The 255,731-nt window shown below is 41.8% G+C and overlaps 2 protein-coding genes across 2 annotated transcripts; both read left to right on the forward strand.

Annotated features, from left to right (window-relative positions):
• The first annotated feature begins 41,754 nt into the window (after positions 1-41,754).
• On the forward strand, positions 41,755-229,410 carry MYCBP2 (MYC binding protein 2). The gene is made up of 83 exons (XM_066618790.1): positions 41,755-42,075; positions 65,495-65,570; positions 67,765-67,980; positions 68,182-68,335; positions 72,297-72,493; positions 73,374-73,616; positions 73,844-73,915; positions 74,776-74,872; positions 77,855-77,928; positions 82,894-83,032; positions 83,571-83,647; positions 85,088-85,292; positions 86,251-86,415; positions 86,997-87,155; positions 91,293-91,497; positions 94,616-94,761; positions 96,633-96,734; positions 99,594-99,713; positions 100,088-100,169; positions 103,036-103,153; positions 104,445-104,649; positions 105,225-105,378; positions 106,165-106,337; positions 108,662-108,787; positions 108,885-109,012; positions 113,192-113,283; positions 114,473-114,607; positions 114,715-114,798; positions 119,586-119,682; positions 120,659-120,851; positions 121,361-121,635; positions 122,508-122,729; positions 124,568-124,759; positions 126,140-126,346; positions 127,713-127,844; positions 128,216-128,394; positions 129,021-129,163; positions 129,813-129,913; positions 131,101-131,319; positions 133,364-133,589; positions 134,437-134,555; positions 134,791-134,878; positions 135,544-135,593; positions 137,619-137,791; positions 137,897-138,041; positions 138,517-138,729; positions 143,041-143,096; positions 143,929-144,044; positions 145,196-145,293; positions 148,330-148,446; positions 149,886-150,026; positions 156,712-156,786; positions 157,742-157,966; positions 158,795-158,927; positions 160,548-160,673; positions 180,115-181,761; positions 185,177-185,346; positions 186,209-186,453; positions 187,371-187,538; positions 189,191-189,348; positions 192,223-192,422; positions 194,177-194,326; positions 194,470-194,630; positions 195,116-195,272; positions 197,220-197,444; positions 197,910-197,975; positions 199,313-199,552; positions 202,149-202,247; positions 204,438-204,518; positions 205,975-206,241; positions 206,807-207,090; positions 207,300-207,396; positions 209,793-209,912; positions 213,963-214,064; positions 216,802-216,930; positions 217,078-217,210; positions 218,436-218,539; positions 219,829-220,017; positions 221,521-221,628; positions 225,740-225,949; positions 227,497-227,604; positions 227,736-227,901; positions 228,609-229,410. Exons 1-83 carry the CDS (start codon positions 41,768-41,770, stop codon positions 228,722-228,724), a joined length of 14,013 nt encoding a protein of 4,670 aa, XP_066474887.1. The 5' UTR covers positions 41,755-41,767; the 3' UTR covers positions 228,725-229,410.
• A 7,548-nt stretch (positions 229,411-236,958) lies between these two features.
• Positions 236,959-251,823, forward strand: FBXL3 (F-box and leucine rich repeat protein 3). The gene is made up of 5 exons (XM_066622113.1): positions 236,959-237,236; positions 240,948-241,314; positions 244,284-244,406; positions 246,280-246,451; positions 250,562-251,823. The coding sequence occupies exons 1-5, from the start codon at positions 237,193-237,195 to the stop codon at positions 251,203-251,205; spliced, it is 1,350 nt and encodes a 449-aa protein (XP_066478210.1). The 5' UTR covers positions 236,959-237,192; the 3' UTR covers positions 251,206-251,823.
• Positions 251,824-255,731: the final 3,908 nt, after the last annotated feature.

The following is a 255,731-nucleotide window of genomic DNA, read 5'->3' on the forward strand; positions in this document are numbered from 1 at the left end:
CAAGGGTATGATCCTGCCAGAATTAAGCACTTTTCCATTCCACTGACTTTTATGGTCCATAAAATCTTATGGGCAAGATTTAAGCACATGCGTAGCTGTCTTAAAAGTGCTTAACTTTGGCTGGATTGTACCCAAGGTAGTCTTGGTGTAATTTCCCAGTGACATTGAACTTGACAAGAGTACAAAAACAAAACAACCATAGCTTTAGTTTAGTACTATTTAGGCAAAGTCACATTGAAATCATCTGGCCAAGTTCCCATGCAAAGACTAGACAGAAAATGAGCCAGGTCTTAGAATTTGTCCCACTTCTATTACTGTACAATGATAACTGGTTTTGCATTGCAAAGATTATGCAAGACTTTTAACCTCTAAGTTACAGCTTGTGCAAGCAAGATTGTGTCATCTAACACCATCTGAAGAGATTAACTAACCCTTGCAAAGGAAGCCAGCTGAAGGCAGAACTCAAATAATGAATTAATTCCAGTCTATGATTCTCCAACACCCTAGTTTCACAAATGAGAACTTCTGCAGAGTTCATGTGCTAATGAGTTTTAGTTCTTGCTGTAAATCTCTTGAAATCAATTTTCTTGTGAAGGAATTCTGGATTGGAAGATCTAATTTTGCAAACATTTCTGTTTGACATGAACACATTTCATTTTTGTTCTGTGCAAAATAACTCCACTTGACTTTTTTTTTAGCCACAGGTGAGAAAAGAGCAGCTCCACCCATAAAATATGCACAGGCATGTGAAGGCTGAGTCAACAGAGGCTTATTAAGGAAGCAGAACACTTGGTAGTTATAATGAGAAATGTACTGGGAAGAGGATGGGATACATAAAATTGTCATGCAGCATAAGGCTGGAGCAAAGAAGACCCTAAAACTATAGTCCCAAGCAGATACTAATTGCAAATAAGCAAGGTATGAAGGAACAATTGTGAGGGAAAAGCAGGATACAAATATATTAAATAAATAAGGAAGAAGCAGGATCCCACCCAATGGGTTTCATGTGTTAATCTTAAATTCTGCACATAAGCTATCCATACAGGTTGTGTTATATGGGTTCTATAAGAAAGAGCCACTAACTATGTCGAAACCAGTGGTGGAACCTGATAATTGATTGTAAAAAAGGCATATGCCTAGGACTGTTAACATTAGATAGCATCACTGAACACACAACTCCTCATCTAAATGTTCAGGGGAGCACTCAATGGTCATGGGGAGAACAGAGGTGTTGGACCTCTGGTCCAAAAAATGATGGACTTGGTCCTCAAGCTCAAAAGTCAGCAGTTTCAGATACTGTTACTTTGATAACAAAGTTGCAAGAGTGGCAGCTTAGGCTATCTTTTCTGTGGAACTGCAGAAAAGATGGGTGTCTTAGAGATGGGTGTCCTATTTCATAGAATGGCAAGAAGCCAATTTGTTAATTTTTTTTTTAAAGTTCTTATTGTTGAGAAGTTTCTCCAGTCTGTTTTGTCAAGTAATGTACAAGGAACTTGCCTAATGTACAAGGAATTCTTAGACTTCCACCTCAGCAAATACTGCTAAGAATGATGCACAGCTGAAGAAATATCCCATAACCTATGCGTTTGGAATTATAGATTATTTTGTTTTACAAAGATACCATCAGGGCTCTCCTCACCAAAGAAAACTGTAGGCAATCATGTCAGTCCATTGGAAAATAATCCAAAAGTAGCAGTAGGCCACTTTTGGTCCAACTAAAATGGCACAGTAAGCAAGAATGAGTTCCTGAAAATTCTTTTGCAGTGATTAGTGATTTTCAACCACTGTGCTGTGGCATTTTAGTGTACTGCAAGTAGTCAGGAGATTTGCCACAGGAGTTTGGGGGAGGTTCATTTCTTAGTAGGTACAGTAGTATTCTGTGACCTTTCCTAGAAAAAGAACTTGTGCAAATTTTGATCCATGTGGCTTTTTTGCTTCACCGTGTTACTCCAAATTGCTGAACAGTACCAAGCTTCCTGTCCAAAAAGGGAGAGGCAGGGCTATTTGATATACACTAACCAAAGTCAAGAAATGCATGAGTGGCAGCTAAGCAGACCAATTAAAACCCCAAAGAGCACAGTTCTGGTTTTTTTTGGATGCAGTTATTTACGCTGGCAGATGGGACAAAAATCATGTTGACTTAATTCTACAAAGTTTGTCACTACTGGGTACAAATATATGGAAAAGTATTTTCAGCATTGGCAAGTATTTCCCATCTTCCTTGGACTGGGTGAGAGATCTGTTTGTGTTAAGTGCATTTGAGTCAGCAGAATAAACTGTTGCAGAAGAATATGAGCAGACAGAAATAAAAAATAATAGATGACGTGCAGCCCAATCCAGAGCTGCCTGGGATACCCAGGCTCGGCGGCGCTGAGAAGGGCTGCCGCCGGATTCTACGCCTCCCGAGCTACTGCAGGCAGCGCCTCTGGAGAAGGGGACTTTTGTCCCCTTCCCCCGAGTAAGGTAAGCAGCCTCGCAAAGGGGTTACTCACTTTACTGCCGAACTTTTCGGCGGTAAGGTAAAGGCGTTTGTGTAGGGCACGCAGTCCTATACGAGCATCTTAGATCCTGCGGAGTGAAGCTCCGTGGATCCGCCTCCCATCCCTCTCCCAGGCACGCCTCCAGCCCCCCTCCACACGTCACACCTCCCTGTCATGCCTCCTCCCTGCCCTCTCTCCGCCCCCAGCCTCCCCCTCCCCGGAATGCCCCGGCCCCGCCTACCATTCCACAGCTTGGAAGTCCGGGAGACCGCCGAGCCGCGGGAGCTGGGTGACCACGTGCTAGCCCAGCACCAGCCGCCACTGGGCTAGCACGGGCAAGAGCCTGGCAGTGAGCCTCGCGAAAGTGCCTTATGGCACATTTGTGACTGTGCTCGGTGGCACGGGTCTGTGCCGCAGAGCACAGGATTGGGCTCTGAAACACTCCTCAGCACAAGGATTAAAATTTTAGTCATTGAACTTAAACACAATCTTGTTTTTTAAATCATAAAATATATCCTTTAAAAACTACCTTAACAATTTTAGTGCCTTGCCAGTGTGGCATGAGATGAAAAAAGTTGAAAATCGCTGATCTAGATACTAAGCCAGTCGTTTCCAGACTGGGGTGTCACAATGTCCCAGCCAGTGGGAACTGGTCACTACCCCCTTAATGGGGATGGTGATGGTGGCAACAGCACTTCTAGGATTGCACTACCACTGATAAAAAATGAAGGGTTTCCCATTTGCCTGGAGGGCATGCAACCCTATGGAGGTTGCAGCAGGTCCTGTGATCCCTTCTGTGGCAGGGCCCCTGAGAGTAATTTTAGCAGGGGGTACAAAATTTCTTTCCCAAAGGGGGGCGCAAAAACCTAGAGAGGGGACAGTGGTGATGGGGTGGGCAGAGTAGGGGTGGGGAAATGGCAAAACAAGGTGGTGTAGGGTGGCAATAGCCAAAAAAGTCTTTGGAGCCTAGGTCTACTGGGTTTTCCCATCTGCATAGTGTTGGCAGCTAGATAGAGTAATACAAAAAACCAAACACACTTTTAAGTTTCTCTCCAAAATCTTTGAAATATAGAAAATTATTGCAGGAAATTAGCATCATCTCAGCGTGTGGTTGGTCTGTGGAACTCCTTGACACAGGATGTGGTGATGGCGTCTGGCCCGGACGCCTTTAAAAGGGGATTGGACAAGTTTCTGGAGGAAAAATCCATTACGGGTTACAAATTACCCCTCTATCCCCCCACACTATGGGCCCTGCTCTGTAGACCTCCCTGCATCTCAGAACAACTCCCTGATGCAATTGGAACCCACTTCTGGTTTTCGTCTACTCACCCAGAAGTGAGTAGAATTTCTAGGTACCCACTTAATTCTTCTGTAGCTTGGATTAAAACCCAAAGAGGAGAAGAATTACTGGATTACCTCTTCCAGCTCCCAAGCCCCTCCCTTGGTCCTACCCACCCCAACATCCATCTCACCTTCCTGTTCAACAAAACATACCAGTTCTGGGAAGCAAGGGTAGTAGATTTGTTTCTAATCTTTCCCTCCTCTCTCTGACATGTTGGTAGAAAACCAGGAAGAAATGTCTTGTGTCCCTTGGGAAATGTATTTTTCCAAAAACTATTTAATACATACATTATCACTAGGGCTGTTACTAAGAGGAAGGAAATACCCAGAGCATTTGCTCAACAGCCCATAATATTCCTGGCCTGTGGTATCAAATTACATTAGAGCAAATCTGGTACCATTGCTGATAGAAAATTCCAGAGTTGCTGCTTTAACATCATCTGGATAACTTGTTGTAAGAGAAGTTACAGGACCTCCTGCTGATCCACCAAGTTACTAGAGTACCCACTCACTTTTCATGGTACTTGCCCACACTTTCCACTGAACGCTTTCCACATGCGCTGCCTCCGATGCATTCTCAGCATCACCTGGCAGGACAAAGTTCCAAACAACACAGTCCTGGAACGTGCTGGAATCCCTAGCATGTATGCACTGCTGAAACAGAGACGCCTGCATTGGCTCGGTCATGTTGTGAGAATGGATGATGGCCGGATCCCAAAGGATCTCCTCTGTGGAGAACTCATGCAAGGAAAGCGCCCTACAGGTAGACCACAGCTGCCGATACAATGACATCTGCAAGAGGGATCTGAAGGCCTTAGGAGTGGACCTCAACAAGTGGAAAACCCTAGCCTCTGAGTGGCCCGCTTGGAGGCAGGCTGTGCAGCATGGCCTTTCCCAGTTTGAAGAGACACTTGGCCAACAGTCTGAGGCTAAGAGGCAAAGAAGGAAGGTCCATAGCCAGGGAGACAGACAAGGGACAGACTGCACTTGCTCCCAGTGTGGAAGGGATTGTCACTCCCGAATTGGCCTTTTCAGCCACACTAGACGCTGTTCCAGAACCACCATTCAGAGCGCGATACCATAGTCTTTTGAGACTGAAGGTTGCAAACAGCCCACACTTGGGTATGAAGATGGTCGATGCAAAGGACCTAAAACGGGAAAAATAAACAAAAATGATGTTATTGGAAAAAATTTTTAAATCATGTATTTGTTTTAAGACTGCAGACCTTCGAAGCTAATTGTTCAGCAGCACCTAATTTAAATAAAAACACATTAAACACAGGCAGTTATGTCTTTTGAGATGTTCTTGACAGATAAGGCTAGCAACTTCAGCTCTTGAAGTCAAAAATTTATCTGATCTTTTTTTGCTATCTGATTCAATTCCACAGCTTAAAATAAATCTTTTGAAGGATGACCCTGCCAGTGGTTTACCATTGACAGGGAATTTCAGTTATCGAGTTAAAAGCTTTCTTGTGGCTGCTACACAAGAACAGGCATCATGTGTTGGTTGCTTTAAACTGTGTCACACGAAGACAATTCCTACCTAGCAAGCCATTTACTAAAAATTAGCCTTTTCTCTGCTTTCTAGAAGATGAAGGCAGCTTATTCTGCCTGAGATTGATTGACAGATATCTATAACAGTGGCTTTGCAGATTTCTTGACACTGAATGATATCTTAAAACTCATTTCTAATTACAGTTGTGCGTCACTTAACGTTCTCCTATCCCTGTTGTTATATGATTAGGTCATTAAGTGAACATCCAGTCCAATTATTGTCTTTGTTGTGTAAACAGACACTCCCTGACAGACACTAGCTGGCTGCACAGGTTACTGGAGACAGATTGCCTCTTCTTTGCATTAAGAGCCTCTCTGTTGTGCAAACAGGCACTCTGCTGCAGGATATGGGAGATGCGATTGCCTCATTAAGAGCATCTTTATTGTGCTTTGACCACCGTCATATATGCAGTCTGTTGTTAACCAAATGGTTGTTAAGCGGTGCACATCTGTATACCATACTGCTAGAGAAATGTACTGATGATGATGATGATGATGATGATGAGTGTGCATTGAATTAAAAAAAATCCAGAGTTACTTCCATATTCACTTCAGTACATTTCAGTCTATTTCAAGCTCTGAGCACTGCTTATTATAACCAGGAAAATATTCATTTAAATGTGAATTGAAAAATGATATAATGAACAAGAAGAAACAGTAACTAACAAGCTAGGTTGCTGCAAGTCAAGCTGAGTAGATGAGAACGAGGCAGCAAGAACATGCAGGGGAATTTATACAGCTGTGAATCCCTGAAAGAATCAAGCTTTGGAAAAAAGGAAAGCAGGCAAGAAAGAATAAGAAGGTATCCAGGAAAATGCAGCAGTCCCTTTCTGATTTTCACAGTAAGAAAGATCTCTTGAGCTATATCTAAGTTTCTTCTGGGCCCAATTAAGTGCCAGGTCATGTGTTACCTTGTCATGTTTAAGCAGGACTTTGTTCTCAGTTGTTGGCTTCTGAGAATGATCCAGTCAAAATTTGTCTATACAGTATTTAATCAAAAGAAGAGAAAATACACAACAGCTAAGGATCAAGCAGACAGAAAATAGCATTTAGAGATAAAAGAAGAAAAAATAATTTCTAGATCTCCATCTTGATACTGTCAAATGATGTGGGAGCAACTTCAGCATGACTCCCATGTGATTGCTAGAATGTCTGAAGTTTCAAATCATGTGGGATAGATATCCGACACAGCTATTTCCTATACGAGCTTCAGCCAAAGGGTAGCACTAATACATTGCCTAATTCTGATAAGTGCTAGACAAGGTGCTAGACCATTTTCTAAAAGGGGCTTGGCTTGTTTCAGATCAGAACTGTAGAAGTATTTAAACAAGAATTTAGCAATAATGAGGAGAGGAAAAGCATAGCTCAGTGGTAGAGCCTATTGTTTGCATGGAGAAAGTGGTCCCAATGTCAATCCCTGCTAAAATATCTTCGAGGAGTGGGAATGAACCCTGCCTAAGACCCTGGAGAGCCACTGCCAGCCAAGGAAAACAATACTGAGGGCACAATCCTAACCAGTTCTATTCAGAAGTCCTATTTTGTTCAATGGGGCTTACTCTCAGGAAAGTGTTCTTAGGATTGCAGCCTGATTTGAATAGACTAATGGCCTCATTTCATATAAGGCAGCTTCATAAGCTCAGTAAAGCATAAATGGAAAGCACACAACCTAGTCAGCCACTATGTAAAGTTGTGCATCCAGTATATTTGATCTCACCTTTTACATTAAAAAGTGTCCAGAGAAATGAGATGGCTGATATCATGAATCAGGTTGTGTGTGGAGCCAACCAGAAAACATTTCCCAGGGAAATCATGTAACTGAGCATCAGAATGGTTGAATAAAGCAAGTCTTACCGCCAAATCCTGCTGAATTCCCCCTATGCCATTGCAGCCACACCAACAGGTGTACAATGTACCCTGTGTGTGGGAGTTTCAGGCCCTGGAGGTAAGGGAACATTTGTTCCCTTGCCCCGAGGGCAAGCCTCTGCTGCCTGCCTGGGTCTACTTGGATCTGCGCCAGCAGTGGCATAGCTAATGATCATGTAGCCCAGCGCTGAGCTCAAAATGATGTCGGGGAAGTGAGAGACTGAGACTTCAAAAAACTGAAAATTCACATCCTCCCCCAGCACTTGCTCTGCCACCTTCCAGCAGCCAGTGGCATAGCTAAGGTATCTGTTATTGGGGGGTCAAAGAAGGTTTTATAGCTCCCCTCCATGACAAAATCAAATTTAATTAAGTAAATTTAAAAAAAAAAAGTGCCCTGTATTGGTTAGAGACACTGTGCTGGGGTGAAGCAAAAAGTTATTCTCCCCCTGCTAAATATAAGAGGAGCACCATTTGATAAAGTGCCACTTTACCCAGTTAGCAGGGGTAACTGTATTATGATACATGGAAATGAGAGCTGACTCATTATTAACACCTTCTTGCTGTATCATAACAACACCTAATTGGCACTCAGAACAATCAGTCTCAATGGTCAGTTCTGAGTTAAGAAAATCCAGTTTTCGTTACATAATGCAGTTGTGTTTTTATTTTCTGGTTATTTGGCTAAAACTTTTGATAGAATAGAGAAGTTTTGATGTAGTTTATTTCATTGCATTCTACATTAAATTCTGAATCAAATGGTATAGAACAGCATTTCTCAAACTGTGGGCTGGGACCCGCCAGGTGGGTCGTGTACAAATTTCAGGTAGGTCCACATCCATGTCAATTATTTTTAATATATTATACTTGATGCGACCATAGTATGTAACTGCATTTGGAGAAGAGTTACAGAGCTGTACTTTTAATAGGCTACTCTGTATATTCTTTTAACAATGACAGTCAATGGAGCTTACTCCTGGGTATGTGTGCGTAGGATTGCAGCCTAGGATTGTTAAAAATTGTCCTGCTTGATGATGTCACTTCTGGTCATGACATCACTTCCAGTGGATCCCAACAGATTCTCATTCTAAAAAGTGAGTCTCAGTGCTAAAACCACTTAGAACCACTGGTATATAACATGATGGTATTATTTGAAAATACCAATGTTTTCACAAGTTTGGCCACTAGTGTCAAGTTCAGGTTAGGAAAAGTTTGTGCCTGGTGCAATTGCTATCCCCTGCACTCCCTTAGATATACCACAGTTACTTTGCTGCTGAACAAGAGGATCCAGGAAGGCAGATCAAGTTTGGGAAGGGAGATAGGATGTTGGTGGCATTGCTGCTATCTATACCACCCCTTTCCCAGCCTCAACCCCACCTTGCTCCCTGCACCATCTCTTTCCTGTTCAATCATGTTGGGGTGGATGTGTGGGGGTTTACCAGGTGCTCTCCCAGCATTCTGTAAGTGTGGAGTTTTTCCATGCTTAGTAGTAGCAGCAGCAGCAGCAGCAGTAGTTTATTTAATGATCTCAGACCAGCATAACTCTATCTGTCTGTCTGTCAGATTTGTATTTCGCCTTTCTCCCTGAAGGGCACTCAAGACGGCTAACAATCAAATTTAAAATACAAAGTAAAATACAAATTAACGTTAAAAATAAAAAACAATTAAAAACAAGATAAAATACATATCAGCAACAGATTAAAAGCATGCAGTAAAAGACAAAATTTATAAAAGCAGCCCTTATAAGGCCTCGAAGGTTTTCCTGAATAAAAAAGTCTTCAGGCCCCGCCGGAATGTTAATAACGAGGAAGCTGTCCTCAGTTCAAAGGGGAGGGAATTCCATAGTGCAGGTGCCACCATCAAAAAGGTTTCTCACCACCATCCCCTTCACCACTTTCAATAATGGCACAACCAACAGGGCCCCTTCTGATGACCTCAGAGAATGGACCGGACTATACGGAAGAAGGCGGTCTCTCAAATACACTGGTTCCAAGCCATTTAGGGTTTTAAAGGTCATAACTAGCACTTTGAATTCAGCCCGGAAACAAATGGGCAGCCAGTACAGTCATTGGAGCAGTGGCGTGACAGAGTCAAACTGCTGACCTCCAGCAACTACACAAGCCGCCGCATTCTGCACTAGCTGTAGTTTCCTGACCGTCTTCAGGGGCAGCCCCATGTAGAGCGCATTACAATAATCTAAGCTTGATGTCACCATGGCATGGACCACCATGGCCAGATCCGCCCGAGTCAGGTATGGCTGCAGCTGGCGCACCAGCCAAAGCTGGGCAAAGGTACTCCTGGCCATAGCCGACACCTGGACATCCAGGAAGAGCTGTGAGTCTAGGACAGCAGTTTTCAACCACTGTGCCGCGGCACACTAGTGTGCTGTGAGGCTGCCTCAGGTGTGCCGTGGGGCCAAGGAGTCAGACAGCAGCAGCTGCTCGTGCAGGAGAAGCGGCTGCTCGGAGCCTCGTGTGGCAGGAGGAGAAAAAGGGGCAGCCAAGAAGCTCCCATGAACTGAAAAGGGTTGAAAATGGCTGGTCTAGGAAAACCCCAAAGCTGTGAACCTGCTCTTTCAGGGGGAGTGCAGCCCCATTCACAGCAGAGCCATAGTCCAGCACCCGCGTCATGGATTTCTGCACCAGGAGGACCTCTGTCTTGTCCAGATTTAATTTCAGCTTGTTTGCCCTCATCCAGATCCCAACTGCCTCCAGGCAATGCTCCAGGACAGAGACAGCCACTCTGGAGTCCTGCGGAAAGGAGAGATAGAGCTGAGTGTCATCCGCATACTGATTGCACCCAACTCCAAATCCCCAGATGACCTCTCCCAGCGGTTTCAAGTAGATATTAAACATGGGGAACAATATAGAACCCTGCGACACCCCACACTTCAAGGCCCAGGGTACCGAACAAGAGTCCCTCACTACCACCATCTGGGATCTGTCGGCCAAGAAGGACCAGAACCACTGCAAAACAGTGCCCCCGATCCCCACCTCGGCCAACCATCCCAGAAGGACACCATGGTCGATGGTGTCTATGCTTACAGTAAGATTTGCAAAGGGTTTGATGTAGTTCCTGTTCAATCTCACTCCTCCCTGTTCTGCCTAACTCTTGCCCCCACCACTGGTGGACTTACCTTCCTGGGTCCAGCAGCAGTCCTCCCATGCTGCCACTGCTTATGGCAGCACTCATAAAACGGCAGCTCCTATAACTGCATTTGGCTGTCTTAAACCCCTCCATATGCCATTCATTAGTTGGAAAGAAGGGACTTGAGGGAACTTCAGTGTTTGAGGAGGAGGCAAGGAAGAAAATGCTGGGAGAGCACCTAGTGGACCTCCACCCATGCTCCCAAAATGCTTCTACCCCTACACTCTGCTTTCCTCATGAATGGGGTGAGAAGGGACTAGGACCCTGGTGGTGGTGGGCTTGCTGAGACTCATCTTGCATACAGCAACCTCTGTATAGGGTTCATGCATCATTGTAGCCCAGGTTATTACTCAAAATAAGACACACAAAGAGAAAATCCTTATTCATAGCATTTAAAAAGCTGACTATACGTTTGATGAGATGCAAAAGCACCTGGAATTTCAAACTCTAGTGGATCTGAACAAAAACCTCACTTGCTCTGTCTGAAATCCATGAAATGCAACCTTATGTAAAAAAACACCGGCACATCTATTTTCAGATCTTTTAAAGTCAGCAACTGTCACTGTTTGTTTGCCTTAATTTGCTTTTACATATAGACACTCCAACACATTCATACTCACCTAGTGCGTTGCTCTCTGTTTCCTAGCAACTCCAGTTGCTGTCTTGTTTAGTAGGTTAAACACATATGTAAGATGTTCCTTTGTCATAAACAAAAGTCAGCCTCACCCTTTCCCCCACCTGGTTTAACCCAAGGAGGTTTGAAAAACACCTTCATTTTCTGCAAGTAACTTTTTAAAATATATATATATATATTTAATATATATATTAAATGTTTCAATGACCTAGAAACATGGACAGGACCAAGTGTGCGGAACATTACCATAGAATTTCTATCCTCTCCCAGTGGGAAAAACCAACATGATCAGAACCCAGCTCAAACTTGACCTCTTTGCACATGCATGATTCGAAGCATACAAAATGGAAGCTACATACATCAAGCTCTAGTTCTATCAATTTCAAAAGACAGAACACAAATAAATATGGGGGGAAAATTCACTTCTCTCCTTTCATTGAAACCGGCAATACTATCTCTAGGTAGACAATCTTGTAAATGGAGCTAGAAGAATAAACATGGCTGCCTGAATTCTTCTCTCTTGAGGTTGCCATTGGCAACAAGAAAATGAAAATGTAGGCTGTCCAGTATATATGTATTGATTTTACCCTGCCAAAAACGTTGCTTAGAAAAATACACAAATATATTGGGAGCAAAAATTTGTGGTTGAAAATATGACTTTGCTTAAATCTTCACTGTTTTGATCTGAATAGCAGCAGTCTTCAGTGACAAAACAATAAATAATAACAGTCTGTCACTGAAGTCACTCTGTCAATTCTAGTTTTTCCAGATACCAGCAGATGAATGATTTTCAGTGCAGTGTCTAGGATAACAGTCAGGATGGGGAAAAACATTTTTATTAAAAACAAATTTATAGTTTAAAAAGAAAAAAAAAAATATGGGGGGATTTGGGGGGTTATTATACGGTAATGAAGTTACTACAGTTAAATAGATACTTAATTTACATATGAGGGGGTGGTTTGTCTGAATGTTGCAATCATATGATTATGAGGATGAGAATGGAATGCCAGGAGGACATGAATGCTCAAATCCCTAATAACATGTGGATGTGGCTGACTTGGACATATAATCTGGCCCGGCTTTAGGAGGATATGCTCAACTAAATTCTGAAGTACAAGATTGCTGCCTTAGGATAACTGAACGGTCAATTCTGTACTTCCTTAGTGCTGGTACTGAGCTGTAGTTCTGGCACTGTGTGTCGCAAAAATGTGCTGTAAGGCATGTCCTTGGCACCTGGGGAAGAAGAGCCACTGGCATTGGGCCTCAGCATTGAGAGGGGATGCCGCGGAAGCACCCAGAGGTCAGTTGCACCATCAGGTGATGGTGAGGGTTTTCAGGGCAGGGGGGCATTCCAGGGCAGGGGGAGTGACTGGTCTAAGAGGGGGATGGGATCGGCAGAGCCCTGCTCTGCTGGATTCTGTCCTCTGTGTCGGGCTACAACACCCAACATGGAGGTTCTTCTGTGATAGCTAAATAGCCGGTTCAGACTCAAGTGGTAGTCCCAAGACAAACCCCTTCCCCCAAGGAGATGTCCGGCGGCCTCTGTGGGGTCACAGGATACAGTGGTTGCCATTTTGGCTCTGCTGCACCTGGTGGCCCCACTGGGGATAGGATTGGGCTGCAAGTGCCACTAGATAAGGATTGTCAAACATAAGGCCCATGGTCCTAATATGGCCCACAGAAGCTCCTTATCCAGTATACATGATAAGTGGGCTCTCTCAGGACTGCCCTTTCAGCAGTACCACTTCTGCTGAAACTGGGAGGAAGAGACAGGGCAGACCAATAGGGGTGAAAGAGGGAGATGATACTGATGCCAGTTATCATGCAGGCCACCCTTTCAGCCGTGAAACTTCCACAGAAGCAGTGTGGCTGCAAGGGTGGCACACATGATAACAGGGCTCTCCCACTGTTGCCTTTTCAACAGTGTCAGTTCTGCCATGAATCACTTCACAGCTCAGCAGCTGAAAGCAGCTGATGGTGGTGCTAGGAAAACCAAATTATCATGAGGATCAAGAGCTTCCACAGGCTTAACTGCAGGCCTTATGTTTTACATTCCTGGTTTAGTGCATGAAGTGAATACACATGGTGATCACATAGGGGAAAGCCCTGGAGTCAGTGGCCGTCCTTCTCCTAATATGCCAAGGCCAAACTTGTAGACTCAGGGCCCAATCCTATCCAATTTTCCAATGCTGGTGCAACCGTGCCAATGGGGCACGCACTGCATCCCTTGGTGGACAGGCAGTCCCGGAAGCCTCTTTAAGGTATGGGAACATTTGTTCCCTTACTTTGGGTTTGCATTGTGGCTGCACCAGTGCTGGAAAATTGAATAGGATTGGGCCCTCAGTTGCCACCATGAGAACATGGACGGACACACACACACACACACACACACACACACACACAGAGCGAGAGAGAGTCCTTGAAAACCTTGCTCCCAGTTAGGTAGTTAATTTCCCACAAATCTACATTGTGGTGTGTGTGGCCCTGGATCTAGGAGGCATAGGGCAAAGCTCTGATTGAGTTCAACCAACCACAGGTAGGTAACAATTTCAAAATGTAAACAAGAGATTTTTTTAAAGATAAGCAGTGAGTTGGGGAGCAATTGGATAATACAGGGAGGAATAAAACAACAGTCATGGAAGAAAGCTGGGATGTTGGCAGGTGCTGATCAGAGCAAAAACATAACCAGGCAATTACAGGCAAACTTAAAGTGAAATAATATCCTAACACGTCCTAACTTAGTTTATTGGTCTTTATCTGTACCTACTCAAAGCCTTAGCTTTCAAGACACTATTATATCTCTCTGATCCCCAGGAAGGTAGCTGAGATATAGAGCCAAGCCAGAAGCATCCTTGAGTTTGACCTTAAGAAACCTAGGGTTAACTTTGTCAATAATTCATCTGATTAGAGGCTTTAACAACTATTTGGGCATCCCTACCTGGTCAGGTGGACTTGGATGCCCAGTCAGCGGGGGCATACCAATCCTTGGTGTTAGGTTGGCAAGGGCTCTTGTCTTGACTGGACCCATATGATGAAGGCAGTGAATCCACAAAACTGCCAGTCTTTCTGTGATGGTGCTGATTTGAAAGTGTCTCTAGGAAATGATTTTTCTATTGAACCTTAAGCTGGGGCTTTCTTTAAGAGAAAAAGATGGGGTGCAGCAAGGGAGGTAAATTGATACAGCATTAACATGCAGTTTCTGCTTGAGGTACATATTTCCAGAGCTTGCCAGCAGATAAATCACATTATGCCATATTAGGGCAGGTAATGCAAGAGTAATAAAACAGAAGGCATCTGATGCTAACCCTCTTTTGTGCCATGAGAAACAAGTTGAGACAACTCTGTTGTCTTGAGCCCACAAGTTATTACTATATGTGAAAATCTGAACAAGACAGCCTTCTGTATATGTGATATATGTTGATTTGAACAAGACATTTACCCTGCAGATGCCCAATCTTGTCTGATCTTGGAAGCTAAGCAGGGTCAGGCCTGGTTAGTACTTGGATGGGAGACCGCCTGGGAATACTGGGTGCTGTAGGCTTATACCATAGTCTTTCGAGACTGAAGGTTGCCAACCATAGAACAAGACATTTGTATTCTATGTTTTGCCTTCAACTGCATTCGTATTTTAGGCATCTGAAAGTGAGCAATTTTATGTTTGATTTTGTATTATAGCGTAATTGATATAAAAAAGAAACTCTTTGATACTTTTGGATACCTACAAATCTCAGCAATTGCAGATTAAGGCCAAATGTGTGCACAGTATCATTTGACAAAAACGGGTGCTCGTAAAGAGTTTGGTTCTTACTCAAATGATGGAGAAAATAAATAATTATGACTAACTGTCTCCTACTGTAGAAAAAGAGACAGCCTACCACCCCCTACCTTCCAGAGGGCTGGGGATGCTGCATGCGGCCTCTCGGACCCTCCAAAGGCCTTGTAAGCTTTCAGAGGGCCAAAAAAATCACTTGCAGGTTCATGAGGAAACCCGAAGTGACATTTTTATGCCCCTCCAAGGGCTTTACAAGACCTTTCGAGAGTTGGGAGGGGTAGTGTATGGCTTCCCCAGCCCTCAGAATGCCTGTGGGGGAAAGGTCCTCAGGCGGCAGCCCTCAGATCAATGCTTCTGCTGACTGAGTGCTGCGGGTGGCGATGGCGGTGCTGCCCCCAAGCATGGCGCCCAGGGCATTTGTTCCCCTTGCCCCCCAAGGTAAGCTGCAAATTTTTAACTCTCATGAGCAAATAAAAAATTGTTTCCAACATATGCCACCCATTCATGCTATACCATTCAATACAATTAGCCCTCCTTCATCACCTCCCTATATACTACCTATCATGGAAAACAATCTGTTTTACAGCATTCATTCATTAAGAAAAAATTTGGAGAAGAGAACCAGTAGGGTAGGAGCGGGCTTAACTCTTTCCCCATCCATTTTTCCACTCCATCCCCCCAAAATCTCAACTTTTGTTTCTGTTTATTTATTTAAGATATTTCAGTGCTGTCTTTCAATCTTTGAAGAAGCATCTATAATTGAGCCTCAGTTGTTCAGTGCACAGAGAAAGGATGACGACATGCACTCAAGGCTATGCTGGAGCTGTTCACAGTTATAGTTTGACCCTTCTAAGCATGGAAAGGAGATATTACCCCTCCCCAACACCATTTGAAATGTCAAGGTCTCAGTTGGTCTCTATGAAATTGCATCAGTGTGCAACACATGTCAGAGGCTCTCTTAATAAACCATGCTTGTTTCAGACAATCCTGTTGACACAGAGGACAAAAATCTAGTTGTTTCATTCCAGCTGGCCATCAAGGCTGAGACAAGCTACTCTCAAAGCAAAAAGAACCACAGCTTTAGTTCTGCCTTGATGTTGTATCTATTGCACTTTTTTTTAAAGGAATGACCCAACGCAAAGTTGCATACAGATGACAGCAGGGCAATGAATGCTGGATGCTCTCACAAAGCATTCGTATCATTACATCTTTGGGATGTACCCTGGCCCTTGAGGCAATCCCACATGGGAAATGTTCTTTGGCAGCTAGTTTGCATTATTACAGTGTAGTTGTGCATTAACATCAAGCTGTTGCTTTGATGCTGACTTAAGTTTAATATTCCAGAAAACTGTGGATGAACTGTAAAGTGTTCAGAGAACAGTTTTTACTGTGTGTTAGGGTGCCGTCCTCCCCGCCAGACCCAGACTTACCTTGCAAGGGGGCCAAGGAGACACAAGGGGAAAGTAGCTTGGCCAGGCAAGAGGGAGAGCTGCCCGGCGCGGGCAAGTCTGCCTGACAACCTCCCACATCCCCAGCTCATGGGGAGAGACCTGCTGACAGGGCACCTCTCCCTGACTGGAGCACCTGGTATCTGGGAGAAGGTGGGAGACCAGAAGGACCTGACCCAGTAAGAGGTCAGGGAGGAGGAAGAGACAAGGGAGGTAACACCAGGAAGAGAGGCCCTGGGTGGGGTCTCATTTATGCCCTTCCCAATAAGGAAGGGGCAGGGCTGGAGGAGGAAGCAACCTATATAACTGACAGGAGGCCCATGATGAGGGCAGAAAGCCAGGACTGGAGAGGTAGAAGGCTGTGTCTCCAACAGCACATGCCTAGGATGCAGTCTAAAGGGCTATGCCAGGGAGGAGAACCAGGGTGACTTAACCCCCTCCCCCTGAGCCAACCTGAGGCCTCCTGAGAGGCCCCAAGCAGAAGAGGCTGCCTTCCCCCTAGCCTGCCTGACACCCCTACACTGTGATTAAAAGCCTGGAGCTGAATGCCAAACTTCTTATTACAGTATGGATAGCATGAGGGCACACTAAAAGATCACAAAACTCTGTGAGGAAAGAGAAATAATTCTGCACAGTGCAAGTAAGATAGAATGTAGTAATTAGAAAGAGGAATGTCTTGAAAATCTTTATGAAGCTCAGTTCTGCAATATGGAGATTTGTATAAGCACAGCACAATTTATACAAGTTGGTTGGGGGAAGTTGGTATACAACTGTAGTGTTCCTTTCCAGTTATTACAAACTCTGACCCAGCCATGCAAGTAAGATCATAAGAATCCTCCAATTGCTAATCCAAGATTCCAAACACATACATATTAAACATCTGTACACTCAGATGTAAGTCTACTAATTTGAGTAAAAAATATACGTACTTCCAAATAACATACTGCAGCTAAAGTTACAATCCCACTACTATCTTTAAACAAAAGCCTTTCTTCACATTACACCCATCATGAGAAACATAAGGGCACAATCCTAACCAACTTTCCAGCACTGACATAGCTGTGCCAAGGGGTTATGTGCTACATCCTGCAGTTGGGCGGCAGTCACGGAGGCCTCCTCAAAGTAAGGCAATTTTGTTCCCTTACCTCTGAATTGCACTACTCTTTCCTCGGTGCTTAAAAGTTGGTTAGGATTGTGCCCTAAGTGTAAGAGCTGATTCCTACCCCCTCACCACAAAAAATCACCTTACCCCTCCATAAGCCTTCTTCGAGGACTCCAAACTCATAGATATTGACAACCACATGAATTTTGCAACTATATGTTCAAAATCCATGTGGAATATTCACTACTCATGGAATAAAAAAGTTACTTGGCTTATTCCATGGGGAATTACCGGTAGTCACGGATTAGGAAACCTACATGGGTTTCCAAACACACAACTATTCTGTGGAAAATGCTCATTCTCACATGATTTTATGCACATCCTGTCTGGGCCTAAGGCTAAAGTCCAGACTATGATTACTTAAAGCAGTGGTATTCAAACTGGGGCGTCACGACGCCCCAGCCTGTGGGTCCTGGCCTCTGCCCCCTTAAGGGCGGGGGCAGCCAGGAGACAGGGAGAAGGCAGCTCAAGGGGCTTGGGTGCACTTGCCCAAGCCTCCTGCAGCTTCCTGGGGGTGCGGGAAGCCCTGTGCAACCTTCGGCAGGGCTCCCCAGGTCAGGAAAAGTGAAAGCGGAGCAATTGCACCCCGCTCTGCAAAACCGGAAGTGGAGCACGATCGCTCTGCTTTCCCTTCTGACGGGGCCACAGGGACTGGGGTGCACCCTCCAGTCCCTGCAGCAGCCGTCCCCGTGTGCGGAGAGCCCTGCACGAGCACCTGCAGGGCTCCCCAGGTCAGGGAAAGAGAGAGTGGGGCGATCCTGAGCAACACGATCCTGGGGATTGTCTTGCTGCCTTCCCCCGCAAAGACTTACTGCGGGTTTCAAATTCCCAGATTGCATATGCGATGACCATGTGTGGTCACGTGGTCATCGGGAGCGCACACCCCCACTCTCTGAATGCAAGGGGAACTCTGCTCCCCTCCCCCCCGGAGGGTTGTTTGAGCCTTGCAGAGGCAGTGCACGTCTGAGCGCTGCCTCTGTAAGGCTCAAACAGAGGGAAATCGCATCTCTCATGTGATTTCCAACTTCCTCCATGAAACGAGAAGTTGCCCAAGACACTACTTCCCTCAGTCTGAGCCTTGCAGAGGCACAGACAACCCTCTGGAGGGGAGAGGAAAGGAGCATCCCCTTCCCTTCAGAGGATTCAGATTGCGTCAAGCACTGCTTGATGATGGGGATCGCGGTCAAGATCTCCGTCATTAAGTGGCGTACAACTACACATAAGATTAGGCTATAGGTGGCAAATTCACCTGTGTGTATTTTATTATTTGAAAAATAATCTGAAGGATACAATTCTAAACTTGTCAAAAACAGTACATTCAATAAAATTCAACAGCATACTTTGAATGCATCGAATAGGAGTGGAATGTAATTGGTATAAGCCATCTATCTCTTGCATATGGTAGCCCAGTGGTTCCCAAACTGGTGGCTCCCTTGACTTGCTTGGCCACTGCCCATGACTCCTCATGAGGGCTAAATCCTATACATTGTATAGAGCAGCAGATTTTCTGCAAAGATTCTGTGGCTACCCTGACTGGTTTCTGCAGCTCTCCAGGGAGCCACAGCTCACAGTATGGGAAACACTGCAGAAGGCATTAATTTGGTTTCAGTATAAAATAAAATGATGTTATTCATTTGAATATACTTAAGAGATTTTTATCTACCTCTATGCCAGTGGTTCTCACACATTTACCACTGGGATCCACTTTTTAGAATGAGAATCTATCAGGACCTACCAGAAGTGACATCATCACGCAGGAAAATTTTTAACCATCCTAGGCTGCAATTCTACCCACACTGACCCAGGAGTAAGTCCCATTTACTATCATTGTTAGAAGAATGTACATAGTAGCTTGTTGAAAGTAGAGATATGTAACACTTCTCCAAATGCAGTCACATAGCATGGTAGCATCAAGTCTAATATATTAAAAATAAAATATTGAAGTGAATGGAGACCCACCTGAAATTGACTTGTGACCCACCTAGTGGGTCCTGACCCACAGTTTGAGAAACACTTCTCTATGTCATTGCTTTTGGAGACTGAATATGAAAAAGATACATGGTTTATTCCTTCAGAAAACACTTGCTGATAAATAAACCCATGTGGATTTTGCATCCAAACTTGCAATTATTCCATGGAAAATGCTGATTTCCACATGAGTTTTAGCACATTTGGGCTGGGCCACAATATAAAAAAGCAGACTGATTGCTTACATGAACAAGCCATATTGGGGACTTCTGCCAGGAAGGACTACAGAAAATGCTCAAGTGCATACAAACCTCATGATCACAGCTGTTAGTGAGAGGCTCATAAGGTATTTTACCAATTATGGGATGGGAGGATAACACATTTTTAACATTACATGGTGAAAGACACATGGGCTGTGAAGGTGGATTATTTTGTTGCAGTGGTCATCTCTATCAGTACAGAGCAGTATCAATGTCAGTACAGAGCAGTGAATCAGTAAATGGCCTTTCTGGTACAAATGTGATATATTATGCCCTAGAGAGCACCACAGCATGTAATGTCTCCATTGCATAAAGGAAAAATACTCTTTAATAATTCACAGATAATCTGTACTAAGACTAATTAGTCCCTTGATCACTGAATCCTTTCTCCTCTGTATTGTAAGTAGAATGAAAAACAATTTTGCTTTTTCTTACCATGAAGAATACATGGCAGGCAAATGGATAATCTCCAGTATGGTAGTTTGAAACAGTATACAGTATACAGTACCACTTTTCAAATGTGTGCCACCAAAAATCAAGGAATGTGCCACAAGGCAGGTAGAATATACAGGGCCTCCTGAAATACAGTAGACCTGTATTTGTGCTCTTTTTACTGATGCTGCTATTTGTCTCATTCCTAGTTATATTATTTATTTAAAGTTGGGCACAATCCTAACCAGGTCTACTCAGAAGTAAGTCCTATTTTGTTCAATGGGACTTACTCTAAGGAAAGTGTGGATAGGATTGGGCTGTGAATCTCCAGACATCAGTTGTTTTAAAATACTGTATGTTTTATTTATTACTGCTTTTGCACTTTATGGAAATGTTTTAAGCCAACTTGGGCATTTGCTTCGGCAAGGGAAAGGGGGAGGGGAAGATTTTTAAATATATATATTGTGTAAAACAAACTAAAGAAACAAGTTTAAGGAAACCAATCTTAAACTTTGATGCAGTGCAAGTTTTTGACAGCAGAGGCACATGTTTTTTCAGAAACAGAATTGGAGACCAACTTTGTTCTTACTCTTCCCATAGCTTTATTTTTAGAGTATGCTAAAGATGTTTCAGGAAAGTCCTCCCCTTCTATTTCTGAGGCCCAAAACCAACTTTCCAGCTCTGGCATAACTGTATCAATGGGGCATGTACAGCATCCTGCAGTTGGGAGTAGACACGGAAGCCTCCTCAAGGTAAGGGAATGTTTGTTTCCTTACCTTGGACCTGCATTGCCCTTATCTTGGTACTGGAAAGTGGGTTAGGATTGCGTCCTGAGTGAGTCACACTTTTGGGTCTGTCTCTCCTGAGTGCAGTTTTTTTGCTACATTTTTCTGTTGGGAATGACTGATTGTTCCAATTGCACCAGAGGTGCAGTAATGCAACAGAATAACTCATCCACAACAAAGGTTGATTGGAGGTAAGGCCCAAACAGTGAAAACATGTTTTCATGCAGACACACAACAGGAAGGTTTCTCTTCTCCAGGTGCATTGCTCATAGTAGATTTTAATATTTTAATTAAGCTTGGTCTTGTAGCAGCATCCTTCCAATTCTAGCATAACACCACGGCATAGCTGGTTGGATACAGTTGTTCCCTTCTGAAACATTCATTGCCTGGCACATCAAGCCTTTGGATCGGGCTACCAGACTGTTTTGGAAAAAGACTGTGTTGAGAACTTTCATGCTTCCTTACGTGCATTATCTCATTGACGTCAAAGGGATTATGAATCAAGAAGGTAAGCAGGTCTGAGTTGAGAGAAATCTATTAGACAGCAGAATAATCTCCCAAGGGAAATGGGTATCTGCTTCATCACTGGAAATGGAACAATTTAAGTAGATGACAACATACAAGGAAAGTGTCCTATAGGCAATAACCTTGCTCTAAAAACAGGTTGGCTAGATGACCCACAGTAATATCTGTCATTTATACAACCCAAGACACAATAAAAATGATTGATTTCCAGCATGTCACCCCTATTTCATTTTGCTTTCAGTGGTATATTGTAATATCTTCTATTATCCCAGTAATAACAAAGTCACCTATCAATCAACTGTTTTTCCTGGTTATCTTCAGTTAAAATGTTCATCTCTGCTCTAATTCAGAAAGGACAAACAGTATGTAACCATTGTGGGCTCCCTGTTGTGTGTCAACACACTGTGATCAGAACTGCACTGCTCTTTTTCTGTGGCTTCATTTTTTTCATGTTTCACGTTTTCCATTGGGTACGTTAAAATATCTTCATTGGCACATGGCACCAAACCACAGCAACATCAGAAACAGCAGCCAAGTAATATTATCTAACTAGGTGATGGAAACTCAAATGTATTTTCTATTACATTAGTAAAGTTGGGCAAAAAGGCTGTTAACTGCCAATGGATCAATGAAAAGCTCTCTCAAGAAGGAAATTGGTAATTGAGAGAGAGAGAGAGAGAGAGAGAGAGAGAGAGAGAGAGAGAGAGAGAGAATCAGAACATAGCTTTTTACACAAGATGTGAATGTTTGGAATTTTTATCTAAATTATGATTTTTTCATTGTTCAGTACTGAGAACAAAATAGATGCTGAATATTTAATAACAATAAATATCATAATGCAGAAGAATTTAGGTAATTGATATTGCAATCCTAGGATACAGCAGAATTAATAATAATAATAATAATAATAATAATAATAATAATAATAATAAACAACTTTATTTATATCCCGCCCTTCTCCCTAAAAGGGACCCAGGGCGGCTTACAACATGTTAAAAACAGATTAAAAAACATAATTTAACCAACAGATAAAAAACATATTAAAAATACATTAACAGATACCATAAAAACAGTAGTCAGATAAAAAGAGCATAAAGCAGCAGATCATAGAGGAATCCGGCCTGTAAAAAATACTAAAAGATGTAGAAAAGATGTTAAAATTAAAGATAAAGAATATGAGAAGATCACAGATATCAAGACCTGCAAGTAGAACCTGGGCATCTTTGGAAGAAGGTCAATATTGGGCCAGTTGTCGCTGAAGCACTCAGAACAGTGCCTAGAAGTCTGAAGAAACACCTCAACATTCTTGGCCTTAAACAAATTACACTAGCTCAGCTCTAGAAAACACTGTTGCTTGGGACAGCAAGAATCTTACAAAGATATCTCTGTGATTCCCATGATCTTGGCTAGTTCTCCAATTGCAGAACATAACCAGTCCAGCATACAGGGGGAACCCCCATATCCGCAGAACCCATATCCGCAGATTCAGTTATCCATGGATCGGGTCTACAGCCCACCCTGTGTCCCCCCCACACATGTCCCCTCACCTCTGGAGGGTCCTCTGAGCTCAAAGAGGCCACGTACATCCATCCACAGCCTCTGCTGAGCTCAGAATAAACTCGGCAGCTCAAGACATGTGACTTCCAGTTTCACTGAGAAACTGGAAGTGACGTTTTTAATGCCTTATAAGGCTTTGGGAGGCATTAAAAAGTCATTTCCCGTTTCTCCAAGAAACCGGAAATCACATGTTTTGAGGTGCCAAGCTCAGTCTGAGCCCAGCAGAGGCTTTGGACAGACATCCACAGCCTCTGCAGAGTTCAGAAGCCGCTCTAGAAGGGAGAAGAACCAGGTTCCCCTCACTTCCAAAGGGTCCGGGCTGTGGGGATTGGCGTTCACCTGTATCCACAGTTTTGGCCATCTGTGGGGGGTTCTGGAACAGAATCTCCACAGATAAGGGGCACACCTGTACTTGCTTAGGCTGTGTTGAAGTATCATCATAATCATGTCACATGCCCATAGAGGCAGAGATAATTGTTACTTTTTTTAATGCTGCAACCCTAAACACACTTATTAGGGAGTAAGCTCCAAGATGTACCTAAGATGTTTTACATGTATACCTCAACAGCCAGCATGAAGTCGACACAGTGACTAAGGTTGGAGCAAGTAGTCATTGAACAAGCAGTCACTGAAAATTGCAGCTACTGCTGCCACGAGCAAGCAAGGATAGGTAAATAAGGAATGCAGCAACTGTTACCCTGCACAAGCTAAGCAGGGTCAGGCCTGGTTAGTACTTGGATGAGAGACTGCCTGGGAATACCGGGTCCAGTAGGCTTATACCATAGTCCTGAGGTATTCAATCAGTGAGGCATGGCTAGCCTCCAGGGGCGTCGCCAGGCTTCTCCGGGAGAGAGGCTGCGCTGCGCAGCTCAGCTCAGCTGCATGTGCTGCCTGCTGACTTGCTGTTTTTTTGCAGCTGTGAACGAGGTGGGTGGGGCAGCGTGAGGCTGGGAGGGCTGTGAAACATGGTGGGCGGAGGTGGGAGAGAAGGCTGGCTGGGCAGGCAGAGGTGCCGCATCTCATGGAGCTCTCTCCATGTGCAGCCTCACCCCAAGGACTACATTTCCCAGTGTGCCCCTCACCCTGGGCATCCTGGGATTGGTCAAGGCTGCTTGGGAAGGAAGGAGCCAGCCTGCTCCTTGGAGGGGGGGGTGTCCAAATGCTCCGGCCTGCATCCCTCTGTCTTGCCTGGGGGAACGGGGGTGGCATCTGCATGTTGGATGTGTGTGTGTGAGCAGCCCCCATCTACTTTGGGGTGAGTTGTAATCTTGCTGGGTGTGGCCGCAATCCTTTCCACACTTTCCTGGGAGGCAGCCCCATTGACTCAAATGGGGCTTACGTCTGAGTAGACCTACATAGGCTTGGGGTCTGGATCAGCTTAAACCAGGATCCTCACCTTTCTCTTTTTCCTCCCCCTTCAAAAAAGAAAAAAAGCCACTCTTGAAGGCGTTGTCTCCAAAAATTAATTAAAAATAAAAAATCCCATTCCTTTTCAGCTATCCCTTTTTTCCCCTGTCTCCTTTTGGGTGTGTGTGTGTGTGTCATGAATATGTACAGTTTACGCCTAGTAGCATGTAGAGCCTGAACCAAACTAAATCAGTAACAGAGAAGTGGCTTGCAGTTCCTAGCTGCAAGGATGTGAGTAACAACAGCCAACGAAATTAACAACTCAATGGAAGGTAATAATGTAGCACCTATGCAGACAGAAAGGCTGGAATGCATCAAGGATGGAATGCAGCTGTGGACCTCCAGTGGGGAGGGGAGAGCTGAGAGGGCTAGCATCCAGCCCCACTTCGGGAAGATTCTGTCCCCAAGAGTTTCTGATTGGACAGTTTAAATAAATACAGAGTCACCTCCATCCTGTTAGCCTGAGAAGTATAAGAACAAAGCCCAAGGGTGTGTCAGGGTCTTTTGGTGGAAAAGGTTGTGGGTGCAAGATCCTGCAGGTTGAGAGCCTGGTCCACTAGGACCATGTGGCCTCATAGGTAACCTGGAGCTGAAAGATCTACAAAAGAAAGCTGACCCAGGTGAGAGTTGGGGAATAATAGAGGTAGCCAGTTAGCTTTGTTATTTTTATACTGATATGTTTCCTAGAAGTTTTATGCCTCTAGCATTTGCTGCCTTTTGTAACTTTATGTAACCCTATGTATAATAAAGTAAAAATCCTTTTACTAAGTTGTTTCTTGGGGACAAAGGTTCAGAATCCTGCCTAGCCGTTCAGCAAGCTACCAAATACTCATTGAGGACTAGTACCTTGAGGGCTGAGGCTTTAATTAAAGAAAGTGCTCGGTGTCTGCAAGGGATAGGATTAAGCCTAGAGGGTTTCTGTGTCCCTGGACTGAGACACTAGCACATACAGGGTGGTGGCAGTACTACCAAACAGGGGTCCTTGAGGGCTCTAGGGTTTGAGAACCAAGAACTCTGAGCACCCAGGGGGTATATGACAGGGGGGTACTCTGTTGGCTGCTATTGTAAGACAAAAGGCACAATCCTAGCTAGGTCTACTCAGAAATAAGTCCTATTGTGTTCAATGGGACTTACTCCCAGGAAAGTGGGGTTAGGATTCCAGCCAAACAGTCTCTGGGTCTCAGTTTGCACACACAAAACAAAGTCTTCCCCTCCCCCAGCAGATTCATCACTTCCCCCTCCCTTTCCAAAACCCTCCAGGTGTGCTGCTAACAAACTCAGGGCACAATCCTAACCAGGTCTACTCAGAAGTAAGTTCTATTTTGTTCAATGGGGCTCACTCTCAGATAAGTGTGGTTAGGATTGCAGCCTCAGAGTGCTGGCAACTTTTTTTTTTGTTTCTAGTGTCCAATTATAACACTTTCATCCTTATTTTGAGGGTAACTGAGGAGAGGTGTTGTAATGGGGAGCTGTGGCCAATGGCTACAAGGATCAGGGGAGGCCTAAGCCGGAAAAGTTTGAGAACCACTGTCATAGTCTTTCGAGACTGAAGGTTGCCAACCAACCAATAAGGAGAGGCAAAACTATCAGATGAAGGGAAAGGAAGCCTGGTGGTGGCCCTTTGAATTGTGGTAAGCTTTGCTTGTCAATATTTAAGATTAAAGTAACAAAACAGGAGGGCCAGGGTATCCCATTTTGTGTGCCAAGGCAACACTTCATTTTTTTTATTAAGTATTTTATTTATTTATTACAGATACAGGTAAGGAAAATGGGTTAGACTTTGGGCAGGTACTACGCAGGTTACACATGAGGATATGGTCCTAGATTACAACATGCATTATTCAAAAAAAGAAAAGAAAAGAAAAGAAATCAAATGACTGAAAAAAACACAATAATCTTCAATACAAAAGCTATCATATTTGCCATTATAAAAATTTAAATTTTCTAAACACTCAATATTGTTTAACTAAAATTATCTATCCAATCATAAAAGGCTTCCAATATCTTCTTACTCCACCTAAATCTCTCTTTCATTCTTTCTGTTAAAACTTCCATTTCTGCTATTTCATAAATTTTGCCTATTAAATTTTCTCTAGTTGGCATGTCTGTAGATTTCCAATTTTGCGCAAACAGTATTCTTGCCGCTGTAACAATATGTACAATAAGGTATTTTCTATATTGACCTTTAATTTCTGATGTCACATTTAGGAGGAATATTTCTGGTTTGAATGGTAATACACAATTCAATATCTCTTGCAAGAATTTATGTACCATTTTCCAGAATTTCTTTGCTTTTTCATATGTCCACCACATATGATAAAAGGTTCCTTCAACCACTTTACATTTCCAACACTTATTTGATGACCCAGAATACATTTTTGCTAATTTCTCTGGAGTTAAATACCATCTATAAAACATTTTATATAAATTCTCTTTAAAAGACACTGCTTTAGTTACCTTAATATTTATATTGCAAATTTGTTTCTAGTCATCCATCGATATATTATATCCAAAAAATTTTGCCCAATGCACCATTGCATCTTTAACTATTTCATCCTCCATTCTTATCTCCAGGAGAAAATTGTACATTTTAAATATATATTTCCACTCATCAATCAAAAATATTTTATCAAAACATATCTTCATAAAAACCTATTTTTTGGTCTTCTCGTAATCTTGTTCTTATTTGCATTTCATTCCACCAGTCCAATTTTATTCCTTTCTCTTCTAACTCAAACTTACTTAAGATCTCTCTTTTAATATTCAACAGATCGTTGTATGACTTATTTAGGTCTTATTTAATCCAGTTCAGATTAGTTGCTATTTCAAGCGGTTTTACTCATCTGGGTAATTTGGAGTATATCTTGTATTTTATCTGTTCCCATATCCAAATTAAAGATCTTCTTAAAATGTGTTGTCTAAAATATCCATGCTGTTTGACTTTATCATAAAACAGGAATGCATGCCAGCCTATTTGTAAATCATGTGCTTCTAAAATTAAAATTTTGGAATTTGGTATGAGTCCCCAATCTTTTATCCAGTTTAGGGCTGGTGCTTGATAATATAATTCCCAGTTTGGTAATCCAAACCGTGCTCTTTTTTTTTATCCTCTTGAAGTAATTTCCGTCTTATTCTCGGTTTTTTACCTTGCCAGACAAATCTTGTAGTAATTTTATTCATTTCTTCAAAAAAAGTTCTCTTAAAATAATTGGAATAGTCTGGAATAAAAACATTAATTTTGGGAATATTTTCATTTTCTGTAGAGCTATTCTTCCCATTAGGGATAATTGCGGTTTATTATATTTCTTCAAATCTTTTTTTAAATTTAATCTATATTTAATTTAATATAGTTGTCTTCCATTAATGTACTTGTCTTTTTGGTAATTATAATTCCTAGATATTTTACTTTGTTATTTGTAATCCAAATTCTTTTAATCGTTCTATATCATTGTCTTTTATATTTTTAAGTATCATTTTGGTCTTCTGGTAATTTATTTTTAAACCTGCCACTTCCCCATATTCTTTTAAGTCTTCTATCAGAAATTCTATGGAGTTAAGTGGATCTTCCAAGATAAATACCAAATCATCTGCAAACACTTGTAATTTGTATTCTTCACTTTTAATTTTAAGCAATGATCCTGTTATCATCTCTTATTACATTATTCAACATTTCTAGTGTCAAAATAAACAACAGTGGTGAAAGTGGACAACCTTGTCTTATTCCTTGTTGAATGTTGATCTCTCTCGTCAAGTCTCCATTTACTCTTATCTTTGCTTTTTGATCTCAATATATTCCTTGTATCATCTTAATAAATTTTGGACCAAAATGTAATTCTTGAAGACAGTTAATCATAAAGTCCCAATGTAAATTGTCAAAGGCTTTCTGGGCGTCTAAAAACACTAGGGCTAATTTCTTATCTGGATGAGCTTCAAAAAATTCCAATATGTTTATTATAGTTCTCACATTGTTTTTCGATTGTCTTTTTGGTAAAAAAACAAACAAAAGAACCAGTTTGATCTTCTTTAATTATTTGATTTAATATATTTTTTAATCTTGTAGCTAAAATTGAAGCAAAAATTTTATAATCTGTATCCAAGGCAACACTTCAAATCCTGATCTGTGTTACCAAAAAGAGCTTGGACCAGGCCTGACTGCAATAAATACAAATACAGCAGCCAGTCCCACAACTATGACTGGGCATATGAAATGCATTATTCCAGACAAAAAACAGTTGCGCTGGCTCTCAAGTAATTTCCAAGTCCAATTTTTGGTGCTAATTTTCACCTTCAAAACACTAAATAGCTTTGAACCAGAATACCTTAAAAATTGCCTGTTGTGTTCTTGTTTCACATGAATCTGATCAGTTACTAAGGCCGAATCCTATTGGGTGCAGCATGCTTTATGACTGTCGCAAAAGGTGACACACCATAGCATGGCCAGGCCTTTGCTGCAGCTGGCTACGGCAACCAGCCATGTGCCAGTGGTCTTCCAAGGACCCCATGTGGCAGTAAGTCAGCGGGGAGGGGGCAGGAGATGAAGCATTTCCTTACCCAGAAGAGATTTCCAGGACCCCACCCCCACCCCTGGAAGGATGCAGCAGGTGCTGTGGTGGCATGGCTGCATCGGAGGGGGGGGGTTAGTTATGATTGGGCAGTAAGATTCCCCAGTTTTCAGAGATGAGGGATGTGGTGTCTCTCTAGAGATACTGATGTCTTTCCAGTAGCAAAAGCAGGCCTCCTTATTCCCCTAGGCATTTTAGATTTTCTTTTTAATGCTGTTTTTGTTAGTTTGTGCATCTTAGATTTGGAATTTGATGCTAGCTACTCTGGAAGGTCTACTGCCTGAAGACCAGGGCATCAATCCTTGAAGTAAATATTTCTGCTTCCATGCTTACTTCCATGCAAACATTCATTTTGTTTGGTTTTTCAAATGTAAAATATCAATAGTTAGACTACAGAACACTCATGGCAGGAACTGCATTCCAACTTTTCAGCCTCATTAATTATCCCAGAGGCAATTGGCAAAGACTAGTTTTACACAAGAATGCAGAGTGCTGACAAGCACCTCCCAGTTTACTTGAAAAACTGGTCAGTGCATTTAATCTGATGATAATGAACAGTGATTAAATAATACTTGCAATTTGTTGTCAAAGCACTTTTAAAACAATTCAGTTAACCGTTCACAACGTTGTCAGCATGTATACTTATTCCCCTTATAGTAAGCAATTGGGATTGAAAAAATTATGCATCATTTTGTAGGAAAAAAGTAGTTTATTAGTATATTTGTTAAAGTAATTCTGTTCCCTTTCTGTACAGGCACAAATTATTCAGTTAAGAAGTAATGAATTTGGTTATACCACTGAAGCTGCTGAAGACACTTTAAAAAATCAATGTGGAGATCCAGTTCATCCAATATACCTGAAGGGTCTGTTTCAAAACATAGTGAAACTCCTAAAATGCCAGTCTTGGTAATTTTCAAATTGTATGCATATTTGGAGGTGGACCCTGTACTGCATATTGCAATGACTCCTGAGGGTCATTGTGGATCTTGATACCTGCCTCCAGTTTCTGAGGCAAGGGTCCATCCTAGGTCCATCCTAATTGGACCTAGTGCTGGCACTGAGCTCCAGCATCAGTGCTGGGTGTTGTAAACGTGCAGTAAGGCACATTTATGGCATCCTGTGAGGAGTCAGTGCTGGCATCGTGTACACTATCTTACAGTACACTTAGCCTAACGCTTATCTGTCCCTTTAGGCTTCATTAACATAGCCATACTATGCAGTACAGTATCTCTTTCCCTTGGGTGTGGGCTCTCTGCCTCAAAGTCACAGCATTTTTCTTGTCTGGTGATAGGTTAACCCTCTTTCTGCCAGCTATGAAAGAGTGACTTATTCAGTCTAATACAGCCTATATTTGCCACTCTATCCTTCAGAGACTATTTCCACCTTCCCCCACCGCCCCAATATATTGATATGGTCAAAACTGAATCCTGTTTTCACCTGTGAAAATATTTGGGGCCCAACCCTATTCAACTTTCCAGTGCCAATACAGCCGCAGTGCAGCCCCGAGGTAAGGGAACAAATGCTCCTTTACCTTGAGAAGACTTCCTTGACTGTTCCATTCACTGCAGGATGCAGCACATACCCCATTGGCATGTCTGCGTCAGTGCTGGTAAGCTGGATAGGATTTGGCTGTTAATTTCTCCTGTGTAAAAAAAATATAGGCTGGTTAATATATATGCCAATATATATAAAAATATATGCCAAGAAGAAAAGAAATCATGTCACAGCTCTGTTTGCCAGGTTGAATTATGAACCGATTAATAGAATAAATAGTTACAATATACAGGTTGAGTCTTGTTATTCGAAAGGGTTCCATTCCCAGAACTTACGTGGATGGCAAAATCACATTAAAGCAAACCCATTTAAAAAACAATGTCCCTTTGCTATGTGATTTAAAAACAGCCTTGCTGACCTTTGTGATGCAAGACAGAGTCATTAGGCAGACAACCCATCAATCAGTCTCCCTCCAGGTACTTAGAAAGGCTTCACTCTGAGGCAGCGACCCCTCCCTGCACCCACAGCAAAGTGATTATCTTTCTTTCACCTGCTCAAGGGAAAGGGAGGGGTCACTTGCCTTGGAATGAAGCTATTCTAAGTGCCTGGAGAAAGAATGATTGATTGTCAACCAGCTGCCATCTCTCACATTAATTATTGTTAATATTGGCTATTAAGGGCCCAATCTTATCCAATTTACTAGTGCCAGTGCAACGATGCCAATGGAGCATGCACTGCATCCTCTGGTGGAGCGACAGTCATAAGGACCTCCTCAAGGTAAGGGAACATTTGTTCCCTCAACTTAGGGCTGCATTGTGGCAGCACCAGTGCTGGAAAGTTGGATAGGATTGGGCCCTCAATTGGCTATTAAATATTGGCTATTATTGGTTAATAATAAAGGCTATTGTTAAATGACTATTTTCCTTTAATGTAAAGGGCACTTCTCATTGTGTTGAGATAAAACCACAGGTAAAAGGATAATTAAGCTATACCTGTAAATGCCTTTATGAAATATTTCAGGAAGTATAAAATAATAAATAAAAGCCACTGTGAAATATGCCATCCTTACTACTTTCATTCTCCTGTACAATGCCAAAACAGAATAAAATTAGTTTAAATATCAACGAAAGAAAGAAAGAAAGGCTGAAAGAACAAAGTAATGAAAGTCAATTGGATGAAAGTCAAGGTATTGCAGCAGTTTTTTGGACAAGAATAATGTAAAAATAAAAAAAGATACATCTGTTCTATTTTAATAAAACCAGTTGTTTCCATTCCTGTTAAAAAAGGATTAATGAAATCCACTGGTGGGTCATGACCTGATTTTTGATGGGGTGCCAAAGGGTGATGGAAAGATCAGATAACAAATAGCCTCAAACCCTGACACGATTTGAAAATCAGAGACTGTAGCTAATTACCCTGCAAAGAGCTCAGCTCTTGCAGTTTGCAAGCATGTGTAAATAAGGGAGATAAATGTTTCAAGGTCTTTTTTTTCTGGTTATCATTACTTATAAATAAATACTATTTCTTTCTAGATCTCCTTTTTTAAAGTATGGTAAACCTAGGTGGGTTCTGATAGAGTATCATCTTAAAAAGTGGGTCCTGGTGCTAGAAGGTTTGAGAATACTGATCTAAACCAGTTCCCAAGGTTCTGTCATAAATGATCCCTTCATAATGGGTCCCTTTCAGGGAGAAGGGCAGGATACAAATAAAGTTTATTATTATTTATTATTTATTATGATAGATCAGAATGACCAGATGGACTATGCAGATGGGAGCGGTAATGAAACAAATTATTTTCATTAAGTTCTGTGGGAAAAATTAGACTGCAATCTTAGACACAGTTCAGAGGAGACAGGCAGCTCAGTCCTATCCCCAGTGGCTCCGCCGGGTGCAGCAGCAGCACCAAAATGGCTGCCTCTACATCCAGCAGCACTGCTGGGGCTGCTGGAGGCCACCTCTGGGGAATGAGGCTTTCATCCCTTTCCTCTGAGTAAAGGCACGGAGGCTACAAAGGATCTCCTCCATTCTGAGCCAGCTATTTTGCTGGCACAGACTGGAGGAGCTTCATGTTGGGTTTTTCAGCCTGATTTTATAGGATCTGGTGGAGCAGGGCTATGTAGCTGTAGGCAAGCTACTGTCTCTCAAATTTCATACCCTTACTCCTTGCAATATGAAGATAATAGTACTCTCCTTCCTTATAAGATTTTAAGGATTTAACTGAGGCAATATGTATGAAATGCTTTGAACACACAAAGTGTTTTATATGAAATATTACATTAGCTAAGAAATATATCTTAATGAACGACAAAACCAGGGATCCAAAAATTTTGATTGCTTTGGTAGCCTGCTGTTATTTATAGTCACACTACCCATTCCAACCTTTCTTGGGCATGTACAGAGGATTCATGGAAGAGAGTAGATCAGTCTTTCACTTTGCACCATCTTTGGATACCCAGAAGCCGTGAGACTTTTTTTTTCAAATAGATGCAGGAGTTACAGTTCTTGGAAAGGAGAGAGGAGCTTTCCACAGCTGACATTGCAGCTTAAGTAAACCTATTTCTGAAAAGACAGTAAAAGTGACAAGTTATACCTGATTAGTCACTTTCTGTGAAACTCAATTTTCCGCCAATGCACATCCCACAGAAGGGAATAAAAGCTGTGGATGTAAAATGGTTCCAATTCTAAAGACTTATCCTGAGTAATAAATGTGAACAAGATATAAACTCAAGGAACAGAACAGGTTAGACTTGAGCAACATGCTATAATGAACATATCAATAATGATCATATTTTTTACCTTAGAAGGGAATGCAAAGAAGTTACAAAGATGTGACTACATTAGCAAAAACAGAAACAGAGTTCTGTCACCTGAAAGAGTAACTGCCCAATGCTAACAAATACCACCCCCCCCCCGGGCCAATGCAGCCACACCACCAGAGTGCACGCTGCATCCTGTGGTGGGGCAGTCCCACAGATTTTTTTCTGGGTAAGGGGACATTTGTTCCCTTGCCCAGGAGTAAGCTGCCACTGTCTGAATGGATCTACTTGGACCTGCATCAGCAATATAGCTGATGGCAATATAGCATCAGCAGTATAACCTGAGTGGACTTGGCAGATCAAGGCTAGGAAAGAGAATAGGATATTGGCAGCAGCTCTGATACCACCCCCTGGTCTTGATTTGCCCTCCGTGCCCAACTTAATAATAATAATAATAATAATAATAATAATAATAATACAGGTATTTATATACCGCCTTTCATGGTCGTCAGATTTCTCCTCAGACTTTATTTCAAGCTGGTTTACACAGGCAGGCTATACTAAATCCCTATAGGGATTTTTACAATTGAAGAAGGTTCTGTCTTTCAAGAACTACAACATTTCAGATGGATCCTTTTATGATCTGGTATAACATTCTGGCCTCCAGTTTCATCCCACGCAAGCTGACAGTCCTTCATATCTCACTTGAAGGGCGGCCAGAGAGCAGATGGAAAAACTCGGCTCGGCTTGTCAGCTGCTTCAAGGTCTCGCCGTTCATGGTGCCGGTGGCCTCGAACTGGCAACCTTCAGCTGTTATCTTCAGGCAAACGGAGGCTCTACCCTCTAGACCAGACCTCCTGCCCAGAACTCCCTCTTTGTTGCTCCCCCTACCCACCCTATTGCATCTAATTCCTGTCTCCCTCCTGCCCCCTGCACTGACTTACTGGCACCAGGGGACGTGGTCAGTCTGTAGCCACTTGTGGCATCAGTTTTGCTAACTGCAAAATGGCATGTCACATTTGTAACAGTTGTAAAGGGCTTTACGCTGCTAGAACACTAATTCTGACAGAATAGGGCCCTTCTACTATGGGACTATAACTCATATATTGTTGCATAAGCTTCTGTGGGCTAGAGCCACTCCATGGATTCATTTGCACACATTTGACCCACTTCTACAGGTCTCTCTTGCATCGATTGGTCTTTTAAGTTCATTTTTCTCACTCTGTCTGAACTTAAGGACATGTACGAGTACTTTTATGTCTGTACTTTTATTTGAAAGATTTATAGATTGTCTTTCTTAAGCTGATTCAAGGCAGATATATATCACCCACTATCCACCCACTGAGGTGATCCTTCATACATCTGACAAAGTGCACTCTAATCCACATAGTTTATGCCACAATAAATTAATTTGTCTTTACAATGCTTATTTCAATTCCAACTATACATGCTGTAATCATTACATTGTCTTGTCAAATAAAATCATAATACTAATTGCAGCATAATCTCTTGAAGCTCCAACACTGTAAGAAGTGGGTAGCACCACCAACACTGTCATGTCAGAGCTCTGTGAGACAATAACATTGAACAGTATTCCTGATCAAGTGAATGGGATGTTACCGCCATATCAACCCCATGATATTATAAGTTTTAAATATCTGATTATCATAGTCCTGGGGGGCTTGAACCCAAAGGGAAAAGTCCTTAGAACAGTGGTTCTCAAACATTTAGCACTGGGACCGACTTTTTAGAATGAGAATCTGTCATGACCCACCGGAAGTGGATCAAGCAGGAAAAATTTTTAACAATCCTAAACTGCAATCCTATCCACACTTACCCAGGAGTAAGTTCCTTTGACTATCATTATTAAAAGCATATACATAATTGCCTGTTAAAAGTACAGATATGTAACATTTCCCCAAATGCAGTCACATACCATAGTAACATCAAGTCTAGTATATTAAAAATAAAATACTGAAATGAGCGGGGACCCACCTGAAATTGACTCACGACCCACCTAGTGGGTCCCAACTCACAGTCTGAGAAACACTGCCTTAGATAATGGTGTTTCTCTAGAAGAAACTAACATGCAAAGGCTTCAAGGACAAGTACTCAGATTGGACTATTTTCTACAATTTCACTAGGGGTGTATATGCTACTTATTCTTACATATATTTCCACCTTCCTGTGCACAAGCATTGCGTGTTTGAGGCTGCAATCCCATACACACATACTAGGGCCAGTGAACTCAATGGACCTTACTTCTGAGTAGCCATGCATAAGTTTGCACTGCCAGACACTAATCTTCACAAGCTTTTTAGGCAGGAGATCATACATCTCAGCTGTTATCATTCTTTCTTAGGTCTTAAACACACTTTAAGTGTGTTGATTCAGTCTAAGCATAGCATCAGCATTTTGGATTGCAGCATCCCATTGCTGACTCAGGCCAAGTCTGTTATCCACTGAAACTGCTAAATGCTTGGAAATGCTGCTACTGCTGCTTAGCCAATTATGCATGTTCCATCATAATTGTGTGCATTTGACAGCCCAACCCTATAGAAGCTCAGTGAGATTTACTTTGGGTAAGAATCCTGCAATGGTAGAACTGGCTCTACCATTTCACACCAGTTCTGAATCCTCACTCTTGCAAAACCAAGTCTCTGCAGGCAAAATCTGCTTATCAGGGAAAGAGGTTCTAGTCCAGTTAATTGTCTGATGTGCTAACTTTCTACTTGCATGTCTCATGGATGCAAATTTGCAGTCATCCACTTTCATTCCGATGTAATGCAGTCCCTTCTACCATCTGCACATGCAGACCAAGCTGGTAGGTCAGTCAATTTTCCATCAGAAGATCACAGAAGGTGGTAGCGCCAGTAACTCTGAACACCACAGAACCGGGACAAATAAATTAAAATTTGCTTCAGCAACTGTGTACTCCAGGGCTACCCATTGTGTTAACAGCTGAAGTGGTGTAGAAATTTGCAAAGACAAACAAATCTTTCTGTGCACATATCCTTGGTACTTCACTGTACCGTGTCCCCTCCACTTCATTACAAGCATGCTGTTTCAAGAACAGAAGCGTGCAAGGTTCATATTTCTTTGGTTTCTAAAGAAAAACTTCCACTTATATAGCAAAGAACCAAGCAGCAGAAGATGAAGCTTGCTCTCAGTCTGTCACAATCCAGTTGCTGGGAGAGTAAACAAACACAGCTAGCAACCTCATTACCCATTCTATCACTTGGCAAACACCCACTTTAATACGCTATGAAGAGGGAGAATTGTCTGGACAAATAAAGTATGTACTTCGAAGGAGACTGGTAGAAATGCACTGTCTAAAGCCAAGTACACGGTAGATAAGAGGTTAATAGGAACAGTGGCACTGCTTAGCTATGCCTTCTAGAAAAAATGATGTCATCCAATTTCCTTCATTTGCTTGGCTCAGCAGATCTTTAGCTCATGACAATTCAATCCTGTAAAATACTCCTTTTTGGCGTCAATAGCTAAGAGAAGCTAAGAGTGGTATATCATTCAAACTGACTCCTGACTTGCATTTGATGAGACCAAACTTTACCACGTTGGCAGAGGAAACAAATAAAGAAGTAAAACTAAACTTAAACAGGTAAAGCAGTTCACCAGTTAATAGCAATACTTCAAGGTTGCCAGATAGTGCTGATTAAAAAAAAATAAAAATCCTCAAACCTGCAATATTGTGCATGATTACAAATATTGCAAATGTAGCCTCTGAACTACAGGGCAAGGTTCCAAAGAACCACACAATAGCCAGCGTGGTGCAACAGTAAGTGTATTAGGATTGAAATGGGGAGACTAGGGAGGCAAATATGCACATTCGCCTGGGACTAAGCTCCATTCAAGTCAATGGAACTTACTTCTGCATACATGTATAGGATTGCATTGTAAAATTCAGATCTCTACTCAGCCAGACAGCTCACTATGTAACCTTGGGCAAGTCATGATCTCTCAGTCTAACCTACCTCAAAAGGTTGCTACTACTGTAGTATAAAACAGAGTGAGGAAGAAGCATGTGTGGCATTCTGAGCTTTACATTAACTTGCCCATCCCTTTTTGCAAAACTGATTGCCTTCTGTCTCTTTGACAAACTGCATGTGTGATAGTTTAGTGCATGACCCCCCCCCCCAAAAAAAAATAGAATGTTGGAAACTACAGATATAATTAGCCAGAAGTCAGTCCTCATATATCCTTTCATAGAATAAACTGGGCATTGCTTTACCCAGCTCTTCTGCTGAGTAATATCTTAATCATCAAAGAGGCAGGCAAACAGCAAGATGATACAATTGCTATTTGGATCTGGAGAAGGTTCAATAGAATTGAATGTTTTGGTTCTCTTAGACAAAAGGGGGCAAAGAGAACATCTCTCAGACATCATGGAGCCTCATTTCAAGTTTTCAGATTAGTTTTATGGAACAATTTACATAAGTCTAAAATTCATCAATGACAGTTACAGTGGATGCAGCCAAATTATATCTTCAGAGCAAATACTCATTTGTTATTAAATGAATTTATTGATTGTGAATAATATAACAAAGCAAGACCAAGTAGAGGCGGCACCTTTTAATAGACAAAGCAACAGAATTATCACCAACATTTCAGGTGGCTGTCTTCTGCCAATAGTATTAAGAACTGATGCCTGGGATGGATGGTGGTGTGTTGCCCTACCTGTACGTTTGGCACTTTGGACAGGGTCAGGCCAAAGTGAATTATGTGAGTCAGATTCAAAGTGCCTTTTTCCCTAGTGTGGGCAATATCTCCCATCTTCATTCCTTTTGTGTTTATGAGCAAAGTCAGAATAGGAGCCAGTATGCTAATGTTCCCAAAGCTTCCATCATTTCCTGATGATACTTGAAGTGGCTGTTCAGTTTTCAAGATATGGAGAAAATCTATGCAAGCCCATTTGGTTCCACAACAGAGCAACCAACATTCCCCCAATAAAACCCTGACTTGAATCTTCCCTGCCCTGCTCTTCTCTTGCCATGGACAAGAGCAGCACCCAATTCCCTTTTTAAGTAAAGCAATGATAGCTTCTCCAGCCTTAATGGAATGATCTCAAAAAAGGACTCATTTTTTTATCTTCTCAGGAACTGAGAGTTAACAAACACCTGCCTTGTGATCCAACTTTGAAAGACACTAACAGTTTGGAAGGAGTTACAAGAAAACACTGAAACAAATTAATAGAGAATAAAGCTGTAGTTCTATCTTTCCACTTATCTGGAAACAAGCCTCACTGAACACAGGTACAGTGAATTAAAAAAAAAAGGGGGGGGGGTATAACCAGACAGAATAAGACAATCTCTGCTTAGCCAAGGCCATGAAAGCATGGAGCTCCATACTGAGAGGCATAACTGAAGAGCAGGCTCCTGGTATCAGCAAATGAGGAACATTATACTAGATAAGCATAGGGTCTAGTGAATCATACTATTAATAAGTCTGTCTTTTTTTTTAAGATAAGATCAGAGAAACTGCAAATTAAGGAACTTTCGCCTAAATGCAAGAGCTTCAATAAACTCTTTGACTATGTTATTAACTGAACACATTCAGTACATTAAAAAAATGGACTCACAACCCAACTCTAATTCCCCCCCCATGCAGATGTGCTGTATCCTGCAGGGGAAGGTGGTCCTGGAGGTAAAGAACATTTGTTCCCTTGCTCAGGGGTAAGCCTCTGATGCTGCTATGGGTCTACTTGGACCTGCACCAGTGATCCGAGTGAACCCAGGAGAGGGGATACGATATTGGCAGCGCTGCTGGTGCAGATACTGCCCCTTCCCAGCCTTGGCACACTCCTCGTCTCAGTCTCTGTCCCATTCCTTCCCTTTCCTGCCTCCCCCATGCTAACTTACCAGCGCCAGGGCTTCTTTGCAGGCTGCTGGCACATGGCTGCTCACTGCTCCCCACTTTCAGCAGCAATCTGGCTGCAAAGAATAGGGAGGGGGTTGTCTTTTGTGACCACTGTAAAGCATGCTGTGTAGTTAGAATGCGAGGTCCAGCTATGTGGCAGGCCCATAGGATTGGGCCCTCAGGGTGTTATTCCTCCTACCTCTACTCTCCAAGGTTTCTTCATCATGCTTCCTTTGCAGTTGGTTTTAAGCTAAGCCCTATCTAACCATATCAATGCATCTGCAGGCACACTCCTGCTCTAACCATTCTGGCTGGTTCACACAATTTTTCTCCTTTCAGAAATATACATGGAAACACAAGAATTTAACAGACTTTTGCTGCCTTAGCAGCTTTGCAGTGAAGTAATGTTACAATCCTGTAATGCACTGCACTAATGGCTTGCATACTTGGAGAGCTAAGCCTCAGCTACTGTTTGCAATGCAACTATTCTTCGACTGCAGTCCTAACCACACTTTCCTGAGAGTAAGCCCCATTGAACAAAATAGGACTTATTTCTGAGTGGACCTGGTTAGGATTGTGCCCCTCATCCGATACAACCATAACAAGGTAGTATACAGTGGAAAACCAAAGACAATAGACTGATGGGATGTTTTGGAGGCTGGGTTCAAAGAAATAATTAACGGTAGAGTGGTAATTCTTATCTATGATTACACATCAGGTGTTAGGAAACTAGATTAACATAGGCCTAAAAGAAAATGCATTGAAACAGAATAAAGAGGAATCCAATTTTTCCTTGTTTCAGTTATCCTAACCTCATGAAAGAATGAATAAAATTACACTGAGACTTTACTCTTAAGTGAAGCCTGCTTGTTTTAAACTTTGTTCATCACTACAAGCACAGCAGCAGAACCACGCTCATTCCAGATTAAAAAAGTGATCATGTAGGTCTATCCTGGTAATTTACAGCTGTGCCAGTATACTGGCATCATGTAATGTTATTTGAAAACAAAGAATTGCTTAAGATCAAAATGTTCTGAGGGCAAAGGAAGAAGCAGCAAACCTAGGCCAGGGGAGTTTATGCCATCAGCTCATATAGAGACCAGTAATTACCTGATAGGACTGTTGGGGTAGCCCCTCCCACACCTTCCCAGGGAGCTTAAGCCTTTTCTGCCCAATGTTAAATGTACCCAACAGGGACCAAATGGGTTAAACCCATTTTTGCAGCCACATGTCCAGAGGGGAAAGAAGAAGCCTAGCCCAGGAGAGCTCATACCATCAGTGCCTGAAGGGACCAACATTGACCTAAGACAACAGTTTTACCTTTTGTAATTATTTATCCAGGCAATTATAAGCTGTATTTCTGTCTTTACAGGACTTTGATACAGTTGCAAAAGTAGGATCAGTTTTATTTTAATAGGGAAGGGGAATATAGGGTGTGTTGTGAAAAGTTAACAGCGAAATTGTGGCCCTTTTCAGTCATATCCCTCTGGCTTATTTTGGAACTTACCTCTTTATAGACTGTTCATTCCCTGTAAAGTCCTGTAAAGAAGTTATTGGCCAGAGGGGTCACTGTAACCTTATCTTTCCTGAACTGCTGAACAATAGTTAGCAAGGCCATGAAGCAGACTGTGGATATTTATTAGCACAGGTAAAATGGGCAGAATCAGGCCTCCCTCTGTCCTCTTCATCCACTGCTGAATAGTTAAGCATCTGAGTCTATTTTTATTCCTCTTACCATAGCTCTGCCACAGGGATGACATCATCGCTGCTGGATCCTCTTAGGCTGCAAGAGGATCCACTGGAGATAATCGCATTTAAAACAATGCGACAGGCAGCCCAAGCCTGTCAGGGATGCTCGGTGGGTGGGGAGGCAGGTGAGGCAGAGCCTCCCCACCGGACCCCTTTGAAAAGCAGCACCGCCATGTGAGGCAACCAAGACCCATGTGCTGTGCGCATGGGTCATGTGTGCTTGGGTGCCTCACATGGCGGTGGCGCTTCCCTGAACCGTATGCATGTCTACTCAGAAGTAAGTCCCACTATAGTCAATGGTAGTTACTCCCAGGTAAGTGTGGATAGAACTGCAGCTTGTTCCCCCTGCTGCACCCCTTCCCTCCCCTACCCACTGCCTCCCTCATGCACCACTAGCCAAGGCATTTCCATGCCACACACCATGGTCAGAAACAAACACTGCCATGCTGTCATTTCCATGCGCAGCCCACCTGAGGAGAGGCACTAGACAACCACAGAGGCTCTAAGAAGAACCACTCCTCCTCCTCACCCCCTCGTGGGAGAAAGAGAGGGTGGGGACCCTGCCGCGCATGCGCAGTCGCCTCGAAGTGTCAGCGTTCTGACACAGGGGCTGGGTGAGTGTGGAGACTGTCAGAACGCTGAGACGTCGAGGAGACCGCGCATGCGCAGCAGGGCGGGGGTGGTTGGGTGAGGGAAGAAAAGAGAGAGCGCGCGCGCGCGTGTGCGTGCCGGGCGTCGCCCCACCTCTGCCGCGCCCCGCGCTGGTCCAAAGGAGCCGCGCGTGCTCGAGGAAAGGGGGAGGGGCGGAGCGCCTGTCAGTCAGGGCGAGTCAGTCAGGCGCTGCCGGCTGGCTGAGTGGCCGGGCGGGCTGGTGGCGGTGCCTGCGCGGTGCAGGCCTCCCTATGTCTGGGCCGCTGAGGCGCTGAAGAGGAGGGAAGGGGTGGTCGGTCCTACCGCCCGCCCGGGCTCGGGGCGGAGCCGTGGAGGCGGGGAGGGGGCGATGAGCGCGGCAGCATCAGCCGCCGCCTGCAGCGGATCCGAGCTCGGCGGCTTCTTCCTCCTCCCGGACGGCGGCGGCGGGGAGCCCTGCGTGGCGATGGGGCCCGGGGAGAGCGCGGCCGCCTTCGGGGCGCTGCTGCCGCTGCCGCCGCTGACATCCTCGGGGCTGCCCTCTCCCCCCGGGGGCGGCGGCGGCTGTCGGGGGCGCTACCAGCTGCTGCTGTCGGGCCGGGCCCTGGCCGAGCGGTACCGCAGGATTTACACGGCGGCGGCGCTGAGCGAGCGGGAGCAGGCCGGCCACCCGGGCAGGTAGCGATGAGGCCGCGATCGGTCCCGGCGACAGTAGTGGTGGTGGTGGTGATGCGCACACGCCCGTCAGCCCAGCACACGCATCCGGGTGGCCGCAGCCCTGTCCGCGGCTTCCTGGGAGCAAGCCCCGTAGACTTACTTCCGAGGAGGCACGCAGAGGGTTGGGCTGCCAGTTCCCTACAGGTAACCTCTTCAGCCCCCCCCTGTAGCCACCAGGGCAGGTGCCAGCGAGCCCAGTGCGTGTCTACTCAGAAGTAAGTAGCAGTGTAGTCAATGGAGCTTACTCCCAAGTAGGTGTGGATAGGATTGCAACCAGCAACGCCTGACAACCCCAACGCCCTCCCAGGAACTCTGAGACCAGCGCCCTTTTGGGCTGCAATCCTATCCACCCTTACCTGGCAGCATGTGGACCATAATGGGGGTTACTTCTGAGTAGTCATGCAGAGGATTGGGCTTTGTTTGGGTGGCATCAGGATTCTACAGAGTCAGACCCCAACCCTATGCATGCTTGCTCAGAAGTAAACCTCATTATAGTCAATAGATTTTGCTCCCAGGTAAGGGTGGATAGGATTACAACCACAGACAGTGGAAGAACACAGATCAGTACAACCCACGTTCTTTCTGTGGTATTCCAAACTCTGGTTTGCATTTCTCATTGTCCTTATGAGTTTTTATCCTGCAGCTGCCCAGTACCACTGCCCATTGCAACAGCATTGGCTGGGGCAGTAGTGTACATATAGATATGTGTATGGTAGGTACAGTACACCTTATAGATATAGGTATTGTGAACTCTGACCCTAAGAGAGAGACTGTTTTTACAGATCCTGTGAATCCTGCTAAATCTTTAAACTTTCAGTTAGGGAAAAGGGGTTCCTGCCATCTCTAGAATAATGCTCAGGCTTGATGTTAATGGCCCATCCCCTTACAGGTATCTGAAATAGGTGACTTTTTTCTTCTTCCTTGAATCACCCCACACAGTGCAGATGCCTTAGGGCCCCCTTTTTCAACCACTGTGCCGTGGAACACTAGTGTGCAACCAGAATTTGGGGGAAGGTCATTTATTAATAGGGCCAGTGGGAGATGTGAGCGCCCACTTGCAGAATGGTGTGCCTTGTCAATTGTCCAAAGCCTGGTGGTGTGCCTTGACCATTTTAGTGCCTTGTCAGTGTGCCATGAGATGAAAAAGGTTGAAAATCACTGCCTTAGGGGCTAATTCTATCCAACTTTCCAGTGCTGATGCAGCCCCCAGGTAAGGGAACAAACATTCCCTTACCTCAAGGAGGCCTTTGTTACTGCTTCCCCACCACAGGATGTAGCATGTTCCCCATTGGCATGGCTGTATCGGTACTGGAAAGTTGGATAGGATTGGACCCTTACAGAACAGTCCTCTACATGCTTGCTGAGAACTAGGTCCTGCTTTGATCAGTAGAACTTACTCCCTGATATAGCCTAGGGCTGCAATCCTTGTACACGCTTAACTGGCAGTAAGTCTCATTGAACTAGCTGGGGCTAACTGCTGAGTAGATATTCATAGGATTGTTCTGTTACAGTGTAGTCCTGTGCGTGTTTACTCAGAAGTACATTCCATTGTATTCAGTGACACTCCTAGAAAAGTGTGCATAGAATTGCACTGTAAGTTACTTATGTCTCTAGTCTAGGTAAACATACAAATGGATAGCAGAACTTCTCAGAGTAAATATGATATTTTTTAATGTTTATTTGGGCAATGACTTACAGTACTGTAGTCTTTCCCAAGCAGGTTATGTTTCCCACCTGAAAACAATCTTTCTTATGTCAGGCAGGAATATGGTATTTTTCTAGACATTGTCTTCCTCTCCAGTATTGTTTCCCCTTAATCCATGCTTGCATGTGAATTAGGGGGAAAGAAGAGAATAGAATTAGGATTTGAGAACTTCTGTTGAAAAACTCCTAATATGGGTTAGTGTTTTCATTATTACTATCATTGAGTAAGGTAACATGGATTTGTCTGGTTTCAAGTCTAAGATATAGACCCTATTTCAGTGTAGTCTTTTCCCCCTTCCATCCATGTGAAACTACCTGTTGAGGAATAGATGTTACACAGATCAAAGAAGAATACAAAATTCCTGTAAACTTTTTATAGAGAAGAATTATTCTTCTAGAAAATGGATTTTGGCCAATCCATATGGGATTGAATTGATATAACATTTTTTTTACCCACAGATATTTCTCTGAAGGAAAGGTGTTGCTTCAGAGTTCATAGTGAAGGTTGTAGGATACACAGCAGGAAATTGGGAAAAAAGTGGATTTGTTTTTCGGTGCGTGCTAATGCACAATTTACTGACAGGTTGCCTACAAGAACCTACAAGAACCAGTCATTTTGGAATAGATAGCTTCTTTGTTAGTGTGGAAGCATGCAGTTCTTTCCAGAATAGGCCAAAATTGGACGATGGACTGCTTATTTTAGGATGAAGTCATGTTACAAAATGGAATTACATTGCTACCACTGAATAACCTGAATATCTGAAATAAAAATCATTGATTGCTGTTGTCAAGTAATACCCAAAGGAAGTCCAGATGGGATATGGTCATCTTGTCTTATTTTTGTTATCAAGCTAGATTTGTTGATTTGTTGAGTGTCACCTGCAATTATTGGGTGTCTTACTTTTGCTTAGATAAGTCCAATTATTGTATGAAGCAGTTTAAAACGTAAAATAAGAAAAAGTTAAAGATATGGTTCAGCCTTAAAGAGCTTATATTCTACAGTTTGACAATGAAAGAAGGAAGATACTGAGAATTGAATGAATACAAATAAAACTGGAAGTGTGAGAGACAAGGAATATGAACAGCTGTCCTACAAAAGTAGAAGTTTGACTTCTCATAAAACCTTGAGAATGTCTTTCCCCCAATATAGCAGAAGTTTGAACTATTGGGTGGTGATGGGGTCAGAAAAGGGAATAGTGAGGTGCTGATATTTGACATGCCCATAGAGCTGTTTAAGTTAGAAAGCGAAACCATTGAATCATTTTAAGAAGTATTCTACCAGCTCTGGACCTCCTCATTTGAATATGTGCTTAGTGACTTGGTGCCTTAATGCTAGAAGACTGCTGAAATACTGTACTGTCAACAATATGCTGATTAGGGGAATAGTTTTTTTATTACTGTTTAGCACTATCAGTGTGCATAGTACTTTGCAAAGTAGAAGACGGATCCCTGCCTTAAAAACTTGTAATTTAAAATTTGTCATTGGAATAAATAGGGAAAGAAAATGCACTTACTTCCCTTACATGTATTTGTACTTTAGTTTCAGTGAGGTATTGGGGGATAAGGGGTATGCTAAAATGCATAGGCCCATCTAGTCCAGCTTCCTGTATCTCAAAGCGGCTCACCAAATGCCCCAGGGAGCACACCAGATAACAAGAGACCTGCATCCTGGTGCCCTCCCTTGCATCTGGCATTCTGACATAGCCCATTTCCAAAATCAGGAGGTTGCATATACGCATCATGGCTTGTAACCCGTAATGGATTTTTCCTCCAGAAACTTGTCCAATCCCCTTTTAAAGGCATCCAGGCCAGATGTCATCATCATATCCTGCGGCAAGGAGTTCCACAGACCAACCACACGCTGAGTAAAGAAATATTTTCTTTTGTCTGTTCTAACTCTCCCAACACTCAATTTTAGCAGATGTCCCCTGGTTCTGGTGTTATGTGAGAGTGTAAAGAGCATCTCTCTATCCACTCTGTCCATCCCCTGCAGGGCTCCCCAGCTGGTTCGAAGTGAAAGTAGAGCGATTGCACTCTACTTCCGCAAATCCGAAGTGCCTCCCTGCCCTCCCTTAAGGGGGCAGAGACCAGGTCTTTCAGACTGGGGCGTCGCGATGCCCCAGTTTGAAAACCTCTCCCCTAAGGGCAGTGATTTTCAACCTTTTTTTGTCTCATGGCACACTGACAAGGTTCTAAAACTGTCATAAGAAACAACAGCTCCACTGGATCAGGCCATAGGCCCATCTAGTCCAACTTCCTGTATCTCACAGCTGCCCATCAAATACCCTAGGGAGCACACCAGCTGACAAGAAACCTGCATCCTGGTGCCCTCCCTCGCTTCTGGCATTCTGACATAGCCCATTTCTAAAATCAGGAGGTTGCACATACACATCATGGCTTGTAACTCATAATGGATTTTTCCTCCATTCGGTCAAGGAACACCATCAGTTTTTTGACAATTGACAATGCTGTTGGTGGGTGGCTCACAACCCCCAATAACCCCACTAATAAATTACCCTCTCCCAGACTCCCGCAGCACACCTGCAGACCATTCATGGTACATTAGTGTGTCATGGCACAGTGGTTAAAAATGGCTGCTTTAGGGAAATCCAGGTGAATATGGATAAAGTCAAGGGAAATGTTAGATTTTATTCTAGGCTTTTTAAAGGATTTTAAGCCATTTGAATCCCACCATGGAGGTTACCAGTTTGATATGGAAGCCCCATTATTTAAGAACAGGGTAGGCTCCAAGGGTCTGTTTGTGAGCTGTTTTATTCTTTAAGTCCAACATCACTATTATTGGTAGTGAACATATGAACAAGGAAAAATGGTATTTAAAGTACACTTACAGTACAATACTCTACACGGTCTTACCTTGAGATGCAGGCTGGCAGGAGTTGCTGGAGCTGGCTGTAATAAGATAGGTGAATTTTGGAAATGGACACGAATGCTGTCTATGGACATTTGGCCAAGTGTGTTTGTATCTTGAAAGTTGAATGTTCTTAATAACTCATTTTTGCCCAGCCCACAGGTGTACACATTTAATCCCTGTTGCGCGTATGCAATGTTGGGCAAAAATTGCTTAAATAGGAAAGTTTCTGTACTTTGCAGTTAAGTGTGCCTACCTGATATAGGGTGAAACCTATATTGATAGTATTAATTGTATTGACTATCTCCTAGAGATTTTTGTGGTACTTTTGAATGCTTCCTGATAGTTTGAAATATTTTTTAGTCACTGTAAATATTATCTAATAGGGTGTTGTCCTCTATAGGGTTTTGGTCCTCTAATTAGGAATCTGGAGTCTGTACAATCCTGTTTTAGAACAGAAAATGCAATTTCAGTCCCACATCTGAGGTCCTCTGGGTAAGCTGTGTGCTTTCAGATAAGAAGAGCTGCAGGTAGCATTAATTTTGTTTATTGCTGAAGAGCTGGAGCAGGATTTGCCCAGGATCTGACTGCAGAGGAAAGTGCTGCAAAATTCATAGGAGAGCAGGAGTGTTTGATGTGTGGCAGTGCACACATTCTTGAGGAGCCTACTCTTCTTCTGCATCCATCATCGAATAGGTTGGATGAGTTGCCAAATCTAGATTTCCATTCAGTACCAAGAGGAGAAAACAGTAGCCATTAATGTCAGGGGGTAGAAGTAGTAAAGTGTACTAAATTCCTAAACCCGTGGTGATGGAGCTGCTGTATAGATGCCCCTGGTTCTCCTCTCCTGGTATTGTTTGTAAGACCATCCTTCTTGCCTCTGCTGCCTTGTGGTTGGAGACTAGTTAATAATACCTGGGTGATTTTCTTGCACTAGCAAAGTATGCATTCTGCATTCTCTCTTCTCCTATCTGTTTTTTCTTGCTGAGAAGAATTATTGGAGTTCAGGATCAATTCACAACTGATGTGGGCAGCAAACAGATTTGTTCTGTTTGTATTCCAGGTCCTTCATTGAACATTCTAAAGCAGTGTTTCTCAACATTTGTCTCCAGCTGTACCACTTTGCGTTGTTCACCTATTGGAAGTAGCACTGGAAGTAAGTGGTGATGATGTCTTCACCAGTTACTTCTGGATTTGGAGGTCAGATGCAACATGGGAAACACCAGTAAGAGGCCTGGTATCAGCAGATCTGGTTCTCTGTGCCCCCCTATTCATTACCTTGTTTTTGTTCTTGCTTTAACAGATTGCTAAAAAACTTCTTGTTTTAACAGGTGGCTAAATTGGGAACATGGCAGACAGAAGGCACAGTAGAGGGAGAGACTGCAGAATAGCTTCATGAAGCCGCTTTCTGTTACCATTCTGGCGGTCTCTATCATGCCTTCTGCGTGCCTGACTGCTTTCCTGTTAGCCGTGTTCCCATTTTAGTGACCTGTGAAAGCAAGAAGGCTTTTCAGCGATCTGTTAAAGCAAGAACTATGCTGTCTTGGTGCCAAGGTAAACAACAAAGGTTGCTGCTTTTACTTTTTTAGCTTTTACGCTAAAAAATCTTCTTGATTTTACAGGTTGCTAAAACAGGAACACGACAAACCGGCAAACAATAGAGGGAGAGACAGTTACTGTTCTGGCAGTCTCTGTCTCTGTTGTGCCTTCTGCTTGCTCATCACGTTTCTGTTTTAGCAATCTCTAAAAGCAAGAAGGTTTTTTAGCGATCTGTTAAAGAAAGAACAAAGGCAAGGCAGTGGGCGTGGGGGGAGGAGGAGAACCCTATACTTACTATAGTTACTATACTTACTATAGGGTTCCCTTTTGTCTGCAGTTTCCAGTATCCACGGGGGGAGTGCCAGGAACATCTGCCCATGGATACCAGGGCTCACCTGTATATTTATATATAATAAATAAACTCAACTGCATAATTTGTACCTATCAATAATAGATAGCCTAAAGTCAGGTAGGTGGGAGATCCAAGTTTTCTAAAGCTTTTCTGGCTGGTCATTGAAGTTCTGCAGTCAGTGAGGCAAGTACCTTAACTGTTTTCAGACCTGTCTTAAGTTGCAGTCCTCCTGTACACACTTACAGTAAGTCTTGCTGAAATCAGTGGGACTTAATTCTGGGTAGAAATGTGTAGGATTGTACTGCTAGATTATTATATGAACTGAACAGTAGAATCTGAGTTCTTGAAGGTAGCATGGCAATGTTCCTTCATTTGACAAATGCCAAAAGGTATCACTTGAAGCTTTTCCTGGTGTCAGCACTTTCTCCTTTCAAAAAGGAAAAGGGGTTGGGTAGTCAGATTCTGGCAGAATTTCCAAGCTTGTGGTGCTGACTCAGAAGTAGCATGAGATTCTGATTTTACTGTTTCTAAGGTGAAGATACTGTGTGTGTGTGTGTGTGTGTGTGTGTGTGTGTGTGTGTAAACATGCTCAGTGTTTTTTTACTGATCTAGTGGATGTTCAAAAACAACATAGTTTGGGCATAGGGATTCTCTAGGTGTCATCCAAATAAGTTTTATCGTGACACCTCTCTTGTGCTTAGAATTATTTTCAAATATTTCTTTTCCTCATGAATCTTAATGTTTAATGTGGAGTTGCAGACACTAATAACATTTGTGCCTGAAGTCTTAATATGCATTACATTGTGTTAGGGCAGAATAAATAAAGTACTTTAAATGTGTTTTAGTTCTTAGAGCAGTGGTTGGTCGTGACCCACTAGTTTGTGTAAAGCTTCCCCCATCCCTTTGAGCGATGGGGGAAGGGGAGGCAGTGACATGATCCTCAGGATTGTGATGCTAAGGTGGGGGAGGGGGTGCTTTTACTTACTGTGGGCTTGGGCAAGCAGCAGGAGGTGCGGGGAGTCCCGCACAGCCTTCCACAGGGCTCCCTGAGTGTTAGAATGCTGAGAAACAGCACATGCAAACCACCTGCTGCAAACTGGAAGGGGTTTGCACATGCTGTTTCTCAACGTTCCAAGCCTCGGGGAGCCCTGTGGAGGGCTGTATGGGGCTCCCAATACCTCCTGCTGCTTGCAGAAGTCCACAGTAAGTGAACCCCCCCGTAGCGATGTGATTCTGGGGATCATGTCACTACCCTCGCCCTCCTGCAAAGACTTACTTAGGGAGTAATGCTCCCTAAAAGTTTGAGAAATGCTGTCTTAGAGTTTGTATTTGTGCTCTGCTTGGCAGCTACAATATTACTTTGTCATTCTGAGCGTAAATCTTTAACTTGAGGTCAATGCAATTCTGAGTTACATGTGTGGCTGTTCGATACAAACCTTATGATGTATTTGAGATATATTTGACATATTGTTAAAATCTGTTACTTAAATACTTTGGATATTGTGTTTCCATGTAAAATAAATGTTTTAATTTTTACATAATACTAGTAAGAATAGACTTTTAGTTTATATATTTCCTATTAGGAGTAAACCCATAATCAAGGAGGTTATAACTGTTGACATTATGCTTAAATATTCAAACCACTTGCTTTTTATTGGTGAATTTTTAAAAGTTGGAATTGTTTGTTAACACAGTGGCAATAATGTTAAATTAATAAGATTTATGAATACATGCTTCTAGAACATATAGTACTTGCTGGCCTCTAGGGATGATGCCTGGATATGTGAAGGCCTTTGGGAAAAATTAGAAACCTGGTGAAAAGTTGAGAAAAGGCTCATGAAATATTTAAGAATAATTCAATCAGAGAACGTTGTTTAAAGCAGTATTTTAATATAGTGATACAGTATAGTGATACTTGTATCACTATACAGTGATAGTGATACAATGATAGTGATACATGTATCACTATATAGTGATACATGCCCAGATATCCAGTATGTTCCGTTCTGGAACCCCCCATGGTTAAGTGAAACCACGGATAACTGGGGACACACTCCCGAGGCTTTCTGAGGATTACATGGGCCTCCCAATGCCTTATTGTTGTTGGCATCCTTCAGTCTCAAAAGACTATGGTGTCACGCTCTGAATGGTGGTTCTGGAACAGAGTGTCCTCTCCAGTGCACGAAGCCTGGGTAAAGTAGATATGGAGGATAGACTGTTACCCATGCAGCAAATCCCCCCTCTCCACGTCGCTGAAATGGTCCAATGGAAAGGCAGAGGCCAATATGGTTGGTTCCAGCGGTGTCGCAGGAGTTGCCAGAACGTGACTGTGTTCAGCCATGAATTGCCTCAGGGACTCCGGCTCCGGATTTTGCCTCGAGGTTGACTCCTGAAGCCTTTTCCATAACTGGATGTAGCCACAAGGCAGTGGAGGTTTGGGATCAGAGTTTTCCTTCTCTCAGATGAACTGCCTTTCCAGGCTGACGAGTCTCATCTACCCGGTGGTAGATAATAATAATAATAATAATAATAATAATAATAATAATAATAAAAATGTGTTAAGTAATTATGCGTGATGAATTTCATGTTCTACAAGTGGTACTTGAAGCCTGTATTCTAAGTTCCTCTTCTGTGAATAGAAGACACTTCTAGTCATGCAAGCATGGGCAATTTTCACCTACCTTCCCTTAACTCTGCAGCTTTCTGTGCTGCATACAGTCCTGTTTTTGGGACTGTATCTCCTGAAGCAGGTTTTTGATTGATACAGAGGGCTGCTGTGCTGAAGAGACTGTGGGAAAAGTTTACTTCTGCAAACTTCCTTTCATGCTTGCTCCCTTGCAATTCCATCCATGATTAATTTGATAAGAAACTGACAGCGCAACTCGGTGCACGTCTGCTCTGAACTAAGCCCCATTTTTATCAATGGCATTTACTCCCAGGTAAGTGTGCATATAAGATTGCAGCAAAATCTAAGTGCGTATCCTACACACATGTGTAGGATAATATTGTTTTAAAAATATTGGTTTTCACAGAATACCCCCCCCCCCAAATGTCTTCTATGTCAGGCATGTGGATGCGGGAGAACCCGTGGACATTATATATCTGGACTTTCAGAAGGCGTTTGACATGGTCCCTCACCAAAGGCTACTGAAAAAACTCCACAATCAGGGAATTAGAGGACAGGTCCTCTCGTGGATTGAGAACTGGTTGGAGGCCAGGAAGCAGAGAGTGGGTGTCAATGGGCAATTTTCACAATGGAGAGAGGTGAAAAGCGGTGTGCCCCAAGGATCTGTCCTGGGACCGGTGCTTTTCAACCTCTTCATAAATGACCTGGAGACAGGGTTGAGCAGTGAAGTGGCTAAGTTTGCAGATGACACCAAACTTTTCCGTGTGGTAAAGACCAGAAGTGATTGTGAGGAGCTCCAGAAGGATCTCTCCAGACTGGCAGAATGGGCAGCAAAATGGCAGATGCGCTTCAATGTCAGTAAGTGTAAAGTCATGCACATTGGGGCAAAAAATCAAAACTTTAGATATAGGCTGATGGGTTCTGAGCTGTCTGTGACAGATCAGGAGAGAGATCTTGGGGTGGTGGTGGACAGGTCAATGAAAGTGTCGACCCAATGTGCGGCGGCAGTGAAGAAGGCCAATTCTATGCTTGGGATCATTAGGAAGGGTATTGAGAACAAAACGGCTAGTATTATAATGCCGTTGTACAAATCGATGGTAAGGCCACACCTGGAGTATTGTGTCCAGTTCTGGTCGCCGCATCTCAAAAAAGACATAGTGGAAATGGAAAAGGTGCAAAAGAGAGCGACTAAAATGATTACGGGGCTGGGGCACCTTCCTTATGAGGAAAGGCTACGGCGTTTGGGCCTCTTCAGCCTAGAAAAGAGACGCTTGAGGGGGGGCATGATTGAGACATACAAAATTATGCAGGGAATGGACAGAGTGGATAGGGAGATGCTCTTTACACTCTCGCATAATACCAGAACCAGGGGACATCCACTAAAATTGAGTGTTGGGCCGGTTAGGACAGACAAAAGAAAATATTTCTTTACTCAGCGTGTGGTCGGTCTGTGGAACTCCTTGCCACAGGATGTGGTGCTGGCGTCTAGGCTAGACGCCTTTAAAAGGGGATTGGACGAGTTTCTGGAGGAAAAATCCATTATGGGGTACAAGCCATGATGTGTATGCGCAACCTCTTGATTTTAGAAATGGGTTAAGTCAGAATGCCAGATGTAGGGGAGGGCACCAGGATGAGGTCTCTTGTTATCTGGTGTGCTCCCTGGGGCATTTGGTGGGCCGCTGTGAGATACAGGAAGCTGGACTAGATGGGCCTATGGCCTGATCCAGTGGGGCTGTTCTTATGTTCTTATGTTCTTATGTCTTAGAAATTCCGGGAATTTCTTCTATGTCTTAAAAATTCCTGGAAATTTTGCATTTCTTATGATGACGCACACTCAAATGGATTAATAGATGGAGGAATGCTTAAAATGTTCATTTTTAAAAAATCTTAAGGTTATTTGCTTCATTTCCATAAGTACCTTTTAATTTAGTTGCTGTCACGTTACAGGTCTGAACTAAAGATTGTATGTGGTGTACTGTTTCTAATAATAGAAATCATGTATTAAATTTAACGGGCTGATCTTAAGTTTATTTGGGAACAAGTTGCAATGTGTTAAGTGAGGCTTATTGCATAGTAAGTGAATTTTGAATTGCAGCCATACTGATAAATAAAAGTTTGATTTAAATAACGTTTTAAAGGTTTTGCTTATGATTGTTCAAAAACATACAAAAATGTGATATGAGAAAAATTTTGGTGATTTGACTTAGTATGCGCAATTTATGTTGTCTCACATACATATCAAGGGCTGAGGGTAATACTATACTTCCCAGAAATAAATCTAGGATGGAACAGAGGTACACTGGGAGAGAAACTTAACAGTTTTTAAAATCAGTGGTGATATTCAAAAGACAAGTGCCAGGGTTCTCGGTTTTTGTTTGCTGTTGATGCCTGACTAATGGAATTGGGGAAATGGGTTTTTCATTGTTTTGTCCTGTCAGTATGACTGTTGGTGCAGAAAGCTCACTTTAAAATTGTGTTTTTATATTGAATTATCTTTTGTTAACATGTGTTTTTCATATGGGAATAGTGGGAAGTACAGGCATTTCCCAGTATCCGCAGGGAATATGTTCCTGGCCCCAGTGTGGACACTGCAGGTAAAGGGGAACCCTATCTTTGCGCCCCCATGCCCCATTACTTTTGTTCACTTCCTGTTTCTTGCTGCCTGTTGTGCTTAGTCTCCCTTCTAGGTTGCAAGTTGCTTCCCTGCTCGTCCAGCTGTGTAAGCTTTTTATTTAAAGTGTTTGTTCAAGCAAGACACCTTGTAACTTCACTTGAATATAATCCACATAAAGATAATGGGGTGTGGGGAGCCCACGGGGAACCACGAGTAACTAGATCAGGGATGTCTGTAGATTCCTAAATCAAGCAGGCAAAGTTGGCATTGCATTGGAGACAAAATGAAGTTAAATGTAGCACACAGCTTGTGTTTTTTTAACTAACATTAGCAGCAAACTGAAAAAATGAATCAAATCTAAATGTGGTATGTTGGAATGAAGTTGAGTCTAAAATAGTTTTATCCTCTTTGGTTTCTGCTGCCCTTTGGGTTTTCTCTGGTATTAGCAAGATGTATATAGTTTGATGCAAGTAGAATAACTTTATTTTTTCCTAGCCGTACGTAGGGAAGATGATGGAATCATTTTTCTTATCTCCATTTCCCTTGATAGTTACTACCTAGCTCAGCTCTTCTGCATGGCATAAAGAATTTTTTGTTAGCATGACTTAATGCCTACCTAAATGTGCATGTACTCTAAAGTTCTGTAGCGCTTAGCGCACTTTGATAAAAGTTTGCCATAGTACAACCTAACTGCTGGATCTCTTATCTACTACTTTGTTCTAAATTGTTTTTGTAGTTATTATTCTAAATTAAACTGAACTCTCTTGACAAGTCCTGGCTTCTGTCCTTAGTGACTGAAAAACTGAAGTACTTGGACAATCTACCTTAGGCAATAGCTTAGAAATTTTGGCTGTAATTTAATACAGATGGGCCCATGTTATCCGTGGGTTCAATGCATGTGAATTTCTTCATCCATGGATTCCAAACTCGCTGGGGCTGGACCCACCTGAACCCTTTGAATGTGACTGGAGCTGTGTTCCTGGTCGCGTCTAGAGGTTGTTCTGATGCCTACAGAGACCATGGGCACTTTCCTCCGTCCTCTGCAGGCCTCAGACAGCTTGTTTCAGGGGAAATAACGCAGCTTCTGGTTTCTCAGGGAATCTGAAAGTGAAGTTTATATACCTTTAAAAGGCATTCTATACCTTTAAAAGGCCCCAACCCTCAGAATGCCTTATAAACATGGAGATTTTAAGGGTCCCAAATCAGCTGATTTCAACATCTGCAGATTTTGGCATCTGTGTGGGTTCTGGGAATGGAAACCCCACAGATATTGAGGGCTTCCTGTACTGTTCTATTTTTGAACATACCATTGGACTGTGGTTGGGAAGCACGGGTTTTGGCCACGCCCGCCAACTTTTTACTTGGCAGACAATCAATTATTGCACTATGGACAATCCATTCTCCACGTTCATCCATGTCTTTGCATAATCCTGTTTTTTTAATCAATACTGGAACCATTTAGGTGTGTGCTTTTCTCTGTAAGCCGCTTTGTGAAATTTTTGGCGAAAAGCGGCATAATAATTCATAGTAAGAGAGAAAGAGAAATCCACAAGTGCAAAGTGTGCTTTGTCTAAACATGAGACAAAGACAAAGTGACGAATCCACTTTGTGTGAGGTTTGAGAGCATTGTGTTGCAGTCTCTCCCAGCACCTTGGCAGCATTTCCCTCTCTCACCTCTCTTGGACTGCGCCTTCTCTGTTGTGTTCCTTGACTTCTGAAGCCTCATTCTGTCTCTCCCTCAGCAGAAGCAAGGGTGGTATGAAAATACAAACAAACAGACAGAACTCTGCAGAAAAAGAAATTGAGCACATGTGAAATACATTATAGTGATTTCATTACCAGGGATCTCTTCAGAGTTTTATGGAAAGCAACCTAATTTGTTTAAATGACAGGTTTATAACTCGATTGCAAGTGCGTGATGGGGAATAACTACAGGTTTGGTTGAGATTATAACAAATTATATAATTTTGTAAATATGCTAATTGGTAACATGGAAAATGTTTTCTGTAAATTCATGTATACATCTCTAATCTTTTCACATTTTTGTGATTGCTAGTTAGTCACCCTCATTAGCTAGACTTAGACCCAGAATATTTCTCGAACAGGACCTCCCGTATCTTGCTGTTCGATAAAACTGTTTTTGAAATTGAGTGCAATTTCACAAGTGGTTTGTGATATGTGTGCGATGGGGTATACCAGTCATGGCAAAAAGCTCTCAGGCATGATAGGAGTTGGAGAGTAGAGGTTGCTTAACCCTTTCTGAGCCCACGATATCCTAAATCTCCTCCCCAGTGGCTTTTCATGCTCTTGAAATTTAAATTCATGTTTGCCTGCATTTGGATCTTGTGGGCAAGCTTCATGAGATGGAACTTGGAGAGGAAAAATGCTGATTGCCGGGGGGGGGGGAGGGTCAAGCAACATTCTGCCTCACTATTTTGTCCATCTTGAACATTCCTCCAGAAGTAGATCTTCCTATCTAGAAAAAGGACCATGGGGCAGTGTTAAAACATTCTGCATGAGATGTCTCTTTATGTTCTTCATCTTTGAATTAAGTTTATGAGGAACTCAGTGCAGAATGAAAATATGGGGCATCCAGATGTTTGATTATGGTTGTTCATGGCTGTATTGTGATCCACCTTGAGATTTGGATGGCCTTTGACAAGTCCTTAGAAGCGTTCATGTTCTGAGACCTTTTTTGTACATATTTGCAATCTTTACGGACTTGGCATTCAAAATATAAGGAAGGTTTGAGGGAGAATCAGGCAGCTCCTGTTTTTCCAAGGCTTCTTGCTATTCTACATTTTGTCTTTCCTTGTAAACACCAAATGTGGTTTGATGGTTTTATGTATTTTATGGTATTTTAAATATTTCCTTTTGATCTAGGGCAGGGGTGGGAAAACTTTCAACTTTAGGGATCCTGGACCTTTAACAATTGTGTAGGAAAGAGAATTTCAGCAGGTGCAGATTGTCATCTGTCATCACTTTAGGAATCTTGGACTTTAACAATTGTAGAAGAGAGAATTTCAGAAGTTGCAACTTGTCATCCCACATATGACAAGCTGCACCTGCTGAAATTCTCTTTCCTATATTTGTTAATCTGAAAATATTATCATGGATTATAGCTGGTTGGGGCAGAAAGAAGCATGACAAGGAATTCTTAGACTATCTTAAGATGGGGAAGTTATTACAAGCAATTCTGTCTAAAAATAGCAGTTTTTTGTTCTATCATAAGAGGTTCACAAAGACCTGAAGGGGGCGATTCAGCCCAAATCCCCTTTTCTGACTGGGTACAACACGGAGAATTTTCCTGGATAGAAATTTCATCAGGAAGGATGTGTGGACTTATTTGAACCTGAGCTTCCTGTCTATGCCCCAGTGGAGCCAGAAGAGGTCAGTCAACTAATTGGACTTTTCAAAAGTAAGAAGGCCCCTGGAATTGATATGATACCCCCTGAATTGCTGAAGAATGATCCTGATTGGTGGGCGCAACTATTAGCTCCTCTCTTCTCTAAAGTTCAGAATGGGACATATCCCACAAGATTGGTTGACTGTGATTATTGTCCCAATTTTTAAGAAAGGTCATCTGACTCCCCGGCCAGTTTTAGGCCTATCAGCTTATTGTCAACTGTCGGCAAAACCTACATGAGATATCTATATAATAAGCTCTGGGCCTGGGTTAGCTCCCACAATATTCTCCGTCCAGATCAAGAAGGTTTCATGCAAGGCAAATCGACCATTGACAACTGCCTGATTCTCTCACATCTTATTGATAAGCAAGTTAAGACATCCAAGGCAAGGCTGTATATAGCCTTTATTGATCTAAATGAGGTGTTCGATTCAATAGACAGAGGATTGTTCTGGAACAAGTTTACCTTACTGGGGATTGACAAGATTTTTGCTCCTAATTAGATCACTGTACACCAGCGCTTCCTGTCAGGTGCAGTGCCCCCAGTCTGGGACTTTGTTCCAATCAAACAGGGTTGTATCCTGGCACCGCTGTTGTTCAACCTGTTTATGAACAACCTCACCCCAGCCTTGGAGAATGTTAACAGCCATTGTCCTAAGCTGGGCAACCTTTGGGTGCCATTGCTTTTATATGCAGATGACATGGCTCTCCTATCTTGCACCCATGTGGGCCTCTTGAGGTTGCGTAACAAATGTGCTGAATATCTAGCAACCAACAAGCTGGAGATCAATTATATCTAGTTCAAAGTTATGATCTTTAGAAAGAAATGAAAGTCTTACAGCTGGATCTGTAAGGGTAATAAGATAGAGCAAGTCTGCCAGTTCAAATACTTGGGTATTACATTTCATTATAGGCACTCATGGGCTTTCCACCACAGCTCAGAAACTTGGTCAAGCTTTCATCATCAGCAATTGCACGATTTTATTACACCCAGGGCAATAGGTATGTACTGGCAGCCCTGGAGGTTTTCAAAGCCAAGTCAGTTACTCAAGTTCTGTATGGTGTTCCGGTCTGGTTCAAGGCACTAAACCAAGGGTGCCCAAACCCCGGCCCTGGGGCCACTTGTGGCCCTCGAGGCCTCTCAATGCGGCCCTCAGGGAGCCGCCAGTCTCCAATGAGCCTCTGGCCCTCCAGAGATTTGTTGGAGCCCACACTGGCCCAATGCAACTGCTCTCTGCGTGAGGGCAACTGTTTGACCTCTTGCGTGAGCTGTGGGATGAGGGCTCCCTCCACTGCTTGTTGTTTCATGTCTGTGATGCAGTAGCGGCAGCAAAGGAAAGGCCTGCCTTGCTTTGTGCAAGGCCTTTTATAGGCCTTGAGCTATTGCAAGACCGTCATTCATTCATATAAGTTCATCTTTAATATATTCATGTATGTAAATCTATGTAAATTTATTCAAATTTTAAATGTAAATTAATTTTTTTTTCCCTGGTCCCTGTCACAGTGTCAGAGAGATGATGTGGCCCTCCTGCCAAAAACTTTGGACACCCCTGCACTAAACCAAGCTACAGAGCATATCCAATATACCTTTCTTTGGAAAATTTTGGGCATGCCGCACTGTGTCCCTTACTCCACTTTATGCGTTGAGTCATATGCCTTCTCTGTGTGTTCTGAACCAAGTGGAGTCACTTGAGCACACCTTCTTGTTCTGTCCTTTGCATAAGTTTCTACGACAGAAATGTCTTATGTCTAGCCTGGCACACTTCCAGGGATGGGCAGAGGCAGATGTGCTGCAAGCACTTTTGTCAGCAGAGGAGGGAGAAACTCATGTTAACATCTCCTGCTTTATCACTGCAGTCATAAGTACCCAGGAAATGAGACAGGAAGTTTAGCCCTGTATGAGACTAGCTTATGGGGGCATTATCGACTGCTGGATCTTTTTTGAGTGTGTGCTATATAATTATGAATCATGGAGCCATCTTTTGATTTTATGTAAATATTGATTTTTAATCCATGTATTGTTGTGATGTACATGCCAATAAAGGTAATCTAACTTTTTTCTTTCCCCTTTCCTGCATTATAAATAAATGGAAGAAAAAAAAAGTTTGGGAACTACTGAATTACTCTATTTACTCACAGTTGTGTGTGTGTGATCAGTCCGCCACTCTGTACAAACAAACTTTAGCATGAGAAGCTGATATTCTCTCTGTGTGTTTTTAAACGTAAGATGTGCCAGAGTGTTCACAAGGATAGAAGATACCACCACAAAAGTCAGCCACAAATGCCACCGCAAAAATCAGAATACCACTACAAAAGTCAGATTTTTATAACATAATGCTATGATAGTTCTATGTGAATTGGCTTAAAGCTATTTTGAGCGATTAGCATTCATTTTGAATGACCACTTTAAGAACATAAGAACAGCTCCCTGGATCAGGCCATAGGCCCATCTAGTCCAGCTTCCTGTATCTCACAGCGGCCCACCAAATGCCCCAGGGAGCACACCAGATAACAAGAGACCTGCATCCTGGTGCCCTCCCTTGCATCCAGCATTCTGATACATAGTCCATTTCTAAAATCAGGAGGTTGCACATACACATCATGGCTTGTAAACCTGTAATGGATTTTTTCCTCCAGAAACTTGTCCAATCCCCTTTTAAAGGCATCCAGGCCAGATGCCGTCACCACATCCTGCGGCAAGAAGTTCCACAGACCATCCACACGCTAAGTAAAGAAATATTTTCTTTTGTCTGTCCTAACTCTCTCAACACTCAATTTTAGTGGATGTCCCATGGTTCTGGTGTTATGTAAAGAGAGTGTAAAGAGCATTTCTCTATCCACTTTATCCTTCCTGTGCATAATTTTGTGTCTCAATCATGTCCCCCTCAGGCACCTCTTTTCTAGGCTGAAGAGGCCCAAACGCCATAGATTTTCCTCATAAGGAAGGTGCCCCAGCCCAGTAATAATCTTTTGCACCTTTTCCATTTCCGCTTTTTACAATACAGGTACAGCTGGAGCCTGTTTATCCATGGATTTTGTTTCCGAAGATCTGGCTCAACATGGATCCTTCACATGCACATTAATAATAATAAATAATAATAAACTTTATTTATATCCCGCCCTTCTCCCTAAAGGGACCCAGGGCGGCTAACAACATGTAAAAAAAAACACACACACATTTAAAAACATAAATTAAGACAAATAGCAGATAAAAACATTAAAAATACATTAACAGAGACCTTAAAAAAACAGTAATCAGATTAAAAGACAGAATAAAAAGAGTACAAAAGAGCAAGTCACAGAGGAATCAGGCCTGTAAAAACTACAAAATGTGTAAAAAATGTTAAAAAGGCCAAAGAATCAGAAGGCTTGTGTAAACAGCAGTGTCTTCAGGCCTCGCCGGAAACTCTCAAGGGAGGGAACCATTCTCAAGTCAAGGGGAAGGGAGTTCCATAATGTTGGTGCCACTACCGAGAAGGCCCTATTTCTTGCAGCCGCCCCCTGGACCTCCTTGGGTGGCGGCACTTGTAAAAAGGCCTTCTCTGATGACCTGAGAGGGCGAGCCAGATTGTACGGGAGTAGGAGAAATGCAGGGAACAACGACAGCCACTCTTTATAGCCTTCATAGATCTCACAAAGGCTTTCGACCTGGTCAGCAGAGACGGCCTCTTCAAGATTCTCCCCAAGATTGGATGTCCACCCAGGCTCCTCAGCATCATCAGATCTTTCCACAAGGACATGAAGGGCACTGTTGTCTTCGATGGCTCCACATCAGACCCTTTTGACATCCGAAGCGGAGTGAAGCAGGGCTGTGTTCTTGCACCAACCTTGTTTGGGATTTTCTTCGCTGTCCTGCTGAAGCAGGCCTTTGGAACTGCAACAGAAGGCATCTATCTCCGGACCAGATCAGACGGAAAGCTCTTCAACCTCCCCAGACTGAGAGCAAAATCCAAAGTCCAGCTGAAATGTCTGCGTGACTTCCTCTTTGCCGACGATGCAGCTGTCACTACCCACTCTGCCAAAGATCTCCAGCAGCTCATGGATCGTTTTAGCAAGGCCTGCCAAGATTTTGGACTGACAATCAGCCTGAAGAAAACACAGGTCATGGTTCAGGATGTGGACTCATCTCCCTGCATTACAATCTCTGAGCATGAACTGGAGGTTGTCCATGACTTTGTGTACCTTGGCTCAACGATCTCCGACACTCATTCTCTCGATACCGAGCTAAACAAGCGCATCGGTAAAGCAGCTACCACGTTTTCCAGACTCACAAAGAGAGTCTGGTCCAACAAGAAGCTGACGGAACATACCAAGATCCAGGTCTACAGAGCTTGCGTCCTGAGTACACTTCTGTACTGCAGCGAGTCATGGACTCTTCGCTCACAACAGGAGAGGAAACTGAGCGCTTTCCACATGCGCTGCCTCCGACGCATCCTCGGCATCACCTGGCAGGACAAAGTTCCAAACAACACAGTCCTGGAACGTGCTGGAATCCCTAGCATGTATTCACTGCTGAAACAGAGACGCCTGCGTTGGCTTGGTCATGTCGTGAGAATGGATGATGGCCGGATCCCAAAGGATCTCCTCTATGGAGAACTCGTGCAAGGAAAGCGCCCTACAGGTAGACCACAGCTGCGATACAAGGACATCTGCAAGAGGGATCTGAAGGCCTTAGGGATGGACCTCAACAAGTGGGAAACCCTGGCCTCTGAGCGGCCCGCTTGGAGGCAGGCTGTGCAGCATGGCCTTTCCCAGTTTGAAGAGACACTTTGCCAACAGTCTGAGGCTAAGAGGCAAAGAAGGAAGGCCCATAGCCAGGGAGACAGACCAGGGACAGAATGCACTTGCTCCCGGTGTGGAAGGGATTGTCACTCCCGGATTGGCCTTTTCAGCCACACTAGACGCTGTGCCAGAACCACCTTTCAGAGCGCGATACCATAGTCTTTCGAGACTGAAGGTTGCCAATACACAGGCGGTCTCTAAGATATCCTGGCCCAGAGCAGTATAGGGCTTTATAGGTCAAAACCAGCACCTTGAATTGGGCCCGGAAACGAATGGGCAGCCAATGTAGCCCCCGGAGAAGCGGACCGACAGTCAAACCGCCTAGCTCCAGTGACCACACGGGCTGCCACATTCTACACTAATTGCAGTTTCCGGACCGTCTTCAGGGGCAGCCCCACATAGAGCGCATTACAATAATCTAACCTCGATGTCACCGTGGCATGGATCACCGTGGCCAGGTCTGCATGATCCAAGTACGGCCGCAGCTGGTGCACCAGCCGAAGCTGAGCGAAGGCCCCCCTAGCCACAGCCGCCACCTGGGAATCCAGGAGCAGCTGCGAGTCCAGGAGGACCCCCAAGCTGTGAACCTGCTCCTTCAGAGGGAGTGCAACCCCATTCAGAACAAGCCGATAATCCAGCACCTGCATCGAGGATTTCCGAACCAGGAGAGCCTCTGTCTTATCCGGATTTGCCAGATTTGACTCAACCTGAAACCTTGAAGGTGACTGGAGCTGTACTCTGGTCATCTCCAGGGGTTTTTCTGAGACCTTAAGAGAAGAAACTCCAGAGGTCCCAGAAGGGCACTTCTGGTTTTCAGTTGAAAACCGGAAGTACCCTTCTAGAACCTCCTGAGGTCATTCTGATGACCATCAAGACCATGCAGATCCCTCGCAGATAACTACCTCTATTTTGTTTCTTGTACCATGATCCTTTCCCAAAACTGAACTGTTCTATAGTTTGTAAAAAGTGAAATCAGAAATTGGAATTACATTTCTGCTACATGAAAACTTGATGCTAAACTGAAAGCTTAGAGCAGGGCTGCCTAAACCCAGGCCCATGGGCTATTTGCGGCCCTTGGGGACCCTTAGTCCATCCCCCAGAGAGCCCCACATCTCCAGCAGGCACTCACCCTGCTGGAGACCTGCCAGAGTTCTTGCAGGTCGGATGCGACTGCTTGTCACTGCAGCAGTGAGGGGATGGCTGGTCCTGCAGAGTTCCTGCTCTTACGTTAGAATTCTGCAGAAGCTGTGCCCATCCGGCAAACACACTGGGTTTGGGAGGCTACAGCTGAGGCAGCACTTTGACTGGGGGTGAGAAATCATGGGCAGCTTGAATGTGCTGCTTGGGTATGTGTAGGAAGGGGTGGGCAGGTGCTGAAGGAGAGAAATGAGTTGCTTGAATGACTCCTGAAGTCAGAAACATTCCCCCCCCTTCTCTCTGTTGCTTGTGAGACCCTTATTCTGTGTTAACTTACTCCTGGTGTAGATGGGTGAGTGTCACCTGCAAGTCAGAAACATCCCCTCCCCCCTTTCTGGGAAAGATGTACTGTATAGAATAAGAGGGAATATTGGAATGGAATGGAGAGAAATGCAGTGTTGGTCTAACTGGGTGTGTGAAGGTAGAGCCGTATGAATTCCTTTTGTATTACAGTGAAGAGGATTTTTCTCATACTTCATGGAGACTCTTATGGGTGACTGGGAAGTTCTTCTCTGTGAACTTACCACCTAGCACTTCCTAGCACACCATTCTTTTGCTTACTCTGGCCTTTGATAGAAATCCTTCCCTCAAGTTGTGCTTCTCTAGAATTCTACATGTGCTGCTCTAGAATCCTACACCTGCCTTTTCAAGTCTCATGAGCATTCTTAGGTGTTAATGCAACCTGGACATTCCATGCAGCTCCTTTTTTTCATGTTGTATGGGAGAGGGTAAAAAAATAATTGCTTATGGACCAGAAGGGGAACAGTACTGTGACTTGGATAGATCTTTCAGCAGTTGGTGGCCCTACTGCCTGCAGTGTGTGTGCGGTTGAACTGTGGAATTTTGCTGATGGTTGCATTAATTCTAATAAGGAATATCACAGAAGCAAGTACTGAATAGGTTTGCAAAACTTAATTGCTAGATTAATCAACTAGGCTCTTCATTGGTTTTGGGAGACTGTTTTGGCTTTGCTTATTCTAATGAGAACAGAAATCTTAAAAGTGTTTCTTATAAAAATGAGTATTATATGTCAAACTAGTTCATGTGAAAACTTCTTTAAAAAGCATTTAATTTGAAATGTTGGCAATATACTAATGTATTTAAACTTCATATTAGAAGGCAGGTACATAATCTAAACTTTTTTCAGTTATAATGGATGATTTCTCATCAGTTCCTTCACTACGAGTTCATACAGGAATTTACCGTATTATTCTTAGAGAAAATATAAGCCCCTGAAGAGAGAGAGAGAGAGAGAGAGAGAGAGGTGTTAGTTTTTTTGCTGCATGTATGGAACTAGTGTGTGACCTTATTTGCTGTCTTAACGACTGCCATATATTTGGTGGTTCTAAGAAGTTGAGATGATAAAATGAATTTTGAATAACGTTTTCTAAATGAACTGAAAACCAGTTTTCAAGTTAACATTCATGCAGGCTATTGAACATACACCAGAAATTATGATAATGTCTTACTGTTTAATAAAATGATGAGAGACTTCAATGGAGATGGGTTATATAAATATTTGAAGGTCAATAGAATCTTTTTAGTTGCATAACCTTGTTTATAATGGATAACACTACATCAAGTTTTACCATGCAAATCCCTTCTTGAGGAAGTAATATGCTTACTGAACACACCCTTGTAGTTTAATATCTTGTGGCTGTTTTTCATAGTTTAAAGATAGATATGTGATAATTTAGTTTGATTTCTGCTTTGCCTGGATAAATGGAGTCTAAAGACCACTAACAACCCAACCCTCAGCTGCCTGGCACCCAGAGGAGCAGCAGTGCCAAAATGGCTACTGCTGTATCCTGTGGGCTTTGGGCAGCTGCTGGAGTCTCCTTGTCTCCTTCCCCCAGGAAAAGGCCCAAGTCTCGCACTCAAGTCTGTGCTGGCTGTTCTGCCAGCGCAGAGTTGAGAAGCCCCCCTGAAAGCCCAGTGTGGGGTTCTGGATCTGGAAGAACAGAGTTCCCCTGGTCCTGCTTCTCTCCTGCCCTGCTCCCTCCCTGTCCCAGAGTGCCTCACCCCACCACGACTAACCTCTAACTTCTGTGCCGCCTAGAACTTGTCCCTTGCTCCATGCAGCGAGCCTCCGGCTTGCACTGGCTCAACACGAACTGGCGCCGAACTGGTGCCAGCACTGACCTGTTGCTGAGTGTCACGGGTGTGCCTTATGGCATGTTTGTGACACTTGGCACCGGCATAGGGCAAGTGCGCAGAGCTCAGGATTGGGATCTGAATCAAATGTTCTTTTATAATTTATGAAATAATTGTTATTTATTTATTTTACACAGGTGTAAAAAAATTTTAAGCAAGAAGAAGCTAAAAAGAAAGCAGAAGAGTAAATTAAAAATAAAAACACGGAACAAGGTAAATTTCTGTTTGTCTCTTTGTCCAGATCATATTTAACTATTTCATCTAGAGAACCTATTGCAAATTGAAAGAAAGCACTAATATCTGTTTAATAGTCATGGCCTGAAGAAACTCAAGGTTCTGTACATTTCATTTTTTATATTTAAATTTTAATAATTTTTAGAGGGATTTCCAGTGAAATGAATTATCTGACATTTATACTATGTGTGACTAAGTTCTCTGAACTTTTTACTCTGTTCAAAGTAACTCTTTTATCTAGACTAGAGTTTTGTGTTGTTCCATTGTAAGGGTCTGTGTTGGTTGCAATATGCTTAGTACATTCACAATTTAGCAGAAGTTGACTGTAAGATTGTAAATAAAACTGACAAATACTGCATCTGTCTAGTGTTTTAACTTTGGCTAGTTAAACCAGCTCAAGTAAGTAAGTCTTTGTAATCTAACCTAAGTAGTCAATCAAATTTTGCATCAGCCTGAATTTGTATGCTGCTTTTTTGTCTCAATGACACTGAAAGCTGTTTACAATAACACATTGAAAAAGCAAGGAAAATACACTAACCATCTAATGAACAATGAGTATCAAATAACATTGTGATGGAAATAACTTAACCTTGGGATCCAAAGTGCTGCGACTCTTCTGTTCTGCTGGTACAAATGTGTTTTACAGTATCCATCTCCCAGTCACAGGCATCTGCACCTCTGAAAAATCACTCGAAAGTTGGGGGAGGGGAATCTCCAGACTGGCACTCCATATGGTACAAACCAACAGTCAATACTTTTCAAGTCCTTGTCAGTGTTAGAAGTGAGAGTCAAATCATAATTAGTAGTTCAGGCTGCAATCTTAATAAACTTACCTGAGCAGGCAGCCCAATCCTAAGCTTCTTGGCACCCGGAGGAACAGTGGCACCAAAATACTGACTGCTGTATCCTGTGGGTTTGAGGAAGTTACCGGAGGTCTCTTTGGGCGAAGGGGACTTTCATCCCCCAGGTCATGCAGTGGGGCTTCTCATGTCTGTGCTGGCTGTTTTCTTGGCACAGACTTGAGAACCTCCATGTTCTCAGCACAACACAGAGGATAGGATCTGGTGGAATAGAGCTCCGCCGGTCCCTCCCACCCTGGCCCCTCCTTCCATTCCACCCCCCCCCAACCTGAGCAGCTGCATTGCTGCTTGACTGCCTTACTGTCCTCGGGCTGCCACGCAGTGTCCTCCACCCAGCTCTGGGCCCACTGCCAATGCTGTTGCTTCCTATTGTGCTGTAAACATGCTTTATAGCATGTTTACAATACCTGGAGCCCAGCATCGGCACTAGAATTGGGCTCTAAGTCCCCTTGAACACAGTGAAATTTACTTCAGGGTGGACATACATAGGATTGTGCTGTCAGAGTCTTAGCCACTATATTACATCAGTTTCACACAATAAGCATCACCACTCATGTCTTAACATACAGTTGGACATATACTAGGAAGCTCCAGCCAGTTGGATCTCCTTGGTATGTGCCCAGCTATGTTTAGGATATGTATTTGCTCTTCATGTTAGTCATTTTAACTGCAATGAATCCTATAGCCGCAGAAAATGAATTTGCCAGGCAAAATGTGAAGCTTCTAACAGTTTTGAAAAGTGCATCTTTACACTTGCAGGCCTCATGGTACCAGAGTTGTGGGGGGGGGGGGATGTGTTGGCCGCTGTAGCAGGTGGGCATCCTTTCTGCCTTTAATTAAAAGTGGTTGCAGCTCTTTGACACAAGTGTTTTTGGTACCATGGTCCTGGAGAAATCATCTGTGAAATCAGTTTAATGAGTGAACTCATACTGTGTTGCAGCTTGGCATCTTTGTGTCAGTTAATTCATAAGCTATTCCTGTAGGGAGGCTAAATAAGAAATGGTTTTTTCAGTTGTGTTTGTCCAGACTCCCTCCAAGGGCATATGTTTTGCAGCAGTGTTTGGTAACCTCCCTTTTACACCCTTGACTTCTGTTCCCTGAAGGTTGTAATTACTCTCAACTGTAGATTTGATCTCCCTGTCTCTCTCTCTCTCATTTTCCTTTGAGTTTTTTTAATTACATGGCCTGTTAGCAAAGATACAATTTTTTAAAAGAATGTAGTTTTGATAAATACCTGTGTCTGATATTTAGTATAATAAGATTTAACCAAACTGTTGACTACAAGGAAGTTTCTTGGCCTTTTTAAAAATCAGGCTGAAAACCTGGATGGCATGGTATCCATACCTGATATCAAGCTTCACAGCAACCCTTCAGCTTTCAATGTCTACTGCAACGTGCGGCATTGTGTTCTAGAGTGGCAAAAAAGGGAAACCTCTGTAGCTTTGGCTTCCAAAAATACCGTGCAAAGTGGTGATTCAGACAGTGATGAAGAGGAGGAGGCAAAAGAGCCCCCTATCAAGCTTCCAAAGGCAAGTAAACCTGGGCAGTCTTTCAAGCTGCCATGTTATTGGCATAATACTTTTTGACATGCTTTATTCATTATTATTATTATTTTTATTGATAACAGTATTTATATACCACTTTTTAACAAAAAGTTCACTAAGCGGTTATAAAACAGAACTTGAAGCATCTTTATGTAATAGGATTTACTGCATTGTTTCTGTTTTTAGATCATTGAAGTTGGGCTGTGTGAAGTTTTTGAGCTTATCAAGGAAACAAGATTTTCTCATCCGTCGCTCTGTCTGAGAAGTCTGCAAGCTCTTCTTAATGTGCTTCAGGGCCAGCAACCGGAAGGTCTCCAGTCAGAACCTCCTGAGGTTCTAGGTAATGTTTCTGAAATGTTAAGTCATCTTTTATTTTTTTCTAAAGCAGGACAGATGTTAAAAATATTACAAATTATGGGAAGCATACTTTGCATCTCACAGCAAATATACTTGCTGGAATAGAAATCTCTTCAGAATCCTCTGTTGACAGTAGTACAGGCGTGCCCTGGTATCCATGGGGGTTCCTTTCCAGAACCCCCCACAGTTACCGGAAATCGTGGATACCAGGGAACGCCCCCCCCACCCTTTGTAGGCGAAGGAAGCTCTGCTCCCCTTGTGTCCGGAGGATCCTCTGAGCCCAGCAGAAACCATGCTTGTCCATACCAAGTCTCTGCCAGGCTCAGATTGAGCCCTACAGTAAAAAAAAGTGACTTTTGTTTTCTTTTTGTAAAACCAGAAGTGACTTTTTAATGCCTTAAAAGGCATTAGGAGGCCTGGAGAAGCCCTCAGTGGCTTCCCTAAGGCCTCCTAATGGTTTTTAAGGCATTAAAAATGTCGCTTCCGGTTTTATGAAGAAAACTGGAAGTTGGTTTTTTTGCTGTAAGGCTCAGTCTGAGCCCAGCAGAGGCTGCGAACAGACATGCACGCAGCCTTGGCTGGGCTCAGAGGACCCTCTGGAGCAGGGGTGCTCACACTTTTTTGTCTCGAGAGCTACTTTGAAACCCAGCAAGGCCCGGAGATCTACCAGAGTTTTTTTTACAATGTTCGCGCCATCATAACATATAACATTTATGTGTACAATGTATGTTGGTGTACCTTGAGCCCCCTGAGTATAACAGGACTTACTCCTGAGTAGACATGCCTAGGATTAGGCTGTGAGGCTGCAATCCTAGCCACACTTACCTGGGAATAAGCCCCATTGAGTACAGTGGGCCTTACTCCCGGCGTTTCCTCCCAGAGGCACCTGAAGGGGGGGGTCGGCACTCCGCGATCTACTCATTTTGCCTCGCAATCTACCGGTAGATCGCGATCTACCTATTGAGCACCCCTGCTCTGGAGGCTAGGGGAGCTTTTTTTCTTTAATTTTTTATTGTGCTTTTGCAGGCAGCAGCAGCCTTAGCAGTGTCTATAGCATTTTTGGCAGTTGGCTCCTGCTGGTTGCTGTGTTTTTCCCCTTTGGAGTGGGTAGGAAATGTTTCTACATTGTCTCATAGAATCACTTATCCAGTCTGAAAAAAGAAAAAAAACTGATGATCAGCAGGAACTAGTTGCTGAGGAAGCTGTCAGCAGTGGTGTAGCTAATGATCCTGTTGCCTGGTGCAGAGTGCAAAATGATGCCCTGGAAGTGACATCACTTCCGGGTTTTGATTTCATACCCGCTTTTTCAAAAAGTGAGAAATAAAAAATGTGCAACGTTCCCCAAGCAACAGCACCTCCCCTAGCACTCAGCCCCTACTAGTGTCTGTCTGAGGCAGGCCCTGCCTATGTGTGAGGGGAAGTCGGGGCATGCCCTCCCCCGCCAGGCAACTGTTTTGTTTGGCAGGCAGAGCTGGAGTCCCCCAGCTGCCTTGTGGAGGGGGAGGGAGAGGAGACTGTGGAGGCTTACTGGCTCACAGTGGCTGAGTCGGGAGGAGGACTGGGGGCAGGCAGGTGGGAGGAAGCTGTGCCTGACTGAGGCCCCAATCCTATCTACACTTACCTAGGAGTAAGCCCCATTGACTCTAATGGGATTCACTTCTGAGTAGACATGAAGAAGATGGGGCTCTGAGGCTCCCATCCTGTCCACACTTTTCTGGGAGTAAGCCCCACTGACTCTAAGGGGACTTACTTCTGAGTAGAAGTGCCTAGGATTGACTCTGAGTACATTCATGCAGAATGGGGCGGCAGGCAGCGATGCGTCTCCCCCTTCTTCCGCTGCTGCAAGGAGCGAGGTGGAGGCAGTTTGCAGCCCCATAGAGGAAGCTCCCTTGCCTCAGTGCCCGCAGGCCTTGGTGGGGCGGCTGTTGGTTCTTGGGTGCAGGGGCTGCGGTGCTGGCACTGAGGTGGCCCACAAAGATCTCCTCCAGCCCTGCCAAGGTCTGAGGCGAAGCGGAGCTGGCTCTTCTTGCCGGGAACTTTCCCTGCTCAGCTTCTGCCTGCCGTTGCAGCCTCAACTGCCTTCCCAGCTCTGCTAAGGGTGGATGGGCGGGTAGCCTGCCCCACACCCCCTTTACTTTCCCTTCCCGCCCAAGTGAGGGCAGCCCAGACGGGGCTTTCCCAACCCCGCTCTGCGGGGCATCCCTGCTCCCTCCCAGCTGCTAGAGGCTGCTGGAGGGAGGGCAACAGTGTAGTCTGTTGCCACATGTGCGATTTATACTCGGCTGCACGCAGCTATACAGCGGACAACTGTTGCCCCATAGTCCAAGTCGCGCATGGGAGTTGTTGCCCCCCAGCACCTGATGTTGCCCTTCCAGCAGCTGTAGGCTCATGCATCTGCTACCCCCTTCACCCCCTTAGCTACGCCACTGGCTGTCAGTGCTTCAAGACCTGTTAAAGCTACCACTGCCAGAGCAACTACTTGTCCAAGCATGAATTCTAGGTCATCAGTGGCATTTGAATGAATGGTTAGAGATGAGACTTGAGTTACTATGATACAACTATTATCCACAGCCAAGTGTGAGGCAACATTGAAAGGCTTTCCGCTCCACCTTATAGCCTCAATCTGTTCTCTTTACCCCAGCTGTCACTGAGTTGGAAAAGATGCATATACACAGGGTCAGATTAAGTGTTTGTTATGCACATAGTTTAATATTCTGTGGGCCCAATCCTAACCAATTTTCCAGAGCCAACGTGGCCATAATGCACCACCGAGTAAGGGAACAAATATTCCCTGACATTGAGGAGGCATCTGTGACTGACCCCTCCCCCCCCCACTGCAGGATGCAGTGCATGCCCTGTTGGTATGGCTGCATCAGCACTGGAAAGTTGGTTAGGATTGTGCCCTAACTCAATGTATACATTCTCAATCATATATTCACCAACATACAGGCATGTCTCAGTATCCACATATAATGGGAATCCGTGGATACCGGGGACATCCCCTGAGCTTATTAGCATCTTCACCTGGGTAAGTCTTAAAATTGCACTAATGGGTGCACATAGGGGGGCACGGGGATCCCGTATCTGTGGATAAGTGAATCTGCAGATATGGATCTGTGGATATGTGTCCCTCTCCCCTGGTAAATCCTCAGACCTCTAAAAAATCAGCTTTTGAATCAGGATTTTAAGAAGGTGCCCAAGAGCCAGTGCAGACATTTTTGGAACCAGTTAAATATTGTAAATAAACACTCAACGAATGGGCAAGTGTGGAGTGGGAGCTTGGAGGATCATAGGGGCCATTTCTGTGCTTAGAATAAATGGCAAGATTCTATTTTTTCTATCCGGGGAAGAAGCCCCTGCAATTTTCCATGACGGTCTGTTTTGGAAACTAATTGAATTATGAAAAAATGAATTGAAAAATGATTTGAAATGAAATCCATTGAATCTTCCTAAGGTGGTGGTGGTGGTTGTTGTTGTTGTTATTATTAACAGTATTTATATACCGCTCTTCAACTAAAAGTTCACAAAGTGGTTTACAGAGAAAAATCAAATAACTAAATGGCTCCCTGTCCCAAAAGGGCTCACAAACTAAAATCTAAATCTAAGGTTTTGGTGTGAACAGTTGTGGAACAATGTATTTCTTGTGAAACCAAGGATTCTTTACGATGTCATGTAGATATTTATTTATTCCTTGAAAATATTTCAGTTTGAAATTAATTATATTAATTAACAAATAAATAGCTCTCAGTAATCCTTATTGGGCACAGAGTCAATTACCAGTATTGTTACCAGCATGCATTTTTGGCAGTCGGTGATTTCCTCCCCACATGAAGAAAGCAATTATCTTGTCTTATATTGCTGGTATTTCTTCAGCCTGTTAGGTGATTTTTGCTGCATGTTGACAACCCCTACTTTGTGTCAGTAACCTTTTGTTTTATCTTCAGAATCTCTGTTCCAGCTTCTTCTAGAAATAACTGTTCGGAGTACTGGAATGAATGACAGTACTGGTCAGTCTTTGACTGCACTTTCATGCGCTTGCCTCTTCAGTCTGGTGGCTGCATGGGGAGAAACTGGAAGAACACTTCAGGCAATCTCTGCTATCCTTACCAACAATGGGAGCCATGCTTGTCAAACAATCCAGGTGTTTTGATAAAACTACTCCGCCTCTAGAATGAAAGATGGTCAATGTGAATGCTATGGGTTGCCTTAGAAATGTTATGCAATTGACCCAAATGTAGTTTGTCCTTTCTATGAAGCTGATAGATTCCCCCCTCCGTAAAATTGGCATGTTACTATCCTATTTCCTATTTTGTAACTACTCAGAATGAGATAGCTTAGTTAGCAGGTGTGAAATTTTGGCTATATATATTTTCATGTACACAAGGAAGCTTTGGAGTTGTGCTTCTTGAACAATAAAGCACTTTTAAAATTGGGAAAAGAAGCAGTTTGATTTGGCATAGGGGGTCTGTTGCTCAAAGGAAAAAAATCAAACATCTCACAGCTAGCTGCTTTGTATCCCTGCTGTAGTAAATAGGGACACCTTGAGAACAGCTAACAAAATGTAAATACCTTGTGGTTGTGATTTTTGTGCTTCTTCTGTAATATCTACGGGAAATCCATGTAAGGTAAATGTGCACCCTATAGGTACATCTGAAGCCTATATATATATATTTGTCATAATGAATTCCCCTTCAGATATTACAAAAACAAGAAGTGCTAGGCACTTTTGTATCCAGGTGTCAGTACTAATTACAACATCCATAGCTCTCTAAGAAGCTTTCTGACTGTAAAGGGACCTTAGAAATTGTGTGTATGTGTAATCAAAATCTTCTAAGCATGCACCACTGGAAATAAATAAATCTTACAGCAAGCAAAATACTTATAGTATAATGTGCTCATCATTTTGTCATTCACACTGAATCAATTGGTTACAAATAACTTAGAGCGATCTATTTTTTCCTCAGAATTGTTGAGCTAACGTTTCTAATAACTGACAATGATACAATGTTTTCTTCATTTAGGTGCCAACTATCTTAAATTCCCTCCAGAGAAGTGTGCAGGCGGTTTTGGTGGGCAAAATACAAATTCAAGATTGGTTTAGCAATGGAATTAAGAAAGCCGCACTTATGCACAAGTGGTCATTAAAGGAAATTTCTGTGGATGATGATGATCAGTGTCTTCTTCAGAGTGATGGTTATTTCCTATATTTATTATGCAAAGATGGACTCTACAAAATCGGTTCTGGATACAGTGGAACAGTTAGGGTAATATAGATTTTTCTCTTGGACCATTAGTTGTATACAAATGTTTTTAGAATAATTTTACTGTTGTAGCAGTACTTAATACGAGTACTCGTAAATCAGAAGATATATCGGTTAACATCTGTGTGAGGGTTGCCAGCCAAATTTTCACTGTTTTGCATTTCATATCATTGGTTTAAAAATTGCCAATTTTAATAATTGTCGGATTTAACTGTTTTGCTGTATTGCAGGGTCACATATACAATTCCACGTCTCGGATCAAAAACAGAAAAGAAAAAAAGTCTTGGTTGGGTTATGCTCAGGTAAGAGAAGGCAACTCTACAAATTGGTATGAAATCAAACCAACCCATTATCTGGGCTAAATTTGGATAAAACATTGCATAATTTGTTAACATTTCTTTTGGGTAAATAGAAAGGAAGGTAATATCTCTGAGTTTTACTTCTATAATGTAACGCTTTTTCCCAAAAAAAGGCATACGTGGAGACTAACTCATAATAGAATTATGCTCAATGAGTGGAAATGGGGAGCAGTCTTAAAGTGCTGTTCTGTGACTGTATATCAAGAGAGGAATTTTTGACCTCCATGGTCTATATCCTAACCTGCTGATAATGTGCATGAACATGTGCGGCTGCTGATCATGGGAAAACAACAAAGAACTAGATTTTTTGGCCTCGAATTTCACTCACTATGGTTGATAGCTGTTGGATGTCATACCATATGTTTGGCATTGAACTTCATAGCTACTCTGCATGGAGGACAGAATGTAAATGTTGCTGATGGCTGCTTGTAAGATTCATAGGAGTAAACAGGGGAAATACACTCAGAAATGGTTCTAACGTTGTAAGAAATGTATTAGTCTTTATATAGCTGCACTCAGAACTGAACTGTTGTCATAATGACATCTTATTCAAAGATTACATTGACGTGAATTGGATGTTACGGTACCATGGTGAGTGTTAACAATGCATTCAGTTGTTTTGAGACTCATTTATCAAGCAGTCAGTTTATTATGTGGGTCTGAATATACACGCCAAGATCAGATGAACAAATTTAAGGCAGTTTCAAAACAGATAAACAAGATAAAATGAAAATGGTATCAAGTTGTAGTACTGTGGACATAGTTCTGAAACTTGCATGATCATTCTTTGATATTTTTAACAGGGTTACTTGTTATATAGAGATGTGAACAATCATGGCATGACAGCCATAAGAATAAATCCTGAATCTTTGGAGCAAGATGGCACAGTAACTTTACCAGGTATGGGAATCGAATTGGCTCCCTTGGGAACATGAATGCTGCTTATAATAAGGTTTCTTATTCCGAAGACAATCAAAAATATAAAATTTAATATTTACTATATAGGTGTGCTCCTGTATCCATAGCGGTTCCGTTCCGGAACCCCCCACAGATACCTGAATCTGCAGATACAGAGGAATGCCCCTCCTCACCCTGAGCACCCTCCAGAGGCAAGGGGAAGCAGAACTCCCCTTGTCTCCGGAAGGGGTGCTCAGGGGGTTGTGGACCCGATCAGCGGTTAAGTGAAACTGCAGATATCAGATCTGCGGACACTTGATCCCCCTGTATGTCATTAGAAATTCCTGAGTAAGAGACTATCTCTAATTCCTGACTGATTTACCATGTCAAATTAGAGCATCTCTTTCAAGTGAATTCCACAATTTAAGATGCCAAGTAATTGGACTTAATACATTATTGATGTTGCAATCTGCTGGCTTTCACCAGTGAAAAATGAAAAGGAAATATCAAAGGCCATGTATTAACTTTCTAGAAATAATTCGGTTTCCCAGTCCTTTCTATCAAGGTGCAAATGTAAGGGAAAATGAAGGGCAAAATGGGGTGTAGTGCCTTGCAGTTAGTAATGACATTCCACTCCCTGCTCCAGCTTCATTCTATTCTTTCTCTCTGGGTGAACTGAAATCAGACTGAGGAGAGTCGTTGCTGCCACTACTTGAAACTAGAGAGCTGAGACAGGAGGAAGCTGCCTTAGGAAAGCCTTGCTGTCAGGTGGGCAATAGCATCAAGCATTTAATAGGGGGTCCTATTAAAACAAACCAATAGTGGAACTTGTATGGTCTGGTAGGTGGGGCAACCTGCCTCCTCATAAGTGAGCTGAGATTAGGCAGGTAAACTGTATAAGAGTCTTATCAAAAGGCTGAAAAATCAAAACAGGACAGTATTAGCATTACGCCTGATAATTCAAGTGGTGCTCCTCTGATATTGGGCAGAAGGGAGAAATTGTCCCTCTTTACCTCTGCACAATGTCTTTTCTAGTGGCTGTTTGCTGGTATTTCTTCTATATCTTTTTAGATTGTGAGGCCTTTTGGTAAAAGGGACCATTTAGCTTGTTTTTTTCTCTAGCCACTTGTTTTGTTGAAAAGCAGAATGAATGAATGAATGAATGAATGAATGACAAGTCACTGATCAACTACCAAATGGAGAAAGGGAAATTGGCTAGGATACTGAAAGGCAAATGGAAAATAAACAAAAACCCTAGTGTGATAACTGTGTATGATCCCTCTTCAACTTATTTCATGCTATTCCAGGGTCCTGGTTCTGGTCACTTTCAGCAAAGTTAGTAGGTGAGCCCCCCTGCCCCCGCATGAAGCCGCAGATACTTCCAATTTCCAACCTAAAAACATTTGCGCAAAGGGGCATGTGGGAGACCTTGCTATTTATAGCTTGTGGTTAACCAGGTCTTAGCCATAGAATTGAGTACAGGGAGTTGGCACCTGGTTTACTGAATTTCCCAGTCTTGGAAGTCAGTTTGGCTTCATGATCCAGTGATTTGACTCAGAGCCAGGCTCTTTGTTAACGAGTCAGTTGGGAAAAGATAATCAGAAAATTTCAGGATGCTAAGACATCACAGAAGCGTCTAGGGTGCTACTAAGGTCCAAAACAGGTGGGAAAATGGCAAAAATAGGGAATAATTAGGGATTTTCACTGCAGTGAGTGTGTATGAAATGGCGCTCTCACTGCTATAGACTATATAAATCAGGGGTGCTCACACTTTTTTGGCTCGAGAGCTACTTTGAAACCCAGCAAGGCCCGGAGATCTACCAGAGTTTTTTTTACAATGTTCGCGCCATCATAACATATAACATTTATGTGTATGATGTATGTTGGTGTACCTTGAGCCCCACTGAGTATAACAGGACTTACTCCTGAGTAGACATGCCTAGGATTAGGCTGTGAGGCTGCAATCCTAGCCACACTTACCTGGGAGTAAGCCCCATTGAGTACAATGGGGCTTACTCCCGGCTTTCCTCCTAGAGGCACCTGAAGGGGGGGTCGGCACTCCGCGATCTACTCATTTTGCCTCGCGATCTACTGGTAGATCGCGATCCACCTATTGAGCACCCCTGATATAAATGTTTCTGGCAACTCTTCACTCACTTTTTAGAATACAAAGTAACTGACAGTGGGGCAGCAGCTTTTATATGACAGAATGAGGTCTGTTCTGAGAGTGTGTGTTATGGAAATGCTGCTTTCTAGCACTCTTACAAGATGAAAGGTACTGCCTTCTCTTTCACATTTTATTAAAGGTGACATATAGCCAGTTAGCTCAGCATGTTGTTGGCTGTGCAGTACTTAGTGCTGAATATTGGGGTGTGTGTGTGTGTGTGTGTGTGTGTGTGTGTGTGTGTGTGGTTTTCCTCCAGTCCCCTCCAGTCCAGGAATATTGGTGGCTTCAGTTGCCCTTAGTCTCATGGATGTGGGTATGGCCTTGCTAAAGGCAGGGGAGAATCTTTTCTACCTCCCAATGATTGTGAAGTCTATTCACCTGTTCTACTTCTGTTTGACTTTATTTTTAAAGAGTAACTGTTTGTTTTATCTATTTCCTGGTAGACAAAGGTTATTCCTTACTGATTGGGAAAGTGCTTTCATACTTGTGTTCTGTTAATCTGTTTTACCACGCAGCTAATATATTTTACTGTATGTTTGTAGGTGATTGTTTCACTTATTGTTTTTGTATTCTAAACCAATGGTTCCCAAACTTCGGTTCCTACAAAAGCTTGTGCCACACTAAATTTTTCAAGCAGGGTGCCCCGGAAGACTGTTTGCTGCAACTGCTTAATATAAATGGAATTTACATTCTGCTTTTATCCTATATATTTCCTTTCTATATAGACCTTCTATTTGCTTCTGAATCATTGTGGAAAGATGGAAGGCAAAATATTCGTTTAATGTAAGTTGATATAGCATTTTTTTTTGTCTATGCAGATTGCCAGGCTGAGGGGCAGAATATCCTTTTCACAGATGGAGAGTTTATTAATCAGATAGCAGCATCTAAAGATGTAAGTATAGGTGTTCTTTTTTGTGTATTTTTAAATCATGGTTTAAAATCTAAATGCTACTCTCAATTCTTCATTTATTGTCTAGGGTTGTGAATATGGTATACCTTCTAATATTTCTTTTATAGAGAGGAGGATCACTTTATCTGTGCATTGTTGCTACAGGTGTGTGCTTTGCAATGGGGGCCAATTAAATCTAAATGAAGTGGTAGACTTTAGTTCATTGCTTATGAGATGTGTTTATTATTGTTCTTGGTAACTGGGAGATTTTAACATAGATCTTGATGGCTGTTACAACAATAATTTGTTAATCTGTGGAATATGGTCTGCTATTGGCCATCGACATATTTATTCAGGGCTAAAGTACATATTGCTTGTAATGTTTGTTTCTTAACAAGGTGAGGAGGAAGGAGAATGGGCAAATGGCAACTGAAATGCAGCAAAGCCATGGGAGGGAACAAGGTACCTCCACCCATGTTTCTGATTGAGATTCCCCTTTTGATTTGTTTACATTAGGCAAAAGGTTCCATTTGTTTTCAGCAGCTATTTTTTCCTGTTTTGAACTTGAACACATGGGGGGGGGGTGCGGGAGGAGGGATTGGTACATTGTCCTGAATAGAACCATAGCAGGGTGAAAGTACTAAAGGTACCATATTCCACATTTGGCTCCCCTCCTGCACACGATGTAAATACAAAAGAGGGAAAAAACATATTACATATAACATGTAATGTGTAACTTATCCCTTAAGCTCCTTCTCTTGCTTTTGTAAATGCAAGTCACTCCCCCCTCCCCCATATACACAGGGTCTGAGATTCATTAATTGGAAAACAAATTGAGCAGATAACTTTTGATGCTCAACTTGTGCCGAGGTCAGTTGCATTATTGATCCTTTTAAAAGGGCTGTGCAGTGGTAATACTGGAGATTTCATTTCAGCAAAGTGTAATCTGGGGGAACTGTTCCACTTAATGAATGAAATGATGGATTGAACTGCCTCAATTCAAGACTGAATCAGGGTTTGCTTCCTGTGATGAGTTTGTTGCCTGTTTGGTTGTCAAAAGTGCTTTTATCTGGTTTTCTTTGTGACTGCTTGTTTAGAGCAGAATTAGAAATATTGAAGGCTGGCTTAATTTCAGTCAGTTTGTCTCAGAATACCTGTGTTATTTGGGAAAGCTAGAATATTTTAAAAAATATGAACCTTTATTTTTATATGATTTTTCCTAGCACTTTTTATTGACAGGATTTTATATTTTATGATGTCCAGGCATGTATTTTTTTTCCCTCTTAAAGATCACTTATGACTATGTTGGTTTATATTGTACTGCTTGTATGATGCATTATCACCTAACCTCAGCCATTCCTTGTCTTCTTACACATCTGTCATGGGGATTCTTCATTACTGAATATTTGCCTGCTGACAAATGTATCTATGGTGGAGCATCTGGTGTTTAGTGTTGCTCTCTCACCCACACCTCTCTTTTGGTGATTGAAAGCTTTTCATCGTTCTTATCACCTTCATTTCTGCTGAATACATGCAAGAGCAAGTGTTAGAAGTTAAGCAGTGCAGGGATTTGGGTAAAACTCATGCTTTTTAGTGGACTCATGCTTTTTAGTGGACCAGAAATATGTATATATTTATACTCTCTAAATTAGATATGTAATGCCTGAGTTAATAAGAATCAAAAAATGATTTGCTTGTATTGTTTGTGGGAGAATTTTGCAAAAATATTTAGTGACTGCACTTTTTAAGTATGTGCTATTTAATGTTTGGATCCTGCCACCAATTCTTATGGGCTCTCTGTCTTTTTTTCCAGCAAGATTTTATCTTGTTCTGAAAAGATGATTTCAGGCTAAAAAAAACATATTAAATAAAGAAATGGTCAAAACTGTTGTTCCTTCAAAATGTCAAGTAATGCCTTTTTTTTTTTTTTTTTTTTAAAGAAAATTGACTTTTAGAATACTTTGATAAACCAAGTACTTTGACTTTGTCAAAGTCAGGTAATCATGTTACATAAAAACAGCATATTATTTATGTCTTTGATAGATGGTCTTGAATTTATTAGAAGCTTGCATTTTAATGTTCGTATTAAACAATAGATGTCATTTTTATAGCAGAGTTTTAGAAACAGAACAGATAAAATACTTGAAGCATTAAAGAGTCAGATTTAAATTAACACACGGACCCATAGGTCCTTCTGAGGCAATGTTTTACTTAAATCGCATCCCAATCCTATCCTCCCCAGCAACACCAATACAATGGTGCCAAAATGGCTACTGCTGTATTCGTTGGAGCAAGGGAGGCTGGCGGAGGTCTCCTCGGGGGAAGGAAGTTTTGTCCCCTTACTCTTAGTAAAGCCCTGGGCTGCCCAAGTCTGTGCCAGCTGTTTTGCTTGCGCAGACTTGAGAAGCCCTGTGTTTTGCTTTGTAGTCCAAGGTGAGGCATAGGATCCAGTAGAGGAGGCCTCCAGTGGTCTCGTCCCCTCCCAGGTCAGTCCCAACCCCCAGTTCCATCCTTCCCCTGCCTTGGAATGCTTCCCCCCCCCAAAACCGCACCGCTGAATGGTAGTGCTACCTACCTTTGTCAACTCCTGTGCTGTGTCCTCATGGCTCTGAGGCCCAGTGCCAGTGCTCCCGCCTTGCCTGGTGCCACAAACATGGTTTATGGCACATTTGCGACACCCAGTGCTGGCAGTACACTCGTACTACTGGTGCTTGAGCCCTTACAATGGGACTCTCATTTGTCTTCATCCACCGGGATCAGGTTTGCAAGTTTGAAAAATGAGAACTCCCTATCACCCAGCATTTTGTATAACTAGACAGCTTTTATAGCTTGAGTTTGTAAACCTGAAGCCATACATTTTGCCTTCTTTCTTCTGATTGCCATGCTGTCTTTAATTTTCTTATAAGACTTATTCTACATTCAAAATGATATTAGAAGTTTAATATTTTTGATTATGTTTAACACTGATTCACTTGTTTGCAGGAAGGCAGTTGGCCTGGGAAGGTAGGTGAAAAGCATGTGAAAGACCCCAGTGTTTTTGACAATATTTTGGTTCATTTGTGGTTCTGGCAGATAGTTTATATGTGTTTTGCTGTATGTTGACAGGGGCAATATCAGAAATAGGACAGTACAGAGAATCAAGAAAAACTAAGATTCCTCATTTTACTAACAAATAAGCTAACATGTTTTGGAAGTTCTGTAGGAAACTCACAGTTCTTGTTAGTTTTCTGAATTCTGAGGTGCCAAGTGTAGTTGCTACTTGAAGAACTGGAAATATTCTGTCATTTTAAAAAAAGTATATTTTTATACTGTAGGAACTTAAACTGGTAGTTTCTTTTAGCATCCTTTTAATTGCTCCTTCAGTTTCAAATACTTAATAGTGAACTTGAGTTGCTATGTCTCATGTGAGTTAAAACATCATATTGATAGTAGAATTATGGGTGGGAATATGCAAATAAGGTGCTTCAGGTTATGTAAACCAGACCTTACTACCAGGTACAAGGCAGTTAGTCTTAGGTTAAAATGTCCCTGCTCACACACCTCGTTAAGGTTGGATAGTTGACTGAAGATTTATTGAGCTACAACATTGACACAAAGTATTTTAAAGAGACACCTTTAGGCTGCAATCCTTGCACTTTTTTTGAACTCAGTGGGACTTGCCTCTGAGTAGACATGCATAGGACTGTGCTGTTAGCGGGTCGATGACTGGGTAGCTGGGCTCTGAAACCTATGTGTCTTGGCAGAGCTTGCCAGAGGTGAATCAGCTGTAGAGATCAGCCTGGATCTTGTCAGCTGTGAGGCAGCAAGGGATGGGTAGTACTTCTCAATCTCGACTTCAGACCACCCCCAGCCCCTGGTGTTAAGGTTCTGAGAGCCTATGTTGTCCTGGTCAACAAAGTGGAGTCTAACTGTGTAAGTGCCAGCCTATGCTTTCCAGGCAAGCAGGTCAGTAATCTTTTCTCTCAGTCAGCACAGTAGTAGATCTGAGCTCCCCAGGCAAGCAGACCAGCATTTTTTTTTGTTTCTTAGCTGTGATAGCAGTAGATCTCAGTTCTCTTGAGAAAAACTAGGGCAGGATCCTAGCTTACCGGTTGTAGCAGAACTGCACTCTGTAAACTTCAGCTCTTTGAAGCCATAGTCACTGGAGAGGAAGCAACATTAGCAGAAGAGAGGGTGGTATTAATCAGCATTTTCTTTCCACCTGCTCCCTGTATTTCTTCACTTAGAACTTTGTTCAGCTACTCACCTTTAGTGAGAGTGCAAGACTCATACTTCTCATCAAACAGCTCTCCCAAACCATGGTTCAAAGAAATAGAACATTAATTCAGGTTACATATATTTCTATTTGTACCTTTTTCCATCAAGAAACTTAACTCAGTATAGGCTGATGGAAATTACGAGCCTCGTAAATTGCTTTTCCCCCTCACATCTCAGCAGGCTCTGAACATAGTGTACTCAGGGTGGTACTCTAAAGCTTCATCTGTTATAGTTATGGACTAACATTTCAGCAGTGTGTTTGGCATGTTACATTTATACCCTTATTCAAGTTCATTATCCTCTTACCTTCCAGGTGTCTTTTAATTAGATTTTAGATTAGATTTCTAGATTTTAATTAGATTTTTTCAAGATTTTCCTGACCTTCCGTGGCAATAAACAATAATGTTTAGGATGCATATAGCACTTTTGAATGTACAAAGTGTTTTATTTGTATAATTTTGATACAATCCGTATGACAACCTTATAAGGTGAGTATGTATTGTCTCCGTATTGCACCTGGGAACTGAGGCTAAAGGGCGTGGCATGCTTAAGACTTCATAGCGAGTTCATGACTGGGGTGAGATTTGAACTCGAAAAATTCTGATTCACAGTTCATTCCCTTAGCTATTATGCTACATGCTACACTAGTTCTGTGTGTGTTGTGCACATGTAACAATAATGTTATTGAAGAAAATGTTTTATTTTTCACAGGATGGGTTTGTAGTTCGAATATTTGCAACCAGTACTGAACCAGTCCTACAGCAAGAACTGCAGCTTAAGCTTGCTAGGAAATGCTTGCATGCATGTGGTATCTCATTATTTGATCTGGAGAAAGACTTGCACATTATCAGTAAGAAATCTTTTTTCTATTGTTTTATTTCAAATTCAGGAATTATGCTTTTTGTAACTTCTTTAATTTGAAAAATGTTTAAATGGTAGAAATCATAGCATTTGCATTCAGAATAAAGGAACATTCAGAAATAACTCTTAAAACTCTGTTCAAAAGAGAGAATATGCCACAGTTATAGACCGATGTACTGCATGTGCATACTTTACCACAGTAAACTTCAGTTCATTTATAGGTTTGATCCATGTCTCCACATAATATGCTAACTTGCACCCCCAATTAATTGTTGCTTCTTAACTGGCCACTTATTATTGCTCTTCTAGTTTAATGTCCCAGTGGTTGTGGGGATATTTGCTATGTTTGAATGTTTTCAGTTTTTTTTTTGTGCCCTGCAGTTGTGGTTCTAATGTTAATTTGAAAATACACAGCTCTCTGTGAATGGATGCCAACTGTGCAGAACTGGGTTTGTGATCTGTTGGAGCTTGAAACTACCTCCTTTTTGAAAAACACTAATAACTAATTGCAGTTTCTTAACTCCCAGGTACAGGGTTTGATGAAGAGTCAGCGGTTCTTGGTGCAGGAAGAGAATTTGCACTAATGAAAACAGCTAGTGGAAAGGTAATAGAGACATTCTTTTATTGATAATCAGCTTTTAAATATGTGGTCTTTCAGTGTTAGGATCCTGTCAGCCTAATGGGCTCTTTTCTTTTTCCAACAAAGTTTTATTTCGTTCTGGAAAGTTGATTGCAGAGTAACAAAAATATATTTTAAATAAATAGCACAAAATTATTGTAAAAAAAATGACAAACATTTCTCATTGCACTTTGGTACTGAAAACAAATACTGTTTAAGGTTGTAATATCTGCTTCAAACCTATATGTCAGGGAACTTAGCCAATGAAGGAAGACTGACTGAGAGGAGAAGCAGCTAATGATACACACTCCTATACCTTATTCTCTGTTTTCCCTTTTTACTGGGTCAGTAGATGGGGGAAAACCAATAGTCACATTTGTGGCCACCCAGGCTAAAGTGGAAAGGCAGAGAGGAGAAACCCCCACCCCGGAAACTACAGAACCCCAGGGGTTCTTATTTAAAATCAATTTGCAGTAGTGCCTGTGAGTGATAGAGCATGATAATCCAGTTCATTATTTGTGAGTATGGACTAGGCAAAAAAAAAACCCCAAAAAACACTTATAACTAATTTGTTAAAAATTCAAAAGAAAAAGAAATAAAATGGAGAAAAAAGGAAATAGGAAATAATTGCAAGTGGCTGTTGGAAAATGCCTTTGACTGGATGGATCCAGAGAAAAAGCTTGCGCAAACTGGATATAGTTAGCTTGCTCTCCCATTAGAGGGAGCAAGCAAGCTCCCCGAGAGCAAAACTCACAATATCCCTGACTCATTGCTAACCCAGTGAAGTTTGCTAAGTGTCTTGGAGTAAAAAGAGAAATTCATAATTAATTCCATAATCATATTTAGGGAGAAATACAGTCCCTATTGCTAGCTACTTATTTCAGGAATTCTAGTCCCTTCACTTACTAAAGGCTAAGTAGATGTGCTTTCTGCAGACCAGCATGGAATTTTACAGCAGATGTGGGGGAAACAAACATGAATAACCTTGTGCTTGAATTTAAGTAACCCAGGTTTAATGATGTCGTAGCGTTATCTGATTGGAGTGGTGGAGCACACCTGCATTCCATTCCAACCCTTTACTTAGACTGAAAGGTTTGGCTGCCCTATTGATAAGTGCATGCCAGTTTCTGTAGGAGGGCTTGGCTACTCCAGACATGAAGGACTCAAATCCATATTAGCACATGGCTATCTGGGAATGGCATTTCAAAAAAAGGACAGTTGCAAAAGCACGTCCCAACTACCTTTAGACTGCTGAACCAGCACGAAAACATCTGGAGGATTAGAAGTGACTGAAAATAAGGAAAAATAGACAAAACTAGGAGGCGAGGCAGGGCATTTATCACACTGTCAAATTGCTCTTTTCTTTTTTAAAAATGTGTGTTCTAATTAAGCAAATAAGCTTTAACTTTCGTCTCTTTCCTCCAGATTTACTACACTGGGAAATACCAGAGCCTCGGAATCAAACAAGGTGGTCCTTCAGCAGGAAAATGGGTAGAGTTGCCAATCACCAAATCTCCAAAGATTGTTCAGTTCTCAGTTGGGCATGATGGTTCACATGCCTTACTTGTCGCAGAGGATGGAAGCATTTTTTTCACAGGCTCAGCAAGTAAAGGGGAAGATGGAGAATCAAGTAGGTGTGGGTGGTAATACAATGTGTGATTGATGTCTGCCTTAAAAATCATTAGAGAGATTACAAACTTTGTAATCACCTTTTCTGAAATCACCTTTTCTGATTGTGAAAACACAATCAGCCTCTTGTGTTAGGGATTTACAACCCTTTTTTCTGGGAAAAAAAAAACTTCAATTGATGCTTTCAAAAGATTGAAGTAATCTTTCCCATCTATGTTCAAGTGGAAACATCACTTCCGGTTTTGTCTGGAGAATCCTGAAGTGATGTTCTAAGGCCTTCCAGAGGCCTCCCTCTGAATGACACCAGAGTACAGCTCCAGTCACAGTTGTTGTTTTTTTTGGGGGGGGGGAGCAGTTGCAAGTGAAGGGGAGCAACAACCCAGCAGCTGCGGGGGCAGCAACATTGCCATCCCACATGGAGTGCCCCACAACATTCTGACCCCCCCATCAATGCAGTTGGATGGTGGTAGGAATACAGTTCCTGGTAGGCTCATTACAGATCATTTCTGTATGTAAGGGGATGGATGTGTTTTCATTATTTTTCTTTTAGGACATTTTGTACAGACATTTTTGCACTTTTGTTGGTAATAGTAAGTTTAGTAAGTTTTGCTTTATGCCTGGAAAAGTGTGTGCATTCACACAGAACTAAGATGTTGTAGGTAGTGATTGGCAGTGTTTATTGCCTTCATTCCAAATTGATTTCTGAAAAGGGAAAGAGGGATAAAGTACAGTTACTCTTCTCATGTTGTCAGCCCTCTTTTCTTATCCTTTGAATGTGCAAAAATCCAAATGGAGGAAGTATAGTTGTTATCCACTGCTGCTGTTTCCAGAACAGTTAAAGTTAGAATAAAGATCAATAATTTTTTGCAGGTGTAAACCACCATTATCCTCAAGTACATAGCCATTTGTGTAGCTTATTACTAAAACTTATGTTTTATTATGTTCCTTCCCTTATAAAGCCAAAAGCAGAAGGCAATCGAAACCTTATAAACCCAAAAAAATTATCAAAATGGAAGGAAAGATTGTGGTATATACTGCGTGCAATAATGGAAGTAGTTCTGTCATTTCAAAAGATGGGGAACTATATATGTTTGGAAAGGATGCTATTTACTCAGACAGCACAAGTAAGTTGATATAGTAGATCTTTTAAAGCAAGTAGAATAATTGACTTGGTAAAAAAAAATTATAGGTAACTAGTCATTTGAAATACTTTTTAAAGGAATGGAGGTTGTATGAAGTTGCATTGTAATTATTGTTGTGTTGGTGCTTGTACTGTAGAAATCTGCCTTCCTCTTGTTAGTAGCGTACTCTCCTTTATACTTTAAAGAAAATATATTATTCATAGCAGTATTCTGAGCTGCCTAAAAGCAGGGCTGGGAGTGGTGGGCACAATGTGGATCTCTGATATGGGGCCCCCATCTTCTCTGTGGTGCCTCCATTCACCATGCCGCTGTGCCAAGCCAGACACTTGTGGTGCTACAGCCAGAAATAGTTGGTGGTGACATGATGCTGTGCTCACTGTGCTACCCTCCCAGGCATTGGGATGCCAGCTGCAGCAGAAGGCAATCTGATATGCCTGTCACCCCATGCAGGTCCCCCCACCAAAGCACGGGGCCCAATTTGAGGAAATCAGGTAAATAGTCCTAAGGCTGGCCCTGTTTCAACAGAGAACATATTTTTTACTACTAAATGTGTTTTCTCACAGGTTTAGTAACAGATTTGAAAGGCCACTTTGCAACTCAGGTAGCAATGGGCAAAGCTCATACATGTGTGCTAATGAAGAATGGAGAAGTTTGGACATTTGGTGTGAATAACAAAGGACAATGTGGGCGAGACACTGGCTCCATGAGTCAGGGAGGAAAAGGTCAGTTCCTTTCATGTTCTTGCAATGTTTCAGTTCTCTGTATCTGGTTGTTCTCATAGTTTTGTGGCATTTCATCCATACTGTTCACCGTTTCTTCAGTTTCACTCTTTTTTGTTGTTGTTTTCTGTCTTGGGAGAACTATAGAAAGCACACAAAAAATGGAAAATTCATTTCTGTTTTCCTCCCATTCAGTATCATGCTGCCTTTATAGATGCAGTTGAGGCTGTTAACTTTCTGTTTGTCTGAAGCAGCAGTCTTTCTTTCATTTTATCTGTAGGTAGGTATAACTCACGCCATTAACCTAACATCAAAGCCCTGATTTACGTTTCTTAGCCACAGCCTCTTGGGTACTGTTCATAGTGTAGAAATAGCATCTGTAGTGCTGAACATTTTTTGAATATCTTTGTCTGCTATGTTTCTGGCACTGCTGATTTATTATAATTTAAGAAGTGTCTGTCTCACCTTTCCAATAATATCCCAAGGTGGATCAGAAAAATTTATCATTATTGATTTTATATTATATTTATAGATGATAAAACATTACAGTTTAAAATAGAAAAACAGAATTCCATAATAGATCATCTATAAATCATTAACACGTGATGCTCAGCCTATCATAAATTTATAACCTGCCCATAAGTAAATACACTTAATGGAGAATTTACCCTTGACATATTGTCACAGACCAGTTCTCCTCCATGGAGGCAGTTTGATGTCTGGGGAGATTCTGGAAGGCAGCTACAGCAAAAGATCTAATGGTGGCAGCTATGGCAGTTAGGCTTAGTAATATCTTCATGTCTTTTTAAGTATAACAAAGAGACTGGGATGCCTCCTCTTCACCTTTCCCTTGGGTTATGTCACCATGGCTACTCAAAGTCCCCAGCTCTTCCAGCCTCTGCACAGGAATCAGGTGGTGGCTCTATGTCCCTGTGTTGGCCCAGGATATGGTTCTGGCAGATACTACAGCACCCATCCTGCAAGCCTGAAGAGGGCTTCTTTATAGCCTGGGATTTCAGGCGGCTTCTTGTTAGAAAACCACAGAAAGTTGTCTATGGGCTCCCCCCCCCCCCCAGAATCTTGACAAGAATGTAGATGGGTTGACCTCTTGGTTCTGTTGATTTCCCCCAATGTACCTCCTTCTGGACCCTCTCTAGTCAATTTCCTCCTCCTCCTCCTCCTTATTATTATTATTATTATTAATTTGTACCCTGCCTTTTTACCCAACGGGCACACAAGGCGGCTAACAAACGATTTAAAAATACAACATGAAAAACAGTTAAAAACAATTTACAAAGATTAAAAAGCTAAAAAACAAAACAAACCCCGTGGATTCATATAAAAAGCAAGAACGCCAGCCAACCTGTCAACAATTAAAAGCTTTTTGAAATAAAAAGGTCTTCAGTCCACGCCGAAACGTTAGCAACGAGGGAGCAGTTCTCAGTTCTAAGGGGAGGGTATTCCACAGTTCGGGGGCCACCACCGAGAAGGCCCTCTTCCTGGCTGCCGCCCCTCTCACATCTCTTAGTGGCGGCACAGTCAAAAGGGCCCTCAGTCAGAAGATCCAAGAGCACGGGCCGGATTGTAGGGAAGGAGGCGGTCCCTCAAATACCCTGGACCCGAGCCATAAAGGGCTTTAAAAGTCAAAACTAGCACCTTGAATTGGGCCCGTGAATCAAACTGACGTGCCCCGGCAACCACATGAGCAGCAGCGTTCTGTGCTAGTTGTAATTTCCGGACCGTCTTCAAAGGCAGCCCCACATAGAGCGCATTGCAATAGTCTAATCTAGATGTCACTAAGGCATGGGTTACTGTGGCCAGGTCCGCACAGCTCAGGTACGGTCGCAGCTGGCGAATCTGCCGAAGCTGAGCAAAGGTTCCCCTGGCCACCACCGCCACCTGGGACTCCAGGAGCAGCTGTGGATCCAGGAGAACCCCCAAGCTGCGGACCTGCTCCTTCAGAGGGAGTGCAACCCCATTCAGAGCAGGACGATAGTCCAGCACCCGAGCTGTGGATTTCCGAACCAAGAGCACCTCTGTCTTATCTGGATTTAATTTCAGCTTGTTCGCCCACATCCAGTCCCTAACCACCTCCAGACAGCGATCCAGGACCCCAACTGCCTCCTCAGAATCAGGGGGAAAGGAGAGATAAAGCTGGGTGTCATCAGTGTACTGGTGGCAACCCACTCCAAACCCCCGGATGACCTCTCCCAGCGGCTTCATGTAGATGTTAAAAAGCATGGGGGATAAGATGGAACCTTGCGGCACCCTGAACCTAAGAGGTTGGGGTGCCGAACAGGCATCCCCCAGCACCACCTTCTGGGATCTGTCAGCCAGGAAGGAGTGGAACCACTTCAAAACAGTGCCTCCAAGCCCCAACCCGGCCAGCCGGCCCAGAAGGACACCATAGTGTCGAAGGACATTCGATAGTGTCGAATGCTGCCGAGAGGTCCAGCAGGACTAACAGGGTTGCACTCCCCCTGTCCATCCCCTGGCGAAGGTCATCCACCAAGGCGACCAAGGCAGTCTCCGTCCCGAACCCTGGCCTGAAGCCAGATTGGAATGGGGCCAGTTAATCCGTTTCCTCCAGTACCCTCTGAAGCTGGGACGCCACCACCCGCTCAATCACCTTGCCCAGGAATGGGATATTCGAGACCGGCCGAAAGTTATTTAAGTTAGTGGGATCCAGGGAGGGCTTCTTCAGGAGGGGGCGAACCATTGCCTGCTTCAAGGCAGGCGGGAGCACCCCCTCCCTCAGAGATGAGTTCACCACCCTCCCCGTCCTCCCTCAGAGATGAGTTCACCACCCTCCCAGCCCTTCCCAGGCAGCCCTAATTAACCATGCTGGGCACGGGTCGAGTGGGCAAGCAGCAGGTCTCACACTCCAGAGAATTCTGTCCACATCCTCAGGCTCTACAAGCTGAAAAGAATCCCAAATAGCAGGCTAGATAGGTGCCCCGGGGACATCACTAGACATGCCCACAGCGGCGTCCAAGTCATGCCGAATCTGATCGACCTTCTCTGCAAAGTGTCTTGCAAACTCGTCACAGCGAGCTTCCATGTGCTCCTCCCCACCAGTGGGGGGGGCCAGATGTAAAAGGCTACGGACCACACGAAAGAGCTCAGCTGGACGGTTCTCTGCAGATGCAATGGTGGCAGAGAGATGTGCCCTCTTAGCTGCCACCACCGCCTTAGAATATGCTCTCAACTGGGCCCTAGCCCGTGTACGGTCAGATTTGGCACGAGTCTTTTGCCACTGACGCTCTAGACATCTGCCCTGCCGCTTCATGATCCGCAGCTCCTCAGAAAACCAAGGAGCCGCTCTGACTCTGTGATTGGGCAGAGGACGCTCGGGAGCGATCTCATCCAGGGCCCTGGCCATCTCCGTATTCCAGAGATCGACCAGAGCGCCGGGTGAGTCTCCAGCTCTGGCAGCAGGAAAATCCCCCAGAGCCCTCAGGAACCCATTACCTCTATGCCCTTCCCTCTTCCTTCCATTTCCTCTTTATTGTGTCTGTCCATCATTCCTCATGCCCGTGCTTGCTACTTTCTCCCTTCTCTCCCTCCTTGCCTTTTTTTTGTAATTGGTCTTTCTTGTTCTCCTTTCTCTTCTTCTGTCTGCTCTTTTCTCTACCTCCTGCCTCATACTTTCCTTCCTCTCCTGGGGACTATTCTTTGTAGTTCTTATGGGCTGGGCTTGAGGTCCAGCTGACAGCCATCATCTAGGTTGCCCAATAGTCGAGAGTTGATGACCGCTGATGACATCCCCAGCTGTCACTCTGATCCCTAGCTGATTAGGCTTCCTGACGAGGTGCTGATTAGCTTCTCTGGCTTCCTGACGAGGTGCTGCAGTGAGCACACTCCATGCCTGTTTATTTCTTGAATGTTAAGACTGGCATAGCATGATGCTTAGAGATGATGTATTGCTCATTGTTTTCATTTCTGGCAAATTTGTGAGTGTTGTATAACTTTACCTCCTTGCCTTGACTGAATTTTTTAGTGCTCTTTGAATATTTCTGGTTGTGGAGCGGTTACAAAATTACTACAATGTTGTAATTACTACAAAATTACAGTGGTTTTGGTTTTCCTTTTTACTGTATTGACTTATGAAACTTGTTACAGTATTTCTATCTTGTGTAGGTTTTGGAGTTGAGAACATGGCAACAGCAATGGATGAGGATTTAGAAGAAGAACTAGATGAAAAAGATGAGAAATCTATGATGTGTCCACCTGGCATGCATAAATGGAAGCTGGAGCAGTGCATGGTATGCACTGTTTGTGGAGATTGCACAGGTTATGGAGCAAGCTGTGTTAGCAGTGGACGTCCTGACCGAGTACCTGGAGGGTAAGCAGAAATGTTGCATACATACCTCTGCAGATACTGGATAAAAGTGTTCACAGGATATGTATATGAATACCATTGTTGTATGTAAATATGTTTCTCCTTCACTAGTATACTACAAGTATCTAGAAAAAAGACCCCATAAGAGTGTGTTTTAGGAAGAAAAATAAGGCATTGGTTCCTAAGAGCAAATTCTGAATTCCTTCCAGCTATATGAATTTCCTTTATCTGTACTGTTTTGTGATTAATAGTTCTACAGTGCAACCCCATTCATGTCTACTCAAATGTAAGTCCCATTGAATTCAGTGGTTCTTACTCCCGGGTAAATGTGTCTAGGATTGCAGCCTCAGATACCTATTCTAGATTAATCTTGAAGATCAAGAAGTTTGAGCTATGATATGTGGCAGATGCCTACAGAACACCTTAGACACACTGCTAATGTTCTTGTTGATATTGGGAAGAGTAACTTATGGAAATGTATAGCAGTAAGCAATATTTTGGGGTGTCCCTGATTTTTGGTATTATGCTATTTAAAAATGTGATGCTATTGTCACAATGGTCCTGAGCTGGAGTTAGGAGAGGATCAGGGCAAAAGGAAGCTTTCTTTCCACAGTAACTGCTGCCAGCCCCTCAAGTGTCTACCCCATCCTTCCATCCCACCTCCACCATGGTCCACTTTTAGCTGCATGCCCTTCCAAACAGCTTCTGCATATTATCCAGTTACGTATACCCCCACTTTCAGCCACTGTGCTCCAGTCACTTCAGGAGCTCCCATGGCAGAGAAAGGAGGAATAAAAGATTGCCCCCTCCCAAATGAGGGTAAAACTATTAACATTCAAAGAACTATTAATGGAGGCACAGGTGGCAGACAACCCAAACGTCAAATGAAACAAAAAGGTTTTGAGCTCTTGCTGAAACACCATGAGAGAAGGGGTAGATCTTAATTCACCTGGTAGGGAGTTCCACAATTGTGGCTTGCCCCATGCTGCTATCCCCCTAACTTGGGAGAAAGGCGGCACTCACAGAAAAGCCCCCTCAAATGACCTAGCTCTTGTCTCTGCTCATATTTACCTTTGCAGTACATGGGAATATCTACCATATACTGGCACCAACCTGCTCCAATTTCTGGCTTATTTTAACTGGGAAAATATTCCCCAGATGTGCTTCAAAAGGAGAAAATCTCACACTCAATCTCTACCTGACTTTTCCCACTAACTCTACTCCCAGGGAAAGGGATCAGCACATCAGAGTCCTAACCATTCCGAGGGGAAACACCCCTTTGCTCAACACCCAGTTGTCAACCACCTTTCATCCCAGGGAAAGGAATTTCACAAAGGGAAAAATCCACCTCTGTGAAATCTGTTTTTTCAAAAGTAATACAGGTCAGCCCTTGGAATCTGTGGGGATTCTGTTCCTGGAACCCTTTCAGCTGCCAAAATCCACAGTTTGAATTTTCAGGTTTTGGACCCCTTAAAATCTCAGAAGGTGACCAGAGCTGTGTTCCATTCGCACCCGGAGTTTGTTCTGAGGCCCACCCGCAGCCTTCAAAATGTCCATTTTGGGCAAAAAAACACAAATTCCAATTTCTTGTGAAAACTGGAAGAAACATTTATATGCCTTTAAAAGCCTGTAGAGGCCATGGGTAGACATGCACAGCCTCTGTGGGCCTCAGGGCACCCTCTGGACGTGACTGGAGCAGAGCTTCGTTCATAGGATCCTGGTGGGCCCACCCCCGCATGTTCGTAACCCATGGATTATGAAATCCATCTAAGCATTGGAAGCTCAGATTTCTACTAGACAAGAGAAATGGAGCCAATGGGGATGGGTGGGAACGGAGCTCAGGCTCTAGAACCAGTAGCACTGGGGAAAAGTGGTAGCTCACCCGTGTCCCTCACATGCTTTGCTTGGGACACTAGAAGGTAAGAAGGGGTGAACAAGCAGAGCAGAGAAGAATCATTCTTCCCCCTCCTTTGGGTAGGAGGTTCATGGCAGCTTACAACCTGGCAAACTATGGGGGAAAGGGTGTTGTGGGATGGGGAGCGGGGAGGAAATTGAGCTGGGCATTACTCTTCACAACAGAGGCCACTATGCAGTGTTTGCACGTGTTTGCAATATGCAATTGTAGATATAGTGTGATAGATTCTAAGTCAGCAGTTTCCAGACTGGTGGGTTGCAACCCATCGGGAACTGGAAATGGGCCAAATCTCCTTAAGGGGAATGGTCTAGGAATGGGTCCCCGATGGTGCCACAGTGGGGACATCCCCATGTACCTGGGGGTGTCCTACAACCTTCTGGAGGATCCTTGAGGCTTGCAACCACCTCTGTGATTCTCTGCACAGCTGCAGTGAGCTCTGTTCTGCTATTGGAGTTCACTTCTGGTTTGTGTGATCGCAGACTTGAAGTGAGCTCCAATAACAGAACAGAGATAATTGCAGCCATGTAGAGGATTGCAGAGGCAGGTACAAGCCTCCAGGTGGCTGCAGGATGCCCCCAAATACATGGAGAGGTCCCTTTGGCGCCGCGATCACTGCAGCTCTGTTGATGCCACCTCCTGCTCCTACCCCACCCCCGCAATAGCTTAATGCAGTCCCAAAGTCTTGGTAGGACAGTGGGAACTGCTGTTCTGAGTGATTTAGGAAATGAGTATCAAACTGCTAGTCATCCTCAGTGTGTTTGATAAAAAGCTCCTACTGGAGTATGACTCAATTTTCAAAGAAAATAAGCGGATCACTGTATAAACTTCATTGTTGATATTTTCCCACCCATATTCTGAATAATGGTATGGGCTGAGTATAGTAATTCATGCTACAGGAGTGTCTGGATTGAGAGCTGTGTCCCTATGCTGTTTTGAGTGTGTTTTTTCTGTTTTGTCTACTGGTCTACCAAAAAAGGCTCTCAAGAGACCTGATAACCCATTTATTTGGGATTGGGAAACAAAAGCCAATTACAAGCAACTTTAATGATTCTGCCTAGTATTGTGTGTAAAGTGTAAACTAAAAAGTATAAAATGACATAACGAACAGATGGTGGATAAGAACATAAATACTTTTGATTCTGAATATTTAAATGTGTCCATATTGTATCTTTCTTCGGAGTAAAGCAATAATCGTACTTTCCATAGAATTTGTGGCTGTGGCTCTGGTGAGTCTGGCTGTGCTGTATGTGGATGTTGCAAGGCCTGTGCTAGAGAGCTGGATGGTCAAGAGGCAAGGCAAAGAGGAATTCTTGATGCTGTAAAAGAGATGATACCCCTTGATCTTCTGCTAGGTAAGTGATCTGAAATTAGAAACATGGAAGAACTTGTGAAAGGCTTAGTTGTTAATAGTAATATAAGATTATCTCCTTGTTCCTGAACTGAAGCGAACATAGTACAGGGCGTCCTGCATTATCCATGGCGGTTCCATTCCAGGAAACCAGTGGATAATGAAATCTGTGGGTTTCGAGGGGCTTGTAATCCTCCAGAGGTGATGGGCACTGTGCTCTCCTTGCCTCTGGAGAATGTTCTGAGAGCCAGGGAGGGCACACGTGACCTCCCTGGCACTCAGAATGCCGTCTAAGGCCTTTAGGATGCCTTAGATTCAGTCACATCTGGTTTTCTGAAAAAAATGGGTGAGGCAGCCTTCTAAGGCAGCCATTTTCAACCACTGTGCCATGGTACACTGGTGTGCCACAGATGGTCTGCAGGTGTGCTGTGGGAGTTTGGGGAGGATCATTTGTTAGCATAGACACTGCAGTGTGCCTTGTCAATTCTCAGAAAACTTGGTGATGTTCCTTAACAATTTAAACACCTTGTTAGTGTGCCATGAGATGAAAAAGGTTGAAAATCACTGTTCTAAGACTTCCCAGAGGCCTTAGAAGGGGTTCTGAGGGCCAAGGAGGCAGCATGCAGCTTCCCTGGCCTTTAGAACATCCTCCGGAGGTGACGAAAGTGCAGCTCCAGTTGCCTCTGGAGGGTCCATGTGGGTCTGACACACGGAATAGGGAACCAATGGATAATGAAATTCATGGGTCCCGAATCCGTGGATACAGTAGACACACTGTACTGATATTAAATTGTTATTTTTTGAATTTTCCTCCCTCCCTCCCTCAGTTACTTACTTACTTACTTAAACCAGCTTAATTTAGGAACCTGAAAACTGCTCTGCAAGTCATCTGCAGTTGATTAACTGATGCTGATCCCCATTCTCTTTAATAGCTAAATATTTAAAAAGTCAATGCTTGACTTTTCAGTCAGTAGCTTTCTCTACTTATTTTGAGTAAAGTACGTTTTATTCTTATGCTTCCTTAGTATTCCTTTTGATGGTAATGATAACACTATTTTACTAATAAAACAGTAAAATCTTGTGTTCGTTCTCTCTGTCTCCCCCAAATGGGAGAAGAGCGTGCTTGCCAGTATTTGACAATACTCCACAGAGGGGTTCTTACAGAAATATTACAGGTATAGCTTCTCTGTATGTGGATCTGGGACCTGTGGTTTTAATGAACTATGTGTTTCAAACCCACGGTGGAGGACTGACCTAAGCTCCTGGAAGTGTCTCCGAGCCCTTCTGAAGCCCACTGGAGGTGTTTGATGGGCACTTCCAGAGAGTGCTGGGGATTGCAGGGGAGCTTTCTGAAGCCCATAGCGCAGTGGTTCCCAAACTGTGAGCTGTGTCTCCCTGGGGATTCACAGAAACCAGGCAGGGGAGCCACAGAATCCTTGCCCCAAACCCGCTGCCCTATACAGTGTTTAGGATTATAGCCCTAATGGTGAGCTGTGGCCAATGGCCCAGTAGGTGAGAAGAGCCTCCAGTCAAAAATGTTTGGGAACCACTGCTGGAGAAGCTGCACACAGCATCTGTGGGTCTCAGAGATGCTCCAGATGGCAACTGGAGAACATCTCCAGTTACTTCTGGAGGTAATATGGGACCCACCCATGGATTTGTTTATCCGTGGATTTTGGTATCCATGGGGGGTGTCCAGAAATGAATCCCCGCAGATACTGAGGAACATGCAGGCTCAAGGCATACGCTTACTCATAACTAGGGTTTAAAGTGACCAAGAAGTACTAGTGTACGGTACGTACATAGTGTGTGTGAGACAACTGTAGCAACATGTGGATATTGACCTTTGTGGTCTTTCTCTGTTAATTGATACAGCTGTCCCTGTGCCTGGAGTTAATATTGAAGAACATCTCCAGTTGCGGCAAGAAGAAAAGCGGCAGCGTGTGAACCGGAGGCACAGGCTGGAAGAAGGAAGAGGTGAGCAGGATTTGTTTTTTACTGACTAAGGGTGCAATCCTAACCCCTTGTGTCAGTGCTTTCCAGCTCTGCCATAGCGGTGCCAGTGGGACATGTGCTGCATCCTGCATTTGGGCATCACTCATGGAGGCCTCCTCAAAGTAAGGGAATATTTGTTCCCTTCCCTCAGAGCTGCATTGCCCTTATGTCAGTGCTTGAAAGCACTGACATAAGGGGTTAGGATTGCGCCCAAAGTCAGAAAAGCAAAATAAAATTCTAAGAAACCGTAAGATTATCAGCTTATAAAATCTGGAAACAAGCTTAAGGAAGCTTGTGGTGTGTAGAATCTGGTTATAAATGTTTTTATGTTGTTTTATTGGGCTTGAAGAGTGCTTCACTTGTACCTTATCTGTGCCAAAATATTTTTGTGGAAGGAATGAAGATATCTTTCCAGCAGAGACTTCATTGTGTATGCTGTTTAAAAGACAAACAAAAAAAACCCCACAGTTTTAACAAAGTAACTTAAGGGAATGTAGTCTTTTTTTCTTTCTTTGGAGAGAAATGGTAAAGAATGTCTATGTTAAATAGTGCTGTGACTTGTGCAATACTTGTGCAATACTTGTGCAAAAATTTGAGTGAATTCTGATATTTAATGGGTAGAATTGTGTTGGCACAGAGTGATCATTATTTGGTTTTTAGTGGTGTGCTACTTGAAGTGCAATGTGTGAATAGGCTTAACAGATGGAAGGAGGAGTTGAGGCAAAACCCCACTAAGTCTGTCTTTCACATTATGGTGAAGGGAGCCAGTGCCTACCTGAAAAAACTTGGTTCTCTCAGCAAATGTAAGGATTGCATTCTCAGTGAAGATGTACTTATTTACATTATTTGTATTCTGCCGCCACCACCACCCCAGCATCAGTGGGGCACCCAGAATGGCTTGTAATGACAAAATGAAAAACAAATTGAGTAAAACTTGGCATTAAAAATATAAGATTTTAAACCCAAGAGCAAGCTATTAATCAAACAGAAGAAGTGGAAGACAACAGTAAGTAAAGTGGGTGGGTATATATAAATCTGAATTTAAAAAGTTTTTAGTCCCTGCCAGAAGGCCAACATTGGAGGCTATAGATAATTCGAATGAGTTCCACAGCATTGATGCCACTCCCTCTTGTCGCTGCCAATCTAGCTTCAGCCATAGGTAGCACTTGGAAAATGATCGCAGAGGATGAATCAGTTCACATGGGAGAAAGCAGATCCTCAGGTACCCCAGTCTCAAACCATGAAGATATTTGAAGGTCAAAACTAGCACCTTAAATTATCCCCAGAAATATAAATATTACTCCTCAGTTAAAAAAACTTGCATTGAGCATGACACCTCTTAAATCTCCAGGACCTGTACTGGGGTTTTCAGGATGCCACCTCATTATACATTTTTGGCGGGTATGGATTTCAGAAGTTTAAAAAAATGAATATTGTATCTTTTGCATTGAGTATATAAGCTTGTGAATGGTAACTTTGCTTTTATAAAATGCAAGAGCAGTGACTGGAAAAGGATCAGATCCTCACTTCTTTGTGTTCTGAACAACAAAGGAGCAATTATAGATGTGTGGCCTGTCATAACTGGCATAGTAAAAGTATGTTGTATTAGGGAACCTGTGTCTGAGAATAGAATACAAGCGGGGCCTCTTTATCCACGGATTTGGCAACTGCAGATTTGACGCACCACAAATGTCAAAACCTCAGATATCTCCCCTGCAGATGTCCCAGACACGACTGGAATCTTGTTCCAATTGCATCTGGGAGGCTTTCTTAGCCTTGGAGAGGCCGTGTGCCACCTTGCGCAGCCTCTCTGAAGTTCAGGATGGCCTCCAGAACAATTTGAGGACAATTTCCGGTCTTCTAGGAAGTTTCCTGAACACCGCTTTGGGGGCCATGCTGAACCTCAGAGCAGCTGCACGAGGTGGCGCGTGGCCTGTCCAAGGCTCAGAATGGCTCTAGATGCAACAAGAGCAAAGCAACCAGGGATCTGGGAACGGAACCCCTGCAGTTAAAGAGACTCCACTTGTATAGTAGAAAAATCTGCCCCCAGTCAGGTTAATTGTAAGATTGCATATCCTTTCATGTTGCTTCTATAGAAGAGTTTCTCAACATTTGTCCCCCACTCTACACTTTGCATTAGACACTTATTGGAAGTACCACTGGCGATGATGTCAACTCTGATTATGGGTTTTAGCACTTGTTTGATCAGACCCTTGTAGCACCCTATCGTGCATTGGAATTAGCCAGGGCATTCCATATCTCAAAGTAAATGTTTGTCCCCAATAGATGTCATTGCTTATTTGTTTAAGCAATGACATCTGTCATACATAAAGTATGTGAACTTTGCATATTTAGTATCATATATTTGAACAGAAACCAAAAACTTGACTCATCCATTTTGTGTTTTGCAGATGTTGCAATACAAGGGTTAAGTTTACATACTCATTTAATATCTAAGAGCACAACTTTCATCAACATTTAAAATAATATTATTTACATACAAATTAGGATTTATATCAATTGCTTTTATTTTCTTTATGGGTGTTGCAAAATTTTGTATATATTAAAAATGTTTGACAAAACTTGCACACTTGAATGTGTTGAATGCTTCCTTCAACATTTAAAAGGACTCATTTTAGCAGAATAAAATTTTGTTAATGATTTTTAACTAATTGTGATATCCAGTTCAATTTAAAAAATACACTTTATCTTGTACTGCATAATACTACTTGTTGCTATGATCAGCATTACTTTCTCTCCATCTACAATTTTAATGACAGTTTTTTTGACAGACAAAATTGAGGAATAGAATGTGGATCTAATTGTGAATTGCATTGGTAGATGGAAGTGGAGACCGAAGTGAGAAGGACACCAGCAAAATCACAACGTATCCACCTGGGGCTGTCCGCTTTGACTGTGAACTTCGAGCAGTACAAGTCAGTTGTGGATTTCATCATTCAGGTAAAGAGTTAACAGAGTATTTTTGTCATATTATCTTTAACTTTCTGTTAGTTGTAGCAGAAAGACTTTTCTTGACTTTTTACGTTTCCCCTGAGAAGAGATTTTCAGAGAACTTCTGTTAGGGTATTAAGACACATACTTCGGTACTTATAATATTTGATGCCTTTGAAAGCATTGTTTCTACTCCACACTACTATTCTCTGTAATAGTTGTCCAAAGAATCTTCTAATCCACAGACAAAACAAGTTCTTCCTCTGAAATACTTTTGTAGTATATCAAAGAAGGCAGCCCATCCCTTTCTACTGCATGCATTAGAATGAATTCATTTTGGAAACCCTTGTAAAATTAAAAACACCTTCCCTTTTAACCCTTAGTTATTCTCATGGAGAATGGTGATGTTTACACATTTGGATATGGACAGCATGGACAACTTGGGCATGGAGATGTTAATTCCAGGTATGTTACTATATATATATATATAGAGAGAGAGAGAGAGAGAGAGAGATGTTTTGACCTGCATCTTTTTCTGGTTTTTTAGAAACGGATCCAGTTCTTTTGAATATAATTCTGCTCTAAATGAGTTTTAGGGTGGAAATTACAGATGTGCCCCTGTGTCCACGGGGGACCCATTCCAGCCCCCCCCCACAAATACAGAAACCATGAATATGGGGGGCACCTTTTTTAATAGCAGCCTCTGCGCACTCGCATTCACACACTCATATACCCATTCATGTTCTTTAAAGGCTTACTGAAAAGTGTTTCTTGCTTTACACATGTCACTATAAGCATTCAAGCTGATAGTGCGACAAGAACAGATTGCCGACAGCCTGAATGCAACATGAAACTAGACCTAAAGCTAAACAGGAAGCAGAAGTTAACTGCTTCCTGTTTAGTGTTACGTCTAGTTTTGTCAGGCATTCAAGCTGTTGGCAGCCTGATCTTGTTGCTCTAAAAGCTTAAACACGTATAGCTGTTTAAGACAAGAAACTTTTTCCAAGAAACCTTTGAAGAACGTTAGTGGGCCTGCACTGGGGGGGGGGATCAGATAATTGAAACAGTGGATGGGAGTGCCCACTTGTATAGCAAAGTAATAGGTGTGATAGTCCCACTTTTAAACCCTACTACTTTTGTGTGAGTGATAAATGTGTATTTCCCTTGGAGTTTGTATGCACAAGCATGTATAGGTGCGACCTCAATATCTGCGGATCCAGCATATTTAACTCACCGTGGATGCCAGTGGATACTGGGGTCGCCATTTAAATGGCTTTCAAATGAAGAAACAAAGAGCCAGAATTACATTTCTTACCTTTACACGTCCAAACAGCACAGTTTCCAAACTTCTCAGAGCTAAAAATAACTCAGAAGACTCACATCCAGGTCACGTGGAGGTTCCTTCCAGCATCACCCCAGAATACATTCTGGGGTTGTACTGGGAGGAGCAGGGAACTTCTGCTTGACCTGGAAGTGCGTCTTTTGAGCCCTGAGAGATTTAGGAAACCATGCAAAAGTAAGAAATGTGATTTTGGTGTTTTTTCTGTATTAAAGGCATTTATTTAAATCATGACCCTAGTATCCACAGATTATGGTATTTTCTGAATGGACCTCCCCCCCCGATACCTAGGTTGAACTGTATAATGCATTCGGCATAGGTGGAAATTCCTACTAGCCAATATTCATATTTTTCCCGTTTTGGCGGAAAGGTATGCACAGCAGATTAAATTCAAATTTACTTCAAGATGTGTTCATTTTCTTTGCAGTTTCCCACCTAGCAGCATATATGTGAGTGGTTATGCCTCTTATAAGTTCACATGGCAAAAGCTGCATGGCAGGATCCTTAAGATTCAGTGTCTACTCTTGAATCTTTCATGCATCCCTAAGTGTATATGAAGCAGAAATCAAATGAATAATCTCAGTTCATTTCTAACCTGATGATTCTGCATAGATATTATTGGAAGCACGGTAGAACCATAGAGGAACATTCATTCAAATTTACATCAATCCGTAATGAGTATGATCTATGCTTTATTTATTTATTTATTTATTTACTTACTTACTTACTTACTGCCTTTCTACCCTGCTCAAGGACTCTCTTTTTGATAGTAGAGGCTTTGGAGTAGCAAACTAGGTGGCGACAGGCTGATGAACCATAAGAAGAACCTGTCTTTTATCCCAGCTGACTTGTGGTTATATATAAGCAGAGTTTAATGTAGACTCTACATCTTGACAAATCATGGGAAAGTAAACTGGCTAAAGCAAGCCAATTAACAAATCGGATTTTCAAAGCATAGGTATGACAGGCCTCTACATAACTGGGGAGGGAGCTAGTGTAGCATAGTGACTAAGGCTGCAATCCTAACCTCACTTTCCTGGGAGTAAGTTCCATTGAACACAATAGGACTTACTTCTGAGTAGACCTGGTTAGGATTGTTCCCTAAGTGAGCTGCAAATCAGCACTTCCATGTTTTGAATCTCACCTCTGCCATGAACACACAAGGTGGCCTTAGGCAAGACTCAGCCAATGATGTCCAACTGCAATATTTGGATAATATTACTTATCTTACAGAGTTGTTGTAAGGAAACATCAAGACTATACTTGTGAAGTGCTTTACAAACTCAAAGTGTTATCCAAATACTGACTAGTAGTAGTATTGTAACTGGTAAAATGGCATGAGTATTTAAATGCATCTGACGCAGTGTTTCTCTATCTGTGGATTGGGACCCACTAAGTGGGTTGTAAACCAATTTCAGATGGGTCCCCATTCATTTCAATTTTTTATTTTTAATATGTTAGACTTGATGCTACTGTAGTATGTGACTGTATTTGGGAAAATTTATGCATCTGTAGTTTTCAACAGGCTATTCTGTTAATACTTTTAACAGTGATAGTCAATGGGGCTTACTCCTTGGTATGTGTGGGTAGGATTGTAGCCTAGGATTGTTAAAAATTTTCCAACTTGATGATGTCACTTCTGGTCATGACTTCACTTCTGGTGGGTTCTGACAGATTCTCATTCTAAAAAGTGGGTCCCAGTGCTTAATGTTTGAGAACCACTGATCTAACTTGTTCTGTCCTACCTTATCACTTTTTCTCAATGGTAACAGTTAATGAAGTCATAAAAGTACAACTTTGAGGGGAAAGGAATTCCTTTCTGTACAATCCTATCTTTCACATACGTCTTGGCAATTGCATATTCTTGGTTTATCCACTCAAGCTTCATTGGTCTGTGACAAATTATATGTATGGGGCGTATGTTCTGGAGGGGGAGAGAATAAATGTGATCATAAGAATAGGTGCACTTACAGTGACTTTATTCTGACTTAGGGGGTGTCCTACCCTGGTACAGGCATTACCAGGACCTAGCACGCAAGTTACTGCTGGTAGCAACCATACAGCAATTCTCTTAATGGATGGACAGGTCTTCACATTTGGAAGCTTCTCTGTAAGGATTTTTTTAAAAATTGTTTTTTGTTTTCATATCAGTGAACTGTTTCATGTACAGTGCTTCTCATGATTTGATAAAGCTGCTGTTATTGGGAAAGGAGTGAACTGCAGTTTCTGTGTCTCACCAAGTCAAGCCTGAACCCCTACAAATTTCAGACCCAGCTAATAATGAGCTTGGCTCACCATATGTCCTGCTTGTCCCTTTCCTCATAAATTTATTAGGCTGTGGCATTGAGGCGAAAATTATAATGGGGGGCTGTATTGGGCCCTAGCAACTGATGTGCAGTGATCAGGCCTGCCAGGAATCTTGTAGTTTCCATGTTTCCTAATTGTAGGCATCTAATATGATTGTTCCTGCTACAACAGCCAGGTAAGTTTGTGTTAGGGAGGGAAGAGATTGGTGGAGGACTTATGGATGATGTTGTAGGAGTAGGGAGCTCCTTCAGACTTCATCCAAATTGGGTTAAGCTTAAATAAGCAAATATGGGCCCAGTTTAAATTGAGCCTAATTTAGGACCCAGTCCTATAGCCATCCCTTGTGCTGAGCTCCAGCACCAGTGCTAGGTGTTGCAAATGTGCCAACAAGCATGTTTATGGCACCGTGGGAGGAGGCAGCTTGGCGCTGGGTCATTGACAGTTGGCACCGTGTGGAGGACACTGTGTGGCTGCCAGAGAAAGATAAGAGTGCTGGGTGGCAGTGCAACCTTTTGGGGCAGGGGAGGGGCCAGGGCAGGAGGGGGGGTGGGACTGGCAGAGGCCTTTTCCACTAGATCCTATCTTCCATGTTGGGCTGAAAAACCTGTCACAGAAGTTCTCAAGTCTGCACCAGCAAAATAGCCCCATTGTAGGGCCTGTGCCCTTACTCAGGGAAAGGGTGCAAAAGTCTCCTCCCCCTTAGGAGACCTCAGGAGGGTTGCCCATGGGATACAGTGGTTGCCATTTTGGCACCTCTGTTCCTCAGGGTGCTGGAAAGCTTAGGATTGGGCTGTTAATTTATTAAAGCGTGTTCTGAACTGAACCTGGAGAAATTTTCTCATCACTAATTAAAAACTTAATCTATACTAATCCTGGATTTTAATGTGTGTGCTGGCTGTTGATACTTGAGAAACTACATTAACTGAAGCATGAAAACTTGCATCTTCTACTTTTCCACAAAACTATGTCCTATAATGTTATTTATTTTCTTTTGATGTCACAACTAGTTTTTGCAGCACTCAGAGATGTTTGCTTGTGTTCATTTACAGAACGTTTGCATTTCTAATCATTTCATTTCTAATTTACGTCTCTAGAAAGGGCAACTTGGCAGGCCCATTTTGGATATTCCTTACTGGAATGCAAAACCAGCACCCATGCCTAACATAGGATCTAAGTATGGACGCAAGGCTACTTGGATCGGAGCAAGTGGCGACCAGACTTTTCTTCGGATTGATGAAGCTCTCATTAACTCTCACGTGCTTGCTACATCAGAGATCTTTGCTAGCCGACAGATAATAGGCAAGGTTCATTTGCTCTTTAATTGAAATACCTCAAGCTTTTGATGATGTTTTGACTTTCTCAAAACAAAATCATCTATAGTAAATATGATTTCATCTCTGTACTTCACTGTGGGCCTTTGGTATCCATGGGGAATCCGTTCCTGAACTTCCCGTGGATACCAATATCTGCAGATATTTAAATCAGTAGAGAGGCCTGGACAGAAATACTGGAAGTTCCTCTCAGAAGGCTCCAGCCAGGTTTTTGAGGCTCTTCCCCATGCCTCAGAAGGCCAACCAGAGACTTTGGAAAGGTGCTTCCAGTTTAATGAAAAACCAGAAGTACCTCTTCAGTGACTCTGACCAAACTTCTGAGGCACAGGGAGGTCATAGGCGGCCTCCTTACACCTCAGAAGATCTCCCGGATGTGATTTCCGACCATGTCCGGGAGGTCCTCTGAGACCCCCCAGTGCGGACTTGAAATCCACTTTGAGTCATATCCGTGTATTGCAAACCTGTGGTAATGAGGGCGGACTGTATTGTCATTTAAAGACATGAATGAGGACAAACGCATTATTTCTGCTTGTGTTTCCCCAGGGTTGGTTCCTGCTTCCATATCAGAACCCCCTCCATTTAAGTGTCTCTTGATAAATAAAGTTGATGGAAGTTGTAAGACATTTAATGATTCTGAGCAGGAAGACCTTCAAGGATTTGGTGTTTGTCTAGATCCTGTTTATGATGTTGTTTGGAGGTAAGTGCATTGTGGAGACAACTGTATGAGATGAAAACTGATCATTGTTGTGTGGTAAAGGGAGAGAGAGAATGAAAAGATAAGAAAGAGTCAGAAAAGAGGGCATTAGGGTTAAAGGGGTGACTGCCTTGCAATTGGTGTCAGGAACTGAAATTGAAAGGTGTATTGGATGTGGAAAGGGCAAGCAGCAGGACTTGGAATGTAGTAGAAGTCAGGAACATAAAGAGAGTATAAAGAACATAAGTTATTCAGAGCCCAGAATTATAGCTTTCTGTTTTTTCTCCCCTGCCTCACAAATTGGCCTTTTCCCTATACTTTGGACATAAAAAGGTATTTCAGGATCTCTGCAGCATAACTTCATGTTCCATCATGTGCATACTAGAGCAAGGTCTTGCTTGCCCAAATATGCAACTGACTGTTATGTGTGTTTACTCGGAAGTAAATCCTACTTCTGTCAGTGAGACGTATTCCTAGGTAAATGTGCACAGGATTGAAAAAATGTTTCCTGACCTAAAAATCCTAATCAGCTGCTACTTCGATAGATTTGTTTCAGAAAGGATGTACTGTTGCCTCCTCACAGCCTTTGCGTACAGCTATCTCTTGTTCTTGTCTGGAGATGGAATGTGTATAAACACTGAACTGATTGTAGTATGACATGTGGTAGGGATGAGAACTCTCTGGTGTAAGAACCATAGTTAAGATAAATTAAATTAACAGAAGGAAGACTTTTACACATTTCGTGTTTCAAAGTTTGTTATATCAAAACTTTTTTCCTTTTTTGGTCAGGTTTCGACCAAATACAAAAGAACTGTGGAGTTACAATGCAGTTGTGGCTGATTCCAGACTTCCCTCTGCCCCTGACATGCAATCTCGTTGTAGTATTCTAAGTCCAGAACTAGCTCTTCCAACAGGATCCAAAGCTCTGACAACAAGATCTCATGCCGCTTTGCACATTCTAGGTATCAATTATTAGTATGAAGACAAAAATAAAGTTTTTGGATTATTTAGATCAGGGGTCTCCAAACATCAAATATCTGGCGTGGTGTTGAGGGCCGGAAAAAAATTTAAATATAAAATTTAAATAAATAAATTAGAGATGGAACTTAGATGAGTGAATAAATGAATGGGCTCATTCATTCAACCTCTCTGGCCCTCAGAACACCCTCCAGACACAACCAGAGCAGCTCTGGTCATGTACAGTTGAGTGGGCCAGATGCTTTCAGGGGACAAGAGGTTGGCTGTGGGCTGAATAGAGGCTTGTTGCGGTCCGCATCTGGCCCCCAGCCCGGGGTTTGGAGACCCCTGATTTAGATAATCAGTTTAGATCAAATATAATGTTGGCTTTTAGAAAATTATGCTTTATTTGTAATTCAGTGAGGGTTTTGAATGATACTTGGGATTTGTACTTGTTCTTTTAAGGATTTAAGAAAAGCTCTTCTCTGTTGAAATAAATGGTGCATTGATCTAATGCAAAGATCTAACCAACTTTTATCCCCATAGTTATGCCTTTATGGTACAGTTAAACTGCTGGGAATATGTTTTGTGGTCAATAGGTAGTACTGGTGGGGCCTTGGTATCCATGGGGGATCCATTGTCGGATCCCCTGCAGATACAAACAAATCCACAATCTTCAGCCCCAAGTCCTCCAAAGGGAACCAGAGTTGTGTTCCGGTCCCTTCTGGAGGGCTTTCTGAAGCCTGCAGAAGGCAGCACACATCTGCTCACTGCTTCTGTAAGCTTCAGAATAGCCTTTTCGGCTGCAAAAGTGTGCCGGCTTGGTATAAAAAAATGTGATAAATAAATCAGTGTGCTTTATGGTAGCGTTAGTGCCAGTGGTAAAATTGTAGTAAATACATTCCACTCTTCTGAGGATGTCAGTGTGCTTTTCACAGCTCATTCAAATTTGTGTTCAGCATTGTCTCTTAAGGATGTGAGCTGTTGGTTGCCTTTTTTAAATACAATTGGGCAACCTGACTGACATAGTTGTCCTTGGATTATTTTGTTCTGCAGTAAATTCTGATGATTTTTCTTTTGTAAGAACATTAGAAGAGCCCCACTGGATCAGGCCAAAGGCCCATCTAGTCTAGATTCCTGTATCTCACAGTGGCCCACCAAATGCCCCAGGGAGCATACAAGACAACAGGCACAACCTGCGTCCTAGTGCCCTTCCCTGCATCTGGCAATCAGAGGCAGCCTGCCTCTAAAACCAAGAGCTTGCACATACCTACTATGACTTGTAACCCATAATGAACTTTTCCTCCAGAAATTTGTCCAGTCCCCTCTTAAAGGTATCCAGGCAAGATGCCATCACTACTTCCTGTGGCAAAGAGTTCCACAAACTAATTACACGCTGGGTAAAGAAATATTTTCTTCAGTTTGTCCTATCTCTCCCAACACTCAACTTTCGTGTATGTCCCCTGATTGTGGTGTTATGTGAAAGGAAAAAGAGCATCTCTCTGTCCACTCTGTCCATCCCTTGCATGATGTTATATGTCTCAATCATGCCCCCCCTCAGACGCCTCTTTTCTAGACTGAAGAGGCCCAAATGCTATAGTCTTTCCTCATAAGGAAGGTGCCCCAGCCCAGTAATCATTTTGGTTGCCCTTTTGTGCACCTTTTCCATCTCCACTATATGCTTTTTGAGATATGGTGACCAGAACTGGACACATTACTCCAGGTGTGGCCTTACCATCAATTTGTACAATGGCATTACAATTAACTGTCTTATTTTCAATGCCTTTCCTATGATCCCAAGCATGGAATTAGCCCTCTTCACTGTCACCACACATTAGGTCAACACTGTCATCGAGCTGTTCACAAGCACCCCAAGATCTCTCTCCTGATCTGTCTTAGACAGTTCAGAACCCATTAGCCTATATGTAAAGTTTTGATTCTTTGCCCCAGTGTGCATGACTTTACACTTACTTACATTGAAATGCAGTCTCCCAGTTTGGAGAGATCCTTCTGGAGCTCTACACAATCTTTTTTGGTCTTCACCACTTGGAAAGGTTTGGTGTCATCTGCAAACTTGGCCACCTCGCTGCTTTACCCTGCCTCCAGGTTCTCCCACAGGTTCTCCTGCATCTGATTTCGCATCTGATTTCCATTTCTGATCACTCAAATAGAGAATTAATTCAAAGTCCATTACTCGTTGGTTTAGATGTCCTCTGTTTTTAACATGTAGTGTATGTTCTGGGAAAGAAAGGGCATGTGCTCAGTAGCATCTGATGTATAATCACTAATCAATCTGACAGTGTGTTCTGCTGTGTGTTTCCTTTTTTAGGTTGTCTTGATACATTGGCTGCCATGCAGGACTTAAAAATGGGTGTGACAAACACCGAGGAGGAAACTCAAGCTGTGATGAAAGTGTATTCCAAAGAAGACTATAGTATTGTCAACAGATTTGAAAGTATCTACCTAACTTTTAATTGTGAATATTTCCTATGTATGAACTGCATGAGTCTGCTTTTTGCAAAGACTTGCCTTTTTGTGTTTGTGTTTTTTAGGTCATGGAGGGGGCTGGGGTTACTCAGCACACTCAGTCGAGGCCATCCGCTTTTGTGCTGATACTGACATTTTACTTGGTGGTCTTGGCCTCTTTGGAGGCAGGGGTGAATACACTGCTAAAATAAAGGTAAGAAGTCTCCTGAACGATGTTTTAATCGAGGTTTAGAATGATTGTATTATGACTTGATCAAGCTGTAAATTGAGAAAGCCAGATTACACAAACATGCAAGCATATGCTGCCAAAAAAGTGCTCTTCCAACAGGAGTGTAATGGATTAAGTGTAACAATTGAGTGTAATGGAACACTCCCAGGAAAGTGTGTGTATGACTGCAGCCCAAATTTTAGAATTTAGTGAAATGTATGTTTATTGGTTTGGGGATAATATATTTCCACTCTTCTGTTGACTATTCTATCTAAATGCCCCTTAGTGGGTTGTATCTGAGCAAATAGGGCCCTTGAGAGCTCCTTCTGTTTCCAGAAGAACTGAGCTCGTGCAACTATGATGGAGTTCTCTACAATAAGTTAGAATACAAACCAGTAGATTTTAAAAGTATAATTAAAGAAAATCATGTAATAAGGATTCATCACTAATACAGGATATGGCATGGAGCTCCATGGTAAATTACTGTTGTTTGTTGTTAAAAATAGTAGTCTTCTACATTTTTTACTAGATCTTTATATATTCTAAGTTTGATAGCATACTTAGGCTATATAAAATATAAAACTTAAGAACATAAGAACAGCCCCACTGGATCAGGCCAAAGGCCCATCTAGTCCAGCTTCCTGTATCTCACAGCGGCCCACCAAATGCCCCAGGGAGCACACCAGATAACAAGAGACCTCATCCTGGTGCCCTCCCTTGCATCTGGCATTCTGACATAACCCATTTCTAAAATCAGGAGGTTGCGCATACACATCATGGCTTGTACCCCATAATGGATTTTTCCTCCAGAAACTTGTCCAGTCCCCTTTTAAAGGCGTCTAGGCTAGAAGCCAGCACCACATCCTGTGGCAAGGAGTTCCACAGACCGACCACACGCTGAGTAAAGAAATATTTTCTTTTGTCTGTCCTAACCCGCCCAACACTCAATTTTAGTGGATGTCCCCTGGTTCTGGTATTATGTGAGAGTGTAAAGAGCATTTCCCTATCCATTCTGTCCATCCCCTGCATAATTTTGTATGTCTCAATCATGTCCCCCCTCAGGCGTCTCTTTTCTAGGCTGAAGAGGCCCAAACGCCGTAGCCTTTCCTCATAAGGAAGGTGCCCCAGTCCCGTAATCATCTTAGTTGTTCTCTTTTGCACCTTTTCCATTTCCACTATGTCTTTTTTGAGATGCAGCGACCAGAACTGGACACAATACTCCAGGTGTGGCCTTACCATAGATTTGTACAACGGCATTATAATACTAGCCGTTTTGTTCTCAATACCCTTCCTAATGATCCCAAGCATAGAATTGGCCTTCTTCACTGCCGCCGCACATTGGGTCGACACTTTCATCGACCTGTCCACCACCACCCCGAGATCTCTCTCCTGATCTGTCACAGACAGCTCAGAACCCATCAGCCTATATCTAAAGTTTTGATTTTTTGCCCTAATGTGCATGACTTTACACTTACTGACATTGAAGCGCATCTGCCATTTTGCTGCCCATTCCGCCAGTCTGGAGAGATCCTTCTGGAGCTCCTCACAATCACTTCTGGTCTTCACCACTCAGAAAAGTTTGGTGTCGTCTGCAAACTTAGCCACTTCACTGCTCAACCCTGTCTCCAGGTCATTTATGAAGAGGTTGAAAAGCACCGGTCCCAGGACAGATCCTTGGGGCACACCGCTTTTCACCTCTCTCCATTGTGAAAATTGCCCATTGACACCCACTCTCTGCTTCCTGGCCTCCAACCAGTTCTCAATCCCTGAGAGGACCTGTTCTCTAATTCCCTGACTGTGGAGTTTTTTCAGTAGCCTTTGGTGAGGGACCGCGTCGAACGCCTTCTGAAAGTCCAGATATATAATGTCCATGGGTTCTCCCACATCCACATGCCTTTCGACCTTTTCAAAGAATTCTATAAGGTTCGTGAGGCAAGACTTACCCTTACAGAAGCCATGCTGATTCTCCCTCAGCAAGGCCTGTTCATCTATGTGTTCTGAGATCCTATCTTTGATGAGGCATTCCACCATTTTACCCGGTATGGATGTTAGGCTGACCGGCCTATAGTTTCCTGGGTCCCCCCTCTTTCCCTTTTTAAAAATAGGCGTGACATTTGCTATGGTCCAATCCTCTGGCACTGTGGCCGTTTTGAGGGACAAGTTGCATACCTTAGTCAAGAGGTCTGCAACTTCATTCTTCAATTTCTTAATAACTCTTGGGTGGATGCCATCAGGGCCCGGTGACTTATTGATCTTTAATTTATCAATGAGGTCTGAAACATCTTCTCTTTTAACCTCTATCTGACTTAACTCCTCAGTCAGGAGGGGCCGTTCGGGCAGCGGTATCTGCCCGAGGTCTTCTGCCATGAAGACAGATGCAAAGAACTCATTTAATTTCTCTGCCTCTCTAAGTCTCCTTTTATCTCCCCTTTCCCTCCCTCACCATCCAGAGGGCCAACCACTTCTCTGGCGGGTTTCCTGCTTCTAACATATTTGAAGAAGCTTTTATTATTCCCCTTAATGTTGCTGGCCATGCGTTCCTCATAGTCTCGCTTGGCCTCCCCTATCACCTTCTTACATTTCTTTTGCCACAGTTTATGTTCCTTTTTATTCTCCTCATTAGGGCAAGACTTCCATTTACGGAAGGAAGCTTCCTTGCCCTTCACAGCCTCTCTAACTTGGCTGGTTAGCCATGCGGGCACCCTCCTGGATTTAGTGGAGCCCCTCTTTCTTTGCGGTATACACCTCTGCTGGGCCTCTATTACTGTTGTTTTAAGCAGCCTCCATGCACTCTGGAGAGATTGGACTCTTTTTACCCTCCCTTTCAACCTCCTTCTAACCAGCCTCCTCATTTGGGGGAGACTTGGTATGTCTTATTATTGTTTGGGAAAGAGTCGACCCTGAAACATCAGTGTCTCAGACTCAGTTGGGAAACTGTTGTAAATGTGTACTTTCAACTTTTGTTGAAGACCACCTATTTGCTGTGAATGCTGAGTGTTTACTTCTGCTACTTCTCTTTTGTAAATGTTGGACATACACACCCATGCTGTCTTTGTGGAAAGAAGTTACTTCATGTGGATTAGACCTATTGGGATAACAAAGGATGCTGTATTCAAAATCTGCATCCAAGCAAAACTAGATGAAGCACTAAACAGTGCTTCTGCATTGCCTAGTATTACTTTGTAATTTTGTGTACTTGTGCTGTGCAAAGCCTTGAGTGTCTCAGGTAGAAAAGTTGTATAACATTTCCAAAACAGCTCTGCAGTGAACACAGACTCAGATCTAGATGTGCTTCTCAGAGGTGATTGTAACTTTTTTCTAGCTGTAGAGAAAAAACTCTGCACGTTAAACATGCAAGAAAAATTCTACTGAATCATCCCAAAATTCCATGTTACCCAGTGTCTTGCTTGCCGCGGTAGTCAGCTAGATACTTCAGGGAACCCACAAGCAAGGCTTCAGGGCAATAACACTTTCCCCTAGCAACTGATATTCAAGGCTTTAAGTCTCCTGAATTCATGTTTAGGAACTGCTGAATAAAACATGACACTATTGGAACTGTTATTTGTTGTCGTCATTGCCCTGCTTTTCTGTTAACTCAATTGCAATAAAATTAAAGAAAAAATTATGTAAAATACGGAACAGCAACATTAGAGAAGAACATTGAATAAAACTTGAAACAGATCATTTGGGCAACCCAATCCTAAACTGTCCTGGAACAGCCTGACCAACTGGCCTGCGCTATATCCAGCACAGGTTAGATGCAGACATGAGGTCACCTCAGGTTAAGGGATATTTTTCCTCTTACTCAGTTTTGAGCCCCAGCCTGCCCTATGGCGCTGCTTGGATCTGTGCCAGCTATTTAGCTTGTGGGTGATATTGGGCTTGGTGGGTCAAGACTTGATTGCAGTATTCTACTTAGCTTAGTTCTCTGCTTTTGTAGTGCTTCCCTCAATGTACTCATTGATGGTAGCTTGATGAGCTTATTTTTATGTTTCTGCCATATGTTTGTTTTAATGTCACTTCACTGATGTACATTTTAGCTCTGTTTAATCGTGGTACATTGACTGATAAATTTGGACAGCTCAAATTTACTGAAGTGAATTGGGGGAAAGTGAAAGATAAATGAAACATTAAAGTAAAACTCTTAAAGACTTCTTTTTTCAGCTGTTTGAATTGGGTCCAGATGGAGGTGATCATGAAACTGATGGTGACCTTCTTGCAGAAACTGATGTCTTGGCATATGATTGTGCTGCAAGGTAAAAATAAATCAATAAAATTGCTTTTACTTCACTAGAGAATTGTTTCCATATTTAAAATTTTTTGACAGGTAAACATAATTTTAAAATATAACCATTCATCAGATTTCACAAAAATATTTTTTAAGTAGTTCTATTGAAAAGGTACATAAAATTTGTTTTGACATCTTGTATTTCATTAAACCATTTTTTAGTTAAGACTTACCATTTGAGTAGTTTTGTTTTTTTCTTCAAAGTTGGGTGAGTTACCATTGCTTTTCTTTTTTAAATATGACTGAAGTCAAGTTCTGAGGAAATGAAATGTTTGTATAGTGGAGAACTGCGCTACTTATCACCAAAATGCACTTAAATGCCACCCAGAGTTTTAAACCACTTCTGGAAGATGCTTATTCTGCCTGTGGTAAACCTTCAAGGGGAGGAGACTGCTCAGTGCAGGAGAAGCCACTGAATGTGCCCTGCTGTGTTCCAGTACAGTCTTAACTTGGCGCATAGGCAGTAAACTTATGAGAATATTATCTGTGAGCTTAGAGAATGTACTGGAAGTCATCTCAAGTATGTAGACCCAGAGTAGTTCAGGGCTTTATAGATGGCAAAGAGCACATTGAATTTGATCCAGCAGAAGGCAGTGCACACGCTAAGACAGTCATAGAAAAGAAGTGCTAAAAGTGTGTGTTGCAATGCCATGGAGTGTCGTGGGATGCCCACCATCTGGCAGGGAAACTGCAACATGACCCTGCAGGTAGCAGCAGGAGGCTCGGCATGGTAAGCAGAGCTCCTGTGTGCAGTTTTCATGCTTAGCAAAGCCCGCCCAGAGCCTCTTACTGCCATTTGTAGGGTCACTGCAGGCCTCCAGACACAGAAGTGAATGGCAACAATGTCATCGTATGATGCATAATCATTCAGTTCCAGGTTCTGAGCACTGGGGAAGGGCATCACTGGCCAGGTAAGTTTGGGAAGCACTGATCGTAGATTGTGCTCTTGACAGTCTACTTCCATTGAAGAATCTGGGATGTTGCCATCCCCACTCCACCATATTCATTATACTATTATAATTAAATACCAAAACAACATTACAGTTGAAGCTGGGAATATTAGCAGATGCATTGTATTTCATTTGGGTTTCTCTTCTTTTGTCATGGGTTATGAAACTGAACAACCATTTGATTAGATTTTTGTGTGTGTGTTTCAGGGAAAAGTATGCAATGATGTTTGATGAACCAGTTATTTTGCAAGCTGGATGGTGGTATGTAGCCTGGGCACGAGTGTCTGGTCCCAGCAGTGATTGTGGGTCCCATGGACAAGCTTCTATTACTACTGATGATGGGTAAATATTGTTTTCCTCATGGCATCTCTGACCTGGGGGGGGGGGGTTGATATGTGTCCTGAATGAAGTTAATACAACTGCTGTTTCAATAATGTTCTTTCTTTCAGTGTGGTCTTCCAGTTTAAGAGTTCCAAGAAATCAAATAATGGTACAGATGTGAATGCAGGGCAGATCCCTCAATTACTATACAGGTAAAGTTTTTCTTTTTTTTTCTTTTTTTAAGTGATAAATTTCATGGAAATTTGCAGAAGCGCGCATGGCCACTGGGAAACCATGTGCCTCAGGAACAAAGTACCAGGTAAGGCACCGCAAGTTTAGCATCTGTGCGAGGAGAAGGAGAAGGCAAGTGGACCTCTGAGTTTTGGAGAAGTTGTGAAGAGGAGAGGAGGAAGAGAAGGAGAAGGTAAGTATACTCTTTCTAACTTTGTCTTCTAACCTTGTCAACCTTAGATCAACATTGAAATTTAGCTTTGCCTTTAGCTTAGCTTTACCTAAGCTTTACGTAAGTTAGCACCTAATCTAACCTGAGGGAGGGATTCTAAGGTCCAGCAAGTTGGGGCACCGGAGCTAGGTGAGGGCAATAAAAATAAATACGTAAGTGCGTGTACAGGTCTACTCTGAGCAGGAGCAGAGTCCTACTTGTGAGTAAGAGCCCAAGGTACAGGCACTTGGAAAAATAAATAAAACAGAGGAGGATAAAGAGGAAAGCAAGTTTTTCTACTTGGTTTAAATTAATCCTATACTTAACACAAGTTAAACTTAATCTAAGATAGAACATAATCTAAAGGCTCAGTAAATTAATACACAGGCTCTAGGTGAGAGCAATAAATAAGTAAATAAATAAATAAAATAAAGGTGCACACTTAATAAAAGCAAGATTTTAGCAGGTCTAAACAGGATTTAAACCTTAGTGTTTGAGTTCTGCCAAGCCAAAAAACTCTTAAACCAGTGCAGTTTAAACTCAAATAAAAAAGCAACTTGAGGTTAAAAAACAGTCCTGCCACAGAGAACTGAAGTAGGAGGGTAAGAACCTAGGAAGGGCCAGTTCCCACCCAGCCAGGGCAATTTAGCATAGTCATTGTCCTTTAGGTCATAGAAATTGACCTTTAGGAGTTGATAAGAGCCCCATTCGGCAAATCCAAGCACCCCATTCAGGGAACTCTCACCTGGGAGGACCAGCGCCTTTTAAATCAGCAAGGAGGGAGGGAGGAGGAGCTAGCTAGGAGTATAAAACTCGTGCCTGCCACTGCGTGAGCCTCTCTGAAGAAGCGCGTGTGGTCTCTGGGAAACCAAGTGCCTCGGGAACGAAGTGCCAGGTAAGGCACCACGAGTTTAGCATCTGTGCGAGTTCAGCAGCAGGGCAAGGAAGCCAGGGCCCCAGATACTGCCCTTTCTCCTCCCTTGAGAAGAGGGCTGCTAACCAGTGTGAGCTTTTTAAGTACTCCTAAACAAAAACAAACAAAATAAAAAAGCTATGCAGTCAGACAGCCAGCAGCAGGATGGGGGCTATCCAGTGTTTTGCATCAAGTGCCACATGTATGACTATATGCCTCTGGGGCATAAGTCATGGGTGTGTCCTCGGTGCAAGGAGCTCCAGGGTCTCAGGGAACGTGTCTGCTCCCTTGAAGCCTTGGTGGCCGACCTGGAGAAGCAGAGGCAGGCAGAGAAGGACCGTGGGGAGACTACCAGGGACGATATGGCTTTGTCCCAACCTCAGGTGCGCAGCTCCTCAGCTGCCCGGGTGGGAAGTCTCGGGGCTGGAAGACGTCATCCTGGAGAGGAGGGAAGCAATCCCCTAGGGGGGACCCCTTCTCCAGGGGACGGGCCCGTATCTGAATGCACTCAGGATACTCCTCGGCAGGGGTGGGGTCAGGGGCTCCTTGTAGCAGGGGATTCGATTATTAGAAACATAGAGAGGGGGGTTTGCGACAGATGTGAGAACCATGGTGACTTGCTTGCCCGATGTGAAGGTTGCAGACATCACGACTCGTCTAGACAGGCTGGTAGAGGAGGCTGGGGAGGAGGTAGCAGTTGTGGTGCATGTCAGCACTAACAACGTGGGCAAAGGGAAAGGGGGGGACCCGGGAAACTATAGGCTGGTCAACCTAACATCTGTACTGGGTAAGATGGTGGAATGCCTCATCAAAGATAGAATCTTAAAACACATAGACAAACAAGGCTTGCTGAGGGAGAATCAGCATGGCTTCTGTAAGGGTAAGTCTTGCCTCACAAACCTTTTAGAATTCTTTGAAAAGGTCAACAGGCATGTGGATGCGGGAGAACCCGTAGACATTATATATCTGGACTTTCAGAAGGCGTTTGACACGGTCACTCACCAAAGGCTACTGAAAAAACTCCACAGTCAGGGAATTAGAGGGCAGGTCCTCTACTGGATTCAGACCTGGTTGAAGACCAGGAAACGGAGAGTGGGTGTCAGTGGGAAGTTTTCACAATGGAGAGAGGTGAAAAGCGGTGTGCCCCAAGGATCTGTCCTGGGACCAGTGCTTTTCAACCTCTTCATAAATGACCTGGAGACAGGGTTGAGCAGTGAGGTGGCAAAGTTTGCAAATGACACCAAACTTTTCAGAGTGGTGAAGACCAGAAGTGATTGTGAGGAGCTCCAGAAGGATCTCTCCAAACTGGCAGAATGGGCAGCAAAATGGCAGATGCGTTTCGATGGAAGTAAGTGTAAAGTCATGCACATTGGGGCAAAAAATCAAAACTTCACATATAGGTTAATGGATTCTGAGCTATCTGTGATAGATCAGGAGAGAGATCTTGGGGTGGTGGTGGACAAGTCGATGAAAGTGTCGACCCAATGTGCGGTGGCAGTAAAGAAGGTCAATTCTATGCTTGGGATCATTAGAAAAGGTATTGAGAACAAAACGGCTAATATTATAATGCCATTGTACAAATCGATGGAAAGGCCACACCTGGAGTATTGTGCCCAGTTCTGGTCGCCGCATCTCAAAAAGGATATAGTGGAAATGGAAAAGGTGCAAAAGAGGGCAACTAAGATGATTACGGGGCTGGGGCACCTTCCTTATGAGGAAAGGCTACGGCATTTGGGCCTCTTCAGTCTAGAAAAGAGGCGCCTGAGGGGGGACATGATTGAGACATACAAAATTATGCATGGGAAGGATAAAGTGGGTAGAGAGATGCTCTTTACGCTCTCACATAACACCAGAACCAGGGGGCCTGAATGCCTTTAAAAGGGGATTGGGCAAGTTTCTGGAGGAAAAATCCATTACGGGTTACAAGCCATGATGTGTATGTGCAACCTCCTGAATTTAGAATTAGGCTTTGTCAGATGCAAGGGAGGGCACCAGGATGCAGGTCTCTTGTTATGTGGTGTGCTCCTTGGGGCATTTGGTGGGGCTGCTGTGAGATACAGGAAGCTGGACTAGATAGGCCTATGGCCTGATCCAGTGGGGCTGTTCTTATGGAGAGAAGTTTAATCAAGTGTATAGTGATAATCTGTAGCAGTGTTTCTCAAACCATGGGTTGGGACCCACTAGGTGGGTTGCAAGCCAATTTCAGGTGGATCCCCAATCATTTCGATATTTTATTTTTAATATATTTAATATTGATATAATATATCAATATAATACTTGATGCTACCATGGCATGTGACTGCTTTGGAGAAATGTGACAGATCTGTACTTTTAACAGGCTGCTTTGTATATGCATTTAACAATGATAGTAAATTGGGCTTACTTGTGAGTAAGTATGGGTAGGGTTGCAGCCTAGGATTGTTAAAAATGTTTCTGCTTGATAATGTCACTTCTGGTCATTACTTCACTTCTGGTGGGTCCTGACAGATTCTCATTCTCAAAAATGGGTCCCAGTGCTAGAAGTTTGAGAACCACTGATCTATAGTATGTTACTGCAGCAGTGGTTGTTGGCCTAAGTGATGTTGGTGGATCACTAAACATGATCTCCAGAAAAAAAGCTTTTCCTTAAGGGAATACTGAGGTTCTGTAACACTTTTTGAAAGATGATTGTGTTTATATCCCACCCTTCCTTCGAGGAGTTCATGTGTAGGTTTTTTCCCACCAAATTGTGTGAGTTTACTCAGTTATAAAGTTTACAAAATGATCTTCAGGCAGCCATGCTTTTCAAGACTAAGTGGGATTTGTATACACTAAACCCAGTATTAAGTTGACATTTATCACCCGTTTACACTGGTCTATGCATAGGCTGCCATTTTCTGTTGAAGACTGTGGCTTAGATCCAGTTGTGCACTTGCATGAGCAGAAGGGTCTTGGATACCTGCTGATTCACTACCATATATATGTACACAGATGAATAGGGTGATCATCCCAGGCAACGCTTTTATGGTGTCCCAAAGGGGGTGACAAGAAAAATTTGAATGACTCTTGAGGTGGCACAGAGGCCTGCAGTAGGACAAAGGTGACAGGAACTACTGCTCATAGGATTTAAGCCATTGTCTGTGCATACACTATTTTCTTTTTTCTTTTGTCAAGAACCAAGTCCTTGCTATGATAAGCTACTTCAGTCCTACTGATATAAGAAAAGATTTAGGGCGCAATCCTAACCCCTTATGTCAGTGCTTTCCAACACTGACATAAGGGCAATGCCGCTCTGAGGTAAGGGAACAAACATTCCCTTACTTTGAGGAAGTCTCTGTGAGTGACACCCAACTGCAGGATGCAGCACATGTCCCACTGGCACCACTATGCCAGTACTGGAAAGTGCTGACATAAGGGGTTAGGATTGTGCCCTTAGTTTGTCTTTTTCTCCATTCTAGTAGCAAAACAAAAAATTGCTATGCAGCAATGAAGGTTAATATTTTATTGAATGAATATACACTCTTTCTTTAGATGTACTTTAGATTTATTATAAAAATCGGGTAGCAGTGAGATTTTGTAGGAAGAGATATAAACATGTTTGTTTATACAAAACCATCTTAGAGTGAAGAAATGTGGGATGATATTTATTTATTTTTTGTTTCCAGACTGCCAACAAGTGATGGCAGTGCATCAAAAGGAAAACAGCAAACAAGTGAACCTGTGCATATTTTGAAGCGCTCTTTTGCAAGGACTGTCTCAGTGGTGAGTATTACCTGTGATCCTGTTGTCTATGTGTTTTGGATACAAGGGTCATCTTAGATGCTAATAAGAACAAACTAAAATGGGATAATCAGCTGTACTTTGAGACATATTTGGGTATTCCATTTTGTCAAGAGAGAAGCAGTTAGCTAACTTTCAACTGGTTTGCAGCATAAATGCACATTAAATAAATCTTGTTCAAGGTGATGCTGCCATTTACTCTTGAAGAGTTCAAGAAATGGAATAGGAAAATATGAAGCATATTTCCCTCACTGATATTTATGCTCTTTAATTACTGTGATAGGTAGTTTTTCTCCATGGAAAAGAATGGCACTCTCTGTGTGGGTCCTCTTTTTTTGTATTTTTTCTGGGCAAATTTTTATGTTACCAGTAATTCCAAAAGTTTGAGAAAACATTGAACTTGATCCCTACTTGTGAGCATCTTCCATCTTGTGTCCCTCCCCTCAGCCCACCCAAACACCATTTAATATCATAATAGAATATGTGTATATCTGTATGTGCAGTTGGCATGCAATCTGCTGCTATGTAAGGTGCATCTGGGCGCTGATACTAATCTACCACTGGCATTAGAAGAAGCATGGAACAAGATATTTCTGGTCCCATTCTAAAACCAGTTTCAGGAATGTTTAACCAAAGAAACAATTCGCTTTTCCTGAGTTTCTTTCTCCTCAAATTGAGTTCAGATTATAGGGTCATCAGAGTTGTGAGTGACTGCTTCCCCAATGTGGAAGTTGGAGTCTTGACTAGGACTAATTCAGCCCACCCAGGTTGAGAGAGGAAGAAGATTTCACTTGCCTTGAAGTTGATTGCCTTGAACTTTATGCCTCCCTTCAGATGTTGTACATTTCTCTAAAGGAGTGCACGCAGTGTGAGAATCACTGCACTCACATAATATATTTACTTGAAGTTAACTTTTTTGTAATCTTTTTTCCCCCGCTATCTTTTTCTTATGAAACAGGAGTGCTTTGAATCATTATTGAGCATTCTTCACTGGAGCTGGACAACCTTAGTACTGGGAGTAGAAGAGCTTCGAGGACTGAAAGGATTCCAGTATACAGCCACCCTGTTAGATCTAGAGAGGCTGCGGTTTGTCGGCACTTGCTGTTTGAGGTTACTGCGAGTCTACACTTGTGAGATATACCCAGTATCAGGTATAGTGCTTGGGTTCTAGTATTAAGTGTATACACTTATACAGACATGAAGCTAACTCACAACATAAAGCATATCTGAAGTTTCTAGCTTATTAACCTAGGAAATTAGGCAGATTTTCAGTAGAAAATTCTATCAGTTTTGTCTCAGATTTCTCTTTTTGAGGAACTAAGGCCAGTGCTTATGATTTCCCCCTCATTTATCCTCACTACAATCCTAAAAGGTAGGTTAGACTGGGAGACAGAGAACTGGTCCCAGAAGACTTTGTATCAAAGTAGGAATGTTAACTTGGGTCTCCTCAGTTATAGGTCCAGCATTCTAACTACCATATAGCTTATGGGCTCTTGCAGACTTTATTTATTTATTGGATTTGTAATCCACCTTTCTCCCCGAAGGGCACCTGAGACGGCTAACAACATTTATATTATGTTTTCTTGTTGAGAATTGTAATCAGACTACTTGATTGGTTTACTGTTAGTAGTTTTGTTAATGCTATTCTGTCTCTTTACAGCTACTACTAAAGCTGTTGTTGAAGAAACTAGCAAGCTAGCAGACTGCATTGGAAAAACCAGAACCTTGCTAAGAAAAATTTTATCAGAAGGAGTTGATCACTGTATGATAAAACTGGACAATGACCCCCAGGGATATCTCACTCAGCCTTTGAGTCTTCTGGAAGCTGTTCTTCAGGAGTGTCATAATACTTTCACAGCCTGCTTTCATTCGTTTTATCCAACACCAGCTCTACAATGGGCTTGCCTTTGTGATTTGCTTAATTGTTTAGATCAGGTACAAAGGAGTTGAAAAAATGTGTGTCTGCATATTGTTTTCCAATCTGGAAGTGGTACAATAAATTATCCATTTAAATCCTTGAAACCATGCTCAATGACATACAGCAGCTTTGCCATAAAAGAAGAAACCTATTGTAACCTGTGCTCGCCGTATGTGTGTCATGAAATGACACTTATAAATGTTCATCTTTGCATTGACAAGTACTTCTGCCTTTACAGAGAGGGCATCTCCCCAAATCTCAGTTGTAGACATGCCAATCCCAAACTCAATCTGCTAAATATTGTTTCTTAGTTCCTTGAAATCTGCGCTATACGCAAAGGCTAAAGTGTAATATAAGTGTTACAATTGGGAAAAAAAAATTTTTTAAATATTTTTGGAAGATACCTGAAAAATCTAGAGCTAGAAGCTTCTTCATGGATAGCCAAATAAAAGAGAAGGAATTGCAAAGAAGGAAGGAGCAAAGCAAGGAGAGAGTCCCTCTCTCACCATCTGCTTTTTGTCTCCCTGCTGCTTTGCTTTTCCTTCCCCTTTCCCACCTTCTTCTGTCCCTTATATGCTGCCTGCCAGTTCCTCCTTTTACTGCTCAAACAGGTTGCTCACTCCCCACTTCCTGCTGTAAAACTCATGTTGACACCCTATGATTGTTCAGCACTGGTAGTGCTATATTGATAATAACCTCCACATTTCTGTTATGCGCATCCAATTTTGAACTTCAAACACAGAAACATGGAGATTATATGTTATTGGACTTGTCATTAAATTATTGTAAAATAAATGGAAACAGTAATGATATAATTGAGGAAGCCACATACCCATTTACTTTTGATGCTATTCCACTCTGTTTTCAATTTCTTACTTTTATTTTGAAGGATATCCAGGAAGCAAACTTTAAGACTTCAAGCAGTAGGCTTCTTGCAGCTGTAATGTCAGCCCTGTGCCATACATCTGTGAAACTGACTTCTATCTTTCCTATTGCTTATGATGGAGAAGTCTTACTGCGCTCTATGGTAAAGCAGGTTAGCACTGAGAATGACTCTGCATTGGCCCACCGCTTCCCTCTGCTGGTAGCACATATGGAAAAACTTAGTCAAGTGAGTAAAACACTTATACACCTTAAATAATTTATTAACAGTATTTTATTATTAACAGCATTTATAATCTGGAGCTGGACAAGTTTCCAGAACTTGATAGCTTAACATATTCATAATAAATTATCAGAATCAATAATATTTTTTACACTATGCTGAGAACTTTTATGGAGGAAGGGAAGTATCTGTAGGAAAAAGATCTAAGAGTCTAGGTTTTGTTTTTTTTAAGTTTTTCCCTCCAGGCTTGAAATGAAATATAAAATTTAATTTTAAAAATTTAACTTGAGAACTTGTGTGCCTTAAAGGAAGTTACAAGCTACGGCCTAGTTTCATTCAATGTTATATTTGCTTGGTATATGTAAAATTGAGTGTTGGGACAGTTAGGAGAGACAAAAGAAAAAATTTCTTTACTCAGCATGTGGTTGGGTCTGTGGAACTCATTGCCATAGGATGTGGTGATGGCATCTGGCCTTGATGCCTTTAAAAGGGGATTGGACAAATTTCTGGAGGAAAAATCCATTACGGGTTACAAGCCATGAAGTGTGCAACCTTCTGATTTTAGAAATGGGCTATGTCAGAGCACCAGATGCAAGGGAGGGCACCAGGATGCAGGTCTCTTGTTATCAGATGTGCTCCCTGGGGCATTTGGTGGACCGCTGTGAGATACAGGAAGCTGGAATGGATAGGCCTATGGCCTGATCCAGTGTGGCTGATCTTATGAACACAAACTCTACGTGAAATTACAAATATGACCATGTTGTTAGTTCACAATTGGTTATTGAATGCTTTTGAAATCTAGCATTTTTCAATTTACTTTTTAGCAACTGCTGATTTAACGTGTGAATCACCAACCCATGGGGGAGGGTCTGTGGGATGCTAGATAAGAAACATAGTTCACAGATTTAAAAATCTTTTTGTAGGAAGCAAATCTGCTATTGCACAACCCTGATATATGTTTCATCACCTGATGTGCATCCTTCTGATATAGTAATGATTTTATATGTTATTCTGGTATATTCTTAGATCTTGACAGTCTTGAGTATTAACACCTTACTTCTGCAGATATGGGTGAATTTATATATAACCTATTTGGATAAGATGACTCAGAGCCTGATCCTGTGGTCCACGCCGTGGCTCCGCAGTGCGGACTACAGTCACAAATGTGCCATAAGGCACGTTTGCAGGGCTTACTGCTGGGCTCCTGCTGGAGCTAGCCCAGCGCTGGCTGGAGCTGGGCTGGCGCATGGCGGGTGCCGGTTCCGTGGCTTGGCGGTCTCCCGGACTGCTGGGCTGTGGAATGGGAGGTGGGGTCATGGCTGGGGGTGTGGGGGAGGCGTTCCGGGGAGGGGGTGTGTGTGGCCGGGGGCGTAGGGGAGGCGTGACGGGGGAGGGGGAGAGGCGGATCCGTGGAGCCTAGCTCCACAGGATCCAAGGCACTCGGGCAGGGCTGCTCGCCCTACATGAGTGTCTTTAGCGGCGACCCAAAGTTCGCCACTAAAGTGAGTAGCCCCATTGCAGGGCTGCTTCCCTTACTCGGGGGAAGGCAACAAATGTCCCCTTCTTCCAAGGAGATTCAGCGGGAGCCCGCTAGGGAGCCACCAGACCTGGGCGCTGCAGGCAGCTCAGGATTGGGCTGCCGGTTGTATAAAATATTGACCAGAGGCCGAATATTGGAGGCACTGTTTTCATGTTACCTGAAATCCAGTAATTTCCAGTTGTTCAAAGACTGGCCTGTGATACACTGACCAATGTAAAAACATACATTAATCAGTTCTAAGTTCCATTTTGACAGGTACCTTTATGTGAGCAGTTAGCACCTAATCTGTTGATTCATTCTTCAGAGCGAAGAAAATATCTCGGGGATGACAAGTTTTCGTGAAGTGCTTGAGAAGATGCTTGTTATTGTTGTGTTGCCAGTAAGAAACAGCCTTAGACGTGAAAATGAACTTTTCTCTGCGCACCTTGTTTCCAATACCTGTGGATTACTTGCAAGCATTGTGAGTGAACTCACAGCTTCTGCACTGGGATCAGAGGTAATATAATTTGTTCCATAATGTAATTGCAGTGCTGTAGTCCAGTGGTTCCCAAACTTTTTAGCACAAGACCCACTTTTTACAATGACAATCTATTGGGACCCGCTTAGGCTTACCAGGCTCCTTTTAAAAAAGGAGATCTAGAAAGAAATTATTAATTCATTCATAATAATTAGAAAAAAGATTCTCACACACTTATCTCTCTATATTTACATATGCTTACATACTGCAGCAGCTCAGCTCCTTGCAAAGCAGTTAGCAGTTATCTTGCAAACTGTAGCCACTGAGTTCTTACAGGATAATTACCAGCTGCAATATCTAATTTTTTCAGTAACCTTATGGCTTGAGACAATTAGTTATCTGATCTTTCCATCAGATAGATCTTTGGTGTCCCACCAAAAATCAGGTCATGACCTGGGTGCCGACCCACAGTTTGGGAACCACTGCTCTAGTCTCTGGCTAGGTTGTTACTTGCTATGGTAACACTGTGGTAAGAGAACTAATTTATAAGACAACTGCATTGAAATTTAATTTATTCCAAATTAAATTAAGATCTTTCTCTGTAATTATCATTTTTTGATTTGGCAATACCAGGTAGACTTTGGAACATATGTTGCATTTTGCCTGAGGGACCAAAAAATGCAGGACCCTCTAATTGTTTTAGTACATTTATTTAGGCATGGTTCACCAGAAATTCATAAGCAAATGGATTAGGGCATAATCCCAACTAGCCCTTGGGCCGACACAAGTGCCTTGCGCTGGCCTGGAGGTGTTGTAAAAGTGCTGCAAGGCACTTTCACACCATCTCAAGAGTTGAGAGACTGGTGCACAGACATGCGCCATCCTCTGGAGACCACCTCTGGTGCCTACACCTGAGGGTAGATACGTTCGTGTCGGCTTTGTTGGGCTGGCACGTTGTCTGGGCAGGATGGGGGAAGGGTGGAACAGAGGCGTTCCGGGGCGGGGGGAGAGAGGGTGGCTAAGTTGGGGATGGAGCCAGAATCCGGCACTAAGGCTGGAACCTTACCCCATCTCTGGTGACCCAGCGCAGCACCAGGCTGCTTGAATATGTGCCATCTCTTTAGGTGGTACAGTTCTGAGTAGCCCCATTGGGGCTGCTGCTGCATGGTAAGGGAAATCAATTCTGTTTGCCCTGGACTGAGCCACAGCCAGCCACAGCTCCTCGCTGGATATGGGGAAGGGCAGCCGTCTTGCCCATTCCAGCGCAGGTTAGGATTGGTCTGCCTGTCTATTAAGAAAAGATGATGGCACAATTTATCCATGTATGTTGTTTTAGAAGCAGGGCCCTAATTTAAAATCTTAAATTCAGTTCTTTTCCATACTAGTTATGCTCTAATTGCTGCTTGTACTTCTTCTCAGGCTGATGGGCTTAACTCTCTGCATTCTGTCAAGTCAAGTCCAAATCGTTTCACAAAAACAAGCCAGGGAAGAAGCTGGAATACTGGGAATGGATCCCCTGATGCAATTTGTTTCTCTGTGGACAAATCTGGGGTCATTGTTGTGGGATTTTCTGTCTATGGCGGAGGAGGAATCCATGAATATGAACTAGAAGTGCTAGTTGATGATGTATGTATTGTGCATAAAGATAGCAGGTTGAATAACTTTCACAATTAAGAGTTCACCAAAAGCCCCCACAATTCAATAGTAATAGGACTTTTGCTGCTGAAAATCAAATCTTCAGCATAAAAATATTTGAATTATAGTGTGTATTTCTACAGTGGCCAGTAATCTTTGATGTTCTCACACCACGTTTCTCATTTCACCCTAACTCAACATAGTGGGAACCAGCTTTAATTAGTTAACGTAAATGTATCTTGTTTTTATTTTTGTTTTGTGTGTGTGTGTGTGTATACAGAGATCGTTAACTGAATGTTTAGTATCTGAACTGAAGTATAATTTCTAAGATTTCTCAGGGGAGCAATGACATTTAAACAAAGATGAAACTGGTATAAATTAGTAATGTGCATTTTTCCTATCTCCTCCTTGTTTTCCCTGTCTTTATACTTTTTTCTTTCTTAATTAAAAAGCAAATGGGTATTTCTGGTGAGACCAACTTTAAGTCAAGCTTAAACAGAAGATCAGTGGTCTATACCAAGAATTTATTTATTTATTTATTTATTTATTTATTGGATTTTTATACCACTTGTCTAAAAACTCAAAGCAGTTTACAACAGAGGACGCATACAAATAAAACTTTAAAATCTTTAAAATAAAATTTTTAAAAAAACCATTAAAACAATTTAAAAGATTAAGTAAAAGAGCAGATTTTAAAAAGTGAGCAGCACAAAAGTGTCCATCCTCTTTATTCCTTGTAGTTGACTCTCCCTATTAAAAATGAAGCAAGCCAACATATTAATTAGTACAAAAGCTGCAAATGGCAGGTACCATCTTAGAAGAAGCTTTCCCTTTCTTCTCGTTGGTGCCCACAACCGGGAAACCACCAATTCTTATATACATCCTACTATAATATTTTGGTTTGGAGCAGGTAATTCTAGCAGTAGTGCCCTGACCAGGGTGGGGCAAGGGAACATTGCAGTCTGCTCCATCTATAGCTTTATCCCCCCCCCCCAAAAAAAACCCCAACATGTGAAATTAGCAACAAAACAGGTAATAATGGAAGCCAACCTTATTTTATCTATATTCTGTATGTGATCTCAACTAGTGCTTGCATCTCAGTATTGAAAACTATCCCCAGGTGTCTCAGTGTATACATTGGGAACCTGTATTTTTTTAGGATACTTGGCCAGGCAACGGGGGGGACGGGGATGGGGGGATGGGACGGGGTGGGACAAAAATGAAAATTTTTTTCTTGAAGAGATATTGCACATAGTATGGGCAGAAACTGGTGATCAAGCAAGAAAATCAGACTTCACTGTATCTCTAAGCTATATAGTTTGTGTTAAATTATTGCCTCTTACTGCTTTGAATTTAGAGTGATCATACAGGAGATTCAACTCACTCTCATAGATGGACATCCCTAGAGCTAGTTAAAGGAACATATACTACAGATGATTCTCCAAGTGATATTGCTGAAATCAAGCTTGACAAAGTTGTTCCCCTAAAGGTAAATAAAGCACATTAATTTTTCTTTAAATGTGAAATGTTTCAGTAATATACTTTTATTGAGAGAAGAAAGTGCAGCTTCCTCATACTATCAGTTTATAGAATTGGGCAAGTTTAAATTGATAATAGATTTTATTTGTCCTTATTTCATGATGTAAGAATTAAGGTTGAATTCCTAGGCATAATAACAGCTATTGCAAGTAAAAATGCATTTATGAAGACTATTTCAGTGATATAATTGTTCATCAGACTCCGTTGAATAAAATTGTTTGAAGATTTCAAACACTATTTGTATAAATGTGCTGTCAGAGATGATGATTTGAGTGTGTTAGTTTAATATTGCATGCTTTCCACGTGGTTTCTGATTTGAAGGAAAATGTGAAATATGCGGTCCGTTTGAGAAACTATGGGAGTCGCACAGCCAATGGAGATGGAGGCATGACCACTGTGCAGTGTCCTGATGGTGTGACATTTACTTTTAGTACATGTAGTTTGAGCAGTAATGGTACAAATCAAACACGGGGGCAGATTCCACAGATCCTTTATTACAGGTAAGAATTTGTTTTTGAGTAATATCAGGAAGGCTTTCATAAAACAATAAAGCAATGCAAAATCAATCACAAGCCAAAGCAAATATGAATATCAGTATTCCATTGTTCTGATCTGATGTCTGTTTGGAGCCATTGCTCGTTCTTGAATCCATAGTAATATGTTATCTAAGGACATATCTCTACCAGTCTGGCTTTCCTTTCCTTCTCTTTCCTTCTCTCCCCCCACCACAGGGACATAAACAAGCCCCAATCCAACTGTGAGAGGTGCTGTCTTAGTGCTAGGCATCCTTCCAGTAAGAGTAACTGTAGCAGTGTAGACAATATTAAAGTCCAAAAAAATCACCATTTTAAATTAGGAAGCAAATCTGTCTTCTAGCAAATCAGTACAAAACCGCTCACCTTTCAGCTATAAAATATTGTTGTGACAGAGTAAAGCTATAGCTGTTTCTGTAAAAGGATTATCCACAATGAAATAAAGATTTGAATAACAAATCTTTAAATATTAGAATAGGCCATAAGGATGCTTCTGCATTTGATTTGTCTTGTTAAATTGGCTGAAAAGTTTGATACATATTTTACTGCGTTTGCTTATGAGTTTGTGGCAGTTTAATCTTTCTGTTTTCCAGAAGTGAGTATGATGGTGATTTGCAGTCCCAGCTTTTAAGTAAAGCCAATGAAGAGGATAAAAATTGTAGCAGAGCACTTTCTGTCGTGAGTGCTGTGGTACGAGCTGCTAAAGACCTCTTACACAGGGCCCTTGCTGTAGATGGTAAGAACATGTTACAAAAAGGCTTGTGTTCTCTTTAAGATATATTTGTAATAGTGAAGATGCATACTGTAAATGCTTACCCTAAGGATCTTCACTTACCTTCTAAAATCATTGCATGTTATTGTGTGGCTGTGTAGATAATATAAAAGTTACAGGTGCAGCCTTTTTATACATGGATTTTTGATTTGCGGATTTATCTCAATGCGAATGGGGGGAATTCAAAGTCAAACACACCTCAATGTGTTTTAAGGCAGCCCAAAACACAGACAAAAGGCTTCACCTCACACAGGCACAGAATTAGCCCCTGGAGCTATGGAAGAGGCTCTGTAAGATTACGAGCCTTGCTAAGGAACAGTAAGACTCCTTGTAGCCCCTGAGCCATCAGAGAGGCTCCATGATACTGCATGCACGCACAGAAGACTCAGCAAGAATCCTGGAAGCTGTCAGCGATTAATGAGACTCTTTAACATCATGTTCATGGGAAATGGGAGTATTCAGTTGTTGGGAGTGGAAGAGGGGAAGCCAAGGGGAAAATCTCTGTAGCCGGAATGGGTACAGCAAAGAAGCTTGTGCTCTCACGCTCGCTCGCTGGGTAGACATGCATATGACTGTGCTGTGGGTCTTATAATTGTTTTCTTTTGGTTTATAGCTGAAGACATTCCAGAACTGCTCAGCTCTTCCAGTCTTTTTTCTATGCTGCTTCCTCTTATAATAGCCTACATAGGACCTGTGGCTGCAGCAATTCCCAAGGTATGTTCTTCAAATGCACAATAGGTTCATTGTTTAAGACCACAAGGCAAATTTATAAAGATGTCCTCTGTATTTACTCATGGTTCTCTCATTTGTGTTTGAATTCTAGTATGCAAGGAGATCATTTTGAGTTTGTTAGATCATCACAGACTTTATATTTAGAACAACTGTTCTGGTTTGTTTGTCTTTGTGGATCAACATGTTTAACGTCACTTCCTCATGAAATGACACTCAAATACTTTCAATTCAAAAACCAATTCATTTGTTCTGTGGTTGCAATCCAGTGAAGTTCTGCTTTTGGTACATGGAAGCTACTAAGATAGCAAAGGAACAATTGGGTTAGTGGAAGACTTTGCACATACAGGTGCAGCCTTGGTATCTGCGGGCAATCGGATCTGTACTCTGAAGCCCACAGAGGCTGTGCCCATCCGCATGCAGCCTCTGCAGGCTTCAGACTGACTGTTACAGCCAAAATAATGTTTCTATGCCATTTAAGGCATTCTGAGGCCCAGGAACCATTTCCCCAGGCCTTAGAATGCTTTAAAAGGCATAAAAAGTCTGGTTTTTTTTCTGTTTTTAGCTGTTTTTTGGCTGTAACAGCCATTCCAAAGTCTGTAGTGGACATGCATGGTCTCTGCAGGCTTCAGAAAGCCTTCTAGAGACAACTGCAGCAGATTGGGCCAAGTCTGACTCAGTGTGGTTGTGTTGAGCCCGGTTTTGCTGAGCCAGCTCTATGGATAGATAATCCATGAATATGGTGGCCTTGCCTGTAATTGCGACTTGCAGAATTACTTCAAATATATGCTTTGCCAAAGAATCGGAGGAGTTAAACAATTTCCTCTATGATTGCCCTGCAGTTTCCAGTTACCTTTGGAGGGTTCAGGCTGGGCCAATTCTGATTCATGGATCCAGGCGACCCACATTGACCAGATCCACAGATATAAAATTCATGGATAAACAGGTTCCACCTGTATTCTGGACCCAAACTCTGATGGGAAATTTCAAAGAATGAGTGGATGCTCCTAGTGATCTCTCCTGACCATTTGAAGTTTCAGATACAGTGGCTGAAACTTTGATTTTTCTCCCCCTGTGGTTTTGGATCTTCTTGAAGCTACCTTCCCTTTTGCTCTGTCATGCCTGTCTGTAGTCCAGTTAATGAAGTGTTTCTGTGTTTTATCATTCTGCAGGTTGCTGTTGAGGTTTTTGGCCTGGTTCAGCAGTTGCTTCCATCTGTAGCCATTTTGAATCAGAAATATGCCCCACCTGCCTTCAACCCTAATCAATCTACTGACAGTACCACAGGAAACCAGCCTGAACAGGGACTCTCTGCTTGTACTACCTCTAACCACTATGCTGTCATTGAATGTGAACACCCCTACAAACCAGCTTGTGTTACCCACTACAAGGTAAGCACTACAGGCGTGGTGGTTGCACCTTGTTATTAGGTGTATGTGATGATGGAGCCTATTGTGATGCAGATACTTACTTGCAAGCTACTGAAGATGCTGTGTGACTGGTGCATGAATATTTAAACCAAGAAGATAATGCAGTGAACACTTGTCTTAGTCTGAGTGAGATGCTTGGTCCTTCTAGCCCAGCATTGTCTACACTTAACAGCAGTGGCTCCAGAGTTTTAGGCAGGGGTCTTTGCTTGCCTTACTTGGAGATGCTGGAGATTGAGCCTAAGACCTTCTGAAATGCAAAGCATGTGTTGTACCACTGAGCTGTGCCCCTTCCCACAGGATAAACTTGGGAGGATACAGAGACCAGTTGATTCTCTATAAGGAATAGGGAAGAAGGCCAGTCATTGCTGCCCACTTCTTGATTGTGGAGGAAGATGAAAGCACAAGCCAGGGCTCATGCCTGATAGTTTATAGCAGGAAAACATGATTTACTGTTATATCTGTGTTAGGCATCTCTGATTTAGAAGACAATGTACTATTGGTGGTTATGACCTTTTTGAATCTGATCACTCACTTATAAAAGCACAGCAGATACTCGCAAACAAGTCGAACTCACAGATAAGTTGAGGACAGGTTTGGCTTCAATAATCATGGAATTTTTCTATGACCTGGGATAAGTTGGGGGGGGGGGTTAAAACTTAGGCGGTGTCTGACTATAGTTTTGTCTTATTTTACCCAAGGCCAGATCCTGAAAAATAATCTGCCAGAAATTGTAACCTAAGAACTGTACAGTCTCTTATTTAAAAATATAGCTCTCCATGGGTGTAATTCTTAAGTAACAGTGCACCGAATACTAGCTTCTGAAACATTTGATGGGAGCATTTCCACTTCCCACTTTCAGGGAAGGTGCATCATGCAGCTGGAACAAGCACACCCTAATCTGGTCTGTTTCTTGACCATGTTCCTCTTGATTTATAGCAGTATCAAGGCTGTCAGACATCGTTTCCTTGTTAGAAAAACCAGGATGATTCTGTGGAGCAGGTTCATGTCTTGCTCCCTGTGTTGGGGGGGATGTGCATATTAACTAAAACTATTTCCTGATTAGATTCCCTGATTGTGTGGCTTGTAAATAACAGCAGTGAAGACAAAGGGGAAAGAGCAGTCAAGAAGGAAGGGGGGGGGGAAACCAAACAGTTTTAAACAGAGTGACTTTGACAGGAAGAGGAAAGGAAAAAAGAGTCATGCTGCTTGGGGCTGAAGATTAGAGAGAGAAATGGAGTGGGGGTGGAAGGGAGAGTGGCTGTATGTGGGGATCCCGTCCTCCCTTGTGCTCCCTTGTGCTGCAACAAAGAAGCAGATGCAGAGCTGCAGACTTTGCCTGAAGGAGCAAACCTCCCGCCCCCTCACCATCTTCAAAGTACAATCCTATCCACATTTTCCTGGGAGTAAGCCCCACTGATGATAATGGGACCTACTTCTGAGTAGACATGTATGGGATCAGTCCCTCAGGCGCCTGCTTTTTCACTCTGTTGCCCCTTTCCCACCCTTGCATTTACTATTGGGGGCAGGAGAAGGAGCAAGTGGCAGCTAAAGAGAGCAATGGTAGGGGAGCCTGAGTGGGCTGAGCAGGAATGCTGAGGGAGTGGGTCTGCATTTGACAGTCAGTGGAGAAACTGCAATGCCAGGAGCAGTGAGGAGAAGGAAGTTACAGGCAAATAGCTTGTCAGGCTCTCTGTTTGAGGTTCATGTGGCATCACACATTTGCTAAGCACGCAGTGGGGGAAGGGCAGCGCGTTACACCCCTCCATTGGAGCCACTGCTGCTGCACAATGTGCCTAAAACGGCCCTGACCCAGTGACCTCGCAGATAAGGCAAGGAGGTGATTTACACTTGATTTATTGGGCGAGGATTCTTGCCTTGTAGGCGAGTATCTGCGGTTAATGGTGCTGGTACATTAAACAACATAGTATAGCCTTGGGTGTGCAAAAAAAGAAAAGAGATTAAGAAAAATTAAACAGAAATTGATTGTTTTTCAATTTTTGTTCAGGTGACTTTCCCAGAATGTGTCAGATGGATGACTATAGAATTTGATGCTCAGTGTGGAACTGCTCAATCGGAGGATGTTCTGCGTTTGCTCATTCCTGCTCGGATTGTCCAGATGTCTGGGTTTGGACCAAAGCAGACTTCTGTTCATGAAAATCTTAATTCATGGATAGAATTGAAGAAATTTTCAGGATCGTCTGGATGGCCTACTATGGTCTTAGTACTGCCAGGTAAACAATGTTTAAAAATAAAGAGTGTGTAGTGCTTGGTCAAGATTGAACTAAACTAGTAGGTCTGTTTCTGGCCCCTGTTCAAGGTGCTAGTTTTGACTTAAAACCCTGTACGGCTTGGGACCAGGATATTTGAGGAACCACCTTCTGTCTTACAAACTGACAGGCCCCTAAGATCAGCAGGTGGTACCCTGATGTGCGATTAATGGTAACAAAGAGCAGGTCATTCTCTATGGCACTGTCTTTATTATGGAAGTTCCTCACCAAAGGATTAAAAACTTCCCTCTCTCTGTTAGCCTTCTGGCAAGGGCTGAAGACTTCTCTGTCTGACCTTCCTTTCTTAATAAGTTTCTTGGGAGTTTGGTGATTTAATTTTTTTAATACTCTTTATCCAATAAATAATATTGGCATCTCACTGGTTTTTTTCCTCTACATTGTATATCACTTTGAGCACTCTATTTATTCAGAGGAAAAGGAGCATCGTGTCCTATTATGAGTAATAGATTCAGTCACCCTGAGAATGAAATCATGTGGGGGTTAACTACATTTGCATAAAGAAAAATTTGGTGTTGTGATTTTTTCAGTTCACTTTCAGTGAAAGAGCACATGCTATAGAAAGGTCTCATAAGAATACTTGGTTTTCTGTGATAGAAGTTTCTGTGCCAGATTAGTAGACAAACAGATTACTAATTGTCTAGATTACTAATTGGACAGATTAAGTGAATAACTGGAAAATAGCAGGGTGGGTTTTCTGTGTTACTTACATAAGGGATACATATATCAGTCCATTTATTTGTAGGGTGAGTTGTGTATTTCCTACTTTACTAAATCTATTATTTCATCTTAGGTAATGAAGCGCTCTTCTCATTAGAAACCGCATCAGACTATGTCAAAGATGAGAAGGCTACTTTCTATGGTTTCAAGTGTTTTGCAGTTGGCTATGAATTTTGTCCAAGTCCTGATGAGGTGAGATTCTTTTAAGTATTGAAAATCTGTCAAAGGACCATTTAACCTACCTGAAGATTGAATGCGTCCTGGTTTTGTTTTAACCTAAATGGTCTATTTTGTTGCATTCTGTTTGTTTGGTTGCATTGTTGCTTGATTTAAACTGATTAAAGATATAAAGGTTGATTTTGCATTCAGATAGGGAAGTGGACCCCTTAAAGCCAAGTAAAAATTTGTTTGTTGTATTTATTTTAAGGGTATCATTCAGCTTGAGAAAGAGCTGGCCAATCTAGGAGGAGCATGTGCTGCAGCTTTGATGAAAAAAGATCTGGCGCTTCCCATTGGTATGTCTCTCTTGTAGTTTATTGGGGGCTTCAGCACAGGATCACAGTATATGTTGGGATAGGATGCAGTGTTAAAGATCATGGTCACAATCCAGAGAACATTTTAGACTTTCTCAAGGGCTTAGGCACACCCAGCAGGAGTTCTTTCTTCTTTGTAAAGCAGCTTGAGATGCTATGTCGCAAAGTGCTTTTGGACTCTCTCAGGCTTCAGTAGTGATTTGTCATGGAGCTGCTGTTTTGATTAAGTGAAACAGCTACTTGTATATTTCTCTGGATTGGGACCCATAGCTATATAGTCTTTCAATCACCTCAAGGTGATTTAAAGTGAATTTTTAAAATTGCAACTTACTACAAGTGCACAATATTTTGATGATATTATCTTGCTGTTTATTAAGTGCTGTTTACTCTTTGTACCTTGACCTAGCAGGACTAAGAAAATAATTGACATTTAATTCTGAGGAGCGTTGCCTCTGTAGCTTACAGTGGGCCCTCCTTATCTGCGGGTTTCACACCCACGGATTTGACTCTGACAACTAGAAATGAGATTTGTGCAACAACCAGTTATTTAATTCAATTCATGTGGTGGCAAAGGAGAAAATTGAACAACTTCTTTAGACTTCTTGCTGCACTTTGATCTCATGGCACTGTGTTCTGTTTGTGAACAGGCAATGAATTTGAAGAAGATCTTGAGATACTAGAAGAGGCTGCTCTGCAGGTACGCATTGGCTGCTGCCTTGCAAGATCAACATTCTATAGTACATTAAGCTGCAGAAAACTGTTGGAAGACTTAATTTTATTTGCTTTTATTTTTATGCTTTGCTGTTTTTATTGTGTTTTTATTATGGATGTGAGCCACCTTGATTTGCAAAAGAAAGTCAGGGTAGAAATCATTTATAATAAAAAATATATTAGTGTAGCTTTGATAGAATCTGGGAGTTTGAAGCAAGAAATTAGTATAACTGATAGTTTGTTTTTTCTCTTATTCATGTAAACAGCCTATATATTGCATGAAGCAGGAAAGTTGCTATCTTATTTTAAGTATACTCTGAATGCAAAATGGCCAATGAAGCCATTTCTGTCCAACTTTGCATATATGCAACGGGGACCAAATGTGGGCTGGGCAAAAATGGGTTAAACCAGGAAACCTATGATAATTCTGGAATAGCCTAAAAAATGAAGGAGATAATGGAATTAAGTTAGACAATCCTGACTTGACCATCTCTTGTTGTTATCTTGGATGAAATAAAATTTCATGATTACATGTATAATCTGCCATTTTTCCATTTTCCTAAAGGGGAAATATACCCCCCTTTAATTTTCAAACAATCCTGTGAGGAAGGTTAGGGTAAAAGTTGGTGACTGGCCCAGGGTCACATAATGAAGTTGGTTGCTGAGAAAGCACTGCACTGACTATCTACACCAGCCAGATCAAACCACTTGGATGTTTGCTCATGCAGATCTAGGTTTCTGTTTTTCCAGAATGACCTATGAGTTTGGACTGCATTTGACAAATTACATGGTGGCCCTCATTATCCGTGAGGATTCTGTTCGAGGAACATCTGCAGATAACGAAATCCACAGTGCTCCCATTGGGTCTGGAGGCTGTTCTGAGAGCCTGAGAAAAGCTTCCTGTTTTTCAGCCAAAAACTGGAAGCCATGCTTTTCTGCCATCTGGAGGCCCTCGGAAGGATCTGTATATGCAACTGGAACACCGCTCCAGTTGGGTTCAGAGGGCTACATGGCCCATCCTGTGGGTTTGGAACCCACAGGTATTGAAATCCACTTGTACCAAACCCACAGATATGAAGGGCTGCTTGTATAACTAAGAACCTGTCCTTTAGGCACCACCCAGTGTTTTCCGTTTACCAGAGAGAAACCTTTTATGATCATTTTTTACATATCTCTGATTTTCTCTACCCTCTTTTCCTCTCATGACTTATCTAGCTTTTTGAGTCATTCATTTATAAGGTGCTCTTTATTCTAATCCTGAGATAAAATGATTCCTTCAAAGGTGGTGGCTTATTCTTGGAGATGCTTCTTGAAGGAAATATTCCAGTTATATGGCTTTTGTTTTATTTTGTTTTTGTTTTGAAGAATGGTACCTTTTCTCTTGCCAGCTTTTTGAGATATAGCTTCTAGTCTAAGGAGGTAAATTTTGTGTTTAGATATTAAACCTTTTTACAATTTGATTTCGTTTGTTTTAATTTAGAAATTATAATGTTCCTTAATGCAGCTAATTGATTTTTGTAAATGTTATCATACGCTTTAGGGCAGTGGTTCTCAAACTTTTTAGCACAGAGACCCACTTTTAGAGTGACAATCTGTTAGGATCCACTGGGAAGTGATGTCATTCATGTTGTTGTTTTACTTAGCTCTGTATCTAAACATTCCAGCTTAGAAGCAAAGCAGAACACAGACTTGGCTTCTTCTCCAACCATACAGCCCCCCCCCTTCCAGCATTCCATCTTCCCACCTAATCAGGGCACGGCAGCATGCCTCTCTCCCACCGGAAGCCTGCCCTGCCCAGCAGCTCTGTACCCTGTATTTTCATCTCTGTGTTTTCAATGGCGGCTGAGCTAGGTGCTATGCAACCAATCTAAAATTGGCTCGCGATCCAGCTAGTGGGTCCCAACCCACATTTTGGGAAAGACTGCTTGAGGGCATTTTGATGGGGGGGATGGGACATCTGTTCTAAATGCATTTAGATGCTAAACATTTAAATTTTCTCATCCCTGACCAGGTTTGTAAATCTCACTCAGGCATCCTGGGGAAAGGCTTAGCATTGTCTCATTCACCAACCATCTTGGAGGCACTAGAAGGAAATCTCCCTCTGCAAGTTCAAAGCAATGAACAGTCATTTTTGGAGGATTTCATTTCCTGTGTGACGGGATCAAGTGGTGGACGACTTGCAAGGTATTTTAATTCCTTCAGATATGTCCATGGCTTTTGTTACGTATCTTTCATTTTGGGTAGATCATTTTTTAAGGATCCTGAAAGGATTTTATCCTTCCTCTGTAGGTGGCTTCAGCCAGATTCATATGCAGATCCCCAGAAAACATCTTTGATTTTGAATAAAGATGACATCCGATGTGGTTGGCCAACCATTATTACCGTGCAGACAAAAGACCAGTATGGTGAAGTTGTACATGTGCCTAATATGAAGGTAAAGGTTCATGAAATAAAAAGTCATTTTTATATTTCTCAATGACCTTTTTAATATAGCTTATTAGACAGGGTGGCCTATCCATGAGACTACCTGAAACATTCATGTGGAGCAGCATGATTGGAGGGGCAGTGAATGTACAAGCCTCCCAGCTGTTTGTCTGCCACTCTCTTCTGCTGGCTGCTGGAGCAGCAAACTACTCCACAGGTGCTCTGATCCAATTCCAACTTGCTGGGAGCAAGGCAATTTGGACCCTGCCCACTCACCTCTTCCATGTACTTACACTGATTGCTTCATGCAGCCTCCCCACTTTTGTTACATTAATGAAAATTGATTTTCTGTTAGTTTCTTTTGATTAGTTAAAAGACATTGTGCAAAAGAATTGGCCATTCCACAATGAGATGTTTTGGTGTTGTTAGAGCTAGCTGTTTTTGCCTTCTTATTAAGTCTCACTGTTCTTACTGTAATTTGGCAGGTGGAAGTCAAGGCTATTCCTGTTTCCCAGAAAAAAACTTCTTTGCAGCAAGAACAGGCAAAAAAACTCCAACGTATACCAGGTAGTCCAGCAAGTTCTGCTGCTTCTAATAGTGACTTGACCTTTGGAGGACTTCCTTCTCCAAAATTGGATGCTTCGTATGAGCCAATGATAGTGAAGGAAGCTCGCTATATTGCTATTACAATGATGAAGGTAATTTGTTGTTACTTAAATTGAAGCTTAATCCCTTAAAAACAGAGGTGTCCCTATTAAAAAAAATAGTGCTTATCTGGAAACAGGAGCATAATCTGTGATAGATGGGGTGGTATTCCTTGAAGACACAGAATCACAGGTTAGTAGTGCTCTTGACTTTGGCTAGCCAGGTGACCAAGAGTGCATTTTTCTCAGTTCAGCTCTGTCCATCCCTAGATAAGTCAAACTATGGCTTTGGTGACATCTTAGGAGTATTTTCTGGACTACTGCAGTATATACATGGGGCTCCCTCTGAAAAGTGTTTTGAAACTGCAGCTGGTCTAAAATGCTATTGTCAGGCTGCTGAAAGAATGGAGGTTTTCAGCATGCCAGTCCATTGACTCCCTGGCCATTTCTGGTCACAATTTGAGTGTTGGTTTTTGACCCCTAAAACCCAAAATAGTTTTGGACTTGGGCTATCTGAAGTACCACCATCTCCCATATGAACTTGCCCAAGTAGTAAAACCTGACAGAGAGGCTCTTCTCGGCATCACATCAACATGTGATATGTGTGTGACTGGGATGTTGCCTCATCTGTGGCCACGTTCAGGTGTGGAGCTCCCTCAGGAGCAGCACACCTCCCAGTGAGTTTTTGCTTCCAGATGAAGAAGAGACAGCTGTCTGATGTGCTGTGTTAATGCTCTTTTTTACCCCAGTTCTGCAAAGCAGTGAGGATATCGACTTTTTTCTAAACTGGTGTTCTTTTTTTTTTTTTACTACTGTAAAGGGTTTTTATCTGCAGTTTTTATTGCTATTATTTCACTTTTACAATTTTGTTTTACTGTTTTTATGTGATGATCTAGGTTATGATATAGTTCCCAAACTTGGGTGAGGACCCACTAATAGGTAATGACCAGATTTTGGGTGGGTTGCCAAAGGGTAATGGAAAGATCGGATGACTAATTGCCTCAAGCCCTGAGACTATTCAAAAAATCAGATACTGTAGCTGGTAATTACCCTGCAAAGAGCTCAGCTCCTGCAGTTTGCAAGCATGTGTGAATATAGGGAGATAAATGTTTGAGGGTCTTTTTTCTGGTTGTTACTTATAAATAAATAAAATATTTCTTTCTAGATCTCCTTTTTAAAATGTCTGGTAAGCCTAGGTAGGTCCGGATAGTGTTTAGAAAAGTGGGTCCCTTTTCTAAAAGTTTGGGAACCACTGGTATAGGTTATTTTCTTGTTATCACATATGAGCTACCTGACATTTTAATATAAAATGGAAAGAGGAGATATATCATAGACACATGCCTGTAAGCCAACTTCATAGATAAGTCGAAGGGAAGCTTTTGAGCAAAAAATCATGGAATTTTATATGACCCTTGGATAAGTGGGGGGAGTAAAACTGAGGGGTGTGTGAAATTCTTTGAAAATCACTTACCAGGAATTGTTCTGAAGGAGCAGCATAAAGAGGAGAAAAAAGGAGCCATTTTAGCTTCTTCTCCAAAGGGAGATAAAGGTGCTTATGTAGGCTTTGTTGTAGGCTTTGTTGGAGTACTGTGCTACAGTTCCATAGCAGCCAACCTCATACAGACTACAATTTCCATAAGTGCCTTCGCTTCTCTTCCTGTTTGGAGAAGAAGCTAAAATGGCTACCTATTTTGTTGTTGCCTCTGAATAATTACTGGTAAGTAAAATTACTCCTTTTTTCTTCCCCCTCCCATGTATTGCGTCTCAGCCCAGTCCCACCCCCACCTCACCAGGCAGCTCCTCTCAGAAACTTCATTCACTGTATTGATCTGTGTATATGTCAACGCAGGTTTTTAGTAATGAATTTCTGACTTGTACATGAGTGTATACAGCAGTGTTTCTCAAACTGTGGTTTGCCAGCCAATTTCAGATGGATCTCCATTCATTGCAATATTTTATTTTTAATATATTAGTCTTGATGCTCCTGTGGTATGTGACTGCATTTGGGGAAATGTTACAGACCTGTGCTTTTAACAAGCTACTATGTATATGCTTTTAACAATGATAGTAAATGAGACTTACTCCTGGTAAGTGTGGGTAGGAATGTAGCCTAGGATTGTAAAAATTTTTTCCCTGCTTGATGATATCACTTCTGATCATGACATCAGTTCCAGTGTGTCCTGACATATTGTCATTCTAAAAAGTGGGTCCCAGTGCTAAATGTGTGAGAACGACTGATATATGGTAAATATCTGTAACAACAATGCCATTAATGCATTTAAATTTGAGAGTGAAGGGAGCTTCAAGACTAGCCAGAAAGGAGCAGAGCTTATAATAAACTTTATTTATAATAATAAACTTTATTTTTATCCCACCCTTCTCCCCAAAGGGACCCAGGGCAGCTTAATGATGATGCTTATGATGTTATCTTTCTTTAGTCTTGGTATATACCATGGATACTCTCCTATAAGATGAGAAATTTCTGCCAATAAATCAAGTGGAAATCATTTCCTCATCTTATTTGCTGGTCACTCAGGGATCAGGGCTGTTCAGGCAGGCAGCCAGGGAGAGCAAGAGGACAATGCAGAGGGCTATTTGTCTCCAGGGCAAAAATTAACCTTTTCAGTTCTCCTGAAACAAAAGTAAGCGAGGGCTCGAGGCTTCCATTTAAATCAAGAATCAAGATTCTTTGGCAGAATCACACCCAACCTTTCTGTACCATTTTGCAAATGTTTTGCAAAATGCTTTGCACCATTTTGCAAATGTTTGTCGAGGTCTGGTTTTGAAAACACCAGAATGTAATCCTCATATCCATCTGAAACAAAGTCCGAGGCTACAAGTCAACACACCATTACTTAAGAATGACACCCATGGAAAGCAATGGGTCTGCTTCTAAGTAAATCAGGTTGCAGATATGTTTAGCTGTACTTACTCATTCTCTTTCCTTGTTGCTTGTCTCTCTGCTGTGAATTGAATTGCACATTCCCAGTTATGTGTTATATGTCTATATGTAGAACCTCTGGCTTAACACATTAGGTTTCTTAAAGGATTCCATTAATGGTTTTACTGGTATGTTGTTTAAGGTATACTTCCTCTGATAATGTTTACCAAAAGGTTGTGAAGACCAGAATTAAAAAAAGTTAATGAATAAAAATGTATTCTATGATCTTTTACTAAATTTTTAATAGAGGCTGTATAGTTTTAAGGTAACAATTACTGGTAAGTTATTTTTCAGAATCTGGCCTTGGGTAAAATCAGACAAAATTATAGTCAGACAACCTCCTAAGTTTAAAAAAAACAAAACCCAACTTATCTGAGGGTCATAGAAAATTCCATGATTTTTGGCTCAAAACCTGCCCTCAACTTATCTGTGAGATTGACTTATACTCAAGTATCTATGGTATTTCTCTGTGGGTATAAAGAACCCCCAATTCCCTATAGAAAATTCCTTGCATGTAAAAGGAGTATTATAGAGGTTATCGTGTGATACCTTTTAGCTCATTTCATGACTAGAAGTTACTCTGGTAGCCCTGTTTAAAAGACAAAAACTTTATTGAAGTGAGTTTATATGATACATCTGCTACCTCCTTACAAAACGATTTTTGAGAGCCCAATCATACCAGGCATTGTCGAAACTCATGTTTCAGTAGTGCAGTGGCCTTTCCTCTGTTGTGTTATTCAGGACAATCAGATCACCACCAAGAGTGGCAAGCAGCAGCATGTTAGCAGCCTGCAATTATGCCCTGGCGCCAGTAAATTGGTGTAGGGACCAGGCATGGGTTGATAGAATGAAGCAAGGAGGGATGTATGTTGAGGGAACAAAGGCAGTGGTTAGCAGCAGCAGCAGCTCTGCTAGTTCCTCTTTTCGGCCTAAATCCACTTCCCTTGGTCCACTTGGAGTTGTGCGAGCAAAAGAACTGGCTCAGGTCTGAGTAGACCTATTGGGGAAGTGGAGAGTTATCCCATGGTAGGGGAACAAATGTTCCCTCTGGGATAAGGGAACAAATGCAGCCTCTGGGACTGCTCTTTCCATGCAGGATACAGCATACACTTTGTTGGTGCTCCTGCATCTGGGGGCGGGAGTGAGGTAGGATTGTGCTGTGAGCCAATGTTTATCTATATTTTCAGCAGATAGACCAAGGGAAAGGCATCTTATCACTTCATTCCATAGTTGCTGGTCACCTTCAATAGAGTTCAGATAGAAAAACATGTTAAATACAATAGTTGTCCAATGAATTCCTTCCCTATCTAGATTATTCCTTCATCCAGGATCAGTAACTTCATAGTTTCAGTTTGTCTCCCTCATACTCTGAAACTGAAGATGTGGCTGTCAGATGAAATTTAATATGTTTCTTGCTTTTATAGGTGTATGAAAATTATTCATTTGAAGAGTTGCGTTTTGCTTCACCAACACCAAAGAGGTAATAATTCTGAATAAAATAAATTTAAAATTACCTTGTATGTACGATATATTAGTGCTTTAGAGATTGATTTTTACATGTGCATTTGACTTATTGTAGAACTATAGTTAACATTCTTATCAAAGATTTCAGTGCTTCAGAAAGCACTTTATCTAGGCGAAGAGAGTTAAAATTTGACTTTTTCTTTAATCTTCAGAAAGAGTTGTACATTTCATAGTCCTGTGGCTAGTTAATAATCTAAATCAGGGGTGTCAAACTCGTTTCATACCGAGGGCCGAATGGCATTCATGATGCCTGCTGAGGGTTGGAAGTGATGTCATTAGGCAGGAAGTACCGTCATTAAACAGGTCATAACCAAAAATAAGCATTTTTTCTCACTTAGGAATTCGTTAGCTGCAAATGACAGAAGAGAAAACACACAAATCTTTATCATATTTCAAGATATGGGAGAGCGCAATTTTCATATGTGTTGCGCTTTCAGCAGTAACACCTCAGCACTGTTCAGCAGCTGAGAGCCTGAGGGCCGAATAAAAAACTTCCGTGGGCCACATCTGGCCCCCGGGGCCTTATGTTTGACACCCCTGATCTAAATCAACTTTTGCGTTTTTCTAGTGGAAAGTTTCTAATTGAAATTGGAAACACTTTGTAAAGATGCATCAGGCAGAGAAAAATAGGATTGCACAGTGCATTGAAATACTTGGGCAAAGGAGTTTATTTTGTCTTGCTTTGATTTTCAGCTTGGTATTTAACCATATTGAACTGAATTAGCTGAAGATATGAATAAATAAGTGATTTGTAGTGTATTGTAATTTCAGTATCTTTTGTTTTCTAGACCAAGCGAGAACATGTTGATAAGAGTCAACAATGATGGTACTTACTGTGCTAACTGGACTCCAGGAGCAGTCGGTCTCTACACCATTCATGTTACAATTGACAGCATTGAAATAGGTATTTAAAAATCATCACCTTTGTACAATCTCAGAGTTCAATATCCATAGCAGTGTGCCAAAACTTAATAGAGAACTTTTATTAAGATTCACAATAAAGATTAGGGAACAAAGACAATTCTTTCAAAAATCCCTTTTAAATTAAAATTGAAAATAATAACAACAGAAATTAGGCAGGACAAATAAATGGAAAAGTGTGTAAAATTGACAAGGGACTGGATTCAAAGAAACATAAGCAGAAGATAGGTTGGGGAAGGAGACTTTCTGGCCCCCTTCTTCCCCCAAATGCTGTTTCTGAGGCTCTGGTGAATCTTGAACAGGTTGGCATGTAGACCTGCTTTGGGAAACATGAATCTGTGGAAATCAGGAGGAGGGTCTCTTGCGCAGACAGAGCTCCGACTCCTTGCATGGGTGGAGTCCATTCTCATTTGAGAGCAAATGGCCTATACAAATTCTTTACACAAGATTGTTCCCTATGTAACCTATCATCGATCTCTGGAATTCATGTTCTAGATATAATTTAGGTTCTTGGCAAAGAATGATCTCAGTTAATGCATGTCTTCCAAAGAGTCAACTGACAAGAAGTTTAATGGAAGAGTGGTAACATTTCTATCTTCTTGAACATACAGGAGATTGTTTGGCATGCTTTTATGTTCTCTAATTTCTGTAATAATGGTTTAAATTCTAGTATCTTTAAATTCAGTTTTATGACTGAATTCTTCTGATTTATGACTGGAACGAATCTACCAGGAAAGTTCCAGCCTTATTCCTCTTCTTTTTAGGGGCCATTTACACAATTTCTTCAAGGGCGTGTAAGAAAAACAAAATATGACTCTTGAATCTGGATAGCTTAGAAGATAGGTTCAGTTTTGAAAATATTAGTTTTTCTCCTTAACTTCATTAAGAAAATGCCGTGTTTTGGGTTTAAAAAAAATCAAAGAGTTATATTCTTCCAAACAAAGGAATTTAGCAGGTTATCTTATTGAGAATATATTTATGCCATATAGCACTTTAACAATATAGAATTTTACAGTATAATACTGCATTGCAAAGAACAGAAATGCAACAACCCATTTGTATGAACTCACTTTCAAGAAGTCATCTGGATTCCTTATTTATGCTATGTACTTCATAACATCCCTTAATTTACAGATGCTGGACTGGAAGTAAAAGTAAAAGATCCTCCAAAAGGAATGATACCACCAGGAACACAGTTGGTAAAACCAAAAGCAGAGCCCTTGCCCAATAAGGTACAAGAACTCAAGTTCTGTATTTAGGATTGAAATTGCATTAGCATTTGTAAATACAAATGCTATATTAGTTAATTTTCATATTAGTTAATAATAATACAAATGCTATATTAGTTAATACTTTGAGGCCATAGCTCAGATGTTAAGCACAGGTTTCATCCCTGACATATTACGTTTAAAAAAAGTGTCTAAGAAAAGGTAGCAGAACTGGGAAAAACTACTTCCAGTCAGACTTTATAATATTTAACAAGATGAGTCAGTAGTTTGACTCTAAGGCAGCTTTACATGTTTATGTGCTGAAGGAAAACTGCCAAACAGTTTAAAGAGAGAGATTTTTTTTACCTTACTGAGATATGATACCGATTACACAAAGTTTTGAATCCCATGCTTCATTGTTTACACAGCCTTTATTAATCCAAACTGTGACCATTTATGAGGGTCCGGGAAGGTTCACGTCCCGGTTTTTAATCAATTTGCATGTGTAGTCAGTTGTCATATTTTGTAATGTTCCTCTTAGTACCTGTATTCCATAGCACAGTGATTGTGACCTGCTGCAGATGCCCCTATTTCAGACACATGCCTCTGGTTCTTCATAGGATTACATATTCATTAATCAGTTAATTAGGAAGCTTGATAGGACTGTGTGGATCCATAGCAGAGCACACAATTTGGTCTTTTACCTAGATACAGAATAATTATTGCTGTTCTGTCATAGTTCTAAACCAAGAAATATTATTTCCTACCTCAGATATTTTAAGTTGCAACTAATGCCACTATGTAATGTAAGACAGTATTTCTCAAATCATAGGTTGTGATCCCATGTGTGCTGGACCACAACATGATGTTCCCTATAGCACCGCAATGTTGTATTGGAAGCCCCCACCAGTGTGCATCAGTTAAGCCATTTTTGCCCAGCGTTGCATATACGCAACAAGAGTCAAATGTGTACACCTGTGGGCTGGGCAGAAATGGGTTAAAAGAAGTCTTTCACACAAAGGAATAATTTACTATACTAAGTTGACTGAACCAAATATAGTTCTCTGTTAAGCCTACGTAGGTGTCCATTTCTTATGAAACAGGGAATATGTGGCTGCTCTTACTGATATTTCCCACCGGCAGAATATTCTTGATGAGCATTTGTTCAGCTTGAACTGGTCTTGGTCTGGTCTATTCTACATTTCTGGATTAGTCAGTAATTCTCTTATGCCCCACAAGGAGTCTGAGGGCCTAATCCTATCCAGCTTTTCAGCATTGTTGCCACTGTACCAGTGGAGAGTTTGTGCTGCATCCTGCATTGGGAGAAAGTCACAGAGGCCTCCTCAAAGTAAGGGAATGTTCACCTTATCTTGGGACTGCATTGCAGTTGCATCAGTGCTGGAAAGTTGGATATATTGGACCCTCAGAGAGACTTTGATTTCTGTCACACAACCTACTGCTTTTTTTAATGGAATTGTCTTTTAACCAAATAAACTAAAATCATTTCAACATATACTCTCATATTAAATTAGAAACATCTTTTTATTTCTTTGGCTGCAGCCTCATTACTTGGATCCTAAAATGGCACAATGTCTCTTCTCTCCCCACCCTCCTCATTGTATATCCTGAAAAGATGTTTATGAAGTTAGGAAACCTTACAAAATACAGACGGTCACCCATGGATTCGGAACCTGCAGATTTGATTGTCCACAGGTTCCAAACCTGTGGGTGGGTCCAGCCTGTACCTTCTGGAGGCGATGGGAGCAGCACTCGATCACATCTGTAGGAACTTCTAAGGACAGAGGTTGCCTCCTGGCCCTCAAAGCCTTCTGAGGTCTCTGGAAGGCCAAAAATAGTTACTTCGGGGTTTTCAGCCAAAATGATCAGGTTTGGACCTGATCGCAGGTCCAGTCTGTGATCAGGTTTGGGGGGCTGAAATCTGAAGATTCAGTCATCCACAGATTTCAGTATTTGTGGGAGAGCCAGAAACAGAACCCTTGTGAATAATGAGGGCTGCCCTGTAGTGTGGAATGTGTTGTAGATGGCTGCAGCTAGAGGGGGAACATCAAGAACACATTCTCATAGGTGACGGAAGTTCCTTCTATGCTTCATTGAATCCCAGCCTGTGGCATTTGTGTATGTTAAGAAAGCTTAGGTATGCTGATCTAGGGATCAGCTCTGTTCCGCTTATCTCACTTGGTGCTTTTGTTTTTCTACCAAAATAGTGAGAATGCATAATGATTTGGAAAAAGGAGTGTGGTTAGAAGTTACAAGCTTTTAGAAGTATAACTGTACAGGTGACTCCTCTTTATCTGCAGATTCGAGACCTGCTGATTAACCCACCACAGGTCCTGAACCGGCAACTGAGGACCCACTGAGTCTCCTGGATGCCACCGCAACCTATGTGCATGCAGTCTCTATAGGCGTCAGAAGACCCCCCTGGAGGTGTTTAAAGGGCACTTCTGGTTTAAAACCAGAAGTGCCCTTTAAGCACCTCTGGGGGCCTTTTGGAGACCTGTGAAGTCTTCCTAGGCCTCAAAACATCTTCTGGACGTGATAGGAGCAGTGCTCTGGTTGTGTTCGGGCATCTCAGTGCCCTGGGTTTCGGCATCCTTGGCAGTTCCAGGAACAGAACCTCTGCAAATGCCAAGGAACCACCTGTAATCATTTAGAACTAAAGCATCTCATCTTAACAGTTAAAGAATTCCTGGTGTCCTGTTCACTAGGATTCATTCAATTCGTTAGATGATGGTACAGCTACTAATTTATAGGGCCTATGCTGGATAGATTTTTAGTGGTACCACCACCTAATCCAGTTTACTGTGGCCCCTGTTTATATAGTATATAAACAATGTTTAGGTTGAGATTATTTTTCTTTATGGAAACTAAATTTCTGGATAGAATTTCTATCATGGAAAATTTAACAGCAGACTACAGCTGTTAGAAGGCTTTCACTTGGGTGCTGTAGGATTTCATAATCTGTAGCTATATCTTTATACTCCCTTTTTAAAAGACGCTTTTCCAGGTTTCTCTGCCTTACTGTCTCTTTGCTTCTCTTAGGTTCGCAAATTTGTGGCCAAGGACAGTGCAGGGCTGCGTATCCGTAGTCACCCTTCCCTTCAGAGTGAGCAGATAGGCATAGTAAAAGTCAATGGATCCATTACTTTTATTGATGAGGTAACTTGCAAGAAATATATATTAAATTGTCAGTTATGTATGCAGGCCAGAATCCAAAGACTCCCGCCCCCCCCCCCCAACTACTTTTAACAAGGCCAGTAAGTTTTGGACTTGTGCTTCTGGACAGCAGCTATATGGCACATTTCTTTGGAATTGTTTATTGTTTCAAAAGCAATTTGTGTTAAAGAATGGTGCTGTGCTCTTTGAAGGAAAAAAAAGTCTGAAATCCCATAGGGTGCATAAGTGCCACTGGATGTGCCTCCCATAGTTCTTTGGATCTTGGCCACAATATTTAGGTAGATGGGCATAAATGGCATCAGGCTGTATTATTAACCAGCCATTTTGCTTTCTGTGTTGCTTTAAACCCACGCTACAGACTGCGAGATTGCTTTTTGGAGAAATTGAGGTAGATATTTCTGATTGTGTTGACATTTCTAAAATCTGCTGGTTATTAAAACATGAAATAAAACTGAACTGAATAATTCCAAGTCATTAAGTTTCTGGAAAAAGCTACAGGAAGTCTGAATGTTTCTATTTTATATAACTAGAACATTTTATAGTAAAAAGTCAAGTTTGGCAGATACAATATGAAAAAGAGGCAATTCAGTTTATTATGAGCATGGCCTAGGCTTGATTTTTAGAGTATCTTTTAATCTATATATTTCCTGTCATTCTTTCACATCATAGTTCAAGTTATTTTAATAATCCAACAGTCTTATCTTTAGATGCATTCCAGGGGTGTCCAAAGTTTTTGGCAGGAGGGCCACATCGTCTCTGACACTGTGTCGGGGGCCGGGGGAGGGAAAGAATTAATTTACATTTAAAATTTGAATAAATTTACATAAGTTTACATAAATGAATATATTAAAGATGAACTTATATGAATGAATGAAGGTCTTGCAATAGCTCAAGGCCTACAAAAGGCCTTGCACAAAGCAAGGCTGGCCTTTCCTTTGCTGCCGCTACTGCATCACAGACATGAAACAACAAGCAGTCGAGGGAGCCCTCATCCCACAGCTCACACAAGAGGTCAAACAGTCGTCCTCACGCAGAGAGCAGTTGCATCAGGCCAGTGTGGGCTCCAACAAATCTCCGGAGGGCCAGAGGCTCATTGGAGACTGGGGCCTCCCTGAGGGCCACATTGAGAGGCCTCGAGGGCCGCAAGTGGCCCCAGGGCCGGGGTTTGGGCACCCCTGCATTATGCTAACAAATTATTCTGTCTCGGTACTAGTGAATCAGCTGCTTCTTCAGAACAGTGCCCCATTATATTTTGGGTCAAGTTGTTGACACAGTTCATGTTCATCATCTTAAATGTCATGAGCCTTATAAATCTTTGGTTAAATACCTTAAATTTTGAACTCTGTTATTATACCTGATCCACAGTCTTATTCTTTGTTGCCTAAGTAGCTTGTCTTGTATGTGTTGTTTCTTCTTCATAGATCCACAATGATGATGGTGTATGGCTACGGTTGAATGATGAAACAATAAGGAAATATGTTCCTAATATGAATGGCTACACTGAAGCCTGGTGTCTTTCTTTTAACCAACATCTTGGCAAGAGCCTTCTGGTTCCTGTTGATGTAAGTAAAAAGTGCTTTAGGCCAATATTACAGTGCATTCTGTCATTGCAAGCATTTTTAAAAGATTTCCATTATCTATTCATTCCATCCACGTGAGTAATTATTCCCATTAAGCAGCTTTAGAACTTTATTTCACAATAATGAAATGGAGAAATAACAAAGGGTCAGTGATCATTTATTTTCTCTAAATATGGTAATTAGCTAAGCTGAACTCCTGTCTTTAAGGTAAAGTGGTCAACATTGCCGCTTATATAATTGTACTTGACTCTTAAATAAAATATATTCAGTACTGCCTTCGTAGTTTTAGAAGATCCGTTTATATCCACATAGTGATATGCTGTTGATGGAGATAAGTATTATTTTCTTCTTTGGGGTTGTGCTGATAATGGTTTTTTGTAACAGTTTTTGGTTAAGCACTCTTAGTTGATAAACTATATTTAGTGATTTATGGTGAGAAGCCATCACCAAGGAAACATGTCTACATGCTTTTGTAAGGGTTTAAAAAAGAAAAGTAATTGTTGAGAATACACCTCTAATTTATTGGTAACTGGAAGCTTGTATAGATGTAGTGTGTCTTACCCTTTAACCATGGCATACTGGCATATTGCAAAACCTGGTTTTCAAGTTTTCATTGAGACAGAATCCTGGTTAGTGTTAACTGTCATTAACCTAAGACAGAGATGGGGTGAATTTGCATTTGAGAAGGGCAGGGATTGTGTGACCAATGGATGTATAGAGAGACGATTTGGTTACATTGAAATTAGTGAGGTATGTGTTGGCTGTGGTATTGAGAACTGAATTGGTATGTGGGAATTCTTCAGTGATGACGAAGAGAATTTTTGTTATGCTTCTAATAGTGAGGATATATCCATAATGAGTTACGTATAGGGCAAGACATGTTTTAGTACTGAACACCTCCAGAGATGTGGAGACAGACGTTGCTCTCTACATTTCCATAGTTACTTTATAGTATGTGGAAATTTCATGATGTGGCTAAACAACAGAAAAACAAAGGCTGTAATTCAGAAATCTTGTTCTTTTGTATGAGGAAAAATTTGCATGTGGGACTATGTGTAGTGATAGCATAGAAACTTGCGCTTCTGCAAGGAGCATTATATTGCTGAGTCAGTAAGTAGTGGTAGTAGTATTTATATACCGCTTTTCAACTAAAAGTTCACAAAGCGGTTTACAGAGAAAAATCAAATAACTAATGGCTCCCTGTCCCAAAAGGGCTCACAATCTAAAAAGATGCAAAAGAACACAAGCAGACAGCTACTAGAAAAGACACTGCTGGGGTGAGGTGGGCTAGTCCCCAGCTAAAAAGAGGAGCACCCACTTGAAAGAGTGCCTCTTACCCAGTTAGCAGCTCAAGGTCTATAAAAGACCTTGCACAAAGCAAGACCAACTTTTCCTTTGCTGCCACTGCTGCATCACAGATGTGAAACAGCAAGCATTGGAGGGAACCCTCATCCCACAGCTACGCAAGAAGTTGAACAGTTGGCCTTCACACTGAGAGCAGTTGCATCAGGCCAGCATGGGCTCCAGCAAGTCTCTGGAGGGCCAAAGGCTCTTTGGAGACTGGGGGCTCTCTGAGGGCCAGATGGATGGCCCCAGGGCCAGGGTTTGGGCACCCCTGTTCTGAGGCATTGTTTCTCAAACTGTGGGTTGGGACCCACTAGGTGGATCGTAAGCCAATTTCAGGTGGGTCCCCATTCATTTCAGTATTTTATTTTGAGTATATTAGACTTTTTGCCAACATGGTATGTGACTGTCTTTTGGGAGATCTGTAGTTTTAACAGGCTACAATGTATATGCTTTAATCATGATAGTCAATGGGGCTAGCTTCTGGCTAAGTGTGGATATGATTACAGTCTAGGACTGTAAAACATTTTTTCTGCTTGATGATGTCACTTCTGGCCATAACATAACTTCTGGTGCCAACAGATTACCATTCTAAAAAGTGGGTCCAGGGCTAACAACTTTGAGAACCATTGTTCTCTCAGAAGGCGTTCTGAGGGCTGGGAAGGCTGCACACAGTCCCATTGCCTCCATTTCCTTCGGAGGATTAGAAGGCCCTGAGCATAGTGGTTTTCATCATCTGTGGGTTTTGTTATCTGTGTGGGGTCCTGGAATATGAGCTCTGTGGATAATGCAGGATGCCCTGTAGTTTCATGTAAACTGAGCAGTTGGAAAATAGTGTGTACTAAACACCTTAGTGTCAGTTTTTTGTTAAATACAATTTGGAAAGGCACTTTGACAAATGTCTGCAGTTGACAATTTTTAATTCAAACGTCTGTTTCCTGGTACAAAGCATTCTGTTAAGTTCTTGTCAAGAACTGCTGGGGCTAGACTTGGGAGCCTTTCGGTATATGTTCAGCTGCCCTGTGTAGTGAGTCAGCTAAGGTTGCAAGGCAGAAGATCCGCAGGCTAATATTCAGGTCGTCTCAAGAAAATATATGCACACGTTATAGTGTTAAATTTATTGTGCTATACTTCACGCATGTACTGCATATAGTGTACACAGAAGCAGTTGCTTGACTCAGTTAAGTAGTTAATGAATTAGACCAATTGCTTGAAATGTTCCCATTGGTATCTATAGACTGCTGACGTCATTGACTTAAGGCAGTGGTTTTCAAACTGGGGTATCGTGACACCCCAGCCTGAAGGCCCTGGCCTCTTTCCACTTAAGGGGTGGGGGGAGGCAGGGAGGAGGCAGTGATGCAATCCCCAGGATTGCGCTATTCAGGACTGCTGTAGGGACTGGGATCGTGCTCCACTTTCGATCACTGCACTTTAACTTCTAACGAGCTGGGGAGCCCTGCAAGTGCTCGCGCAGGGCTCCCCGCACCCCAGGACTGCTGCTGCAGGGACTGGTGAGTGCATCTCTGCAGCCCTCCCTGCAGCCCTCCTGAGTGGCACAATCCTGAGGATCGCGTCACTGCCTTCCCCCCGCTCCCGCTGCCTCCTGCCCCCGCCAGGACTTACAGTGGTGCAAACTCTCCTAGAGAGTTTGAAAACTGCTGACTTAAGGGATCTGCAGACATCCTCAACATGTTTGTTGGGATGGTTGCGCACATCCATTCAGTTGCTTCCCTTGGATGTTTGAGTGTTGTACATCTTTTACCGTGATGTAGGAGCTCATTTAAAATTTGTGTACATTTTTTGAGACACCCTGCATGTATGCTAGTTTGGGCTGCAAGGTGTCTCTGCCCACCTAGGAAAAGCACTGGATTCATCTGACCTGTTAGTGTCTATAAAGACATATGGGTCAATCTGGAGTTCTCGTGGACAGAAGGGTGCTTTGTATATAGGGGCTCTTCATGTGTTACGTTGTAACCAGAAACAGAAAGCCTGAGCCAGTGTGCAGCTGCGCTGGGTACGCATTCCTGTGTGAATGTCAATACTGAAGTTCATTTTTACAGGTCAAAAGTCCTTGTAGCTTGATGTAGGTTGCACCTTTTTTAGATGGAACGTATGAATAATTGTACCCAGGTACAGATAGCAGTGAATTCACCCAGTACACAAATCTCAGCAGTGAATTTACCTTGGTGCACAGAACACGTATGGTTTAATGTGTGTAGCCAATTAATTGCTTGGCTGCTAGAGTGCAAGGGCTTGTTCTGTTGCCTGTCTCCCTACATGCATGCTGGATTTTTCTTCTGGCTTCGTTTCTAGGTTCTTGTGCTTCTTGCTCTGCTTCCTTTTCTTATGGCTATTAGATCCTGGCCTTTAACAGTTTTCTTATTGGTTCTTGGTCACTTGGATGTCTCTGTGACCCTTACAGTTTTGACAATAAGGCAGTGGTGGTAATTAACCTTAAGCCTTTTTCCCTTTCCTTTAAGGGCAATACTTGCTGTGAAGAAAGTTTTAGATTATATTTTTCTTCAATAGCATACTTGGAAAAAGTTGAAATATAGTTATCTTATAACAATTTCTAGAATGTCCATCATGGCTACTTTGAATATTTTGATTAAACTTTATTCCTAATTATACTTAATAGAGAGTACTTAGTTTGCCTCACTGCACCTTGCATCCCTATGGAAGTATTCCATTCTTCTGATCAGGGGACATAAACAGAAACCATGTTTAAATGTGCTACAGCCTAGATCTGATCTTACTTCTCAAATGTTAGGGGAATGAGGGCTAAAGAGCATCCAGGACATACTAATTTCAGACTTCTACTTAGTAAACCCAGGAACTTCATGAAGGAAGTGCTGAATTTTAACAAAACTGCATAGCACATTAGCCAGTGCCGATTGTGGAAAACAAGGCAAAAATGAAATATTTCAAAGCTTTGCTTCAGCTTAACACTATTCTTCAATATAGGGGTCTCTCATACCTGTGCAACCAAAAAATTATGAGTACCTTTTTACTGTAGGAATTCATAAGAATATAAATTAAAACACAGGTGTAATGATGTCTTGAACCATTCAGAAGAATGTTTTTAAGTAGTTCTGAAAGCACGAGCTGTACTATGTTAATTCTAAAATTAAAGCACTGTTCTGTAATGAAATGATTCTGTGTTGAAAAAGGCAAATGATTGTTGCTGAAATGTTTACAAGGCGTCTTCTAGAAACAGACTGAAATGACATGTAACTGATGCTTAACCCCCAAAAATAATTGAAGGTTATGTGTCTCCTTTGCAAATTTGATTTGTACAGGATAGCCCACTGTGAAATTGAAAAACGGTAGATTAAAAACTAATAACATGCAGGGTTTATCTGACAATCATGCAGAGCAGTCTTTTAATTTTAAAATATACAATTTCATAATGAAAGCTTTTTGTAGTGATAAATATGTGCATGTTCTTTAAGAGTGGCAGGTGAAAGATTATATGCTAGAACAAATGGGGGAGTACTAAGTTTCATTTGGTATATTGCACAACTGCCTTCCACCTGCTGTTTTCATTGCTTTTTACGTAATCCATGTCACAAGAATAATTGAAACAAACATTTGAAAGAGCGCTATTGAAAATCTATTTTGATGTTGTTTTATGTGTGAAAAGTCTGCATTATAACCTTATATTTCATTTTTTCTATTTAATATAATAAACTAAATTTTATAGAACTTATTCTTACAAATGTTATGTTTTTAGTTGTGTGCAAAATTTTATATTTTTGTCCCATTTGAACAAAAAGGTCATCAGCCACCTGATTTGGGTATGCGTATTGGATGCATTACAAATCAAAGGCCAGGGTCCAGACAACCACATGCATAAGAGGAAAGTGTTTCAACTCACAGAAGAATCATGGTAGTGGTGGTGGTTTTTGCTTCGCAGTTGCAGCTGTCCTCTTTCATTGAATTCTGCTCTGGAAGATCCCCTGATCTAATTATAGCTTATTAGGGGGCATGAGAAGTTTCATTGGGAGGCGATCATAAAGCCTGGATACATGCCTGACACAGCCCTTTGGATCCCATCCCAGATGAATGTTCTGTTCACATTTTTCCAAAGCTACATGTAGGACTAACAGCTCAATCTTATTCACACTTTCCTGGGAGTAAGCCCCACTGACTGTAATGGGACTTACTTCTGAGTAGACATGCATAGGATTGAACTGTAAACTGGCTTGGGTGGTAAAGCTTATCAGTAAACAATTATATATTTGGAGAACAATTGCATATGACCTTAAGTGTCAGCTTATAGCCAAATGAAAACTTATTTTTTGAAAGCCAAATTACTTATTTTGAGTGTGTTGTTTACTGTTTAAGCTTTCTTAAATTGTTTTAGTTAATTTCATTTTTCAGAAATAAGATCAGGAAATAGATGATATAGTTCTTTGTTACAAGTTAAGTAATGGCACTGTCGTGGTTTAACTCAACCCAGGGCTGCTCTCTGGAACTTATTTTTAATTCCAGGGTAGTGTGGGGGGATTCCAGTATACCTTCAGAAATCAGTTATAGGATACTCAGACTTCTAGATAGCAGATTAGAATAATTCTGCCATTAATTCATCAGGCTCTTCTATAAATAGAATTATTTCTAATTACTGCATGGAGAAAGTATGTGAAGTAGAAAACTATTGGAATTATATTCGTTAATGATATAAACTAATATTTCTTCATTTTAAAATCCGACAGTACTAAAACTTGCTTCAACCCACCAAGATCAGTGTATTTAAATAAGGTTATCATTTTTCATATTTCATGATAAGGCAAACACATTGTTCTTAAATGAACGTTCTTCAGCACTCTGCTGTTTCATATACCAATGTATTCTGTTTTATGGCATTAAGACTGTGTCTAGTTTCTAAATTTTTCCAATTAGGAATAGGTGGCTGAATGTCCCTTTTCAATATTTTTCCGTATTAAAAATAAAATCTTCACAAAGTGGCAGACTATCTTTCATAAAACAAATCTGGCTTGTGATAGGACTAATATTCTCATTCAGACTGGAGAATGGGGATTGTCTTGCACAAATTGCATTAAGCTCTATTAATGTATCTTTTCTATTCAGTGAATGGCATGACACACTACATCATTTAGAGCTTTTAGTATAAGCTGTTTTGTCTTCAACCGATTTTCCCTTGATGGGCTCCGTTTGACTTAATTTTAAGACTTTTTTGTGAAGAGGCGAATATTAGAAGGATGCAGAAAAACAAAATTGCTATCTGGCTTTAATTTCTTCTGCTCATGTATTAATGTTCCAATTCTCTGTTGATATTTTGTCTGTCTCAAACTTTACATAGAATGTCTTTAATGCTAGCCAAGGCGTCAGGGATTTGGACTTATTTTCATGGACTTCCAAACCTTTTTCCTCTCAGGTGAGTTTAATACTGTTAGGATCAGCCTCTTGTGCATTTGCATGTATTTAACTTCTGTGTATTCAAATCGGTAATTTCAATCTTTCTAACTCCAGGGAACTCTTTTCACAGTGACTTCTACCAAGGAATGTGTATGCATTGTTGGATACTCTGGGACATATTCTAGGGCTCATTTGCATGAACTGGTTCTGTCGGAACCGGTTATCTGGTCCTGAGAGTGCACCCTAGAACACACCCAAAACCTTCCTGTAGGGAAAAATTGGTAGGGATGGGCAATCTGTCGTTCACAAAGATTGTCTACTGCTTTGTGAACTTTTTTGTTGAGTGATGGTCTATAAATTCTTAATAATAATATTACTGTTTGTTCATTTAGGAATCCCTAAGAAGTTTCTGAGGAACTTCAGGGATTCCCAGAACACAACTGGAAAAAAAATATGACCTTTTAATCATCTAAGTCACCTTGTTTGTCTGATAACACAATCAGTTCACAATAGTTACATCCCAAAATTCTATAGGGAGCTCATCTCTGATTATGTTGTATTTCAAGGTAACTGTGATATTAGATCTCTCCTCCAATCATGTTCCATCCCCCTGTTATATTGCATACTCCTGCATGGTTGTTTGTACAAGGTTGTCTCTGAAATGAAGTGGAGAATTGCTTGTGTGATGCTTCCAATCCTTTATGTTGCAGATGTGTTCCTTTTTTTGTTTTATGAACATTTCTATAGCAAATACTTGCTTTGTGTCCAGGAGTAATTCAGTGAATACTGGAAGCTCAGTTATTATTTTATGAAGCCTATATTTTAATAAATGTTAAGTTATTTAGGGTGAGACCTTAGCTGCTGCAGGTTTAACAAAGAGGTAGCGTTAGCCAAAAAGTAAAAAGGCTTTATTAACAGGAGTATTTTGTGTTTGTTTTGTTTTGTTTTTTGGTTTTTTGTTCTAATATTTTCAGGAGTCTAGATCTAATGCAGATGACTTTTTCAAAGACCTAAACTCACACTGCACTCAGGAAGCAGTTATGCAGGAGCCAGATATGCCGTTCCTTCGTGGTGGGCCTGGAGTGTATAAGGTAGTGAAGACTGGTCCCTCAGGTCACAACGTCAGAAGCTGTCCCAACCTTAGAGGTATCCCAATTGGAATGTTAGTTCTGGGAAACAAAGTCAAGGCAGTGGGCGAGGTATGGATCCTTGTAGCTTTGGTTATTATCTTCATAGATAATAGTTTATAATAGTAGCAATTGTAAGAAAAGGTTTGCTTTTCCTCCCTGAGTTGCAAATTGTTAATCTTTGAAGGTTGGTTTGTGTTGTAATTACAAAAATGCAAGTCAGTTTTACCTTGATTTTATATTTCAGTAACTGACATGAATAAAACTTCATTATTCTTTCTATATGTCTGTTTCTAGAACACTGTTGCTTCGTCAAAGAATGACCTGTTTAACTGTGTTTGCAAATGATTTTCTAGAGATACAACAGAGCTCTAAGATTATCTAATTTCTTGGTGTTGATTCAGCTGCTGCATGCAGTGATCATGCTTTGGTGCTCTTCTATTGCAATGGGCTTGAGGATGTAGTGTGTCATGCTATTTTTTTTCAAACAGCTTAAGGGTTCTTATAGCAACTTTGTGAATATTAAATACCTAGTGTCATTTTCAGGCTCTCTGTCAGGCTATCTCTGTTTCATGCTTTAAAAAGATCCAGTCTTTGCATACTGTTGGCTAGAAAATGCTATGTTATGATTGGGAACTCTTGGATGCTTCAAATATTCCTTTCCTAAACATAATCCAATCTTAACATATTGAAAATACTAATCATCTTAACATGGCTCATGAATGTGATTTTTTTCCATCTTTATTATTTGGAATAATAACTTGAAGAATGTCTATTGCCTTTCCATGACATAAAAGAGGCTCTATTGCACATATGGAAGCATATCTCTGCATCTCACTGGTGAATGATTTGAAAAGTAAATTAAATGTACCTTTTTATGTGCGTATGTATGTGTACCAGGTTACTAATTCTGAAGGGACATGGGTGCAGATGGATAAGAACACCATGGTAGAGTTCTGTGAAAGTGATGAAGGTGAAGCATGGTCCTTGGCTAGAGACAGAGGTGGAAATCAATATCTCCGGCATGAAGAGGGCAAGTTCTCAGTTTTTCAAAGCTATCTGTTCCAAGTGCTATCTGTTCCAAGGTTTCAGGTGACATAATATGAAATAACGAAAGGCTTAAAAAATAAAATGTCTGGTATTTGTCAATGTTATTTATTTTACAAGATGAGATTCTTTCAGAATACACATATAACTCTTCACTCTTTTTTGAGCTGTAGTCAAGCAGGCACTACTTGGTGAATCTTCGCATGTGACAGGTCAAGTTATTTAATTGAGGATTCAACCAAAGTCATGGTTTGGAAGCCAAGCTTGATGTCTGTCCTGAGAAGGCAGTTCATGCAGGCAGGGGTGGTTTGGAAAGGAGTAAATAACCATACTCTGGGGATAGGGATGAGCTCAGTGATACAGCACATGCTTTGCGTGCACAAGGTCCCAGTTTTAACTTTAGTTAATTTCCATGTAGGGCTGAGAGAGATTTCTGTGTGAAATGGTGGAGGTTCACTGCTACTATAGACGATACTGGGCTAGGTGGATCAGTGGTCTGGCTTTGCATAATTCAGCTTCGTGTGTGCTGGCAGCACCAAGGAACAAGGAGAATTCTGTTAAGGCAGGAATAAATAGAAATGTGGTGAAGTTTTGAATTGGGAGTGCACAGGCAAATGTCTATTAAATTGGCAGATAGAAGAAATGTACATGGAATTGGGGAAGGATAGTAGCCAGTCGCATAGAGATGGATGAAGCAAGTAAGAAGGCTGTTGAAGTTTACAAACACTTTACCAAATCTGTGGTTTTCAAAGGCAGCTTAGGAAACATTGAACATTTTCAAGAGAACTTCAGAAGGTTTCTGAAGAAATAACTTCTGCATTGAGACTCTGTTGCAGCTGGTGGTCTGCACTCCAGTCATGTTTTTTGTCACATGACAATTTTGATTGCCATGGATATTTGAGTTCTTCATGATACAATAAAACTGTTAATATGTATATAAAGCAGAACTCTTACATTTGTGATGTTAACATTTTAAGTGCTAATTTTAAAAGTGGTATCTCACATTAATGTAGGTGATGCATATCAAAAATAGTGAAACTCTTATTACATTGAGAGTTTGGTTGTGATCCACGAGGGGACTGAAAGCAGGGTATTTCCACTTAAGAGGAGTGACCCTGCAACGGTGACAGCAATGGTGCTGCAGGGATTGCACCACCACCATGACCAAGGTTTTTTTTTTACATACCTGGGGGTAGTGCTAGTCTTCAGCACGGTGTCTGCGGACCTCCCCTATGCTTCTATCTCCAATTGCAACTTGGTTGTGGTTTTGTGATTGCACTTGTGGTTTTGTGATTGTAACCTGGAAGTGGGTCACAAATGGAGATAAGAATTGTTAGGAGCAGCAGGGAGGCTGTCGGGGCTCCCAGCCTCCCCGCAGCCTGCCTAAGGCCAGCGCTACCCCACAGGTATGTAAAGAAGCCCCGTGGCCATTGCCACCCACTGCAAAGACCTAAAAGATTCTCAACTCCTCTGCTTTAGGTCATTACTAAGTTACTCTTGAGTAAGTGCCTTAGGAACTAGAACATCTTTGTGTGCTATATTTGAACTTTTATTCACATTTCAAATATGCACATTAAGTTCTGAAGCAGTTTATTTTGCATTACAGAGCAAGTTCTTCTAGATCAAAATGGTCAAACTCCTCCACCGAGCCCTTTTTCTCTGCAGACTTTCAATAAAGGGACAGCTTGTAGTAACGGACAAGGATTTGACTATGGCCTAGGAAATAACAAAGGTAAATTCATATCAATTTTTGTTTCACTGCTTTTTACTCTGTTGTGTTGAATGTTGTACTGTGTTTAGTACTTGTATATATACTTCTAAAGAACTGAGGCAAACTGTTTAAATGTTTTTGGATATGTTTTTTACAGGAGATTCTATACAATAAAGTATGTTTATGCTTAAATGACCAAACAGTTCTTAAGAATAATTTTAGGCACAGAGTTATAACAGATGGTTGTTTATCTGTTAGCAAGTTAAGACTGAGATTATGATAAACTCATTCAACAGGATGTTCTTGAGTATAGTAGTTCTGGATTGCAGCCCAATTTACTACTTCTGAAGAATGGTGTGAAAATAATGAGCATTTTTATACTTTACAAAAAGCTTACTTTTGTGAAATTTGTTTCACCATGTAAACATAGTTTCCAGAATAAAGTTTCTTGAGAAACCATCAAATGGATTGATTTACATTTCAGCAATCAGAATCACCACTGGTGGTATAAATATAGTTTGCCCTACAAAAAGTAAAGTTATACCTTAGACTTGTTGATAGTTTCTTGACAACACTCCCCAAATGCCTTTGTTCAGTACAGCTATGCTTCATGATACAAGAGTTCTGTCATAAAAGCAGCATATTGTGGCTACCATACCAGCATGTGAGAATTGGAGTGAACTCGAAAGAGATTTCTGAATTAGAAATTTCACAAGAGAGATTTCTGAATTAGGATTAGGCCATGAAAAATTTGGAGAGAGAATAAGATTTCATCACTATACTCCTAGGTTGAAGATTGCATTTTTGCAAGTTAGAATTTGGCATATGTAACCATTCTCCAGTGGGTCCAGGGTGGGGCAGTATTTACTTCTTGGAAATGTGTCCTCTTGCTTGGCAGGCAGTGTACATCAGCAAGAGTGACAACTGGGGACGGTCTTCCTCTAAGCTCTCAGATAACCAAGAGCAGGGTTCTGGCATAGCTTGTATTTGAGCTGTAGTAACACTATTAACTTTTCACAGCTTATTTCTTTTCTGAAAGGGAAGTGGTTTCTCCTCCTATTCAGACTATTTATGCTTCTACAGCCCTGGATTGGGCTGCTCAATTTCCCTTCTTCCTGGAACAAAGAGGGTAAGCAGTTGGCACTGAGGCAGGTGAGCACTGCAGTTTGCTTCATATCTTCCCTCACTTCCTTTCCTTTTCACTAGGAGCAAGGCTAAGCAGCTCCACAAAGTGGGAAAATAGAGCTGAAGCAAAGGAGGCTGGAGCGCCTCCATTTGCTCCACACTTTCCTTTGCCTCCCCACTCTGTTCCAGGAGGAAGGCATAGTGGCTGCTTGGTTGCAATGATCTGTTAACTCAAATCATGTTGCTTGGCCAGACCCCATACTATCTTCTAGTCCTTCACAACAATCAGATGTCATTTTCATTGTTATGATGGAGGCAAGTGATGGTGATTGCTCTCCTCATTGACAGTTTAGGAACCAACTTCCCTCCTGGTTCATCAGCTGTATTGTAATATCACAAAATGGTTTTCATGAGGCTCTTCTTGTTTTGCCATCTCATTCGCCTCAGCAGTGTGTTGACTCCTTTCTGTGTTTTTCCATAAATGCCTCACAGAGGCAAAGCAGGCACATTGGAGAAGGATGACAGCTCTGTCTTCCTTCTCTCCTGAGCAGGTAGCTCTTCCTTTCCTCTGTGAGATACAGGGTTGGGGTATAAGTGCTAAACAGTTTTACTGAGGCCTAGTCTCAGTACAGTATCATGAAAAGCAATGGCTGCTTCTTGTTCTTTTCCTCTTTCTGAGCAAGTACCTCCTCCTCCCTTTATGTGTCAAAGATACCGAACACTACTAATGAGGCCAAGTGGTTCATGCATGATAAAACGGAGAAGACAAATTTTGTGTCTTCTCTACTGAGCAGGCAACTTTCCCTTCCTCTCATGAGGTGCAGGGTTGAACTAAAGTAAGTGCTGCTAAGCAGCAGTTCTGAGGCCTAGCTTTGAGGTACAAAAGCAATGGAGAAAGGAATAGCAACTCTCCATCTCCCCCCTCCTCTCCCAAGTGAGCACCCCCTTTTTTTCTCTTAAGCACAGGCTGGAGTGTGGCAAGAGCCAGACAACATTACAGATGCCTAGCCCTTGAGGTGCAAACTCAATTGGAGAGGGATAGAATTTCCCTGTTTCTCTTTGCTTCTAACCCAAAAAAACCTCTCTTCCCCTTCTTGAGATGCAGAATTTGGATGTGATAAGAACCAAATGGCAGCACTGAGCCTCAGCAATTTAGACACAAACAAAATGAAGAATCTCCCTCCTAGCCTAAGGAAGTTGTCCATTCTCCTCCTCCTGAGATAGAGCCTCAGGTTCATGGATTGGCCATTCTGTCACTGAACCTATTTGAGGAGTGGTGCCTATGGTACACCTGATCATTTTATCAGCACAGAGAACCTTTATGTCCATCTCTTGGTCTCTTAAGAATTTCTTGGGGAGAAACATCTTACAGGAGGTTGGGCACATGAAAAAAGTCCTTATTTTTGCCTGGCCCACAGGTATGCACATTTGGTCCCTGTTATATATATGCAACGTTGGGCAAAAATGACTTAAAGCTAAATTGCTAGGACCAGATAATATTCCCAAATTGCTAGCAATTCTCATCCTTCTGGCCAACCTCCCCAAAGAAATAAGGGGATACGTTCAGATAGAACACAGATGTATGTAAGAAAATTGATTTTTTTACGTGACACACATGAGAGCACAAGAATAGCCCTGCTAAATCAGGCTAAGGGCCCATCTAATCCAGTGACTCACCACAGTGGCGTAGCTAGGTCATTCAACACCTGGGGCCCACAAACTTTTGTCACCTCCCCATATGACAAAATTAATTTGTGAGTGGGTAAGCGCACCCACCAGGATGGGGACTGAAATTTGGTGCCAGTTGCATTGAAAGCCCAGTTCTACGTAGAAGGTAGATCAGGGGCTCCAAGTTCAGACAGGAGCCCAGGCCTTCCTGCCTAGAAGGGGGCTCTAGATAGCAGTCGGATTTGGAGCCCAGGTCTACCCAGCAGGTACATCTGGACTCCAAGTCTGGATGGGAACCCAGGCCTACCTGCCTAGAAGAGGTCTCCAGAGGGCGATTGGAATGGGAGACCAGGTCTACCTACCCAGCAAACCTTGGCCCGCCTGGTTGACCTGGGCTCTGGAATTATGTAGTGCTCATGCCCCCACCAAACACAAACACTGAATCCAACCCTGGTGTCACTCCCCTAGAGTGTGACTTTGATAACACCTTATTGGTTCCATGCTGTGGCATAGTAACATCTCATTGGCTCTTTGGACAATCAGCGTCATTGGTCCACTTTTTGTTACATAAGACAGTTGCATTTTTGTTTCTGTTTTTTTGGCCGTAACTTTTGATAGAATGGAGATATTTCACTCCAGTTTGTTTCACTGTATTCCGCTGTAAACTATGCATCAAATAGTGTATATAACATGTTGGTATTATTCCTAACAACCGCGGTATGAGCTATTTTGGTCACTAGTGATGTCACACCCCCCCCAGGGTGGCACTTGGGGTGGAGCACCCTCCCACCCCCCACTTGCTTTGCCAGATGACTCACCAGATGTCCCTGGAAGAATCCAAGACAAGGTACCAGTATCTTATTCCCTCTTTCGCAAACCTCCATGCCTCTTGTGTTCCTCGGACATACACCCCCAAAGTAGATGTCCTAGGTTCACAGAGACCCATAGGCAGCCTAAGGGCATAAGTAAATACCATTTTCTGCCCCAAAGTGACAATAGCAGCAACGGAATCCACATATAAGTGGCATTGATGGATCCTTCAAAAGTGCATGTCTACAAATTATTCCTTCACAGAAAGTCTACAGCTAGTCCTACTTCAGCTCTGAGGATTACCTTGGCCAGAGAGAGCACGTACATTTCCTACCGAGACACTATCCATCTTGAGTCTCATTCAGGAAAGGAGAGAGTGATATTCAAAACTATTTTGTTTGCCTCATTGGCTACCCTGTTTTTAATCCTGGTAAGAACTGTTCTTCCCTTGCAGTTGGTTAGAGATGGCTATAGCCAAGAAAGCTTCAACTAGTTGGGATTGAAGGCAACCAGCTTAACGTTCTGTGACTTCCAGAATTTTATCGTTACAGCAGTTCTAATCTGTTTGACTAGCATGTCTGCAAAAGCCTGTGAAAATAATCAGAAGCTGTGGGGGGGGGGGGAGGCACGCATTTTTTCCCCAAGTACTCTGCATGTTACATCCAGCATCTCCATTTATTCAAGTAGAAAATAGTAAACCTCAGTTAACCAAATAAAGAATAAAATACTTTTGTTAAAAGTCATCTGTATTGCAGTGTTGCGGTGTTCAGTGTGAAGGGTAAGATGTGAACCCAAATCAGTCCTTGTTTTAACTCCTCACTCATATGTATACAGGTGCAGCCTATTTATACATGGATTTTTTATTTGATGGATTTAACTCAACACAAAATGGCCCCTGCAAATGAGAAGGAATTTGCTGATCCCTGGAGAAGGGAAAAATGCATCCCTTTAAAATCACAGTTTAAAAAAACTGCTTTTTACCATTGTAGAGAGTTTTAGAGAGTTTAAAAAACTGAACAGTCCAGTCCTTTAACAATAGCCTCCTTAATGAGAGAGCGAGAGGGCAGCTGGCTGACAATCCGTCAATCCTTCTCTCTCCCTTCCCCCTGAGCAAGAAAGGTGATCATTTTGCATTGGTGAAGGGAGGGGCTGAGTGAAGCGCCTTTGTAAGCTCTTGGAGGATGACTGATTGATGGATTGTCTTCTTAATGACTCTTATCTCATATCACAAAGGTCAGCAAGGCTGTTTTTAAATCACTGGAGCAAAGAAACTTTGTTTTTTAAATTACGTATTTGCTATAGTGCGTTTTTTGTCATCCACTTGAGTGCTTGGGACAGAACCCACGGAATAATGAGGCTCAACCTGTATAAAGTTCTTAAAAGTGGAGAACCTGACAATCGGACACAAAAATATAAGCAAGTGAACTCTGATTTATCTCTTTCAGCATCTTTCAGAAAAAAGTGCGTTGTAGCAGTGGAGAGAACCCTGGAAATTAGACAGCGACAATAGATATATATATATAGAGAGAGAGAGAGAATACAAACAATTTTTTTAAGACTTTTGAAAACAAGGGCATGATTTAGCCAACATTAAACACTTTTAATATTAATTCCCATGGGAAAGATGTGCTTAATGTTGGCTAAATCATGCTCTAAAAGTATACCGATAAGGTATGCATTGAACATTGTGTTAACCAGGTGTTGCTTCAAGTTCAGTGTCACATTCTTGAGAAAAAGTCATGTTTCATGAGTATTTTGGAACATAAATTTCTTTTTTTTTAAAGTTCAGATGTTTTCTCAGTAAAATAAAACAAAATTCCCATTCACTTCTGTTGGAAGCATCACCTTCACATCAACTATTCATTAATTCATGATTCCAGTAAGCTTTCTTTTACCTTTTGCTGGACAGATTTATAGTGTGTTCGTACTTGAGTCTTTGTTGCACTTTTTATTTTTTGGATTTATTCCTTGGTTCATTCTCCTTGTGTGTTTTGAAGTGCTTATGTGTAAAGAGCAGTGCAGCAATAATAGAAGTACAGACCAAGTTGTCTGTACCTTTCAACTGGTATATGTTGTACCTACTTTTAGGTAATTGTACTTAAAATGTATGTGTATCAATCAGCACAACATCTGAAGGACTTGGGGTAGTGCCCCTTGGTCATAACTGTCAATAGACTGCAAGGGACACTGCAAGAAAAATTGTACCTATCCTCATCTAAATAGTCTAGAACAGAAATGCCTATTGGGGAAATCACCCTTAATGAGATACATGCTGCAAATATTGGGGACATGTCTGCAAAAATGACTTGTGCTGATGGACTGTATTCTCATAAATCTTTCCAGATCTCTTTTATGGCATAGAATAGTACAGCAGTTCTCAAACTCACTGGGAGTTCGAGAACTGCTTGTAAGTACTCGCAGGGGTGAGGACTGGGAGCAGGATGTGCCCTGGCCATGTCGCAGCGATCACGGCACCGTGGGTACCCAAAGTTTTGCCTCGTTACCTGGGGGTGGTCAGCAAGCCTTTTAGAGGGTCCGGAAGTCCCACAGCCCTCTCTGCGGGTCTCCCCCAAGTTTTGTTTCGCTCTGATCTGCAGGTCTGAGGGACTTCCAATTTGCCCCAAGCATCTACTGGTAAACTGGAAGTCTCTCTGACCTGCAAATCAGAGCAAAACGAAGCTTGAGGAAGATCTGCAGAGGGGGCTGCGGGCCTTTTGAACCCTCTCTGAGGCTTGCTGATCCCCCCCAGGTAGGGAGGCAAGCCTCTGGGTGCCCACAGCGCTGTGATCCCTGCGGCACTGGGGTACTCATTCTTGGGTTACTCCTCTTAAGGGGAAATGGCCCGGTTTTTGTTCCTATAGTGGGTTGTAACCCACCACCACATCCATAAGTATTACTGTCTGCTGCTCAGTAAGATACTGGAACCCAGATGTTGCACTTGAAAGTCAGGCTTTCCCAATTTAGTTACTTTCTGAGTTAGGTATTCCAAGGTGGTAGAGTAAATGTTAATTACAAATACCTTATAGCAGGGGTGGTCAAACCGCAGTTGATGGGCCGCAAGTGGTACATAACATGCAGCTCTTAGAAATATGTTGTCTAAGCTTCTTTGTGCATCACAATTAATATAAAAGTTAAATAAGAAATTTTCAGTCTTTATAATTATTTACTAGGTATTAACTGAGGCTCGCTGGATTAAAACATAAGTTTAATGTTCATAGTGAGTAGAAATGTTTAAGAATTGAAATGTTTCTTAAACATTGTGGGCCTCAGGCACCTGAAGTTTATCATATGTGGTTCATATATTTAACACAAGTTAAGCAAGTTTGGTCATCCCTGTCTTAGTGTCTTTTTCATACAGTAAATGTTAGTTGTTTATGGTCTTGTAGTCTTGTTATCCCTGCAATTTCAGAGGCTCCTTCCATTCCTGGAATAAACCTTTCTGAGCAGTTTGGACCCAAGCCTGTAACATTCAACTCAATATAAATATTTGCATCTTTTTAGATTGTGAGCCCTTTTGGGACAGGGAGCCATTTAGTTATTTGCTTTTTCTCTCTAAACTGCTTTGTGAACTTTTAGTTGAAAAGCGGTATATAAATACTAATAATTAATAATAATATTGTACCAAGTGCTGAGGAGTGAGAAGCCGATACTATCAAAGGTGGCCGAAGGATAGCCATTTGCTTCTAGAAAAGCACCTCTTTGATACAGCATCAACTTGTAACTTCCCTATTCCCATCCCCTATTGTCCCAGACTGGCCTTATTTTTAAGAGGCAGCATACAGGTCCAACCTTGTTATACACGTATTTGACTCAACGGCCACTGCAAATGAGAAGGAATGTGCTGATCCCTAGAGAAGGGGGAAAATGCATCCCTTTAAAATCACAGTTTAAAAAACTGCTTTTTACCATTGTAGAGAGACACAACCATGCAAGCAATTACAGGTATTTTTCACCTGTGGAAAAATCCATGTATTTTTCTATCTCAATGCGATAAGGGCCCTTTAAATTAAAGGAAAACAGTCCTTTAACAATAGCCTCTTTAATGCAAGAGAGGGCAGCTGGCTGACAATCATTCTCTCACACAGCTTCACTCCAAGGGACTCCTCTCTTCCCCCTGAGCACATGAAAAAAAAGATAATCTCTTTACCAAGGGTAAAGGGAGGGGTTGGCTAGGAGTGAAACCTTTCTAAGCACCTAGAGAGAGACTGGTTGAAGGATTGTCTGCTTAATGACTTTCTTACATCATAAAGGTCAGCAGAGCTGTTTTTAAAGCAAAAGGACATTGTTTTTTAAATGGATTTGCTTTAGTTCGATTTTTGCCATCCACCTGAGTTCTGGGAAGGGAACCCTCTCAAATACTGAGACTCAACCTGTATTTCTCTTTTGTCCCCTCCCTCAGTTATTCTACTGGAGCACAAAGGTGACATAGAGCATTGCTATTGGAAGAGACAAGTATTTATTTTAAGCATTTGTAGCCATGAAATCATAACAAATTAGATGGAGATGCCTACTTTTGTGACTCATTTTTCTTTTTCTTCTCCTTACCAGGTAGTTGATGTTCTTGTGGCCTCTTTGGGTTGGGGTGGCACAGTTCTTGCTTACATGGCACCAAAGGTGAACATGGTGACTGTCTTCACCTTGCTGCCTTTTCCTTCATGTCTCACCAGGCAGTTGGTGTATTTTATAGGCTGTTGTGACAGTGACGTGAGGAGCACAGTTCAGGCTTTCTATTTCCCAGGGCAGGAGTAAAGATTGTAATCTTGTCAGGTGCTTTATCACTAGACATAACTAGGTTACTGTTCTTTCAGATGCAGTGTTTGGGAGGAGAGTATCCTGAAAGTATCCTCACCCTTAAGTTAGATGGTCCATCCTGGTTGATGACTGCTTTTATACACCCTGAAAGTGAGAGGCTGTCAGTGTCTATCTGTCCATGAAAGCAACTTTGACATTATAAATATCCATTCTTGAGAGCCACCAGAAGGCAGTCTCTGCACTGATCTGAATGTTTTTATCTTAGGCCACAGTTAGATGCATGTGGAAGAAGTGGGTAGGGTATTCCAGGGATATCCCTCTTCTCTGCTTTTAGCAGTTGCTATGTTCTCTACACACAGTGTTTCTCAGATGGTGGGTCAGGACCCACTAGGTGGGTCGCAAACCAATTTCAGGTAGGTCCCCATTCATTGCAATATTTTATTTTTAATATATTAGACTTGATGCAGGTGTGTGAATGCATTTGGGAAAATGTGACAGATCTGTACTTTGAACCAGCTACTATGTATATGCTTTTGACAATGATAGTAAATGGAACTTACCCCCTGTGTAAGTGTGAGTAGGATTGCAGCCTAGGATTGTTAAAAATTTTGATTGATGATGTCACTACTAATCATGACATCAATTTCAGTGGGTCCTGACAGATTCTTATTCTAAAAAGTGGGTCCCTGTGCTAAATGTTTGAGAACCACTACTCTACAGGGTTTGTTTTGTTTGTTTGTTTAAACTTTCTGCCTCTGTCAGGCAGAACCTTGAGAGGGCAAGGGATGCAGTTTCCCTGGTAAAATTCTTCCCTGTCATGAACAGATAGGAAGTGCTACCTTGGAAATGAATTATTGCTCTATGGCTGCCTCCAAGGAAAGGAATATGTAGTAAATCAGAATTTCCAATATGTAAAATTCCTAGATCTTTTTACAGAAATCATGTTTTGGTTAACATCTGTAAAATGAGAGAAAACATTTACTGAGGAATAAAACATTTACCACTTTGAAGTAATATGTGTCTCTCCTAAATAGGGGTGTTCTAATGCTGTGTATGCTGTTCGAAAGCAGTGCATATAATAACAAATAGTTAATGCTTAAATGTTGTGTTGTGAGAAATAGGACATGTAGGTCATTGAAAACTAAGTTGCAATATTTAGCATCTCCTGGACTAAAGGGTTGCTCCCTCCCTCTCTCTGTATATATGTTTTTGTATTAGAACATTACGCCTAACCTTGTGAGTACCCCCCCAAAAACCTCACCATAACACAAACAGAGTTGATCATCATCACTCTATCCTACCACTTGCAGCCACTTGGAGAGTCATGGAGGCATTCTGAACACTTGTAGCCCCTTGGAATTGCTGCTGGGCTCTGCCTGTTAATAAAAAAGAGAAGTGCAATAGGCCCATTAACCATTTCAGTTTAGTAGAGTTTAATTTCAATTTAATAGAATTTTCTAGATATCAGAGTGCCAGATACTACAGTTGCTGAATTGCTGAATACAAAATATTGATAGAATTTACTGGCTGGCTGTGATGTTTACGAAGAACTATTTTCAGTTATGAACAAAAACACACCTGCAGTTTTTGACCTACATTTTCTTATTCTCAAGGGAGGTTGTTTGTTGTTTGAGTGTTCTAGTAAACTTATTTGTGCTGTTGCCTAACTCCCAATTCTGAAGTCTTTTTTTTAGCACAGTGTCTAAAGAGCATCTAAACATTAGTTTTCTCATCTAATAATGTTTCTTTTTTAAGGTTATGGTTCATTTTTGTTCTCGTTTTTGAAAAGAAAATATAGAAGAGCATTTGGGAAGAAAGTCTTATGAATCACTTGTACATCTAGTTTGTCACTTTCCCCCTTCACCTGAAAACATTTGGTTGAACCATCCATACTTCTGCCAAAATATTTCTGGATAATTGCATCACTTTATAGACTGTGTCTTGTTAATGAAGTAATATTTAGTTACAAGAACGCAGATGAGTGCAGGTTTTAGCATTACTTACTTTCAAGTAAACTTCATGCAGCACTTTTTGTAAAATAACAGGTTGTAGTTTTGACTGTTTTGCCCACTGCAGGTGACCAACTGAGTGCCATACTGAATTCCATTCAGTCACGGCCTAGTCTCCCAGCTCCTTCCATCTTTGATCAAGCTGCAAAACCTCCCTCTTCCCTAGTCCACAGCCCATTTGTGTTTGGACAGTCCCTTTCCTTCCAGCAACCTCAGCCACAGCTTCAGAGTAAGTCTGTCAGCCTTTCCTGCCTCATCAGTCCATTTCTGAAGCATTGTCATTGCTGTAACAATCTTAGTTGCTTACCAACTGCTAATCAGCCATCCAACAACCTTCTGTTTTTGTTTTCTTTTGTCTCTTTTGTTGCTTTCCATGACTTTGAAGCAAACACCTGTCTTCCCACAATTATTCAGAATTGGTACACTGATCTTCTGTGTATGTTCTGTAGTATAGAAGATGTATAAATATTTTTTTTTATTTTCCTTTGGAATTTTCATTCAGTTAAGGCACTTAAAATGCTATTGTCACTGTAACACTTGAAAGAATTTAAAATGTACAATGGTATACTTGTGCTGTATTACATGGACCTGTGATGATTTGCCCTAGGGATTTGTCATAAAATCTTGTATTCCAAGCCCTTGATAATTACTGTGTTTTCCCTTCTTTTCTTTCAATTTTTCTGAACTCCACAATGAGAAAGTTCACCAATAATGAAATAGCATAACACTTTGTTCCCATTTAATTTGGGGGGGAGGTGATTGTAGTCTCACATGATATTGACATAATTTGGTATTACAGCTCCTTTAGATTGTTTCGAGGTCCAGTTCTACTCTAGCTGGCCATCACAAAAGCACCATTAAGTACTTTGCCATGGTACGGAGGCTGAGCATGCTAGCACGAAGGCCAAGGCTTTCGCTCGTGTGCTGGCACAATGGAATGCCCTCCTGACCAGGTGAATCCCCACCTGGGCCTAAGCCACTGATATAGGTCTCACAGACTTGCACCAGCCATATGGCTCGCGCAGGTCCAAGTAGTCCCATTGGGCGGGCTGGTACTTTCCCCACGGCAAGGAGGCAAATGTCCTCTTACCCTGAGGAGTCCTGTGTGCTAAATTCCTCCACAGGATGCAGCATATCCTGTGCTGGCCCCATTGCATTGGCATGAGGGAATGCCTGTATCAGGCTGCCCGTAAGTTAACTGTTCAGGTTAGTAGACTTGGGGCTCAATCCTAACCCACTTGTCAGCACCATTATAAGGGCAATGCAGTTCCAAGGTGAGAGAACAAACATTCCTTTACTTTGAGGAGGCCTCCATGAGTGCCACCCAACTGTAGGATGCAGTATAAGTTCCATTGGCACAGGTATACCAGTGCTGGAAAGTTGGTTAGGGTTTGGACCTTATTCTGACTGTCCTTGCCAGTTAGGCAGATATACTAATTAGAGAGGAAGCACGAGTTGGTATTCCAGATAGCTCTTTGAAAATAAGCATACATTAACACCAAAAAGTACATGATAAACTGTCTGCCTACTCTGAAAATTAGATGTGCTTGACAGTTGTTGCCTTGGAGCAATTTTCTAAACTGTATACACTCTCTACTCGACCCTGAAATGAGGCACTATTGTAATGTCCTTCCCCTAATGAAGGTTGCAAAATTTAGTAGAGCTTGAAATATTAAAGAAATATAGGCCTTACTTGAGTGGAACTTGGAGAGAACAGACTACTCTTAAATAGCTGTCACAGGTTTGTGTGCATCCCTGTCCCCATGTCAGTGTGTAAGGAAATAATAACTGGCCTCCCTATGAGGAAACTGATGACCTTCAGAAATTGGAAGAAGTACCATTGGGCCTATGAAGCCTGTGAAACCCCCCTGGTTTGTGGCAGTGTTAATGGTATCCAGTATAGTTGTCCAAGGATATATATGATTGAGGATAATAGATACTCTGAGATGACATCAGAAGTACATATTGAAGAAAGTGGGAACCTTAATCAAATGAATAGAAATGGAAATGTGGCAAAGAAGGAGTTCAGGAGATCTCTACACTTCTTTGCTTTTAGGACCTCCTTTTTTGTTGTTTATGTGTTTCCTTGCTCTTGAGACATGAGTTTCTCTGAGAGGCACTCAACAATGTGCAGATATGAGCTCCTCCCCTATACAAGAACTATGTCTGGTAGAAGGGAAGGAATCCTCGGGAGGGGCTCCACCTGGACCCTTCGAACTCAACCAGAGCAATGCTCCAGTCATGTCTGGAGGGTGTTCTGAAGGCGAGGGAGGTAGTGTGAGACCTCATTGGCCCCCAGAATGCCCATTTCTGACAAAAAAAAAAAAGACTTCCAGTTTCCCTGATAAACTGAAAAATGATGGTTTATTGCCCTTTATAAGGCTTTCTGAGGCCCAGGGAAAGCTCTCCCCAACCTTCAGCACACCTTCCGAATGCAACCGGAGCACAGCTCTGGTGGAGCCGTAATCTGCAGATTCAATCATCTGCAGATTTCAGTATCCACAAGGGTTCCAGGAATGAAAGTCCTGTAGATAACTAGGACTGCCTGTACTTCACCTAGAGATTTTAATAGAATGCCTTGGTGTTCTGTAAAATATTCAGAGTTTTCAAACACTGCAAAATCAGCTTATTTCATCCCAACCTCATGCACTTGCCTAGGGATTTTAATACCATATAGAACATCTGCCATGTTTTCAGCAAAGTATTCCACACAGTACCTTAGCTTCACACAATGGCCTTAACACACTAGGTAAAACTACAGAATACCTAGGAAATGTGTACAGATTATTTTATTTTTATACATTGTCTTGAAGTTTTAGGCATGCTACAGAATATGTAGACATTCTGTTCAACACCTTAGTTTCACACAATGCTGGTAACGTATGGATTAACTAGAAGTCATAAACCCTCTTATAATGAGGAGTGTTAAACCCAGTGAATGTCTGTAGTTACGGAAAGAAGCACAATGGTCACTAAAATTACAAAATATTTCTTCTGCAGGTTTCGGAGAAAATATAGATGAACATGTACATGGTTGTTAGAGATGGTTTTCAAAACATCTTGAGATACGATGTTTTGGGATACAATCAGTTTTTTCTTCTTCCTTTCTCCTTTGGATTGATTTGAGAGCTTTTTATAAGTGTCTACAAACTTGTTGCATGAGATTTTATATCTTTAATTGATTTCTATGTCTTATAGGAACATCATATTTCACCATTTGTAGGGTTAATTTTTATTCACTTACTCACTTTGCATCCTTTCAGTTTAATGAGCTTTTTTCTTCAAGTCAGGATACAAGCCCCCCCCTCTCCTTCCCTCTCTGTGAGAGAGAGAGAGAGCGAGAGCACTTGCATGTAAATACATACATGAGGTCCCTTGGTATCCACTGATTTGACTCACCACTGTTATCTAGGTGCACCTTTAAATGCCTTGTAACAAGGAAAAAAGAACCTAAATCCCATTTCCTAAATCCCATTTCCTACTTTCCCACTGTTAAATAATTTTTTCATTCCATTAGATTCCATTATTCACCTCATCTACTGGCTGAATGCAATACAGTGTCTATACCAGTGGTGCCCAAACCCTGACCAGGGGCCATTTGCAGCCCTCGGAGACCCCAATCCGGTCCACGAGGAGCCCTCAGTCTCCAATGAGTCTCCGGCCCTCCGGACACTTGCTGGAGTCTGGGTTGGCTCAACATGACTACTCTCAGCGCGAGGGCTGACTGTTTGACCTCTCATGTGAGCTGCAGGCCAAAGGCTTCCTCTGCTGCTTGCTATTTCATGTCTGTGAAGCAGCAGCAGCAGCGGTAAGGCTGGCCTTGCTTTGTGCAAAGTCTTTTATAGACCTTGAGCTATTGTGAGACCTTCATTCGTTCATGTAAGTTCCATCTCTAATATATTCATTTATTTAAATTTTAAATGTAAATTAATTCTTTTTTCCCGGCCCCCAACAGAGTGTCAGAAAGATAATGTGGCCCTCCTACCAAAACGTTTGGACACCCCTTATCTATACCAGTGCATTCTGGGACAACAGTAGAGGAGCAAGAAACATGGAAAGGGGTTTTTGAAGCTATTTTTCCACTGATTTGGTATTTATTGATCTTTTTATCCACTATGGGTTCTGGAATGCAACCCAAGTGGATAATGAGATACAACGTGTTTATATTTGTGCATCCTACCTGGATGCAAAAAATTCATTGGGCAATGGGATGCAATTAATCATCTATTTGGTGAAATATGATATTTCTGGAATATATCAGAAATATTTGCTGTTCCTGAAAGTTACAGTTTGTTAACAACCCCAGTATCGATTCACTGTCTCAGATAGGTACACTTGAGGAAGGACTAACTTCTGTATCAATATGGTTTAGGGTGCAATCTTATTCTGCGCTGGAACAGGCAAGCCAGGACGCTTTCGCTGTATCCAGTGCAAGATAGGGCACCACAGTGGCTCAACCGAAGGTAAGGGGAAACTTTCCCTTACCCCTGAGTGAGCCACTGCAGCCCCTATGAGTCTTGTCAGACTTGCGTCACCTCCTGAAGTGGCACAAGTCCGAGGAGAGCGGAGCAGCTTGAATGCACTGCTCAGGGAATGGGTTGGGATCCGACATAACTGCCAGGTCCCAGTCCCGCCTTCCACTCCCTGCATGCTGTCCCCCCACCCCAGAATGCCTCCCTCCCGCCCCCTCCCCGTCCACCTCAGAGCCTTGCATCAACCAAGCTCAGCCAATGCAAGACCTAGTCCCTCAGTCTGCGTGGAGGCTGAATTAAGCCACCGCAGACCGGTCACTGCCGCGGGCTGGCCTCACCAACTTACGAGGAGGTGCAAATGTGCCACAGCGACCCTCCTGGGCCGGCGCAAGGGACTTGCACCGGCCCAGGGGCATCTCAGGATCACGCCCTTAGTTATATAAATTCCCCCCCTCATAGCCTTATGGTTTTGTAATATGCTAGAGGCAAGGGCAATATTTTGACATGTTGTTTTTTTTGGTTATTTGGTCTATATTTTGTGTGCTTTAACATAACTTTTGAAGTTTTTTGGGTCACAATTTAATTGGTTTGTGAATATTTAAAAATCTTTTTTCATGTGGTCAAAGGATTGTTGTTAAATTTTGCACACATTTTTGATGGGAGTACTTTGATTAAATATTTTCTTGTTATTCTTAGGGCCCAATCATATCCAACTTTCCAGTACTGATGCAGCCTCAGTGCAACCCTGAAGTAAGGTAACAAATGTTTCCTTACCTTGAGGAAACCTCCATGAGTGCCTCCCCCCCCCCCCGCAGGATGCAATGTATGCCCCATGGACATGGCTGCATCAGCACTCAAAAGTTGAATACAACTGGGCCATTAGGGTTTGATTTATATCTATTTCCTAGCCTGTTTCATGCGCTCAAGTGTATATTTTCTGGATATTTATAGTTTGCTTTTTATTATCGCAACGAGAGATATTTGCCTAAACATTAGACTTCCAATGATACCTTATAATACCTTGTAAAAATGCTTTTTTTCTGTACCTGTTTGGGGTTTCCTCCTCTGTTTTGCTGCACGTCTCATTACACAGGCCTACAAAATTGAGGGTCAGAAAAGTTTTTCCCAAACTTTTTGATGGTTTGATACAAATTTGGGGTGCAGATTCCAGAAATGGCATTCATTTTGCCCTATCACATATAGTTTTGGAGATATAGTATAGCCTCCTTAGTGAATGGTTCAAGCAGCTTTCTCATGAGGAAGCTGTGGTGTAGGCATCTTCATGAGGAAGCTGCTTGAACCATTCACCAAAGAGGCTATGCTGTGTCTCCAAAACTAGACATGATAGGGCAAAACAATGCCATTTTTGGAATCGGCACCCCAAATATACCCAGGAATTGGTGTAACGTTTAAAGAAGCAAAATGTGTGGCCTGTGTTATCAACCAACTTTGACTTTTTCTTATTCATACTAAGAGTTTGGTTGTCTGTTATTTTGAATTGACTTATCACAATGATTTTACTTAATAACAGTGGGTGATTAGGGTCTTAACAAAAAAGCTTAAATATATCTCAGTGAACTGGGGTGGCATCCCAACTAGCTCTTCTGCTGTTGGGAGCTTCCTCTACCAGCATGAGCTTTTTTCATGAACAGAAGGAGTATTCTACTCACAGAAAGGGTTTTGACACGATTGAAACACTGTTCTACAGTGGGAGCTTTCCACAAGTGGGACTTGTGGAGAGAGCTCCTGATGAAAGAAGCGCAAGTTGGGATGCCACTCTTAGAATCTGTCACCAACACTTGGAATATGACATCCATCAGAATTGGGGGAAGTAGAGAATGTGAGCAAGAAGCAGTTTGAATTTAGACACTAAAAGATAATCTGAAGACAACCAAAATCTTACGTAGTTCAACGTTCTGTTTTCCACTGTGGCCAACCAGGTGCTTCGTGAGAACTAAAAAGCCAGTAGATGAAGGCAGTAACCCTCTTCTTCTGTTGCTTCCCAGCACCTGACATTCAAATGTGTATTGCCTCTGAACCTGGAGAGACAAAGAGCTGGCTGCTGTTTAGTTGTATTGGGTATATAACTTTATAGTTACTATGATTTTTCTATTTTATTTATTTTATCTTGTTTTTATCACCTGTCTTTTGAGGACCCTGTCCTGAAAAGTGGGATATAAGTATGTTAACTAATCATCTGGGGGTCAGGCAGTGCTTTAAGAATATGACGAAGGTCTGGATTGCTTGCTGTAGGTATTACTGCTACCTTTGTGACATGAACTGTAAAAATTTACTTTTAGTAAAGTGGTGTCTTTCAAGCTCACTCTAGAAATTGATACCTTTCTAGTGCTCTGTAAGACTGTCTTTTCCAAGAGCATTGTTTTTATATATATAAAAAATTGAAACATAGTAATCACGAAGACTTCCTTTTGGAGGAAAATTAATTATTTTAATACAGCAAAGCTTTGACAGTTTACTCGACAAACGTCACTGAATCTGTGATCTACAAAGTGATGTGGGCTCACCTACTGTGTAAACTATTGCCAGTAAAATAATTGATGCTGATTTCTTTACTTCATGTGGTGTTGTACTAATAGATTGAATAAAGGGATTTCTAGAGGAGAACTTACAAAAACAGTTAAACCCAATTCAGAAGTAGCAAAAGGATTGTGTAATGCCTGTTTTCCACCTGGTAATTTCTCCTGTTTTTAGAAAGACCTGAGAAAATGCAACGTTCCTGACTAGAGGCAAAGCCAGAAAATGAAATCATGTATTCAACTAAGCTTATGGAGTAGGAGTCAGATCTACAGAATATCTATATTTTGCCAGGAATTAGACTATGAAAGCAATATTAGTAAAGCAATAAATGAACAGAACAAAGCAAAACAATTTATTTGCTGCTGTTCCATTATTTTTGTTAAATCAACCATTTGCAGTCTTCATATGAATTTGCAATTAAGTTTTCTAATATTATGGTGAAAAGTAATATCTAGAATAAATACAGGGTTATTTTAATGCATTCTTAGCACTAAACAAAAGTGATTGAATGTCACTGAGCAGACATGTCTCATCTGAATGGCTTGCTTTGCTTGTTTTTATCTTTGCTGCTTTTCCATTGAATCTGTGCTGCTTCTGTGCCACTGTTTTCCACTGTAGAAACTCCATCCTGCAGCCTTGCTTCTCGTGAGCGCGTTTACAAAAGTAATGATGTAGCTGGGCCTGCCTCTGCTATTTCATCTCTGTCACACAAACTAAAGGGTGGGTACGCATGCCATTGTAGACAGGCTATCCAAAATATGTTGGAAATTCATAAAAGGTGCTTTCTTATTTAAGTCCATCTCATATCCATTCACTATTTTTTAAAAAGCTTGTGCTTAGTGTTTTATTTGCTTTGTTGAATTGTGGTGAATTATTTAATGACTAATGGTAAATGTGGGGGTTCTTTATGAATGTCAGTTGGTGGCATATATCATGTTAGTGTTAAGTTAAAATAGGATTTTAGACAGCACATCAGCAACATTTTCAAGTTCATAAAGCAACTTTGATTATTCTCCATTTTGAAGGGGAAAGAACACAATATTCTGTCTGTCTGAGGTTACAGCAAGTAAGATGATTAGGCTTTGTCTCATAGTTGCATGTTTTACTTCGGACACCAGTATAGTTTTGTTTTATGTTTGGAAGATGTACAGCTAATATGCTGTATGTGCATGTATGTAATAGCTACAAGTGAATGTGACTCTTACACAGCATATCTATAAAACTTCCACGTTAGTCTAAATTTTAAATTGTACTTCATACAATCTGTATAATGTTTACATGGAAAAACAAAAGTTGTAACTAAATTTTCTTGTAACAAATTATATAAGCAGATAAGCAAGACTAACATTCCTTGTATTCTGGCTGATCTCCTTAGTAGTACTTCTTAGAGTGTATTGTATGTTAGTATTCCAAAAACCAATCGTTTTTCTATTTTAAGATCTTGAAATAACTCTCTTCCTTTCGTTGTGTTATTTAGATAGTATATAGGCTTTTCACATGATGCATGCTAATCTTTCTTTAGAATATGTGAGCACAGGAAAAGGTTGAATACCGTTAGTTCACTCAATTCAAATCCTGCAGGTGTATAGTAGTAGGTGTATATAGTAGGTGTATAAAAACCTACTTCCACATGTGGATGCCTTCAATGTTTTTGTGGTGCTACATGGGGGTGTAGCCCCTAAACGGCCTAGCCTGCATTTGCAGTACGGTGTTTCTGTGCACTTGGCTTCATTAAGGTCCCACAGATCTTGAACTACTGTCTGAACTATGTTTACTACTGTCAGTTTGAAAAGGGCTGAGTGGCCATGGGAGATGGACTCCTGCGAGATGGATTCCAGGCCCCTTCTCAAGTGGAAGTTGATCTTAGTTTTCTGTCCTCTGCATATTCATATCTTGATTGGATCTAATTAATAATATAACGTATATGATACCACAAACTCTTTATCTATCTAAAATATGCTACTACTGAGCTTTTATTGGTTTTCAGATGCTGTGATATCTTGAATGTATATGGCCAGTATCTTTGAATTAGAAGTTTGATTTTTGCTTTAACAGTGTCCTTTTTTTATATAAAAATGTATCATACAGGTGACAGAGTGAATTTTACTGCAGCTACCAGACCAATTTCTCCAGCAGGGAAATCAGACATGGCATCAAAATACAGAGTGGATAGCAGGTCACCTAAATCTGATGGGCGTGTGAGCCACACTACTGCAGATCAGAAGAAACAGAGGAATACAGAGGGCTTATCTGCTAGCGAATCTCTGATGCTGAAATCTGATACTGGAAAGCTGAGATCAGATTCTCACAGCAGATCATTATCGCCAAACCATAATACCCTGCAAACTTTAAAACCTGATGGGAGGACATCCTCCAGTCTAAGGGCAGAATCCCCAGGGCCAGGAACTCGATCATCTTCTCCAAAAGCTCTCTCAGCAGGTAAATCCTGCACATCTGGTGTTGGTACTCGCCGATCATCATCTCCTCATGACAAGACTCTGTCTCAGAAGCCCCCAGCCCCTGTGAAAACAAGGGTTGATCCTCCTCGGGAGCGATCTAAATCAGATTCTTATACACTGGATCCAGATACCCTTTGCAAAAAAAAAGTGCCCCTTACAGAACCACTGAGGGGAAGGTCTACTTCACCCAAACCAAAAATTGTATCAAAAGATGGAAAACCTGTGAGTGAAACAGAAAACAGGGCCCCTTCTCCCCACGTTGTGCAAGAAAATCTTCACAGTGAAGTTGTTGAAGTCTGCACTTCAAGTACCTTAAAGACAAATAGCATTACTGATACTACGTGTGAAGATAACACCGAATTCAAAAGTGTGGATGATGGCTCTAATAAAGTTCATTTCAGCATAGGAAAAGCACCACTGAAAGATGAGCAAGATATGAGAGCTTCTCCAAAAGTGAGTCGCAAATGTGCAAATAGGCACACAAGACCTAAAAAGGAAAAATCTGTCAGCCTGTTCAAAAGTGATGGAAGCAGACCAGTAGATCCTGCCAAACAAGCCATGTCTCCCTCTGTAGCAGAGTGTGCCAGGGCTGTCTTTGCTTCTTTCCTGTGGCATGAAGGAATAGTCCATGATGCAATGGCCTGCTCCTCTTTTCTGAAATTTAACCCTGAACTGTCAAAAGAACATGCACCAATTAGAAGCAATCTTGGCCAACAACCTACAGAAGAAAAAGAAACCAAACTGAAAAATAGGCATTCCCTAGAAATATCTTCTGCTCTGAATATGTTTAACATAGCCCCTCATGGGCCTGACATCTCAAAAATGGGCAGCATAAATAAAAACAAGGTCTTGTCTATGCTTAAAGAGCCTCCTCTTCATGAACGATGTGAGGATGGAAAAAATGAAACTACCTCTTTTGAAACATCCAGTCACCATACTATGAAGTCCAAGTCTCCTCTCCCCTTAACGTTGCAGCATCTAGTAGCCTTTTGGGAGGACATTTCTCTGGCAACAATCAAGGCAGCTTCTCAAAACATGATTTTTCCCAGCCCTGGGTCCTGTGCAGTCTTAAAGAAGAAAGAAAGTGAGAAAGATAACAAAAAATCAAAAAAAGAAAAGAAGAAAAAAGAAAAAGCGGAAGCCAGACCAAGGGGCAATCTCTTTGGTGAAATGGCTCAGCTTGCAGTGGGAGGACCAGAGAAAGATACCATCTGTGAGCTGTGTGGAGAATCCCACCCATATCCTGTGACTTACCACATGAGACAAGCTCACCCAGGTAAGATAGTCTTGGCATGAAATATGTCTGCAGTCTGTAAACGGGTGTTGCTGTACAGCACTGTTTCTCAAATTATGGGTTGGGACCCACTAGGTGGGTCCTTAACCAATTTTGGGTGGGTCCTCATTCATTTAAAATTTTTATTTTTAATAGATTAGACTACCATGGTATATGACTGCATTTGGGGAAATGTCACAGGTCTGTACTTTTAACAGGCTACTATCTATATATGTGCTTTTAACAATGATAGTAAATGGGACTTACTCCTGGGTAAGTGTAGGCAGGATTGTAGCCTAGGATTGTTAAAAATTTCCCCGCCTGATGTTGTCACTTCTGGTCATGACATCACTTCCGATTGGTCCCGACAGATTCTCATTCTAAAAGTGGGTCCCGGTGCTAAATGCTTGAGAACCACTGCTGTACAGGATACAAAAAAGTACTACATTGAATTCAATAGAACTTAATTCCAAGCTAGTGTTTTAAAGTACCAAACCAGATGCTACTGTTTTATATAATAATGTGTCTTCCTTTTAAAATATGTATATCAAAAAATAATAAGGAATTGGGTGTGGGTGTGCCCGCTATTCACATTGAAAGGGGTGCCCAGATGAGATTTGAGCTCCTTTCCTTCCATGATCTATTATCCAAATGGATTTTTCTCTCAGCCTGCCCCATGTCTGTATCTGAGTGGTGGGTAGGAGAGTTTGAGCAACCAACCATGGGAAAGAAGGCCAGGAAGTTTTCAGCTTCTTTCACTTATGTACCCCTAGTGATATTTTTTAGTACATACTCACTGGCCCCTCAGTTATGGGCAAATGATAGGAGTGTTTAAACAAACGTTGCTCCTACTGTTGTGACCCTTAAGATTGCAACTCTGGTAGCATGTTGTTGGCACAAGTTTTGTTCAAGTTGGTTTGTGATCCCTTACATTTCTCATTTTGGATTAAAATTTGCCACATTTTTTTAAAGATTTGACAGTAACAATTTATTAACTTTCTTCTTTTTTAAAAAACTATTTTAATGTTTAAAATACAAGCTAACCTCAGCTTGTAACTTTCTGTAGGATTAAAACTTCATTTGATGCTTCCTAAAAATACATGTAAAAATCAGCCTACAAAAACATTCTACATTGTCACAATGCAAATGTCACTTTTAACTCTTGGATGCTATTTTTTCTGAGCCTGAACTTAATATTTTATATTCAAAGAGTATTCTCTGTCAAAATAATTCAAAGTAATAATTCAAAATAATTCAAAGAGTCTTCTCTGTTAAAATAATATAGTTATACCAAAGATGGATATGCGAACCAATTTATCAAAATAGGATACACCCAGGTACAGAAAAAGAAGGGTTTCTTCTGTCTCTTGTCAATGTTTACAGATAATCTTCTGCAATGAGTGTGGAATAACAGGAAGATTGGTGATGCTGCATGAGGAACAACTTTTGTAGCAAGTAACTGACAAAATAAATAGATACATAATGTCTACCTGTTATATCTGGAGCCTTTTATGTAGACTCTGATATCAAAATTGGTGTTTGCTTTTTAATCTCAATCCTTTATAACAGGGGTGCCCAAACCCCAGCCCTGGGGCCACTTGCGGCCCTTGAGGACTCCCACTGCGACCCACTGGAAGCTCCCAGTCTCTGATAAGCTCTGGCCCTCCAGAGACTTGCTGGAGCCTGTGCTGGCCCAACACAACTGCTCTCAGTGTGACGGCCAACTGTTCAACCTCTCGTGTGAGCTGTGGAACAAGATGCAGCAGTGGCAGCAAAGGAAAGGCCGACCTTACTTTATGCAAGGACTTTTATAGGCCATGGGCTATTGCAAGACTGTCATTCAATAACCTATAATAACCTATAAGTTATTGTTACAGTAACAATATATGGTATTGTAACAATGTATAGTATTGTATATACTATAGTATATCATATATACAATAGTATAGTATTGTATATATAATATATACGAAGTATTGTAACAATATATAGTATAGTAACAATATAGTATTGTATAAGTAACCTATAACCTATAAGTTATTCCATTATAAGATGGAACCTACAAGTTCCATCTCTAATTTATTCATTTATGTAAATTCATTCAAATTTAAAATGTAAATTAATTCTTTTTTTCCTGGCCCCCAACACAGTGTTAAAGAGATGATGTGGCCCTCCTGTCAAAGCATTTGAACACCCCTGCTTTATAAGAACATTAAACCTGTCAAGTCACATCACGTGAAAGGAATTCAGAAGCATGAAGTAAATTAGAATGTATACATTTGTAACAGCAAATGTTACAGTAAATTATGCTGTCCACACCCCCAATTCCCAGTTTTAGGATACCAAATAATATTAGCAATTATACAAATATTTAGGTATAACTTTAACTAAAAAATCCAGCACCCTGATGGAAGATAATTATTTGAAACTGTTAAAAGAAATTAAAAAAGACCTAGAAAAATGGAGCAAGTTGAAACTTTCTTTTATGGGTAGGATCGCAACGATTAAAATGAATATATTACCTAAAGTGATGTTCTTATTTCAAACTATCCCAATTTTACTTAAAGGGAATTTTTTATAGAATTAAATAGAGTCATAATTAAATTTGTTTGGCAAGGTAAAAAAGCAAGAATTAAGATGAAGATTCTACAAGACTCTAAAGAACAGGCTGGATTTGGACTCCCAAATTGGGAAATATATTATCAAGCTGCAGTCTTAAACTGGATTAAAGAATGGGCAAATCTGAAGAATCAAAGATTATTAAAATTAGAAGCTTATGATCTTCAAATTGGATGGCATGCTTTTCTTATATACAATAAAGCTAAGTATTATGGACATTTTAAACAACATTTAATAAGATTAGCATTGCTACGAGTATGGGATTAGATTAGATATAAGCTCTATGAGAAAATACCAATATGGAGTAAACCATTGGAGACAGCAACCAAATCAGATTGGATTGATGAATCGCAAAATAAAACTTATCGAGAGCTGCTAAATGAAAAAACAGAACTATGGTTGAAAGAACTTAATAATAAAGGTATAGCTCTGGATTGGTGGTTAGAAATCCACCAATGATACATGATGTCATGATGTCCAAAACAGAAACGTCTTGATGTATAGTTTGCAGGAAAAAAATAGGAATTGTAGGGCCCTCCGTGGAACCATGATTTAATACTGGTTCTATGTGACATCTGACCCAAGCCAGGGCCTTGAATACAATGGATCCTTTGTCATATTCAATCATTATGTTGACAAACAATAGCAAACTTGTAAGCATCCGTAAGTTGTTTTGACGCTTCCTGGGGGGGAAAAAAAAACATTTTGGCAAATCGAATAATTGATAGTTGATTCTCTTCTTAATTGTTGACTGTTGTTAATTGTTGGCAGTTGTTAATTGACTTTTCATTGTTTGAAGGTTGTGGCCGTTATGCAGGTGGACAAGGCTATAACAGTATTGGACACTTCTGTGGAGGATGGGCGGGTAATTGTGGCGATGGTGGTATAGGAGGAAGTACATGGTATCTAGTCTGTGATCGATGCAGAGAAAAATACCTTCGTGAAAAACAGGCAGCAGCAAGAGAAAAGGTATCTTTAACTATTTGTTGTGTATAACAAGGGTTTACAGCTTTGTTTTACCCCAAATTTCTTAGCTTTCATCTGTGAATAATAGACCTTTGCTGTTCTCGCATCAGCTCAGAAGCCACTTATGATGGAATGTGGTCTGACTACATGATTTCATAGTACTGGGCATGACAGTGTAAGCTCTTTTGGACTTTGAATTGCAGAAAGTGTCTCTCCATGGTCATATTGCACTCTCTGGATGCACCTTATACTAGGCTTGTAAATGGCTATTTACATGGTTGCTTGTGGTGACTAAGAATTCCTTTAGAGAGCCAGGCAGATGTTGGAACTCAGCGTCTTCTTTTTTCCTTCTTTCCAGTGATGCCTATACTCTGTTAAAACTTGAAATTCAAAATTGAAAAAGAACTTAATCCTTAAAAACTTTTAATTGTCACACAGTAACATTCCTCACTACTGAGCTGTCTGGGGCACACCTCTAGGGGTGCACCCCCCCACCTGGAAGTGCTGCCCCCTTGCCTGCTGCCTCCCCCCCAGGTGTTCTGATGACCGGGGAGACCGCATGTGGCTTCCCTGTCCCTCAGAACGCCTCTGAGGGGATGTCCTCAGGGAGCGGCCTTCAGATCGGCATGCCAATATCAGTGGCTCACAGAGTGCCACAGGTGGAGGTGCTGCAATGGAGAGTGGATGGTGATGCAGCTCTGCCCCCCCCAAGCCTAGCACCTGGGATATTTGCACCCCTTGTCCCCCCTCAGGTACACCACTGTTGTCACAGTCTTGGATCAGTCATCTACCAGAAGTTTCCCCTTTGGAATCCTGAAGATCCATTGCTGTTGTCATAAAATGGCATGATTTTGTTTCCTTGTAGGTTAAACAATCTAGAAGAAAGCCAATGCAAGTTAAGACTCCTCGTGCCTTGCCAACCATGGAAGCCCATCAAGTGATTAAAGCAAATGCACTATTCTTGTTGGCTTTGAGCAGTGCTGCTGAGCCTAGTATTTTATGCTATCACCCTTCCAAACCATTCCAGTCACAGCTTCCCAGCGTCAAGGAAGGCATCACAGAAGATTTTCCTGTTAAAATGCCTTGTCTCTATCTTCAGACATTAGCAAGGTAAAAGACGGGAAACCTGTTGAGTTGTTTGGATTTTTTTTTTAGTTCATTGATATATAAAATAATTATGCTTATCCAAAATTAATCTATTTGAACGTGAATTAACCCATTTTTGCCCACAGGTGTACACATTTGGTCCCTGTTGCATATATATGTAACGCTGGGCGGAAATGAATTGACTTAAATATTTTAAATTGTAATTCTACACATGCTTCCCTGTCAGTAATTCCTATTGAATTTCATGAGGCTTGTTTCTGAGTAGACATGCCTAGAGTTGCACTGAATTCACAGAATCAATGGTATCATTATTTCCATCTATTGAAGTACTTATAATTCAGAAAATTAGTATATTCAGAAAATCAGTATATTAATCATTGTTTTTATGTGCATGTTTGCTGAATTTTTACCCATAAAGTTTAAAGCATGATTAAAGCAATTGGCTTTAAAGAGATTTTAGACACTCAAAATAACGATCATGACCCACTTCTGGTTTTTGGTCACAAAACCGGAAGTGGGTTGCGGTAGTTATTTTGACAGTTTGTGTACTTCGAGGAACCCTGCAGAGGCTTGCGCAGGGGTTCCCACACCCCAGGGAGCCTGCTGCAGCTTCTGATGAGTGCAGGAAGCCCCTGCGTCCCTCAAAAGCAGTGTGATCCAGTTAATTGGTTCGCTCCATTGCCACTCTCCCGCAAGAACTTACAGTGGGGCTCAAACTCCCCGAGAGTTTGAGAACCACTGTGCTAAGGGAAACAGCAGGCTCATGTTCTCCAGAAAGATTTCTGGATGTGGCTGAGGACTGTTTGGTTTACTCATAATAATCTGTATCAGTTTCTGTCTGGTTTGTACATTTTGATAGATGTATCCGACTAGACAGAAAAGTACCATTTCAGTAATGTTTCATATCCAATTTTTTTCAGGCATCATCATGAAAACTTTGTTGGCTATCAAGATGACAACCTCTTTCAGGATGAAATGAGGTATTTGCGTTCAACCTCCGTACCTGCACCTTATATATCTGTTACTCCGGATGCCAGCCCTAATGTCTTTGAGGAGCCAGAAAGTAATATGAAATCCATGCCGCCAAGGTACTTCAGCATGTGTAACGTGGTGGTGTTCTAACTGTTGCGATTTTATTGTACAGTTTTGCTTTTTTTAAGACAACTTGTAAACTTGTTAGTCATTTACTGAAAATTGCTAGAGCATGTTCTTATTCCACTTAAATAAGAAATAAGAAATGTAGCTGTAACCTTGCTAGAACATCTTAGAATTTGCAAGATAGTTTGAAGTATTCTAGAGGACAGTGCAGATGTAACACTTCACATTGTCATACTATGATTAAGAGATCAGCAATAGGCCATGAAAGTATGTTCTTTCCTTGCCCCTTTCCCTTTCCTATATGAAATTCTTAGCCTTGATTCATAATCATGACTAGCATTAATTAGGGTTCCCTTCTAATTGCAGGGTTTCAAATCTAGGCATAAACGTGGTTTCACTATGGTGGTTCATATGAATGGGCCTTTCTTCAATTGTTATAGATTTTTAATAGCATTTCTAATATGTTGTTTTTTTTAAATTATTACAAGATAAAAATCATAATTTCCAACTGCCAAATCAACTGCTGTACATAGGTCATGCACAATAAAGAAAATAAGTTGAACATATGACTGTTATCCCAGAAGTTATTATTCAAGTATATCAGGGCTTGATAAATTTGTATGAGTCTAGGAGTCAGTGCAAACATTTAGGAGCTTTTCAGCTATAAGGTTTTTCAACTGTTAGGATTTTATGTTTTAATGCCTGCCAAAAGCAATCTCAGATGCAATTAGTGAATGGCATAAGGTAAATTTTATATATCAAGCATTAAAAAGTATATTTCCAATCTTTACTGTAGCAGGAAAACTCGTCATATGTTGAAGTGACAGCAAACAGATCAGAAGGCTTTGATCTAAAAACAAAGAAGTTGTATCAAAGCTGCCATCCTATGCACATTTACCCAGGAAGAAGCTCCTTTGAACACATTGGGATTTACTACTGAGCAAATATACACCACCCCAAGTGTTTGTGAGAGAGGCTTCCTCCATAACACCCTAATCCTCCATAATTTACACCCCAATCCTAACCTGCACTGGAATAGGCAGGCCAACCGGCCTGCACCATATCCAGTGTAGAGTAAGATATGTCAGAGTAATGGGATATTTATCCCCTTACCCTGAGTAATGTCCCAGCCACTCCAATGGGGCTACTTGGATCTGCACCAGCTGACTCACTGGTGCAGATACAAGTCACCTGGTATAATGCTAGGCTGATCAGGAGGGGGTATAGCATCTGGCTTAAGTGCTGGAGACTGGTCCCACCCCCCCCCCCCCCGTGGGCCCAGTCCACCATCTGTCCACCCTGAAATGCCACCCTCTCGCCACCCTCTCCAACCCACTGTGCTGGCTGCCCTCGACCTGCACAAACTTACCAACCCAGGGCTTGAATCTGCCACCGAGAGGCTGGCATGCATCCTTGCACCAGCCTCCCCAACTCCAGAGTTTTACAATATGCTTTACGACATGTTTGTCACACTCCCATGCTAGTGCATGGGATCAGTATCAGCTTAGACACTGTATTTCTGATCTATAAATTCTGAAAACAAAATGTTTTTTCCATCTTGTTTACTACTTCTTCATGAGAGGAAATCACAATCTTATGTTACCTTTTAAGGATTTTAATTAGTTCTCTGCCTTCTTTCTAGTTTAGAGACTAGTCCCATCACAGATACTGATCTTGCAAAGCGCACCGTTTTTCAAAGGTCATATTCTGTTGTTGCATCAGAATATGACAAACAGCACTCCATTCTACCTGCACGGGTAAAAGCCATACCCAGAAGAAGGGTCAACAGTGGTGATGCTGGTAAGGATGTAGACTTACAAAACAGAGGAAGTATTTTGATTTGGGGTTTGAAATTCTTTCTAATCAATGCAATTTTTTGCGTGTAAAAAAGGAGTTAAGACATTAAGGAGTTAAGACATTAAGACTGAACCTCACTTTGCAATGTAGACTTGTATATCATGGAATAGTTGGTTGTTGTTTTTCTTTGAACAGCAGACATACATTCTCATGCTGTATCACATATTTCTTTGAAATGCTTCCTTTTATTGGCAGTTCACCTTGTGGCATGGGGTGCTTTGAGAAAAAGAATTGAAAGCACAGAAATAGTTGCACCATTCTTTGACTCCTATCTACAGTCTGCACTTAAGGGGGAGGCGGAGCTAACTTTCAGTGAAGTTGCAGTGAACGTTGGGGGTTCCAGAAGAGACTGCAAAATAGATATGTTTTCATGTGCCTAAACAACTAAGGCACACTTCGGTGCCAGGAAGACGGTATGAAGAGCTGAGAGCTTGAACGGGGGGTCCTTAGAAACAGGCAATTCCAAGGATTTCTCTCTGTTTTGCTCTGTGCTGAAGCATATCTATCCCAGGCGACATCTTTGAGAAGCTCGGAGAGCTGAAAACCCGTCCTCCCACGGCCTAGATACAACAACACTGCAGCGAAAAAAGCTATTAAGAGTGAGTGAACTTGGCTCGTTAAAAAGTTTTACTGAGAACTGTAAGTAAGAAGTCTGGAGGAGGAGGAGATAATTCAAGATTATTCAAGCTGGCCATTAGCCACCCAGGGGGGGAATAGGTGAATTGGTATTTCCCCTGCTGGAGTAAGTACAAGATTATATTTTTTTTAATGGTATGTACCGAAGAGAAATAAATAAGTAATCTTCAACGAAGGAAATAAAGTCTATCTTCATTTTCCCAGCAAAAAGCCTTTATTTAAGCCTGGATACTGCTGGTTTTGGTTTTGGTTTCTCAGCAAGAGGCTTGAATTTTTTTTTCCTTTTGGTCATTTAAAGGCATACTAACCTAATTTGACTGTGGATTTGATTGACTTTTTTTGGATATAAAAATTTGGAAAGTAGCCCTGGATACAAAATTAGAAAGTAGCGCTGCAGGAAGTGGCTCGAGTTGGTGTTGATAAAAATGGCTTTTGAAAATCTAAAAGATGATCATGAAAGCCAGGCCTTGTTGGTGGACTTTCTGATGGATTTTAGAAGAGAAATGGAGCAACAAGTCAGAGCAAATTTTACAAATTGGGCAAATAAGCTCCTCCCTTGTAAACTCGCGGGAACAGATTATAAACAATAGAGAAGAAAAAAGAATGGATCAGATGTCAGGTGAAGTTAAAGAAGTGGAGTATTTTGAAATGGGACAAGAGATGGAAGAAGCAGATGTCATAATAACTGAGAATCTTAAGGAAGAAAAAAGACAAAATGTTCAGAGAGCAAGCTGTCTCAAGAAGAGGAAGAATTTATGGATTGAATTCAAGAATAACAGAATGAAAAAGAAGAAATTAAAACGGGGGGGGGGGACTTAAGAAGAAAAAGAAGAAGTGGAAGAACCAGTAGGAGGACTAAGAGGGAACACCAATAAGATAGAGTACAAAGTAAACAATAAGAAGAAGGGCGAAATGGTTGAATAATAAATAGAATTTTTTTTTAACATATTAAATTAAAATAGATGTAAATGAAAATTTGAAATATAAATATTGTGGAAATTAAGTGGTATTAAGATAAATATTTTATTAATTAGATTAAACTAAAGTGGATGAAAAGGGAATTTGGAATATAAGTATTGTGAAAATTAAAGTGGTAAATATATGAAATAAATTAGATGGAACTGCAATTTTGGAATATAAGTATTGTGTAAAATATAGTGGTATTAAGACAAATAAAAGGGTTATTTTATAAAAAAGAAGGTAAATAAAATAAATTATAGATGTCAATTTATTTTGGAGAAAATATTAAACCTGTATTTTGGGTTAATAAATATGTGGTGGATAAGCGAAGTATAATATTATTGTAATTGGAGATATTTGTTTTTAGATGTGATATTAGAAATTAAGAATCAGATAAGAGATTGTATTTTAGAGGTTAGTTTAGTGGTAAGAAGAGTCTATAAGTAAAAATGTGAAGCCTTTTTTGATTGGATAGTTATGGAAAATGATGTATAACATGTTATAAGAGATATTGAAGGAGGTAATACCATGGTAATCGGAGACTTCTTTTTTAGATGTCATATTAGAAATTAAGAATCAGATAAGAAAGATTTTATTTTAGAGACTAGTTTAGTGGTAAGAGTGTATAAGTAAAAGTTTGAAGTGTTTTTTTTTATGATGGGATAGATAAGTTTAGAGGAAAAATATGGAATGTTAAAGTATTAACCAGTTGGGTTAAAGAATATGATAATTTTTGTATTGATTATTAATTTCGTTTGGATTAATGTTTGTTGTAATCGATGGCCACCACCCTCGTGTGTAACCTATGTAGTCCTAGCCCTAAGTCTATCCAATTTTCCTTACCTGTATCTGTAATAAATAAATAAAGCATTATATCTACAGTCTGCACTTAAAAGTATAACTATAAACCATGTGTTTATAATCAGTTGCAAGTTCATTAAGATTAATGGAATGTCAGCTTTTAATTTTAATTTGTCCAGAATTGTAAATGAAACAAAAGAAAGTTTCAAAGTTAGTCTGAAATTCCTGTTGCTTGATTATTAAGAAATCTGAGTATCTTTAATAAGCAACTTGTAGCTTCTATCGTGTAAGATTTTGAGCAGTAACAGAGATTATTTTGTACAGTTTCTATTTTTACTACTAATGTGCTAACATTTTATTTGCACAGCCACAAAAAAATTAAGCCATCTGATTTGTACCTATTTTTATGCTTTTAAATAGAAGTTGGGTCCTCTCTTCTGAGACATCCATCTCCTGAACTTTCTCGGTTAATCTCTGCTCACAGCTCTCTTTCCAAAGGAGAGAGAAATTTCCAGTGGCCTGTCCTGGCATTTGTAATCCAGCATCATGACTTGGAGGGACTTGAAATAGCAATGAAACAAGCTTTAAGAAAATCAGCTTGCCGTGTGTTTGCTATGGAGGTATTTAATGTGTTACCTTCCTAAGAAATATCATTTTATATTTTATATATCAGTTTGTACAGAAAATGTATTTTTGGTATAATAGTACTTGCAATCAAGAACTCAAGCTAGATTACCCTTTTCTTTTCCCCAAAATTAGAATTTTAGCTCAAGTAATAGTATAAGACTCAAACACACCTGATGCTCCCGCAATGCAGTCTGCTTGTATTGGCTGACTTACCTCTTATTCCACTGTAGTGGCAATGTGTAGAGCAGCGGTGACCAAACTTGCTTAATGTCAGAACCATGTATCATATACTCCAGATGTTTGTGACTCACAATATTTAAGAAGCATTTAAATTCTTACTTACCATTAAACTTATGTTTTGATCTAGTGGACACTTAGTTTGTACCTGGTATATAATTTTAAAACTTGAAAATTTCTTATTTACATTAATTGTGATGCAAAGAAGAACTAAGCCAACATATTTCTCAGAGCCACACATTATCTGTCAAAGAGCTGCATGTGATCCACAAGCTGCAGTTTGGCCACCCCTGATATAGTTGATAAATGCTAGATGACCTAGCCTGACTATATAGATTCTGCGTATGAGTAAGATCTGTGTAGTCACAAACCTGTACTGTTGTAACCCTGATGACAATCATTGATCTCCTTAATAGAGAACAAACTTTGCAAACAAAGAATCTTCTGTTAAATATATCTTATAGATGAAGCTATATAAGTAGCAATTCAGAGTAAAGTTACAGCAAGGAAAGGTGGGAGATTGCTAAATGCTTCCCTTTCAACCTTTTCTCTACTTCATACCACTCCACTACAAGCTGTTTTCCTCTCTCATAAGGTTTCAGTCACATGTATACAAGGGTAAACATGTGATAGGAGGCTGGAAGTAATATAAAGGAACGTGAGGGTTGTCCTTCTATGTAACACGTATTTTAGTTTTAGTTGTCCTTCTGTGTAACACATATTTAAATTAAGTTGATTATCAACTCGAAGGAATCTGACATCTTAGTAGCACAACCATCTGTAGAGCTTTTTCTGTCCATATTCAGTTCTTTCTTCAAGTACACAGCCACTCAAGTGGTTCTTGCGTCTTTTCTATCATATAGTACACTTTTCCCAAGTGTACTAGAGCAAGTTTATTAGACTCATCATTGGCATCCTTCAGTCTCAGAAGACTATGGTATTGCGCTCTGAATGGTGTCATACTGTTTCCAAATTCAACCTGTTAACCACACAATTATGAAGTGTTAACATTCCAGTGATACATCATGTCTATAATACCATCAGTGCTGTCAAGCTTTATTATGCTTTGACTTACTTTTCTCAGCTTTTCTGAATAAAAATGGTACAAAATCATTTCATTTGCAGTTTGTTCAGAGTCCCTCTTAACAATGGAAGTACTTATAAAAGATGCTTACAATTATCCATGAAAATTTCCATAAAATAATGTTTATTGTTTTTATTTATTAAAGATATGTTGCATTGTCAAAAATGATTTTCTTGACCCCTCATTCTTCTGTTTACACACATCTTCAGAATTCTGAAATGGAAGTTGTGTTAAAAATTGCTTTTGGTGGCAGCCGTATTGAATTTTTCTTAAAATTTTGAGAGCTTCACTCTGACTGATTTTATCTTAAAATATCAAAACTTCTATCAGCCATTTGTCCCTGTGAAATAGTCATGGAATCCCATTATTAGGTTCTCTACAGTATCTGTTTCTTGCGATTTAAACTGTACCACTTTCTGTTTCTAGGCTTTTAACTGGCTTCTCTGCAATGTCATTCAAACAACTTCTCTTCATGACATTCTTTGGCATTTTGTGGCTTCTCTTACTCCTGCCCCTGTGGAACCTGAGGAAGAAGAGGATGAAGAGAATAAAGCAAATAAAGAAAATGCAGGACAAGTAAGCTGAACCACTTAAACTAGTAAACTAGATTGCAGCCAAAAGGCATCCAGTAGAAACAAGGAAAATGTTGGGAAGAGCTAGACTATTAATTGCAGCGATTTAAATTACTGCATGTTACTTGTGGTGTTTTGAATTTATAGGAAAAGGATACAAGAGTTTGTGAACACCCTTTGTCAGACATAGTAATAGCCGGTGAGGCTGCTCATCCTTTACCCCACACTTTTCACCGCCTGCTGCAGACAATCTCTGACCTCATGATGTCACTCCCAAGTGGAAGTTCATTACAGCAGATGGCTCTGAGGTAGGTACTAAATACAGAAAATCTCTGAAAGTATCTGAGCAGTGAGAAGTTTAAATGAAACTTAAAACTTTGTAATATACAGTTGGGACCTCGGTATCTGCGGGGATCTGTTCTTGAACCCCCTCCCCCGAAGAGCTACTGGGGGAGCCCTCCCAGGCCTCAGAATGCCTTAAAAGGCATGAAAACGTCACTTCTGGTTTCCCAAAGGAAACAGGAAGTAGTGGGATTTTTTGGACGCAACAGCTATTCTGAAGCTGCAGAGGCTGCAGGAGCACAATCTTGGCGACGTCGTTGCTGCCTTCACTCCTCCCCATCCCTTAAGGGGGCAGACACAGGACTTCCCTTGGCTGGTGGTTCATGCCCCACCAGTTTGGGAACCTCTGTACTAGAGCAATGTCTTTTTTCAGGTTCTGCATGAAGTGTGCTCTGGTGGTGTTCTCATAGTTACTTTTTTCAAGGTTGGTTACTTTTAACTTGTTTTTCAGATGCTGGAGCCTCAAATTCAAGCAGTCAGACCATCAGTTCCTGCATCAGAGCAATGTCTTTCACCACATTAATAACATTTTGTCCAAATCTGATGATGGAGATAGCGAAGAAAGTTTTAGTATCAGCGTACAGTCTGGGTTTGACGCTATGAATCAGGTAAGATATCTCCACGTTTAATAAAAGCTACACATCAGCATATGTTTCTAGTATAAATAGGTGCAATCTCTTAAAACATAGTTTTCTGCAGTGTTTTGTTTTACCGGTGGATATTTCCCCTGAACGTATTAAAAGCACATTCAGATTGTAATGCATAACTTAATGGCATTGAATTGTTTCACATGATTTGGGCATGCCAGGGATGGGCAAATCCAGCACGGCTTGACTCGAGTCTAGAGTGTTTGTCCCCCAAACGCGACTCAAAAACAAGCCATACTGGGGGTGCTTTCCAGATCGCTGAGTCACCCCTTTACGATTCAAGATTTGAGTTGAATCCCCCCCCTTTAAAAAGCCCACTGTGGAAAAGATGGGGCTGCTGCTGAGGGGTGTGTGTGTTACAGAGTTCTCTTTACTTACTTCCCTGATCTCCCCACCCATCTGAAAACATGGCAGGATGGGTGGGAGGTACTGAATGAGAGCAGAACAGAAGCAGCAAGAGCAAGGAGGGTCAGGTGCAGCAGCTGCAAAGTTTACCGGGATGATCCAATCCTTTGCAGCTCTATTCAGAAGTAGTCCCATTTGCGCTGGTCATTCAGTGGGAATTCCTCCTCCCAAGTAACAATGGAGCTCACAGCAGCTATGTGATTGGAAAGTGTGATTGCTACAACCCCCCCCCCCGCCCTGCTTCCCCACCCCCTTTTTCCCTGGATTTCTCCAGCCAATTTGAAGGCAAGGACCCCCTTGGGATTCTCCTCCTGCCCTCTCTCAGCCAAAGAAAATACCAAACTTCCCATCTTGTGTTCAAGATTATCCATTCCTTCCTTCCTTCCTATCAGAGATGAGCAAAAGAGCTTTCTCCCCCCTCCTGCTCAGATGCATTAACCCAAGGCTTTTCAAACTGTGGCATTGTAACACCCCAGTCTGAGGACCCCAGCCTCTTTCCCCTTAAGGAGCGGGGGGCAGCAAGGAGACAGTGGTGCGGTCCCCAGGATTGTGCCGCTCAGGGGGCTGCAAGAGCTTGGCTGTACTTACCAGAGCCTCCTGCAGCCTCCCAGGAGTGCGGGGAGCCCTGTGCAAGTGTCTGCAGGGCTCCCCAAAGCTTTCGAAGTGAAAGTGGAGTGATCATGTCCCACCTCTGCTAAACCTAAAGTGAAGCGCGATCGCTCCACTTTCACTTTTGAAGCATCGGGGAGCCCTGCAGATAGTCACGCAGGGCTTCCCGCACCTGCAGGAAGCTGCAGGAGGCTCTGTTAAGTGCAGCCAAGTTCCTGCAGCCCCCTGAGCGACGCAATCCTGCAATTGTGTCGCTGCCTTCCCCCCGCCCCCACTGCTTCCCCCCCTGGCGAGAACTTAGAGTGGTTTTCAAACACCGAGAGAATTTGAAAACCTCTGCATTAATCCTTCCCTGCCTTGTGGATGGAAACTCCCTGCGTGTCGCCCAGTCTGAATTATGGCCCCACAAGGTTTTTCACGTCCCAAAACAGTAAACAAGCCTATCCAGACACAGGTCTACATGCATGGGGACGAGTGCCAAGTCAAGACGGCCCTGACTCAAGCATTTTTCCAAGTCTCTTCCACATGTGCGACTCACAAGTCAATGAAAAATGCACATTTTGGGGAGTCAAGTTCCTAACTGTGAGGCATGCTATCTAGGCAATACCAGTGTTGATAAGAGAGTATATTTTATTAATTGGGGAGGGAGGCAGAGTCTGAAACTTTCTTTCAAAACAGCTTTCCTAATCAGTTCTTGCACTTTGCCTTGTGTACATTGATTGGGGAGTGGGATACCACACTCTAATATGGACTTCCATTTCTTGTCCTGCCATATGTACAAGTCTTTTCTTTCACTGTCAGTGTTCTATTAAATTTGTTTGTACCACTAAAGTGACTAGTACTTTTTCGCTTGTGAATTGTCTCTTTGACTCTGAAATATCACTCTTTTGACAGGAATCATGTATAGTAATTTGTCTAAAAGACCTGACTAGCATAGTTGATATTAAAACTTCGAGCCGACCCGCCATGATTGGCAGTTTGACAGATGGGTCAACTGAAACTTTCTGGGAATCAGGAGATGAAGATAAAAACAAGACAAAAAACATTACAATTAATTGTGTCAAAGGAATTAATGTTCGCTATGTGTCTGTCCATGTTGACAACTCACGGGATCTTGGGGTAAGAGTTAAATCTCATTCTTTGAAATGTTCCCAGGTGCATTCTGATTAAGCAAGGAATTAAAGAGCTTCCATTTTTTTCTTGCTAAAACCGTTACGTTGAGAGAGTGAACTTGTTTAAAAAATCATACATTAGAAAATGGAAGGATGGTCAATCCACTGACCCAAAAAATTATCCTAAAATCATTACCATAGATGTCAGATGTTGTAGAGGTCGGGGTGTGATATGAACAATGTATAGCAAATAGATCAGATTGGTTCAAGCAAGTTAGCCAGCATGAACAACGAAATGCTGCACCCTAAAGATTTAACATCCTTTCAGCAGCACAGTGTTTCATTGTTGCCAAACATGCCGTTTTTCACTGTCTTCCTAAATATAACACACTTTATTCATGTGCTTTATGTTAAAACATGGAATCGTTGCTATATAGGCATCTGAAAACTTTTTCTCTTTTCCTTTTTGAAGAACAAAGTTACTTCAATGACCTTTTTAATTGGCAAAACAGTGGAAGATCTTTGCAGGATAAAACAGGTAAATAATTAAACCATTTATTGCAATTATGAATAGCATACATCTTGATGTGTAAAATCATTCTGTGCATACAGTACCATTTGAGAAGACAGTTTTACAAATTGATCTCCATGACAGAGAAGACTTCTTTGCACTGTTTCTTTTTTGTATCAGAAGAAGAAGCAACTAGATGTGAGAAAGAATTAACACCTTTTCTCCCTTCTTTTAGCAACTCGAAAAGACTTGAGTCACAAGTCTTTTTGTTACATGTGACATGCACTGCTGCTGGGTTTCGTGTGTGTAGGAAGTCTCTTTAAACACTCTCCTGCTGTCCCCATCCCATCTGTAAGCAGGGCAAGAAGGGGTGGGACAAACTGCCTGAGAAGGGGGACAGAATGGTAAGAGGGAGGAGGGTTATGCGCAGCAGCAGCTGCGAAGTTTGCCAGGACAACCCAGTCCTTTGCAGCTCTACTCAGAAGTAGTCCCATTTGCACTGGTCATTCAGTAGGGTCTCCTCATCCAGAGTAACAACAGCACTTACAGCAGCCATGCAGTTGGAGAGTGTGATTGCTGCGACCCCCTTCCCCACTTCCCCACCACCTTTTTCCCTGGGCTTCTCCAGTCAATTCCAATGCAAGAACCCCTTTGGGCTCCTCCTCCTGCCTTCCCTTATCCAAAGAAAAAAATTAGACTGCCAATCCTTCTTCCAATGATCATCAGTTCCTTCAGAGATGGGCAAGAAAGCCCACTCCTGTCTCCCCCCTCCTGCTTGGATGCAAAAGCAAAACATTAACCCTTCCCTGCCTCTTGGCTGGAACTTCCCTGCTGCTCGCCTGGTCTGAATGATGGCCCAATGAGGTCTTTCATGCCACAAAAAAGTAAGCAAGCACACCCAGACACAGATTTGTCTGCATGCATGGTACCAAGTGCCAAGTCAGTGGCCTCAGATTTGAGTCAATTTCAAGTCATTGGCGCAGCTGACTTAAGTGTACATGAGTCAGCAAAAAACGCTGATTTTCGCAACTCGTACTCAAGTCACCTGATTCGACTTCCCATCCCTGCTATTCACGTGCAAGCCCCCCTGGGGTTTTAAAGCAGAGCAAAATAGTAAAACTGGAATGTTAAATAATATCCAAAAACTAAAACATATCAACAGAAACATCATAGCAGGAAGAGCAAAATAAATCAGATTCCAGACAGCAGAACAAAACCAAACTTTGAAAACGAAATATTCATCAGCTGTCTCTGAACATGAATGTGTGAACCAATCCATTAGATCTGTTATTTGCTAGTTACTTACATATATGTTACTTAGGTAATGTATTTCCTATAAATCTGTCCATCTTTTTGTGCTCTAGGTTGACTTGGATTCCCGACATATTGGCTGGGTAACAAGTGAGCTTCCCGGGGGAGATAATCACATCATCAAAATTGAATTGAAGGGACCAGAGAATACTCTTAGAGTTAGGCAAGTGAAAGTACTGGGATGGAAAGATGGTGAAAGCATCAAAATAGCAGGCCAGATCTCAGCAAGTGTTGCTCAGCAAAGGAATTGTGAAGCTGAGACGCTACGAGTCTTCCGACTCATTACATCTCAGGTGAGATACTGAATTGCATTGTACAAATTCACTTTCAGCATTGTTAATCAAACCAAATATTTGAAAGTAGCTGGAGTAATTCCATTTCTAAGACTTAAGCAAGTCCGGACTTGCTTGGATGGGAAGCAGCAAGGGAACCCTCTTTATGCCGCTCTGAGCTCCTATACAAATGTAAAAAAAGAAACAACTTTTTAAAATTAAGATTTTGTTTGTTACAGATTGTCTCAACATTTATTTGTTGGTTTTAAGTTTTGAATTGTGCAACATTCAGAAATACCTACTATGCTTCAGGCTACAATTTGCAGACTTTCTCTGCTAATCATTTTTCTTGTGTGACTCTATTGTGTACACATCCTCTGCACTTCTTTTTTCAACAAAGCCTACACATTTTAAGCAAATGCATTCTTCAAATTGTTCCTGTTTTTGAGTGTCTTTTTTTTCAGAGTGTTCTTTTTAGCACAGATTCTGTGCTTTGTTGTGGGCAGTACCTTATAATAGGAATATATTGCATTTGTGCAATAGACTGCATTCATGTACATACATTCGAGTACATACATACTTGGTACTCAGACTTACTTCTGAGTGAACATGCATAAGATTGTGCTATAACTAATCACTCCATGTACTTCACAAAGTGGGGTGTAATGCACAAAAACCTATTCAGACATAAATTGGCTAGTCTAAGGTACTACAAGATTGTGTGTTGTGTTTGCTGCAGCAGATTAACAGGGTTGCCCATCTAGAAGTTGAAATAATCATGGCCTCTAATTGATATTAATGTACTGATTGCAAATGAAAATGTAAATACTGTATAAACATCTTCTGTCACTTTTTTTAAATACTAGTACCAAATACAGCATTAAAACAGCTTGATCTGTTCAAGTGGTTGGCAACCTTCAGTCTTGAAAGACTATGGTATAAGCCTACAGCACCCAGTATTCCCAAGTGGTCTCCCATCCAAGTACTAACCAGGCCTGACCCTGCTTAGCTTCCAAGATCAGATGAGATTGGGCATGATCTGTTCAAACAGAAAGTTATAGCCTTTTTTGTGCTGTTATTCCAGTCAAGTGTGATGTTTCGAAACACTCAGTTTCAGTGCAAGTTCTTTGTTTATTTGTAGATCAGATCAGAACCTTTATTGGCATAGACAGACAATACAATGAAGTACAATGCATAAAAACAATGCATAAAAGGGCAACTAAAAGTTCCCTTATCCAGTTCTCCATAAAAAGCAAAATTATACTTTGTATAATTGTACTTTATGTGAGACCCAGTTCAAAGCTTTAAGGCTCAAGAATGAATGCCAGCGTTTCACTGTGCCTCTGAATAATAGAATTAACATAATTGATTACTTTCTTATTTAACTACTTATTGGTGCCTGTTAACAAATAAAGAATTTTATCAAAATTGGACCAACCAGAGTGACCAGAGAGAAACAAATTTAGGTAATATAAGCGCAGATCCTGGTACCAAGTTCACTGTAAAAGCATATGCTATAAGAATTCAGCCACCCCCAAACCACATGCACACACCCTCATCTCTGCAGCAAGTCCGCTGTATCTGCCACTCAAGACATTAGAAGGCACAACATTACATCTGGCCAGGGTAAATAGCCTTCAATCTTGGATGGATGGATGTTCCAAGAAATCTGACCTCCTGCCATAAGAGAACTGCAGTTGAAAGTATCAAGGGAAACAAATCTCGAAGGCGGTATCATGCAGGACTTGCCTCCCCATACCCTGTAGCCTTACTTTCAATATACTGAATACTTGGGTTGGAGATAATGAGCCCAATAGATTTGGTGATAGACCCACGATCCATATTTTCTTAATAAACAAAGCAAAACTGACAAAGGTATAGGATCAGATAGCAAGGCCTGGAGTAATATATCCTGGTCTGAAAGGTAACAGATCCTCACGCAGAATTTAAAAAATCGTAGCCAGACCAAAATCTCTAGTCTCTGCTATCCCGCTTGGAGACATCGGGCCGCATAGGATACACAGTGTGGGACTTCACATATCTTAAATAAAAGCTGCACCAGCATCCTCTTCACTGAGTTGTTAAATGCCAACATCCAAATAGAAATGCTGTATAAAAGCCACGAGATGGATTTGTTTATTTGTAGTCAGCATTTAGTTAGCTAATGCAAATTGTTTTGCCAAAATATTGCAACACAAAAATGGAGGTGCATAAAATGTTGAAAATCAGTGTTTCTCAACCAGTATTAGGCATACCACCAGTGGTATTTGGGGTGGTGTCCAGTTGGACCCCCAGACTCCTGGGGCCCTTCAGCGAGATCAGCGACATGATGCGATAAAGAGTGGTAAGAGGCTCAACAGGCAGAGCTCCAGCGAGCGCTTTTCATGTGTCTAAAAAATCCCTCCCCTCCCAACCATCCTGAGTCTCTTACTGGTGTTTGTCATGTTGCATGTGATCTCCCAATCCAGAAGTAACTGGCAATGACATCATCACCAGCTAAGTCTGCTGGTACTTCCAATAGGTGGACCATGCGAAGTAGTATGTTGGGGGACAAATGTTGATAAACACTGCTGTAGATTATACCTATTGTATTGTTTCTTTCATGTTACCCCAACAGGTGTTTGGAAAACTCATATCTGGCGATGCTGAACCAACCCCAGAGCAAGAAGAAAAAGCTTTACTATCTTCACCTGAAGGAGAAGAAAAAGTACACAATGTATTTATTTATATTTTACAATTACTATGATCCGAAAACAAATAGTATTCTTTCAGATCTTAATTTTTCCATGTCAGACCACGTTCCCCTTACACTGTTGAAACAGTTCATCAGTGGTCTGCCAACACACTATTCAAAAGTGCTTTTGTAAAAAGTTTTGCTAGTAATGTTGGGTGCCTACATAAATGCTGAATCTATACAGATTTCGCGGGATTGCTAAAGTAATTCCAGGACACAAAGAATGTTTGGCAACCCTAAGCGAATTTGTTTGTTTGATCCAAAAGTTCTCTTTGGCTAGCAGAAAGCCTCTTCTACTCACAGAACAATTTCCAGTGATGCCAAATAGTGTTGTGTGAGGAAAAATTAACCCCAAATCCAGATGAAGTATTCTGTTTACGCAAGCTTTTTGAAAACCCTTTTTTATTGCCCTCTAGTGTTTGTATTCTTAAAGCATTATCATTTTTGTTCACAGTGTTTCTTGTCCTGTAATTCAACCATACCTTGTGATTCTGTACTGGAAAGAAATCTTCCGCTAGCACTGTGCATGAAGTAGCACAGAGTAATTTTCTCCTGTTAATTGTCCTTTGGAAACAAGCCCATTTTAAAGTTTTCATTTGCATTGAATGAACCACTATAACTACTTGCAGTCATTGCAGAAAACTATTCCCTAAGGCAGTGATATTCAGACTGGGGCGCCTGAGGGCCCTGGCCTCTTTCCCTTTAAGGGGCAGGGGCAGGAGAGAAGGCAGCTACACGATCCCCAGGATCGTGTTGCTAACGGGACAGCAGGGACTGGGATGCACTCACCCTTGCGCAAGTGTCTGCAGGGTTCCCCTGGTCGTCGGAAGTGAAAGTGGAGCACTTGCGTCCACTTCCTGTTTGCAGAGGTGGAGCACAGTCGCTCCACTGTCACTTCTGCTGACCTGGGGAGCCCTACAGACGCTCACGCAGGGCTCCCCGCACCCCAGTACGGCTGCTGCAGGGACTGGTGAGTGCACCCCAGTCCCTGCCCCGTTAGCTATGCGTTTCTGGGAATTGTCGCTGCCTTCCCCTAGCCCCCGCTGCCTCTCCCACCCCCACAAGGACTTACAGTGGTTTTCGAACTCCCTGAAAGTTTGAAAACTTCTGCCCTAAGAAGTTGGTGTATACTTAGGCCATAATCCATGGAAATATTATGTGCATACGCAACAGAATATTTTAAAGTGTGCAGTGGCTTATCTCCTCAGCAGTGATAACTTCTCAATCAGTATCAAGCGCAACTTCAACTGTAGACATGCTTTTGCTCCATTTGGGCTTGTTGCTGCTGTGGAACACAACCTTTGTCTTTAAGTTTTGGCTTTGAAATTGTAAGGAAAAGCTTTCAGTGTTGTTGTTTTTTTTGCTTGAATGTCCTTTCAGGCATTGATTCAGTGTGAAAGCTCTTGCATACACAAGACATGAGGTTATCAGTTTTGCCAGTTTATGATTTTCTAGATTCTGCAAAATGATGCTAAAATTGTCCCTGCCCAAGACATTAGCTGCACAAATACTAATTGTGCATACATATCAAAACAGCAACAGAAGCTAGTCTCATGCTATTGCCCGCCAATAAGCTTCCTATAACAGCTTTTTCCAAAGGAAAAGTCATCTTTTGCCTCTGATCTCCAAATTAGGAAGTTTTGATGACTGTCTGGGACTCTGAATAATATCCCTTGCTATTTAGAGTGCTGAACACTCTTGTTCCTTCTGTAGTTCTTTGAAGCCCTCTCTGTTGAAGTCTTTCCAATGATTGTTAGTGTGTTACTTCCTCAGGAAGATTAGCAACATATCACCTAGATAGGGAGAGGTAGCCCAACATTCTACAATTGGAATTAGCAGTTTCACCAAGTTACTTTCCTAAAACTTTGTGTGTACTTGTTCTTGCAGAATATTTCAGTGGTACATGTAAAAATAGATGAATACTGTTTTCTGGAGGATTAAATGCACACAGGACAGTATGTGTTTTTCTGTCTGCTTAAGTTCTGTATTGCCTATATTTATTTAAAAGAGAAAGAAAACACATGTTTGAATTTATTTTAGTTAAATTTTCTTTTCCGAAATGGTAACATGCATAAGGGAAAAAACCCGCTGAAATGTTAAGCAGGTTTTCACATGACAGAAATCAAATGTGAAACACCTGTTCACATCAAATATTAATATTTTTGTTTAAAGGCTACTTCAGATGCAGACCTGAAAGAGCATATGGTTGGAATAATATTCAGCAGAAGTAAACTGACAAATTTACAAAAGCAGGTTTGTATGCTTTAATAATTAATTTTTACAGCACTAAATATTTTGTGCACATTTTTATATGCATGACTTTCAAGACAGAGGGTATAGCATGACACGGGTAAGAGGATAGAGCCTATTCAGCTAAGAACTAGTGCTGCAGACCTCCCCCAAAGGAGCATTTGACTATCCACAGGTTCCAAATCCATGGGGTGGGTCCAACGTGTACCCTCTGGAGAGTGTTCCAAGGCCCATGGAGACCACAGCCTCCACAGTCCTCAGAAGTCCTTCTAGTGCATCCAAAGGGCCAAAAATCACAATTTCCGGTTTTTAGCATCCCCAACCTTCAGAAGGTACTCCGAACGCCACTAGAGCGGAGCAGAGGATTTCAGGTGCCCAAACCCATGGATTTCGGTATCCATGGGGGTTCATGGAACTTTCCCTGAGGATACTGAGGGTCCACTATATTGCACATACCTACATGATCAACCCTATTTGTACAGAATGACAGTGACCCTCAGTACATCTTTCCAGCAGCAGCCAATTTGAAAAGGGGAAGAGAAAATGAAAGGGAAATAGTGTTACATGTATTCACTCTAAAACTACCCAGTTATCTTGGCAGTTTTGTGTATTTATGAGAGAGAGAGAGAGAGAGAGAGAGAGAGAGAGAGAGAGAACACACAGTTTAAAAGCACTTCAGTGGGGATTGTGGTTTTTTATAATACTTGAGTATTTTAACTTAGGGTCAGTTCATTCAGTACCTTTGCATGTACGCTTTACAGGGATATGTTGGGACAAGCAAGCATCAGCATCCCTGGATCTTCTAGGGCCCTCAAAAGGGACCCACTGTTGGTCTATGACACTGCTGTTGCTTCCATTGCTTTCATGTGGTACTAGTGGTGTGATTCATTTGGTGCTAGCCACAGTTGGGTATTCATGGAGGGCAGTTGCTGAGGGCCCTCTGAAACATGGAACTAGCGCTACTTGGGCTTACCTGCCACCTCCTACAACACATAGAACATTTTTTATGAAGTGACTCCTGTGTACTTCCATTCATATCAAAACATACTCCACCCACCTTCTTTTTCAGCAAATGGATTATGTGGACAAAGCGTACTCTCGTAAATATATGCATATAGGCATTGGTTCATTCAAAATGTTCTACAGATTGCAAGAGGGATCATGAGTGCCCAATCCTTGCTCTTAATATACCCTGCATAACATAGTGTAAACAAACTCTTAGTTCTGCTCTGTTGAGAAGCATGTTTCTGTTATCTTTCTGGAAACTTTTGCATATGCAATTTGCTAAGAGTATAACAATTAAAAAGCTGATGTAGAGTTAAGACCATAATTCATGAGAGGACTAATCAAAAGGACTTATAACTCATGTTCCTATTTCTTATTATATTGGAGTCATACTATGTCTCACTGCAGCTTGCCTTTGTTACATGTCTTTTGTGCCTGTTTTTTCCATGTTTAGGTTTGTGCTCACATTGTACAAGCAATCCGAATGGAAGCAACACGTGTGCGTGAAGAATGGGAGCATGCAATTTCTAGCAAGGAGAATGCTAATTCTCAGCCCAATGATGAAGATGCCTCCTCTGATGCTTACTGTTTTGAGTTACTGTCCATGGTGCTGGCACTGAGTGGTTCAAATGTAGGGCGTCAGTATTTGGCTCAACAACTGACTTTGCTTCAAGATCTCTTCTCATTGCTACATACTGCTTCTCCCAGAGTTCAGAGGCAGGTTAGTACAAAACCTGTCACGTATTACAGAGGCTACACGTTCAAGTTTTAAAAGCTTAAAATCTATAGCAGTGGTTCCCAATCTTTTGCACCCTGCAACCTACCTCATTTGGCCAATGATCCTGATGGTACCAGGAAAGGCCCCAGAGGTCTCTTCTGGGTCAGGCCTGACTTGCTACCCACTCTACAGGCCTCCAAGTGACCTGCAGAAGCCTCTGTAAACTACTTCCAGTTTTCGGAGGCAAACCAGAATCTGCCTTCCAAAACTCGGAAGTTACTTTCAGAGGCTTCTGCAGGCCATTTTGAGGCCTGTAGAGTGGATTGCAGGCCAGGCGCAACTTAGAAGAGGCCTCTGGGACCTCCTCACACCTCCAGAATGGCTCCAGTTTGGAGTCAAACAAAGGCAGGAGTGGGTGGGAGGGCCCATCTTGCATGGGCTCACAACCCACTAGTGGGTTGTAACCCATAGTTTGGGAAACCCTGGTCTATAAGTTACGTAGATTATGATGCTTTGATTTTGGAAAAAAAAAAATAGATAACTGTGTTTCTTTGGATGCTTTTCCTAGGTAACATCCTTACTGAGGCGTGTGCTACCTGAAGTTACCCCTAGTCGCTTGGCTAGTATCATAGGGGTCAAAGCACTACCTCCAGCAGATATAAGTGATATCATTCATTCAACAGAGAAAGGAGATTGGAGTAAGCTGGGTATCTTGGACATGTTTCTTGGATGTATTGCCAAAGCACTCACTGTACAGCTAAAGGCCAAAGGAACCACTATAACCGGTACAGCTGGTACTGCAGCTGGCAAGGGAGTTACTACAGTTACATTACCAATGATTTTCAATTCCAGGTTAGTAGAAGTTGTACTTGTAACATTTAAGACACAATCTCGACAATTTTACAATAAATAGATAAAAAGTTGTTTTATCTTTTTAAAAAGTGTTCAAAAGCATGTCCTTGTCATTTCTAACTGACTGTACTGTTGAAGTAAAACATAAATTTTACTCTGTATGACCCTTTAAATTCTTTCAACTGTATTATCATTTTTCCTCTCACTAGCTATCTTAGACGCAGTGAAAGCCATTGGTGGATGAAGGGCTCAACTCCAACACAGATTTCAGAGATTATTATTAAACTCATTAAAGATATGGCAGCTGTAAGTCTTCAACATCTGAATTCTTGCTCCTTTTTGTCTCCATTAACACAGATGCAGAACAGTGAAAAGAAACCATAATATTCTAAATCATAATTTTAAAATCTAAACATTTGCACCTTTTTCCTACCTCTAATTTGATCAGTTGAGGAAAGTGAAATTATTTTTCAGATTTCTCTATCAAACCTGCCAGGTGGCTTCTTGAACACCATAGTTACAGTACAGCTGAAAAAGTTGACTAGAATTTTGTCTATGTTTTCTGCCATTGAATATAATTTATGTATTGATGCCATCAGTTTCCAAACGCTAATCAGATAAGGCAGGAAGATCTTTAAAGAGGCTTTTTCCCCTGCTGGTACATTTATGTATGCATGTCAGGCTGACTTCTACCTTGCTGATTTAGTTAGAGAATGAAATGAAGTCATGGTACCACATAGTTAATCAGATCTGGCAATCCTGCTTTTTTATGTGAGACATTTTTATCCCACCCTTCTGGCATGACAGGGGCAGGAGGGGAACACAACAGACATAAAACAATTTATGAAATAAACATTCAAGTAATTCACAGGATAATTCCAAATCACCCTAGTCACTCACCAGGGCTACCCTGGTCAACCTAGAAGCCTAATTCCCATCAGAGTCCAAAGTCTATCCCTCATGTTAGGGAAACTAGGCAGCAATACCTATAGAAGGCATCTCAGACAAGGGAGAGGGACTGAGTAAGTGCAGTTCACTCAGCCCTTGATGACATTATCAAGTGAAAACAATTTTCTTTTAAATTTTTGGTGAGGAAGTGACTGTGCTGCCTCCACACCAGAGGCACTCCTTGTCTTACTGTGTATCAGTACAGAAACATCTCAGATATGCATCTTAATGTAGTTGCTTCCTACTTATGTTGCATTATTATGACAATGTTTTTGGTGGAGTATGGAAGTATTAGTCTTCCAGGAAACTCTTCTTGACTCAGTATTTGACACATGAGGATCACATTTGACAAGTCCTGGTAAGACTTTGAGCTCCAGCTTGAAGTTCCTTAATAATAGGTTAATCCTAAGCATGTCTACTCAGAAGTTCTCTCATTGACTTCAGTGGGACATACTCTTAGGAAAGGTAGGATTGAAGCCTAAACTGAGTACTATCCTAATTGCACTTTCGACCAGTGCAGTGGCTACTGATTTGCCAAAGTGTCACTGATGGTAAAGCACGTTTGTGGCACCTGGAGAGAAGGCTGCACCAGCAAGGAGGCCTGCACTGCCCCACCAATGCTATATTCAGCCATTTGGCCAAACAGCTCAAGTTAGGTTATGCCAGGTGGCAGACGTGTGTGACTCCTCAGAGAGGTGTCAGAGAGGCGGGGTGGGGCAGGATCCTAACTCTTCTCCCAGTGTTAAACCATCTGGTCTTCCTGGATTTGCACCAGCTATATAGCCATTGCGGGCACAATTCTAACCCCTTATGTCAGTGCTTTCCAGCACTGGCATAGTGGTGCCAATGGAACGTGTGCTGCATCCTGCAGTTGGGTGTGACTCACGGAGGCCTCCTCAAAATGAGGGAATGTTTGTTCCCTTACCTCAGAGCTTCATTGCCCTTATGTCAGTGCTGGAAAGCACTGACATAAGGGGTTAGGATTGCGCCCTTAGTTATTTAATTTCCTTGGTAAACCACTTTGTGAAACCATATTTAATTCTGTTAATACAGCTGGCATGGTTACAAGAATCACAAAAGACAGCTTGGGGCTCAACATGGTGTCAGGGGAAAAATATCCTCTTACCTCAAGGGGACCTCCAACCACCTCCTAACCTGTGCTTTATACAGCACAGGCCATGCAGCCTGGCTATGCCGGCACAGGTTAGGATTGGGCTGTTGTTGCTGCATCTGAGTTGAGTCTTGCAATAACATCTAATTAGTAGTTTACAAATGTTTGAGCATTACATTTGACCAAGCACAGATTTCTTAAAAATTTATCAAGGTTAATGAGAGCTGGACCAAAAGTATCCTGCCTTGATACGTTTTTTGTATATTGTTCAGCTAGGTGGATTGTTCTTAGAATGAGTGTTTTTCTTTTCTCTAGAAGCAACCTGTCTGTGCAATCAGGTAGATAAACCATATATTTTATAAGACAAAAGGGAGCATATTTTATAATTATATTTTAATTTTAGCCTTATATTTTATAAAATGTCAGAACAAGATATAAAGCCAGGTTTCTTGCTCCAGAAAAAGGTTCTTGGTGCAAGAGTTGAGGCTCTTGGTGATTCTTTGGCCTTTGGGGAAGTGTATTTGATTGTGGTGATGCTTCCTTGTAAAAGGGGGTGGGATTTAGTTTTAATTTTCAGTTCTTCATGATAGTATTTATTAACACTCATGAGCTAAGGAAAAATTAAGTCCTCCTTGTTCCACAGGGTCATTTGTCTGAAGCTTGGTCCCGTGTAACAAAAAATGCTATCGCTGAAACAATCATTGCTTTGACAAAAATGGAAGAAGAATACAGATCACCAGTGCGGTGTATTGCAACCACACGGGTAAGAGAAGTTCATTTAGAGAAAGGTTGATGTACTGGGAAAAAAGTCTCATGATGGAAACATTGTATCTATTGTTGTTTCTCCTCTTAACAGAGCTTGATGTCACTCCGAAGGGTAAACATTGCACTTGGGAAAATGGATATTGTATTGCTATTAATACACTTAGGGCCCAATCCTATCCAACTTTCCAGAGCCAATGCAGCCCTGATGTAAGGGAACAAGCATTCCCTTACCTTGAGGAGGCCTCCATGACTACTTCACCACCACAGGATGGAGTGCACATGCTGTTGGCACAGCTGCATCAGTGCTGGAAAGATGGATAGAATTGGACCATTAGCAGATAAATAAAGCAATCAGTGGCATACTGGGAGGGGGGCAAGGGGACAAACGCCCTGGGACCAGGCTGGGGGTGACACCACGCCAGTATCCATTCCCCTGTGGAACCCCTCTCGCACCATTCAGGCACTCAGGTTCCAGAGGTGTTCTGAGGGCCAGGGAAGCAGTGCGCTGCCTCCCTGCCCCTCCAAAGGCCTTGTAAAAGCCTTGACGGGCTGAAAAACATTACTTCCAGTTTCACTGCGTAAACTGGGAATGACATTTTTCAGCCCTTAGGAGGCATTCTTAGAAGAAACCAGGGAAGCCTCCCCAGCCCTCAGAAGATCTTCTATGGGCTTGAAAACATCACTTCCAGTTTCCTCTGTGAAACCAGAAGTGATGTTTTTCAACCCTGCACACCTTCCCCAGGCCACCGCAAGGGAGGCAGAGGGTGGCAGCCCACCTGGCGGGGAGGTGGCACCTCGGCTTGTGGGGGGGGGTGCAGCAGCCTGCTGTCGTGGACCTGGGCAGTACTGGGGCCAGGATCACCTCTGATAATATAATAAATGTAGCCTTTCCTTGTATGGGAGGTGCCCAAGCCCAGTAATCATTTTGGATGCTGTGTTCTGCACCTTTTTCCCTCTAGTATCAATCTGCGTAACCAAAGAATTGTCTCAAGGAGAGCATATGCAGCATGTTGTTTAGTTTATTTAAAAGATGTATGTGCTGCCTTTCCTCTTAAAGAGTAATAATAACAGTATTTATATACCACTTTTCAACAAAAAGTTCCCAAAGCAGTTTACAGAAAAAAAAATCAAATAACTAATGGCTCTCTGTCCCAAAAGGGCTCACAATCTAAAAATATGCAACACCAGCAGACAGCCACTAGAAAAGACACTGCTGGGGGGGGAGGCAGTTACTCTCCCCCTGCTGAATAAAAGAGGAGCACCCACTTGAAAAAGTGCCTCTTACCAGTTAGCAGGGGTAAAGATGTAAGATCACCTTGAGTAAGATGCTCAAGGTGGCTTACAATCAATAAAATACAATTAAATCACAGATACAAAAACATTAAAATGAAGTGCATATAAAAGAGAGCAGAATTTAAAGAGGGAGACAGCTTACGCAGGGGGGGCGGGGGGGTTCCACTAAAGGGAGGAGACCAATGTAAATAAAAATGTCTTCAGCCCTCATTAGAAGGTTTCCAGGAAGGAGGCATTTCTTACCTGTATTGGGAGGGTGTTTCAAAGTTGGTGGTGTTGCCATAGAGAGTATCTTACCTCCAACCTAGCCTCAGTCAGTAGTGGCACATGCAGGAGAGCTCCACCAGATGATCTCATGGAACAGGTCATCACATAGGGGAGGAGCCAGTCCTTCAGAACCTCTGATCCCAAACCTTTAAAGAATCAAAACCAGCACTTTGAATTACTCCAGAAATGAATGAAACCACTATGTCCCCATAATAACATAAGCCACAACATTCTGCACTCCTTGCAGTTTCTGGACAGTCATCAAGATCAACCACAAGTACAGCATGTTACAATAATTGAGTCTTGATGTCACCAGTACATGGAGCCCTCTGGTCAGATCAACTCAGGTAGGGTCACAGTTGGTGCATCAACTGAAGCTAGTAAACCTACTCCTGCAGAGGGAATGCAACCCCATTTAGAATAGATTGATAGTCCAATACCTACATTGCAGTTCTCCAGATCACAATTTGTTTGACCCTTATCTAGTTCCCTACCACCTCCAGGCAGAACCCTAGTATGTTCCCAGCCTTCCTAGTGATACAGAATGACACAGCTGGGTTACACCCAACTCCAAAACCTTGAATGATCTACCCCAGTGTTTTCCTGTAGATGTTGAATATCATGGGGGGACGAGCTGGATCCCTCTTGTATCCCACAAGCCAGAGGATAGGTGCTGCACGAGTCCCACAGTGTCATCTTCTGGAATCTGTCAGCTTAAAAGGGCCAAATCTATTGTGAAACAGTGCCTCCAAGTCCCAAGCCAACAGGACACCATGGTCTATGGCACGGGTGCCCAAACCCCAGCCCTGGGGCCACTTGTGGCCCTCGGGGTCTCCCAATCAGGCCCACGGGGAGCCCCCAGTCTCCATTGAGCCTCTGGAGACTTGCTAGAGCCCGTGCTGGCCCAATGCAACTACTCTCAGTGTGAGGGCAACTGTTTGCCCTCTCACGTGGGCTATGGGACAAAGACTCCCTCCACTGCTTGCTGTTTCATGTCTGTGATGCTGCAGCAGCAGCAAAGGAAAGGCTGGCCTTACTTTATTCAAAGCCTTTCAAAGCTTTATTCAAAGCCTTTATTTAAAAGCCTTGAGCTATTGCAAGACCTTCATTTATATCAGTTCAATTTCTAATACATTCATTTATGTAAATTTATTCAAATTTGAAATGTAAATTAATTCTTTTTTCCCCAGCCCCCAACACAGTGTCAGAGAGATGATGTGGCCCTCCTGCCAAAAAGTTTGGACACCCCGGTCTATGGCAACCATTTTCAACCATTGTGCCATGGCACATTGGTGTGCCGTGAGTGGTCCACAGGTGTGTCACAGGAATTTGGGGGAAGGTCATTTATTAGTAGGGCCAATGGGCAATGTGAGCCCCCAATGGCAGCATGGTGTGCCTTGTTAATTGTCAAAAACCTGATAGTGTGCCTTGATTTTTAATGCCTTGTCAGTGTGCTGCGAGATGAAAAAGGTTGAAAATCACTGGTCTGTGGTGTCAGAAGCTGGTATGATGTCCAGCAGGACCAGCAAAGACGCCCTTTCTACCAAGGTGATTTCTGTCCCAAAGCCAGTTCTGAAGCAAAATTGTAAGGGATTCAGATACTCAGTTTCTTTCAGGAGGTTTTGGAGCTGGGACACTACCACTCCATCAATTACATTGCCCAGAAACAGGAAATTAGAGTCTGACCAGAGATTATCTAGAACAGTGGAGTCTCAGGAGGACTTCTTCAAGAGTGAGTGAATCACCACCATTTTAAAACTAATGGCAACACCCTCTCCCTCAAAGATAAGTTCACCACCCTCTCTGTCTACTTGGCCAGTTCCTCCTGGGCTGATCTAATAAGCCATGCCTGGTATGGATCAAGCAGACATATAGACAGCCTCCCGCTCCAAGGGATCCCGTCCACATCCTCAGGTCATAAAAGATAAAGGGAATCCATAACTCTAGAACCAACAGATGCAGATGAGACATTGACTGGAATTGTTAATGCGACATCCAGTTCATGAAAGTTGTAAGTAATGAGGGGAGCGTTACACATGTAAAATAGTGTGTGCCTGTTTGCCTTTTATATGTTACATTCAGGAACTGTGCCTCTGAGGTGGGTGTATAAGTATGTGTGTGAGGAAGAGAGAGAGAACCTGCAATATGTAGTTTGCGTTGATTAAGACACACATTGAGAGAGACAGAGAGTACACTAAATCTCCTGCATATGTAGTGATTAGCTTCCAGGTGATTGTATTTAAGTTGAAAAATTCATAGGTCAAAAAATCTGGCTCTTGCCAGCCCAGTGATATCATATGTGTGTGAAAGCTCCACCAAAGGATGCACTGCACCTTCGCAAAAGTGCTGGCACAGCTCTGCATAAATCATTCATAACTCAGGAAACCAATGTATTTGGTTGAACATTGACTTTCTTTTCCAAGGGGCTGTTACTGGTTTCTCTTAAGAAAAGATTGTGATCTTGTCTTTTTTTTTTTTTTTTAAACAGCTCTGGCTGGCTCTTGCATCCCTTTGTGTGCTTGATCAGGACCATGTAGACAGACTGTCCTCTGGAAGATGGATGGGAAAAGATGGACAGCAAAAACAAATGGTGAGAAATGTCTAGAAGTATCAAACTTCAGTTTCTTTTCAAGTTTTGATTTAATGACCCTCACTTTCCAAGTAAAAGTTGTCAGGCCTCAAAACCTTTTGACTTGGTACTTCCGGTTAGGGAGACATGGCGGGCTGACAGCTGCTGGAAGCTCTGCTTATCAGCAGATACGTCTGTCAGATTTAATCTAAACACCCCTGGACTGAAAGGGGCTATGGCGTGAGATTAACCACAATTAACTCCAGACGCTCCTCTTTTATCTCCCTGGGGCGAAGGCTCTGGGTGTAAAACAGTTTCAGAGCGAAGGAGTTGGAGGCTATCGATCTCAGCCACAGACGTAAATGTAAGCCTGACCCCCCTTCCTACAGTTTTATTTTTCTGGGGAACAGAGTTGGGAAAGAGAAATAAATATTTGGACTTAAAAGATAAGAGGGACTAACAGCAACAAGACAAGAAATAACTAAAGGACTAAGAATTAAGAACTATAAAGAGTTAAAAGGAAAGAAATTATGGAATACAATATAAATGCCCAGTTGGGTGGATTTTCAAGCTGGGATCGAGATTGTTAAGAAGAGAAATGTTAAGAGTTTTTATAAAACCCTTTTGGAGTTTATTCCTTTGGAGTTTTTTTTTTTAAATAAAACTCTACAGTGTGCGGGACGGAAGGAAGACGGTCTCGCTTTTTTGTTGTGTTGATAAAGTTTTTTTTCGAGCTTATCAGTTTTGTTTACCATTTCTTCTGGGAAGTGAGAAGCTTGTTATGGTTATAATACTTCATTTAAGTTACCAACATTAATAACAGAAGATAATAAAATTAAAACAATAGGCTGCTTGCTGAGGTTTTTGCATAAAGGAGTATACTGATATCTGGTGGCGAATTAAGACAACTACTTGTGAAGTGTTACAGATTGGAACACTTAAATTTAGAACACTTAAACATTTAAATGTGGAAATTTAAGATAGTTATCTGTGGATTGTGATAGACTGAGATTTTCAAAGGGATAATGGCCACCACTAGGAGACGTAATACATTGAAACAGATACATAAAGAGAAAACCCCACCAAGATCATCAGGGAAAGAGCTGAATCTGGAAGCTATTCAAGATTTACTAATGAAGATGGAAAATCGTTTGCAGAAAAAAATAGAAGGGATGGATGGGAAATTCGAAACATTACATCAAGAAATGCAGGAGATGAAATTACAGTTGCAAACAAACATGTCGTGTTGGGATGCAAGGTGGGAAGAAACAGAGACAAAGATAAAAAGGATAAATGACACAATAAAAGTTCATGAAACAAAATTTGAGGATTTGGAAGTCAGAGATTGTAGGAATCAAGATATGTTGGCATTGATGGAACGGGCACAAAAAGAGAATATTTTAAGATTCAGAGCTATACCAGAAGGAGAGGAGATAAGAGCCAGGATGAGAGAAATTTCGGCAATTTTTTTCACAAAGTGATCCTAATGAGATGGAGTTGGAGATCGATAGAGTCTACAGAGTAAATACAAGGTTGAGAAAACTTCCAAGAGATATATTAGTGCATTTCACAAGAAAAAGGATAAGAGATATGGTTCTGCAGCAACATGCAAAGATAAGGCTCACAGTAGAAGGAGTACAGATCATTGTGATGAAGGAGGTTCCACTTAGAATTCTGAAGAAAAGGAAAGAATATAGTTTTCTGGTGGATGTTTTGAAACAGAAGAAAATTTTCAGATGGTGTGAATTGGAAGGAGTTACTTTTAGATTTCAGAGTAGAACCTATAGAATAGATACAGTTCAGAAAGCTAAAGACTTTATGAAGGAATTCGGAGGAGAAAGAAGAGAACAGGAGAATCAAAAGGACAGAAGATTAGCTATGTATAAGTTTCTATCTTGGAACATTAATGGAGCTAATGCTCCAAATAAGAAGAAAAATATATTTTATTATTTGAAGAAACTTAAAAAAGATGTGATTTGCCTTTTAGAGACTCACATTAAAAAAGGTCATACAAATTACTTAATACAGAAAAAATTAGGACAAGAATTTTTTTCAACAAATTCAAAGAAGAAAAATGGAGTGGTTATGTACGTTAAAGATTATTTAAAACCAAAATTTGTGTTTGCAGATGAAAAGGGCAGGTGGTTGGCTGTGGAAGTTATAATTTCGGGAGTAAGAACTTTACTTTTAGGTTTGTATGCTCCAAATCAAGAAAGTGGAGTTTTTTTAGGCAACTATTGGATGTACTCTTAAATTACTCATACCCAAGTTATTGTTTGATGGGAGATTGGAATGCAGTTATGTCACCACAAAGGGACAAAAAATCTGAGAAAGAGATTAAGATTTCTCAAAGGAGTATTGTTTATGTATTTTTTAATGTATTTTATGTTTGTTTTTTTTAAAAACTATAATAATCTTTTGACTTTGAAGTTCTGAAGAATGAAATAATGGTACTAACTAGACCAAGAGCACAGTTTCTAAAGAGAGGCTAGAATCACAGGTATTGCATTGACAGGTTTCAAGGATTTTGCTGGAATGCATGCTTCATATATCAAGGAACATATCTCTTGAATGTGGCTAGAAAAAATAATATAGTTCTGTGCTACTTCTAAAGTTTAATATGTAGTGTGCATTTTCAAATATGTTTTCCGCATAGAATGGTCAATGACAGTTGCAACAGTAAAAGTCATTTTTATCTTGCTTGAATAGAAATAAAGGTTTAACTTTAGATTATGCTTAATCTGCTCTTTTCTTTCAGCCCATGTGTGATAACCATGATGATGGAGAAACTGCGGCAATTATCCTATGTAATGTCTGTGGGAATCTGTGTACAGACTGTGATAGATTCCTCCATCTTCATCGCCGAACAAAGTCTCACCAAAGACAGGTAGTATACAAGAATTTTCAAATAGTCAGGTGGAAAATCATTTTTATAATTCAAAGTTCCATGTGTGCAAACTATTGCAGATTTTTTTTTTATTATACAAGTGATCTGATTGACCAAACACCTTTTAAATTTACACATACTTGACAGGTATTCAAAGAAGAGGAGGAAGCTATCAAGGTGGATCTTCATGAAGGCTGTGGCAGGACCAAACTGTTCTGGTTGATGGCACTAGCAGATTCAAAGACCATGAAGGCTATGGTGGAGTTCAGAGAACAAACAGGTACCATTTCCATGCATCACTTTTCATCCTGATCACTAGAGCAAGAGGCGATGTATTGCCTGTATAAACTGAAACAAGGCAGAAGGTTAAATTCTCCAGCTGACATTTTACTACATACAGTGTTAACAGACTCATAGCAGTGTCCCTTAATTACAAAGTGCCTTATAAACAAGTTCAAGCACTGTTTTCCAATAGTATGCATTTATCTAGAGTAGTGCAATTCTTTATCTGTTGCATCACTTCTAGGTAACACCATCAGGTCTGTGCTGTGATTCTGGAAAAGCACAGAAGAGTTACAGAAGGTGCTATTACAGTGATGGAGAGCCTATGACATGCTTGTCACAGGTGACATGCCATGAAGTTTTGGGTGACATGCCAGTGTTCACCCGGTGGTATCATTAAAGGGAAAGCGTGCAAGGAAGGCCACCCAAAATGGTGATAGCTACTGTGCTGCTTCCAAATTGGTGCAAAGAACCTTTCTTTGTACCAATCAGGACTTCTCATCACAGTCTGCACAAAGCAGTTGGCTGAGGGGAGGAGGAGGGAGGGGCACCCCCACATCTAATCTTCTTTGCGCTGATCAGGGTTTCTCACAGTCTGCAGAAAGCAATTGACTGCGGGGATGATTCCTTCCTTCTCCAAGTCTGGATTCATCCCCTCAGTGTGTAGCTTGCTAGGAGGAGCTCCCAGGTCTGTGGGTAGATGAATATGTAAAGAATTTTGGGGGGGGAAGGGGATGACATGCCAGCAGAGTCAGGTTAGGCATTTTTTTTTTTGACATGCAGAGCCCAAGATCACAGAATTCAGTTACTCTTGTATCTGAATGTCAATTAAACACATAATAGACTCACTCCTATACCTAATGCTGAAAGTCCCGAATCTGGTTTGCCCTGAATGATCTTGTCAAATTACCTGCTTGAATCATAATTCTGTGATAGAGCATATGGTTTGTGTGTAGCAGGTCTCTGATTTCTTCCATTAAAAGAATTTTGGAATGGAAGGCTGGGAAAATTCTGAAAAACCATTACTAGAAAGTAGATAATACTAAACTAGTTGGTCAGTATAAGGCAGCTCCCTCTGATTACCCAGTATATTTCTTTGATTTGAAGTTGTTCCATGATTGTTAAGGTATATTTTTACACTGATAAAATATATTTATCTGGTTCATAATGAAATGTATTCTTTTGGAAGGGGAAATGCTAACCTTTTTTTCTTGTTGATCTAGGCAAACCCACGGCAAGCAGCTCTGAAGCATGTCGCTTCTGTGGGTGCAGAAATGGAACAGAATTATCAGCAGTGGGCAGTGTCTGTTCTGATGCTGATTGCCAGGTTTGTTAGATGTTTGTTAGATGCTCAGTAGGCATTCAGTTCCATTTTCATATGAGAAAAAATATCCTCCACCTGGGTAAAAATGTGGGACTGCAATTTAAATTGTCTGATTCCAGTTCACTTAAAAAGCAGTGTTGGAAAGGAGTCATTTTGGGCAGAAGAGTTTTGCATGGAAAGTGTGCTTAACTCTTCTCCTTTTGCTGTTTTTCTCATGAACCTAATCCCACAAGCACGATTGGGAAGTGAGTTGTACAGTAAAAGAAAAGCAGGGGGAAGGATTAAGCATTCCTGATTCACCAATCTGAATTTGCTGCTGCATATTCTCTTTTGAAAAGTTTGGATATGGGCGTTTTCTTACATGCATTTTTGTGGAGCTCAGTCCTAAGAGCCAGGAGCATAGTCCTGAAGCTAGAGGAAGTGAATATTTTGTCTAAAAGTATATAAGGTAACATCAAGAGGATAGAATATTCAGTAGCAGTATTCCATATTCAGTAGCAGGAAAATAATAATTTTATAACTGCCTTTTATAACTTATACCTGTAACAAGGAAGTTATGGAATTTCCCTTTCAATAATATTTTAAGGAGAGAATGGATTAGCGTTTGAGAGATTCTTCCAGTGTAATCTACCAATGGGTAATATTGTCTGTTTAGTGCTATTGCTTTTGGTTAACCAAGCAGCAATAAGTGTAAGAGCTGGTTTAGGGTTATGACTTAGACATTGTGCTATAAATCAGAAAGCCTCTGATGAATCTCACCTCTACCATGAATTCTCTAGTTGGCCTATAATGTGAGGATAAAAATATGTCCTTTGCAGGGTAATTGTAGGGATTACAGGACAATACATATGAAGTGTTTGGAACACTTTGTTTGCATCCCAGAGATGCCAAGAATTATTAATAGTAAGGCTGTTGCCTAATGATGATCATCTATCTGCAGTCTCTCTCCTGTTTGTCATCAGCAAATTGCTAAAGAAGTGGGAAGGGAGAACTGTTCACACAATTGGAAGAAGTGGCAGGGAACAAAATGATACACCCTCTCTCCTTCTCTTGCCCCCTTGTTTTCTCACACAACTACACAGAATGTCTTCACTGTACCTTTGTGCTAGTTGATGTTTGTATTTCTGACAAATGGAAAAAGGAATTATTGTCATAAACCAGGAGACTGTGCAGAAGGTGATTACTGCCTCTGTTTTCAGTTAAAAACTTATCGCAACTGTATTTTGTATACTTTCAGAATAAATGTTGTTGACATTTTTATAAAGATAGTTCATACTGTCTGTCTCCAATAGGAATATGCTAAGATAGCTTGCAGCAAGACACATCCTTGTGGCCATCCGTGTGGAGGAGTCAAGAATGAAGAGCACTGCTTGCCTTGTTTGCATGGCTGTGATAAGAGCACCACCACCCTTAAACAAGATGCAGATGACATGTGCATGATTTGTTTCACAGAAGCCCTTTCAGCAGCACCAGCTATTCAGGTATGAATTTTTTGTGTTAATAATGAAAATGTTCATAGTTAAACAGATGGAGGAGCTACTTCATAAAAATTACAATGCCATTAAATGTATAGTTGTGCTATATTTGTGCTTTTTCTGGCAGCATTAACACTAGTACATTAGAACGCATGCATTTCCACTATTGTGATTCTCAGACACTGCCCAATTTATCTTGATCTAGCAGATCTAGAGGGTATTTTTGTACTTGTCTATCCTGTTTTATTCAGCTGCAGACTGTACCCATTCAGGTGCTTATTGGCACCAGTGAAGTGCCAACACTTCATTTTTGGTTCCAAAAATCTTGTTCACTTCCAATTGTGTATATCCATCATAAACCCTTTCTCATCATGTACATTTCAGGGTCATAGAAGCAGATTTGTGTGTGGGTAATGTGAGTCTGCAACACTGCAATCTTCACTAGGGAATTAGAAGTATTTGAGTCTTCCACATGCCATGTTACCTTCAGTATTGAGAGCTGCAAATTGCAAAAGTGAAGCCCATGTGAGGGACCTCAGAATTGGTCCCTATTAAGATTCTGTGGCATACCCTCATTAATGGCAGTGGATTAGTGGCCACACAGTTAGTGGCTGATCTCTTTGACCCTATGCACATCTAATACTTAGCCCTAGTTAGATTTTTATGTTGGTTTAAGAAAAACAAGTGCTTTGTCTGAACACCTAAACCATAATAAAGAATTTTTAACCACAAATCAAGATGTGAAAAATGGTTTGACATGGGTATTGCAAACTGTGACTTGCAGATGCAACATTGAAGGCAACTGACCTGTCCTTCTGCTTGCAAAACTGCAGCAAATCCTGCTGGGCTTCATTTGCCAAGCTATAACATGGTTTTCACTTGATTTAGAGTTTTAACCAGAGTGAAGGCAACTGGCTGTAATGTGGCTGTAATGTGGCTGTAATGTGTCTACCCTGGGCTGATTATATTTCAGTTGGATGTGAAGGAACCTGAATGTATGAAACCACCTCATACAGGGTCAAGCTATTGGTTCATCTAGTTTAGTTCTATCTGCTCTGATTGGCAGTGGCTCTCCAGGAACTCAGGCAGAGATCTTTCCCATCTGCCTGCTGCCTGATCCTTTTAACCAGTGATGATGGAGTTTGGATCTGGAACGTTTATGTGCTAGCACTGAGCAATGGATCCTCCAACATGGATTAGCCACTTTCCACATAACCATATAAATGTTTAATAGCTTCCATATCTCATAGTAAAGTGTAATAAATTGTGCTTCACCAAAGAGGAATCAGCATTCTAGTTCAAGGTACATGTTTCTGAAGGCCTCCTTTTAATTACCATAGGTCACACTGGTCAAGTCTTATGTGAAATTCATTCTTTTAATAGTTTTTTATTTTGAAATCATAGTAGTAAATGAATTTACACTTTGCTAATTTATCCACCTATGGTAATATGATGATGTCTGTCAAAGATAATTACTATGGATATATTGACAAATGTTTCTCTTTGCAGTTGGACTGTAGTCATATATTCCACTTGCAATGCTGTTGCCGCGTTCTAGAAAACAGATGGCTTGGGCCACGGATAACATTTGGGTTCATGTCCTGTCCTATATGCAAGGTGAGCACAAATGCTAGTCTCAGGGACCAGATTATCAGTTTTTTGCATATAAAACCAAATTGGGAAAAATTGCAAACAGTGGTTTTATTATTACTGTGCCATCTGTGTGCATGGCACATTACTTAAAGTGAAGAGAGAAAAAACAGAAAATAGACAAGTATTTCAAAGGCTCACTGTCTAAAAGAGGTACAAGGAAGGCGACAGAGGAAGCAGAGGGAAGTGGACTCAAGAGACTAAGAAAGAATGTGCAGTAATTCATAATGTACATTTACTCAGGCCTAGGAACAGTATTGTGAGGGAACTACAGGGTTGGATCAAAGTTTTCATGAAAAGAGGAGGGCTTGAGGAAGAAGTTAAAGAAAATATAGGAGCTGGTATAAGAGCCAGACATAGAAGGTAGCAAAGAAGAAAGTGTGAAGCAGGACAGCTAGAAGAGCGAAGGTCAGGGACAGGGATGTGATGGGATATGAAAGCAGGTAGCATGAACATTGTGGCAAGGATGAGAAGCTTATGCAAGATCCAAAAATGGACACTGAAGACAGGGGCAGCGTTTTGAGCAGAGTAAGGAAGAGACAGTGGGTTATGCCTTTGGGCATGGAAATTAGGGAAGAGATGCTTGAATTCCTAGATTTGATGTGGATCAGAAGTGTGTTGTAGTCTTTGATGAAGTAGCAAAAGGTGGATTTATAGGGGCAAAATTGATCAACTCCTTTATTTTCCTCCAGAGAAATTCAGAAGCGTGAGAGCATGAACAGAGATGAAGGGAGTAAGATGGGGATGGGAGGAACATATAGTTGGTTTGAAGAGTGGGGCACATGTCGAGCTGAGGAGGCGGGGTGGAGGTTTGAATTTGTAGAGCTTAGGGAGCAGAGAGGAGCACATATCCTATAATTGTTAATTTTTATAATTGGAGTGTAGGCCTGTAAGGCTGCAATCCTAACCACACTTTCCTGAGAGTAAGCCCCATTGAACAAAATAGTACTTACTTCTTAGTAGACCTGGTTAGGATTGTGCCCTAAGAAACAAAAGGCAGAGTCTGCATCCCACTGCAGTCCAGTGTCACAATTCCTATTGATTTAGTCATTATAAATTACTCACAAAGTTATTAAAGTAAAATGTGATGCAGTGGAAGAAAAGCTAAATGTTTGTAGCCACAAATAACTGACCAACTTCACAGGACCAACTTGTCATCCTTTATAATGAGTAAAAGAACGTCTTGATTTTGAATAATGCCAGGGAGAGGGATGTGTGTGTCAGCCATTGGATGGATGCCAGTTGCCTCTCCCTTCCTTGACCTCCTCCCTTCTTCAGCTGACAACTGAACATTCAGTTTCAGCTATTTTCAACCATAAACTTCAAGTCAGGTAGCCTGCCCAGTTTCTGATTCCTTTTTTGACTCTTTTTTTTTTAATTGTTGAAGCAACAAATATGGAAGTTCCTCTTTCCCAGACAATTAGAATCTGCATCTGCAGATCTTGGGAGCCTGTAGAAACTGCTATCATGTTTTTGGGTGGCCTCATTTAGCATGAAGGCAGACACTCAAGCAGCTTGATTTTGCTGTTAGTGTGGGTGGATATGTTGATATATGTTGGCATCCTTCAGTCTCGGAAGACTATGGTGTCACGCTCTGAATGGTGGTTCTGGAACAGAGTGTCCTCTCCAGTGCGCAAAGCCTGGGTAAAGTAGGTATGGAGGATAGGCTGTTACCCATGCAGCAAATCCCCCCTCTCCACGTCGCTGAAATGGTCCAATGGAAAGGCAGAGGCCAATACGGTTGGTTCCAGCGGCGTTGCAGGAGTTGCCAGAACGTGACTGTGTTCAGCCATGAACTGCCTCAGGGATTCCGGCTCCGGATTTTGCCTCGAGGTTGACTTCTGAAGCCTTTTCCATAACTGGATGTAGCCACAAGGCAGTGGTGGTTTGGGATCAGAGTTTTCCTTCTTTCAGATGAGCTGCCTTCCCAGGCTGACAAGTCCCATCTACCCGGTGGCTGTTTAGTTGCCTCTTATGACAAGTACAGCCAAACCGAGGGCCTATTCTTATCCCCAGCTCCCAGGGGATAAGATATATGTTATCCTTTATAAGTTGATATAAAGGTTGTCGTATCTTGTTGCAAGAATCATGGTTTCCCAGCATAGAGTGATATGGGTGTTTTAAAACAGTGATATGTTTTATATCTACTTAACCATTTTAGAGTTGTATTAAATATAACAATTGCAAAGGAGCTTTTGAACACTTTGGAATAAAGCAGCAAAATCTTGAATCCTTCATGATCTGCTTCTATGAGAAGCTAATTCTAACAGACATGGAGCCGTAGTTGGAACAAAGCAAAGGGTTATTGATGTTTCAGCTCTTCAATAAACAGGTTTCTGTACAGTTCTGAGAACTGAATAGAAATCTAGTCTCTGGTCTTTGTGTCACTTAGATACTATGTTCTGAAGAGTGGAGAAAGCAGTTTAGTGCATTTTCCTGGGATATGAATGATAGAGAAAACACCAAAGTAACTTTGTGTTGCACATTATACTCGTACCTTTGGACCATATACAAACAATACAAGACTTTTTTAGTTAGCAAGTTAGTAATCTATGCATACACATAACATCATGTGTAGTTTGGATAGAGGAGGAAAAGGAAATTATTTCATGCACAATAACTGAATGGAAACATACCATCAAGATAAGATTTTTAAAAGTCTTTTAACATAATAAACTGTAACTGTGGAAGACACTAGCATTCATTAGTCACAGCCGGTTATATGATGTAGTTCTGAAATGTATAGACAGTGTGAAAGTGAGAAGTAGCCAGCAGAAACATACCTCACTGCACTAAAAATGTTAAGTATTACATAAGTGACCATCAAAGAATAAAACAGTGACTTACAGCCCAATGACTTCCCAGCATTTGGGGTGTCAGTAATGCTGAAATGGCTACCACTGCATCCCAAGGGTCTGGGAAGCACCACTGGGGGAATAAGGGAGCTTATGCTCCATTACCCTGTGTAAGCCCCAGAGGTCCTCCTTGGATCTACACCCGATATTGAGCGAGTGCAGATTCAAGGAGGCCCATGTCGGGTCTCTTGGACTGGGGGGGGGGGGTCAGGATATGGCAGCAGGCCCTGCCACCATTTCTGCCTCCCCCCCACCCAGATTTACCTCTGCTGCCCGGCACTCACCTGGAGCTCCAGGTGGCAGTCTGCTGGCTGGCCCAGCACGCACTCGTGCAGAGCCAGCTCCATCAGTGACCTGGCAAAAACTGTCACAGGTGTGCCTAATGGCACGTTTGCAGCAGTGCGCACTGGTGCAGGGACAGCACATATCAATCAGGAACTGGCCCTTAGTCTGCAATTCTGTACACACCTACCTAAGAGTGTGATCCATTAAACTCAGTGGGGCTTTCTTCTGAGTATTCATGCATAGGACTGCATTGTTATCACTATGTATTCTTGTACACTCTTAGAGCACCATCCTAACTCTGTGCTGGTGCAGCCAGGCTACATGGCCTGTGTTGTATCCAGCCCAGGGTTGGAGGCTGTTGGAGGTCACCTTGGGGTAAGGGGACTTTTTTTGTTACCCCATGTAACATCCCAGACTGTCCTATGGGGCTACTTGGATCTGTGCCAGCCATTTAGTGGGTGCAAATCCAAGCAGCCCATGTAGTGCTTTCAGTCCTGGGAGCAGGGTTTAAGATACGGTGTGTATTGCAGCAGCTTACCTCACCCACCTCCTTGGCCTGGTCCTTCCCCCTGCCCAGAAACGCCCCCCCTTCCCACCCCTCTTCCGCCACCCAGTGCCACAATCACCTTTGCCTTCCTGCACAGAGATCAGTGCCAGCAGGCCAGAGGGTAACATGCCGGTAATGCTAACTCTAGGCACACTTGAGAGCCAGCATAGGGGTCTGTGCTGCCCATGACAGAAACCTCAGCCAACTTTAAAACTTGTGATGCTGTAAAATAACCTTTGTGTTACTGATGTAGTTTACACAAACCTTCAGACTGATGGAATGTCATTTGTTCTATAGTCCAGGCGAAATACAAGGCCTGTCCCAAATATTTTGTAGTTACATGTAGTTATATGCTGTAGTTACATGCTTTCCTTTTTTTAATGTCTTACAGAACAAAATAAATCATACAGTATTAAAAGACTTGCTTGATCCAATCAAGGAACTCTATGAAGATGTAAAGAGGAAAGCACTGATGAGACTGGAATATGAAGGGCTGCACAAAAGTGAGGCCATCACAACACCTGGAGTTCGGTTTTATAATGACCCTGCTGGCTACGCCATGAACAGATATGCTTATTATGTTTGCTACAAATGCAAAAAGGTATTAGTCTGATTCAGCAGAAATTTCTTGAGAAGCTAGTGTGTTCTGATGTATTCTTGTCCGTTTAGCCTGGGTGGAAAGAAATTCACTGTGCATAATGTGTCAAAACACATACTTTGTTAACATTTAAAGAATACTGAAGAAATGTTAACATTTAAAGAATACTGATCTGTATTTAGCCAAATTAAATGTAATCTAAACTGTGTAGAAATTTATTAGATCATAAATCCGTGATTATAGCACTTTCTGATCCATTGTTACTGCTGAAATAAGTATTTATTCAAAAAAAAGCTATCTATTTGTCAGCCTTTGTTTCAGCTCTTCATCTGAGTCATGCTAGTGACATTCCACTTAAAGTCAGCAGGTCCTAAGCTTTGGCCCAAACAGTGCTCTGAAGCTGGGAGCTTCTTCTTCTGCTTTTCAAAGTGCTCCTTCTGAGAATGGAAGGAATTCCAAGGCACCAAATGCTATTGTGCCAAAAGTTTGGCTGCAACCCAATCAGACCAGTTATACTAGTTCCTACAAATTTCTGTGTAGATGGATTTAAAAGATGGACAGATTGAAACCTGATGGTGTTGAAGCATTAAAAGGAAAAGGATACGAAAAGAAAGATGAGGAGAGAGTGGTTCAGAAGAATGTGAGGCCAAAATGAGGATTTTAAGTAGAGAGGGAAAGTAGGATTGAAAAGGTACATGTGGCCTGAAGATGCTGAAGCTTGTGTATTGCTTGGAAATAACTGTTATCTTTGCCTACAGCTTAAGTCCCTTTGAAATGAGCTGATCTCACTGATTAGTGCTTTGTGCACTTAATACTGCTTTGTTGTGATTAACCTTCCTAGGGTTCAACCCTTTGTGAAGTTTTTGATGTTGGGAGTTGATGAAAATAAAGGAAACAACAAGAGAGAACAGTCTCTTTTCTTTGCATTCCCTGCCCTTCTCTAATTCCCACACTGCTGCATACTGCCTTCCCCATTATTCCCCACCAGAATGGGCTGTTGAGATGTGGAAACAACAACATAAACACCCAACTTAAATTGTTATCACAGCCCAATATATCTTGTAAATGCAGACAAAAGGAGATAGTATGAATTAATTCTGCGTTTTTCAACATTTGTCCCTCACCTTGCCACTTTGCATGGGCCACCTGTTGTGAAATACCACCAGAAGTAACTGGCAATGATGTCATCACTTGTTACTTCCTTATTGAGCAGTCAAATGCAATGCAACAAACACCAGTAAGAGACTCAGGGCAGACGGGCTTTTCCAGGTGCACAAAAAGTGCACACTGGAGCTGTGCCTGCTGAGCCAAGCCTTCTACTGCTGCTTGTCATGTTGCATTAGTGGTTGTATTGCCTGGTGGCGGGGGTCTGGGGGTCCTTCGAGTCCCACCAGAAACCACGAGTATCACCAGTGTACTGTGCTTGAGAAACACTGAACTAATGGCATGTTTCTATAGCTCCCCTCATTTGCAAATTCATTCATTTGTTAATAATTTACTTTGCCCTAAACATATCATGTCTTATCTACCCTTTTTGTGTTCCCTCTTAGGCTTATTTTGGTGGAGAAGCACGATGTGATGCTGAGGCTGGCCAGGGGGATGATTACGATCCAAGAGAGCTCATTTGTGGTGCCTGCTCTGATGTTTCAAGGGCTCAGGTAGGCAAGCATGCTTACAGATGTCAGAATTTTTTAAACCTGTCAAACTTACAGAGCAAAATGTCATTCTGTCTTGTTTGTCCTAGCATTTTTTTAAAAAAGGATTTTCCCTTTTTTTGTTTTGTTTACAGATGTGCCCAAAACATGGTACAGATTTTCTAGAGTATAAGTGCCGCTATTGCTGCTCAGTTGCTGTGTTTTTCTGCTTTGGAACAACACATTTTTGCAATGCTTGTCATGACGATTTCCAAAGAATGACGAGTATTCCGAAAGAAGAACTTCCACATTGTCCTGCAGGTAATACTTTAATGAAAGTTAAAGTAGCTTAGGATAGTAGTCCATGTGGGTCAGGTAATATTTTTTAGAGGCTTTTACCACATTGTTTTCAGGATAGTTTTAGAAATACAGAGAAAATTACTTTTAATATATTTTACATGAGAAATTGAGGTAATCAATGAATAAATCAATCAGAACCTTTTTTGACATAATTAACATCACAAAAGCAATGTAACAAATAATCCCATGTAACCTACACATAAAGTTTCATCATGTCACATTGAGCTTTGGTTTGAATACAGATATTTTACTGTCCCATACTGCTACAGGGGTAGCACTCTTCATGAATCAAGAAATTGAAACTATATGCCGTCTTCTGGCAAAGTGGTTCATGTAACATGCATTCTCTTATAAGCAGTTTTGCATGTCACCTGATTTGCGAAACTAGCTACTTCTGCTCATGCCAGATGATTCTCATAAGCAGGGAGTGTGGCACACTTGACCAGAAAAGTGACTACCATACTCGATGATAGAAGCATTGTGGCAAAATGAGGATTACATAATCACATGTGGTCTCCAGCTGTAAAAGACAATTGGGATTCATACATCAAGCTAAAGAAATATGGAATCCCTTCAGGTCTAGAAAACCACTATTTAAATGTATGCATTTCTAAGAATTAATGTCAAGATCTTTATACGTCTCATTTTCTCTTAATCTTTCTTTGCAGGTCCCAAGGGCAAGCAACTTGAAGGAACAGAATGTCCCCTTCATGTGGTTCATCCACCCACTGGTGAGGAATTTGCACTAGGTTGTGGAGTCTGCAGAAATGCACATACATTTTAATCCATAGTCCTCTTATTTGCCAAACTGCTGTCAACCCATAAGTGTCCTAGGTTAAAACTAAGCCACAGATAGAGGGAGGATGGGACCATTTCATATTCCAAGGAAACCAAACAATTTACAGTGCAAGAAGGATGCCAAATGCCATGTATACCTTGCTGTGGAAAATAGACATTTACAACCCAAAACATCAACACTTGTGAGGTGTTTGCATGTGGCCATTATGCGCATCAGCTACAATGCATTGGACACTTCCAGAGAAATAACTGCTGTCAAAGAAGCGTTGAAGGCTTTCTATTTCCATGAACTCCAAATGATGCTGGATATCAAATGAAGACAAAGTGGATTATTGTATACTGACTTTTTTGTAATCCTGTACAATTGTAACTGCATCACATGCAGAGGTGGAAAAGAGGGATATTCTTGTTTATTTCTTAGACTGTTATTAAAAAGTGTTAGGAAGGCATAAATGTAACCAGTACCACGCTGTATATAAAGATATCAATGTTTGTCCTGTATAAGAATTACTAAATGCAAACAGCAGTTTCATTTACACTTCTGGGTTATGTTTGAGCCTGAAATTTTAATGAAGTGCAATACTGAGTGTGCCTCATATCTTGCAGCTGTAAACATGATGGAATGTACATGTCAATAAAGCCGCTGTACATTTTTATACAGTGAAAGTCTAATAGATGTGTAAGAATTTTTATTTCCAAACAGCTAAAACACACATTTTGATAGTAGTTAAACCAAGAATAGAGAAGACTGCTATATCAGAAATGCTTCTTTTTTAATGGCCTTACTTCATGAAGTGCTTTCCCAATTCATTTTCGTCAGACAATTTAACTCATAAATTGTGTTCATTTTCAGCCTAAACTCACCTGGAAAAACATGGCCTCCTACATGCCATTCAATTGCTCATAGAAATGTATGGGAAATACCATGCCCCTTACCAATTAAAATATTAACCATCCAGGTACCTGTTGTTGGATACCACTTTATTCTGTGGAGGAGGTACAATGGAAGATTGACGTCTCACATTGGTGATGTTGCCATGAAGTCTTCTGTTAACATTTTTCCATCAGACTCTGTGCCTGGGCTAGCCAGTTAGGTTGGAAAACTGTTCCTGGGAGAGCAGTGTTGTAACAAACTGGGTAGGTCTCATCCACCATCTTAGGAGGAGGCACTCCCCCCCCACCGCCATGAAGGAAATAGAAGGAATATGTTGATGGACATGGATAGTTATACCATCTTTTGCCACCTTTCTCAAAGATGGTTCCTGCTTCTCAGGTTTCCTATTGTTCTGCCCTTAACTGTGATATTCATAATCAAGTTGGCTTTTCAGGTTACCAGTCAAAATAAGGGGCTGGCTATAGTCTGATGTAGATTCTATGCAGCTTGTAAGGAGTTGATAGGCTAGACATCGATCAATTTTTTGTGCTGCTACCAAATGACCTGAAAATGCTGTGAGAAGTAAGAATTAACGAAGTATGTATCTGAGAACTTTCATTTCTTAGATGAAAGCAAGGGCCAAACTAAATGTTGTATGAAAACCAGCAAAGCTTCAGAGGAAGGGAAATCAAGATCACTGTGCATGAGTTATCCTGACAGAAACTGCACCTTCCACAGTTCCTATTGGCTTCAGTAGAGAAACCACTGTTGATGCCAATGACACTTTTCTTCTGGAGACCAATAGTGGTTTGGGGACATAATTTTCACTGGGACTGTGTTGAAGAAGGGGTTGAATGCAATTCCAGATGATGCTTGCCATGGCTCCTATTTTAAATGTTCCAACACAGTTGTTAAAAGACAAAGGAGCAGGGCCCGGAATAAGGGTAGCAACCCACAGATTGAGAAGGAACTTGCTCATCTTCTTTGAGAGAATCAAGGCTAGAAGAGAGTTTAAAATATAGCAGAACAACCCATAGAAAAGTATTAAGCATGAGAAGGGACAGAATTTGAAAGATCCTGTGGTGCCAGGTGCAACCCAGGTGGAAGACTTTTGGGAAAGAGAATACTGAAAGGCCCTGGTGAAAAAGGGAATGCTTAGTACTTTTATGTATGTGTATTAATGAGGAGGAGGAGACAGTAGCAGGAAACTGCAGGTTTTGTCGTGTCCATGCCTCTCTGCTGATATGAAACGCCAAGATTTTTTCAGTTCCCCACAATTTTCCTGAAGGAATGGCTCCACAGGCATTTTTCTGAAGGTGCTGCTTTCCATGGATTCCATGTCAAAGGACAGGCTTGGTGAATGCAAAAGGTGCATCTGTGTCTCTGGGAATTCCAGTTGACAAGTTCCTTCTGTGCACCCTTGAATCAGGCAAGCAGGCTGTTGTCATTGTCCTTTTTTTCCTGTTGAGGAGTGATGCTCTTTAGCAACCCTTGTAGAGTGGCTACTACTGAACTGAAAAAAGAATGGGCATGCAATGATCAAATAATTGTTATTAATCCATTTTTGCCAGGCCCACAGGTGTACACATTTGGTCTTTTGTGCATATGCAACATTGAGCAGAAATGGCTTAACAGGGCAGTCCTATGCATGACTACTCTGAAGTAAGGCCTACTGTGTTCAGTAGTGCTGATTACCAGGAGAATGTCTATAGGATTGACACCTAGCTGCCTGATCCTATACTCCTGATACACTAGCTTATCTCCATTTATGCCGGCACAATGATAGCCCCACCAGCATACCTACCTGCCAAATGACATGCCACAGATGCTGGCATAATGCCGGAAAAACCCCACGCTGACATAGTACTGGCAGTACAATTCTGCCAGTGCAGTGGCAAAAATGGGGAGGACAACAGGGCTGGATGTGGGCAGGATGTGTGCTCCATATCCCAAGCATGCCTCAGATGACATACAGGTGGAGCCTCATTATTCGCAAGGGTTCCGTTCCTGGAGCCCGCATGAATACCAAATTTCACACGGAACCAAGTAACACAAAATTTAGGCTCCACCCACCTCCAAACACAACCAGAGTCTCTGGTCGCATCTGGAGCTGTTCTGAGGCCCGTGGAGGTCACACACAGCCTCCACAGGCCTCAAAAAGGCCTCTGGAGGTCCTAGGGAGACACTTCCGATTTTTGTCCACTCTAGAACCTCCTGAGGCCTTTCTGAGGCATGTGCAGGTCGCGTGCGACCTCCACGGGCCTCCGAAAGGCCCCTGAAAGCCTTGGAGGCCACTTTTCTGGTGGCAACTGGAGCTGTGCTAAGGCAAGTAAGCCCCACAATGGGGCTACTTGATTCTGTGGCAACCCTTGGGTTGCCTTAAAATTAAGAACCTCTGTGTTGGGCCTGTGGCCCAACACAGAAGGTCTGGATGCAGAGCAGTGGAGCTCCTCCGGTCCCTCCTGCCCCCTGCCCTCTCTCTGCCATCACTTGCCTCCCTTCCCTCTGAACACCACCTCCCCTCATACCCTCACCTACCTCTCTGCCACCTGGCAGTTCAGGTGACCATGGAGCAGCGGCAGTCCACTGGCGCCAACCCAGCACCGGCCAGCACTGAATCTACAGTTCTGTCTAGTAGAGCTGAATTATCCTATCTTTCTGAGAGCTGAGTCTCCTTAGAACAAGGGGTACAGTGTCTGTATTGGGGGGGGGGCAATTGAGCACTACCTTCACAGCCCAGGTCAACCAGCTGGGTAGACCTGGGCTCCTGATTGAGCTTATAGCCTGCATAAGAACATAAGAAGAGCCCCACTGGATCAGGCCAAAAGCCCATCTAGTTCAGCTTCCTGTATCTCACAGTGGCCCACCAAATTATTCAGGGAGCACACAAGACACGACCTGTGTCCTGGTGCCCACCCTTAGATCTGGCATTCTGAGGCAGTCTACTTCTAAAATCAGGAGCTTGCACATACCTATCATGACTTGTAGATGGACTTTTCCTCTAGAAATTTGTCCAATCTCAAAGGCATCTAGGCGAGATTCCATCACCACTTCCTGTGGCAAGGAGTTCTACAGACCAACTACATGCTGAGTAAAGAAATATTTTCTTTTGTATTCCTAACTCTCCCAACACTCAACTTTCGTTGATGTCCCCTTGTTCTGGTGTTATGTGAGAGGGAAAAGAGTGCCTCTCTATCCACTCTATCCATCCTCTGCATAATTTTGTATGTCTCAATCATGTCCCCCCTCAGGCCTCTGTGGCTGTTTGCTGGGCAGGTAGACCTGGGCTCCCAATTGAGCTTATAGCCTCTGTGGTAATTTGATGGGTAGGTAGACCTGGGCTCCCATTCTAGCCAATCTCCTTGGTGCCCACCCATTGGGTGTTCCCCTGACACCCAATTTTGCTCTCCATTGCAGCAGGTGCCATTCCTTGCTAACAGAACAGTTGGGGGGTATGCACCCATGGCCTCCCCAGATCCACCCCTGCAAAGAATCTTTTCCACACTTAAGTTCTTAGTTCTCTTTAGCTCAAATACTTTCCATGCTTTCTCCACTAGAAAAAGAGTCTCCCCAGCCCCTAAGAAGCAGCCATTAATTTAAAAAATATATCTGAAAGGCAAAAACCCCACCATGATTTCTCCAAATAGAAATGTTTCTCCTGTCCTCCCCAGCCGCAATACCTTTGTAGTAATTACCATGTTCCACATAGAAGAAAGAGCACCCCCCCCCCAGCCAGTACAGTAGAAATCTCTTCTGACCTTCTTCTTCTTAGTTGCTCTTGACCAGCCCTGCCCTCCATGTGCTCTGGATGGGGGCAGGGTGACCAGAGGTCATAACTTCCAGGACCCTGTTTTACTCACTCTACACACAGACTTCAAGGCGCAGTGGCTGAGTGGTTAAAAAAATGCTGGGCTGTAGGTTGGAAGGTTGGCAGCTCAGGAGATTGAGACACTGATGCTGCAGAACAGGGTGAGCTCATTACTTGCCTCAGGTCCTGCCAACCTAGCAGTTCAAAAGCATGTAAATGCAAGTAGATAAATAGGTACCACTGTGGTGGGAAGGTAATTCAACATTTAGTCATGCTGGCCACATGACCACGGAAGATGTCTTCAGACAAGGCTGGCTCCCTTGGCTTAGAAACTGAGATGAACACAGCCCCTAGAGTCGAATTTGGCTGTGCAGAGGAAACCTGTGCAGGAGAAACCTTTACCTTTTTACACGAATACACTCTCTCTCTCTCTCTCTCTCTCTCTCTCTCACACACACACACACACACACACCCATACCCCCTGTCCCTGCCAGAAGCACCGAGCTCTCTTCCTTTGTGTGCATGAAAAAAGTTGCAACAAGGGCTTTAACTCACCCCCAACTGACACCAGGCTAGACAAAAAAAAGTTTGGAAAAAAATGCTGGGGGAGCAAACTGCTGCCAAACTTCCAGCCCCTCCCAGCTACAGCCCTGCCCAGAGTTTTGAAAGGTTTACTGTGCTGAAAGATGGGTGATTATCCATATTTGCATTTGTTTATCTTTTTTCCTCAGGGAGTGAGATTGACCAATCCACAACCTACTTGTAGTTAGAGCTAGTCAATTCTTCAGTGGTTTGAAACCTATTGCACAAAGGCAGTGGTTCTAACTGGTGGGTTAAAACAACCTATCAGCTTGTGCAAAGCTTCCTCCATCCCTTTAAGGGGCGAAGGTGAGAGGCAATGAGGCAACCCCCAGGATGGCATTGCTAAGGGGGTGCTTTACCTTACTTTCCACAGAGTTAGGGCTGCAGCAGGCTCCATGAGGTGCAGGAAGCCCTGTATAGCTCTCCACAGGGCTCCCCAATGCTTAGAATCTTCAAACAGAGCATTCACAAAGCACTTCCTGTTTACAGCCCTATTACAGTCAATGGGGCTTACTCCCAGGAAAGTGTGGAGAGGATTGGGCTGTAGTACGCCATCACTTCCTTGGCAGGATGAAGCAGAAGGCACTCTTGTTAGGAGAGCCCAGGCCAAGGCCAAGCTCCCTGCTGAGGAAACCTCAACTGGTTGCAAACAGACAAACAAAACTGGGACAGCTGCCCTGCTGGCCCTTTGGCAAAATCCACCCTCAGGAGCGGGACTCAGTCAACTAGTGGGAACCACTGGCACCTCGTCACTGCAAGACCTCACCAGACAGTTCTCCATGACACCAGAACCAGGGGACATCCACTAAAATTGAGAGTTGGGAGAGTTAGATCAGACAAGAGAAAATATTTCTTTACTCAGCGTGTGGTTGGTCTGTGGAACTCCATGCCACAGGATGTGGTGACGGCATCTGGCCTGGACACCTTTAAAAGGGGATTGGACAAGTTTCTGGAGGAAAAATCCATTACGGGGTACAAGCCATGATGTGTATGCGCAACCTCCTGATTTTAGAAATGTGCTATATCAGAATGCCAGATGCAAGGGAGGGCACCAGGATGAGGTCTCTTGTTAACTGGTGTGCTCCCTGGGGCATTTGGTGGGCCGCTGTGAGATACAGGAAGCTGGACTCAATGGGCCTATGGCCTGATCCAGTGGGGCTGTTCTTATGTTCTTATGTTCATGCCAGACCTGGCGCATTTCCTCAGAGCAGGAAAAACTCCCTGGCTTCTGTCTTGACTGAGGAAGGAAAATCTTTTCCAACACAAACAACACAACTCTATACACTATACAAAGCACAAACAAAGCCACTATACAAAGCACAAACACATCACACACGCTACAGCAGGGTTTTTCAGACACTGAGTTTCAAGCTGTGGGCCACAAAACTGGCAGGTCAAATGACAGGCTATGTGCTTCAAGAGTTAAACAACCTGAGAGCACTGCTGCCCAATCACCATTGAGCTTGACTGGCTGCTAAAGTGGATCTTATTTTTAGGTGAGTCCTGATGCACTACAAGGTACCTCTTGGAGTGGTTCTCAGAAGCCAACCTTGCCTTCATGCCTTCAGGGTGCTGACATGGGGAAGGGATTGTTTTCACCTCTGCCCCTTAGGGCACAATCCTAGCCAGGTCTACTCAGAAGTAAGTCCTATTTTGTTCAATGGGGCTTACTCTCAGGAAAGTGTGGTTAGGATTGCAGCCTTACTCTTGTTTCCTTTTGCACAGCAGTGTTGTGAACAAAAGCCAGAACAGGGCCCCACACATTTCCACTTTTCCAGCCTTTTCCACAGAACAGGGCCACTTTTCCAGCCTCTGAGATTCCAGAGGAACTATGAAACTAGCTGGTGTGCAGTCTCTTTCTCTGCTTCATCAGTCCACCTCAGATCATATTCTGTTTTGCAGCTGCTGCCCCCATTTTATTCTGTCAAAAGCCTGGGAGTCCACCCAGCCTCCTAACCCTCCTTCCCTTTGGATGTGAACATATTGGATCTCATGGCATCCTACTAACTATGGACCAAATCCTAAGTTTGAGGATGTACTTGGCAGATAATATTTTCATCAAAACACAAGGGGCTTGTGTGCATGTCCCTTGAGCCCTCTTCTCAACTTGTAGGCCTTGTACTGCACACCTTTAAGCAAAACCAGAGCTTAACAAGAAGCATAATGTCTGAAGCAATACATTGACAAAGTAGATGATAGTCTTCTATGGAAACTCAGCATTTGTATAAGACAGTGATTTTCAGCATTTTTCATCTTGTGGCACACTGACAAGGCACTAAAATTGTCAAGGCACACCATCAGGTTTTTAGCAACTGACAAGGCACACCATACTGCCAGTGGGGGACTACTAATCGGCCCTACTAATAAATGATCTTCCCCCAAATTCCTGTGGCACACCTGTGGAACACTCACAGCACACTAGTGTGCCATGGCACAGTGGTTGAAAATGGCTGGTATAAGAGGTAGGGTTATGAAGCCTTGCAATAATGACGGTTCTCAGGATTTTCTGTTTCCTGTCAGCTGACTCCCAACAAATTCCACACTCTGGAAGTTCCATCAGCAACTACCAGTATCCTATCTAAGGTCAACCAAAGGTTGATTATGCTTAGCATCTTCAGGCAGGGAAACAGCTCAACCTTCAGACCACACCTTCTGGACAGGACTGCAGCCTCAGAGCCGCATCCTATGCCTGTCTACTCAGAAGTCAGTCCCGCTAGAGTCAATAGGGCTTCCTCCCAGGAAAGTGTGGACAGCACTGCAGCCTCCGAGCCCCATCCTGTGCCTGTCAACTCAGAAGTCAGTCCCATGAGAGGCAGTGGGGCTTCCTCCCAGGAAAGTGTGGCCAGGACTGGACTGCCCCTTGGCCGAAGGCGGTTCCTTCTCATTGGCCCTTCCGCCTCTTTCCTCCCTCGGCCTCCACAGCTGGCACATGCGCCCTGAGAGGCGGCGGCGTCGGGCGGACGCCATTTTGCCCTCTTTCTGGCTCGCGGGCGCTTCCGCTCTGCGGCGCCGCAGTAAACAAGGGGGCGGCGGCGACCTCCGAGGGAAGGAGGCGAGCGGCGCGTAGGGCTCCTGCTCCTGCTCCGCACTGAGGCTCGCGACTGCTGTAGAGACGGCGGCGACCTGCGCTCTGCCGGACGGGGCTACAGATGAGGCAGCGGCAGTGGAGGCAGCGCGGCCCGGGCCCGGGATGAGTGACGCGCAGGTCGGAGGCGCCGCCGCCGCCTTGAGCAGGTGGGTGAGGGGCTGGCCTGGGGAGGGCGGGGCCCCGTCACCAGCTCCTGTCAGCGTGGCCGTTACGAGGGACGCTTGGGCGACGGTTGGGGTGCCGCGCCCCTCCCTCACTCTGGCCCCGCGGCCCTCGCGCCTTCCTTCCTCCTCCTCCTTGCCAGTAGTCGTGGGAGGGGCTGCGCGCCCCCCTTCAGTGACTCCATGAAACGCCAGCCCTGCTCACGGCCTGCACACAGCCCTCGCCCTGCGTGTGGACGCAGCAGCTCCTGCGCCTGACAAGGCCCTCCAGTAGGGATGCGCGTGCCCGAGCTTGGATCTCGCCTGTTTTCCCCCCACCCCCCAGGAGTCCAGATGCTCCTGTGTGTTGACGAGCCAGACGAGAAGTCAGTTAGGTCATCCCCCCCCCCCCACACACACACACCCCAGATGCACAGAAGCAGCTAGTGTAGCAGCCCAGTCCTATCCACACTTTCCTGGGAGGAAGCTCCATTGACTCTAATGGGACTGACTTCTGAGTAGACAGGCACAGGATGGGGCTCTGTGGCTGCAGTGCTGTCCACACTTTCCTGGGAGGAAGCCCCACTGACTCAATGGGACTGACTTTTGAGTGGACACGCATAGGATTGGGCCTATTCCTTTAAGGAACCTGCCTTTCCAACCTGCTAAGGGCCCTCAAGGGTTAGGGTTAAAATCTTATTTTAATGCAGTAAAAACAATTCTAAAAACATTAATTTGAAACACTTGAAACCTTAAAAACAACAATATACATTTGGATCACAGTTAAGATGTCTCATGAAAAGCACCGTGTCAACATTTAAAAGCTTCCTTCAATAGAAAGGTTTTGAGATGCAGCGAAAGGACTCCAAAAAGGAAGCTGTTCTCTCTCAGTTCCAGTGGGAGGGAATTCCACAGATGGAGTGTCACATTAGTTTGTTTATTTACTTACTTACTGTATTTATATCCCGCCTTTCTCCCCACAGGGCCCAAGGTGGCTTACAACATAAAAAAAATACAGAAAAAAGACTGTCCAATCCTATCCACACTTTCCTGGGAGTAAGCCCCATTGACTGTAATGGGACTTCCTTCTGAGTAGATAGGCATAGGATTGGGCTCTAATACAGTATGCTAAACTAATACAGTGTACTACTTCTTAGCAACATCAAAAGGATATTGATGTGAGATATTTCATACTCTCATCTCTTCCTGTGTCACTCTTATCACTTTTTAAATGTACAAATGAACTTTTTTGGGGGTATAGTAGGTAGGCCCTGTCTGTTCCCATCTGTGATGCATGCCTGCTCCATTGAGCTGCAAACTTGAGGGGCAGTGTCATATTTGTAGTTTGCCACAAGATCCGAATGATCCATAAACAATTTTAAAAATGAAATTAAGAATGACCAAGATAAAATCTTGCACTGGTGAAGCACCCAAAATTCTGAAAATATAAATACCTGTATTCTCTAGCTATCAGTGCAGGACTTGCTTTATTGTAGTGAAAATTTCTTTATATTCTGACTCCAGTTTGGGTGGGAATCCAGAGAATTTTTTGAGGTGTGTACACACACTGCAGCATCTGACTTTTTCTCTGACATCAGCATCCTGTATTATGTACATTGGAGGATGTTTCTGTAGCTGTCCCACACAATTTGTGCAGAAAGAGGAGTTAAGTATAATGTTACAAACCTGTGTGATACTGCATTGTCCACTTCTCACAGAGTGCTCTGGTGCATTACAGTATCTAAAGTGATTCAGATATTGGCAAAGTCCTAGGAGTGTTTTCTTCTCCTCTGATCTTTAATTGTACTCTCAAAGATAATAAAAAAAGAGTGAGATCAGTAATTGTTTGGCTTGTTTCTATGTACCAGGCTTCCACAATGTAAACATAAACATGATGCCCTTTATTGACGGTCCTTATATATATGTATTCAAAAGTGCACTAAAAGCTTATTTCTTTTTACGTGGTTAGTGAATAGTATAATTGCTTCAAAATGTGTTTGTACTATAATTAGTTATTTAAGTCGCACCCAAATATGGAGCCTGAGAGTTACAGAAGGTCTCCCCCCTATGTATAATGTTTTTATTGTGCCATGTAGGCATCAACAAGTGGGCTATTTGTGGAAATGCAAACTCAGATTTTATAATGGTTACCTGATACTCCACTAAAATTGAGTGTTGGGAGAGTTAGGACAGACAAAAGAAAATATTTCTTTACTCGGCGTGTGGTTGGTCTGTGGAACTCCTTGCCACAGGATGTGGTGATGGCATCTGGCCTGGACACCTCAGGCTAGCTCTGAGGCTACTCAAAAATCAGATAGCTGCTAATTACTCTGAAAACAGCTCAGCTCCTAGAGTTTGCAAGTTAGAGCAATTAGTAGCTATTTTGCAAACTGCAGGAGCTGAGCTCTTTGCAGAGCAATTAGCAGCTATCTTGCAAACTGCTGGAGTTAATTGCCCTGCAAAGAGCTCAGCATCTGTTTGGAAGGCACCGAGCTCCTGCAGTTAGTTTGTGTAACTATAGAGAGAGAAATGTTTGAGTTTATACCCCCAATAAAGAGTTAGAAAAAAATGTTTTTTATATTTTTTTATTTTTCTGGGGAGAAATGTGAAAGGAAGGAGAGCACTCATTAGGGTTCATTAGGGTTATTAAGAGAAATGGGTTGAATTTTTTGTAAATAAATATATTGTTACTTGTAAGTAATTTATTTCTAGATTTTTTTAAGTCTCGTAAACCTAGGCTAGTTTTAAAAATGTGAGTCCCGAAGCTAAAAACCTTGGGAAACACTGGGTTAGAGAGTTTTTTTTTAGAGCCAGTGAGACAAGTGTTCAGATCTTCACATCCTATCTTGTCTCAAGCTTGTTGTGAACAGAGAGCTATGTGTTCTTGGAGGGAAGCTGGAATAAAACATACATGTAGGATCAATATGTGAATTATTGTTCAGCAATACAATAGCCAGTTTAATTGGGCAGTTATTTGGAAATAACAATGAGGACAGAGTATAAAATGTTTTGTTAGTAGAATTGGTAATGATAAAATTTCACCTATTACTGCCATCATATGTGGAGTATCCATGTTTTGACATCTTGAGGGTGAAAATAGTTCTAATAATAAACATAACTTTTCACAGTTTGTGTTAATGGGGTTATGTAAATGGTCATTCCCATGTACGTTCTGAAATCCCTTAAGAATAAATATACCAATTCTATCTGTACACCATCCTTTCCTTTGGAGGATGGGAATGTGATGTCTTGGTTGAACCTATCTGTTCTTATCCCTGTGTCTTTTGTGATGATTCACTGCACAACATTTGTTAGTACAGCTTTTCTAAGAGAATAAATATGCACAAGTTCATGCATTGCGGATCATTGTGTTTACAAATGATGTCTTTATGTTGTTTACTCTCATAAGCAAAATAATTAAGCTAGCTGAATTCTATCAAATGCCCAAACCCAAATATGTTGAAAAGATAGTTTTTTAAAAAATTTGTTTCAAAGTAACATTTTCCCAAAAGCTTAAGTGTTATTTTGTCTCATTTCAGGATTTAAAATATATTTAAAATTAGATTTCGGATCTGAAAAGAAGCACTTTTTGCCCCACTCTATTTTTCTCCTTTCAGTTTTGCTTTTGAAAAATACATAGTAGAAGAGAATTTACCTTGTGAGAATGCTATTTGATGTGCTAACTTAATGTATTTTAATTTTTTTTTATCTTGATAGAATGAAACGAGGAAGGAAAAATAGCAAGTCCCATGATCCATTATCTGATGAGGAGAACATAGTAGATGACAAGAAAACAAAAACTCTGAATGAAGAACCTGCTGAAGTACTTCAGAGCCCTGATTGGGGGAACCTCATTCCAGATATTGTTCTACAGGTGTTCCAGTATTTACCTCTTCTTGATCGTGCTCACGCTTCACAAGTCTGTCGTCAGTGGAACCAAGTGTTCCACATGCCGGAACTATGGAGATGTTTTGAGTTTGAACTGAATCAGCCAGCGACATCTTACTTAAAGGCTACTCATCCAGAACTCATCAAGCAAATTATTAAAAGGCATTCCAATCATCTACAGTATGTTAGCTTCAAGGTAATGTCGTCACCTTTTGGAAAATTAATAATTTTGCAAATTGCTGATCCAGGTCACATCCCACACATGTGTAAGCAGCCCTGATGCATTAATTTAATCAGCAGTTTGGCAGGCAGGAGCAATTTTAATTCCTTGTCCTGAAAAAAAAAATGGTATTGGGAAAAAATAAAGGAGAAAAATACATTTCTGTAGTATATTTTGTAATGCTGTGTTCAGTGCAGTTGTAGTGATTCATGTTCAGAAAAATGTTCAACTCCTCTGAATCCAGAACCATATGTATTCTTAGCATGGTTTTCCAGAGGTGATTTGAATAATACTGAGGCTTTCAGAGTCAACTAAATGGGATTGGGTGCTGTGAAATGCCAGTGCTGACCATACTGGGGTGTGTACAGTAATACCACCATCATTAAACCCTTGGTAAGTCATTAATACATTTAATGCAGGTGTCCTTGTGGAATTACGTGACTATAGCACAAATATGTGTCATTAAATTATTTTAATATATATATATTTTAAAATTATATATTTTAATATAAAATAAAATATTATATTTAAATAAGAGCTTTACTAATTGTTAAACAGTGTTAAGAAACAGGCACTATAATGAATATTCATTTGTGTCTTTCTATTCAGCTCTGTCAGTAATTACCATCTTGAAGAAGCTACAGATGAAGCTCAGTATCTGTGGGGGATGTGTTCTCAGAGCCCCCACAGATACTGAAAATCGCAGTTTAACTAATCCGTGATTTTCAACCCTTTACACCCTCCAAAAGGAAACTGAGCAGTCCTCCCACTGCCTCTGCAGGCTTCAGAATGGCTCCTAGAGCCAAAAGGAAACTGGAAGTCACATTCTTTTGGTTCTAAGAGCCAGTCTGAAGCCCGCAGAGGCAGCAGGCAGATGTGCTCTATCTTTGCGGGCTTCAGAAAGCCCTCCAGCTACAGTCCCCCTGAGAGGGTTCAGGTGGGGCTGAATCTGGCCCAGCATGGGTCTGGGGGACCCACGTTGAGCCAGATCCGCGGATTGTAAAGTCTGCAGATAACCCAAGTTGCAACCCACATTTTGAGAAATGCTGATTTTGATTTGTTTTAAAGCCAGATAATTAGTCAGATAAGAATGATTTTTATTGTTGATCTTTATTGTAGTGGATAATTATATACAAGCAACTGACATCAAGCAGGTTGTTGCAGAACCCCATAATCATTCAGTAGGCTGATGCTGAATGATTTTTACATCCATACTTGGCACGCTGATTCACTTCACCTATAATGTTTTTGTAATGACAAACCATGGTTTCATAGTTCTGCTGGCCTTTTAAACTAGAATTGCAAAGGAGACTCCAACCATGGTTTCCAGTTCTGGTTAGGAGCACAAAACCAGACCAGAATTGAGTTTGCCAATGTAACAGAGGACCATGGTTTTCCTCAAATGGGAAAGAATCTAAGAATATAAAAGGAGGTAGGTGTGCATGATGTCAAAGCTAGTTGCAAGTGTGCCTATTCTTGGTTTTGGTTTACACAGTGGTAATGGCAGGGTAAGTTTTTATGGTCTGTCATGGATAACAAAGTGCTAAACAAGTATGTTGATAGCCAGGGGGTGCTCATATGAGTAGACCCTGAGCTGCTATTAAGCATTTTGTTATAAATGTGGAACACGTTATAAGTTACTTAAAATAATTTTATATTAAAGATATACAGGTTGAGTCTCATTATTCATGAGGGTTTCGTTCCCAGAACTCAGTGGGTGGCAAAAATCACATTAAAGCAAATCCGTTTAAAAAACAATGTCCCTTTGCTAGGTGATTTAAAAACAGCCTTGTTGACTTTTGTGATGTAAGACAGAGTCATTAGGCAGGCAATCCATCAATCAGTCTCTCTCCTGGCCCTTAGAAAGGCTTCACTCTGAGCCAGTGAACCCCTCCGTTCACCAATGCAAAGTGATTTTCTTTCACATACTGGGGGGGGGGGGAGGGAGGGGTTGCTTGTCTTGGAGTGAAGCTGTTCTAAATGCCTGGAGAGAGAATGATTGATGAATTGTCAGCCGGCTGCCCGCTTTCACATTAATGAGGCTATTGTTAAGTGACTGTTTCCCTTTAATTGAAAGGGCCCTTCTCATTGTGTTGAGATAAAACTGCAGGTCAAAAAATCCGTAGATAATTAGGTTATACCTATAAATATAAATGTTTGTGTTTTTTTTATTAGCTGGTTGTAGCTTATAGCATCCTGAATTTGAGAGTTAATACAGCATTCTTTAATTGACATACTTGAAGTAACATCTCTCAAAATCAGTGAAACCTAAAACTGAGTATTTTTTCCCCATCTTATTCTTCTAACAAAAACAAAACCAGTAGTAACATTTATTTCTTAGAACAGTGGTTCCCAAACTGGTGGGTTATGAAGCACTGACCAATGCCCCTTTAAGGTGTGGGGAGAGAGGGAAGGCAGCAGTGAAATCCCCAGGATCGCTCTGCTACCGAGGGGAGGGTTTTTTTTACACTTACTGCAGCCAGCACTGCCATCCTGAGGGTGTAGGGAACCCTCCACAGGGCTCACCATGCCTGCAAAACTGTAAAAAAAGGGGAGCACTTCCAGTTTTGTCATGAAAACTGGAAGTGCCCTCCCTCCCCCTTTTAACAATTTTTCAGGATCCCCGGACCATCCCAGGACTGCAGCACTGGCTCTAGGTAAGTAGAAAACCCCCCTGCCATCCCCAGCAGCAGTGCGATCCTAGGAATTGCATTGCTGCCTTCCCCCGCAACAATTAGCACTGCAGAAGCAGTGCTTTAGAAGCACTGCTTTAGAGCTAGCTCAAACTCATGTGGAGTACATGAGTACTCAGATGAAGTACAAATGTTTTAATTAGCCTAAAGCTTTGTTTTTTGCTTAGATGGAGTACAAATGTTTTAATTAGCCTAAAGCTTTGTTTTTTGCAGTGAAATTTTCATCGTTTGACCATTTATATCCTTTTGAAGGTGGATAGCAGCAAAGAATCAGCTGAAGCAGCTTGTGATATCTTATCGCAGCTTGTGAACTGTTCTTTAAAAACACTTGGACTGATTTCCACTGCTCGTCCTAGCTTCATGGATTTACCAAAGGTATTGATGGCATACTAAAAAACTGGTATAAAGAGACATGTTCAAGAAACAAAACCATGAATGTCTAATCTGCTTGGTTAACTGGGGCTCTGACAAGGAGTCAGAATGGAGAGGTTTTAGTGATTGGTTGTTTTTGATGGGGTAGAAAATATAGCACAAATTGTAATACAAGTGAAGCATTCATATCCGTGAAGGATCCATTCTTAGATCTGCTGAGGATACCAAAACCTGTGGATAAGCAAATCAGTGGTTTTTGACCCTTTAAACCAGTGGTTCTCAAACTTTTTCAACTGGTGGCTCCCTTGACCTACTGGGCCATTGGCCAAGGCTCCCCATTAGGGCTACAATCCTATTCATTGTATAGGACGGCACATTTTCCACGAGGATTCCGCAGCTCCCCTGGCTGGTTTCCATGGCTCCCCAGGAAGCCACAGCTCGCAGTTTGGGAACCACTGCCTTAAATCCTCTGAAGGGGCTCTGCACCGTCACCTCCATAGGGCTTTCTGAAGCCTGAAAGGCCATGTGCCTACAGCCTCTGCAGGCTTCAGAATGGTTGAAAAGATATTTAAAACGCTACTTCTGGTTTCCAGAGGGAAGCCGGAAGTGATATTTTTAATGCCTTATAAGGCATTGGGAGGCTCAGGGAAGCCCTGGAAGGTTCATGTGGAGCCAAGTCTGGCTCCAAGGAACCTGCATTGAGCCAGATCCATGGAGATATAAAATTAACGGATAAACAGGCTCCAGCTGTATAAAGATCTTGGTGCACTGAAGTTCTCTGTTAAAATTGCAATGTATTCTATTCTAAATTTTATTAATGGCAACGGAAATTAATAATTTCAGTAGCACTTAATCATAACTACCTAAACTTAAGATCGCAACCCAGTGTAATTCTTTCCCCTCTCCTCAAAGATTGGAGGTTGTAATGCTCAAAAGCATCACTATAGTTACCTTTTCCTCAGAAAAAAATTCTTGTGAAGTGTTAAACTGGGAGCTATGCCTACTTAGGAAGGTGCACACTTTTCCATGAGTCCTCCCCAGTGTGAATTGGTTTATTGGCTTTGGTTTATTGAGAATGTAATGTGATTCTTCCCTCTTCTCTCCCCCCCCCCCCCACATTGTCTCTGGTAGTGTAGTGACTCAGAGATTATCTTGGATCCCTTGTTGGTGCTGGAATAAGCTTTCTGCATTCATGATTATCCTACTTCAGATACTGTAAAGCATTTTGTGGATTCTAATGGCCTAGTGTCTTATCTTGTCTTCTAGTTTGTTGTTTTTCACATTGAAAGTGAGTACAGCGAGGACCTCTGTGTTGCTTTGCTGTGTTTCCAAAATCTTGAAAGGGTGCCCTCGGAGCTTATACTTCCAGGTCCAAGTTCCAAACCACTACACCATCCTGGTTACCACAGATGTCATAATTGCATCTTTGTGCCAATTTTTTCACCTCTAATAATCATTTTCCCCCAAGGTTCCTTATGTTTTATGATAAAGGATTATTGCAAGTTTTTCTTTGCAAAAAATGCAGCTCTGACATGTACAGTGCTCTTAAAACAAAGGAAGCATAAAACTGTGGCTGCCAGTCTCGGATATTTTCCTCGAACCACCAGCTACTGATATTGATAGAATTTGCCATTTATAATTGCCTGTAACAAGCATCCAATTTGTCTTGGGTGACTGACAAACTGTAGGCTTGTGGTAAATATTTATTGGGGTAGTCATCCTTGGGTACGTGTAGGTTCAGCTCCAGGAGCAGTTGGAAAAAATGTTACCTCTGCCATACTTTGAAGTTCCTTACCAGGTTTATGACTGGAAGAATATATTTTATGATATGGGGATTAAACTTTACCTTGATTTCATTGTTTTCTCCTTTCTACAGTCACACTTTATTTCTGCGCTGACTGTGGTATTTGTAAACTCCAAATCCCTTTCTTCACTTAAGATAGATGATACACCAGTGGATGATCCATCTCTCAAGGTACTAGTGGCTAACAACAGTGATACCCTGAAACTGTTAAAAATGAGCAGTTGTCCTCATGTTTCTCCAGCAGGTGAGCTTGTTCTTAGACTATCTGCATGTATTTTTCTTCAATGAATTTGATTGGTCAACCGAATTATATGTAGTTTGTTTGAATAGATATATACTGCTTTTCAATAAAAAGGTGAGCATAGCAATTAAAGTACCATAGATTTAACAACATTTACTAAGTTAAGATTGTTAAAAGGCTGTTGTGGGAACATAACTAAGACTAGTCATCATGCTTGTGCTTAATTCTTTCAAATTCTGTCAGCTTCAGTGGAGTGAAGCTGCCTTAATGGAACTTGTTTATTTTAAAACATTTGTATCTCACCTTTACTCTTATATTTAAGGTGCTCATGGCAGCTAACATAGAAATGAGCACAGTACAATCAGTAACATTATATACTATACGATACAGAATATAGTAGAAAAAATTCTTTGTTTTATCTTTAGTACTATTAAGTGGCAACAATTAAAGGGAGACAGTTATTATTCTGTTTGGCTAAGTTTTCAACCCCCGTTGGAGGGAGCTGCTGTTAGGTCAAACAGGGAATTCCACAGTTGCACTGCTGACCTTGTTGCTACTTGTCTAGCTTCAGCTAATGGTGGAACACATAGGAAGGTCCCCCATAAAACCTCAGGGGATGGGATTTCTTATCCAGGAGAAAGTGATCTTCAAAGATCTCAGTCCTAAGCTTCAAAGGTGTTAAAGGGCAAAACCAGCACCTTGAATCACTTCCAGAAATGAACCAGAAGCCATTGTAGCCACAGGAGCAGCAGCGGTCAGATTCAAAGCTGTTCTGTCCCTTTGATTGCTTAGGCTGCCGTTTTTTGTACTAATTACATTTTCTGCACATCGTTCAAGGGCAGCCCCATGTAGAATGCTTTACAGCAGAGGTTCTCAAACTGTGGGTCACAACCCACTTGGTGGGTCGTGACCCGGTTTTGGGTGGATCATGAAAAGCTGGGTGACGCCATCTTGGATACTGGCAAAATGAGCTGGGCTGCACCATCTTGGAATCTGGCAGTTGGTGCCACTATTTTCCAAGCCTACACCACTCCTACATAGAGAGAGAAGCTTATCTTCCTTTGGGTCTAAAAGTGCGGCATGCGCCGGCACAAAAGAGCGAGGCAGCACCTGTTTCATTTCTCCAGTGAGCATGGCTGTATTGGGCAGGGCAGGGCAGAGCCTGTCTCTTGAATTTCAGGTGGGAGTCTGAAGCTGCCCCTTCCCCCCCCTTCCCTCAGATGGGCTCCTTTGAAAAGATTCATGCACAAAGTTTGGGAGGGAGGATTCAGGGCTCAGAAAAGGATCTTCCCTCCCATAATGAAGGATTCACTTGGTGAAAGTTTATGTGCTGCAAATACAGAAACTAAAGCACTGAGTCACCCAGGAGAGGGAGGGTTGGGGGAATGGGACTGAGCATGTGGGTGATCTGAGGACTAGATGGGGTGGGAGAACTGGGGTGAGTGGACTGAGCATGTGGGTGATCTGAGGACTAGATGGGGTGGGGGAACTGAGGTGAGTGGACTGAGCATGTGGGTGATCTGCAGGGCTATGTGAGATGGGGTGAGGAAACTGGGGTGAGTGGACTGAGCATGTGCATGATCTGCAGGGCTAGGTGAGATGGAAGACTCCTGTCTTATAGGTGTGCACACAAGTCTGGTTTTCCTGGGTCTGTAGGAAGCTTCAGGTTAGTTTGCAAGATGCCATGAACACTGATGGACACATTCAAAATATATCAATGCCATGCTCAATACTAGCCGGAAGCAAGCACACCCTTCACACATATCTCATTACAAGAGGCATAATGAATTTTACAGGTGGAATGCTTGGTAGCAATAGTAGCATGGGACAGAGAATTGGGAAAAGTTTCTGTGCTGGAATGTTTTCTCTTGTCATTTGAAGTTTATGAGTTCCTAGGTGAGAACCTGGAATTGATGTCACTTTCTGCTTAATGATATCACTTCTGGCATTGGCATCACAGTGTCACTTCCTGCTTGATGATGTCACTTCCGGGCATGACATCACTTCCAGGTTAATGACATCACTTTCGGTGGGTCCCTGACAGATTGTCACCATGAAAAGTGGGTTCCGGTCTAAAATACTCAAGAACCACTGCTTTACAGTAGTTCAGTCTTGATGCAACCAGTGCATGGGCCACTGTGGTTGGCTCTGATAACTCAGATAAAGCTGCAGTGGTGCACCAGCCTAAGCTGGGCAAATGATTTCTCTTCCCCCCCCCCATCACCACTGCCATCTGGTTACTTAAGAGCATTGACACCCAAACTGCAAATCTGCTCCTGCATGGTAAGTGCAACCCCATTCATATCAATGTGTTGATATTACAGTACCTATATAGTAGCTCTTTGGTCCAAGTGGTATTCTGGTCCCGACTTAATTTCAGCTTAACGTTCAGTCTCCTACCACTTCCAGGCAATGCTCTAGGATGTTCACATCTACCCTTGCAAGATGGTATTGAGGGAAGACCTGGGTGACATCTGCATATTGGTGACACCCAGCTCCAGAACTTTGACTGATTGCTCTCAGTGGTTTCATTCAGATATTAATAATGTAGAGCCAAGATGATCCCTGTGGAACTTCACAAGCCAATAACCAGGACAGGGATGTCAAACATAAGGCCCATGGGCCAAATGCAGCCCCTGGAAGCAATTTTTGTGGCTTCCATTATAATTTGGCTCTCCCAGTATGATAATTAGGCTCTCTTGTATCTTGAAAACATGAACAAGATTTGCACATTTTCTCTTCTGGAAAATTTGGAGCTACTGAGTTTCTGTGTGAGAACAAAGTGTCACCTCCTGCTTAATGATGTCATTTCCGGCCCTCATTAGGCCCCATGATGCTAACTTTGGCCCTCTGCATGAAATGAGTTTGACACCCCGGGCTAGGGTGTTGAACATGAGTTTCCCAATATCATCTTCCGGAATCTGTCACTTGGGAAAGGATCAAAAACCCCTGTAAAATGGTGCCTCTTAGTCAGTTGACCCAGAACATAACAGTCAGTTTTGTCATATGCTGCTGTGAAGTCTAGCAGGACCAACAGCAATGCACTCAATCTGTCTAGTCCCTGGCATAAATCATCCACCAGGATAACCAAGGCTGTTTCTGTCCCAAAGCCAGATTGAAAGGGGTTCAGAGAATCTGTCTCATCTGGGAAACTCTGGAGCTGAGATGCCTCTACCCATGCTGTTACCTTGCCCAGAAACTGAAGGTTGGAAACTGCCTGGAAATGTTCCAATACAGTGAAATCTAGCGGGAGTCTTCAGAGGGGGCAAATCACCACCCATTTATAGGCTAGTGACAACATTACCTCCTCCAAAGATGAAGTAGCCAGCCAGCCTACCTAGCCAGCCAGCACCCTCCCCCACTGATCTAATAAGCCGTACGGGGCAAGGATTGAACAGATTTCTGTGGAGATCTTGAAGTGCTGAGTACCTCTGTCTGGCAGCGCCCCTCAAATGATTATCCTTTTCTATCCTTAAAGTGAATGAACAAATGCAATGTATACTATCTCCATGCTTTATTATTCTAGTTATCAATGTGTGTCACCATGAATGTATTTAAACCATTTCTGCCCACTGTTCCATATACACAGCAGGGACCAAATGTGTGCACCTGTGGGCCAGACAAAAATGGGTTAAATTCCACTGAGGAGATATGTCACTGCTTTTATACCTACTTTTGCTTTTATACTCACATGAACTGCACTGGCAAAATATTTTATTTTTTGAATGAAAATGCTCAGATTTTTTCCATATTCTAACTTTGGTTCAGGAAGTGCAACAGTGTAAGTTTGAACTATTTCAGAAATAATGTCTTAGATTTTGTGTGTTATGTTGGCTTCTGTTTAGTGACATCTGAGTGAGATTGTGAGAAAACATGGTGTTAAGGCATAAGTTGCTAACAGCTTGTCAGATTGGTATTCCAAACCAATTTATCTAAGATGAGGAAATGTTATGAATCTAGATAGCATGAATTTTTTCCCTAACTAACTGAATCTCTTCTAGTTTATATATTTGGGAATATATATAGGAAAGTCTTTGGGTTGTGTGAAAGAATTGTTTATTTCTGTGAAAGTCAAGATATGCATTCACACTCATATTTCATTTCTTTTCCAAGGTATACTTTGTGTGGCCGATCAGTGTCATGGTTTACGTGAGCTGGCATTGAACTACCATCTCCTCAGTGATCAGCTCCTTCTTGCTTTGTCTTCTGAAAAGCACGTCAGATTAGAACACTTGCGTATTGACGTAGTCAGTGAGAATCCTGGACAGACACACTTCCACATGATCAGTAAGAGCAGCTGGGATGCTTTCATCAGACACTCTCCCAAAGTGAACTTAGTGATGTATTTTTTCTTATATGAAGAAGAGTTTGATCCATTCTTCCGTTACGAAACACCTGTCACTCACCTTTATTTTGGGAGATCAGTGAGCAAAGATGTACTTGGCCGGGTTGGGATGACATGTCCTCGCCTAGTTGAACTGGTGGTGTGTGCCAATGGATTACGGCCACTGGATGAAGAGTTGATTTGCATTGCAGAGCGTTGTAAGAATCTGTCAGCTATTGGCCTTGGGGAATGTGAAGTCTCTTGCAGTGCCTTTGTGGAGTTTGTGAAGATGTGTGGTGGTCGCCTCTCTCAGCTGTCTATAATGGAGGAAGTCTTGATTCCTGACCAGAAGTACAGCTTGGAGCAGATTCATTGGGAAGTGTCTAAACATCTTGGTAGAGTCTGGTTTCCAGATATGATGCCCACATGGTAGAATCTCTGAAGACTTCAGGGCACGTGGAACAGCACCTTATATTTTGAACATACCATGTTGCAACTTAATCACATAAGCTTATTTAATACTATTAAGTTTGTTGTTGTGTGTTCTAGAAAATTGATGTACTATTTTAATGCTGGTTTCTAACATACAGGTTTAAGTGGAAAAACTGAGGATGTTCTGGAATACTTGTCCATATAAAAATCTTTCATTGTTCTTTTTCTATTGAGAGACTCTAAATATATACTGAAAATGAAAAAGTTACTGATGTTCAAATGCTATAGTTCCAGACTTGTTCTTATAAGTTACAGTCTTTAGCCTGCTACTTTTTATTTAGGTGCTGCAATTGAAGTGACTGAAACACAGTTTGTGGGGAGGGTGAGAATATTTTTGTTGTGGACTCTTGGAGCTATTGATAGTATCTCTGGATTGTGTTAACAATCAATTACTAAGCTTGCAGAATCATATTTAAGATTACATACAATAGTAAGTAGGCTATTAAATGTTTTGGTAATAAAACTACAAAGACGGAGCAATGCAGCTACATAGTTGGACTTATTTATATGTAGAAAATGTAAGTATTTGTCCTCTACTTATTAAATTGCTCTAGAAAAAGATCGTTGTGTGTAAATTATTAACAATGTGTTTCCAAAAGTTTTTTTTCTCTATGCAGTTTTAAATGTAAAAAGGACACTTAAAATTGATACATAAACCTGTTTTAAGGTAAATTAAAGCTCAAGAAGCCATTCTAGGAGAATTAGACTGTCTTTGGATTATTCGAATTGGTGGTCTCTTCTCAAGCTTACAGCAGCGATTCTTAAACTCTCAGGGAATTTGAGAACTGAGGTAAGTTGTTGCAGGGGAGGGGAGAGGAGGAAGGCAGCAATGTGATCACCAGGATGCTGGGAGGGGGAAGGCAAAGGGCACACTTACCTACAGCTAGTGCCAACAGTCTCATGAAAAAAGTAAAAAAACACCCTCTGCTGGTTTTGTGATGAAAACTGGAAGTGGGTTTTGTTTGCTTCTTTCAGATATTTGGAAACTTGGGGAGCCCTACAGAGGGGTCCGCAGGCTCCCTGTGCTCCTTAGGAGGCTGACGCTGGCTGTAGATAAGTGTACAAACTCCCCCACCATTCCTGGCAGCGGCACAATCCTGGAGATAGCATTGTTGCCTTCCCTGCTCCTTAAGGGGCCAGAGATGGGGCTTCCCGGGCTGATGGGTAATGACCCACCAGGTTGAGAACCCCTGTCTTACAGCATTTACTTGTAGGAGTGCTGAATGTACTTTCCTGTACATAAAAATTTAGAAATCTGAACAGAAATGTTGACTAAAATAGTTTCTTGGCATTGAGGAAATTGAAACTAGCCACTACATTTGGGAAGCTTGATACAGGGTTGCTTGGACAGCTGGTGTCCTTCAAGACAGATGGTGAAAAAGCAGTTTTTTTTTACCAAGACAGGAATGTAGATGGAAGAGTTCCTCCATTTGTTTTGGTTGTGGTGTGTTTTTTTTTTACAGAAGCCTCTCACACCCAAAGGAATTCTACGGTTAATAATCAGGGTTCCCTGACTTTTGGAGCATCTTTGGGGAGTGACTGAATCGCTCTTCTGAATATGCAGATCATGTGTGCCGTTAGGATTTCTATCTTGAATGTCTCCTGATAATGGTCTTTACTTGAGCCAGGGGTGTCCAAACTTTTTGGCAGGAGCGCCACATCATCTCTCTGACACTGTGTCAGGGACTGGGGGGAAAAGAATTTACATTTCAAATTTAAATAAATTTACATAAATGAATATATTAGTGATGGAACTTATATGAATGAATGAAGATCTTGCAATAGCTCAAAGCCTATAAAAGGCCTTGCATAAAGCAAGGCCAGCTTTTCCTTCGCTGCAGCTGCTGCATCACAGATGTGAAACAGCAAGCCATGGAGGGAGCCCTCATCCCACAGCTCACGCAAGAGGTCAAACAGTTGGCCATCACGCTGAGAGCAGTTGCATCAGGCCAGCACAGGCTCCAGCAAAACTCTGGAGGGTCAGAGGCTCACTTGGGGCTACCTGAGGGTCGGATTGGGAGTCGTTGAGGGCTGCAAGTGGCTCCAGGGCCAGGTTTTGGGCACCCCTGCTCTAGACTTGTATTTCTTGACCAGCAGTTCCTACCGTGCTATTCAAACTGTTTGAAATTCTCCATTTCAAACAATTATGCTGTAGTATAGGGGAGAGAGGCTGCTATGTGTTCAAGGCAGGTATTGTTGGCTGTTGAGAGAATTGCCAGTGAAATTGCAGGGCACTAGTTTTTCTCCCACGCTTGTGTTATTGGTCAACAACACTTTACAGTGAAAAAAGAATGTCATTGTTATCCTGAGCTTAATGTGGCACTATATGAAATGGAATGCTGCAGGAGATACACTACTTTAAAAATGCTTCTTATCTCTAAGGCATATCTGTAAGGGAGTCTCCCCTTTCAACAGCATTTCTAGTAATGGAGGGGGCAACTAGTCTCTAAATATTGCCTGAATAATCCACACTAGATTTAAAGGCATATGCACAATTGTTAGGGATTAGGAAATGCTATATCAGAGGACAATTAAACCAGGTGCATAATAGGAGCTGGCAAAAAGAGAAAAAAGCAGCAAAATATTACTTGTTAGGTCACATGGTATACAAGGTTGAATTTAGAATAGATGTTGAATTTAAAAAATTGAATTTGAAAAGACTCAAATATTTGCTTGATATTCAAATATTGCTTGATACTTGCTTGATATTCAAATATTTGCTCAAATATTTGAATATTTGCTTGATATTTGAAGAAAAACATGGTTATGTTTAAAAGTCCACCGAACAGTAATTGTATTTGATGTTTCTCCGGAAACATTTCCACATCAATAGTGTTTGGCAGCTGTTTTTGTATGTTTGACTTATTCTGATAATTTCACAATCCTTAATTTTCTGAATTGCTCTGAGACGGGAATATGAAATACATGGTAAAATTTGTCTTGCACGCATACTGTATGATTATTATGGTTCCTTTTTAAAAATAAAAAAAAGCAGTCTTGTATATTTGAATTTTATATTTTTGGTGTAGGATCCTCCAATTAGAACATTTACCTGTTTTGACTATTTGTGCATTAGATGTATGGATGAGTAAGCTGTCAAACACTCAAGTGCAAGTGTATAATGCTGAGAACATTACTTGATTGAACATCTTAATACAGAAGAGTATTTTTTGTAAAGCTTTCTGATTGAAAAATCACTTTATTCCGTAGACAGATTATATTTGAAATTGTTTTAATTCTGTTGTCCTTTGGACTAAATTGTACTTGAACTCGTTTCATCTTTATTTTTTAAAGACAAAATTAGGTTCTCTTGTTCCCATAATTTGATGGTGTACCTTTGCAGTGTCAAGAACACTAGAGAGCTAGGCTGAGACTTGTAACATTGTGTCCCCCACAATGAATGTCTCTTAGCACCCTCCTTCTCTTGAGAAATGAGCTAGGAAACAAGTTTCATCTGACCTGGATGATGAAAAGCCTCCATCCTCCCACATCTGTACTTGCAGGTTTTTGTTTTTTTTCATGGGCCCTGTAAGGGCAGTAGCATCATGAACACCGGAAATCTGGAAAGAAGGTTTTAACATTGTGCCCCCTAGTTTGTGTCTCAGTGGTTACACCTTTCAAAGGAGAAAGCTGTGATCTATCTGGAGTTGTGTTATCTGTTGTATACACTTTGGAGATCATTTGATCATAAGGCTGACTCTTAACATCATAAATAGTGCTCTTTGTGGCACAACTGAAAAACCACAATTCTTTTGAGTAAGATTTTAACTATTTTTGAAATTCCTATCTATTTCAAAAACCGATACAGCACCATACACTGCTACAGCACCCCAACGCTGCTCTCCTGAAACAGCAGACAGTTTTGTGTTTTAGGAGGGCATTGTAGTCAAGTTTTAGAACCAAACTAGATTTGACTTTAATCATGTGGTCTGGTTGGGTATTTCATTTTTGTTGGATATTGGAAATAGCAGCCATGGGAGGGGGGCTCAATCTAGATCAGGACTGCAGTGTGGGAGGCGACTTAAGTCACCTGATTGCCCTTCCCCGCTAACTTTTGCTCTGGGAGGGAAGCTGCAGTTGCATCAATTGGAGTTTCCATCCTTGGGCAATTTCCTGCAGTTACCAGATCTACAGTGGCACAGTGAAGGATTAATCATTCTCATGGTTCCAATTTGACGAGGAGTGGTGCCATGGGCTACTAGCATCTGAAAAAACACACAAGACCAAATGACATGGTTACTGTGACTAGTTTGGCCATTAGTGGTACAGGCAGCTCTGTTTACTTGAGGGTTATGTTCCCCCCCCCAAAAATCCCAGAGGCTACTGGGAATGAGGCTGCTGATATCTATGGATTGTCTGAGTTAGTAACAAGTTTGGCACTGTGCCGGGGGGAGGGGGGGCTTTTGGTGTGGGATGGTGTTAAGCCCAAGGAATAAGTCTCCTGCTCCCACCTGTCTCCCCCAACCC

This window comes from Tiliqua scincoides, chromosome 3 (assembly GCF_035046505.1).
Source record: "Tiliqua scincoides isolate rTilSci1 chromosome 3, rTilSci1.hap2, whole genome shotgun sequence".
Classification (NCBI taxonomy): Eukaryota; Metazoa; Chordata; class Lepidosauria; order Squamata; family Scincidae; genus Tiliqua; species Tiliqua scincoides.

Excerpts from the sequence above, each read along its gene's own strand:
- FBXL3 (XM_066622113.1), top strand. The coding sequence starts at position 237,193 with ATGAGTGACGCGCAGGTCGGAGGCGCCGCCGCCGCCTTGAGCAG. Across the intron at positions 241,315-244,283 it reads TACAGTATGTTAGCTTCAAG|GTGGATAGCAGCAAAGAATC; the intron begins GTAATGTCGTCA and ends ATCCTTTTGAAG. Across the intron at positions 244,407-246,279 it reads GCTTCATGGATTTACCAAAG|TCACACTTTATTTCTGCGCT; the intron begins GTATTGATGGCA and ends TCCTTTCTACAG.
- MYCBP2 (XM_066618790.1), top strand. The coding sequence starts at position 41,768 with ATGAGCGCGGCAGCATCAGCCGCCGCCTGCAGCGGATCCGAGCTCGGC. Across the intron at positions 103,154-104,444 it reads TCACATTTGGAAGCTTCTCT|AAAGGGCAACTTGGCAGGCC; the intron begins GTAAGGATTTTT and ends TTACGTCTCTAG. Across the intron at positions 138,730-143,040 it reads TTGCTATTACAATGATGAAG|GTGTATGAAAATTATTCATT; the intron begins GTAATTTGTTGT and ends TTGCTTTTATAG.